Raw genomic sequence first — 239,062 nt, 5'->3', positions numbered from 1 at the left:
CATGAAAACAATGTACATGGTCTTTATGGTCATGTAATGGTTCTAAACATGTCTATACGTAACCTATAAAAATACTTTTTTCTCTGCAAAAAAGTAAACAAATTGAATGGTCAGGAACATAATTTTCCCGACCATGTAATGGTCTCAAATTCTATCAATTAAATAATAGAACATGTTTGCGGCATTTGAGAACCATTTAAATGCTTATTGCCAACATATATTTTTCTCAGCTTGAAAATTATTTTTACAAAGACCAAAAAAACATGGTTTTTACGACAATTACCTACTCTAGATAAGCATTAAATGGATGCGACAACCATGCTCAAACATGTTTTTTCTGTGCGTGTATTGGATGACCACATATAGATATGTTGAAAATATTGTGTATCGGTCCACGGTTTGGTATAGCCCCCCATAAAGCCAGATCTCGCGATTTGATTTTTTAGGCTTCTAGACACCGCAATGTTTATCAGATTTGCCTGAAATTCACATCCGGGGAAATTTTGGGTCTACGCATAAGTATGCCCAATATGGTGCGAATCGGTTTACGTTTTGATTTAGGCCCCATATAGCACGATCTCCCGATTTGACTTCTTGAGCTTCTGGACATTTTTTTTTTGGGGTCGTCACGAATTAAAGTCCTTTTCGCTCTAGGACGCTTAGTTTAGGAGATATGGGCAAAATAAGTTTTTCATATAAAAATTTAAATTTTTAAGGTTTTGGGTGGATTTTGCACTGTTTTGCAGTGGTCACGAATTAAACCCCATTTCGCTGCAGGACGCATATTTAAGGACATACGGACAAAAGAAGTTTTTTATATAAAAAGTTCAATTTTTTTAGGTTTTGGGTCCATTTTTCAACTTTTGGGGGTGGTCACGAATTAAAGCCCATTTGGCTCTAGGACACATATTTAAGGACGTTTTTCATATAAAAAAAAAGAAGTTTTTCATATAAAAATTTCAATGCAAAAAATTTTTAATTATATTTATATATTATTAAATTAAATTTTTACAATGAAACTTCGAAATGTGTGTTATTAAAGATTTACAGTCAGAAAAGAACAGTGCTTGATATAAACGAAATGGATTGAGCTTTTGGATAAAATATTATTTTTTAATTGCAAAAATAACAATTTTGTTTTGTTTTTTGTATAAAAGTTTGAAATTTTCGAAGAAATTCAAAAACTCTAACAAAAGAAGAACGTAAAGTCGAGTATAAACATACATAATTTTACAATATACACATAAATTTATTTAGGCGTAAACTTTTTTTTACTAGCTTTAACACCATTTTAAATGCATTTAAAATTTATCGTATTTTGAAATACAAATAAATATGAATATTTAGTAACGAATAATTTTGTATTTAATTTCATTTTTACCTTTAGGGCCGGAATTAAGTTGGCATTATCGCTCTAAAATGGTCATGTTTTCACGTTTTTCGTTTTTTAATAATTCATTTTATAGAAAGTAACTTTCAATTCAATTGGTGCCAGATTTTATTTTTGAAAGTGTACGTCATCTTGGACTACTTATTAATAAAGAGAAACTACACGTTTTTTTTTCTGAAAATCCCTTTGTAATTTTTATATATTTTCCATTATTTTTATACCCTGCGCCACACTGTGGAACAGGGTATTATAAGTTAGTGCATATGTTTGTAACACCCAGAAGGAGACGAGATAGACACATGGTGTCTTTGGCAATAATGCTCAGTGTGGGTCCCTGAGTCGATATAACCATGTCCGTCTGTCCGTCCGTCCGTCCGTCCGTCTGTCTGTGAACACATTTTTGTGATCAAAGTCTAGGTCGCAATTTAAGTCCAATCGCCTTCAAATTTGGCACATATTCCTAATTTGGGTTAGAATAGAACCCTATTGATTTTGGAAGAAATCGGTTCAGATTTAGATATAGCTCCCATATATATCTCTCGCCCGATATGGACTTATATGGTCCCAGAAGCCAGATTTTTGGCCGAATTTGATTGAAATTTTGCACCAGGAGTACAATTAGTAGTATAGTCCAGTGTGCAAAATTTGATTGAAATCGGCTCAGATTTAGATATAGCTCCCATATATATCTTTCGCCCGATATGGACTTATATGGCCCCAGAAGCCAGATTTTTGGCCGAATTTGGTTGAAATTTTGCACTAGGAGTACAATTAGTAATATAGTCATTTAGATCTACAAAGTGGTGCAGGGTATAATATAGTCGGCCCCGCCCGACTTTAGACTTTCCGTACTTGTTTTTTTTATAATTTCCTTTCTTGCTAAATATTTTGACTTACTCGACGTACGTTCCGATTTCTTTTGACGAACCAACAAAAAAAGTGTGCCCATAATGCCAAAATGATAAACAAAACACAATTTAAATATGTGTGGACAATATTTAAATTGCTGCTCTCAAGGCAAAAACACATGCTATTTTTTTTAATGTATATTCTCTTGATTCCGAATGTTTATTCTCTTTACTCCGAATAAGCAATTTAATGATCAAATTAAATAATATTTAGACTTAAGCATATCCAATTTTTGGCGAAGCCTAACTAACATGCCAAGCGCATAGCTAAAACAAATGAACACGTAAAACAGTTTTCCGAAACAACATACGAGTTTCACAAAAATTGCTCTCTTTTGATTCCCTCGCTGTGTTATTTGATATCTTTCGTCAATCCTCCCGGGTTCTTTCTCTATACTCTATCTCTCTCTGTCGCTCCCTGAATAAAATATCACACCATATATATGTTTACTCGAAATTTGTAAATTTATATATGTTTACACATATTAGTTTTATGAAACATTCTAGTCGTAAAAATAATATATTCTAACATATTAACATATGTGTCTCAAACATTTAATGCTAGATTAGGAAAATTACATTTTTGCACTTAAATATATTGTGTTTAAAAATTGTGCCCGAAACACATTTTGTTTATATCGGAACATATGAAAAACATATTTTTCTAACAGTGTATTTTAAGGACATGAAATCTTTGGCTTCAGGACAGTATTTGTTCAGTGTATAATTGATATATTTAGCAAAGTCAGATAACATAATTTATGGGAGTTATACTTATCTCCATCACGCAAAAACGAAAACAATTTTTCCTCCCAAAAAAGGAAAATAGGAAATTTAAAAATTTTAATGATGTATCCATCAATATGAGCATTGAGATAATTTTTTTAGTTATTTATTTATATATTTAGCTCAATGACAAGGGACCTCATTTTATAGCCAAGTCCGAACGGCGTTCCACATTGCGGTGACTAAATATTTATTTCCTCCCAAACGAAATGTTAGACGTCATTTACAAATTTCTTTTTGCTGTAAAAAGTAGAGCGCGTGAGTGAAATTTCATTCACACTCACGCACATTCACGAAGCAAAATGTTTGTTCACACACGCTCACGCACGATATGTTTGGTAGCCACTCACGCTCACGCACGTTCACGAAATGTTAACCGATACTCACGCACGCTCACGCACGAATTACTTTTAAAGACTCACGCTCACGCACGATTCACGACAATTAACGTGACTCACGACAAATTCACGAGACTCACGACAAATTCACGAGACTCACGACATTTTCCAACCGGGAAAGAGGAAAGGCAATAAAATTAATAAATAGGATATAGGTCGACAGCTGAATAGAATTTAGTTATCATATCAGAAAGAATAAAATCTTGATATTTTTCGTGAGCGTGATTTTGCAGAAATTTTATTCACGCACATTCACGAACCGATTTTATTTCACACGCACGCTCACACACGACATATTATTTTTAGTCCCATTCACGCACATTCACGATAGTTTCTTCAGATTTTGTTCACGAGTCACGTGATTCACGCGTGTCACGCGCACACCTCTAGTAGGTTTGACGTCCTTGACGGACAGGATTTGAAAATATTTTAATATCACTTTCTCTTTCATAATGCAAACATACGCAATACAGTCGAACATTTTTATAATTTATCCAGATTATAAGGAACATGAGCATTTAAATACTAAGATAAACTGAAGTATCGGTACGATACTTCAAATTGCTACTGCGACAGTTCCGCTATTTCCATAACTAAATTAATCGCTATAGGCTTTCATTAATTTAGATTATTGACCTTTTAAGTGTAAAAATGTTTCTCGTTGCCTGGAGCAAGCTTTCACGAGAAGTCAGAGATATTCATAAATGAATTGTTAACTACAATCATGTAACTGAAAGGAAGTCTCAAAAATATAATATAATAAATTATAATAAGTTATATACTTAAAAAAATTAATTCTTTTTTAAGCCTAAAAATATGCTACGTAAAATTATTACACCTGTAAAACTAGTGTAGGGTTAAGGCTTGAATTCAATTTGTCTTCAGCTCTAGAGAAACTATATTACTTCAATACGTTGGCGCCATCTAGCGGAATTCACTTACCCTATAATCAAGTTCCTCATTAATTTTCCGTCCATGATTTAGTGACACTATGTGCCGCAAGGTTGTCAATAGCATCCATGTGCCCTTTCTACAAACTGACGGTTAGTAGACTGATAAATCCATTAGAAAATATTACATGAGTAGAATTCGTTGCTTCAATGATGCTTGGATGAATATATAACGAAGGATGAAATATATCATTAAATGAATTAATGTCCGTATATGTCGAACAACAATTAGGATATAAAAGGTATATGTTTTGTTAACAGATCATGTAAGAGGTTTCAAACGAAAAACAAGATTAATACCCTTACATATTTTTTTTGCAGGGTTGCATTTGAACACTGTGTTGTTTATTGTATTTGAAATTGTTACAGTGTAAAGTAGATTAGCCAATACCCAAACCACAAACAAAATTTTACGTTTTCAGAGAAAAGTTCACTCGCATTGCCGACAGGGGCCTCTAGAGAATATTCTTCCCCATACCCACCATGGACGAGAACTATGAATTTTTCTTAAATTTCTCAAAAACATAATGTTTTTATCTCCAATAATCTTAATTTATATGCGTAAAATGTCCACTTATGCAGTCTTTTAATGTAGTACTATATTGGAGCAGATAGAGTAGGGTAGCTTATGAATGACACGACGTGTTACCAACTCAAATTACCACTTATTTCGTTTGAACATATTTTTCTATGATTCAAATGGTACTAATGGGTGGAAGTTACAAATGTCAGAATCCATTTACACTTTTTCGAAATGACCACCATAGGCCTTGACCATTACTCTGAAAGGTTAAAATCAACCATATTGCAAACAAAAAATAAAATATGAATTTGTACATAAATTTGTACATTTCTAGAAATTTTACATAATATATCCAATAATAGTGTTGCTTCCATATTTATACAACACAAACATAAAATTCATACAATAGAATAAGAAACATGAACAATGTATAGATTATGTTTTTCTAGGTATTTGTATTTGGTTTCCCAGTACGTCGGAAGACTATTTATTATACGTGCGTTTTTGAACTCATCAAAAAAGTTGTAGAAATATCATTGTTTTCGGTATACATGTATTGAAAACTTAAATATATACAATGAATTAATATAGTTAACATATACACAGAGAAGGAATATGATCACCTCAAAAATGTTACAAGAGCAAATTGTTATTTTTGCATGGTGGCCATGTAACATGTTTATCGCAAAAATGTGGTTTCTCGCCAAACATAACATGTTTTCCGAAAACAGATACATAATTTCCGAGAAAACAACATGGTCACCATCCAAAAATAACATTTTGCTCTTGAAACAGGTTTGAGGTGATCATATTACTTCTCTGGGTGTGCGGATGTTCGCGGATGCTTTGCTGGATTATATGATGTATAAAGGTTGATAGTAAAATATATAAACTCCGCTTCAATGTTTCATGTTTATAAATAAAGTAAAATGCATTAAAATTTGGATCTTTGCACGATCATCTTTAATGAGTTTGATTTAATAAGTGGGTACATAAATTTGGAATAATTGTGTATGAAAAATTAAGTATACGGATCATAAAGAAAGAAAAAAGAACGTTTTATTTTCATTGTAGAAAGGAATGTACATTTCATTTATAATATAAAACATTTCAAAAAAATCAAGTCATAGTCATTCAAAATTTATGAATTCCGTTTTTGGAAATTTTTGGGAACACTATTCATAAAACAAGTGTATTATTATAATTTTTTTTTGTGCTGAGTTATCACCTTGCTCTCAATATTGTAATATTCTCACCTCAACGATTATCTCTTATCGTATGTACACCCAAAAAAAGAAAGTAAAATTATAAATTATAAAATTATCAACTCTAGTTTAGATCATGCATATTATTAAGTTTTAATTTAAATTTCTCCTTTCCTTGACTTTATTCTTTTTTAAAAAGGGGCACAATTCCTTTTTTATTCATATTTCTTTTGTAATTTTTAACTTAAATTTTTTTAATTAAAATGTCAATTGGGATGATTAATATTTTAATTAAAAATAAAAAATAAAAAAAAATAATTTAAAAATTTAAAAAAGTATAAAAATTAGTATATGTAATTTTTCATTACGCTTTCAACTTCAATTAACTTATTAATTGAAAATATTTTAGTGATATTTTTTTCTGTGTACTAGACACAAGGAATCAAAAATTAAGAAAAATTTGCCTAATTAAAATTTTTCTCGATGTGTGCAATTTGAATTATCCTTTATGACATTCACTATTGAAAGAGTTAAACGGATAATCTTCTGTCATCCTACACTTTGTTTATTCAATAATACCCGGGTCAGTGGTGTCACACACACCCACACTCATGTAACATTTTTTAAGTGGTCTTCATAATAATACTCGACCCCAATGCCATCCCTTTTTTTACTAGTGGTTATAATGATCATGCTGAAACAAATCCATCAGATATCAAATCATAATTATTCCATAATTGTGTCATTTCCCCTTCTCCACTCTTGAAACATTCTTAATTTCTTTACGATGTCAAGTGGCTGCCTTGTACTTCTGCTAAAGAAGCTCCATTAACACTTCTCAAAGTCAACTTATGCTCCATTTTGGGCAGCAACAAAAAAGGAATCATTATCTCCCCTTTAAAACATTTGTCTCGCCACGTTATCCAAGTTTCGTATGGGTTAGTGACCTCTTGCATCGATCTTTTAAATTTATATGAGAACATTTTTTTTTTAAATATTTTGGATACAAATTCAGGCGATAATATTTTCTATGGTCTCATGAAGAATATGAAAATGTTGTCGCTATGTATTTAACTATAAACCCATAAAACTTGGGCTTAATTCATTGTTGTGAAAATTTCACCCCGAAAGTACTAAATTAGATCAATAATTAAGGATTATGGTACAAAATTTGTGTAATTCAAGTGAAAAAAGTATCACAAGAATTGTGCATTTGTTTTTTTATTTGTTAAAAAAATCCATATTTTAATAAACCAAATAATATGTTTTATTGCATTTTTCCAATTACAATAGAAACCTAAGAATGTAATTAGAATGATAATTTATAATAAAATGTAATGTATACATATTAAAAATAATTCAAGGTATATACACGCAAAAAAAATAATTCTTTCCTCCCAAACGAAATTTTAGACAAAAAAATTCGTTTCTCCTTTGCTTTTCGCTGTATGGAAGTGTGTTTGGAAGAAAAGTATATACTTTAAACGTTTATTCTTTTGTAGGATGTAAAAACAATTTCATAAAGACAAACTCAAAAAAAAACATTGTTTTCTTGCTAATTGCATTTTCCCTCACATCTTTCTCACATCCACGAGGTTTTTAGTTCTTAACACCTTTTCCTGTAATACCAACAATGTAGAAGATATTATACGATTTTATAAATTTTTATTTTTTTTACCTTTCGCCTGGACGGAGAATCGAACCGCGGACCATGCACTTTGTAAGCCAACACACTAACCACTGAGCTATGTACCTGTTATGGTCATCAATAGATAAATATCCATATAAGTTATATTTATATAGCATAGATTGCGGCGCCCACGAACCGAATAAACAAAGTTTATTTAACAGAAACAAACATTTAGTTTGGCACCGTGGAGCAGTGTTTACTACGTCCGACTTGCATGCCAAAGGTCGTGGGTTCGATCCCTGCTTCGACCAAAGTTTTTTTGTTTGTTTTTTTTACATATATTCCAGATATGTTCGGAAGATTCCGAAAAAAATTTCAACATTACATTGTAGGATATTAAATTTTCAACTGTAAAATGTGTCTTATTAAAGACCTAAATACAGAAAAGAACAATGTTTGATATAAACGAAATGGACTATGTTGTTGTTTCAAAAATAACTTTTTTTATTGAAAAAATAAAAATTTTGTAACAAACGATTTTTTTGGTGATAAAAGTTTAAATTTTTCGAAGCAATTCAAAAAACTCTAACAAAAGAAAAACGTTTTCGGTACACGTTTTCCAAACGTTTTTTTTTTTCTTTGCGTGTACATATTAAAATGTAACATACATTTTGTATGAGCTGTGAAATTAATTACATGAAATTTATTATTTTAAAATTAAATATTGCAAGCCAAGGTTTGTATATATACAAACCCTTTACAAACATTTATTCAATTTTTTTCTTATAAGTTTATAAAATTTTACACAGAAAAAAAATCTGTAGTTAAACTAACGCTAAATTTAACTTTTTTATTGCAAAAAATGATTTATTTGTAATTAAATTTTATTTTTTTTTTCGAAATTGTTCCCAGCCCAATGAAATTTTCTTTTTACTAAGTATGTTCCAAACTTTTTATGCACTAAACGTGGGCATAAAGTTCAATGACCGTACACATAAGTTCAATAGGAACTAAAGCAGAAGAAAAATTTCGTACGATTCTCAAAACTAGTAATAATGAACTACTGTGTGTTTAAAATGATCATGATTTGGTGCCAATGATTTTCTTCTTTAACAACACTTAGTGGAAATTTCAAAAGTTGGAGTATAATTTAGTTCAATTTTCGCACGCACAATTTCGCACTTTTTTCCTATTGTCCAATTTTAAAAACTCTTCAGATTTTAACTTTCGTCCACAGAGAATCGAACCGCGGAGTCATGTAGCTCTAGCTATACTCAAAAATATTGCAAATAAATCTTTGTCAACTTTAGTCAAAATAACAAAAACATCTTCGTACTATAATTGTCCACGATTGCAGCAAACCTCAAGGAATAATAAAAGATTTCCTTATAATTTACATAATTCCAACCCCATTCAGGTCCATTCACATGTGTTCATGGTTATAGGAGGACGCGCAGTAATGTACGCAATTGAAGAAGACATCAATTTAAACAAATATTGAGGTTATGGAATGGGGTTGCTGCTATGACTGATGGATAATGATGACGTGGGGACCACCCACATGGTCGGCAGAAGATCTTCTTCATCAACATCGCACATTGCCATATGATTTCGAAAACCATAAAGAGAACATAAATCGAAGACAATCATACTCGGGTTTGTTTCTAGTAAATAATGGCAAACCACACGCACACACCTGATGGATGAATCTATAGCAATGACGTACCACTGTCAAATGGAGCTATTAACATGCGAATGGGCTATTTCTATCCGTCGTAAAAAATCTGAAATATCAGCACAGTTTAACAATATCGAATATTGTGCAGCATAATTAAGTTCTGGGGAATAAACTGTGGTTGGGTGAAATAAAAATGCTGTATACGAGTCGTATATCATTCACCCAAATGTTTACACAAATCTTTACAAACTTTCCGACGCTTATTTTTCATTACGCATTCATTGAGCTGATTGTTCTCGCCCTCAAAGGACTCGCGTTATTTTAGACATCTTTCATTTGTGTGTGTGTGTGTAGGTAAAAGTAAATGGTTAAATTGCCGAAGGAGGGTTGTTTAAATTGGAATGAGTGATTTTTGTTTAGAGAGAGAGAGAGAGAGTGAGTGATACAATGATTGTCTTGGTGTCTTGGTAAACATTGATGTTCTTGAGTGTTTTCTTTAGCCTATGAGATTTGCCTCTGCCAAAACTGATTTATTTTGGAAGAAAATGTTGCTAAATTTTTTAGATTACTTAGTTTCTTATAATAGCTACGATTTAATGTTTCTCAATTTCTAATTTTTTGGCAAGTTTGAAAACCAATACAAATTTTAGAATATTTCTATTTGTGATTAAAATACCTTTATATCATGGATTATCACATATACAACTACAATTCTATACAATTACGTCTAATACCTCTTTAATATCTCTTACTAACGCCGATATCACAAGAATATGTAAATATTTTTCGACAAATTTAAAGGGGGATATTCGAGTCCGAGTTTAACCGCTAAAATCGAAATTGTTCACCATTACTTTTCTTAAATAATCCATTTTAAAGAATATAAACATTGTGAAAAGTTGCTTTGGGCTGTTCCCCTTCCAGTTACAATAATATTTTCATCAATGAGGTATAATTGTATACTTTTGTTACTGATGTAATTTTGATTTTAGCGGTTAAACTAGAACATAGTTTCCATCTTTAATGTCAGTACTATGTTCGGTTTTCGCATTGAAATTTTCGCGGTTATATCTTAAATAACATATTTCGAGTAAAATCACATAATTTTACTCAATCTGTGCACACTTTCTTTTTATCTAAATTTTGTAAAGATTTTACATAAATATGTTGATTTTTCATTTACAAGTATAATTATTTTTGAAAAAGTAATCGAGAAAAATGTATGATTTTTAACTCGAAAACCAAACATGGTGCCGTCCTTTAGACATAGTTATTATTTTTTATTATGTTCACATTTTCAATTGTTGTAAATTGGAGTTCAAAATTGCAAACATGCCTTTAGAGCCATACGAAGTTCAAGATCGGTGCATTTGCGGTAAAATTTAAAAATTAAAAACTTCTGAGATATTTTGTGGGAAATACGAATTTAGAAAATCCTTATGCTTCCTTTGTATATGTATAATTTCCCCCTTCTTTGTCATTTAAAAAATATTAAAATGAAGGAATCTTCCTGAAATCATAATAATTCCATGAGCTAAAATATAGTGTAATTGCCTCTAGTGGCCTAGGGGCTTCATATATTTTTTTTTTTGAGTGTAGCGTTGGCTTGTTTGTTTTTGTCCACGTTCATAAATCGGAGACAAATTTCAGAAAACTTGAAAAAAATATTGCCTCTTATCTATTCATGTTAGCCTAAACAGGCGATTAACATCCAAATGCATGACTTTATTTTATATTTTATTTAACTTTATGGACAAAGAAAATTAACGATCTTGATCAATAGAGTCATTGAAAAGAAAACACCATTCATTCCGTTCAGTCGAATGAACTTTTCCACCTTGTTGAATATTTCATAAATCACGTAAAGAATGGAGTCGAATAATAGAAAATAGTGCAAACTCAGCAAATATCAGCTTAGTGACATTTAAAAATTACAAAATGAGATTGATGTCATTTTCTGCTCTCTATCAAGCTATGAACGTATATCCAGTTTTGTACTCCTAAATCTCTTTTTCTATCTTTACGGCGTTAAAAGTCAATTAGTCTGCCAACAAAAGCCATTTAGTGGAAAAATTCGACTTCTTCCATTTCTAATTGTTCCTAGGCCACCCAAATAGCTGCTATAATTTCACTGACAACTTTCACTTGGAATTTAAAAAATGATTTTTTAAATATGTAATTCGATATAAAACCCGTCCAAATGAATGGATCACTGGATATACCAAATTTACTAAGTGGCTATCAACCAAAGGATTGCATTGAGCAATCAACAAACTATGAGAGAAATATCAAAGTGCCCTCCCAAAGAACCGTCACGTTCGGCAGCATCAAATCGAAAATACATAAAAAGATCATACAATAATCTTCTCGATTCCAAACAAAACAACGGCAAGAACCTTTTTATCTCCTTCCCATAAGGCTTGTTAGTGATAAAAGAAAAACGAAGATGCAAATCACCAATAAACAATGGAGGAAAACCACTAACATGGGGCACACAAGAGTCATCCACTCCTTTCGCCAGAAGCAGAAAACGTCCTCACACATGTGCTACTTTTTTGTTTTGCCTTAGAATTTTTCATTTTTACGACTCTGTGATTACTTAAAGGAGACCTCACTGAGTACTAGCAAACGATTTTATGAGTGTCTCACCATAGAAAGTGTGAACCATTTCTATACGCCCTCCTACCCCCAATTATTTTCTAATTTTAACCCCTTTGAGCAGGATGGGAGACAAGGGCACAGCAGCATAACCCAAATTTGTTTACTTTGTTAAAAATGCTTTTTATTTCTGTCTTCCGTTTTGAGTGAATTGAAGTAAAATTCATTTAAAAATCTTTTTAACGAAAAGTATTGAAAAACAATGGAAAACTCATGAGGGTGTAGGCTGTGTTTATTTAAATAATTTCGAATGTCAATTGTCTTTAAGCGCCCTAAATTTGTCAAATGCCAATGAAATTCGACTAAGCGCCAAAAGTAGAAAAATGCGATGTATACTAAACAAATCGAATTGATACTAACGAGTCTTGTACAAATAAACGCTTAAAATGAAAATGTATATGGTGTACGAAGCCAACGTGAATGGTAATTGTTGCTGTTCTAGTATGGATAAGCCTCGTAGAAAGCAGATTAAAATTAACTTTTATTGAAAAGTTAATTGAGTCGTTGAGTTTTTTAATTGATTAATTTTAATTGCATTTCCTACACGTCTAAAAAGTAGTCTTGAATTTGTCGAATATGGGGGCAATACCAAAGGTTAAGTTAGGTGACAGCCCGATGTAAAGTCCATAGGGGATCTACCCAAAACATGGACCGATATTCGGAACATCTACTTGTGGGCCTCAAATGCCTTTAGATTTCCAATTTCATGCAAATCGGTCTATATGGGGGCTATATCAAAACCTGGATCGATATAGTTCATCTTCGAAGTATTCGACTGTGCCAAATTTCAGGATGGTAGCCCAATTATTGAAGGCTGTAGCGTGATTACAACAGACATCCAGACAGACGGATATCTTTATATCATCTTAGATTTTCTTCCTGATCAAGAATATATATATATATATATATATATATATATATATATATATATATATATATATATATATATATATATATATATATATATATATATATATATATATATATATATATATATATATATATATATATATATATATATATATATATATATACTTTATATACTTTATATACTTTATATAGTTGGAAAATACCAAATCGAAAAATTTCTATGTGTTATTTTTGTAATATCGAAGTGTAATCGTCGTTTGCTAAACAGTTTGTTTACATTTGCCTAAAATTCATCTAAATTTACTAAAATTAACCACAATTGTCCTTCCGTCACTGTTGTTCGATGTGCGATGTTCAAGTTTCTCCGAAATTAATTCATTTACCTTAAAGATGGATCCACTTTTGTTTAGTTTAAGTCATGCAAAGTGCAGCCGCTCATGATCGATATTTCTAGAATACATGGATTTATGGATCAAAGTTAACTTTTTTTCAATGCTTTCCGTTCTTCAATTCCATCTGAAATTAATGTTTTAATGGATCCTGTAAAAATAGGCATAATTTAATAAATATTCACATTTGTGCATTCATCGAGGTATACCTGTATAATTTCACCATTAGTGTTTACTCAGATGTTCAAGTGTGCATTTGATTGGAGCAGTTTACTCCATAACCCGTAGACAATTTAAACAAATAAACGTAGGCCTCCTGCCATTTAAAATTTCTAGCCATCTACGTTTATTCTTCCATAATCGAAAGACAAACAAATTCCAATTTAATAAACGTCACCCACATCAACGGCCGATTTTCCAAAATGATCCAATTACAGCCTAGTAAAATGTACGCGTGGAGGTAATTGTATCCAAGAACTGCTACTTTGCTACTCTCGTTTTGTTTACATTTTGGAGGTCGACCGTTTTGCCACTGTCGCCCAAAACAAGGACAAGGGATAATGTTTATATGACCATATTTAGGTGACGCCTTTGACCACTTGTAGTTGTTCCACAGTGATCACAATGCTACTACTTCCTATAACTGAATGGAATTTGCGTATCCCTATTCCAACTACCGTTTGAAGGACCAGAAAATTGTTTGTTTATTTATTTTATAAACAATACGCCTTTGTTCACGCGTCTCAAACTATTTACAGAGTCCTGTGGAATTTGTCACCATAAATGTACTGTCCTCCTAACAAACATACCAATCGAAAAGCCAGACAGTCATGACACTTGACAATGTCGTCACACATATTTTGATGTAAGTGGTGGTGGTGTGCTGCAGGATTTGCCCCGAATGATTTCGATATCAATGAGGCTTTAAGAAAGAAATGGTCATTGGGTGGTCTTCAGAGGTGACTCCTTCTGCTGCCTTGCATATCAAGCTTGCGATATACTCTTCCAATGGTCTACACAGATTTTCCAATATCAACTTAATTTCCTTTAAAGGAAGCATATCCTACAATCATTTCGAAATATGACTCCCACATAATATGAATGGGACGAAGCATTCATCATATCCTGAATAATTATGTAAGTAAACAATTGGCACCTTGCCAACCGCTTGAGGACACAACAAGTCTAGACACTTATTGGTGGTCCTGACCACAAGACCACTTGAGATGTGATCTGGTTTTAGGTCAAGTGTCATGTTTTGAAATCACTCCTACTGAAGAGTTCTGGTGTAGAACTGACCTAATTGTCGTCGCCACTAATTTGGCCTGATTATGGACCACACAAATCGATCTGTAGCTAATTACGTACTCGCTTTGGCAATCGCAAGATCATTTTTGATGTGATGGGATGCGGTTTATTTTGCGGATTTTCCCAATAGCGAACATTATTAAAAAATTGTTGTTCTCCATTTCCTCGATCGGATGGTTTTCTATAACAGGGTCACGTTATTTATTTTGTTAAGAAGAGTTTTACTACTTTAGCATGGATACCAAAAATGAAAATGTTTGGTTTTGTTTTTGTTAGCAGTTTTGTTTATAGTTCGGTTGTTATATCGCTATTGTTAATTTATTATTTATATGAGGGTAGTATACGAATTACAAAAATAATTGCATTCAATGAGGAAAATATTAAAACTATATCATGTAAAATTCATTGATCATCTCCAATGAATTTTACATGGGCTTGTCATAGGACGGAAGTACTCCCTTTTCGATCCTTTGCATTGCTTTAGAAGTTGTGCTCTGGAAGTTAATTTGAATGAAGAAATTTAAAAAGCGAAAAAAATGTTTTTTTCAACCAATTTCACTTTTTTTCATCAATATGTTTTATTACACAATTATTTTCCTATTAATCTAATTTTTACAATTTGAAAAACTTTTTCGCTCCGCTCAGGGGTTGAACCTGGGTTTGCTGGCACCATAACAGAACGCCTTAGCACACTCAGCCACAAACGCCATTGAACATAAAGCGTCGAAAGGTCAATTCAAATGTTTGTGATATGATCGTAATACGACACCAAGGAATAACATTCTAATTGCTTCTCGAGATGTTATTTATTATTATGAACGAAAAAATAAGAAACGCAGGTTCAAATCTCACCAGCGGCAATTATTTTATCAAATATTTTTCTAAAAAAATATTTTTTTACGTCATGCATCGTTTTTATTTTTTATTTTCGGCATATATTTTCGTATAAATATATTTTTTCTATTAAAAATCAACAAAAAATTAAAAATTCTCGTAATTTGCAAAACCTTCTCGAAAGAACTTCCATGGAAGCGAAAAAGTCAAACGGCATAGGTTCAAATCCCAGCGGGGATGAACTTTATTTTTTTATTATTTTTTTTAACTTTTTTTTTATTAATTTCTATTTTTTTTTTAGTTTTTTATTAGTTTTCTATTTTTTAGTAAAATTTAATTGTACAAAATTTGCACTTAAAATAGCCTTATTGCGTACTTGTCCACAAGGACTGCATCGGAAGTAGAAAAAAATCATTGGGGGATCCCAAGATGTGCTTTAGAAGAAATGTTTGTGCACTTGTCCAACAGGACTGCATCGGAAGTGGAAAAAAATTATTGGGGGATCCCACGATGCGCTTTAGAAGAAATGTTTGTAGACTTGTCCAAAAGGACTGCATCGGAAGTTGAAAAAACTCGATGGGGGATTCTGGGATGGGCTTTAAAAGAAATGTTTGTGGAACAATTTCCAATTTTGTTTGCTGGGTTATTAAGCTCTACAAAGAAGTTCGCATGTATATGCAATTATATTTTACTGTTTGCAAGATGTGGGCCCTACAATTTTTTGTTTTGCAAACTTTTGACAAGTTGGGGTCAGTATTTTGAACCCAGAAGTTCTGTTTTTGGGTGGATTCGTAATTTCTTCTTAACTGCATTCCCTACAAAATTCTAAGAATCCTAGAAGAAAAAATGTGTACCCATGTGCTTTAGATAAAAAGTTGTAAAGTCCACAAATTAGATTTTTAAAAATATCGAATTTTGACAATTTGTTGGAAAAAAGCACATAAATTCTTTCTGTCGTGACATTATAGATTCCTCCCAATCTTTTTTTACTTTTTTCTTATAGACGACCATATAAGGATACGTTTTAAGTTTTCATCGGCCATTTTGGTCAAGTAGTATATGAGTTATTCTCCTCCCAAAATTAAAAAATTCTCATTCGGCAAAGCAACGATTGCTAAGAAAGGTTTTGCTGTGATTGCTGTGAAAGGATTCAACATCCTACCAGCTGAGAAATAAGCAAATTACAAAAAAATAAGGTTTTTTGGATATATGTCCCCACTTTGGGGATTTTGGGTTTTTTTATTAAAACATTATAATACTTATATATAAAGAATTCATTGGTATATTGACGCCTCAGCGCCGATAGGCATTATAGATGCTTGCTGGCATATTAATACACTGAATATAAAGTATTTGGAATATACTACATATAATTAATATTGTAAGAGTATGTTAGGAAGCAAATCGTCTGTACATACTATCTTAGAAAGTCTTCAGTAAGAGATTTTAGAGATAATTCTTTAGGCTATCTTTGAAAACAGTAAGATTTCTAGACTCTTGTATAGTATGTGGAAGGTTGTTCAATTCGCGACTACCGGAAAATTCGATGCGTTGTTTGGTTGTTTCTGTGCGGCATAATACAAAAATTAGTTGTCGGTTGTTACGGGTGTTAAAAGCGTTTTGATTCCTTGAAAAAACTATTGCATGGTATCCGATGTCATACAAACATTTATATACATAAAGTAGTAACTGTAGTGTGTACGTCCCATGCACTGGAAGCTCAGATGGAAAAATATTCTGGAATAGATTCAATGTATTATACGTCATTTCTAAGTTTGCAACTGTTTTAAGGGATCTGTTTTGAAGACGTTGTAAGGATTTTAAAGCTGTACTGTTTTTATGGGCGTATATAATTGCCAGATAGTTTAAATGACTTTGAATTAAACTTTGATGGAGAAGAAACTTGGTCTGCCGATTAAACTTATATTTAAATTTATATAACAATCCTATTGCAGGTGATATATTAGCCTTTGAATGGTGAATATGAGCATCCCATGAAAAATTTGATTGCAAATGTAGACCCATATATTTTATTGAATGAACTTCTTCGATTTCGACACCTCCAACATTCAAGCTGAATTGGGAAGTAAATCTCCCAAGAGGTCGAAAGCGCATAACTTTGGTTTTGACTCATTTACAAATAATTTATTTATTCGCATGTATTCCAGTACAAGAGAGGCATCTCTTTCCATATAACATACAAATCTCGTCCGCGTACATAAATAACTTTCCCGATAGTTCTAGATTTGCCAGATCGTTTACATATAGAAAAGGGCCAAGTACACTTCCTTGGGGTACTCCGTGAGCAACTGGAATCAGATCACTCTTAATTTCGTAAATCTGGACAAATTGTCTGCGATTCATCAAGAATGATTTAAATAACTCCAGTTCACTACCATAACGCTATGATCGATCATGTCAAATGCTTTAGTTAGATCGAAAAATATTCCAGCTACTCCACTATATCCATCATCAAGTATCTTACATATGTAATTGATTACGTTAATTGTAGCTTCTTCTGTCCCACATCCTTTCCGAAATCCATATTGGTAAGGATAAAACAAAACATTTCCGTTAATATATTCACATAATTGTCTGTGAATAACTTTTTGATATATGATGTTGATGACTGGCAGAACTGATATAGGCGAAAATTTTGTGGCATTGTTTTTGATACCAATTTTGGCAATGGTATATTCAGCAATATTTCTTAAAACAAATTGCAACAAATGCAAAAATCAATAAAAATCATAATAATAGCACAATTAGTTCAAAAAATCGGAATTTTTGAAAAAATTTGTTCCGTGCCCCAAAAACTTCAAAGTTTCGTATTTTTTTTTTCTTTTCAATTGCATAGAAATAACGATGTACGATGTATTATATTTATACCCGTGCTTAGCCAAAAGCGCCAAAAACTTGCACTAAACGTCGCTAACTCGGGTAAAATAATGCATTTCTGAACCGATTTAAATCAAACTTGGCACACTTGACGATACTATCAAATATACTTCTTGTGCAAAATTTTAAGCAAATTAGAGAAAAAAACCTGGCTTCTAGAGCCATATAAGTGCATATCGGACGTACAATATATATGGGGGCTATATTTAAATCTGAACCGATTTCAACCAAACGGCATGCGTAGCTAGAATGTTATTTCTGGTACAGATACCAGATTTCAAGTAAATCGGAGTGAAACTGTGGTCTCAGAGTGAAAATTTAGTTTCTGGTGCCCATTTAAGTGTATATCGGACCACCAAATTTTGCACACTTGACTGTACTACTAATTAGACGTGCAAAATTTATAGCAAATCTAAGCAAAATTTTGGCTTCAGGGGCCATATAAAATATTGAAAAAATCTGGTTCTGCTGCAGAAGCCAAAGTTTTGCTTAGATACTGACCCCACTTTGTCAAAATTTTGCAAAAAAATAAATTGTAGGGCAAACGGTAAAATTCTTTCAAGAAAAACATATTTTTAAAAAACGGAAGGAAAGTCTTAAGACGGGCGAGACGACTATATTATACCATGCACCACTTTGTAGATCTACATATTCGATACCAAATATATCAATATCAAATCCGTCAAATATGTTGCGTGCTATATATAAAGGTTTTTGGTCTGGACAAAATTTGTTAGGACTTAGCATTGGCGAATTTTCAAGGAAACTGTGGGTATTTTGGCCATTTCTGCCCAAATCGGAAAAAGGTTTATTGAAAGCTGAAGCTATATCTAAATCTGAAGCTATATCTAAATCTGAACCGATTTCAACCAAATTTGACAAGCATAGTTACTATGTTAATTCTACTTTGTGTGCAAAAGTTCATGTAAATCAGAGTACAACTTTGGTCTCTGTGGTCATATTAGTATAAATCGGGCGAAAGATATATATGGTAGCTATATCTAAATCTGAATCGATTTCAATAAAATTTAGTACACTTGACGATACTACTAATTGTACTCCTTGTGCAAAATTTCAACCAAATCATGATGACTCTTTATAAAGTTTTTTTCCTTGTTGATCCGATTAAAATAAATCACCTAAAAGTGAATTGTGTCTTAAATTTCTTCTTACTTCAATTCTCCGCTTCTTTGGCTCGGAATCAATACCAAAATCAATAATGTAAAGACAAAATCTTTGGGACAGGACATGCTTTTTTTCAGTGCGCGTTTAAGGGTTAAATTACCATTTTTGTAGTTATGGCCACCCCATAAACTGAGTCATTGAAATATTGTAGAAATTGGATTTCCTAAGTGTGTAATTAATCCTCGTTCATATAATTTTTGGACAATTGGGATACTTGCGTGTATGGGAGGAACAGTGCATCAATCCGTATTTTTATTTGTTGAACAAGTATCTGTTTTAACGCTCACCCACATCCTCCATTCTTGTGAACTAGTGGTTTCCCCCAAAATGAAACAACAACCACAAGAGCAAGAACAACAACAGAGCCATTGGTTATGACTGGCATCGGCAATCTCCATGATACCATTGTAGGAGGGGCCACCCACATCGTGATGGACTCGGGTATTTTATGATAATTTTGCGTACTTTCCATTGGAGCTCTAACAAATTGCTGTTAAAGTTGATTACCAAACACTGGTCAACAAAATGCCATCGTAATGTGGCGCATTGCAAAAAATTAATGCATTGTTGTTTCGTATTCGCACTTTACTAAAACTTGCAATATGAATTTCTTATATTGTCCAAATTTTACAAAGTGACTTGCTATTACACGTCGCCCTTCTAAGGATGGGTGTCGCCTTTTCAACACATCGAAATGCTGGATTCTGGCTATACACTCTAAGACAAACTCAAAACAGTGTCTTAATTGTTTTGCAACCATAGCGTTGAAATGTGTATCAGTTTCGTTTTTGAGTACAGTATAATTACTGGGTTGTAGCATGCATCCAAAGAAAAAATACTTTCCTCAGGAACGAAATTTTAGACAAACGAAAGTCCCCTTTCTTATAAAATATTTTCTTTAAGAGCAAATAAAACCGAATTTATAGTAAATAATTCAACGATTATCTTTAACCCTTTTTGTTCACTATTAAAGAAAGTTTTTTGCAGAAACAGAAAACTTTGCTTGTCTAAAATTTCGTTCCACAGAAAAGAAAAATAAATTTCATTTATTTTTATTGCAAAAAATTATTTTTTTACAGATTTGCCACAGCTCAATGTAAGTTTAGTTTTTGTTTAGTAATTTTACTCTGAAAAAAAAAATAATATTTTGCCTAAAATTAATAAAAACACGTATGCTATAATTCATATAACTAACAAATTCGGGTTTATTTATAAAATGCAATTTAAAAATGCGATGTGAAGATGAAAACTTTTTGACTCTTTTCTGCAATGCCAGACTTTTGGCAATCTGTCATTGGCTCAGCCGGAGTTGCCACAGATCCAATTAATTTTCTAATTGATATTGCCCATTCAATCATTGACGCCAATTGATTCACCATCTCCAGATCGGTAGGGTAGATCAGACTGAGTTCTTCCCTCTCTCACTGTTATCAGAAAATCGGCAGACCAGTGTAATGATACAAATTGCCAACAAATACAAAAAAGAATGTATATTTTAGCAGTTTTTATTTAGTAAACAATAGTAAATGAGAAAAAAAGCCACAGAATTTCATGTGAATGATTGTGGTGCATAGACAAAAACTTGTATCCCAATCGAAAGTAAGAAATGATTATTTTTCTTTAAATTAAAAACAAAAGATCTGTGTAAATGATTTACCAACAAATTAAAATGATACACAATTGTGGGTGGTATTTGGTGGTTGGAGGTGGAATGGAGAAGTATTAAATGTCTCTATAGTTGTTTAATTGGCGTTGTTCGTTAACCCATTATGGGAAGTATGAAAATAACAATCTGTCTTGGGTTCTCAGTTTCTTCATATCATCCAATGAAGAAGCCAATCTATGTTTAGTTTAATGACAACGATACCTGTTTCAAAAGCGAATCACGATATGTAAGAGACCATAGCATGTGTCTGATATTTGAGTGCTACGTGTGTCTAAGGATACCCAGCAAAAAAAGTGTCGCCAAAAAAGTAATGCAAATGTTCTTTTCGGATCCAGAAGTGGTGCAAAATTGACGCAGAAGCAATGAATTTAACATGGGCTTGTCATAGGACGGAAGTCCTCCATTTCAACAGCCGTTGCACTGAATTTGCATCACTTCTTTAGGTGTGATCCGAATTCAATGTTTTGGATGTAAATTAAAAAATTCTGTGATATTTTGTCAAATAAATAATTTTTATAATTTTTTATAATTTTTAATGAATTCGAATGCTTGTCGGAAACGTTTGACCTCAAATACTTTCAAAAATGTACAATTTTTTCAGATTGGATTTAGGATTTTTTTCGACAAAATTTAAATGATTTGTATCATTTTATGAATTCTTACTCTATTTTTAACATATTTGAAACAAAAAAAGTTAAAATTACCCATTAAAGTATGAAAAGAGCAAGTTATAAAAAATTGAATTAAAAGAACTTCCTGGGTAGTTAAAGTAAAGACATCATTGGGAGTGCATCTTCTGGAAGTCCTTTTAAAGTTGTGCCTTTGGAAGAACTTCCAAATTTTTTTGCTGGGATAAGTTAGGTATGGTCGCTGTCTGTTATTATAGACAACAACAAGAGTTGTGAGCGAGTGTCCACCATTTCAACAGCCGTTGCATTAAATTTGCATGTCTTCTTAAGGTGTGATCCGATTACAGTGTTTTGAATTATAAAATTCGGTGATATTTTACCAAATAAATAACTTTTAAAATTGTTTATAATTTTTATTAAATTCTAATGCTTATCAGGAACGTTTGTCCACAAATATATTCCAAAGTTCGTACCATTTTATAAAAGCATTTGCAACAAAAAAGTAAACATTATCTGCAAACATGAGAAAAGCGAGTTGCACAAAATTAGATTAAAAGAACCTCCTGGGTAGTTAAAATAAAGAACTTCTTTGGGAAGACATTTTTAGAGGTGGTCCCAAAATTGTGCCTTTGGAACAACTTCCAAATTTGTTTGCTGAGCAGGAATGGTATTATTGAAATTGTGATGAATCAACTTCGAAAAAGTATTTTTTAAGCAAATAGATATTTTTTAGTAATACTGAAATCCATGCAAGTTGGAACCAACGTGTTATCGATTGCCTGAAAAAAATAAAGGCACAAAATAAAATAATGATTTGATTTGTCTCAATAGACTGTAAAGATAAACAGATTTTGAATAACTTTCATATTTTAATTTATGAGAAGTTTGAAAAAGGTACCAAATGTGTCAAAACGTACATAAGTGTCAATTTTATCAACTCTGTTACATACACACGGAGGCCAACAAGTCCATTATGCTACCACGGTTGGTGAATTTCCATCTTAAGGTGGGTACTATGTTCGGTTTTTCCACATAAACTCTAAATTAAAAGTGCAAATATATATAACGACGATTATAATTTTATCCAATCTTATCAAACCGTGAATGGAAAAGCTTTAAAGCATTGATTTTGTACAATTTCATCTTTTGAAATTAATTGATTCAAAAAAAAACAGTGGAAGCTTGATCGAACATAGTACCAACCAGGGCTGTGGAGCCGGAGTCTGAAGATTTTGCTGGAGTCGGAGTGGTAAAAATTTTGCTCGGCTCCGGCTAAACCAAATTTTTTAAAACACTTCACATTTTTGTAACTAAGCAAGTTTTTACGCAAATTAGTTTCCATTGCGTTATTTATTCGATCAATGTACAGCATGATTGTAAATGAAAATAAAATTCCAATTACGGCTATCTTTTTATGTTTCCTAGAACGTTAGACTATCAGATGGGCTGGATCGATCGATTTTAATGTCCATATCAATTTATTTGAAATATTTCGAACAATCGAAATTATTTTTTTATTTTATTTTAAGGCCATATACATATGTGGAATATTGACAGAAAATTTTTCAAACTTGTTTTTTTTTATAGAAAATTTTGTCAAAATGTTATTTCTATAAAAGGTTTTGTCAAAATTTTATTTCTATAAAAAATTTATTCAAAATTTTATTACTATAGAAATATTTTTTTCTGTAGAAAATTTAGTCAAAATTTTATTTCTATAGAAAATTGAGTCAAAATTTTGTTTCTATAGAATATTTTGCAAATTTTTATTTCTATAGAAAATTTTACAATATTTTGTTTGTTATACAAACAGTTTTTCAAAATTTTATTTCTATTGATAATTCTATTTCTATAAAAATTTAATTCAAAATTTTATTTCTATAGAAAATTTTGCAAAAATTTTATAGTAATAGATTTGTTTACTAGAAAATTTGGTCAAAATGTTATTTCTATAGAAAATTTTGCCAAAATTTTATTTCTATAGAAAATTTAGTCAAAATTTTGTTTCTGTAGAATATTTTGCAGAATTTTATTTACTACACAAAAATTTTTCTAAAATTGTTTTTTTATTGATAATTTTTTCAAAATTTTATTTCTATAAGAAAAAATTGTCAAATTTTATTTCTATAGCAAATTTTCTCAAAATTTTTTTTTCTTGCTGATGCTCACTGATACTCACTGCTATAATAAATGTATTCAAAATTTTATTACTATAGAAATATTTTTTTCCATATAAAATTTAGTCAACATTTTATTTCTATAGAAAATTTTGCAAAATTTTGTTTGCTACACAATTTTTTTTAATTGTATTTCCATTGATAATTGTTTCAAACTTTTATTTCTATAAAAAAAATTTGCCAAATTTTATTCAAAATTTTATTTCTATATATTTGGTCAAAATTTGATTTCTATAGAAAATTTAGTCAAAATTTTATTTACTAGACAAAAAATTTTTCCAAAATTGTATGACTCACTGCTAAGTCGAAAACTTGTAGAAATGACTCAAATTTTCAAATTTTTCAATGAATGAATCATAAATGCATTTTTGCGAAATTGTCTAAACAATTATAAATATTTCCCAAATATTGCCCGAGATTTTGTTGAAGTCTGATTTGAGATTTTATCAAAATGTAGATCTAAATACAAAATTGTGCAGAGTATATTATAATCGGCCCGCCCGACTTTAGACTTTCCTTGCATTTTTATTTTTTGTTAAAATTGTGTTACGTCCCATAACGTTAGATTTAAATTTTAAGTACATAGATTTTGTAGAAGTATATACAATTTTGTCTAAATCGATTCCGATTCAAATTCATGCATATGGGAATATAAACCTTTATATAGCTCGCAACAAATTTAAAGGATTTCAGATAGTATCAATAATTTTGGTCCACAAAAACATACACTGTTGGTATCTTCTCATATTATGATGGCTATTTATATCATTATTTTATTTATTAAACATTGTCCTAAATTTGAAATATAGAGTTCAATTGGAATCTAATTTGAAATTAAGACCTTTTTTTGCACACATAAATAAATACGATACTTTATATCGATCCACTTACGATACCCCCACAATAGAACTACAAATTAGTGGTATTAAAATGAGATTTAGTTATATTACCCGGCGTCGAATCCGGAGTCGGAGTCGAGCAAACTTGTCTCGACTCCACAGCCCTGGTACCAACCTTGATAACTAAGTACATGATCTATGTTAAAATACTTTTTATAATCGTTAATGCTCCAAGTTCTACAGAAAAATATTTGTCAAACCTTTAAAACCTCTCCGTGCAATGTTTCATGAAGAGCACTTAAAACTTGAATCATTTTCTGGCGAACAATACATAAATGATCATGATCCCATATTTTCGGTAAAGATTACAATGCAATATTATACATCTCTCTGCTGCATTTCAGGTTATGATTTACACACAATACAATACAATACAATTACGTACACAATAAAATCGTTCAATTAGAGAAACAATAATTGAAGCTAAAGGGTTAATCAAATTGAAATCGCTTGTTCACCACAATCTGATTCCAATATAATTTCCTTTCCGACCAGTTAACAAAATTAGCATTTAATCCAATTCAATTTAGTTTTAGGATTTCCATCAATTTGTTTAGATTATAGCAATACAAACTATCCGACAAAACGCCTGCCCTCCAATAAAAACGACACATGTTTTTCAACGCAATAAGGCCTTCAATCAACATTTGTTTCAAAAACAAAAATCAAATACTGATCAACAAAAACTATTCCAATACAAGTAATGAGAGAAAAAATTGTGTTTTGAATATTTCATAATTTTTCCCATATTATGGAAAATCACTTTTCCACTTGTTTTCCGTCCCGGTTACGATATCCCGATGAACACAACAAATTATAACACATTAACGTATTTAATGACTGTTTCAATGATGTTTTTAATGCCGTCTCGATGGCTCGTCCATAAGTGTTATAAAAAAATAATCCATCCATCCACCCATCGATCCAACGCATATCATATGTAGCATTTATCTTCGAATCACATTCATCCATGAGAAGAATTCCATCCACTCTACCACTTCAACGCATTGAAACATGCTCACTAAAATACATCAAGTGTTCTTGCCTCAGATTGCCTTCTACTGTTCACGTAGTTAAGTTTCATTAAAGCCTCTTTCATTTCTGCAGGCCAAAGATGAAATATTTGTAAACACTTTTAGTGCTCCTGAAAATTATGTTTTTTTTTCTATAGGTACAACTGTGTGTGCGTGCTGTTCTTTATGAGCAGTTTTTATGACAAAAAGCACCTGATTGTTTATAATTAATTAAGTATTTAATATACCTCTAAACAAATTGAACATCAGTGATCGTTGGTATACTCGTAATATTATGACGTCTTTGAAAACACTCTGGACCAATTAAGTAGACTGCATTAGGATTTATTATCTGAACGTTTCGAGTAAACAAAACTACAACTGATCAAAGTTCATTTGAGTTTAAAGATAATTTTATTGAATTTTTTACACATATGAAAATTTCGTATAATGTTCATATGACTTTTAATTGCCATTCATTGTAGTCGTTATACTCGTATGAATTATGAATGTGCATTGAAATGAGTACTAGTTTTTAAATTTGTAACTGCATTTAGGAGGATATATACGAGTATATACTAGAGGTCTGCACAATTCCATTTGTAAATGAAGAGTACACGTGTACTTGCTACATGAGTACATCTATTTGAGAGAGTCGCAAAACAATTGGTACACATTTTGATGAACACCAAAAGCCACGAGTAACTTCTTGTTGCTACTCTGATGTCTTCACTACCAACAAACACATATTCCTCTTTCTCTCTTATTGAAGTGTACTCAGAGTGATCACGTCGAGTATGTTGCGAGAACAAAACTTCATAGAGTACTCAATGTACCACGTGCAGTTTCAGAAATACAAAAAACAGTTACTATCCATAATATGTGTTTTCGGTTTGTTATAAAGAACGGCAAACGTTAAGGTAAGTGTGTGACATACATAAATATATGAAATATGTGACATACATACATATCTATGATTAATAATAATGGAAAGTTTTGCTTCGCACATAACAGAAATACTTGTGGTACCACGTTGTACTTGTGGTACCATGTTGTACTTTTTCTCAAGTACTTAAATTTTTATTGTTCCTTTTTTTCGGAACACATATTGTTCCGGATAAGTACTTGGAGGTATTTGACAAGCAAGTGTTCTCTTCACTTCACTACTTGCGCTCTGAGAGAAAGACAGTGTATGTACTATATTCGACAGCGAATTGCATACATGTAGTGAAAAGTTATTCGATGCAGACCTCTAGTATATACACCCTCAAAAAAATCACTCCTGTAACATATACCCCAAATACATTTTGCTTCAAGCATATATATTTTCAGGATTGGTCCAAACAAAATATTGTTTGTATTGTTCAAACATATTATGTTTCACCTTTGTGCATACACTGGTAGAAAACAATTTTAATGAAATTTTCTTTGTGTGGATATATTTTTAAGGCGCCAATCGGTTACATCCATTATTTTAATTGCAGCATACTCTCTAGGGGTCTCTCTCTAAACACATATATGTTTATATTTCTGAATTATTATATGTTTGCATCTAAGCATATTTTAAACAAACATTTTATGTCCCAAACATAATATGTTCTAACATATTAACATATATGTCTCAAACATGTTATGCTAGTTTATAAACATTATATGCTTGCATTTAAAAATATTGTGAAGCAGTCTTTTTCAAACATATGAAAAACAGTCTTTTTCGTCCGTGTACGCACCACCATACACCCAAAGAAAAAATTACCTTCTTCCGCAACGAAATTCAACGAAACTCAGCTGTGTGATAGCTAAAGTTAACTTTCGTAATTATTTGTGCAATTATTCAAAAATTTGTGTTGTGCTGTACATTCAAACTTAGAATAAAAATTTATACAATATGACGAACGATTAAATATTTCAATAAAGTAAATCCCTGAGCAAGATGGATATCCCTATCGAAATGTAGGATAAAAGTATGAAATAAATAATATTTTATTTGAATAAACTCTTGACCTGGAATTGACCTGACTAGAAATTCTAGAAATCGTAACAAAACTTAGATACAATAAGGTCGATATTTGTCTAAAGAAATTCCCCTTTGTTATAATGTATTTTCTTTAAGAGAGAATAAACTCAATTTTATGAGAAGCGCTGCAACGATTGTCTCCAAACACTATTGTTATTGGTATGAAGGAAATCAGCACTACCTTTCATGCATCTATACTGCACAAATTGGTTGCAATAACGTAAACGAATGATCATAAACTTATTTGATTACTCGTTTACGTTATTGCCACCGATTCATGCTGTGTATGCACTGCCTACTTTATTGTATACCAAAAAGCGCTACCAATCTTTCACTGCTGAAGTATTTTTTGCTGGGATATCCCTATCGAAACGTAGGATAAAAGTATACAAATATGAATTTGTACATAAATTTGTACGTTATCATACATTTATGGACTCTTCAATAAAATATATGTACGTTGACATAACGTTTGCACTTTGATAAAATTCATGACGCTTTGTCTAATGTGTATAGAAGTGCAATACAATACGATAAACAAAAAGACGCCATGGGGATTATTTATTAAAGAAACCCCTAAACACAAATAAATAATAAAATATCAATTTGTACATAAATTTGTACATTTTTGATAATTTGTGGATTCTTCCACTGTTACTGTTTAGTAAATACTTCTTATAAAATTATGAATATTTTAATAATGTTCATGAATTATTTCATAAAATTCATGAACCATTACATAATATACCCAAAACTACATTATTGAAAAAGATTGATGGAATGGAAAATATTAGCTACGCTTCAATTCGTCATGGTTATAAGTGAAATACAATTCTATAAAATTATTCTCCTTGTAGGCTCGACTTTAATGATTTTTTAATAAGTGGCATGTTGAACTGTTATATACATATGTATGATTAGCTAAAAGAACAAAAGTTACATTTATTCTATCGAATTTTCCATAAATATTATGTAAAAATACGTATTTTGCATTTATGTATGTGTTCGTAATTATTTGTAAATTAATAATAATAAATTATTACTATTTTATGAAAGTTTTTCATACAATTTATGAATGCCATCATTGGAAATTTTTTGTGAAGTTTCATTTAATGTATGATATTGATCGTAAATATTATGTAAATGTACATATTATTCAGAATCGACAGAAATTTACTTTTTATTTAAAATATTATGAAATATGCAATAGTAGACATTCAAAACCAGTAATTTTTACGAAATTTGTTCATAGAATTTATAAATTCCATCAGTGGGAAATAGCATCAACAACAGTGTATTTAATATGAATGATGTTTGACGATCAATTGTGAAAACAACTTCTGCTGTTAGTAAATCTTTTGCACTAAATGCAAATTCCTGGTGCATAAACAAAAGTCAAGGAATGCACATCAACGCCAAATAGAAGTTTAAGAAGTTTTTTTTTCGGGCGCAGCTATTAAACAATCATCGAAATATTGAGAGTACATTAACGACTATGACTGTCAGCTAAGTCAAAATGGCAAAGTGTAAACAATTCGAAGTGTAAACTACTATAGATAGTCCTATTATAGCCATTAGTCCAGTTTGACAATATCGAAGGGTTGTTTGAGTAAGGGCCCAATTGAAATTTATAAACCAATATTTTTTGTACTAATTTGTATTGTATGTATTGTATTTACATTATATTATTTTTATTTATAAATAAATTGATAATTTCAATTATTTCTTAATTATTTTCTTCTATGTCGTTATACTACATTCCCTTTACCCTTAACTACTCCTCTGACTTTTATAGAACGTTAAGAGCAAATCAATGCATCATCACACTGAGTTCTGATTTTCTATCGGTAAAGAAATAAAGTCCATAAAGTGTTTTGTTTAGGGTAAATTCTTATTAAAACAATGTTTATATAACACCAAAAAACAACAGAAACATGCATAAACAGTAGTTGCTGCAGCAACAACAACAACAACTGAAGACAACGGAATTGTTAAATTAGACGCAAATGGCCTTTTAAATAAATTCCAACATCGCCACTCAAATGGAAGCAATGTAAAGAGCAGCATTTTTTTTTTTGTTTCGTAGACTCATGCGAATGTATCTGGATTTTTGTCCAAATATGTTGGCCATATGGTGGAACTTGGTGATTGTCATGTAAGAACGTCTCCTAATTACTTTCAATATGAAGAGAGACGGGAGGCGGGGAGATAATTTGACGAATTGATTGGAGTTTTTCTTTGTAATTTGTAATGATAGGCACACGTGTCAATAGCTTTCTGAGGTATGCTATAATCATGACTCCATAACTATAGTGAAGCCATAATGTCAACTAAGTTTATGTCCGTTTATATCGGAAGCGAAAAAAATGTAACAAAAATGTAACTTTCAAAATGAGATAAAGAATTATTTATTGTATTATTTTTATACCATGCCTTGACTAAACGACAAGGGCCGTTTAACCAACATCGGTAAAGTATGTTTGTCAAATTTGTTCCGGCAAAGTCCTTCGGCCGTTTCGCAATTATTAATAATTAGTTTCCTTTAGGTGAAATATTTTGTTTTGTCATTCCCACATACTTTAGCTTTTTTATGAATTTTCCGATTATAAATATAGGTGAATTTTTATTTAGATATGAACTAAAATTTAATGATTCTAATAGGTAATTCAGAAAATCATTCCGAAACAAAATGTTCAATTATATTTTTATTTGAATACATTGTTATATTAATTAAAATGTTGAGTTAATTAATATTTTAATTAAAATCGTAAAAAATTTGAATCATTTTCTTAATTGACTATACTTTTTAATTTGATTAGAAAAATAATTAATTAAGTTAATTTTTTAATTGAATACGTTTTCTTTATGATCCAATCTTAGGCTTGTTACACTGAAAAAACTGTGAACCCACCAGAAAGAAAAATTTTGGTTAATTTTAAAAAATGTAGATTATTTTTAGAAAATTTTAATTAAATAGTATTCAAACGCTTACATCACAAAAAAGTAAATATTTTTCGACAAATTCAAGAAAATTTAATAGGCATAATTATTTTTTTCCACTTAAAAAAAATTGCAGTTTGAATGAACAAATTGGAGTTCATAATTGCAAGTGAAATGGAGGTTTCAGTTTTTTCATTGTATGTACATTAAAAACCTATTTCGTATTTTTCCACGCTATTTTGGTATTTATTATTGATAGCAAATGGCTTTGATTATCGCACAAAATATAACATTATTCTTCGTAAATATACCATGAATACCTTATTACAATTATTAATTTTCCCAAATCTGTAATAAAACAAATTACACTTGGTTTGAATTAGATTATATGAAAAGAGATGAACTCTTGAAAGGAAAAATTAACATAATGAACTAAACTGCTTTGAAAATTTTATGATGTTTTCCTACATTTTAGTAAATTTTTAATTTGATATCCTGTTCGGAGCATATTTTAGTCCACACATCTTTTAAAATATACTTTAGGTACGACAAAGAGGGTTCAATATTTATAGACTCTAATTGAGTTAAAAATTAATAAACTGGAGTCATTTTGGCGTACCATTTTTTCGAAAGTTTTTGTTTTTTTTTAATTTGTTAAAAGTAGCTGGGTGTTTCCAAAGTAACGGTCGTTACGGATATTCTGTGATTTTTTAAAACAAATACCATGAAACAAATATCATGAATTTTAAAATTTTGCACAGGATGTGTCAAGTAAAAAAATCTGATTAAATTATTTGTAATGTTTTCTTTCAGTAATAGGTTTGTTTTCAAATCCAAGAAAATTATTTATCAAAAAAAAAAAAAAATTAAAAAGCAACGGTCGTCACAATATAAAACTTAAACTATTTTTGTGTTTGAATTCATTTATTGTGGGTAAAAAAAATATAAACGAAAAGCTATATTCTATTGCATAATTCTTGCATACTTTTATTCGATATGAGAACAGTAAACATCATTACAATCTAAGCGTTTTAGGGTGTTGATTTTTAAAGTTCATATGACTGTTAAGGCCGATTGCACAGAATTAACGTAAGCTTTTTGAAAATAATGCTGTTGTTGAATATTTTCGATGCCTTTTGATGACGTTGTTTCGCAGTAAGGTACTATAATACCTTCCAATTTTCTTGTAGTGTTAAAGAAGTTAAAGGATTCTTTTGGAGAGTTTATTATTGCTTCCCGGGACATAATTGCAAACCACAAGGATCTTTTGACGGTGGCCCCTATACCATCTACAGCACCCTTACCATGAGTTTGGCTTTCGGCCGTCATTACCTTTTTTTGATGAAGTGTTCGTTTTTTTGAGCGCTCTCTTTCTTTTGCCAAGTAACCCTCATGCTTTCCTGCGTCTTCTTTTCGTTTTTTCCTGTATTTTTGCATCTTGGTAAGTTGATCCATGATTTTTCAGCTAAAATCAGATAGAAACAAATTGAATAAGACGAAAACAGTTCAAATGCAAAATGCCAAGAAAAAAAGTCACGGTCGTTACGTCTTCAAAACAATGTTTAAAAAATCAAAATAGACTTTTGATGCTTATTTCGCCATATAAAATTCTTTATGTTACTTACCTTCTAACTTTCCGCTACTAAAAAAAATCAAACTTTTGTAGCTTTGGGGTAACGGTCGTTACAGTCGGTGAGATTGTTTTTGAACTATTCACAAAAAATTATATTTAAACTTCTCGCCTTCAAAATTGTGACTAAGCATGAAGAACATTGTCAGCTTTCAACTGGCTTTTGTTTTGTTCGTAAACAACCGTTAGAACAGTGTTGCCAAAGGGCTTAAAAAGTGGCCTTGCAATTCACAGGAAAAAAATTCCAAATACCAAATTCAAAGTAGCATATTTTTGTTAGTATAAAGAAAATTAAAGTTAATCCTTCGGAAAATGAAAGATACATTTACTTTGTGTAATATTAACGGACAAATACATAAAAAATAATAATTTTATTTATAAGCTGTAGGGGTCATTTACTTTGGAATTACCCAGCTGTAGAAAAAGTAGAAAAATTTATGTATAGAGAAAAAGCTACTATTTTCGAAACGACTGTTGTTTTGCAATGTCACTCTTTAAGTAAGTATGAGATACAAAATCTTGAAAATATACGCATTCATATGATCCATTTATATGACAGCTAAATGTTTGTTTATTTCATTGTTTATTATTAAAAAAAAACTTTGAGACTAATTGCTGAGGTGCCAGTGGTATTTCATCAAAGGAATACCCAAAAGTAAATCCAACAGCTAAAAACCATACCCTCACCATACCCGACAATCATGGGGCATTGTGAATGGGAGGCATCGTTGGAGGTAAAGTAACGTAAATTAATTTTCGAAAAAGTCAAATTGTATAAACAATTCCGGAAAGTAGGTGTTTTCTTGGGTAAATACATTTTTATGGTCGTTGTTCTTTCATTCTCATTCAATTTTATTGCGGCCCAACAAAACGCTGTTGTTTTCATTTTGTGGAACTCTTATACCAACACCGAGTACATTCAGTATTTTCTCACCCCCAATGTGAGTGGAAAATGGGGAACGAACTGATTGCTGTACGATTGGTTGAGGTGGGATAATGATTTCTAAATTTGATATTTGAATATTTTCGAAACGTTTATTGTTTATGTGTGAAATGGAATTTCACTCACTCGATTACCTAAATTTATTATTTTCATTTAATTGCATTAAAATGTTTCGCTTATCCTCGAAATTGTGGGTGGTTTTCTTGAATACATTAAAAAGATGTTTTCAAATAAATTTATGCATGTATCATTCTGAGAAGGTTTTAATTGAATGTATTTGATTTTGGAATTCGATAAATACAATACATAACATCTATATTAATTTTTCCAAAAGATAGCTCTACACTAATAGAAAAAAATATGTTCCAAAATCGTGAACGTGCTGTAACGAAATGAAACGGAGACTTTCTCGAAAAATCAAAAAATCAGAATGTTCACATTTTCGTCCACGGGTGTCCACGATTTCGTGAAAAAATACAATAACAAAAAATTGGCCGATACGAACCTGGATCCCCATAACTCTTTTTTTACCACTATATGGTAGTTAAAGCGTACATACCTGATTATAAATTCGTAACCATTACGTTTTCAGATCATGAAAGCTGGTTGTTGCTTTGGTGTAAGTTTGACATCGCCTGCTCTCCGTTCGACTTCACCTGAGTATTGATTCACTTTCATGAACGGATCGTTTTGAAACGTGAACGTCGTTCATGATTATTTTTATGAGGGTAGTAAAATACATCGAAGTTTTGACAGACCGATGTGGATAATTTTTTTAGTTTTTTTATATAGGTATGAACCTGTATTTTCGTTTAGTCCGTTATAGTTTGGGAACCCACACAGAAAAAAATTTCCGTAGTTCAACTAACGCTAAATTTAACTTATTTTTATTGGAAAAAATTATTTGCTTGTAGTTAAATTTTATTATTTTTATCGAAATTTTCCACAGCTTAATGAAATCTTACTTTTTTAAGTATGTCGCAAAAATTGTATGAACTAAACGTGAGTATAAAGTTCAATGACCGTACACATAAGTTCCATATGAACTAAAACAAATGAAAATTTTCGTACGATTCCCAGAATGAACTACTGTATGGTTAAAATGGTCATGATTTGGCGCCAATGATTTTCTTCTTTACTTTTAGATATTTTTTTCTTCTTTGAGATGATGTAATTTCGGGAACTGCAGTTAAAAAGTACAACAGGGCATTAAAATTTCCTGGTTTTAACAACGCTTTGTGGAAATCTCAGAATGTGGAGTAAAATTTAGTTCAATTTTCGTGCGTGGTGGTTCATTCTTTCTGTAAAACAGTTCACTTTTTTTCGGTGCAGTGCTAAAACAAAACAAAACTCTTGTCGGATATTAATCATTCTCCAATTGGAAATTTTATCAGAGTTTTTTTGTTTGAACCAGCTCCCACCAAAGTACAATCAGACAAAGTCTTCCTTTCCTTCGACTATCCCTTAACATCCGTAGCCAACTAATACGTTCTTGAGTCCTATTTCATTAAAACAAGCAACAATTTCACCATTGTATGTCCTGTGATGTGTATAAATTTAGTTTTATGGCGGCATAAGACAAATTTAAATATCACAGTTTTTGTTTACACAACAACCATTGGTGCTTGTAATGGTATCCTAAAATCATTTTCCATACCATCGTCAGTGGCAATCACACCAGTACAGACATGCTATCAAAGCGGCAAAAACTAAAATAAGAATAACTCCCAGAATGCTCTGCAAACTCATTAGCCACAGCCTGAATTTGAATATTCCATTGGCATTGGAGAAATGAGTTCCTTTTTGTGGTATTGGGTACAGGCTGTTGCATTTGCCTCCGGCTTTAGGGCAGAATGGAAAACCAAACGTGCATGAATTGAAAATGTTGATGTCAATTCCCGAATGTTTTGTTTATACCGTGAATGAAGGGCCAAATGAAAGAGTTGAAATCGAATTGATGGTGCTCATTTGTATGTTATGGGCTTACTTTGGGGCGTAGAGTATGTACTCGGAGCTGATGGGGTACTTGTTACACTGCCATGTCAGGAATACGTGGGACATTTTTCCATATCACTGTGATTGTGAGCTCCTGTTTACTCCGAAATATAAACAAAAGTTAGCACATGTGGGCTTACCGGAAGGACGTGTTAGTAATTTTGAAATATGTACTTGAAACGAATTACCTCATCTCATCGATTGCATCTACGTATCTATACATTAAAAACAGATTACTCATGTGTAGTCTTAGTAAGGCATTTAGTACTTTAAATCAATGCTAAATTTGGCTCTTACACAGTTCGAAAATCCTGTTGATCTTTCCTAATCCTCATGAGTGATTAATCGACATTTGATTCTTTTTTTTAACATTTAATTCAGTTAGGTAAACTAGCCCAAAGAACGTGAAAACTATGGAAATCAGAAACTACCCTGAAGACAGTAGCTGGTAGAATGTGAGACAATTGGGAACCCTGATCCTTCCTACCATATAAGCTGCAATCGAGTTAACAACCAAATTATGACACCTCAAGGCGGGTGCGCGCTTACAAGTACACGGACGAAAAAGAATGTTTTTCATATGTTTGGGTGTAAAAATTATATGTTTGGAAGTCTAATTTTTTAAACAGAATATTATGTTTGGGATATAAAATGTTTGTATAATATGATTGAATGCAAACATATTTTAATGTGCAAGCATATAATGTTCATAAACTAGCATAACATGTTTGGAACATATATGTTAATATGTTAGAACATATTATGTTTGGGACATAAAATGTTTGTAAATTTAATATGATTGAATGCAAACATATATTTATTTAGAAATAGCCTATAAATATATATGTGTTTAGAAAGAGAGTGTTTAGAGAGAGAAAAGAATGGAAATAACCAATTGGCGCCTTAAAAATATATATACACAAGGAAAATTTCATTAAAAAAACTACCAGTGTATGTCTAAGGTGAAACATAATACGTTTGAACAATACAAATAATATTTTGTTTGGATCAATCGTGAAAATATATATGCTTGAAGAATATATATGCTTGGGGTATATGAAAATATATATGCTTGGGGTATATGTTACAGAAGCGATTTTTTTTGAGGTTGTACACTTTGTGTATATCGCATTGGGCCGAGACCATCAACCGTTAGTGCAGAAGAGAGATGACTGCATACGTTACGCTAATTATTGTCTTTATAGTTAAATGGCTTTGCTTAAAAATTGGTATCTTTACATGAAAGAAATGTTTGTTCCACTAAAATCAACTTAACTTTAATAATTCTGAAAAAAATCTTCAAAATCGTATTTAAATTTGTTGCTTTTTGACTACAAAGCAAATTTAAAAAAAGTGTTTTGTTGTGATATATATAGGGAGGCACCGTGGTGCAATGGTTAGATGCCCGCCTTGCATACTCAGGGCCGTGGGTTCAAACCCAGTTTACACCAAACACCAGAAAGTTTTTCAGCAGTGGATTATCCCACCTCAGTAATGCTGGGGACATTTCTGAGGGTTTCAAAGCTTCTCTAAGTGGTGTCACTGCTATGTAGAACACCGTTCGGACTCGGGTATAAAAAGGAGGTCTAAGTGAGCCTGAGAATCGAATCGCGGATGTAGCTCTTATTGTCATCAACACACATTAACGCTCTAGCCATCAACGAACAAGCAACGCATACAGTCAAGCATTTATAGTTATAGAGTAGATTGTTGGACGCACACAATCCGATCTAAAGAAACTTTATTTTATTTTGATCCCTTTCTTAAAAACCAAATACCAAATACAACATTTGGAAACGGGCACTTAATTGTGCATATATTCAAAAACTTTTGATTTCAATAGGCTATTTCGGCAATTTTGATTTCAATAGGCAATTTCACTGTATTATGCAATGCCAAAAATGTCTATTACGTTTTTACTATGTATATATACTCTTTTTTGTGATAAAAGTCGGAACTATTCGTGCTAAAGTACAATGTTTGCTATAGCCTTTTTCAGAACTATATTTTCTGGTATTTGTAGGTATCGTAACATTATATCGTCCACGAGTTGGCCTCTGAAAGCTAGTCGGCGATACAAACGATAATTAAATAAAGGCTGCATTGAAGAATTCAAATGCTCTCGGCTGCAAAACGGAGGCACCTTGATATTGTGCTACACTCAAAAAAAAGTGAACTCTCTATTTCACTAAAGCCAATTTAACTTTATTTTAGTTCATGGAATTATTATGTTTAGTTAAATGAACTAAAAGACGGGAAAATTATACACAAATTAAACATAGGATTTACTAAATTCGTATTTCTCATAAAATAGTTAATTATTTCTTCAAATTTGTAAATTTTAGTACAGAAGCGTCCATCATAAACTTCGTATGTCACTAAAGACTTTCTTGCAATTTTGAACTCCAATTTTTTCCTTCAAACTACAAAATTTTCTTTAAAAAGTGAAATAATTATCTATGTCTAATAAATTTTCTTGAATTTGTCGAAAAATATTTACTTATTTTTGTAATATCGGCGTGGTGCCAGCGCTTGTAATACTGTATAGTTAAACATTTCTAAAACTTTTCAAAATTTTCTAAAATTAATCAAAAGTTTTCTTCCAGGTGGGTTCACTGTTTTTTCAGTGTATGTATAGAATTGGGCATCACTCATTGATAAGAGAGAAGCTCACCGTATGCGGTACAACAATTGACTGAATAGTTTAAGTGGGCCCAAAATAAAATGCATATTAGTAAACTTTTACTCACAACTGTATTTTTTCATTTGTATAAAATACAAAAATGGATCTTAACACCACCCAAGGATGTCGTATCTAGATATCTGTCGACAATGCACTCAAATAAAAGCCTACATACAGAAATATATAAACAAATTTTATCATCAGTGCACGTATCCCACTGAATTAACATATTTAGTTATAAAAAAAGTTTGTTTACATTTTGGTGAAAGGGGTAATGAGTTCCATTCAATAAAACCCTGGGCTAGCTCATTAAGACTTAAGTAATTGATTTCGATTTTTTTCTTGATTGGACTTAAGTGTTGAGTGCATTTTTCGATATGCAGTTGCTTCGAGTAGGAAGTATAATTCCTTAACACATTGTCGATTAAGAGAATTTCCACATAATATCACGAAGAAGCCAATTTCCATGCTCTTTAAAATATCGGTGCATGCTGGATATTTTACTTTTCTCTTTCAGTCGCATATGTAAAGTAAATCGGCTCATTAAGATTTTTGAACAATCTATCGGGAAAAGAATACAAGAATACAGCCCTCTAATGCCCCAATTTTTTTTTTGCCAGCTTCTTAATTTTTCAATGTTAACGACACAAAAGCAAGAGAACTAAGCAAGAAAAATTTATACCGTAAAATTCAGCATATGCTACAAAGCCTCTTGAATAGTTTCAAATAAGTTTTCTTTTTATTTTGCCCATTTTTGTTGTCTTAAGGTGTGTTTTACTAAAAGCTTCCAAGCCTTTAGGCTTATTGAATTTAAGGAAGATTTCAATAATATTGACGATTTGCTTAAGACTGAAATTCCTCCAACATGAGACCTTAATAAGTTTTTGTGTACGTCAGTTAAATGAACTAAGAAGACAAAAAAAAAAGAAGAAGAACTAAGAGGGACAAACTAAAATTTGTAAAATAAATTCGCCCATCTTGAACTTCTTATGGCGCTAAATACATTTTTATAATTAAGAGCTCAAATTTGTTCCTTCAAGCTACGATTTTTACGGTATTTACAATTTTCTAAAATTAACCTAGATTTCCTTCCACTTTTTTTATAGTTTTGGTCAGTGGTATTTTACTTTACTGGTTAACTTGTTCGGAAAATAATTTAACTAAATATAATTTTGAAACTATTAAAGTAGTTTGACCCAAGAAACTAATAATGCGCAGTAATCTTAAGCATTAGGATTAATGTGGCTGCAAAAAAAAACGGCTATTTCCATTCAGCATACAAATACTCACACACACCAAATGACATTGTAAGCGGTGTATAACAACCTCTAAATTGTGTCCTTGTATGTCCTTTTGAAAAGAAAAACGTTTTCCCATTCATTCTTATTCTCGTCGTGGAAAAAGGACGACGACAAAAGTTCTTTATTGCAATCACATGAAAAGAAGGCCAATCAACACAATTTTCTGTTACTTTTTCCAACTTCCATTCCTTAAGTTTTCTTTCTTTTTTTTTCTTCGTGTTCTTGTCAATGCAGTAAAACATGTAATTTGCTCTTGCAATGTGCTTCATCAGAAAGGAAATTGAAAATTGCTGTTAAACGTATCCTCAGAAAGATAAAGAGAAAAAAAACACGTTCCCAAATAAAGGACGAAAGGTGGAGAAATGATTACACTTTGTGAGTTATTAGAAAGCTAAGAAATAACAACGATGTCTTTCGTTTCTCCCCCCCAAAAAAAATAAGAGAAAAGTGGGAGGAATTTTTATCAGTTTGAGGGAAATTGTCACTGTGAATTGGCAAGAAATTGTTCAGAATTACAGCAATTTAGTCAATACGAAAAAAAAACTCGAAAACCAAGAGAAAATTAGTCTAGAAAAAAGTTTTAGAAGATATTATTAGGATTCATGGTGTGTGTGTGTATGTGAATGTATGTAAGAAGATTATCCTTTATTCTTACAATACCATTACAATATAAAGGTCACAACTACACCGTAAATGTCCCCAAAGAAATGAGCCGTCAGGTGGGAGTTGTTGGATGGTAATATATGCAGCAGCCCTTCGATCATTTTTCCAGTTACCACTCTCAAGACAATTATTGTCTAATTGGCTTTTTAAATAATATGACACTAATGAAGACACCATCATTGGTTAATTAGATTATCAAGTCGTTACATATGTATAGAATCGAAGATTTTCGAAAAGCAATTTGCTAACATGATATTATTATGTTAGCAACTTCATATTTTGTTCTTGATAACGTCATGTAATGAAATAATGCGTTTTGAAATTTTACAGATCGTTAGTTTATGATGTGCGTGAATATTTTGAAGAAATTGATAAAGGAGAATTTCGCCCATATATAAAACATTACCCTAAAGAGAGGGAAGAAAATAGAGTTAAAGCAAAGACTTGGTTTGATTAGTTGAGTCAATTAAATTTTTGGTTGATGTTTTTAAATTCAATTGAAATTTCAATTGGAAGCATTTATCGATTAAAGTCCAATCAATACTCGTCCGAGCAGATGGAACAAAGAACCTATTCAAAAGCGTTGAAAGAAGCGGTCATATCATTGTAAAACAGTGACTATTAATCAAATTTTAATTTTATTGTCGTTTCTCCGTATACACAATAGAATGTGTAAATTCAATAATATTTAGACCTAAACATTTCAAACCACGTTCATGTGCCAGACCCATACCAAAATGAATGCAAGCTCATTAATCCAAAAAAAAGAATTTGTCTCTCAAGCAGAGAAACAGATGCTCTTATTTGATTCTCTCACTGTCTTATGTTGATGTCTTTCTTTGTCTATTTCCGTCGCTAACTTTATCTTTTTTCTCTTTTCTCTCCCTCTCCTCTATCTGAAGTTTCTAAATTGCCCCCAGAAAAAGGACAACTTCATTCTTTATAGCCTATTTAACTTTATTTTATTAAACTGCAGAAAACAGTTATTACTTTTACGGCCATTTTCATGTAGCTCCGTTAGGCTTTAACTGCCAGTTAACAGAAAGTAAATTGCAAATATCTTTTTTCCGGTAAAATTTTCAGCAGTTAAATTTCTAACTGCCATGTGGAATATATAGGCAAGATGACAGATATGTCCCTAGTATGGTTTAAAAGTTCGTTAGCTAACGGAGCACTAACGGAGCTTCATGAAAATGGGGGTTAATAATTTTTCTTCAATTTGGCAAAAATTATTACTTATTTGTATCATGTTGCAATTACTTAAAATATTTTAGTTAAAATTTTCTAATATAAGCCTATATTTTCATTCATGGCGGATTCACTTTTTTTTGGTGTAATATATGTTTGCTTCCAGAGACATATTTAAGAAAATGTGATGTCCCAAACAATCTATGTTCTAGCATATTAAAATATATATCCCAAATATGTTATGCAGCTTTATGAACATTAACATATATGCTTTTCTCAAAAATAATGTGCTAAAAACTTGAGCTCCAAACTTATAATTTGTACACCCCCACATATGAAAACTTTCTTTTTCGTCCGTACTGTTAAAATTTGGTACGCATGCAAAAAATTGGTGCATATCGGTCCATAATTATATATAGCATCCATATGCGATCTCCAGATTTGAATTCCCGAACCTTTTTGAAGATAAAATTTCAGTCAATCCGGCTGAAATTTGGTACGCGATGGTCGTAAATGCCCTCAATCAACCATGTAAACATTGATTCATACCGGCCCATATAATCCTATCCTAGATTAGATTTCCGGAGCCTCTTGAAACTGCAAATTACATCCGATTCGGTTTACATTTGAACATTTGTAGGAGCTTTTGTAAAAGGGATGCTCATTTCATCGGAACTTGTTCTAGGAGCTACCATGTCATCCACCCCCTTTTGAGAAGTGGCGAGCTTCATGGGTACGCCGGCTCCGAACTTTTAGTTCATGAAAATTATTATGTTTTATTTACAGTTTCCTTTGATTTAACAGTTTACTTCGCTTAAAACTAAAATTGAAACATGCAATTATACTAAATTCAAATTATGCGCAAAGTTGTTCAGAATTTCCCAAAAAAAAATTTTTTAAATGTGTCCACCTTGAACTTCGTAAGCGAACAGCGCAAAGAACATATTTCCAAATTCCAACACAAATTTTTACTTCAAAATACGAAATTTTCTCATACCATAGAAAAAATTAAATGTGTACCATAAATTTTCCTAAAGAATATGTGTTTACTAGTTGCGTTAAAATATTGTAGAATTAACCCTCTAATGTCCCAATTTTTTGCCAACTTATTAAATCTTTACCTATTTTTGTTGTCTTAAGGTGTGTTTTACTAAAAGCTTCCTTATTAAACGAAGCCCGCCTAAAGGGAGCCACCGTGGTGCAATGGTTAGCATACCCGCCTTGCATACACAAGGTCGTGGGTTCGATTTCAGCTACGACCGAACACCAAAAAGTTTTTCAGCGGTGGAGTAATGGTGGTGACATTTCTGATGGTTTCAAAGCTTCTCTAAGTGGTTTCACTGCAATGTGGAACGCCGTTCAGACTCGGCAATAAAAAGGAGGTCCCTTGTCATTGAGCTTAACATGGAATCGGGCCGCACTCAGTGATAAGAGAGAAGTTCACCACTGTCGTATCACATTGGACTGAATAGTTTAAATTAGCCTGATACATAGGGCTGCCACCTAACCTAACCTACCTAACCTAAAGGCGGTTTGTAAGTAATTTGTTGAGCATCCAACAGTACAAAATATTTGTTGTTGAACGTTACGTTTAATCCTCAACAAATATTTTTGAATTTGAACAAAAAAATTTGTATGTGTTTTTTTGGAGTCTATAATGACCTGTAACAAATTTATTGGTGTATTGACAAAAAATTAAATTGAAATTAAAATTGACAGAATTATGCTATGAATTGCACCAAAATTGCAAAAATGCCGGAATAATTTTGTAGATATATTGTTAAGTACACACAGAGAAGGAATATGACCAAAATGTTATTTTTGGACGGGGAACATGTAACATTTTTGTGCCGAAAATCCTATACTCAGTATGACGATTTTAAATTTGAGTAGTCCAGGGTCTAGCAAGCATTTTGACACTTTTTGCCCAGTGCTATATATTCTAGTTAATTCAACATTTTCTGGTCGGAGAGCGACGGACCATCTATTAGTTAGGTTATCTATGTGTGCTCATACTCATTTTGTTCTAACGGTATTCTTCGCATACTTCTTTTAGCTTTCGTACATGTTCTCAGCGATGTGCGCGTAACCAGTCTTGTATTTTTGTATTTGTTTTCATATCGATAGCAGTCAACTATTTTCGCAACAAAACAATTTGTTGAAAATTCAAAATATTTCTATTATTTCCTCTGCCAAGCATCTACAAACATATTTCTACAACAAATGCCTCATATTCAATAGACAAATTTGTTAAGCATCAGCAGATTTTACATACAAATAAAGTTGTTAACATTTATTTGCAGTTATTTTGTGTGTGTATTTGTTAGGTCAGGGAATTTTCGCTATATATATTTTTTTAATTTCTCACTCCTTTAACTTATTTAATTTGTTTTTATATGGGATATAGTTTTTTTGTTGGAACAAATTTTAGGAGACATTACTCGTATGAACAAGATACTTGACACTACAACAAAGGTTGAGTGGTCAAATTCATGTCACCAATGACATCATGCTGATCCTTGAAGGACATTGATGTTATGTTGACCTGTTGTCATTGTATGGGAAATTTTTTGGTTTGGAAATCATGTGCATGGTTTTTTTAAAACTCTAAGCCTGCTGCAGACACTTTTCTTATTTTGAAGTGCTATTTGGCAGACATTAAGTGGTGCCGCATGAATGAGTAATACTTAAAAACGCAGTGCGAAACTTTGAAGCCTTGTCTCAACATCAAACTATCGAGTGAATAGTACTCTATCGGTGGTCTCTTCTAAGGCCACCCAAAATCTTTTAGTGAAATTCTGAAGCACACCCTATTATTATAATTTTCGAAGAAACATAATTCAATATTAAGTTGAGAATAAAATACTGGATCCCCAATTTTGGCTTCCACTAATGCTTTTTATTTGCAAAAAGAAAGACGAGATGTCAAAATCGTAGGTCCAAATTCTTGTTTTTCGAATATATAGCAAGCATTGCAATCAAAGAGCACAGAGCTCCTAAAACAACTTCCATCGATAATAAAGCTTTTACAATCTTCTGTTGGCGGACCTATTTTGCAGGTCTCGAAACAGATATATGCTTTTTCGCTGGACAAAGAGCAAAGTACTGTAGTTTAAGTTCACTTCTTTTTGTCGCAGGTTTGCTAGAGATGACACCGAACGAACTGTATGTAATATTCCTATATGTTTACAAGATTTCCATAAATGATTGCCATGTTTTGAAACACATTACCACAAGAAATGAGTTCGACGACCACTTGACACTCGCTCCTTGATGTGGCCAGAGTATGTCACCAAACACATGCTGTGCCCTAAAGGACTTGGGCAAACAATGGGTGATTGTACAATTCAAAATTGGGAATATTGTCCGTCTAGCCCAAAGTTTGGAGAAAATCAACGACGATAATTCTTCTCTTCTTGATGGGCTGTGACCTTATATCACAGACTAATTTGACATTTTCAAATGGAATTTGGCAGACATTAAGTGGCAGTGGATTCGTGTATACCACTTCAGAACGCAGTAAGAAATTTGCGGAATTTTTTAGGAAATGTCAGTGTGATCTTACTTGGGTGGTCATAACAACCGGCGATAATAATAACCGATATGAGGAAGAGGACAAATTTCATGAAATAGGAAATATTCAATCCATATACGAGAGAGAGGACACATGCAGGGTCCATTCTTATCACCATGCATGGACTTTGGCACATTTTTTCAAATATTGTATTTTTTATCCAATTGTAGTTTTCTCAAATTGATCATGTATTTAAATTTGTTTCAGTGACGCTATGATTTGTGATTAGTTTTGAAAATTTCTTTAAGTATTTTCCCCCATTCTGCAGCCATGTCCATTGGGGCTGTTATTGGTTCTGATTTTAAATTACAATTAATTGCGAGTACAAGTACTGGAGGAACGATTTACGTTTGGTACATTCACTTGTGAAACGGGCAGCTGCTGTTGGTCTTTCCTACTCTGAACTGTTTCGCCTTCGTACGTAGACAATATTAGCCAAGTGTTATGAAGCAATTGAGAAAATAGACGAATAAAATTATTGAATTGAATCAAATGAAAATCGAGGCCTGATCTATGCAAAAAATTGTAAACTAAAAGAACTATACACACAGGGTCGTCCCTAAGAGCTAGTATATAAAAAATAGAGAAGTACAGAAATCTGCAATGTTGGTCTAAAATTTGGTTTCCAGAAAAAGATAACATGTAAGTAAAAGGTTTAAAATATTATTATCATAAAAGAAATTGAAATACATCAATATGATGTTTTCATGTCTTAGGATATTAACCCTTTCATTACCAATTAACGCTAATGTTAAAACTTGTATTTCTCTTCTTTTTTACTTGTACTAACAGCATGTAGAAAACAAATTGTAATTTTGAGGACCTACCTCAATTACTAAAAAAGCTGTATCAGTTTGTTCTGAAAACTTGTTTACTTCAATTGTGACCAAATGGCCTCACGAAAAAACATTATTTGACAAAAGACCTACAGTAGAAAGAGGGTCCCAAAAATCCGTATTTTTCGGTTATCGCTGAAGAAGTTTATTAAAATGCATTTTAGTGTCTACCAATATGGAAAATATTTATACCGTATTTATCTCACAGCCTCTGGCTTTAAAATAACATCAATAAATAAAGCTAAACTAAATATGTGAGGAATTAGAGTTTGGTGTCGTTTTTTAATGTCTTCTGTAGTGGTCAACGGCAGTCAAAATGATTATAGAAATCAAATCTAAGGATCCTGTACGCATTTTTAGAATTTACTACGTTTTTGATGTTTTATACAAGTGTATGTATATACGTATACGTTTTCGACTTTTACAACTTGCAAAAAAATGCTACCCGGACCATCTCTATGTACAACACACCCAGCCCCATTCAAATATTTGCTACGACCACACTGCGTATAATTCTGCATTTGCAATGAATTAATTTAGATCAAAGCACTTTAAACAATAGGCAATCCTAGAAACTTAAATTGCCGAACAATGTGCAAAATTACAAAGCTTTTCACAGCATCAGCCATTCGGCAGATGCGGCAACAATCATTGAACATCGAGAGCAAAAAGTCTAATAAATTGGAAAAGATCTTAAAAACGATTTATGGAGCACATCAGTCTTGAATGGTCATAGAATTGTTTTCGAAAATGCATTCCACTGCAAAATGCAGATGTCTGCCACTGTGATTACACAAAAGTCCAGAATCTAATAATGGCTAATTATGGAGCATTTTTGTACTCAAGACGCAAATGAAATACGGCACTTAAGTATTTTTTAGTTGCACTTAAGTGGCTCGCCTGCTCGGTCGTTCCGATTCATATTGATCCATTGGATGGGTCAAGGCTGTTTCTGTTACTTTGTCCTCTGATCGACGCATCAAACACCATGCCTACCCCACCGCAAATTAAGTTTAATTTTTTTTTTCGATTTTCTGTCTGTTTTTGCTGAGGCTAAGTTGGAAAAATCCACTTTAGCTGTACTTAAGTAGAGACACTTATGAGTTTCTTTTCTAAGTGGTATTGCAAAAATGTTGAAATGATTTCATTTTTCCTTTGAGTGAACTTAAGAAATTTTAAAAGCATTACGTTTTTTTTTTTTTAACTTATGGTATTTACACTAAACTATGAAATTTAAAGGGTAAAAATTTTCTTATTTTCATTTTTCAATGGTCATGTAAGATATTTACCGTTCAAGTGTCTTAACCATTTAATTTAATTTTTTTTAATATTTATAATTCTGACAAAAAAAAATATTCAATTAAATTAATGATAGTCAACTTCACTGTTCCATTTCCAGAGAAAAAAAAAGTAAACTGTTTATGAAAATGCATGGTAATGAGCTGATATACTTTTTAAATGATCTAAACGTAAAGGAAAAATAGTTGAAAAATCAATGATGTTATATGTACGGTCATTATAACCACGTTTAGTTCATAAAATATTTCTTTGAGCTGTGGAAAATTGAAATAAAAAGTTATACAACTTAAACATAAAAAAAACATAATTTTTTCTAAAGAAAAATGGTAAATTTCGAATTAGTTTAACTTGGGACTTTTTTTCTGTGTAGCAAGTTTTTATTGAACTTCTTTATACTTGTATTAAAATTGTTTAAAACTTTCTAGCAATTGATTCTTATAATACTGAAAATGAATTTGTTATTATTTTATATAGTTTTAATTTCTACCTGTTCATTGCAGCCTCATTTTTTCCCTGCTAGCATCCTTTTGAGGTCTGAGGACTAGAAAAAGTCACTGGGGACCAGACCTGGAGAATACGGTGGGTGGGGAAGCAATTCGAAGCCCAATTCATGAATTTTTGCCATCGATCTCAATGACCTGTGGCACGGTGCGTTGTCTTGGTGGAACAACACTTTTTTCTTCTTCATACACGCAAAGAAAAAAAACGTTTGGAAAGCTTGTACCGAAAACGTTTTTCTTTTGTTAGAGTTTTTTGAATTGCTTCGAAAATTTTAAACTTTTATCACCAAAAAAAATCGTTTGTTACAAAATTTTTACTTTTTCAATAAAAAAAGTTATTTTTGAAACAACAACACAGTCAATTTCGTTTATATCAAACACTGTTCTTTTCTGACTTTAGGTCTTTAATAAGACACATTTTACAGTTCAAAATTTAATATACTACAATGTAATGTTGAAAATTTTTTTCGGAATCTTCCGAACGTATCTGAAATATATGTAAAAAAATAAAAAAAAAAAACTTTGGTCGAAGCAGGGATCGAACCCACGACCCTTGGCATGCAAGTCGGACGTAGCAACCACTGCTCCACGGTGCCAAACTAAATGTTTGTTTCTGTTAAATAAACTTTGTTTATTCGGTTCGTGGGCGCCGCAAGCTATGCTATATAAATATAACTTATATGGATAATTATCTATCGATGACCATAACAGGTACATAGCTCAGTGGTTAGTGTGTTGGCTTACAAAGTGCGTGGTCCGCGGTTCGATTCTCCGCCCAGGCGAAAGGTAAAAAAAAAAATTTAAAATTTATAAAATCGTATAATTTCTTCTACATTGTTGGTATTACAGGAAAATGTGTTAAGAACTAAAAAACCTCGTGGATGTGGAAAAGATGTGAGGGAAAATGCAATTAGCAAGAAAACAATGTTTTTTTTTTGGAGTTTGTCTTTATGAAATTGTTTTTACATCCTGGAAAAGAATAAACGTTTATCACAAAAATTATATACTTTTCTTCCAAATACACTTCCATACAGCGAAAAGCAAATGAGAAACGAACTTTGTTTGTCTAAAATTTCGTTTGGGAGGAAATAATTATTTTTTTGCGTGTATGGGGCCATTTTGCCGCGATTTCGACATTCAAACGCTCCAATAACGCCATATAATAGTCACTGTTGATGGTTTTTCCCTTCTCAAGATAATCGATAAAAATTATTCCATGCGCATCCCAAAAAACAGAGGCCATTACTTTGCCAGCGGACTTTTGAGTCTTTCCACGCTTCGGAGACGGTTCACCGGCCGCTTTCCACTCAGCCGACTGTCGATTGGACTCAGGAGTGTAGTGATGGAGCCATGTTTCATCCATTGTCACATATCGTCGGAAAAACTCGGGTGTATTACGAGTTAACAGCTGCAAACACCGCTCAGAAACATCAACACGTTGTTGTTTTTGGTCAAATTTTGCACAGAGCTTCCGCATATCCAAATATTGATGAATGATATGACCAACACGTTCCTTTGATATCTTTAAGGCCTCTGGTATCTCGGTCAACTTCATTTTACGGTCATTCAAAATCATTTTGTGGATTTTTTTGATGTATTCGTCGGTTGATTTCCCTGGGGCAGAGTCCGGAAACTCATTATCAAACCAAGTTTTTGCTTCCACCGTATTTTTCCCTTCAGAAAACAGTATTTTATCAAAACACGAAATTCCTTTTTTTCCATTTTTTCACAATAACAAAAGCTGCTTCACAAAAAAAAAACTCGCAAAAATGATACAAATTTACCTTTACTCCAATTCGCATATATCGACCTATAATTCATAAATGCAGATTTGCGAAATTGTATGCAATTTAAATATTTCCAATATTTTTTTTGGTAACATTGGGGTCCGTCCCGGTCATTAACCAATTTAAATTTTGAGTATAGACATTTTGTGAAAGTTTAAAAAGGTTTGTCCAAATGGGTTCATATTTAAATATTTGTATACACGCAAAAAAATAATTCTTTCCTCCCAAACGAAATTTTAGACAAACAAAGTTCGTTTCTCATTTGCTTTTCGCTGTAAGGAAGTGTGTTTGGAAGAAAAGTATATACTTTTTGTGATAAACGTTTATACTTTTCCAGGATGTTAAAACAATTTCATAAGGACAAACTCAAAAAAAAAACATTGTTTTCTTGCTAATTGCATTTTCCCTCACATCTTTCTCACATCCACGATGTTTTTTAGTTCTTAACACCTTTTCCTGTAATACCAACAATGTAGAAGAAATTATACGATTTTATAAATTTTTAATTTTTTGTTACCTTTCGCCTGGACGGAGAATCGAACCGCGGACCATGCACTTTGTAAGCCAACACACTAACCACTGAGCTATGTACCTGTTGTGGTCATCAATAGATCTGTTGTGGTCATCAATAGATAAATATCCATATAAGTTATATTTATATAGCATAGCTTGCGGCGCCCACGAACCGAATAAACAAAGTTTATTTAACAGAAACAAACATTTAGTTTGGCACCGTGGTGCAGTGGTTGCTACGTCCGACTTGCATGCCAAGGGTCGTGGGTTCGATCCCTGCTTCGACCAACGTTTTTTTTTTTGTTTTTTTTTACATATATTCCAGATATGTTCGGAAGATTCCGAAAAAATGTTCAACATTACATTGTAGTATATAAAATGTTGAACTGTAAAATGTGTCTTATTAAAGACCTAAAGTCAGAAAAGAACAGTGTTTGATATAAACGAAATGGACTGTGTTATTGTTTCAAAAATAAATTTTTTTATTGAAAAAATAAAAATTTTGTAACAAACGAATTTTTTTGGTAATAAAAGTTTAAAATTTTCGAAGCAATTCAAAAAACTCTAACAAAAGAAAAACGTTTTCGGTACACGTTTTCCAAACGTTTTTTTTTTTCTTTGCGTGTATGAGAATATAAACCTTTATATGGCTCCTAACATATTTGATTTGTGTTAAAATGGTATCAAACATTTTTGTATATATATTTGTGAATGGTATAATATAGTCGGCCCCGCCCTACTTTAGACTTTCCTTATTTGTTTTTTTTTTTACATATATTCCAGAAGAAAGAAGAAAAGTTCTTCAAAATTGTTCGTAGTTTTTAAGAAACAACTTCGTAGCTTTTATGAAAAAGTTATTTACTTTTTATGAAATTGTTAAGTATTTTTAATGAAGCAATTTCGTACTTTTTGTGAAGAATGTTCGGACTTTTAGAAAAAAAATTTTATAATGCAAAGTGCATTTGGTTGTAGTAAGTTTTTAAGTTTTCGAATAAATTTTAGTGTAGTTGCTTCTCTTTTATTCATATCATGCTGTCACCCAAATGAGAAGTAGCATACATAAATAAAAAAAAATACACTCAAGCAGATTATCAAAGACAATTTTATGTCGTGAACGGAAATTTTAGAACTTCAATGAAACTTCTTAGTTATTTCAAAGAAACTGTTTCGTACTTTATATGAAGAAATTTTAACGCAGAATGTGTCGTAAAATATTCCTAAATTCGAAGCCGTTGCTTCGGACAAAAAACTATAATTCGGACAAAAAACTATAATCTGTCACGAATCTGCCTTCGGAATCAAAAGGCTGATTAACCGAAACCGAAGCATTTTGAATAATTTATTTCATGTTGAATTGTCCCAGTGTTGAATTTGTCTCAGTCAAAATACAACGTAAAAAAATTATAAAAAATCCTTTTTTGTCATTATAATATCAAACTATTGAATTTTGAATACTATAAAGTCTGTTAGTTCTAAATTATAAAGAATGGACTAAATTACCTTATATTGTTGATTTTATGCCTTTGTTGAAAAAATTGTCTAATATTGAACAAAAACACACCAAATTTTTTTAATTACAAATTTAAGGAAAATAATCGGCTTCGGCCACAAAAAAAAACTCGCTTCGGTCGAGCTCTATCATGAAATTTTGAAGAAAGTTTCGTTAAAAGTACAAACTTTTCTAGAAGTCAATGTAGAATATTTCGTAGACGTTTCGTAAATTCGTAAAATGTTCTTCGTAAAATTTATGAAAATGAATGAAAATTTCGTTGAATTCAGGAAGAATAGTTAATGAAGAATGTTGCGTAAAATTAATGAGGAGTAAGCTTATTGGTCGTACCTATAATGTTTCAATAATTTTTCTTTAATCAGTCAATTTACGTAGCATAAAACATGCATATCGTTGGAAACTTTCATAAACTTCATGAATATCTTCACCGTTTAGAATTTTGCGGGAAATTTGCATATCAGATCATCTCAACATGTGATCATCATCTTGATTGCCAAGTTGATGGTTTTTGTTTGGATTTCATCAAATCTGCGAAACTTAATTGTGAAAATTGAAGTTGAAATTTTATTTTCATACTCGTTGTTTATGGCATTTTCATTATTTTCATTTGTCTGATTGTTTGTTTTTACCATGCCTTATTTTTCCCCCAATTCAACCCTATTTGGCTGCTGTTGTTGATGATATTCTTGTCGTCGTGATTTGAGATGTTTGCCTCAATGCAAACAACAGTAAAATCAATAGACCTCGAAGATTTTCTTGCCATCGTTTATAAGAAAATATTCCAAAGCAAATAAATTATTGTGGATATTTGTAGATTCGATTAAATGTTGATAAATATGAACAAGTTGAAATATTGAAAATTAGAATCTAGAAAACAATAAAGCGCAGATTAAAGCAGCACTTTCATTAACTTTTTCAAAATTGGCTGTCAAATAACAAACGATTTTGTTAACATTTTTATTTTTTTTTCTTTAATTTATAGTTCAGCAAAGTGTTCGTAAGGAAAAAAGTTAACTTAATTTAAAATGAAATATTTAAGTCAAAGGTTGTAAATACTTTTTGGTAATGTATGATAAAGGTGTGATAAAAACCATATTTTTTCTTTGCAAAATTTACACTAAAAAAAAACATAATTTAACAAAATTTTGATTATTTTTAGAAAATTTTAAGTAAACATTATTACAAACGCTGACATCACGCCGATGTCACAAAAATAAATAATATTTTTCGACAATTTATTAGACATAATAAATTTTTGAACTTCTTAAAGACAATTTTGTACTTTGAAGGAAAAAATTTGAGTTCAAAATAGCAAGAATGTCTTTAGTGTCATACGAAGTTCCAGAAGGGCGCTTTTGTAGTAAAATTTATAAAATTTAAAGAAGTAATGAACTATTTTGTGAGAATTGCGAATTTTGTAAATTTTTATGCTTCATTTGTGTATCATTTTTTTCCATTTTTTAGGTCATTTAACTAACGTACGCAAAACATTATCAGAGTAAAGGAAATTTTCTCCAAACATAATGAACTAAACTAAAATTAAATTGGCTTTAGTTAAATAGAGGATCCACTTTTTTTGAGTGTAACGTGTGTTCCACATTGTCTGTACACCGAAAGAATTCTCTTCGTTAAACTTACGAAACATTCTTCATTAAGCTCGTTTTTGTTGGGAAAGAGTGAAGTTCAATCACTACAACTTCAAATTATGGGCTGACTTATCAGACGTATCCGCATCTGTAGAATATTTCCCAAAACCAAAATTTACACATTTGTTTCTTTTCAATGTAATTTTATTTTTTTTCACATTCTCGTCCATTACAATGAATTTGTTGTCTTCTTAAACACTAAAATAACTCAATAAAACTTAAAAATGAGACTATCTATAAAAAAACTTACACAATTAATCTTTGGCTTCTTTAGCTGTATACATAATTCGGGCAATATGCTTCTATGCCTGTCCACTTAAAAAATTCACTATAAAATTAAAATACTCTAAACTATTAAATGAAAATTATAACTTTTCTATCACAAGACACAGATATTATTCTCCTTCAGCCTCAAAAAACGCACTGGAATTTCTTAGTCGATTTCCACATTCTCTTCACAATCTTCAGACCCCGACTGCGTTTCACTGTCCTGATCCATAGACAAATCGTATTTGGTAGTACAAGTGCGCGTTGCAGTATTTTGGGGTGTTGAATTATTAACGCCGGAACTTTCGGTAGGACTTGAACTTGGTGTGCAGTGATTTAGGTGGGTTGGTGATGACGAGGCTGATGAAGTATTCAAATAATGACTTGCTGAACTGTTTCCAATTGGTCCTTGCTGACCATGTCCATTCGAGGGGGGTGGTATAGGTTGTGGTATTTTACCACTGGTTGCTGTTGCCGCATGGGGGTATGGGAAGTAAGGAAAAGGCATTTGGGGAACTCCTACACCATATGCCATTTGTAATTGATGCCTGTAGATATTCAACAGAGTTGGATCCAAGCTATGTGGATATCCTGCAGCTGCGGCATGGGGAAACATATGGGCGTATGTGGTGGTACCATCTTCCCTAACCAAAACCTGTACTGGTACACGTTTGCTGGCGGCAACATTCATGAGAGCGGCTTCATGCTGTTGAATTTGTTTACGCTTGGTCTTGTATCGTCGATTTTGGAACCAGATTTTTACTTGTGTCTCCGTCAAACGCAGTGTCTTAGCTAATTCGGAGCGTTCGGGGCCACTAAGGTAGCGTTGTTGAGCAAAGCGACGCTCCAGTTCAAAAACCTGAGCATGACTAAAAGCGGCTCGCGAACGTTTCTTGCGAGCTAAACTGCTCGATTGCATGTCATCTTGAAGGGGTGACAAGGAACCATCATTTCCGGGAGAGGTATAACGACTCGATGAGTTATTACCAGACGATGGGGGAGGAGAGTCACAATCTAAAATAACAAAAGGAAAATTCGCAAATAAGTATCTTGTACGTCTTTCAATTTGTAATGTTCAATGTGGCTTTTTACACTAAACAAAAATTTGAACTTACCCGAATCATTGCTGGCACAACGTCTCATATCCAATGGACACTCAGAGCGGCTACCTGCTAATACAGCTGCCGCTGCTGCAGCTCCAAAATATCCCAATTTGTGTGAAACATAATCCGAATGGTGATGGGTATTATTGTCCAGGTTGACGGCTGCTGCTGCTGCTGAAGCGTAGAAATGGGATCTATAATTTCCTGACCTTAAAGCTGATTCCATTTTCACATCCGATGGACTGGGATTCGATATATTATCCGACATAGATAGATTACATTTATAACTAGAATCACTACTGCCACGCATATTTACAGCGGATAATTCCAACTCGGAATCTGTGCGTGACAGTCGGCGCTCGTTGGCATGATTGCGCGTCAATATGTCATTAATCGAGAAAGGAGTGGTTAGCACTTTACCGATACCAGATATAGCACTATTAGCACATTCCATATTTGTTAACATTTTCGGAATTTTGTTTTCTTATTTTATGAATATTTTTATTTTCTTTTTGTCTTTTGCTCGTCTAAGGTCTTTACTTCACAAGGAGTACTCAGCGTTTGTTGATTATTCTCTGGTTTGTTACGCCTTAAATACTGATCGTACTCTCCAAACATTATTACTCGAAATGAACTACTCTTGAGATGTTTTGTTCCTTTTTTTGAACCATCAAGTGGCTGCTCTATTTTAATACCAACAACCCTACTAGAGATGTGTCCATGCAAACGAATACTGCAATCTCAGACCTCCCCCTTTGAGTGAATTTCCATTGAAACTCACGCATAGCGCATGTGCGCACAATCTGAAGGGAGGCATTGTTACTGATGGTCACTCTCTTATTTGAGTCACATTTACACCATCGACAACTTTGGTTGGTTGGCTTCTTTTTCGTCATGGCATAACCAGAAGTCAACAAGTGCCACTGAAATACTTCTTGAGACGTTCAAGTGACATACATATATTTTGTTTTTGTTACCTATTACCTCTCACTGATGGAGAAGCATAAACAAACTTGCATCTAGTGGGGTTTATAATAAAATTTTGTTGGTGCATCGAAAATAAAAGGATAGAAATCCTTGTTTATGTTATAGCAAATTTGTTTATTTAAAAAAAAAAATCGTTTTCTATTTAAGGATTTCGGTACAGTTTATGCCAGCTCGTGATGGTATTCCAAAGGGGTTTATATTTTACCATTTAGTTCGAAGAAAATTGGAATTAAAATCTCTGATCACGGCGATTCTTAAGTTCGACAAAATATTGTTTATCTCAGTCATAACATGACCGAATCCAAGATTTTGTCTTTACACTAATGCTTTTGGTATTGATTCTGGGTCAAAGAAGCATAGAAATCAAGTAAGGAAACATTTAAGACATAATTATTGATTTTTTCTTTATGTGCTATCAAAGTCCTTAAAAATTTGCTAAGAACAATTTAAATTTCTAAATTCAAACTAGACTCCAAGTAGAAATTATGCTATGTTTCGAATAAAGAACACCATTAAAATAAAGTATGAAAAAACATCTCGTATCTTAAACTTATTTTTGCGATTTCATTAATTTTGAAGAATTTTTTGAATTTTTAAAATCAAGTTGACCTTAGTCAAACAAAATATCCTTTCATGTAAACACAGCTATAAGAATCACCTAACTATAATGATAAAACGTCTTTATTGAAATGTTTATCGACTTTTGTCCGTAAATGGGAACTCGGTACATAATTTTATGATTTTTGCACAGGCTTCTGCCAGACTTCTTTTTAGTAAGGAACTTAAACTTACATGAAATTGGCAGCCAACGTAGAGGGTGCATTATTTTCCAACATTTTAGCAAATGTTAATGGGGTAAAATTTTTTACTACTTTTGCCTTTTCCGATTTATTGGATGGGAAACAGTAATTCTTTGTATGTTATTATAATAAAGGGTGATTTGTTAAGAGCTTGATAACTTTTTTTTTAAAAAAAACGCATAAAATTTGCAAAATCTCATCGGTTCTTTATTTGAAACGTTAGATTGGTCCATGACATTTACTTTTTGAAGATAATTTCATTTAAATGTTGACCGCGGCTGCGTCTTAGGTGGTCCATTCGGAAAGTCCAATTTTGGGCAACTTTTTCGAGCATTTCGGCCGGAATAGCCCGAATTTCTTCGGAAATGTTGTCTTCCAAAGCTGGAATAGTTGCTGGCTTATTTCTGTAGACTTTAGACTTGACGTAGCCCCACAAAAAATAGTCTAAAGGCGTCAAATCGCATGATCTTGGTGGCCAACTTACCGGTCCATTTCTTGAGATGAATTGTTCTCCGAAGTTTTCCCTCAAAATGGCCATAGAATCGCGAGCTGTGTAGCATGTAGCGCCATCTTGTTGAAACCACATGTCAACCAAGTTCAGTTCTTCCATTTTTGGCAACAAAAAGTTTGTTAGCATCGAACGATAGCGATCGCCATTCACCGTAACGTTGCGTCCAACAGCATCTTTGAAAAAATACGGTCCAATGATTCCACCAGCGTACAAACCACACCAAACAGTGCATTTTTCGGGATGCATGGGCAGTTCTTGAACGGCTTCTGGTTGCTCTTCACTCCAAATGCGGCAATTTTGCTTATTTACGTAGCCATTCAACCAGAAATGAGCCTCATCGCTGAACAAAATTTGTCGATGAAAAAGCGGATTTTCTGCCACTGATTTTGGTAATAAAATTCAATGATTTGCAAGCGTTGCTCGTTAGTAAGTCTATTCATGATGAAATGTCAAAGCATACTGAGCATCTTTCTCTTTGACACCATGTCTGAAATCCCACGTGATCTGTCAAATACTAATGCATGAAAATCCTAACCTCAAAAGAATCACCCTTTATAATGCTTAATTTTCAGATATGTTGAGGAGAAGGATACCTTTCCTTGACAAACCACACTTAAAATTCACAAGAAATATAGAAGAAGATACACCCTCTCCCGCCGTATTTGTACCTATAAACGAAAAATAAAGTAGTCCGATTTGTTTAAAAGAATTCAAATCTTTTCGAATTTGTTTTCAGCACGAAGGATATAGTTGACTAAGTTAACGCAAAATGTTCCTCCAAATACGCTTCGGAAGGCGCAGCGAAGCGGGCCGGGTTACGCTAGTATTATAATAACATACAAAGAATTACTGTTTCCCATCCAATAAATCGGAAAAAGCAAAAGTAGTAAAAAAATTTACCACATTAACATTTGTTAAATGTTGGAAAATGATGCACCCTCTACGTTGGCTGCCAATTTCATGTAAATTTAAGTTCTTTACTAAAAAGAAGTCTGGCAGAAGCCTGTACAAAAATCATAAAATTATGTACCGAGTTCCCATTTACGGACAACCCTCTACTTTCAATTTAAGACAAAAAAAAAACGGACAAAAGGGAACCCTCTCCCCACCTTCGCTCCACTCCGACCTGATATCGGACTATCACGTACCCTATATTAATTTCGCAACTACTCAATGGTCCCTATAAATTCTATCGAAGTAAATCGATAAAGTTTATTTCCATTTTCTCCTTCCCCAACCAGATATCGAAAAATCATATACTAATTTAAAAATTATGTATAAATTTAATCACCCCTCCCACGTCCCTGTAAATTTCAAGTAGATCGGAGATGTTTAAATTTTGCTCTATTGTTTTAAAAGGACGTCACTTTCCCCGATACAATATCGACACCCCTAACCTTCCCTGAAAATTCTTGAAACTTTCCTTCAAGTGTGGGGCAAGGAAGGTTGCCTCTTCGTTCATAACCTTCCCCCACTGCTTTTGTAAATTTCAAGAAAACTTAAATTTTTTTTTGTAGTTTTAGAGGAGGACCTCCTCCCCGACCAAATGTCGAAAAGCGTATCTTTTGTAAACGTCCCAGAAAATCTCAATAAAATTATAAGCCTAAAGGGGCGGCCTCTCTTCCGTCCAAATATCACAAAATCAGGTATCAACTATTACGGTTGACGGAGAATACGATCTCTCCCCAGTCCTCTGTAAATTTCAAGTAACTCGGTAAAGTTTAATTGTTTCTCTGTATGTACTTAAGAGAAGCGGATGTCTCCCTATGCCCTTTTATTTTTATTAAAAAATCAGGAACCTGATATAAATTTCGTAACCCATTTTTTCTGTAAAATTTCAGTCGGGAGAGTTTAGTTTTGTTTGAACTTAAAAAAAAAAAAAAAAAATTTGGGCAAAGGGGTGGTCCCCCTCCCCGACCAAATATCGGAAAATAATGTAGCGGATTTTTGTCTACATGCCCACCCCAACATTCAATGAAAATTTCAAGCAAATCGCATAATTTTGTTCCAAGTTTCAAAAAGTAGGGCAAGGGGGAGGTCCCCCCCCCCCATCCACATATGAAATCATCGGGTACCCCATATTAATTCCATAACCTAACCACATGTTCTCTGTAAATCTCAGATAATTTAGAGAATTTTAGTTTTTTCATTGTACTTTAAAAAAAGTCGAACAAAGGGGAGGTCCCCCTCCGCCACCAAATATCGAAATATAAAGTTGCGGATCTTTGTCTAGTTGCCAACCCCAACCTTCAATGAAAATTTCAAGCAAATCGGTCAACTTTGGTCCAATTTTCAAAAAGTCCGACAAAGGGGAGGTCCCCCTCCGCGACCAGGTGTCAAAAAATGAGGTACCCTATTTTCACCACATGAACGCCCCCTACGATGTCTGAAAGTTTCAAGTAAATCGGTTCAGCCGTTTCGGAGCCAACTCGGTACATACAAACAAACAAATAAACAAACATAAATTGAATTTTATATATATAGATAAAGTTGCTTATAGAAATAAATAAAATTGTATTTAAAAACGAAGGTAAGCAGTTCTAATTATGAAGTAAAAGTTTTACCACAAATGTGTAAGATTTGTCGAAATGAATGAAAAAATTTCAATAAAATCATTCCATATATGAATTCAAATTAGTTAAATTTTTTCATTCTGTAGTATAGTGGTACATAAATATAGGAAAATGTTAACTAATATATGGAATACATTATTCCTAATTTCTACGAAAATCACATCGTTCAAACAAATAAAAATGGCTTTGGCGCTATACGAAGTTCAACTTTCTTCACAATGAGTTCATTTTAACTTAAAGAAGGGGTCACTTTTTTCTGGGTGTAAAGCAGCGCAATTTTTGTAAAATTAAAAACTATTTTTTAAGTAAATATTTTTATAAAAAATATATGTAAATATGAGTTATAATACTCAAGGTGAGTAGTTTAACTATATACAAATAGAATTTTAATTTATTTAAGGTCCTAAAATTCCTCTAGATTTCTCATTTCAGGCAAATTAGATAAAAACTACGGATTCTAGAAGCCTAAAAAATAAAATCATTTCTTGCACACCTATTTATATCCCTAAAAACCTCCAGATTTTCGATTTCAGGCAAAGTGGAGAACAATTACGGTTCCTAGAAGCCCAAAAATTAATATCGGGAGATCGGTCTATCTGATGGCTATATCAAAACATGGACCTATACTCACCATTTTCGGCATACCTTTTTATGGTCCAAAAATACCTCTAGATTTCCAATTTGAGGCAAGTTAGATAAAAACTAAGATTTCTATAAGCCAAAGACCCCAAATCGGGAGGTCGTTTTATATGGGGACTATATCAAAACTTGGACCGATTAGCCCATCTTCGAACTTGACCTGCCTGCAGACAAAAGACGAGTTTGTGCGAAATTTCAGCACGATTGCTTTATTATTGAAGACTGTAGCGTGATTACAACAGACAGACAGACAGACGGACATGGCTATATCGTCTTAGAATTTCTCCCTGATCAAGAATATATATACTTTATATAGTCGGAAATCGATATTTCGATGTGTTACAAACGGACAAACTTACTATACCCCTGTCACCATTCTATGGTGGTGGGTATAAAAAGTTGGGTCTTCATGTTGAAAATCCGAAATCAAATGGCAGTGGAAACTGTGATAAAAAAACATTTTTCGCACGAAAGAGAGAAGAGCATTTTCTCGCATGGACCTTTTAGCATCTTTTACTGGTATTAATATTTGTGTTTAATACATTTACACCCAATCTTAATTGCTTTCTCCTCGGAATTTGAAAATGGTACTCAAAAGTCTCGTCATCATTACATTAAAACTAGCGAACATATGAGTGTATAAATTGTCCCCAATATCTGCCACAATATACAAAATATTAGTATATTTATCTCAAATAAACGAGGTTTCAGTAGTAATTGTAGATTTGCTTGTAGAAAATTAATCTGAGGCGCGAAAAACTTTGTGTAAATGTAGCCTATGTAATTATGAACAACTTTCTGTTCATAATTACATAGGCTACATTTCCTAACTTGAATGTTTGGTAAAATTTTCAATAGTTCATGAGCTGTAGTAGGAAAATGTGAAAAATTGTAATTTTCTCGCCATTTTTGGCGTTTTGAGCATGAAGATGCAATTTTTCCAGCATTTTTTTTTTTTTTGCCTAGTCAAGAGCTACAACTTTGCTGAAGGATGCAAAAACAAATAACACAATTTTTCCAGGTATTTATAGCCATTACTCTAAAAAGGATGCGTGGCCCGCCAATTTTTTCTAAAATCCATTTTTTTATAACTGCAAATCTACTCACCAAATTTTGTGAATCTATATTGGTGGGAAGTAGTTTTTGCCCCTAAAATCATGATTTAGCCTAGTGCATAGGTGGGAAAGCAACATCTAAATAGAAAATATTTCTTTGTAAGAAATAGACCAATGCTTTGTGAGCATTTATAGGTTTTTGTTATAAAAAGCTAATGATCACGAAAAAACTATGAACCCATCAGGAAGGAAAATGTAGGTAAATATTGAAAATTTTTAACTAAACTGTATTACAAACGTCAATATCTCGGATATAAGTAAATATGTTCCTATAACCTCAAATTTATTTATTACACATAATTTATTTTTTTATATCTTTAAACAATTTTCGCAGTTTGAAGTAAAAAATTTGAGTTCCTAATTGTAAAAATGTATTTACCACCATATAACTTTTTTCAACTAAAACATAATAATTTCCATTAACTACAATAGAGTTAAATATCTTTAGTGGGTCAATAACGCCTCGTATTTTTAAAGTCAAATTTAAAAAATGAAATGAAATAACAATGCAATTTTTCATTAAAATTGAGCCAACGAAACAAATTCATTATTGTAACGCACTTTTTCATTACGATAACGAATTTTCTGTCAAACAATGAAATGTTTCGTACTTAATGTAAATGTTTCGTTGCATCAATGAAAAACTTTCGTTAGCTCAAATTTAGAGTATAGAGTACTAGCCGAACCCGGCCCGCTTTACTGCACTATCCGAAGAATATTTTTAAGGAGCGTCAACCATACCCTTCACAGAATGCTTCGAGCAATGAGATAATATGCTAATCCTTCTGAAACAAATTCTAAAGAACTTGAAGTCTTTTAAAGAGTAGGGTCTGGGGAAGTTCCCTTATTGGTGCAAAAACTCCATGGTGTCCTTTACATCACTCCATGGTGTCCTTTACACCCAAATCGGTACTTGCGTTTTAGTTTATACACAAAAATACTGTGAATTTGCAGGTGTAAAATGGCCCGTCTTATGCGCTTTACAGACTATCAGTTATTCCGGACGGAATTTCGGTGTTTGTAAAGAATCTTACAGTGTGTCGGATCGATACGACTTGTCGGCGATGACTAAATAATCGGTAAATGTGTTATCGATCCCATAAACATGCAGCAGTATCGATTATGCCTTCGAACTTAACTGATAATGTGCAATATATATATGGGATATGTTCGACACGAGCACTGTCGTCCGGAATAACTTATAGTCTGTAAAGCGCATTAACAAAACAAATGGGTGGACCACCCACCTTTCAACCATTTTTATACCCTCCATCATAGGATGGGGGGTATATTAACTTTGTCATTCCGTTTGTAACACATCAACATATTGCTCTAAGACCCCATAAAGTATATATATTCTGGGTCGTGGTGAAATTCTGAGTCGATCTGCGCATTTCCGTCCGTCCGTCCGATCCGGCTGAAATTTGGTACATGATGTTAGTATATGGTATCTAACAACCATGCAAAAATTGGTTCACATCGGTCCATAATTATATATAGCCCCCATATAAACCGATCACCAGATTTGACCTCCGGTGCCTTTTGGAGTAGCAAAATTCATCCGATCTGATTGAAATTTGGTACGTGGTGGTAGTATATGATATTTGACAATCATGCCAAAAGTGGTCCGTATCAGTCCATAATCATTTATAGCCCCCATATAAACCGATCCCGAGATTTGGTTTTGGAGCCTCTTGGAGGAGCAAATTTCATCCGAGTGAGTTGAAATTTGTGGATGACAGTCTTTCGTAGAAGTTTCTACGCAATCCATGGTGGAGGGTACATAAGATTCGGCCTGGCCGAACTTACGGCCGTATATACTTGTTTTAATTAAGTACTGTTTTCAAGGCGTTGGACAATCCTTTATATTAACTGTGCATTTCGAGCGCGGTTTGTCAAGGGCAGGTATCCTTCTCATCAACATCCTTCTCTCCTCTTTCGCTCCCTGATCAGATATTGAAAAAAATGCACCCTACATTAATTTAATCACCTTCTTCCTTTCCTTGCATGAAATATTGTATTACATATCATATACCTTCCTTGGTCTAAACAACGAAAGTGAATTCACAGCGCCGTAGTTTGTCTGCACACCGTAGATGGCTCTTTTTCAATTGAGTTTTTTTTTTTTTTTTTAACTTGGCAATACATTTTATTTATTTATTTAATATATTAGCAGAAAACGATCACTACCAATGGAGGCATTTTTGATAAATAAATAGCCCTGTATAAAAATTTTAAAAGTTGACAATTTTAGTTGTACCCAAAAAAAGAAAGTTACTACTTCCAAAAAAAGGAGATGGTAGCATCTTATGTTGTTATCACAATGAATATTGATATTCTGTGTTTGTATCAAATGAGATCAAAAATTATACACATTGAAAAAAGGATTTTCTTTTCAGAGGAATAAAATTTTAGACAAACAAAGTTTTCTTTTGAAGCTAAAAAACATTCTTTCAAAGAAAATGGAATACATTAGAGACAAATTTTGCAATACTTATCGTTTTTATTTATTTCAAAAACAATATCGGAGGAATGTATTGGTATTGGTATTTGATATAAATGGTTTAAATATTTAAGTAATTGATATTTCGCAACCTTTTAATATTGCACCCTTAGTACGAAAAAGACTTCAGTAATTTCTTAAGCTAAACAACAAATCTTCTTCACAATATCTCACACCAACATCATTCATCCCACATCTTTCACTAGAAATGAGCATTGTGAGAGCAATTTACTCAATGCTCAAATCTCAAGACTGTTGATTGGTGCTATTACCGCCAGCAAGTACAATCGTGATTGGATGAATGAAAGCAATTTCCGAGTGTTGAAAAATGGTTGACGTTATAAGTGGAATTGAATAAGAAAGAGAACAACAAATAAATGAATCGGTGAGTGGATGTGTGTGTATGGGGGTGTTGGGTATAATAAATAAATCTGAGTTCCTATTGAGTGAATGTGCCTTAGCTATCATTATTATAGGTTCATAACAATATTAAAGAAAATCTCAGAGCACAAGAGAGTCCTCCCAAAAAAAAAGATAACTTAAATGTATAATCAATCGTGTGTACGTTTGACAAAGCAAATTAACGAAAATGCAAGTCGTCATTAACTAAAGGTTTCATACACTTGAAGTTTGAAAAATTCGAAGATTGATTAGTTGAAATTATTTGCATAACATTTGAGTTCAGTTCCCATAATTTCATGAAAAAATCATCCAGGTTTTTACTAAATATTTTACTATTACAATACATGATGAAAAGAAAACATATATGGCCGCACCGAATCTTTATTACCCTCTACCATGAATCATATATAATAATTTCCTTTGAGAAAATCTCGTCGTTGCGGATCAAACACCCAGAGAAGGAATATGATCACCTCAAACATGTTTTGAAAGCACCATGTTACTTTTTCACGGCGACTATGTAACATTTTTGTCGCAAAAATATTCTTATCTCGTCAAACATAACATGCTTTCCCCAATCAGTTATATAATTTCCGAGAAAATAATATGGATCGACAAACATGTTACATGTTTCCCGTGAAAAAGTAACATTATCTTTTTGAAACATGTTTGGGGTGATCATATTCCTTCTCTGCGTGAATGATAATATTGTAGATATAATTTTAGGTGATATGAGAAGGTCTGTGCAAAGGTAAGCGTAGCTAATTTCAAACTTTGTACATGTTGAGAATACGAGTACATCATATTCTGGATATATATATATATTTTTTTTTTGATTTCGTCTTATCGTTCAAGAAAATCGAATGATGTTACACATTTTAGATGATTCGAGACCGGGCCGATATAGACCATCTTCGAACATGACCTGCTTGAATGTTATTAAACATTTTAGATGATTCGATATATGGGCCGATATAGACCATCTTCGAACATGACCTGCTTGACTTTAATTACAACAGACAGACAGACGAACGTTGTTGTTGTTGTATCACTTTCAACTTTCACCATGATGATTACTGTATATAGTCTAAAATGATATTTCCATACACGGAATGACAACGTATTAAGCTTACATCCTATTGTGAATTGATTTTGTTAACTAACTTATACCAAATTTGAAAAAAAACATGCATATGTATGGGTGAATAAAGCTATATTGTATTGTACTGAGCACACTGTAGGAAGAAAAGCTTTCATCTCTCGATAGCGCAATCAGTCCAATGACCACGGCATACCATAAACTTAACAGTGACAGGTTGAGGTTTCCTGATGTTAATTCTAGAGCATGTGGTTGGTGAAATATTTAACAGGTTCCCCTAAAAATTTAGAAGTAGGGTCGTTTTTGCCGGGAGCGGATTCTCGGGATTTTACCATATGTTTACATGTGCTTTTCCGGGAATTAATAGTGGGAAATCCCGACAATTTTTGTTTACAATATTTTGTATAGAAAATTAATATCGATACTATCATTTAATTGTTTCTACTGTTTGAAGGAAAAGTTTTAAAAATTCGTTCGAAATTATATTTTACTATATGAACAGGGTATTACGTTATAGTTGCTGCTTCGTCCGACATAGATCGTGGATTATAGCCTAAATTCTATTGGGTTTCCAATTTGCTTGAAGGTTTAACTTCCTAACATGTTTAAAATGTGTGACATATAAAAGGAAGTTTTTCTTTGAGCGGGATCCGTGGAAATTCGAAAAAAAAATTCGCTTTCCCGAATATAGTAAAAGTCCCAGAAAATACTATATTTAAAAGAGGACCCAAACAAAACTTTTTCGTATAGATTCAGAATCTGATTCCGCCCTGAATAGTTTCAAGAAATGTTATAACTTATTATTCTGGCATAAAGTTTTACTCTTAACATTTTTGTTTAGCTGCTCACGGAATCTGAGTGGAATTTATAGTTGACACTTATAGCTATAAATCATCATTCAATTGAAATATTTCCCGTTACCATTATTCAAAGATTACATATTATGGTACAGCTGCGGTTTATCCACAATATTACCCACCTCTAGAAACCAGCTTCAATTGAACAAATTTAGTTATTGGTTGTTACCTCTCTTACATCAGTAGCATTCGCAACTTGAAATGTCACCAAATCAATGTATGTTTCCATGGAAGTTTGCAACGGACCTTGGGTGGTATTCAATAATGGGCAAATTGTAACAAATTTCTATTCTCTGGAATAGCTCCAAGCTAAATAAGCTTTGCGCTTTCTTTTTATTGCCATTTAAATTACTTTGCGGCAGCAGTTGACTGTCTGCTGTGTCCCGTGGAGCGAATGTAACTTTCGTCGCCCAAGGGCATTATTAATTCATTATGCTCTCGAGCGAAATATCCTTGAATATGTCCTTAATATCAACCACATCAGCGAGTGGTTGTTGCCTGATTTGTTTGTTTGCATTGTGGTCACCTTCCTATTGTGCTATTGTCACCATAGCCCATTGTTCACACTTTTGCTGGTGACTGATTGCCTGCCTGATGTGCTTCCAAGTGAAACGAGCAAAGTGTGCCTTTTTGCCTAGATCCGAATTACAGAAAAGGGGATGTTTAATACTATTCCCTGGCACTATACATAGATCCTTCACTTTCTTACATCGTTGGTAACATTTTGAAGTACATATACAATACACTATGAGTTATGTTAGGTACTATGGTTGGGCTGTATAATGGGAATTTATCGACTTTATACAAATTTGCTTGTATTTTGAAACGTTGTTTGTCAGTAAACCGCCATACTTTTTCATAGGTGAGCTTCTTCAGAAAGTGACATCAAAGTTCAGTGAATTCGTTTTATTTTGAAAACTATTCTACACTTTCAAACTTTGCTGTTGGGTAGTATTTGCTCATAATGTTCTTTTTATACCCTAAATCACATAGTGATCAGGGTATAATAACTTTTATCTGCCAAAAAATTTGCCTACTAGAAATATTGATTTTAGACCCCATTATATATATTCCGATCGATCAGAATCACATCCAGAGTCGATCTAGCGCTTAGTGTCCGTCCGTCCCTCTGCACCCAAAAAATTAATAGAGAAAAGTTTACTTGATTCAAGCCGTAGCGGTGTCAAAAGTACGGTACGTACGGTTTTTCTAAATCCAAGTGCGAAATTCTTAATTCAATCCCGAAAATATTAAGTACGGATTTCTTCATTTTAGAAATTTTCAATCGCGTTGCTTCCTTTTAGTACGAAAAGTGCTTGATTCAAGCCTAATGGAGCTCTATTTAATCCTAATCTGTACTTGATTCAATCCGCATTTAAGCTTATATTAAACCCAATTAGCGCTTAACTTGAGCCAAAACGAACTTGTTTTAAGCGGAATCAAGGCTTAGATCGATCGTTTTTATTCTTGAATATAATCCCACTATGCTTGATTTAATCCCGAACCGTATTCGATGTTATTTTATATGCGCTTAATTTTAGTGTGTTTTTTACTAACCATGTACCCATAAAATAAACATTGGTTCATATATTTTTAAAATATGTATTATTATATGTTTATATCAATACATACTTTGTAATGAAAAGAAAATGACGTAAAATAGGATAATACATAATATATATAATCCACCTAGGTGAAAAAGGAAATACATATATTTATAATATCTGTAAATTATATAACAAAATATATAACATATAATAGAAATGTAAAAATAAATAATAAAATACAAAATATAAAGACATATATGTATTTTTATTTACCAAGTCAGCAGAAAATTTGGACCATGAAGCAAGCAACTCAGCGGAATACAACTTTTCAAGGTCTTGTTGCCTTAAATAGTAAGTTTGCCTCTGCTTACACATACGTCGGCCCAATCCATTGACGCTCCTTTAAAAGTGAAAAATGTAAAAAGCATGGAATATATATCGAAATACATATTTCAAAATAATAAACTTTAATATTACTTACCTTTTAAATATTTATTAATTTATCTTCCTTCTCACTTTCTTGTGAGGAGACAATAACTAGTTTGCTGTCAATTATTGTCAAAGCACACAATAATACTAAAAGAACAATAATACAAAATGCAAGCGAAGCCAAAAAACACAAGCTCGAAATAAAACACACACATACACACTCACAATGCTTCATACATACATGCAAACAATAAACCAAAAACCTTTACATATTCGGTATTCTGATTTGATATGATTCATAAAGGAATATCAAGTTAAAGTTTTCTTATTTTAAGCCGTAGTCGGCTTAAGATAGCAGACGAAATACAAGCCAAACAGCAACACTAACACTAAAAGCCAAACATTAAATTGAAAATTCTCTGTATGTAAGAAAAAAAAACAGTTTTCGGGGGTTGAAAATCTATGGGAGTATCGAGGAGAGCCATCTTTATTTTGCGCTCTCGTTAGTTAACTCTCACAGACGAATTAAGTAAAAATGTTCTTATTTTAACTAAAAACAAGCTTAAATCAAATTTTAAGTACTTGAATTGCACAAATAAGCGCACTTTGTACTTAATATGAGTATAACTTAGTAAAGGGTGATTTGTTAAGAGCTTGATAACTTTTTTTTAAAAAAAAACGCATAAAATTTGCAAAATCTCATCGGTTCTTTATTTGAAACGTTAGATTGGTCCATGACATTTACTTTTTGAAGATAATTTCATTTAAATGTTGACCGCGGCTGCGTCTTAGGTGGTCCATTCGGAAAGTCCAATTTTGGGCAACTTTTTCGAGCATTTCGGCCGGAATAGCCCGAATTTCTTCGGAAATGTTGTCTTCCAAAGCTGGAATAGTTGCTGGCTTATTTCTGTAGACTTTAGACTTGACGTAGCCCCACAAAAAATAGTCTAAAGGCGTCAAATCGCATGATCTTGGTGGCCAACTTACCGGTCCATTTCTTGAGATGAATTGTTCTCCGAAGTTTTCCCTCAAAATGGCCATAGAATCGCGAGCTGTGTGGCATGTAGCGCCATCTTGTTGAAACCACATGTCAACCAAGTTCAGTTCTTCCATTTTTGGCAACAAAAAGTTTGTTAGCATCGAACGATAGCGATCGCCATTCACCGTAACGTTGCGTCCAACAGCATCTTTGAAAAAATACGGTCCAATGATTCCACCAGCGTACAAACCACACCAAACAGTGCATTTTTCGGGATGCATGGGCAGTTCTTGAACGGCTTCTGGTTGCTCTTCACTCCAAATGCGGCAATTTTGCTTATTTACGTAGCCATTCAACCAGAAATGAGCCTCATCGCTGAACAAAATTTGTCGATAAAAAAGCGGATTTTCTGCCAACTTTTCTAGGGCCCATTCACTGAAAATTCGACGTTGTGGCGTTGGCAGATCGTTCGGCTATTCATGATGAAATGTCAAAGCATACTGAGCATCTTTCTCTTTGACACCATGTCTGAAATCCCACGTGATCTGTCAAATACTAATGCATGAAAATCTTAACCTCAAAAGAATCACCCTTTATTTGCATACTTAAAATTTTAAGTGAGGATTCAGGCTAGAAATAAGAATTTGAAACTTGATTTTAGAAGTCTTCTTTTCTTTGGGAGTGTCCTGGTATTTTTTGTTCGCAGGATTCCGGTCGCAATTATTAATCAATTTCGAAGGAATTTTGCACAAACCTGCTAATTATCATCCACGTCGGTTCAGATTTAGCTATAGCTCCCATATATATTTATCGCCCGATTTTCCCAAATTTTGCCCCAAAAAAAAACTTATTTATAACCCGATTTTACTCAAATTAAGCAAAAGGTAACCTTCTGTGGTATCAACCAAATCTGCTCAATATCATCGAAATCGGTTCAGATTTAGATATAGCTCCCATATATAGTTATGCATCTCCTCATTTTCAAAAATTTGCTCTAATAACATTATTTTTAACCAAAATAGCCTTATTTATTACCCGATCTAACCCAAATTTTGCACAAGGTAACCTTCTGTGGTATCAATAAAACCTGCAAAATATTATCCAAATTGGTTCAGATTTAGATATAGTTCCCATATATATGCATAGTCCAATTTTCCCAAATTTTGCCATAATACTCTTATATATTAACCAATGCTACACAAATTACAAATTACACATATCTGTGACTCTTACATAAATATATTAGCCGCTTTTCACAAATTTGGATTTATTAACCAAACTAATTGAGAGATTTCCTCTTTTTTAATAATGGAATAAATATTTGTGGCGGTGCCAACTCTGACGATTTTTCGTCATTTTGACTATTTTTGATAGTAAATTTTGCCTTTGACGATTTGAAGACGATTTTAAACAACGTAGTTAGTTGACGAATTTCATAAGGTGTAATGTAAACAAGCTTTTTTTAATCTCAGAATATGACAATTTATATGTAGCTTGCTCCCAACCGTCTCCAATGTAGAAAGAAATTTCAAAGCAATCAATATAAATAAACCTAAAATGCGGAATTCCTTTGAAACTTAAACATTGCAAGGGATTTTTTTGTCTTGGTTAAGTTAAATTCACTTTATTCATTACCGATAATAGAAATAGTAAAAATTATACACGAGCCAGTAATAAGGATTTAAATTCGCTTGGAGAATAGGACATTTTTCTGTCAAGAAAATTTTGTTAAACAATGTAGTACATGTAGTCACAATCAGAAATATTACTTTTAATTAATTAGAAATTTAATTTAATTAATCTTCGTTTAAAAAACTGGAAACTAGATGACTTAATTAGGGGGTCAAAACGGAATTATTAATGTTTTTTTAATAAAACTTTTAATCTGTTCCTTTTTCAGCTATTTTATGGGTGACGATTTTTTGACGAATTTTTTGGGACAAATTGACGATTTTGACGAAACATATTTTAAAAATTTAAGATTTTCAATCCAAAAACAGTTGGCACCACTGTACCCCACAAATGCTTAGGTTTACTAATTCAGTAGGGGTGGTTTAGGGTATGATATAGTCGGTCCCGCCCGATTTTTTACTTTACTTACTTGTTTTTAAACGTATTCAGTAAAGCCAAGTTAAATTTCTGATGAGAATGAGTTGAGGATAACTCAACTCAAAATGTGTTGCATTTGAAAAATGTCACTCCTGTGTTTTTTTGGGAAAACAAAATAAATTCTCTTTTAATGTAAAGTATTTTCTTTATGAACAAATAAATCACATATGAAAAACTTAGTTCTTCATATGTGATTCTATTTCAGTATTTCGGACTTCATTTTAAAAAATAAGGAAAAACCTGAAAAAAATTATTTTTTTTTTTTCGACTTTCATCTCTAGCAAGTATTTTATCGCAAAATTCCTTTTCACATATTTTTTGGAAATATATTACTTAGCCTTACTGTGTTTACTGCTTAAAACATCGTATTTTTATATATCACCACAAAAGATATTCCTATGAAATTAAAATCATGTCCATCTCTAAAAGAACATTTTTGGATTAACCTTGGCACTTTCATTCTGTGTATTGTGCTCTAGATAATCCTTATCTAATATTTCCATAGGGTAGTATTCAAAGAAGTCGACCTATGCCCGGTGTTATCACAACTGCACACCTTAACACTGTCTAACTGGTTGATGTTTGCCGTTATTGGTGCTTTTGTTGTAATAGGATTTGTGTACTTGTTAATTACGTTACAATTCAATGACTTTCAATAATACTTGAGTAATTAGGATACGATTATTTCCATTCTATTCCATTGGTGGGTTTCGTGGTAGAATCATGTGCTACACCACTCACCAGGACAAGATGGATTTAATGACGGTTTTTTGCTGAGACTTGGCAATTCAACAACGATGAGATGGTTTCATCGAGAGGTTCCACATGAATTGATGATGATTTCAAATCTGAATTTTTATCCATTGAAGATGATGACTGTAGTGGGGTCATTTGGTTTTGTGATTCAAGTTAAACAGGAAGTTCAACGTATGTACGCTCTCGAATAGGCAAATGATTGTGAATGGGAATGAATATGTGCTTCAGTTCGAGGAATTAGTAACAAGCAGCAAATCCGATTACAGGGTAATCGCGGCACTGGTTAATGTGATAAGGACGTGTGCCAAAAGTGTGACATCGGTTGGCTTTGTTTTCTTTTTTCACAATGTTAGCTGTCATAATACCCTGGTAAGTTATACACTCACCCATAACGGTTCACTTGAGAGAGGAACATTCCAAAGAGATGCCTTTGCATTCTTCTTCAATGGAATTGAGTGAATTTGAATTGGTAGTCTATATCCATTTTGATGTGTTTTTGTTTTTTTTTTTTTTTTCGTTCATTCTTTTATTATTGGCCTGTTTGTTTGTGATATCCGGTTCCGGTTGCTTCTTAATGATGTATTATCATTTTCAATTAATGCACTTGTCTTTTGTTTTAGACTGAAATCAAAGTAAATATTTGTCCGTGGAGTGTCTCTTTGATGACTTTTCAACTACCACAAACCCCGATTCACACTTTCCACTTCTGATGATGTCTTTGTAGCACAGGGATGAAAGTCACAACGCACTTAATGTCTTAGTTAAATTCATGGCATATTCTTCTTATATCCAGTGAATATTTATGTTTGCTGTTATGAAATTTAATATGGTTTTGATAACATTTTGTGCAAATAAATCATCTATCTTTGCAAGTGATTCTTAGTGCACAAAAGTATTACATGTCCGAGTACGAAGCGAAAAGAAGATTTTTTTGGTAAAGAATTATTCATTTTACTTTGGTGATGAAGGGGTCCTTTTAATATAAGATGAAACTGAGTTTAATTCACTTTAATGAATTGAAGGACTTGTATTCTCTTGGTATACACGGACCAAAAAAGACTGTTTTTCATATGTTTCGGATAATATCTCTTGACTGAAAAAACAGTGAACCCACCAGGAAGAAAACAATTAGTTAGTTTTAGAAAATTTTTAATATTTTTAGAAAATTTTATCTAAACAGTATTTTAAACGCTGACATCACGCCGATATCACAAAAATAAATAAATATTTTTCGACAAATTCAAGAAAATTTTGTAGTTTGAAAGAAAAAATTGGAGTTCAAACTTGCAAGAATGTCTTTAGTGACATACGAAGTTCATGCACTGTTAGAAAAATATGTTTTTCATATGTTCCGATATAAACAAAATGTGTTTCGGGCACAATTTTAAAACACAATATATTTTAGTGCAAACATGTAATGTTCCTAAACTAACACTAAATGTTTGGGACATCTATGGTAATATGTTAGAATATATTATGTTTGGGACATGAATGTTTCATAAAAATCATATGTGTGAATGCAAACATATATAAATTTACAAATTTCGACTAAACATACATATGTTGTGATATTTTATTCAAAGCGACAGTAAAATGAAATAAGGAGGAAATAGTGAAAAATTACACAGTAAAATGTAAAAAAACAAACTTTAGTTCCTCTTTATTAAAAAGTAGTCCACGAGGAGTTGACGGACACCATCAAATATAAAAGCGGGCATTAAGTTCGAGTTTTACAGCTAAAACAATTTAAAAAGTTTATTTTCTTTAAAATGAATTATTAAAGAAAAATAAAAGGAATTTTAGAGCGATTGTGTTAAATGCTAGTAAAAAACTGTTCACTCCTAAATAAATTTATGTTTATATTATAAAATTATGTATGTATGTTTATACTCGACTCCACGTTCTTCTTTTGTTAGTTTTTGAATTCCTTCCAAATTTTAAAGTTTTGTACAAAATTTTTTTTATTTTTGCAATAAAAAATAATATTTTATCCAAAAATCAGTCAATTTCGTTTATATCAAGCACTGTTACTGACTATAAATCTTTAATAACACACATTTCGAAGTTTCATTTAAAAAAGAATTAATATAGTATAAATATAAATGTGTAAATTAAAAAAAAAAAAAAAAAAAAAAATGTTCGGTCGGAGCAGGGATTGAACCCACGACCCTTTGCATGCAAGGCAGACATGCTAACCACTGCTCCACGTGGCAAACAAATGTATGTTTCTGTTAAATAATGTTATGTTTGCATGGGCTCGTGGGCGCTGCAAACTATGCTATATAAATGTAACTTAAAACGATAATTATCTACTGGTGACTATAACAGCTACGTAGCCCAGTGGATAGTGTGTTGGCTTACAAACTGTATGGTCCTCGGTTCGATTCTCCGTGCAGGCGAAAGGTAAAATTTAAAAAATTTATAAAAGTGAATAATTTCTTCAACATTATTTGTATTACAGAGAAAGGTTCCAATAACTAAAAAATTTCGTGGAAGTGAAAATTACGAGTATGTTAGGCAATGAGCACAATCGTGTTTGGGAAAAATTCTTCCAAGCATATAATATTTTTGGCTCAAAATGCTTCCAAACATATAATATGTTCACATAAAACAAACATATTAATGTTTCGGCAGTATGCAATAATATATGTGCTTCCTGCAAAATATGTTTGGAACATATGTTAAAGAAGCGATTTTTTTTGAGGGTGTATAATAAATAAAATGAAAGGTTGCTGAGTACATATTTTGTATATAAATGTAAATTCCAATACTTGCTGTTTTTTAATGTCCTAAATTTTTGCGGCGACAACTTTAATGTTAACATATCTACGGGTATGTAAATTAATTAATTAAATATTGTTAACCACAAATTTGATATATTTTGGAAGACCCTGAAATCTCTATGGCTGGGTAACAAACCAAACATTTTTTTACATATAGGCTATTTGTAATGTATATAAGAAAGAAATGGAAATAAAAATAGCCTTTGTGCCAAAATCTAAATCAAAATGTGGGCTTTCAATGTCACTTTAAAATGCGAATAAAACAGTATTGAGTATTTAGGACAGAAATTACATTTAAATACGTAGACCTAAAGTCTAAACTTCCAACTCCAAAAAACGCTTTCATTGAAAATTTTACTTTTGGTCGAGTAAAAAATTAGAATGAGAAAATTGTCATTCTTATTTTAAGTACAATATATCTTTACTCAAAACATTTTTTTCAGTGCGAGTAGTTTCTCTAAAATGCAAAATATCCTTGAAGATGTAATAGAAGTTTAAAAACCGGATATCATTTACACATCCTCTTGGAGTTACTATAAACAATTTATATAGAATTTGAAGATTACTATAAGTCGACTTAGACCTTTTTGACAAAAAAATCTATTTGTCGTAAAGTCGATTTTCGTCATTTGCTCTTCATTTCTAATAGACACATTTTCACATAGACAGCCAACATGTCTTATTGGAATTAAAAATTCACAATGCTATGAAAATCTTCCTCAAGTATTTGTGGTTGGTCCAATAAGAACATCGAAGTACGAATTGAACAATTTTACTAGAACAGTGAGAACGTGTTGAACTCAAACATGTATACGTATTGTCCAATAAGAACATCGAATTACTAATTGTCCAATTTCATAACTGAGAACATTTTGAACTCTTATAGAAGAAACTCTTAAACTGTATATTAATTCATTTTTGATTTTTGTTAGGTTAGGTTTACATATCTATTATCCGTTGAAAGTAGACATAGCAAAAAATTTCAGTCCTAAGTTATATACTTTAGCAACAGAGCGCTGTTGAAAATTCACTTTTTTTAAGCTTTGCACGGACGAAAAAGACTGGTCATATATGATTGGATAATTAATGTAAGATTATTAGAGATAAAAACACAAATGTAACGTTAAAAATGAGAAATTCTGAAAACATTTTAATATTTTATTTATTATAAGGTAAATTAAAACCAGTAAGGAAAGTCTAAAGTCGGGCGGGGCCGACTATATTATACCCTGCACCACTTTGTGGATCTAAATTTTTGATACCATATCACATCCGTCAAATGTGTTGGGGGCTATATATAAAGGTTTGTCCCAAATACATACATTTAAATATCACTCGATCTGGAAGAATTTGATAGACTTCTACAAAATCTATAGACTCAAAATTTAAGTCGGCTAATGCACTAGGGTGGAACACAATGTTAGTAAAAAAAAATATATGGGAAACGTTTAAATCTGAAGCAATTTTAAGGAAACTTCGAAAAAGTTTATTTGTGATTTATCGCTCGATATATATGTATTAGAAGTTTAGGAAAATTAGAGTCATTTTTACAACTTTTCGACTAAGCAGTGGCGATTTTACAAGGAAAATGTTGGTATTTTGACCATTTTTGTCGAAATCAGAAAAACTTATATATGGGAGCTATATCTAAATCTGAACCGATTTCAACCAAATTTGGCACGCATAGCTACAATGCTAATTATACTCCCTGTGCAAAATTTCAACTAAATCGGAGTTAAAAATTGGCCTCTGTGGTCATATGAGTGTAAATCGGGCGAAAGCTTTATATGGGAGATATATCCAAATCTGAACCGATTTTGCTGATATTTTGCAAGTTTTTCGAGACTCATAAAATATTCGGATGTACGGAATTTGAGGAAGATCGGTTGATATACACGCCAATTATGACCAGATCGGTGAAAAATATATATGGCAGCTATATCTAAATCTGAACCGATTTTTTCCAAAATCAATAGGGATCGTCTTAGAGCCGAAACAGGACCCTATACCAAATTTTAGGACAATCGGACTAAAACTGCGAGCTGTACTTTGCACACAAAAATACATCAACAGACAGACAGACAGACAGACAGACGGACATCGCTAAATCGACTCAGAATTTAATTCTAAGCCGATACGAAGGGTATAAAGACAATTCAAGTTTAAAGACAATATGAAACAACAAACCGCTTGTCATATCATTTTAAAGTAATTATATTTTACAGTCAAATAGCATCAATAAAAAGTATAGACTCAATTTAATGCTAAAACCACGACTACACTAAAAAATTTAATTGTTGTCTTCTACAACTTTACAACTTTTTGACAGTAGAAAACCCATGATTTTTGTTTTCTATTGATACTGTTTGTCGACTTTATATCTGTTGGTAATTGCATTACCGTTAGTTTTTCGCATTTTTCCACACAAGTTTGCTTAAGTTACACTTCATCACTGCTTGGGACCTTACGCAGTAATGTTTATAAAACAAAATATAAAATTAAAAAAAATTCGTGGAGTTATGGATCGATCTGAATTAACTGTTATCAAATATGCAACTTTTAATTTCAAAAGTGATCAAAAGTCACTGCTTGGTACGAATAGGGATAAGTAAAATTCATAGCTCTCTGGTGCATTTTTTAGCTGTCGTTACCGATAATTGTCCTAGTGGTATCATAGACCAAGAAAATATAGAGACATACCTTTATAATTTACCATGGTTTTGTATATTTGCAGAGCGCAGTCATTCCACTCAATTGCGCAGTCAAGTGACTCAATCTTTTTTGAAAACGAGAATTACCGCACAAATCAGTCAATTTGCATTACAAAAAAGGTGTGGATGTGTAGAATTTTGTATGTTTTTACAATATTTGGTGTTTCATCAAGAAAACAAATTAAAGCCAAATTAAAAAATCACTCAATTGCAGACGTAAAAGAGCCCTCTACGGTGTGCAGACAAACTACAGCGCTGTAAATTCACTTGAGATGTCTATACCTTCCTTGCACAGAAAAAAATTTCACAAAAATTTTTCCAATTAAAATCTTAATTGAGTTTTAAAAAATATTCAATTAAAAATTTAATTGATTTAACAAATTTTTTAATTGAAACAAAAATCAATCACACAAATTAATAGTATCAATTAATTTTTTAATTGACTGTCAATTAATTTTTTAATTGATACTATCATTTCTGTGATTGAAGACATTTCAATTAAAAAATTAATTGGATCAATTAATTTCGTGATTGAATCAGAAAACTTTTTTTTGTGTGTGGTCTATGGTATATATTTGCCCCTGGTGAGGGGGTGAATATTCATTGTACTGTACATTTCACCAAAGTATTGGTTGTTGTCAAAGCTAGGCATTTATGAAAGTATGTCAACAATTAGTGTATACATTTCCCGCCAGATATCACCTTTGTTGGGTGTTGTCCATGATAAACTGTAAAAAGTGTGAATTCAAACATTTTTCAAACATGTAGAAAAATTACACCATTCATGAATTGAACGCATACAATTTTAAAGAGTACCTCGTTCACTTCTGAGAGATGTGAAACACGTACCCCCATATTCATAAAAGTTAAAGTGAACTTTAATCCTACTATTACCATATGAATTCCTTCCATAAACTGTCAGTAAATTATTATCATAGACCAAGGAAGGTATAGACATCTCAAGTGAATTCACAGCGCTGTAGTTTGTCTGCACACCGTAGATGGCTCTTTTTCGTCTGCAATTGAGTGATTTTTTAATTAGGTTAGGTTAGGTTATGTGGCAGCCCGATGTATCAGGCTCACTTAGACTATTCAGTCCATTGTGATACCACAGTGGTGAACTTCTCTCTTATCACTGAGTGCTGCCCGATTCCATGTTAAACTCAATGACAAGGGACCTCCTTTTTATAGCCGTGTCCGAACGGCGTTCCACATTCTAGTGAAACCACTTAGAGAAGCTTTGAAACCCTCAGAAATGTCACCAGCATTACTGAGGTGGGATAATACACCGCTGAAAAACTTTTTGGTGTTCGGTCGTAGCAGGAATCGAACCCACGACCTTGTGTATGCAAGGCGGGCATGCTAACCATTGCACCACGGTGGCTCCCGATTTTTTAATTTGGCTTTAATTTGTTTTCTTTCCTTTGTTCTCTCGTTGAAACACCAAATATTGTGAAAGTTTATAAAATACTATTCATCCACACCTTTTTTGTAATGCAAATTGACTAATTTATACGGTTATTCTCGTTTTCCAAAAATAAATTGAGTCACTGGACTGCGCAATTGAGTGTAATGACTGCGCACTGCAAATAAACAAAACCATGGTGAATAATCAAGGTATGTCTCTATATTTTCTTCGTCTATGTTATTATGAATATGGGCAGTAGTCTTCGTACTGTATAATATGCTTGTTTTTTAAGTACTGGATACCCTAATGCGCCGTCCAGATCATTAGTTTATCCGGACGACAGTGCTCGTGTCGAACATATCCCATATATCCGAAGGCATAATCGATACTGCTGCATGTTTATCGGAACGATAACACATTTACCGATTATTTAGTCATCGCCGACAATTCGTATCGATTGGCCACATTGTAAGATTCTTTACAAATACAGACATTACTCTGGAAAAACTTATAGTCTGGACTACACATAAAGCGTCTTACAGACCATAAGTTTTTCCGGACGGAATGTCTGTGTTTGTAAATAATCTTACAGTGTGTCCAATCGATACGACAATTCGTTGATGTCTAAATAATCGGAAAATGTGCAAATATGCAGCAGTATCGATTATGCCTTCGGATTAAACTTATAATGTGGTCAATACATGGGATATGTTCGACATGACCACTGTCGTCCGGATAAACTTATAGTCTACAAGGCGCATAAGCCGTGACGGACTAAAGGTGGGTATTAAGTTCGATTTTAGCCGTTAAAATCGTATTTTTTCACGATTACTTTTCTTTAATGATCCATTTTAAGGAATACAAACTTTGTGAAAAATTGTTTTGGGCTATTCCCCATCAAGTTATAATGAAATCTGCAACAAATATGTATAATTTTATGCCTTTTTTTATACCCTCCACCATAGGGGGTATATTAACTTTGTCATTCAGTTTGTAACACAACGAAATATTGATCTAGACCCCATAAAGTATATATATTCTGGGTCGTGGTGAAATTCTGAGTCGATCTGAGCATGTCCGTCCGTCCGTCCGTCTGTTGAAATCACGCTAACTTCCGAACGAAACAAGCTATCGACTTGAAACTTGGCACAAGTAGTTGTTATTGATGTAGCTCGGATGGTATTGCAAATGGGCCACATCGGTCCACTTTTACGTATAGCCCCCATATAAACGGATCCCCTAAATTTGGCTTGCGAGGCCTCTAAGAGAAGCAAATTTCATCCGATCCGGCTGAAGTTTGGTACATGGTATTAGTATATGGTCTCTAACAACCATGCAACCACATCGGTCCATAATTATATATAGCGCCCATATAAACCGATCCCCCGATTTGGCTTGCAGAGCCTCTAAGAGAAACAAATTTCATCCGATCCGGCTGAAATTTGGTACATGATGTTAGTATATGGTCTCTAATGACCATGCAAAAATTGGTCCATATCGGTTCATAATTATATATAGCCCCCATATAAACCGATCACCAGATTTGACCTCCGGAGCCTCTTGGAAGACCAAAATTCATCTGATTCAGTTGAAATTTGGTACGTGATGTTAATAGATGGCCTCAAACACCCATGCAAAAATTGGTCGATATCGGTCCATAATTATATATAGGCCCCATATAAACCGATCCCCAGATTTGACTATAGCTCCCATATAATCCATATTTGACCTCCGGTGCCTTTGGAGAAGCAAAATTCATCCGATCTGGTTGAAATTTGGTACGTGGTGGTAGTATACGATATTTAACAACCAAAAGTCAAAAGTGGTCCATATCAGTCCATAATCATTTATAGCCCCCATATAAACCGATCCCGAGATTTGGTTTTGGAGCCTCTTGGAGGAGCAAATTTCATCCGAGTGAGTTGAAATTTGTGGATGACAGTCTTTCGTAGAAGTTTCTACGCAATCCATGGTGGAGGGTACATAAGATTCGGCCTGGCCGAACTTACGGCCGTATATACTTTTCTTTAATAATCCATTTTAAGGAATACAAACTTTGTGAAAAATTGCTTTGGGCTATTCCCCATCACACGCAGAGAAGGAATATGATCACCTCAAACATGTTTCAAGAGCAAAATATTATTTTTGAATGGTGACCATGTAACATGTTTGTCACTAAAATGTTATTTTCTCGTCAAATATAACCTGCTTGCCGAAATCAGATACATGATTTCCGAAAAAATAACATGGTTGCGAAAACCATGTTACATGGTCACCACCCAAAAATAACATTTTGCTCTTAAAACATGTTTGAGGTGATCATATTCCTTCTCTGGGTGCAAGTTATAATGAAATCTGCAACAAATAAGTATAATTTTATGCCATTTTTTAATGACTTAGTTTTCACTTTAGTGAAAAAATGACGGTTTTAGCGGCTAAACTCGAACTTAATACTCACCTTAAAAGAAAACAGAGTACATCAGCTGTTTAAAAACAATCACAGAAGACAATCTTTAATTTTTGTTGTATCATACATATGTATATGACAAAACTGTAAGTGTCTTGGCAGGTCATTCGTACACGGATGAAAAAGACGGTTTTTCATATGTTTGGCTATAAACATTATATGTTTGGAACACACACATTTTTAAACACAATATTTTTGAGTGCAAGCATATAATGTCCATAAACTAGCATAACATTTTTGGGACATATATGTTAATATGTTAGAACATATTATGTTTGGGACATAAAATGTTTGTAAATATAATATGCTTGGATGCAAACATATATTAATTTAGAAATAGCCTATAAACATATATGTGTTTAGTAGCTTGGAGCACTATTTAACAGGGAGCGATATTGAATTAAGTTGGTAGTTGTTGCTTGTTATTACAAAATTAACATTTTATTTTTCCTTGGGCAATTGATCAGCTACTTCTTTGATCCTTACAAACTGTGTGGTCCGCTGTTCGAATCCCCGTCCGGCAAAAGATAAAATTAAAATAAAAAAATCATACAATTGAATAATTTCTTCTACAATGTTTGTATTACAGAAAAAGGTGCTAAGAACTAAAAAATCTCGTGGAAGTGAGAAAGATGTGGGGGAATATACAATTGGGCAGAAACAAAATTTTGAGCATTCAGGTCGAAAACCTATGTTGTTAGCACCTATATTACCTGTTTATTTTCATAATTCATTATGATTGTAAATATATAAATAAATAAATAAAATTTTGAGCACAATATTGTTTGGGAGAATTTTTTTTAAGCATATAATATTTTTGGGTGCAAAATGCTTCCAAACATATTATATGTTCACATAATAACATATTGTTTTTTGGAAGACAACATTGTTGAATTTGGATGCAAAAATACAAAATGTTTGGAACTTAGACTACCCAAACATATATTGTTTACACCAATATGCTTTCAAACATATTATATATTGGAAGAGATCAAACATATAAATGTTTGGGCAATACCCAAAAATGTATATGCTTGAAGCAAAATATGTTTGGGAGTATATGTTACAGAAGCGATTTTTTGTGAGCGTGTATATAAAGAAAACAACAGAGGTCCCAACACTTTAAAGTATCCGTTATATTTTGGATTTTTAAACTAGCATTTGTTGTACCGCGAAAATAAAAAGCAAACTCGAAAAATGAGATCTGTATCCTAATGTTAATTTTATTGATCCTACACACAAAAAATTATCACCAAATTTTTTTCAATTAAACACTTAATTGAATTTGGAAACGGATTCAATTAATATGTTAATTGATTCAATTAATTATTTAATCAAATCCGAATAAAAACCAATTAAAAAAATGATTGATATTTGTTACGTTTCCAATTAAAATATTAATTGATTCAATCAATTTGTTAATCAATTCGGAAATAATTTTCAATTACAAACGTGATTGAATTTTTTTCCGTTTCCAATTACACATGTGATTGATCCAATCACCTTTGTGATTGAAACTGAATAATTTTGAGAAGTGGAAAGAGCGAAAAGAGAACAAGAGAATAGGTATTTATTCAACAATGTATGATGGAGAGATCAGTCTGTGGAAGTAACTCGTAACGAACGGTTGGGTTTTTGTTTTTCGCGTAAATTGAAAAACATGATTGGCGACATTCTGTCTGCTGCATTCAAAATGTGTGCATAAATATTTTGAACGCAACAACAAATCATAGCAAAGGGTTGCAATAAATAAAGTGTGCAACAACAAACGGCCACGTGGTAAAGGTTTGAAATATATGAGAGAACGCATTTGAAATTACCTGTGTTTGTGGTATTGTAAAATTGGAAAACAATCTACGTTTATTAAAGGTAAGAAATTGTGAAATGTGAATACCGTTTTCCATTGAAGCCTGTTTACAATAAACGGACTAAAATAATATATTTTTTATTCATTTCTTTTAGTGACCAATATTATTTCGTGAAATTGACCAATCAATCCCATCAACTCCATCATTTTATCAAATATATAAGAATATGCTTGCAATAAAAAAGTGGGTACCGTATTGATCTTTTAAAATTATAAAATTTTTTCACTCCTAGTTTTCTTAAAACCAAGAGCGGTATGGGTTTGTTGGAAGATTCGCCTTGAAGTTGCGAAGTGGCGTTGGCATTAAATTGCATTTTTGTTTTACCTGCCTTTTGCAGTTTGAACCCAAGTAGAGAGCAGTATATCTGGTATATAAACTAATGAGCTGAATTATGTAATGGTAAAAAGTTCTTTCTTTTAGATTTAAAAATATGAAAAATATTCGAAAATAATAAAAATATGTATTTTCCATTTATATATTTTTCTATTTCCAGAATTTGCAAAGTATCATCAATATAATACCAAATATTACATTGCTTTCCCATTATTTTTGTCTTTTATTGGTTCAAATTTTAATAGACGATTTCAATGTGTGGATTTGGAAAGGAATTGTTACTAAAATTAAATTACCGAGCTCCTTAATACACCTTTTTATGCTAAAAGAAGATTATAAATCTGCAACCTGGAACTAAGAATTGAACTTGATATTCTATGCAGGTAATGTTTAACAAAATTAACTTTTAATTGAACAAAATTAAATTCGAATTATTCTGTTTTTTTTTTTCAGAAAAACTTATTTAGCTTACAGACTGCTGATTTATTGGAAATCTAGGCGCATCTACATATTAGAAGGTTATTATGATAAGGAAGTGAATGATTTATATAGTTTTTTTTTTCACCCTATACTTGTTATTTATAATAATTGTATTTGTAAGTTATGTTAGAACAAAACACAAATGACAAGAACAAAATTTATTTGTCTATTTCATAATTCAAAAAATAATATAATATTAAATATGTTTTATAAGAAACACATATTTTCTTTTATTTCAAATAAAACTAAATACGATTTTGGGGTCGCAATATATAATTTTTTTGATCGAAATTTATAGCCAATTTCAATTAATTATTTAATTGAATGAATCAAATAGTTGATTGATTTTTGTCGCGAAATTAATTAAAATTTTAATTGATTCAATTAAAACTGTGATTGAATTTTATGTAAAAAATCAATCACGTTTTTAATTGATTCAATCACACAATTAATTGATTCCGTGACAAAAGTCAATTAAATTTTTAATTGAAAATCGTGTTGGTTTTCAATCAAAATGGGTGATTGATACTATCATTTTCGTGATTGAAGACATTTCAATTAAAAAAATGATTGAATCCGCGATTTTCGTGATTGAAATCAAAAAAAATTTTTTTGTGTGTAGATTTAAGGCCACATAGGTCACTAAGTATTGTATTTATTTTAAAGTTATAACCATCATATAATTGGTGATCAAAGGATCGCCATAATGGGGGATATGCTCCTAAGAGCTTAATGACTTGGTGTTGACCAGTGTAATCCATAGAAATCTTCCATAAATTCCATATTACATCGATATCAATACGACATATGTCTGCCTTACTTTTCCCAACATCAATGTGATTGAAATGGAAATCCATCCATGGCACTGGTTTGGTGGATGTATGGGGGACGTGTGTGTGTGATTCATGAAACATGGCCCGTAATTTAACATGCGATAAAATTGAAAAGCATTTTGTGCGGATGTTGTGATATTTGGCAATTTATCTTAGGGTTCAAGCAATTTTCTGCTTTTGCCAGTCTATCACATTTTTACGATGCTTTCTCCTCAACCAGCCTGAACAATCATATACGGTGGCACTATCATCAGCAACACCACCAACGCCACCCAATGCAATTTGTTGCCTCAACCACATCTCGTCCGGAGGAAAGTAGGAGGAAGGGAATCAAAATGCCAGAGATCACTTCCATCTCATGTCCATTAGCTGCAATATCTTTTGTCTGTTATTCGTGGTATTCGTCGTCGACATTGTTGTTGTCTGTACTGGTGTTACCGTTAAAATCTTTTTTTATTGGAATCTGTGATACTCGCGTATATTTCGGTAAACCCGATGATGTTCTGTTCTTCATCGCTCCACCATAGATTGTCATGGAGGATGAGTACATCTGCGGTGGTTATTAATTGCAATGCGATTGCCCCTGTCTGTCTATGTTATGCTTGTCTTTTGTCCGTCCTTGTTTTTGTTTTCGATTCAATTATAAATCAATATTATCAGAAGAAACGATCACTTTTTATTCTCGTATAAAGGGAAATATTTCCTCTATTTTCATTCATTCTAGTCGCTGCTGTTGGTTGTGGTGTTTTTTTTTTTTTTTGAAGTTTTTTGGATTACTGCTCCTGTTGTTATTAAGGGCTTATTATATTTTGTTGTTTCTGGCGGTAATTGTTGTTTGTGTAGCTAAACGATCCTAAATGGGGTGAACTTTTTTGTCTGCTACTCGCTCATTGTTATGGCCGTCGCAGTTGGTTGGTTGTTGGATGGATGAATGGATAGATGGTGTTATTGTTGTGGTTGGTAGCTGTCGCAGTAGCACAGTGTAACGACATGGGGGGAAATGTGTTAATATGAGCGGATTAATTCGTTGAACAAAGACGTCAGTTTTTATTAGAAAATATCCGCGAATATCCTCTTGTCTTACATTTACTTGTGAGGTCATTGTGCACCCAGATCTAAGCACACTAAAAACCACAGCATTGAAAATAGATAATAGAGGGGAGACGTTTCTCACAGTGAGATCCACTTTTGTTTTTTTTTTCTATTTTTCAATATAATGTTCAAGTTTTATTAAAGTAAACATTTATTTTGTCATAGCAAAGAACACCGAATGTTTCAAATTTATACGTTCAAGTATATTTATGTAACAATTCTTATTATTCTTATATCTAATGTAGATCCAAACCTTATTTAATGAATTTATTCAAGTACGAAAAATATTTCCTGCGAACAAATCCATCACAAAAAACAAATAACATATTTAGAAACAGTGTATCGGACAAAAATTGTTTTTGTCGTTCTTCTCCAAAAAAATTTTTTATCATAAATAACAATATTTTTATTCCAAACCCAGAAATGACGTACACTCAGATATATACGCAGAGAAGGAATATGATCACCTCAAACATGTTTTAAGAGCAAAATGTTATTTTTGTATGGTACATGGTCACCATGGTCACATGTTTGTCACTAAAATGTTATTTTCTCGTCAAATATAACCTCCTTGCCGAAATCAGATACATGATTTCCGAGAAAATAACATGGTTGCGAAAACCATGTTATATGGTCACCACCCAAAAATAACATTTTGCTCTTAAAACATGTTTGAGGTGATCATATTCCTTCTCTGGGTGTATGCACGTAATAAATTCCGAAAAATCGATTATTTCAATACTTTTATTCGCAATTAGTTAACCCCCCAATGGGTGGTCTTTTGTCTTTTATTATTTCATAACTTCGTATTTTATCCGATCTCAAACATTATAGTTTATGACAACATGTACTATTTACTATAGGAAGTGATAAACCATCATATTTGAGATCATATCAAATACAAATGTATGCATGAATAAAAGTGCAAAAAGTTCACAAGGACCTTACCAATTTAAATTTACAAAATAAACTCAGTGGAATTAAATCCAACTTACATACTTTGCATTATTATGCGCTTTACAGACTATCAGTTATTCCGGACAGAATGTCGGTGTTTGTACAAAATCTTATAGTGTGTCGGATCGATACGACTTGTCGGCGATGACTAAATAATCGGTAAATGTGTTATCGACCCCATAAACATGCAGTAGTATCGATTATGCCTTTGGACTTAACTTCTAATGTGCACAATATATGGGATATGTTCGAAAAGAGCACTGTCGTCCGGAATAACTGATATTTAGTCTGTAAAGCGCTTTACGAAAGTATAAAGCATAAATATGGCCTCATGGTCTATAAAGTATAAATATAAAGATTTTATTAATAAATAAAACAGATAAATCGATCTAGCATTGTTCGTTAACATATGCAGCCTCGTGGAAAGGCAAAATTCATCTGGGTCCTGTTGAAACTTGGTAATTATATGTAGACTTCTCTATACACAGAAAAAAGTAAACTGTTTTATGGGAAAAATGAACAATCTCGTGGGAAAATTGAACTAAATTGTATTCCAAATTTTGAGATTAATTAAACTAACGAAATTTTTGGACCATCTACGAAATGCATCATTTTCGAAAAGCAAAAATTAACCAAAAATAAAGAACAAAATCTTAAGCGCCCGATCATTACCATTTGAATCAGGCTGTAGGTCATTCTTACTATTTTTGAGAACTTATTTGTACGCCATTGAAATTTTATTGGCATTTAGTTCATAAAACTTTTTAGACATACTTGGAATAAAGAAAAATTCATTGGGCTGGGGAAAATTTCTTACACAATTTTAAAAATCAACTAAAACAAAATTAATTTTTGAACGCCATTGAAATTTTATTGGCATTTAGTTCATAAAACTTTCGAGACATACTTGGAATAAAGAAAATTTCGTTGGGCTGGGGAAAATTTATTTCAAAATTGTAAAAATCAACTAAAACAAAATAAACTTGTTGCAATTAATATAATATAATTTTAGCATCAGTTTAACAACTGACTTTTTTCTGTGTAGAATCGGATCAAGAACTAGATTAGGTTAGGTATAGTGGCAGCCTGATATTTCAGGCTCACTCAGTTCATTGTAACCACAGTGGTGAACTTCTATCTCATCACTGAGTGCTGCCCGACTCTACACGCAAAGAAAAAAACGGTTGGAAAACGTGTACCGAAAACGTTCTTCTTTTATTAGAGTTTTTTGAATTGCTTCGAAAATTTTAAACTATTATCACCAAAAAAATTCGTTTGTTACAAAATTTTTATTTTTTCAATAAAAAAAGTTATTTTTGAAACAACAACACAGTCCATTTCGTTTATATCAAACACTGTTCTTTCCTGACTTTAGGTCTTTAATAAGACACATTTTACAGTTCAAAATTTAATATACTACAATGTAATGTTGAACATTTTTTCGGAATCTTCCGAACATATCTGGAATATATGTAAAAAAAAAAAACAAACAAAAACTTTGGTCGAAGCAGGGATCGAACCCACGACCCTTGGCATGCAAGTCGGACGTAACAACCACTGCACCACGGTGCCAAACTAAATGTTTATTTCTGTTAAATAAACTTTGTTTATTCGGTTCGTGGGCGCCGCAAGCTATGCTATATAAATATAACTTATATGGATATTTATCTATTGATGACCATAACATGTACATAGCTCAGTGGTTAGTGTGTTGGCTTACAAAGTGCATGGTCCGCGGTTCGATTCTCCGTCCAGGCCAAAGGTAAAAAAAATTTAAAAAATTATAAAATCGTATAATTTCTTCTACATTGTTGGTATTACAGGAAAAGGTGTTAAGAACTAAAAAACATCGTGGATGTGAGAAAGATGTGTGGGAAAATGCAATTAGCAAGAAAACAATGTTTTTTTTTTGAGTTTGTCCTTATGAAATTGTTTTTACATCCTGGAAAATAATAAACGTTTATCACAAAAAGTATATACTTTTCTTCCAAATACACTTCCTTCCAGCGAAAAGCAAATGAGAAACGAACTTTGTTTGTCTAAAATTTCGTTTGGGAGGAAATAATTATTTTTTTGTGTGTATATTAAGCTGAATGACAAGAGACCTCCTTTTTATAGCCGAGTCAGAACGGCGTTCCACATTGTGGTGAAACCACTTAGAGAAGCTTTGAAACAGAAATATCGCCAGCATTACTGAGGTGGGATAATCCACCGCTGAAAAACATTTTGGTGTACGGTCGGCCAGGTCTGGCGGAGCTTACGACCGTTTATACTTGTTTCGTTTTATTTTTATTAATTTTAAGGCTATAATAATATTTACCTAATGGAAATAATGATGTACACCAATATTACATTGAAAAAGTATTATTTTTAATGTCCTTAAAGTACGAATGCTAATTTTGCATTTCTTTATATACAAGACAATTCTTTTAAAGTCAGTATTTTATCGGAAAAAATGTTGATTATAATTGAAATTGCCCTTAAATTCGGTATCAATGCCCAAATAATCAATGTAAAAACAAAATCTTTTGAACCGGGAATGCTTTTTTTCCAGGGTAACAAGAAAGGGTCGTTAGTTAAATTAATCGAGCAGCACTAAATGAGAGAAGTTCACCACGTGTGGTAGAACCTGAATAGTCTACACGCAAAGAAAAAAAACGTTTGGAAAACGTGTACCGAAAACGTTTTTCTTTTGTTAGAGTTTTTTGAATTGCTTCGAAAAGTATACACTTTTATCACCAAAAAAATTCGTTTGTTACACAATTTTTATTTTTTCAATAAAAATAGTTATTTTTGAACCAACAACACAGTCCATTTCGTTTATATCAAACACTGTTCTTTTCTGACTTTAGACACATTTTACAGTTCATAGTAAAAATTTAATATAGTAGAATGTAATGTTGAAAATTTTTTCGGAATCTTCCGACCATATCTGGAATATATGTAAAAAAAAAAAAAAAAAAAAAACTTGTCGAAGCAGGGATCGAACCCACGACCCTTGGCATGCAAGTCCGACTTAGCAACCACTGCTCCACGGTCCCAAACTAAATGTATTTTTCTGTTAAATAAACTTTGTTTAATCGGCTCGTGGGCGCCGCAAGCTATGCTATATTAATATAACTTATATGGATAATTAGCTATTGATGACAATAACAGCTACGTAGCTCAGTGGATAGTGTGCTGTCTTACAAATTGCATGGTCCGCGGTTCGATTCTCAGTCCAGGCGAAAGGTAAAAAAAATTTAAAAATTTATAAAATCGTATAATTTCTTCTACATTGTTTGTATTACAGAAAAAGGTGCTAAGAACTAAAAAACTTCGTGGAAGTGAGAAAGATGTGAGGGAAAATGCAATTAGCCAGAAAAAAACTTTTTTTGAGTTAGTCTTTATGAAATTGCTTTTACATCCTGGAAAAGAATAAACGTTTATCACAAAAAGTATATACTTTTCTTCCAAATACACTTCCTTGCAACGAAAAGCAAATGAGAAACGAACTTTGTTTGTCTAAAATTTCGTTTGGGAGGAAAGAATTATTTTTTTGCGTGTAAGTCAGCCTTAGTTTTGTTTATTTTATTTTTATTTTTTGCGTGTAGATTCCTATCCATATAAGTGCTCTTTCATTTTTGTAATTTACATCTTGTTTGACTACTTTCTTCTCAAATATTATTTACATTTTATATACACCCAATGAAAAAATTCTTTCCTCTGGAACGAAATTCATCTTTCTTATATAGTATTTTCTTTTAGGATAAATAAACGCGAATTTGTGATAAGCTATTCAACGATTCTCTCTGATAACATATTTGTTAAAGAAAATTTGTGAAAGAAAATTTTTAAGCATCAAAAGAACACTTTGCTTGTCTACAATTTCGTTCCTCAGAAAAGAAAACTTTTCTTTCTGTGCAGGTACGTCTACTATTTCCAGTCAATTTCTAAAAAAATACGCCAGTAGGGGGCCTTTCAATATATTATATATGAATAATTTTGTCATGCCATTGTGCAATTAAAAATATACGATATGCCCTTAATTCCTTTGTGTTAAACATATTAACAAGCTAAGATTATCGCCAACAATAAAAAAAGAGAAATTTGCCACAAAATAAAACAGGGTGGGAAAGAAAATAAATCATGGATGGATGATTCCAACAATGAATGCAGCAGCTCTATTAACTTTGGAACTGTTATAATGCGTTTAAGAGCCCCTTGAAATTGAATTGATAAACACGTGATCATCACGCAAATACAAAGTAAATGATGACAGGATTAACGAATCCTTGTGACCGACGTTGTCACACTTACATACACACTCACACATATGAGATCTCATATACAGTAGCACCGTAAGAATAAGGGATGCACCAGGAGAACAACCACACATCTGTCAAATAAAAGCTGTAGCTGTCATCGTCATCTCTTGTCGCAAACAATGAAATTTAAGTTTGTCCTGATTTGCGTTACATGTGGGCCCACTCTGAAAGTCTATGCACCGTAAAAGCCTTTGTAAATATAAAAAAAAACTTTTTCCAATTGTTTTTCGTTTTTTTTTTTTCAGTTAGGAAAATTTCGACATGCTTCATTCACAAAACAAACCTACAACGGACGAATGCAATATGCTGCTTTCTTTAGAAACGACCTCAAAAGTGTTTGCTTCGTAAGAAAAACCAGCACTATTGGTTTTTGCCCGTAGGTTTTTTTCAGGTTCCAAAAATTTGTAATAAAAAGTTCAACATTTTCCAAATCGATTTCAAAATATCTAGTTTGCCAAAACTTTTGGATTCAGGCATGGTACAATTATTTGTAAGGTAGCCCAGAAATACAAAAACTGTTCATCACAATACAAAAATATTTGTTTCAATTCTGTATCGCTCATGAGAAATGTTTATTAATGTTATGGAAAATTGGGGAACTCTAAAAAGGATATTTGATATAATTGAGTAATATGATGAAATAAAAAAAACGCATCGTAATATAAACGAATGCCTTTCATTGATATAACAAACGGTGACATTAATAGAATGAAGATGTTCATTAATAAAATGAATAAAGGAAAACGTTCACGTGGTTCGTATTCCTCGAACAAGATGGCCAATGTTGGTTTTCTCTTCAAAATCAATTTACATTACATTACCACCATGCTCACCTTGCAAACACAGGGTCATGAATTCAATCCCAGTTTCGCCCAAACACAAAAAAGTTTTTCAGCGGTTTTTGTACAATTAAGGAAACAATTATCACGTCGTTGCTCCATTAACCACACTGTAGCTTATTCTCACTATTGTATGAAAATTTTCTTCAGCTTTAGTAATCATTGAACTTATTTGTAAGGTTATTGAAATGTATACCAATTTATTAAAAGATTTTTATAAAAATATTATTTTCTATATTTTAGTTTGAGGGGTTTCCCGAGATCGCAGGAATTCCCTGGATTTTGCAATATTTTTGCTCCCACTTTCCTGCGAGTTAAATGCGGGAATTCCGAGAATTTTTTCACAGTAGTTTATATGAAATATTACCATCAATATGTTACTACAAAAACTAAGTTTTGGTACCATTGAGTTAATTTGGACTTAGTCGAGAGGAATATACAAAATAAGTTAATTGTTTGTGTTTCCTGTATTCAGAGAAAAATATGAAAATAAAAGCTTTCAATTTCTTTCGAAATTGTATTTTACTATTTGAATATGGTACCATGTAATAATAGTAACTTTTTCCGACATAGAGGTGGGTCCTAGTCCGGATTCTAACGGGCTACCAATTCTATTAAAGTAAGGTCTATCCTCCTGAGTTATGATCGTGATACTGCTATGAACTGGTGGACTAAGTAAGTCCTTATGAGTATGTTTACATGATGTTTTCACGTTTGCAATTACATTATTTCAAAATATTTGAATTTGCAAGGAAGTTTTTATGAAACTTGAAAGTGACATCCTCTGGAATGACACGCCATATGTGTATTCAATTCAATTTTAAATAATTTCGTAGTCTTTTGAGTAATATTAACAACCGAGTACGTATAAACTAATGTTCATGTCTTCACTGTATCTGAATCTGTTTTAAGAGCGTATGTTATAACCGAAATCCTTTTTTTAATATCCAAACAATTTTTTAATTGTATAAAAATCTGATCTTAACATAGTGCTCTTTTGAAATGCATGCAAACTACTACCAGTGTAAAATGTTCTTTTATTGCAAAATATTTCGGTCTTACATTTGGACTCTTTCGGAGAGATTTTCTGGACGATTTTTAAATGAAATACATGGTTGGGCAACATAACGCCTTAGGAGATTTTTATTTTTACTTTGAGCGGTATGCCGGGAAATTTGATAAAAACCCACGTTATCGTTTTTCTATTTTCTTAATATCTCCAAAAGTAAAGTTTGTTCTCAGGTGGTGTCTAATATCAATGAGACACTCCCAATATCGATTTTTGTTCAATAAACACCTCAATATGTAATTTCTTATTTGTTTTATCAAATTATTCGAACCACTCGCCCTTTAATATAAATTCGTGACACTGTGTTCTCAGGGAGAACCTTTGATGTAATAACAAAGGTCGCTTTATATTTATTACTTTAGTGAGCATTTATTATTGTTGTTGCTCTAATTGTGATCTCATGAGTTCAATTCATTCATTGCTCCCTCATCCATTTAATAAAGATAAAGTGTTTTAAATGTTTTTCATCTTTTTGTATTTTTTTTACTTATCAATCGAATAGCTCATAACCCAAACACAGGAACTGCATCACCAAAAGCAAACCCAACAACAACAACAAAATACAAGAAAATGCAACTGTAAAACGAAAATATGCGAGTATACAAAATGCACTTCAAACAAACATAATTGCTCTGTGGTATACGACAAGGAAGTATCGAAGGTATTGGAGGCAAACAAAATCGAAGGCGCTCTTATCAAGTTATCTAGATTATAATTAAATAAAGGGAAATAATTAGATTTGTTTTGTTATAAATTAGCTTATGGATACTATCTAAAGGGTGATACGGTCAAAATTTGGTCAATATAAACTTGACGTATTTCTTTCAATTTTGCATTTAAAAAACCTGAACACCCCTCATTTTGAAGGTGTGTGTGTGTAGAATGTTGCTCTTATTTTGATTTTGGAATTCACTCTTCAGTTGTCAAAATGCCGTCCAAGCAAGAAGAGCAACGTATTAAAATTTTGCTCGCGCATCGCGAAAATCCGAGCTACTCGCACGCAAAGCTGGCAAAATCGCTAAAAGTTGCCAAATCAACCGTTACAAATGTAATTAAAGTGTTTGGGAACGTTTGTCGACAGCCAGGAAGTCTGGATCGGGGGGAAATCGAAAACCGGAAGCCGCTGAGACGACAAAGAGAGTTGCCGGTAGTTTCAAGCGAAACCCTAACCTCTCTCTCCGAGATGCCGCAAATAAGCTGGGTGTATCGTCTACAACCGTGCATCGAGCCAAAAAGCGAGCCGGACTATCGACTTATAAGAAGGTAGTGACTCCAAATCGCGATGATAAACAAAATACGACGGCCAAAGCGCGATCCCGGAGGCTGTACACGACGATGCTGACGAAGTTTGACTGCGTGGACGACGAAACCTACGTCAAAGCCGACTACAAGCAGCTTCCGGGACAGGAGTTTTATACGGCGAAAGGAAGGGGAAAGATAGCAGATAGCAGGAAAGATAGACAAGCACATAAAACTGTCAATGTTCGCAAAGAAATATCTGGTTTGGCAAGCCATCTGTACCTGTGGCTTGAAAAGCAGCATTTTCATAGCTTCCGGGACTGTCAACCAAGAAATTTACGTGAAAGAGTGTTTGAATAAACGTCTGCTGCCTTTCCTGAAGAAACACGGTTGTTCCGTACTGTTTTGGCTGGATTTGTCATCTTGCCATTACGGTAAAAAGCCCATGGAGTGGTACGCCGCCAACAACGTGCAGGTGGTTCCCAAGGACAAGAACCCTCCCAACACGCCAGAGCTCCGCCCAATTGAGAAATACTTGACTATTGTCAAGCGGAACCTAAAGAAGACCAAAAAACTGCTAAGGACGAGCAGCAGTTCAAGGCAAACTGGCTTTCTGCGGCGAAGAAGATGGACAAGGTGGTTGTACAAAATCTGATGGCAGGTTTCAAGCGTGAGGCCCGGCAATTCGGATTTGGAAAAGCGAAAGCCTAACTGAATATTTTTCCTGAATTTTATACTAATTGAACTTGAAAAAGAAATTTAATTTGATTTTTTAAATAAACGATTTCACCGATTTACACGCGTTTTCCCTTGACCAAATTTTGACCGTATCACCCTTTAATAATTTTACACATTAACGGTCATTTTCATGCACACGAAATTAATTGATCCAATTAATTTTTTAATTGAAATGTCTTCAAGCACGAAAATGATAGTATGTTATCAATCACAGTTTTAATTGGGCATAAAACATACTTGATTAAAAAATGTATTATTTTCATTAGCAAATTTCAAGTAATTTTTTTAATTGATTGAATTAAAAATTTAATTGATGTTGATTGCAAAACTCAATAAATTCTTCAAATAAAAACGTAAGTATTTTCAATTACTTTCTTAACTGAATTAGTGTTTTTAGTTTAATTAAAAATTGATTGAAATAAATTTTTAATTAAAAAATGTTCCATCACTCTTTTTAGTCTTCCGAGTTTGATTAAAAAGTTAATTGTATCAATTAATTTTTGTAACTAAAAATTTAAAAATGTTCAAACATTGACTTAATTAACTCAATGTTTCTTTCTTGATTAAAAAGTTAATTGTAACAATTAATTTATTAATTGAAAAATTTTCAAGTTCAATCGTTTTTTTTTTTTTTTATTTGACATATGTTGGTGATATTTTTTTCTGTGTGTATCTCCGTGTGTTAGCTAAAATGTGAATTGAAGATATTTTTGTTACTGGTTAATTTTAAGAGAAACTTTTTTAGCTGTTAAGTGCCTAACTAGATTGCGAGTATATACACCGAAAAAAGTAAACTGTTTAATGGCAAAAATGAACTAACTCGTGCGAAAACGGAAAATTGTAATAATCGATTTTGTGTACCAATTTCACGCACAAAAAAACTTTTTTGATGCCAAAATATCCGAAAACATAGTCAATCTCCTAAACGATCGTTTCAGTCTCTTAAACAATCATTTCCATGAACATTTATGGATCTAAATACACATTATGTAGCTGCGGCAATCATATCAAAACATGTCCTTTTTGCAAAAACATTAGCAGATAATCGACACCATTGGATAAGTTAAATAAATGATCTATGTTTAAAGAATTAAAAGAAAAATTATAAACTTTGTTTTGTTTAAAATTCCTTTATTTTAAATTCTTACTTACCTTAATTTTAGGACGCTAAATTTAAACACGAAAAATTTGTGTCCTAAAATTAAGGATGCCTAATCATTCGTATTACACTGAAAAAACTGTGAACCCACCATGAAGAAAACATTTAGTTAATTTTAGAAAATTTTTAATATTTTTAGAAAATTTTAACTAAGCGGTATTACAAACGCTGACATCACGACGATATCACAAAACTAAGTAAATATTTTTCGACAAATTCAAGAAAATTTATTAGACACAATTATTTTTTTGCACTTGTTAAAGAAAATTTTGTAGCTTAAAAGAAAAAATTGGAGTTCAAAATTGCAAGAATGTCTTTAGTGACATACGAAGTTCATGATGGACGAATTAGTAGTAAAATTTACAAATTTAAAGAAATAATGAACTATTTGGTGAGAAGTACGAATTTAGTAAAACTTTTTACTTCATTTGTGTATAATTTTTTCCCGTCATTTTGTTCATTTAACTAACGTACGCAAAAAAATATTAGAGTAAACGAAACTTTCTACATATATAATAATTCCATGAACTAAACCAAAGTTAAATTGGCTTTAGTGAAATAGAGAGTTCACTTTTTTTTGAGTGTAGGACGATATTTCTCAGTTTTACAGATCTATCGAAAGATAGATCTGTAAAACTGAAGGCCTTAGATTGTTTTATGAAATCCGTCCATGTACTCATAAAAAAAAATAAAAGGAAAATAGAAAACATGAATATCTTCATTCTAAACCAAGAGATTCATATCCGCATCCCCATTCAAAAATTCACCCAACAACCGACATTTCGACATTTTTATAACAGCTTATTTTGGGGGAGAATACATAGTCGGACCCTAATAGTTTTTGTAGTTGTTATTGTGTTGTGGTTTGGTTTGTTTTATTGAGTATCTCATACTACTCCGAGCATGCACTCCGAACGAACAATCTGAGAGGGCAAACGGGAACAACTATGACAGCAAAAACGACACCGAATGTAGTGCCCCAGTACATGGCAGAGTGGCATATCAATTACAAAACAAACACAAATGATTGGTGATTGTGGCATAGGAGGAGTATCTGGAGGCCGACATCGAGTCATCACTGGCAAACGAGGATACGATGGGGGTGATGGTGTCAGTGCCATAATTGTTGTTTGAAGGCGATTGATATTGATGCACTTGCTCCCTCTTTGTGCCATCTCCTGTTGGAGGTGGGGTATTATGTTTGTCCCGAGTATTGAATTGCAAAACAATTGATTCGCTTTAATCGACCTAATCCATGAATGAATTATTGGCTTTATTATCTTCCTTTAGTTTTCTCCAATAGAGAGGGGTTGTTTTAGTTTAATTAATAAGATTTGTGCCCTTTCATAACTCTTGTCTTCTCCTTCTGATGCCCCGCTATCTTCATAGACCAATTCGCTCAGATGAGGTTGTATCCATATACATGTAACTACAGTAATTTTGACAATGTTCAACAAACGCCCTCCACGTCATGCAGTTATTTAAATAAAACGCCTTTAAAGTCGTCTGGTCGATCGTATTGGTCAACCCCTAGACATGCATGACTTGACATCCGTTCGACCTTCAAATATGATGCTAATGTACACTAAATGCCTCGATTTTCAAAATGCTCAACATGTCTTTTTACTTAATTCTTATTGTCATAGTTGTCGCCGTTCTCTTCGTGGATTTTCCCACAAAACTTCCTTTGATTTTTGTCATGTGTGTTATGTGGTGGCCGTGTCCTATTTAAGGACACATATGGCATCGCCTCTACGCCTTATGTAGCTCAACTGACCGCAGGCACTCTGCTTTCCTCGATTGCATGTTCGATGTTGATGGAAGTGTTTTAGTTAGTCTGGGCTTCGAATTTCATGTCGTCAATATGGTGCGTTAAGCGGCGACCTCCGGTTAAGCCCTCAACATCCTTATTGACGACAATAAACGATCCCATCACCACACACGCATTAAAATAGATTCCGTAATATATTCATGTACGTTAGTCGACCCAAAGAACCACATACGTGTGGAGCCTAGAGTCTAGACTTGTTTGCCGTTCTCGGTTGTCCACAACTCCATTTGTTGTCACTTAATACTATTTTACGCAATGATCAAAATTAGGATAACCTTTTAAAACGGTGTTCTTAGTGGTTTACAATGACAACCTAGTAATGTGACAATTTATACCATTTCAACTTCAAATGCAACCTTTTTCAAACCAAATCAAATGAAATCTCTTACTATTCAAATAGAATCCTTTGGAAATATATTCTGTAAGCCAATAGCCTTAGTTGCTGGTTGCTTTTCGTTATACATTTATTATAATAAATATTTTAATAATTATATAAATAATATACTTCAATTTGGCTACAAATTTTCGTTTTGTTTAATTTCTGATTGTATCTGGGAAACCACTATAGTTCGGTTAGCTTAGCTTAAGTATAGTGGCAGCCCGGTTTTACAGGCTCACTTAGACTATTCAGTCCAGTGTCATACCACAGTGATGAATTTCTCTCTTATCACTGAGTGCTTCCCGATTCTATGTTTAGCTCCTTTTTATAACCGAGTCCGAACGAAATTCCACATTGCGGTAAAACCACTCAGAGAAGCTTTGAAACACTCAAAAATCTCATCTGCATTACTGAGAAGGGATAATCCACTGCTGAAAAACTTCAGTATTCAGTCAAAATTATTTTAGACAAATAAATGTCACAAAACAGAATAAATAAAAAAAATGGAAGTTTTTTTACTGGTATATACGCACTTTTGTGCTAATGTGTATTATAAAACAAACAAAAAACGTTTTATAACCATTAAAATTGGATCCGAATTGTAATTACTGCCGTTTCATTGGATTTAAAGTAAAAAAATAGATTTGAAAAAAGTTTTATTTGATTTGAAAAAGGTTTGGGATAGCGAAACAAAGCGACGCTAAAACACAATAAACATATTCTTTTTGAACCGTGAAGATGAGTAAAATCGGAATTGAAGACTTTTACACGGGCTCGTCATAGGTTGGAAACTCTTTTAAGTATCCGGTGTATTCATTCGCATCAGTTCGTCAGATGTTACGCTACTTCGGATCTGATTTGACAAATTAAAAAAACTTGAAAACATAAAATGATTTTTGTACAAATTTTAGATTTTAATGGCTACGCTACGACGTGCTGAAATAGGCTGGCTAATATATGCCGTCCCATTCCCAGTATTCCAAAACATATATCAGCATGTAAAAGTACATGTTTTTATTTGTCATTACCATCCTTTAACGCGTTCGAGGAGTTTATGTGATGTGGTAACTGGACGCATACCGGAAGATTATCTTGGATGTACTTAGACAAGATAAGAACTTCCAATTTTTTTGCTGGGATACCATCGACATAAATATAAATTATAATAAAAATAATGTATAATTGTATTGTAGAATATTCAATACTACAATCGATTTCCATTCAATATGTTTTATAAATGGTGATACGATCAAAATTTGGTCAAGGGAAAACGCGTGTAAATCGGTGAAATCGTTTATTTAAAAAATCAAATTAAATTTCTTTTTCAAATTCAATTAGTATAAAATTCAGGAAAAATATTCAGTTAGGCTTTCGCTTTTCCAAATCCGAATTGCCGGGCCTCACGCTTGACACCTGCCATCAGATTTTGTAAAGCCACCTTGTCCACCTTCTTCGCCGCAGAAAGCCTGTTTGCCTTGAACTGCTGCTCGTCCTTAGCAGTTTTTTGGTCTTCTTTAGGTTCCACTTGACGATAGCCCAGTATTTCTCAATTGGGCGGAGCTCTGGCGTGTTGGGAGGGTTCTTGTCCTTGGGAACCACCTGCACGTTGTTGGCGGCGTACCACTCCATGGCCTTTTTACCGTAATGGCAAGATGCCAAATCCGGCCAAAACAGTACGGAACAACCGTGTTTCTTCAGGAAAGGCAGCAGACGTTTATTTAAACACTCTTTCACGTAAATTTCTTGGTTGACAGTCCCGGAAGCTATGAAAATGCTGCTTTTCAAGCCACAGGTACAGATGGCTTGCCAAACCAGATATTTCTTTGCGATCTTTGACAGTTTTATGTGCTTGAAAATATCTGCTACCTTTCCCCTTCCTTTTGCCGTATAAAACTCCTGTCCCGGAAGCTGCTTGTAGTCGGCTTTGACGTAGGTTTCGTCGTCCATTACCACGCAGTCAAACTTCGTCAGCATCGTCGGGGATCGCGCTTTGGCCGTCGTATTTTGTTTATCATCGCGATTTGGAGTCACTACCTTCTTGTAAGTCGATAGTCCGGCTCGTTTTTCGGCTCGATGCATGGTTGTAGACGATACACCCAGCTTATTTGCGGCATCTCGGAGAGAGAGGTTAGGGTTTCGCTTGAAACTACCGGCAACTCTCTTTGTCGTCTCAGCGGCTTCCGGTTTTCGATTTCCCCCCGATCCAGACTTCCTGGCTGTCGACAAACGTTCCCAAACACTTTAATTACATTTGTAACGGTTGATTTGGCAACTTTTAGCGATTTTGCCAGCTTTGCGTGCGAGTAGCTCGGATTTTCGCGATGCGCGAGCAAAATTTTAATACGTTGCTCTTCTTGCTTGGACGGCATTTTGACAACTGAAGAGTGAATTCCAAAATCAAAATAAGAGCAACATTCTACACACACACACCTTCAAAATGAGGGGTGTTCAGGTTTTTTAAATGCAAAATTGAAAGAAATACGTCAAATTTATATTGACCAAGTTTTGACCGTATCACCCCTTATCTTGGATGTACTTAGACAAGATAAGAACTTCCAATTTTTTTGCTGGGATACCACCGAAATAAATATAAATTATAATAACAATAATATAAAATTATATTGTAGAATATTCAATACTACAATCGATTTCCATTCAATATGTTTTATATATTTAGTTTTAGTAGTTCCTTCAAATAATACACCCAAAAAAAGTGACCCCACCGTGGAAGAAAATGTAGGTTTATTTTAGAAAATTTTAACTAAAATATTTTTCTAATTGCAACATGTTACAAATAAGTTAATAATTTTTGTCAAATTGAAGAAATTTTTTCAAAAATAACACTAGTTTACACTCAAAATGTACACGGATGAAAAAGACTGTTTTTCATATGTTTGGCTATAAACATTATATGTTTGGAACACAAATTTTTAAACACAATATTTTTGAGTGCAAGCATATAATGTTCATAAACTAGCATAACATGTTTGGGACATATATGTTAATATGTTAGAACATATTATGTTTGGGACATAAAATGTTTGTAAATATAATATGCTTGGATGCAAACATATATTAATTTAGAAATAGGCTATAAACATATATGTGTTTAGTAGCTTGGAGCGCTATTTAACAGGGAGCGATATTGAATTAAGTTGGTAGTTGTTGCTTGTTATTACAAAATTAACATTTTGTTTTTCCTTTGGCAATTGATCAGCTACTTCTTTGATCCTTACAAACTGTGTGGTCCGCTGTTCGAATCCCCGTCCGGCAAAAGGTAACATTAAAATAAAAAAAATCATACAATTTAATAATTTCTTCTACAATGTTTGTATTACAGAAAAAGGTGCTAAGAACTAAAAAATCTCGTGGAAGTGAGAAAGATGTGGGGGAATATACAATTGGGCAGAAACAAAATTTTGAGCATTCAGGTCGAAAACCTATGTTGTTAGCACCTATATTACCTGTTTATTTTCATAATTCATTATGATTGTAAATATATAAATAAATAAATAAAATTTTGAGCACAATATTGTTTGGGAGAATTTTTTTTAAGCATATAATATTTTTGGGTGCAAAATGCTTCCAAACATATTATATGTTCACATAATAACATATTGTTTTTTGGAAGACAACATTATTGAATTTGGATGCAAAAATACAAAATGTTTGGAACTTAGACTACCCAAACATATATTGTTTAGACCAATATGCTTTCAAACATATTATATATTGGAAGAGATCAAACATATAAATGTTTGGGCAATACCCAAAAATATATATGCTTGAAACAAAATATGTTTGGGAGTATATGTTACAGAAGCGATTTTTTGTGAGCGTATACCATTGATAAAAACCAAATTTTCTTGTGTATTTTGTGCTGCTGAATTAAAAAAAAAATGTTTAAAAATTTTTATGGAACCGTTTTTGAGATATCCCGTTATTTTTACATGTTCGCTCTTTTTTCACTAAACACAATATATCTCGAGTTAGAAACGTCCGATACACAATGAAAACACAAATGAAAGGTTATAAGATGACGAATAATCGTGTGCAATTGGATTTGTGATAAGTTAAGTGGTTCCAAAAATATCAATGCGGAAAATCAAAATTTTCAAAAAAATTCGTGTTTTACAACGGACCTTTTCCGCCAAAAAAGTATAAATCAATTATAATAAAATTCTTTTCTCTTCGTGGTCGTATAGACGATACTCTAACGTAAGCAACAAGGCCAAGACCAAAATCGATCGAAAAATGACAAAGTTATAAGCAATTTAATGACGACAAAACATGAAAAAATTAGCGACTTTCCCACACAAAAGTGCATTTCTCTGTTGCCTAGACATTTTTGTGTGGGTGAGTGGCTCATTTTTGCATAATTTGACGTCATTATATTGCTTATAACTTTGTCATTTTTCGGTCGATTTTCTTCTTGTTGGTCTTGTTACTTACGTGGTCGTCTATACGACCATGAAGAGAAAAAATTTATTAAAATTGTTTTATACTTTTCTAGCGGAAAAGGTCCTTTGTAAAACACGAATTATTCGAAAATTTTGAATTTTCGCATTGACCACTTAACTTATCACAAATTCAATTGCACATGATTATTCGTCATCTTATAACCTTCCATTTAAGTGTCAATAACATTATAATCGGACGTTTCTAATTCGAGATATATTGTGTTTAGTGAAAAAAGAGCGAAAATTTAAAAATAACGAGATATCTCAAAAACCTTTCCATAAAAAAATTTTTTTAAATTATTTTCGGATTCAGCAGCTCAAAATACATAAGAAAAGTTGGTTTTTATCATGATTTTTATGTATGAAAAAGAAATTTTTTTGAAATTAATCTTTTTCTGTTGTTTAAGAAAATGCCATATGTTGGAAAAAAAATTGGATTTGAAAATTGTTAAAATGTCTTTAGCGCTGTACGAAGTTAGAGACAGGTACAATTTTAGTAAAATTTACTCATTTGAGAGACTTATGAACTCAATTTAAGCAAACTTCTGCCATTTTAGGAAAATATGAACTATTTTATTTTTTAGTAAAATTGTGCACTATATTTGTATACAACTTTTTTTCTTATTTTTAGTTCACGTCATTAAAGTTAGCAAAAAATTATTCAAATAAGGAACATTTACTCATATTGTGCAAAATTTAACTAAAATCAACTAATCTGCATGAACTAAAATAAAGTTCAGTTGGCATTAGAGCCCCTTTTTTCTGGGTGTATAAGTGCGAAAATACTCTCCTGGGGAACAAACACATATCTTTAAATACACTTTTTCTTTAATTAATAAATTATTCAGTTTCTTACCAATAATTCCAAAATAAATTCTGGTGTGATGTGCATTGTTAAATCGTTTTTAATGAAAAAATATATGAAGATTGTTTTGGCCCGTCATTCACCTTCCCCAGCAAAGAACATGAGAGAGGGGAAAGTGGAAAATCGCAATAACATACTTTGTCTACTTCCTGAATAAGGGATATTTTTTTTTTTTTTAATTTTTGGGTATTTGTATACTGCTTTTAATAATGGCAATAACAATAGTAGAAAGTAAAAGGTTTATAATAAGTAAAACTTAAGTAGGAATAATAATGCTCGCAATATTTAAAATTTCTTTGACACATCCGGTTTAAATCTGTGGATAAAGTAAGGTTACACGTGTCATGCCTCAATACCTAAAGCAAATATCCATCTCCATTGAAACTTCTACCAACACCACCATTATTTTATTGCTCCATTCCATTTGTCAACAATGACCGGCCAACTGTAGAAGAAAATCCCAACAAAATCTTTTGTTTCATTCCCTTACCCTTATGGAACAATTAAAGCTAATATTGCTTCATATATGAATAACGGACTAAATCATGGCATTCCAAATTCTGGTATGTCGAAATGATGACTACATCAGGCTTAGCAAAGTTTGAATTTTCCCAACAGCAGTAACGTAATTCATTTGGATCGAATGGAGTGAAATAATTTGTCCATGCATGTCCAATAGATTTGTCACTTTATTCATCACAAAACAATAACTGACATTTCTGCATACCTATCTCTGGTCGAAGAGGTGTGGGTGTTAAGAGGATTTGTGTCATTTGCAGTAATATGTTTTGTAAACTTGTCTATTGAAATCAGGACCTAATAAATAGAATATAGTAAACGGTTTCATGAATAACCTCGAACCTTTTTTTTTGCTATGAGGAAATTCATCACATGAATGAATCAGTCTATAAGAAATCCTGAAGAAATTATGCACAGATATCTCCAAAACAAGTACTCGAGACACTATTTTAAGAATAAATTTAATTTTCTTCTAAATTTATGCTTCGTCATGTTGTAATAATCATCATCAAGCTCTATAAGAACCATTCCCATAAACGCAGGATGCACCCAGGGAAGGAATATGATCACCTCAAACATGTTTTAAGAGCAAAATGTTATTTTTGGGTGGTGACCATGTAACATGGTTTTCGCAACCATGTTATTTTCTCGGAAATCATGTATCTGATTTCGGCAAGCAGGTTATATTTGACGAGAAAATAACATTTTAGTGACAAACATGTTACATGGTCACCATACAAAAATAGCATTTTGCTCTTGAAACAGGTTTGAGGTGATCATATTCCTTCTCTGCGTATGGGCTTTTGCAAATGCAACACCTTATAAGTTTGAGGGTAAACAGCATAATTTCAAGTTGACTTCTAAAAATGTGTTGAAAACGATTGGAGAAAACTTTGAGAAAATACTACCATTTAATGAATCGAAAAAAAAATCATGTGTCACGAAATTTGTGGTCAATTGGTCGAAATAAAAAATGTGGACAATTAACTGAATCACTCCAAAATGTGTATAATAATTGGTAAGTCAAAATAAGAAGTGAAATGAAAACTTTAACAAAGTCATTTGGTAGCCACTGTGGTGCAACGGTTATCATGCCCGCATAGTTTCGACCAAAAAGTTGTTCCGCAGTGGATTATCCACTCTCAGTTATGCTTCTGACATTTCCGAGAAGCTTTGAAACGCTTCTCTAAATGATTTCTGCATTTTTGGATTCTTTGCATTGCTTTAGAAGTTGTGCCTTGGAAATTCATTTGGATGAAGAAATTTAAAAAACTAAAAAACAAAAAAGTTTTCTCCAATTTCACTTTTTTATTTTTATCAGTATTTTTTGTTACACCGTAATTTTCATATTATCCACTGTTTACAGTTGAAAAACTTTTTAGCTTCCACCGGGGGTTGAACCTGGATCTGTTGGCACTATAACAGAACGCTTTAGCACACTCAGCCACAAAACGAGATGTATAAAAACGTCTATTCAAATATATGTGATACGACACCACGGTATTACCTTCTAACTACTTCCTGAGATGTTTTTTATGATTATGAATGAAAAAATAAAGAACAGCGGTTCAAATCTCACCACTGGCAAGTTTTTTTGTTAATTATTTTTTTTTTTAATTATTATTTTATGGTATACATAAAATAATAATATTTTGTTATTTTCCAAATATATTTTTTTATAAATATATCTTTTTAGCTTCCACCGGGGGTTGAACCTGGATCTGTTGGCACTATAACAGAACGCTTTAGCACACTCAGCCACAAAACGAGATGTATAAAAACGTCTATTCAAATATATGTGATACGACACCACGGTATTACCTTCTAACTACTTCCTGAGATGTTTTTTATGATTATGAATGAAAAAATAAAGAACAGCGGTTCAAATCTCACCACTGGCAATTTTTTTTGTTAATTATTTTTTTTTTTAATTATTATTTTATGGTATACATAAAATAATAATATTTTGTTATTTTCCAGATATATTTTTTTATAAATATATCTTTTTAGCTTCCACCGGGGGTTGAACCTGGATCTGTTGGCACTATAACAGAACGCTTTAGCACACTCAGCCACAAAACGAGATGTATAAAAACGTCTATTCAAATATATGTGATACGACACCACGGTATTACCTTCTAACTACTTCCTGAGATGTTTTTTATGCTTATGAATGAAAAAATAAAGAACAGCGGTTCAAATCTCACCACTGGCAAGTTTTTTTTGTTAATTTTTTTTTTTTTAATTATTATTTTATGGTATACATAAAATAATAATATTTTGTTATTTTCCAAATATATTTTTTTATAAATATATTTTTCATTCAAAATCAACAAAAAATTAAACATTATCGTAATTTGCAAAACATTTCCATTGAAGTAACAAAGTCAAACAGCACTGGTTCAAATACCAACGAAGATGAAATTCATTTCTAATTGATTTTCATTTGTTTTGTGAAATTTAATTGTCCAAAACTAAAATTTTCTTTATACCATTTCAATCTCTATAAACTGATCAGCTGTCGGTAATTGATTTATTATTCAACAAAAAAATGTTTCCTCTTGGATTCCATTGTGTCAAAGTAATGTATCTGGAATAATTGTTCGGAATTTTAATTGATATCAATTAGAGGTTAAAATTGCAAAAACGTCTTTGGCTCCAGAAAAGAAATTCTGAACTATTTTGTGGGAAATACGAATTTAGTAAATCTTTATGCTTAATTTGTGTATAATTTTTCCCCATTTTTAGCTAGTTAAATAGTAGCGTACGAAATATAGAAGTCAACTCAAAATAAAATGCCGCAACTCAAAATAAAATCGTTATCTTAAAATTATTTATAACAATTGTTAAGTCAAAACTTTTCCAGTATAACCTCTAATGGCCAATATAAATAAAGAAAAATGTTTTCCTTTTAATTTAAACATGTCAAGTGTTAATCACTGAAAACTAAGACCAATTTCATTATTAATTTGAATCAGCCAAATCCAAACAAGTACATAATTAATTGTGGAATAGAAATATTCCGTTTCCTATCGAATTTCATAATATTTACTTACACAAAATGTATGCGGCTTTAATAGGAAAGAAAAATAACCAAAGACCATAACAAACTCTGAAAGAAATCTGAATATTGCCACAAGTGCTTCCGAGGCATTAATTTCTATATAATTGTCACAAACACATTCAGTTTTATGAACATTCTTTGCCACATTTATTCTGGCAGCTATGATCAGGGCTTGGTTGCTTTGTAATCTATGTCTGGAGATGTCAAGTGGCGCAAAAACAAGCGGCATGACAAAAGCCGAAACACGCTCCAAAATGAAAGTAAACAGAAAGCCATGTCTCAAGCAATCGCCACTAATGCAAATACCATCGGAAAACAAAATCTCGATGTGAAAACTGCCACCATAGAAAAATGTTCCCACATCAAAATCAAATAAAATTCAAATCTCGAATGATGGACAAATTTCAAGAGACTGAGTTCTCAACAAACACAATTCGTATAAATGTCAGCATTGCGGATCAATAAAAGCCCAATGTGTTAGGGTTAGCGTCGGCACATTTGAAACTAACCTCCCCACTCCTTTTCCGCATTCAAGTATCATCTGGGGAAAACTCAAGAAAATTGAAATATTATATATCTCAGTAATAAACATTCAGAATGTATTCGATGTCGATATAAAGATGCCAGAGGTAAACATTTATCTACATACATACTTTTATTATTATTGGATATTTCGTATTGAAACATATTTAAACTAATGCTACACTGAAATATTTTCTAATCTTTAGATTAGGATATCATTTTTTGACATAAAACTTTACAAACTTTCCCTTTTTTGTATTTCAAGTCAAGCATTTACTGCCTTATTCATAACAATTAAGGAAAGTCTAAAGTCGGGCGGGGCCGACTATATTATACTCAAAATTTAAGTCGGCTAATGCACTAAGGTGGAACACAATGTTAGTAAAAAAATATGGGAAACATTTAAATCTGAAGCAATTTTAAGGAAAAGTTTATTTATGATTTATCACTCGATATATATGTATTAGAAGTTTAGGAAAATTAGAGTCAGTTTTACAACTTTTCGACTAAGCAGTGGCGATTTTACAAGGAAAATGTTGGTATTTTGACCATTTTTGTCGAAATCGGAAAAACATATATATGGGAGCTATATCTAAATCTGAACCGATTTCAATCAAATTTGGCACGCATAGCTACAATGCTAATTCTACTCCCTGTGCAAAATTTCAACTAAATCGGAGCAAAAAATTGGCTTCTGTGGTCATATGTGTGTAAATCGGCCGAAAGCTATATATGGGAGCTATATATAAAACTGAACCGATTTCAACCAAATTTGGCACGCATAGCTACAATGCTAATTCTACTCCCTGTGCAAAATTTCAATTAAATCGGAGTAAAAGATTGGCCACTGTGGTCATATGAGTGTAAATCGGGCGAACGATATATGTGGGAGCTATATCTAAATCTGAACCGATTTCAATAAAATTTGGCACACTTGACTACACTACTAATTGTACTCCTAGTGCAAAATTTCAACCAAATTAGGGAAGCCAGAGTCTTCTGGGGCCATATAAGTCCATATTGGGCGAAATATATATATGGGAGCTATATATAAAACTGAACCGATTTCTTCTATCAATAGGGATCTATTCTGGGCCAAAACACATACTTGTGCCAAATTTGAAATCGATTGAACTAAAACTGCGACCTAGACTTTGCTTACAAAAATGTGTTCACGGACAGAGGGACATCGTTATATCGACTCAAGAGCCCACCCTGAGCATTTTTGCCAAAGACACCATGTGTCTATCTCGTCTCCTTCTGGGTGTTGCAAACATATGCACTGTTCCACAGTGTGGCGCAGGGTATAAAAAGTCACACTCATACTCTTTTTATACCCTAAACCACTTAGTGGTCAGGGTATAATAAGCTTGATCTGCCAAAAAATGTGCCTACCAGAAATATATATACCCCATAAAATATATACCGATCGACTCAGAATCACCTCCTGAGTCGATCTAGCGCTTGGTGTCCGTCCGTCTGTCCATGTATTCGTTGTTCACAGGATTCCGGTCGCAATTATTAACCGATTTTGATGAAATTTGGTACAGGGAGTTTTTTGGGTACAAGGACGAACGCTATTGAATTTGGAAGAAATCGGATCAAATTTAGATATAGCTCCCATATATATGTATCGCCCGATTTCGACATATGGGGTTACGTTGCGCTTTTTTTCAACCGGATCGTCGCCAAATTTGGCAAAAGGTAATCTTTTTCATCGTCCTTCAAGTCTGCAAAATTTCATCCAAATCGGTTCAGATTTAGATATAGCTCTCATATATATGTATCGCCCGATTTTCCCAAATTTGACCACAAAACCTTTATTTATCAACCGATCTTACTCAAAGTTGGCTAAATGTAATCTTCTATAGCACTAACTATATGTGCAAAAATCATCGAAATCGGTTCAGATTTAGCTATAGCTCCCATGTATATGTACCGCCCGATTTTTCTAAATTTGGCCATAAAACCCTTATTTATCAACCGATCTTACTCAAAGTTGGCTAAATGTAATCTTCTATAGCACTAACTATATGTGCAAAAAAATTTCGAAATCGGTTCAGATTGAGATATAGCTCCCATATATATGTATAGCCCGATTTTCCCAAATTTGGGAAAAGAGTCTTGTAGGAACGGGCCACAATGTAGGGACATTTTGTAATAATTTTTACATTTTGGTAGCTCTAGAGGAGGAAATTAGAAGCCGACAAGGCTTGATCTTTTACAATGTGTGGTAACAACAGTTACCACTCGTGCCAAAAAAAATCTAACAAAATTTGAAGATCACCACAAATTACGACAAATCGGATCAAATTTAGAAATAGCTCCCATATATATGTATCGCCCGATTTCGACAAATGGGGTTACGTTGCGCTTTTTTTTTCAACCGGATCGTCGCCAAATTTGGCAAAAGGTAATCTTTTTCATCGCCCTTCAAGTCTGCAGAATTTCATCCAAATCGGTTCAGATTTAGATATAGCTCTCATATATATGTATCGCCCGATTTTCCCAAATTTGGTCACAAAACCTTTATTTATCAACTGATCTTACTCAAAGTGGCTAAATGTAATCTTCGATAGCTCTAACTATATGTGCAAAAAATCATCGAAATCGGTTCAGAGTTACCTATAGCTCCCATATATATGTACCGCCCGATTTCTCTAAATTTGGCCATAACTTAGTGCCGAAGTTCAAGATGAGCGTATTTGTAGTAAAATTTAAAAATTTAAATAAATAATGAACTATTTTGTGAGAAATACGAATTTAGTAAATATTTATGCTTCATTTGTGTTCAGTGAAACCTCTGAAACCCAGGGTCGCCTACATTTTGTCCACACTCAAAAAAAAGTGAACTCTCTATTTCACTAAAGCCAATTTAACTTTATTTTAGTTCATGGAATTATTATGTTTGCAGGAAGTTTCCTTTACTCTAATAATTTTTTGTGTACGTTAGTTAAATTAACTAAAACCGAGGAAAACATATACTCAAATGTAATTTTTTTCTACAAATGCGCCCAGCCGGAACTTCTTTCCTCTGCTTTAGTTAATTTAATTAAAAAATTATTAAAGTCATGGAAACTTTCTAAAAACGTAATAATTTCGTGAACTAAAATAGAATTAAATCAGCTTTAGTGAAATATAGGTTCACTTTTTTTTTGAGTGTATATTAACATATTAAAATTAACCTCTCATAACTGGACACTTCCCAAATGTGGACAAAATGTAGGCGACCCTGGGTTTCAAAGGTTTCACTGAACACAAATGAAGCATAAATATTTTCTAAATTTGTATTTCTCACAAAATAGTTCATTATTTCTTTAAATTTGTAATTTTTTTTCTACAAATGCGCGCAGCTGGAACTTCGTATGGCACTAAAGCCATTCTTGCAATTTAAAACTCGAATTTTTCCTTCATACTACAAAATTTGCTTTAACAAATGAAAAAAATTAATTATGTCCCTTAAATTTTCTTGAATTTGTCGAAAATTTTTTACTATTTTTGTGATATCGGCGTGATGTCAGCCTTTGTAATACAGTTATTTGAAAATAATCTAAATTTTCTAAAATTAACCAAAATTTTTCTTCCTAATGGGTTCACTGTTTTTCAGTGAAGGTCCAAAAATTTGCATTTGCAATAAATTGCGTCTTCGATTCGGAGTCACTGCCAAAACTATTAAAAAATCTTTGGATCTGGTTAAGTTTTTTTCAGTGCCAAGCAAATTTCTATAAAATAGCATTCCTACCAATAATTTCTACAGAAAAAAGAGAAAGGAAAATATGATCAATTTGTTATAAATAAAAAACATTGGAAACACAGATATCCAAACAATCTAAATCCGATAGTTGATGTTGTAATTTGGTTATTTACAGTATGACATCACGGCTTGATCCCGAGAACCCTCTTTAACGTTTGGCGCTTCGCACCCATCCAACCCATTATACAATTAAGGAAACGTCTAATGGAGGCATTGAAATTCAAAGGATTGACATCCCACATAACAAGGACATTAATATCACCACAAAGTCGACCACAGAGTCGATCCAATGGCAGATGACAAATCGACCAACGGCTTCTGTTTCTTTGATCCTTTAACACAATTACCCTTAAATATTTCATCTGATGGTATTTTCTTGCACCATTTTAGAATTGCGTCGGCTCGTATTCAAAGGATTTTGTCCTCGATATTTGTTTTGAAATAAGAGGAAGTTTGTGTATATAAACCAAGCGCCATTTGGTAAGTCAATGGGTTCATAACATTGCCGAACACACAACCCCGAATGGTATCCAAAACCATCATGGAATAGAAACTATTACTTTCCAGTGATTGCGTGACTCCACACTCTCTGCATGTAGGCAGATAGATAGATAGATAGGCCAGCAAGTAGCAGGCAGTGAAGATGATCACCTCCACAAACCAAATTTAAGTCGAAATCAGAGCAATCAGCCAGCCATGTAAGACGCAACGAAGCAAACCACTTGAGTCGGTGAATTGTTCATTCACCGGTATTACTTAATGACAATTTGTTTAGAGTTTGCCCATGGAAACAATGGAGATAGTGAGAGATCATTTAAAGTGAATTGTAATAATGAAAGTCAAGTTTCGAAGACATGTACTCGTAAATGGAGCAGGGCAAATGGTATGCATATGCATATTCATAATTTCCGTAGAACTGGGACACAACATCAAAATAAAATAAAATCAAATATTTTTGAGGCATTCCTTAAAGTCGAACAAATAGTAATCTCACCACAAAAGTAATTTTCAGTTGGATACAGATCGAGGGTTGAATTTTTTAAAACTTGAATATTAACATTAGGATAAGTTATTCACGTAAAAACAAAAGCCAGTTTAAAAATCCAAATTATAACGGAAACTTCAAAGTAAAAAATGTTTTATTAATTTAAAAAAAAAAAAAAAAAACATTTAAAGCAAGCATGCAAATAAGTCTTAGCCTATAATTGAAACGTTTTTATCTTACATCTAAAGATTCAATATTTCAATTAATTTAAGAACGATTTCTTTAAATCACACATGTGTTTCAAAGATATAAGACTTTAATGGAGGGACGCAAATTTCCAAAATTTGTGACCTATATTTAATTAAAAATATTTTTGAAGAATATAATCTTATCCTAAAATTTTGGTTGCGTAATCTTTAATATCAAGTGCATATTTTTTCAGTGCATATCGTAGCTCTAAATTAGAAAATGGTAAATGGCCTCAATTAGCTATAATGGTAATGAGTACGCAGAAAAATATTGTCGGTTGTGAAACTAACGCTAATGCCAACTTATGTTTTTTTGCAAAAAAAGTGTTTTATTTGAATTAATTTTTAAACAAATTTAAGAAATTGTCTTTATTTTACTTTTACTACAGCATGGTTAATATGGTACTGATTTGCTGCCAATGATGTTTTTTGTTCATTTTTTCTTTTGAAAAGGAAGAATTTCGTAAATACTCGTTATTCCAATAACGTATTATGGAAATCTCAAAAAAAACAATACAATTTATTTCATAATTTATTATGATTTTTAATAAACTAATAATAATAATTTAAATGTTCGCACGTGGTAGTTCATTCTTCTCATTAAACAGTTCTCTTTTTTCTTGTTTATATCTATTCCTAAATATTATGATTTTTTAAAACTTTTTATTCGATGCAAATGTTGTGAATTACTTAATTAACTGCAAGCAAAATTAACTTCCAGATGCATTTTGAAGAAAACAGTGGTGTCGTTGAAATTATGATAAAAATATTTCTTTTTATAAAAATTCTTTTTTCTTTTGGTTTAATATACTAAAATCGATGTGTTAATAAATCTTTCTAGCAAAACTAGTGCACTCAACAAATAATTGACACTAAAACCAATTTAACTTTATTTTAGTACATGGAAGTTTTAGTTTCCTTGACCTAATCAATATTTGTGTACGTTAAATAAATGAACAAAAAAAGCGAATAAAGTACACAAGTGAAGCATAAAGATTTACTAAATTCGTATTTCCCACAATCGTTTAAATCAAGCACTGTTCTGTTTAAGTCTTTAATAAGACACATTCTGAAGTTTCACAGTAAAAATATAATATAATAAAAGATAAAAGAAATCTTTTGGAATGTATGTAAAATTACATTATTCCGTTTCCAATAGTCATACTTTTAAGAAAGTGGCTAACTAAAGCTATATTTCTGTTAAATAAAGTTTCTTTACATCGTTTCTTGGGCGCCCAAAACTATGCTTGACTGTTTTCGTTGATGGCTGTAGTTTGTCTGTTGATGATAATAACAGCTAACATACGTAGCCCAGGGAATAATGTGTTGGCTTACGAACTGTATGATCCGCGGTTTGATTCTTCGTCCAGGCAAAAGGTAAAATTTTTACAATTTATGTATAAAATCGAATAATTTCTCTACATTGTTTACATTACAGAAAAATGTGCTGAGAACTAAATACGCAATATGAAAATCAGAAATATACGAGAAAAGATGCAATTGCAAATAAAATGAAGAAAATTCAAAAACATTTTTTTTGCTTTTGAACGCTAATTAACTTCTAATTAAATTCTAAATGAATTAAACTGACGCAAAACTTTGCTAAACGGATTCCGATAGGTTAGGTTAGGTTAGGTTATGTGGCAGCCCGATGTATCAGGCTCACTTAGATTATTCAGTCCATTGTGATACCACAGTGGTGAACTTCTCTCTTATCACTGAGTGCTGCCCGATTCCATGTTAAGCTCAATGACAATGGACCTCTTTTTTATAGCCGAGTCCGAACGGCGTTCCACATTCCAGTGAAACCTCTTAGAGAAGCTTTGAAACCCTAAGAAATGTCACCAGCATTACTGAGGTGGGATAATCCACCGCTGAAAAACTTTTTGGTGTTCGGTCGTAGCAGGAATCGAACCCACGACCTTGTGTATGCAAGGCGGGCATGCTAACCATTACACCACGGTGGCTCCCTAGGTTAGGTTAGGTAAAGTGACAGCCCGTTATTTCAGTATCACATTAGAGAAATCAGTCCATTGTGATACCACATGTGGTATCATGTTTAGCTCAATGACCGGTTCCAAAAACCCAAACCGGATAGGGGAAAATTACCTTTTTGGGGTAATGGCAAGCCCCGGTTATATAGTTTTTAAAAATTTATCTTTTGCGATGATTTCCCATTGACTGAAATGTAATAACATAAATGTCAACCGATTTTTCTACGCAACAACCAGAGAGACGGACAGCGGTACATAGTCCTAGAATTTCACCCAAATCAAGATTGCTTAAACACTTTCAAATATCCATCCAGATTGAGTCACATTCACCAAAGACTACGCCCTTTCTTTTATCGAAAAAGTCAAATTGATTTCCGTTTGGACGTTTGGAAATGTTTAACAAATGTTGTCTTCGGTATTTAAATTTTGGTGATTGGCGATAACGCTGGAAACGAGAACACAATTTGTAATTGCTTGAGATTTTATCTTGGCAAAGGAAACAAGAAAGAAAAACAAAACTAAGAAGGACATCACCCAGCTGCCACTAGGTGAATACGACTACCACAGTGGCATCCTTTATTTCATGTGTGATTTTTGTTAGGCGGAAAATCAGTAATGGTCCAGGTTGGTTGGTAATTGTTCGTAATCTTAAGTGGCTTTGTTTGGGTAAATTAAAATGCATGAATGGTTTTTGTTGTTTCTTATCAATGTTGATTTTTTTTGTTCTTTATTCAATGACTGTTTTTTCTCAGCATCTGTACGAATGTCTGTATATATATTTACAATAACAAATTACATTTAGAATTAATAATACACGTTACATATATATGGTAACCTATATGACGGCACACCCATTGGGCCTATCGTCATCGACTAAAAATAACATTAATTTGTATTTAGGCACAATTTGTTTATGACTTATTACAGTTACAATTACACTTATTACCTTTAGAATATCGATTGATTTATAATTTACTACAACTAAGTTCATTGCTACAAAAATACTTTTATTTTTTTTTAATAAATTCTTGAGAGGTACAAACGATTGTGATTGGTGGTTGTGTACGAGGGAGTGAGTATTCACATGAAATCCTCTTGGTCTTCTTAAACGCTACAAAACAATGACTAAATGTTTGTTTCTTCATTATCATAGACTAAGAACATTTGATAATAAATAATATATTCATTTTTTTAAGAAATACATATGAAAAAATAAAATAATAATAAAAACTCCATGAGTATCCTTGTATCATCACATGGGATGCTGGACCAAGTGATGAGAATGCGCATGGTGAGCTGTTGTTTGCTGCATCAGATGATTAGCTGCTTGAGCGGCATGACCCCACATGGATATATTTTGGGGTGGTAATTCGGCGACTTTGTGTTTAAGTGATGCTGGTTCTTCGATTTCACCACGTTTCGATTTGTAACGACGATTTTGAAACCAAATTTTCACTTGTGTTGGCGATAGATTGAGTTTCTGGGCTATGGCTTCACGCTCTGCTCCGGTGAGATATTTCTTCATGCGAAATCTACATTCGAGCTCAAGCACCTGGGCCTGAGAGAAAAGAACACGAGGTTTACGTTTCGATCGGGGTTTGCCATTTTTCCTTAGTTCAGATTTGGATGAAGTCACCTGTGAAATATCTTCTGAAATAAAGAAAATGTAAAAATATTATAGAGAGGAATTAGTTATGAAGACAGCTAATGTTTATAAAGGTTATTAATATTTGATGATGCAAGCTTATATACACCGGAAAATATATTGCCCTCGGAATAAATATGCATCGTGCTCACATTAGGGATGTGATTTTTCCGGAATGTTGAACACGTATTTCTCTGCTTGACCAAAGGCCTATAAACTATTCATTTTTGGAGTTTCTATATTTATTACATTCGAAATATATATTTTTGTTTAATCTTTAATTTCAATATTTGTTTCTTTTTTGAGATTGAAAAACATTCAAAAATGTTGAAGTGTTTAAAGACTTGGTTTTGGCAGATGGGCATAATTTTTACTTGAAATCGAGTTTAAATTTATAATTTTTCGTACTGGTTGATTATGTTTTTAGCAAAGTAGTTAAGAGATCAGAGTAGGATTTTTGTGTGATAAGATTTGTGTGGCTTGGAATTCAGGTTTCGATTTTTGTCTCACGGATAATAATTTTCAATAATGAATTTACCATGTGGTATCACAATAGACTGACCATGTGGTATCACAATAGACTGAAAAGTCTAAGTGATCCTGAAATATTGGGCTGCCACTATACCTAACCATTATTTCTGTAAAATACTTGTGCAGTGACCGTTGTCTTATCCACTTTATACAAAAACAAGCTTATAATTAACCAAATCGATTTTAATGTTTTTCAAATCAACAATCGATTTTTCTTGGTGGCCAAAATCAGCTATTCGTCTTTTAATTTTGTGAAAATAGAAAAATCGCAACATAGAAGTAAACAATTCGAAACTTCATAGAGAAGAAAATGCAATGTCAATACTTAGGGAAAATTTCGCTATGAATTTATCAGTAGTAAAATATTAAAGACTTAGTTGTACGAAGTAAATTTAATCATTATCTTCTTAGAAGGGGAACTGATGACATATGTGGAAATCGCAAAAAGCAGTTTTCCCCCATTTGGAAACTAGAAAGCCCTTTTGGATGGGCTTTCACTGTATTCGTATTTCGAATCACATATTTACACTCATTAATTGTAGGTACTTACTTTTTCTACTTAAATCAGCCGTTCGCGCCACCATCGACGCTTGATCGTATAGAGCTCCAGCAGCAAGACCTGTTGAGATATTCCTTAAGGAATTCGAATTGTTAGCCGTTTCCATTAGACTGTGTAGCGATGTTGGGGCGGGATTAACCGGTGATTTCTTTTGACCCGACGAAGGTGTATTCAAATCGACCTCCGTCGAACTGTTGAGATCCAGTGTGGGCGAGGGAGTCACATAGGGTGTTGGCACATATTCACTTTTCACACTACTCGACTGAGTCAAATCAATGTGGGCCATGTGTGGAGGTAGTGCCGTCGAAATATTTTGTCCTCCATGATGGCTATTAAACGGTTCCGAACTATAATTGGGGTACTGGTGATAGATTGACTGGGCGGTTTGGGCAGGATAACCAGGCGGTTGATATGTGGCTGTTGGTGGTACATAGTATTGATGGGCCGCGGCAGCGGCGGCAGCAGCCGCTGAATTATATCCCTGATAACTTTGATGGTGATGGGACGAGGATGCCGCAATGGCGGCAACTGCCGTTGCAGCACTTTGGTGCGTATGCGTGGCATGTGTGATTAGAGGCGTTGTGTTGTAGTCCTGATAACTAGAATAAAATTGGGCCGGTGATGGACCTCCAGCCGTAGGCGGTAGGTGATGACCATGTGGCACCATGGGTGACAATGTATGGGCGGGATCGTAGCCACGGGTATCGTAGTCATTCGAATATCCAGAGTTCGCTTGTAATGGGCTGTAAATACAAAAACAAACACAAATTGTAATTAGAATCAAATGAAAAAGTCCACAACCAATATATATTTCCCAATTTACTGAGGAAATTAACCCGCTGCGAACATATGTCGGTAGTCCCTAAGCGCCCACACATGTCTAACAGCACAATCTCTGCACTGCATGGTATGGGCAGCCAAATATGAAAGTCTTGCGAAATTTTTTGTCATTTGTGTCGCAGTGCTGCGATCTCTGTTTGGATGCTTACTCGGACATCATTTCACGCTTCATTAAGGGGTTTTGTCTTCTGAAAGATATTAACTCACTCACAACAGGGCGGATGACAATGAAAGTTGGGAAAAATTAACAGCACCAAGGCGCAGGCGCGCAAGTTACCGTACACACATGTGTGTCTGCCTATGAATGGAGAGTACTGAGCATGTGAGCATTCAGCGTTCCGTCTTTGGTTACAACAACAACCAAACTGGTCATCTCTAACCAAATAACGTTTTCGACTACCTTCGTTGGGTGTTCAATGTTATTTCTAGTTTGATTTACCCATGCATATGTGAATATTGACTGAATGAGCGTCGGTTGGTCCGTCTGTCCACCCGTCTGTCAAACGCTTCGCTTGTCACTCTGTGCGAGTGTGTTTGTGTATTATTTTCATTATTATTATTTTTTTTATTTTTTTTTTTCTTCCAAAAGATCAGCAGAAACAAAAATTATTATAATTCTCCCATAATGATTTGACAAAAATGAAAAGTAAACATTCACAAAATCCAAAACCCAAAAATAAACGTTTATGGCACAAAATGATCTTGGACGCCTGTTGTCGTTGTCGTCACATTCTCAGTTGTCGATGTATCTTTTTTTTTGTTTTGTTTGGTTTTTGGTCTCCGATTCTTTCCAGTTTTTAACTCTTGTTGGCTACGTTTGACTGACGTCCTTTCTCCTGCTTGTTAGCATTCTGTCAATGTAATTACAGTGGAATCTAAATCAATGTGAAATTGAATCAAACATCATCTTTCTTTTTGGATGAATCTTCTATATTGAAACCTTCACCACACTCCTTTTATTTATACATCAAAATGGGGCTATGAAATGTTGACCAAAATATATTTAAATTTAGCTTATAATAAATAATAACTTAATTTCAATATGATTGAAATACTGGACGCAAAAATATATGATTTGGCAGCGAAACGGGTGTAATAAAAGAATGAAATGGGCTCAAATGACAACCAAACATATATGGTATTATTCAAATATGGATGGTAACCAAGAATTGTGGGGACCTAGTCGTCTGAGAAACGAGGAAATTATATAATTTAAAAATAGGTTTTTTGTGATTTTCTTGGCACTCATTCAATGATTTACAGTGGTGTGTACGATATTTTTAAACTTTATTTTTTTTTTTTGTAGGATTTTATATTTTCCTATATTTATTTTTATTTATAGTCTTTCAGTATTTCTAATCAAACTTGAACTTAATTTTTATAATTATAAAATCTAAATCTTAAAATTTTATTTTAGATAAAATAAAATAAATTAGAAATAAACTTTACACCACTTGTCATAAACTAATGATTATTTTCTCCTACATAAAATAACAACAAAAGGTAATTTCATTTGCCTTAAACTCGTTTTTTTATGTATAGCATTTAGTCTTTCCTCTGTAGACATTATAACATGTGTGCATAACTTTTGTGGTTTCCCTTGTTACCCGGACGAAGAACTGCTTGATCAATATCATCAGTAGGTTACGGAAAAGTGTAGAGTTCCATAGTACAATCCCATCGAAAATTGAACACAACGATTCTTTTACAGGATTTTGAGGAGAGTGATCAAAAACCCAGTTTTTTTGAAAGTCGGGTTTTCTCGGATCTAAAAACCCGGATCATTTTTTAAAAGCGGCGGGCGGTGTTTTAAAAATTTAATAACCGGTCCAACCGGGGTTTCCCAAAAGTAGTAAAATCGCTTAATTTAATATAAATTAGTGAAAAATACTTCAATGTTTTAATGTAAAAATCAAATCCCTTGAGGTATCCATACCGTGGATAAACATTAAAATGTTGGATTGTTTTATTTTTGGGTTTCATTTGCTTTTTGTGAATATTTCTGAAATGTTATTAATATAAGATGGTTCAAAATCGACAACTAAAAATTTTCTTATACATACTGCATTTGGCTTTCGATTTCATTTTGTTGTTTTTCAAAATATTCACAAACAGAGCTCATTTTCTACAGAAAGGTACACCAAATTAAGTCGAATTATAATAACGTAAGAAATGTCATAGATTTTGTTGACAAAATATACGCTCCTAATTAAACAAGCACGAAACCAACGTATTTTATTCGAGATCTTGGACGAATACTATGTTGGAAGTGTTCAGAAACGAGTTGGAAGTGCGCAGAAAACACTTTCGGGATGTTTTCTTATTTCAGTTTACGTTGAAAATAAAAAACCGAAAACCGGTTTTTATAATATTAAAAACACCGGTTCTACCGGTCCACTAAAAATGGGATTTCATACGAAACCGACAATCGGTGCAAAATGAAAAACCGGTTTTCACCGACCGATTTTGATCACTCTAATTTTGAAACAATGTAATCTTATTTTTTTTTTTTTTTTTAATTTTCGTGCTACGTACATCTTTCTCACTTTCACATCATTAATTAAGCTCACCACTTCCTCTCATCTTATGTATTTCTTTTAATTTTCTTTTAATCTTACCTCGAACCAAGGACCGTTTTGGAAGACAATGTATTCATCAGCACATCAGTGTGTGATGAACATACAAGCACATACAAAGAAACTTAATTTAAAGAAATAGAACAACTGCTGCCTTTGTGGCAAACGATGAATCAATTATAACATTTGGGTAGAACAAAAGCAGAAATAATATGCGCACGGGATTTTGAATAGGTATCGTGATTTTCGAACGTCCCTTTTTTATACATAGGTGTATTGCTCCAAAAATTTTAACTGAGTTCAAGAATTTTGAAAGTAATAAAAAGTAATAATTTTTGTATTAATTCTGACCTAAAGACGTGACTTCTTTTAGTTGGTTTATAACTTCTTTCTTCTTCTTTTAGTACGAGGTTTATAAAAAGGCTTATTTTCGATGATTCAAAGCAATAAAAACCTTCGGGAATCTATAGACTATAGACGGACGGACGGACGGACAGACGGACATGGTTATATCGACTCAGGGACCCACCCTGGGCATTATTGCCAAAGACACCATGTGTCTATCTCGTCTCCTTCTGGGTGTTACAAACATATGCGCTAACTTATAATACCCTGTTCCACAGTGTGGCGCAGGGTATAAAAATCACAATGGACCTATATTGGTCTAAGTGGACATAAATTCAACACAAAATTGATGTCATCCTCTACAACCCAACTTAAGAAAATGTTTATACGATTCCCAAAAAATAGTAAGAATAAACTATGAGAGAGTGTAATCACGAAATTACACCCTCTCATAGAAGGGTGTAATTTCGTGAGTTGTAGTTATAAAGTACATCACACCGAAAGAATTTTCTTCGTAAAAAGAACGAAAAATTTCGTTAAAAGTACGAAATTTGTCATTGTTTTACAACCAAAGAAACTTTTCATTAAAAGTACGAAATATTTCGTACTTTTTACGAAGAAAAGTTCTTCCAAAATTTTCGTAGTTTGTAAGAAAAAAATTCGTACTTTTTATGAAGAATCTTCGTACTTTTTATGAAAAATCTTCGTACTTTTTATGAAACAATTTCGTTCTTTTTATGAAAATGTTTCATACTTTTTATGAAAAATTTTCGTAGTTTTTATGAAAAATGTTCGTACTTTTTTCTGAAAAATGTTCGAACTTTTAGAAAAAAAATTTATAGTCGAAAGTGCATTTGGTTGTAGTTGCAAGTGTGAAAAATGACATCACTACTTTACATCTTAAGTTTTTGAATAATTTTTAGTTTTATTGCTACACTTTTATTCATAGCGCGCTATCACCCAAATGAGAAGTAGCATAGACTTGCATAAAAAATAGAATAAAGGAATACACTCAAGCACATTATAAAAGACAATTTAATGCCTAGAACGGAAATGTTACAACTTCAATGAAACTTCTTCGTTATTTCAAAGAAAATGTTTCGTACTTTTTATGAAGAAATTTTAACGCAGAATGTTTCGTAAAATAACGAAGAGAATTCTTTCGGTGTACCTAACCTATCCTAATATTTCTTATAACTTCAAATTTACTTTAATGTTTAATGAAGATTTGAAATATATTTGCCTCTTAAAACTTTAACACAATGATCATTCGTTTACGTCATTCATACAGTATACACACAAAAAAAATTTCTGATTCAATCACGAAATTAATTGATCCAATTAATTTTTAATTGAAATGTCTTCAATCACAGAAATGATAGTATCAATTAAGAAATTAATTGAAGGTCAATTAAAAAATTAATTGATACTATTAATTTTCGTGATTGATTTTTGTTTCAATTAAAAAAAAATTGTTGATTCAATTAAATGTTTAATTAAATATTTTTTAAAACTCAATTAAAATTTTAATTGGAAAATTTTTCGTGAAATTTTTTTCTGTGTAGATGCGCGAAAGGTAGTGCTGTTTTCCTTCATACCAATAACAATATTGCTCACTTCTGAGCAATATTGTTATTGAAATGAGCAATTAGCAATAAAAACCTTCGGGAATCTATAGACTATAGACGGACGGACGGACGGACAGACGGACATGGTTATATCGACTCAGGGACCCACCCTGGGCATTATTGCCAAAGACACCATGTGTCTATCTCGTCTCCTTCTGGGTGTTACAAACATATGCGCTAACTTATAATACCCTGTTCCACAGTGTGGCGCAGGGTATAAAAATCACAATGGACCTATATTGGTCTAAGTGGACATAAATTCAACACAAAATTGATGTCATCCTCTACAACCCAACTTAAGAAAATGTTTATACGATTCCCAAAAAATAGTAAGAATAAACTATGAGAGAGTGTAATCACGAAATTACACCCTCTCATAGAAGGGTGTAATTTCGTGAGTTGTAGTTATAAAGTACATCACACCGAAAGAATTTTCTTCGTAAAAAGAACGAAAAATTTCGTTAAAAGTACGAAATTTGTCATTGTTTTACAACCAAAGAAACTTTTCATTAAAAGTACGAAATATTTCGTACTTTTTACGAAGAAAAGTTCTTCCAAAATTTTCGTAGTTTGTAAGAAAAAAATTCGTACTTTTTATGAAGAATCTTCGTACTTTTTATGAAAAATCTTCGTACTTTTTATGAAACAATTTCGTTCTTTTTATGAAAATGTTTCATACTTTTTATGAAAAATTTTCGTAGTTTTTATGAAAAATGTTCGTACTTTTTTCTGAAAAATGTTCGAACTTTTAGAAAAAAAATTTATAGTCGAAAGTGCATTTGGTTGTAGTTGCAAGTGTGAAAAATGACATCACTACTTTACATCTTAAGTTTTTGAATAATTTTTAGTTTTATTGCTACACTTTTATTCATAGCGTGCTATCACCCAAATGAGAAGTAGCATAGACTTGCATAAAAAATAGAATAAAGGAATACACTCAAGCACATTATAAAAGACAATTTAATGCCTAGAACGGAAATGTTACAACTTCAATGAAACTTCTTCGTTATTTCAAAGAAAATGTTTCGTACTTTTTATGAAGAAATTTTAACGCAGAATGTTTCGTAAAATAACGAAGAGAATTCTTTCGGTGTACCTAACCTATCCTAATATTTCTTATAACTTCAAATTTACTTTAATGTTTAATGAAGATTTGAAATATATTTGCCTCTTAAAACTTTAACACAATGATCATTCGTTTACGTCATTCATACAGTATACACACAAAAAAAATTTCTGATTCAATCACGAAATTAATTGATCCAATTAATTTTTAATTGAAATGTCTTCAATCACAGAAATGATAGTATCAATTAAGAAATTAATTGAAGGTCAATTAAAAAATTAATTGATACTATTAATTTTCGTGATTGATTTTTGTTTCAATTAAAAAAAAATTGTTGATTCAATTAAATGTTTAATTAAATATTTTTTAAAACTCAATTAAAATTTTAATTGGAAAATTTTTCGTGAAATTTTTTTCTGTGTAGATGCGCGAAAGGTAGTGCTGTTTTCCTTCATACCAATAACAATATTGCTCACTTCTGAGCAATATTGTTATTGAAATGAGCAATTATATCAGCGCTATGTTTAAGCTGCTATAAATCGGGACATCGCCCACAAAAACAGTTGGTACTGCCTCTCTCCTTACAATCCTGCTGAAATAGTGCTCCATTTTTTGTTGGGATGTTCATCGTTAATTCTTGTCAATACATTTTTGCACTAGTTATCTGAAGACTTGGAAAATATCAACTTAAGAAGGCTGATAATATTTTTGGAAAGACCGTAAAAGATTATAATCGGATGACTTCAACCTATCCTAACCTTCACATTCGTACAATCAAACCCCACTGTGCAATGGTACAAGTGAGAGCACCAGATATCCAACACTATGATGAAGTAGATGTAAAAGAAGCTGCATATACGATAGTTGGCCTGTCATCATGTTTTTATAGGATTTCTCATCATTCGGGTTATTTTGAATATTTATTCAAGCAAAAAATAAACGTATTTGTACGAGGTTTCCGTACGAGGTTCTCTGTCCGTCCATCATTCTGTTTGTCAATTCGCTTGTCTGCCTGACTATAGCCCGTCATCAGTATGACTGGTTTGGTGTACTATGGTTAGATTTGGCTTGGTGTAAAGCAAATATTATTTTCTTAGGAATTATTCGTGTTGCTAGTTCGTTTGGCCAAGCAGCAGCAGTGCTCCGTCCGTCCAACTATCTAATGTCGTTTGTTAATACACGTTAGAAAAGGCGTTATTATTATATTATGAGTAAATAATGGTGCGTTCAATTGACGAGCGGACGGACGCATAGATGGATAGGCACAATACAAAACAGCAAAATTAAAGACAACAAAAAAAACAAAACTTCGTAGAGGCACATACAAAAGAAAAGTAACAAGATCATCTGGATTTGAGTTTGAAACGAAACTATTACTGACCATGTTGACGGCGGCGACGGCGGCCATGGTGTTACCTACTACCATATATTTGCTGCCGCACTATTTGGTTGGAAGAGTTGGTGTTAGTGGTGGCTGCTGGCTTACCATTGGATAAATATTAACTTTTCAACAAGATTTATGACGAAAAACAACACAAAAATGATCGGTCACTCCGCTCCATGGTCGGATGTATGATGGGCTAAAGCTGTCCATATATTTTTCTGTTTTTTTTTCCTTTTGTTTCCCATTAATTTCTGGGAGGTAGTTTGTTAAATGTTTTATATATAATTATTATATGCATGTACAACAAAAAGGCTCGAAATATATGCGAGACACATACAACCAAGCCAACATTTAAATATCAACAATAATGGTGATGAGGATGCTTATGCTGATGACGATGATATGCCGATATTGTCTGCAGACAATGGCGTCTTGTCATCGTGGCCCTTTTTGTACTGTAAGATTTTGTGACGCAGAAATTTCAGTATAAATTTCCTAGAAATCTATCGTGGGTCTTCTCATCAAAACATAATTTCATCTACAATACGAATAGAAAGAAGGTCTTGGACCATTTTTACACCTAAAATACTTTTTTATGTTGGTTTCGTTTTTTGTTTTAATTGTACAAATATACAAATTGGATTTGTTATGAAAACACTAAATGTTCCCAATAGCCCATCTGTTTAACTCCAATATTCTTTACAAAACTATAGCTCATAATCTATGGATTAGTGGATTAGAGTATTTTCGTGAAATATACATTTAAAAAGTTTACTTGGATCCAAAATTGCGTTTTTTTTTTCAAAATTATCAACGAAAATTCCAATGATGGACTTTTTTCTACGACAGTTTATTTTATTTTCTCGCTTCATTGACGAGGAATCAGTACGAAATTAATTAAAGTGGAGATGAAATCTTTATAACTGGGAAAGCCTTTTTTTCAAAACAATCTGAGAAAAATTTCTTGATTTTAATTAATTTTTTATTTGTATTAGATTTGCAATGTAAAATAATTAGTATTTCTTGGAACAAAAAAATAATTTTCTTAAAGAACAAAGAATGAAATTGTCATTGAGATTGAGATTGAGCTGAATAACGAAAAGTTCGTACTATTAATGATATTTTCGTTGCCTTAACGAAAATGTAACAGTATATCAATGTGAAGTTTCGTACAAAAATTAGTAAATGTTCAGTGCAAAACTTTCTGTGAACCACGGGATATTTTTTAAATTCGCACTGTATCGCACTATATTGAAGATCGGTCTGTGGTCTCTCAATACGAAATCAAGAATTTCTGTCAATCCTCTTTTACACTAATTACGGAGAATTGCGGTAAGGATACATTTAATACACACCCAGAGAAATGGTTGGTTGCAATTCGATAATTACAATGAGGAAATGATGTCAGTAACTTATTTTTTGTTACAAGAACAATGTTTTGATTATTTTCCCCATTATACATCCAACACAACCATAAAAAAGTTCACAGGATCAAAACGAAATTCCCATAACCATTCAATTGGTTACAATAACCAATGCCGATAAATTTGCTTTTATGCTGCATAAAATTGTTGAGCTAACCACCAGCATAGTGAGATCTACATCATGGGAATCAACAAATGGCTGGTACAACCAAAAGTTGAGTATACTAATAGAATCTTAGTTCAATTATAGGACGGGCGTAAGGTAGTTGTTGCAACAAATAAATATTTATATCAACATCGACATGGTAAATGGTATGACGCTACAAAATTTGCAAAAAGGGTAACAGCATTTACTTGATAATAGTCCGCAATACATTGAATAAAGTTTATCCCAAAGAAGTTGTCTTCAGGTAAGTATCGCACCGATTTATAAAAAAAGGAATATTACAAAAGTTTCCATAAAAATTGCAGGCTTCATACACCAACAAACACAAATACTTTTTACGGCAAGCGAGCTTTTTTATTGTATTAAGAATACAGGACGAGTCTAAGTCGATTTGTATTTATATCTAGAGGCTTAAGGAAGAAATTTCTGGCAAGTATATATTAAATTAGGTTCTGTAGTCCGACCACATAATTGCAACCTAATAATAAACAAACATTATCTATAAAAAATTGTAAATTGTAATGTAAATTGATCTCACATATATGTAGATCAAAAGTCTTTGTTGTTAGCACCTTTTGTATTTATTTTCGTAGTTTATTATGATTGTAAATCTTGTAATAAATCTCAATATAGTCTGCCCATTCATTTGATATTGGAATTTGGTTAGGATAATAGTAAATAAAATCGAGGGCGGTTGCACCAACAAACAAAACAATTAATATGAAATTGCGACAACCAATGCAAAGTTGATCCAACATACTGCCATGTAGTTACAATTGACAAATGTTAGTTGTGCTGACAGATATCATTGATAGTTGATGGAACCACCTGCTTTCGGTTGGCAAATAATTCGGTTGAGGCAACGAATTTGTTTTCTGGGTGCACTATTTTAAATTTGACTTTTGCGTACTTGATACTAAGAAACAAATTTGAATGAAATAGTTTTTCATCTGCCTTTCATTAAAGGGAGCCACCGTGGTGCAACGGTTAGCATGCCCGCCTTGCATACACAAAGTAGTGGGTTCGATTCCTGCTTCGACCGAACACACAAAAAAAGTTTTTCAGTGGTGGATTATCCCACCTCAGTAATGCTGGTGAAATTTCTGAGTGTTTCAAAGCTTCTCTAAGTGGTTTTAATGCAATGTGTAAAGCCGTTCGGACTCGGCTATAAAAAGGAGATCCCTTGTCATTGAACTTAACATGGAATCGGGCAGCACTCACTGATAAGAGAGAAGTTCGCCACTGTGGTATCACAATGGTCTGAATAGTCTAAGTGGGTCTGATACAACAGGCTGCCACCTAACCTAACCTAACCTAAAGTTCATTCAAAAGTGTTAACCCATTCCCGGTCATTGTACTCGCTTGAGTACAGAAAATTCGCAAAATTTAATATCGCAGAACTTTGTTTATAAATGAAATTAGGCAACGTTTCTTTTTGTTTTTTATGTTTTTTGTTTTTTATATTTTTTAACTGAAGTTAAGTGTAAATATATAAATCAATTTAAATTTGTTTGTTTTTTTTTTGTTTTTTTGTATTTTAAATGGTATTGGCGTGTAATTGGTTAAGAACAACTTCAAATTCCTAATTCAGACTCAATTTCTAGTAGAAACTAAGTAAACACTTCATTCTTATAAATTATCGAAAGACATCTCCTATTTTTTAATATAATACCATCGAATTTAAGGACGATTTCAAAAAAATTAAGATTTAGATTTTGTTAGGACATTTCGTTAATATAACGAAATTTTTTCTATTAATGTATAGGAACGAAACGACCTCATTGGAGAGTTTTTGGACAAGGAAAACAAATTTATATCATAAAGCCGTCTTCTATGCTAAAAAAAATTTTTTGTCCTCACGACAAGAAATTTTTCCCTAATATAACACTATATTACGTGCCCCTTAATATAGTTTACATAAGGTTTAATTATTACTAATTGAATTATTAATTGTTACAAATTAAAAAAAAATCTTTCTTACTATATTTCACATGCTATGTGAATTTAAAAATAAGTAAAAATACATAAACGATTGCCATCATCCCTTGTAGAAGGAAACCAGCGAGCGATTTAAAATTGGTTATGAATACGAAACTGAAGTATGACACTTGAAATATGTTTTGACATTTGAAAAATGTACTTGAGTGAACAAAACTGTGGTTTTTGAAAAAAAAACCTACCTCATGCTTTAGCCGCTCAATTGATTTTTTGTAACAGCCACAGTAGGAAGAGGTAATGGCACATTTTGCTTCATTCGCCATTTGTTGTTGTTTCTCGAAAATGGATGGGAATATTTTTGTGGAGGCCACTCTTCTAGAGGGTCGAAAGTAAAAGTGAAGGAAATAAAATACCTTTCAAACATCATCGTATGAGAAAACGTTAAAAGATGAAGACTAGTTACGCTTAAGCTGACAACTATGGGTAAAAATTAAATAATGCCTCTTTAGTTCCTACCATATTGTTATCAACTTTTTTAATAAAAACAATTTTAATAACTTAATATAAAGTATTTTAATACGCCGAAAAGAGTTTTATATTTATCCCGGACCCATCCCTTGAGTATGAATCAATGAGCACAGCTCGATTCAATGCAAAGATATTATATTGCACCATCATGGCGTAATGTACAGTTGTAAGTGTAATTTTTTATATAATTATATTTACAATAAAATTTATTAAAAAGCTAATTGTATGAAGTTTTCACAATGACAATGCAACAAACAAGAACTACAAATGAAATAATTTATCATCATATTTTCTTTATGTGTAATCATGGTTGCATGGTTGCGATCGTAGCCCTCCCCTCCCCCACTACAATTTAACACTGTTACTATAATTTAACACTGTTCTACTATTCAATTTTTGGGAGTTATGATAACCACATACATGCACGCAGAGAAGGAATATGATCACCTCTAACATGTTTCAAGAACAAAATGGTGATGGTGGCCATGTAACTGTTTTTCGCAAATATGGTTGCTGAAATCAGATACCTAGGTTAGGTTAGGTTTGGTTATGTGGCAGCCCGATGTATCAGACTCACTTAGACTATTCAGTCCATTGGTGAACTTCTCTCTTATCACTGAGTGCTGCCCGATTCCATGTTAAGCTCAATGACAAGGAATCAGATACCTAATTACCGAGACAAAATGGTTGCGACATACATTTTACTTGGTCACCATCCAAAAATAACATTTTGCTTTTGAAACATGTTTGAGGTAATCATATTCCTTCTCTAGGTGTATATTTCCTTCAATGTTCCCAAATTTTATTAATTAAAACTTTCCCACCAATATGAGACATAAGAGGAACAATTTTCTTCCCGATTCTATTTTCATGTAAATGATAAAAGACATCGATCCTAAGGCTGAATATGAACGATGTGCGCCATTGTGTTAGGCACCATATATGCTGAAAAAATACGAATTAATCTTCATAATACGAATGCGCCCAGCAAAAAAATTTGGAAGTTCTTCTCAAGGCACAACTTTAAAATAACTTCCAAAAATGCTCTTCCAAAGATGTTCTTTATTTTAACTACACAGGAAGTTCATTTGAGTCAATTTCTTTATAACTCGCTCTTTTCATATTTTTAATGGGAAATTTATTTTTATGTTTTTGTTTCAAATTGGTTAAAAACAGATTATGAATTAATAAAATGGTACAAATTATATAAATTTAGCCGAAAAAAATGCTAAATCCTTTGTAGAAAAAATTCGAATTTTTGAAAATATTTGATCACAAAAGTGATCAAATATTTTCAAGCGTTATAATGCATTAAAAATCATAAAAATTTTTAAAAATTATTTATTTGTCAAAATATCACAAAATTTCTTAATTCACATCCAAAACACTGAATTCGCTTCACACCTTAAGAAGTGATGCAAATTCAGTGCAGCGTCTGTTGAAATGGTGGAAATCCGTCCTATGACAAGCCCATGTTAAATTCATAGCTTCTGCGTCAATTTGGCACCACTTCCGGATCCAAAAAGAACATTTTCACTACTTTTTTGGCGACGCTTTTTTTGCTGGGCGAATTTTGCATAGCATAGAAGACGCATTTCTTAGATATAAAGTTATTTCCTAGTCCAATAGTTGATACACTTTTCAATGAAGTCGGTTTGTCCTTATAGTTAAGTGATTCGACTTAAAACTGGGTATCATTAAAAAAAAAGTTTTTGTTTGACCAAGATTAACTGAAATTTAATGAAATCGTATTTAAATGTGTTGACTTTTTGTATCTCGACTACAAAGCCAAAAAGCGTTCAAAAAAGGTGATGTTTTTCAATACTTTATTTTAAAGACGTGTTTACTCGAAACAAAACGCTTAATTTAAATTAAAATTTGTTTCCTAGAATCAAGTACGTAAAACTTAATTTTAAAATAGAATTGTGTCTTAAATGTATCCTTACTTGTATTCTCCACTTCATTGGCTGGCAATCAATACAAAAATCATTAGTGTGAAGATAAAATAGTTTTCACGTGTAACATATTCCGAAATATTTCCAGCAGTGTTGATATTAATCATTGTTGAAAAATGTTCTGCTGTCATGCAAAGACTTTAGGATTGAATATTAGGTTAGGTATGACGGCATTCCGTTATCACTTAGACTATTCAGTCCATTTTGGTATAACGGGTGTGGAACTTCTCTCTTACCTTAATGAGTGCTGTCCGATTCTATGTTAAGCTAGTTGACGAGGGACCTTCTTCACATTAAGGTGGGTATTAAGTTCAAGTTTAGCCACTAAAATCGTAATTTTTTCACGATTACTTTTCTTTAATAATCCATTTTGAGGTATACAAACTTTGTGAAAATTTGCTTTGGGCTATTCCCCATCAAGTTATAATAAAATTTGCAACAAATATGTATAATTTTATGCCCTTTTTACTGATTTAGTTTTCACTTTAGTGGCTAAACTCGAACTTAGTACTCACCTTTACGAAGAAAAAAAAAGTGCTTTGCCTTCATTTTGTCTGTACAGAATGCGCATTTTTAAAATGTTACCAGCAACCTAAAAAAATGCTATCATTTCAGCGGGCAGAAAAGAATTCAAGGAAGGAAACAGGGCAATCGCAGCACTCTCGTTTGTTGGCAGTGCTGAAAATGCCCGTAATTTGCCCCTATGCGTGGCGATATTTTCACAACAGAATTCAAAGCCTTTTCGCACTTTTGCCTGTTTTTTTAGAAAAGAACCTAAAAAGTACATTTTCCGGGCAAAATGCAAAAAAATTACGCATTTTTTACAAGAAAAGAAAACGCCATTAGAGAAGCATTGATACACTTAGAAATGTCAAAAGCTTTGCATGCAACGCGGGTATGCTAACAAATGCACGACGGTGGCTCATCGCGGATTAAGTCGGCTCATATAGACTGAAATGTTGCTACCTTCTTGTAATCGGAAGGTATCGCTCAGCGAAAACAAGAAAACAAGAAATTAAATGATACTAATAATTTTTGTGATTGATTTTTAAAACTCAAGTAAGACTTTAAATGGAAAATTTTTTGTGAATTTTTTTTTCTGTGCACATACGAATTTCGAAATATACATCTGGTATATCTAAAGATGAGTATTATAAACTTTTACTTTGAAGAAATATGTCTTTAATATTTGGTTCATAATCTTTGTAAATAGGTCAATATTAGTCAATAGTAAAATACATTTTTCACGAAAATTTTGTAGTCTCATCATAAATTACAATTTACAAGATTTTAACAAAATTTTACTATTGTTAGGAATCCATCATCCATCGATAATCTTTCAACTTAGAAAATCATTAAACTATCTGGAAATCGGTTATATATTTTCCTTGTGTCGATATAACTATTACCACTCACCTTTCCATAGTGCCATATGCCTCGTAGTCTTCGTTTTGATTAACCATATTCAAAATATCCTTAACTGAGAACGGTGTATTGTTCAATGAATCCGCATTTGTGATACTCCCAGGACTCGGTTGATTGTAGTCATAATAACCTTGAGCCACTTGTGATGATTGTTGTTGGTGTTGTAACATTCTGTTTAAAATGCAAATCCAATTTTCTTTTGTTTTTTTTTTTTTTTTTTTTCTTTCACTTTTCACTAATTCTTCTGGTGTAGGACACTAGAGTTTATGGTTTTGTTTTCGTTATTGTTGGTTTGTAACTTTTATGATAATAAAACTAATGATTACAGACAAAATAAAAACACTTGAAATGAAATCACTTAAGACCGGCTCGACCACCAAGGGCCACTTTAGGCATGGGAAGCAATTTTATTGTTTTTCTTTTGTTTTTTGCACTTGCGCGATATCTTCGATTGCTTGACAGATTTAGTCTAATTGTCAACTCTGGATATGGAAACAAGCAAAAGTTAAACGAGGCTTAAGGAAGAAATGTACAAAAAAACACTGAGCGGAAATGTTCGCGAAACCAAATTACGCTATAGGGGAAAATAAGGAGGAAGAAACGGGTCCGTTTTCGAGTGGAACGCCGCGTGCGTGTGTGTGCAATTTGTCAGCACATCTAAATAACTGATTGAGATTCCACAGCAGACGAGTGCTTAGTTAATTAACTGTAAAAGGCAGGCATGTAAACGGCAATGAAACCACCACCAGCAAGCCATCTTAACGACGACCACGACACCATCCACCCTCTCGCACGAACGAACAAACAGACGAATAAGATCTCTAGCATGTGTTTCTCGTTTTTGTACCAATGGTTCGTGCCTTCATTCATTGCGGCCCATGTAGTTAAAGGTGTACGTGTGTATGTGTGGAACAAACTGGTTTGATGAGAAACAAAAATGGCTACCCGATTTGGGAACAACTGGAAATTTAATTTATGGCAGAATTTTATGCGATCAAGAATTATATTCGTTTGTTTGCTTGTACTTGGCAAAGACTGTTGGTATTGAATTAGAGCAACACTGCAACGGGTACCACATCAGCAAAAAACCAACAACATGTAGCTCCTCCCTTTGCAACGTTCGGTTTGTTGAGATATAAAAATGGCTGCATAAACTCTCCGCCAATGAATGAACAGTTTTAATTCCAACCGATTCCTCGTACATTAGTTGTGTTTTAATCTAATAATAAAATATGTGAAAGAAATTTTTAATTAAAACAAAAATCTCACTAATTGCTATTAAGGACAATTTTTCCCTCTTCTCATTTGGGTAACAGCATGCTATGAATAAAAGTGAAGCAACCAAACTAAAAGTTATTCAAAAACTTAAGATGTAAAGTAATGATGACATTTTCCAAACTTGTTATTATCACCGAAATTTTTTCAATTAATCACTTAATTGAATTTGGAAATGGATTCAATTAATATGTTAATTGATTCAATTAACTATGTAATCAAATCCGAATAAAAACCAGTTAAAAAAATGATTGATATTTGTTACGTTTCCAATTCAAATATTAATTGATTCAATCAATTTGTTAATCAATCCGGAAATAATTTTCAATTACAACCGTGATTGAAAAATTTTCCGTTTCCAGTTACACATGTGATTGATCCAATCACCTTTGTGATTGATCCAATCACCTTTGTGATTGAAATTGAATAATTTTGAGCAATGGAAAGAGCGAAAAGAGAACAAGAGAATGGGTATTTATTCAACAATGTATGATGGAGAGATCAGTCTGTGGAAGTAACTCGTAACGAACGGTTGAGTTTTTGTTTTTCGCGTAAATTGAAAAACGTGATTGGCGACAGTCTGTCTGTGTGCATAAATTATTTGAACGTAACAACAAATCATAGCAAAGGGTTGAAATAAATAAAGTGTGCAACAACAAATGGCCACGTGGTAAAGGTTTGAAAAAAACAATTAATTATTATTCGAGCTATATGGACAAATTAGATTAATGAACTTGGAATGAACTTAGAACCATTGAAAAGACAACGCCAGATACAAATCTATACACGCGTAGACTGTACATGTTTCGGTTCGGGCGAATGAACCTTTCCACACCGAAACATGTACAGTCTAGGCGTGTATAGATTTGTATCTGGCGGTTTCTTTTCAATGGTTCTATTAACCAAGTTATTTGTCCATATAGCTCGAATAATAATTAATTGTAAATTAAGATATAATGCATTTGGACGTTAATCGCCTGTTTCAGTACTAGGCTAACATGAAAAATAATAGGTTTGAAAAAATATATGACAAAACGCATTTGAAATTACCTGTGTTTGTGTTTTGTGGTATTGTAAACAATCTACGTTTATTGAAGGTACACTCATAAAAAAAGTCTGCTAAAAACAGATGTCGATAACTACTGTTATATTTTTGTACTTCAGGGCCAAATGAACAACAATTTATAAAATTTTTACACGGATGAAAAAGACTGTTTTCCATATGTTTGGCTATAAACATTATATGTTTGGAACACAAATTTTTAAACACAATATTTTTGAGTGCAAGCATATAATGTTCATAAACTAGCATAACATGTTTGGGACATATATGTTAATATGTTAGAACATATTATGTTTGGGACATAAAATGTTTTTAAATATAATATGCTTGGATGCAAACATATATTAATTTAGAAATAGCCTATAAACATATATGTGTTTAGTAGCTTGGAGCGCTATTTAACAGGGAGCGATATTGAATTAAGTTGGTGGTTGTTGCTTGTTATTACAAAATTACCATTTTATTTTTCCTTGGGCAATTGATCAGCTACTTCCTTCTTTGATCCTTACAAACTGTGTGGTCCGCTGTTCGAATCCCCGTCCGGCAAAAGGTAAAATTAAAATAAAAAAATCATACAATTGAATAATTTCTTCTACAATGTTTGTATTACAGAAAAAGGTGCTAAGAACTAAAAAATCTCGTGGAAGTGAGAAAGATGTGGGGGAATATACAATTGGGCAGAAACAAAATTTTGAGCATTCAGGTCGAAAACCTATGTTGTTAGCACCTATATTACCTGTTTATTTTCATAATTCATTATGATTGTAAATATATAAATAAATAAATTTTGAGCACAATATTGTTTGGGAGAATTTTTTTAAGCATATAATATTTTTGGGTGCAAAATGCTTCCAAACATATTATATGTTCACATAATAACATATTGTTTTTTGGAAGACAACATTATTGAATTTGGATGCAAAAATACAAAATGTTTGGAACTTAGACTACCCAAACAAATATTGTTTACACCAATATGCTTTCAAACATATTATATATTGGAAGAGATCAAACATATAAATGTTTGGGCAATACCCAAAAATTTATATGCTTGAAGCAAAATATGTTTGGGAGTATATGTTACAGAAGCGATTTTTTGTGAGCGTGTAGGTTATAAATTTTTCCCCAAAGCATATTTAAGAACCAAAAGTAGTTTTTGGTATATTTTTGCACTGTAATATACTTACAAGCTCTTAAATACGATCAGCAAACATTTTGTTTGCTGTTATGCCTCAATTCGATAAATATTCAGATTTTTTGTCAAATACTATAGATATTCATAAAATATTGTGTTAATTATGTTAGGATAGCTCCTAAGTTGACATTTTTATTTGTTTTAGCCAAAATAAAACATGTTTTAGTGTAATCGAGCTTCAAAAATAGCAGGAAATGTTTGCTATTTCAGCAAACAGTGACTGCTGTCCCTTTTTCAGCAGACTTTCTGCTGTTTTAGCAGACTTCTCTGCTGTCCCTACTAACAAATTTCTTTGGGTGTAAGAAATTGTGAAATGTGAATACCGTTTTCCATTGAAGCCAGTATATCTGATATATAAACTAATGAACTGAATTATGTAATGGTAAAAAAGATCTTTCTTTTGGATTTAAAAAATGAAAAATATCCGAAAATTATAAAAATATGTATTTTCCATTTATATTTTTTTCTATTTCCAGAATTTGCAAAGTATCATCAATATAATACCAAATATTACATTGTTTTGCCATTATTTTTGTCTTTGATTGGTTCAAATTTTAATAGACGATTTCAATGTGTGGACATTTTGGAAAGGAATTGTTACTAAAATTAAATTACTGAGCTCCTTAATACACCTTTTTATGCTAAACGACTACAGCTGCAAAAGAATATATAAATATGCAACCTGGAACTTGATATTCTATGCAGGTAATCAGTGCTGCCGCTACTACTTCAATCGAAGTATTTTGCTTCATTTTCACAAAATTTACTTCGTCACTCCTTCTTCCAAAAATCTGCTTCACTTTTTGTTCTGCTTCAAATTTTAAAATTTTTCCCCATATTACCTAATTGTTTTTCCTATTCCTTTAATTACGATGAACATAGCGGTTTTAATCATTGAATTATTAACCGATGTGGACCAATTTTTGCATAGTTTTTAGAGACCATATACTTACACCATGTACCAAATTTCAGCCGGATCGGATGAAATTTGGTTCTATTAGAGGATCCGCAAGCCAAATCGGGGGATCAGTTTATATGGGAGATATATATAATTATGGACCGATGTGGACCAATTTTTGCATGGTTGTTAGAGATCATATGCTGAAACCATGTACCAAATTTCAGCTGGATCGGATGAAATTTGCTTCTCTTAGAGTCCAAATTTGGGGTTCCGTTTATATGGGGGGCTATACGTAAAAGTGGACCGATATTGCCCATTTGCAATACCATCCGACCTACATCAATAACAAATACTTGTGCCAAGTTTCAAGTCGATAGCTTCTTTCGTTCGGAAGTTAGCGTGATTTCAACAGACGGACGGACATGCTCAGATCGACTCAGAATTTCACCACGACCCAGAATATACTTTATGGGGTCTTACAGCAATATTTCGATGTGTTACAAACGGAATGACAAAGTTAATATACCCCCATCCTATGGTGGAGGGTATAATAAAATGAATTCTATTGTTTTGTTTTCAAAAATGTATGCTACTTCAATTTTATTCAATCTACTCCACTTTTTTCCAAAATCTACTTCACTCAATTTTTCACTAGCGGCAACACTGCAGGTAATGTTTAACAAAATTAACTTTTAATTGAACAAAATTTAATTCGGATTATTCTGTTTACTTTCAGAAAATCTAATTTAGCGTACAGGCTGCTGATTTATTGGAAATCTAGGCCCATCTAAACGAAGGCGCACGAAGTTGTTTCTTACAAACGTTAAAAAAACGAAATATTTCGTACTTTTAATGAAAAGTTTCTTTGGTTGTAAACAATGAACAATTTTCTACTTTTAACGAAATTTTTCGTTCTTTTTACGATATAACTTCTTTAAAGGGAGTGATCCACATCGACAATTGGAAATGCGATCTTAGTACCGACCTTATGGAATGATATTATGTTAAAAAATTGATGAACTTACTTTTTCGACAAAAATAATATAAATAAAAATTCCTGTATGACTTCACAAAATTATTTCAATTCCTTGTTTATTCTTCCTTCGTACTTTTTATGCATTTTTATGAAAATCTTTCGTACATTTTGTGAAAAATTTTAAATTTTTTTTTTTAATTTTAGAAAAAAATTTAAAAAAAAATATTTTTGAATAACTTTTAGTTTGGTTGCTTCACTTTTATTCATAGCATGCTTTTACCCAAATGAGAAGTAGCTAGACATGCCTAAAAAAATAGAATATTTATATACACTCAAGAACATTATCAAATATAATTTTATGTCGCGAACGAAAATTTTACAACATCAATGAAACTTCTTCGTTATTTCAAAGAAAATGTTTCGTAAAATATTCATAAATTCGTAAAAAATTCTTCACAAAAGTCATGAAATTTTAAGAAAGTTTCGTTAAAAGTACGAACCTTTTACGAAGAAAAATTAATGTAGAATATTTCGTAGACGTTTCGTATATTCGTAAAATGTTCTTCATAAAATTTACGGAAAGAATGAAAACTTCGATGTTTTAATGAAGAATTCACGAAAAATAGTTAATGAAGAATTCTTCGTAAAATTAACGAAGAGAATTCTTTCGGTGTAGAGATTGTTTGTGACTTTAGTAACTATACTCAATCTTAGTACCCATCTAAAGCCTAGTACTAAGATCACGTTTTCGCACGAAAAACTGTTATACTCCATACACCCGGAAAAAGGGGCTCTAATGCCAACTGAACTTTATTTTAGTTTATGAAGATTAGTTGATTTTAGTTAAATTTTGCACAATATGAGTAAATGTTCCTTATTTGAATAATTTTTGCTAACCTTAATGACGTGAACTTTATTTTAGTTCATGAAGATTAGTTGATTTTACTTAAATTTTGCACAATATGAGTAAATGTACTTATTTGAATAATTTTTTGCTAACCTTAATGACGTGAACTAAAAATAAGAAAAAAAGTTGTATACAAATATAGTGCACAATTTTACCAAAAAAAAATAGTTCATATTTTCCTAAAATGGTAGAAGTTTGCTTAAATTGAGTTCATAAGTCTCTCAAATGGGTAAATTTTACTAAAATTGTACCTGTCTCGAACTTCGTACAGCGCTAAAGACATTTTAACAATTTTCAAATCCAATTTTTTCTTCCAACATATGAAATTTTCTTAAATAACAGAAAAAAATAATTATTTTTAAAAAAATTTCTTCAATTTGACAAAAAGTATTAACTTATTTGTAACATGTTGCAATTAGAAAACTATTTTAGTTAAAATTTTCTAAAATAAACCTACATTTTCTTCCCCGGTGGGGTCACTTTTTTTGGGTGTATAAAAAACGTTAGCGCGGAATAAATGCGAAATATTTGTTTTGAGCATTTTCCAACAAATATTTATACAACCCTGGATTTTTCGCACCAAAAATAGGCAGGCATATTATTTTGCATAAATAAGTTAACATCCCTGGGTTTGAGACCCTATTTTCGCAGAAACGAACTTAGTACTAAAGGCCGGTATGCACCTCTAGCGAAATTTTCGGTAGCAAAAATTTATTTAGGTCTACAAAAAACAACAGGGCTGTGTACACAAATTTTAAACCAGCTAATCGCTTTTAAAATTTGTTAATATATGTTCCAAATATTCCTCAAATAAATTGTTTATTATTTACAGACCTTTTAAAACTTTTACGCACACAATGATTGTAATAAATTAAAAGTTTGCTGCCAAAATATGCTTTTGACAACCCTGTTATTTTCATTAAAGGTGCGTACCAGCTTACGAAATTGAACGCTACCGAAAATTTCGTTAGCATAAATAGCAATGCATTTCTTATGGGAATGAAATTTTTCGCTAGAGGTGCATACCGGCCTTAAGCATAAAGTATGATGCAAAATAAGGGCTTTTTAAAATCCATAATTTGATTACGTTTTCTCCATTTTAAATCCATACATATACTTCGGCCCACAATTTCGCATACGCTCCGTACACGCAAAGAAGAAACATGATTGTCACAATCATATTCGAAGAGCAAAATAATATGATAGGAGCTATTTTTGCGGCGACCATGTAACTTTTTAACCTGCAACCATGTTGGCTCAGTGAACATGGTTCTAAGAAAAATGTAATTGTCCTCATCTAAAATGTTATTATATTGATAAAAAGAATTTTGTTTGAATGAAAAGACAATGGTCACGATTTAAAATGTTATGGTATTCATTAAAAATGTTTTTCTCCTAGTTAAAAGAACATGGTCACAACCTAAAATGTTTTGATCTTTATGAAAAAACTTTTATCATCGTCGAAAAAAGGACTCCACTTGAGAAAAGAAAACACAAAATTAACTTTATTTGTTTGTTTTTATTTATTTATAAACTAATTCATTGTTTATTTGTATTTATAATGCCGTTCAAGCAAACATCATATATATTTTACACACTCTATTTTATTTCAATTTCAACAATAATTAATTATTCCATATTTACATCGTGCCCATCAAATGTACAAACGCAGACATCATGTAACTGCAAATAAAAATAAATACCATATAGCAAAATGCAGAACAAAAAAGCAGGTACATTTTTTTCAACTACACTTTCCTTTTTTGTGTTCACATAAAACCACGTGCCACTCCTGAATATGTAAATAAATTAACACAAAACACAGTAAATCCGTATTCTCCGTCCATTCCAAGAAACAATCAACACACGACTGACGCTCAAAATGAAAATCGTGTACATGCTCAAAGTTTTTATAAAATTCTTTTCGCCACAAAAAAAGTTAAAAAATTGAATGGTCAGGTACATGATTTTCCATTTAATGGTCTCAAATTCTATCGTTTAAATGGTAGAACATGTTTGCGGTATTTGAGAACCATTCAAAAGCTTATTGCCACCATAAATTTTTCTCCGCTCGAAAACTATTTTTACAAAGACAAAATACATGGTTTTCGCGGCAATTACATGCTCTAGATAAGCATTAAATGGATGCGGCAACCATGTCCAAACATGGTTTTTCTGCGCGTGTAATATCAAATATCTTGCTTTAGTTCATACTGCTGTTGCTTGATTTTTTCAGCAGAATTTGAATTCCTTGCGATTCAATGTACTTGTTTAGAGGCTGTACGAGGGCAGTTCGGAAACTTCTTCGCCCAGCACAAAAAGCGCGGTATAAACAGAAAAAAGTTAAGTGTTTTGGAAACTTCCATCTCTGTTATGAACACATGTTAAACAGGTGTTCAAAAAAGACGCATCCGCAATTTTTTTTTTACAATGGAAAAATTAGAAATACGTGCTGTCATTAAATATTTACATAAAAAAGGTTTATCGAGACAAGAAATTCATAATGATATGGTGAATGTGTTGGCTCCATGAAATAAGCCCCCAAGAAATAAGGCCCCAAAACGGAAATGAAACAAAGCCCCAAACCTTTATATTGAAAACAAAAACAACGTAATTTGGGGTATTGTTTCGTTTTTTTGGGGTGTTGTTTCATTATTATGTTTGGGGTGTTGTTTCATTATGAAAAAACACCGTAATTCATTGATGAAGGAAACCCCCAACGATTTCTTTGTGGGGCATTATTTCATTTTGTTAAAACTAACAACTTTACTAAATGCGTAGACTGGTACCGTTACAACTACCTTGTATTTAAATGAATGCTTGCAATTCATTGTAAACATTGATTGACTATTCAGTTTCATTCTAAACGTCGCGTAGTAAACAAATACTCAATATGAATTACGAAATATTCCCGGGAAAAAGAAGTGGAAGTGAACTCCTTTACGTATTTGAGGAAAAAATGATTTATCGCAAGAAATCATTTTACAAAGGTGTAACTAAATATGAGTGTAGACAAAAAGAGTGTAAATCTAGAATTAATGTAACGTCCGATGGAAACTGTGTCCGTGCACAAAAATTTGTGGAACATAACCACGATGACGAAGAAAAGTATTATAAAGAATTGAAGGCACTAAATAAAATAAAAGCAGATTGTCTAGATAGTGCTCAAACACTAGGAAAAGAAATGACAGCAATGAGTAGCATAAGATCTTGTTTTCAAAAAACTTGCGATAGGTAAGAAATGTAGAATAATTATATTAAAGCCATATGTTTTTTTTTTATTAATATATTAAATAGTTTTCAAGATGATACAAAAAATATTGCATTCTCCAAAATCAAAAGAGGGTTGCAATATATAGTCAGTAAGCACTTTGTAACCTCTCCGAAGACAGCTCTACAAGTTATTGAGGCTTTTAATTTAGAAAATGTGTGGACATCATTTGGAATAACAAAAGATGAGGCAATGCCCAGGCCTTTTTACACAGCATGTATTATGGAAGAAAAATATTCGTTTTGTTTGTTTTCATCGCTGAAAACCATAGAATTAATTAAGGAGAATATTCCACCGAAGCAAAGGACCTTTCTAATTGATGCAACATTTAAAATTGTTCCAAAAGGATGTTTCAAACAATTGCTCGTTATATATATTGAATATTTCGAAGAAGTAAGTTAATATACACTTAAATATTCAATCAAATTATTAACCAATTATTTTAGATTTTTCCAATATATTTTGTTCTTATGGATAGAAAAACAAAACAAATATACGAAGATCTCTTTCGTTACATCAAGGACAATATTTTCGACATGGATCCTTCTATTATTGTGACTGATTACGAAGAATCTATGAGGCAAGCAATACAAATAGTTTTCCAAAAACACAAAATGTTGGTTGCTGGTACGTATGAAATATTTTGTTTTTATATTCTAAATGTGAGAAGAATTAAAAAAAGATTTAGATTGTTCTCAAATGTAAAAACGAAACTCGTGTGGATTTTTTGAAGTCTTTACATTCGAGTACAATCTAAATTTTTGTTTAATTTGAATTTAATATAATCGAAACTACAGCACATAAAAAATTGCGAAGTAAAATAACAATTTGGTAGAGGTTTTAAAAGAATTACGAAAAAAATAGATTGTGCTCGAGTGGAAAGGTTGAAAAAAATTCGCGCGAATTTTTTTCAACCTTTCCACTCGAGCACAATCTATTTTTTTCGTAATTCTTTTAAAACCTCTACCAAATTGTTATTTTACTTCGCAATTTTGTGAAACCTTTACATTTGAACAAAATCATAACAATTCCGCAATTCCGCTCATGTATTATAATTTTCGGTTAAATTTAAAAAGTGAACATAACTAATGCAATACAAATAAAAATAAACAACATCATTTATTCGAGTGCTAACAAAACTGTTCATTTAGGTTCCATTTTTGCCAAGCTGTTAGGCGTAACATGAGAAGCAGAAAGGCTTTAGTTAAGTATATACGATCTTCGAAAGAAGCGTCTGCAGCTTATCATAAACTAATGGCTCTTCCCTTACTCCCCCCTGGTTTAATAAAAGGAGCGTTTTCTGCAATCAGGTCCAAAATAATGTTAATGGACAGCCAATGTGTCTTTGCGCCATTTTTAAACTACTTCCAAAGACAATGGATACAAAAAGTAAGTTGCGATGTGAAATTAATATGCCATATGTGACATGAATCTAATGAATGTAAAATATTTTCTAGATTGGTTGTAATTCTTTCTCAGTTTATAAACAAAAAACACGAACAACATCAGCTGTAGAAGCATATAATGGAGTACTAGGACGTTTAGCAGATAAGAATGGACATTTTTTTAAGTTTGTTGCCATAATTTGTAATGAGGAATTTTTCAAAAGCCGCCATTTTTCAATGCTCTCTGAAAGCGGTGGCTCGTTGTGCAAACGAAAGAAGAGACAGGGTGCTGATAAGTCTTCCAAAATTGAGAAAGCAATCCGGCTTTTGGAAAATGGGGATATATCTGTTACCGATTTTCTTTCCCGAATGGTGTATGAACCTAACAAAATATGCGTAAAATTGATACCAGAGGAAAACATATTCGAGGAAGAAGAGTATTCCGATTGTGAAAACTCGGAAGACGACAACCAAGAAGTGACTTCTAGCACTTTAAACGACAGCGATTGCGTGATCTGCGTCAACAAACCTTCAAACATTGTTATGCTACCTTGTAGACATATGAAAATTTGTTCGGAGTGCAATTTAAAGTTAATGGCGGATGCATTATCAAAAGCTTTAAACAATTACAAGTGTCCTTGCTGCCGCCAACCCGTTGAAGATACCATGGAAGTTTTTACTTGAAACTTATTGCTCTCATACAATTATTAAATTGGATTTTTCATAGAGAATTTTTTTATTTATACAAAATATAATATTATATTGAAATATTTATTAAATTCATGAATAAATTTATTTTTTTCTCTATAACAGCAATAAATATTACTTTATAAAATGAAATAAGTCCCTATGGGGCCCAATTTCATAAAATTTTGGGCTTTATTTCATTGTTGTGGGGTTTTATTGCATATTCAAAATGAGGCTTTATTTCCTCATGAACTAAATCCCCAAAATTTGGGGCATTATTTCATTTCCAGTTTGGGGCCTTTTTTCTTGGGGGCTTATTTCATGGAGCCGAATGTGTTAGGTTGCTGAATTTAAACGTGGTGGTACAAGCATGGAAGATGAACCACGTAGTGGACGTCCAAAAACAGCAACAACAACAGTAATTGTAGCCAAAGTGCAAGATATGGTATTAAATGATCGACGAATAAAAGTGCGTGAAATTACTAATATCATGGGCATCTCAAATGATCGAGTCCATTTAATTTTGCATGAAGAATTACAGATGAAAAAGCTTTCTGCAAGATGGGTGCCGCATTTGTTAACCCTTTCACTACCGAAATAAACCTAATGTTAAAAACTTTAATTTTTCTTCTGTTTTTACTTGTACTAACAGCATGTAGAACAAAAATTGCCATTTTGAAAACCTACCTCAATTACTTCAAGAGCTATATGAGCTAGTTCTGAAAACTTGATTCTTGAATTGTGACCAAATGGTCTTAGGAAAATAAGCGCTATTTGGTCAATAATATCCTTAAAAGTGTGAGAAAAAATACAAAAAAGAACCCGAAAAAGTATCAGCATTAATTTTTGTATGAATGTCCATTTACTAGAAACATACAGTAGAAAAAAATTTTCTCAAATTTTCGTATTTTTCGTTTATTGCTAAAGAAGTTTATAAAAATGTATTTTAGACCTCACCAATATGGAAAATATTTACAGCTTATTTATATTAAAGCCTCTACTTTAAAATAGCATCGGGAAATAAATCGAAATTAAGTAGGAAAATAGAATTTGGTGTCTTCTTCGAATGTTCTTCTAAGTGGACATCAGTAGTGAAAGGGTTAATAGTCGATCAAAAACGCATAAGAATGAACATTTCTCAAGCCTGTTTGGATCGTTTTAAGCGAAATAAAATGGATTTTAAGCGTCGTTTCATAACTGTTGATGAGACATGGATCCACCACTATACTCCAGAGACAAAAAAAAAACAATCCAAACAATGGACTGAAGCTGGATGAAGTGCCCCAAAGAAGGCAAAAACAATTCTGTCGGCTGGTAAGGTTATGGCAACGGGTTTTTGGGACTTCAAAGGTATTTTATTGATTGACTATCTGCAAAAGGGTAAAACAATAAATTCAGAGTACTATTGCAACCTTTTGGATCAATTAAATGTACGAGTTCGAAAAAAACGTCCTGGCTTACAACACAAAAAAATAATTTTTCATCAAGACAACGCACCAGTGGACAAGAGTGTTTTAACAATGGCTAAAATCAACGAATTAAAGTACGAGTTGCTTGGGTGGTTATTCTCCTGATTTATCTCCCAGTGACTTTTACTTGTCCCCAAATCTAAAAAAAAATCCTTGCTGGCAAGCGTTTTGCCTCAAATGAAGATGCAATTACACTTGTAAACCACTATTTTGAAGACCTTGAGGAAAACTATTTTAATCAAGGGATAGAATTGCTAGAAGAGCGTTGGACTAAGTGTATTAGAGTTTCAGGAGATTATATTGAAAAATAAAAATATTTTTGAAAAACTAACTATTCTCTTTCATTGATAGGCTAAGAAGTTTCCGAACCGTCCTCGTATGTATATTTTGTGTGTAATAAATATATACACTCCAAAAAAGTGAACTCTCTATTTCACTAAAGCCAATTTAACTTTATTTTAGTTCATGGAATTATTATGTTTGGAGAAAGTTTCCTTTACTCTATTAATTTTTTGTGTACGTTAGTTAAATTAACTAAAACCGAGGGAAAAAATATACTCAAATGAAGCATAAAGATTAACTAAATTCGTGTCTTCCACAAATTAGTTCAGAATTTCTTTAAATTTGTAAATTTTACCAAAAATGTGTCCATCATGAACTTCGTTTGTCACTAAAGACATTCTTGCAATTTTGAACTCCAAGTTTTTCCTTCAAACTACAAAATTTTCTTTAAAAAGTGAAAAAACTTAGTTATGTCTAATAAATTTTCTTGAATTTGTCGGAAAATATTTACTTATTTTTATGACATCGGCGTGATGCCAACGTTTGTAATACTGTTTAAATTTTCTACAAATATTCAAAATTTTCTAAAATTAACCGAAAGTTTTCTTCCTGATGGGTTCACTGTTTTCTCAGTGTAACAAGAGTGATAATAAATTTTGAGTTTTATTTGGGGTTACCAGTAATAAATATTTATAACAAATCGAAAATAGCAAATAGAAACAGTAATTTTTGGGTATTTGGCATGATTGTGCAATGACATTCTTCTGTCAATTTTAACTAGTTTTCTCTGTACACCTAGACCTCGTTTTGCGTTGTTTCGAAGTTGCGTCGCTGCTTAATTAGTACTAGTTTTCGCTTTGCGTCGTTAGATTTTCGATGTTACGTTGTTATCTGTCTCCAATATTTGCATGGTTTGCCATAGAAACTCATAATTCACTTTGCGTCGTGTTTTTTAGAAACGTATCTGCGACGCAAAGCGAGGTCTAGGTGTATTCATACTAGTAAATTATGTAAATTGTATGCTTTTATGCTATAGTTTTTGACAATTTTTTCTTTGTGTGTATATATTATTCTATAACAGATACTTCAATGTAAAAAATGTATTCTTAATTCAAAAAAAAAAAATTAAATCAATGATAGAAAATCCTCAAAATAAGTCTAGGCCTATATTTGAAGCATTTTTATTCTAAATCGAAGGTTTTAATATTTCTTTAAACCAAAAATATGTCTCTTTACTTTAAGGAAAAGTTGCAAAATTTGTTTGCTAAATTTAATAAAAAAATATTTTAAAGCAAATATTATAAACCTTCTTTTAATTAAAATTAAATTATTTATTATTGTTGTTTTTGATTTCAGCTTAAAACCATGCATTGACTAAACTACAAGTGTAGCTTAACCAACAGGGGAAAAGTATGCTTGTCAAATTTATTTGGACAAAGCTCTATATTTATTCTGATAATTGGTTGATAGTTTTGCTGCAAGTAGAGGATGCTTGTACTTTTCCGGCGGAAAAGGGCCACCGTAAAACATTATTTTTTTGAAAATTTGTCCTCTTTACATCAATATTTTTTGAGCCACATAACTTATCACAGATCCAATTATACACGATTATTCTCTGATTAATCTCAATACCTTTCATTTAAGTATCAACAACGATATAATTGGACATTTCTAACTCCACAAATAATTTTTTTAAATATTTCTTTGAATTCAGCAGATCAAAATACATAAGAAAAATCACATCTCATCAAATGTACATGAAAAAAAATTATTTTGTAAACGTGTTATTTCTTCTATTGGCCAGAGTGATATCTAGTAAATCTCTCATATGCCAAGCTCGTATTTTCAGAAGAATGGATAAAATCAATGGAAAGTGCTTGCTGAATACATTCATCCAAGGTTTTTAAATTATTTTATCAGTGATAAGAGAAGTTCATCAATGTGGTATCACAATGGACTGAATAGTCTAAGTGAGCCTGATACTTCGGGCTGCCACCTAACCTAACAACAAATACAAAGTGGAAATAAAAATTGTTTAAAACTTATCCAAGAAGTCCGAACACGCTAGAATTCGTGTTACGAAATGGTTTACCGTTTTCTTCTTCTTGCTAATGCTAAGTGGTGACGAATTAGAATGCTAAGTGGTGACGAATTAGATGCATTAACAGAAGTTCGTGATATTTTAAAACCGCTTTGGAATATAACCAAAGAAATTAGCTCTGAAAAAACAGTTACTCTCAGCAAATGTATTCCATTGGTTGTAGCCCTAAAGATGGTAAGAATATCCAGGAAACAGCTATTTATGGAGAAGATGAAGTCGAAGTTGTTCCAGCAGATCCAGATGACATCTGGCATTACATTGACAGCTCTGTGTGTAAAGAAAAACAATTTTTCGAGGAACATGACAATGCACTTCCACTTCAATTACGCCAATTTCTAAATACACCGACTGTCAATCGTAAAGCAAATCCTAACCCTTTTATAGCTTGGGAAGTAATTCAAAATGAGTACCCATATGTTTGGAAAATAGCTAAGAACATTTTGCCAATTGTTGCAACTTCAGTTCCATCTGAAAGGCTATTTTCGCATGCAGGAATCATTGCAAACCAATTGCGAAATCGCATATCTCCACAACATCTAAATCAATTGGTGTTTTTGCGATCTTTAAGGTGAGTATTAAGTTCGAGTTTAGCCGCTAAAATCGCCATTTTTTCACGATTACTTTTCTCTAATAATACTTTTTAAGGAATACAAACTTTTTGAAAACTTGCTTTGGGATATTCCCCATCAAGTTATAATAAAATCTGCAACAAATATGTATAATTTTATGCCTTTTTAACTGTTTTAGTTTTCACTTTAGTGAAAAAAGTCGAACTTAATACCCACCTTTAGAAGAAAAAATGTGGTTCTAAATACTTCCAAAAAGCTTGTACATTTTTATCTATTAACTCATGTAGACTGTATACGACCTCATTGCAATGAAAAAAGACTGAATTGAAATGTACCTATAAGAAACATACAATATATTTCTTAATTTTTATTAATATAATTCCATTAGCAATAAGAATAGAAATTCTGATTTGATTAAATAAAAAGTCAAATTGGTGGAACAGCATCCTTTGTGTTTTCAATTTCCTAGATTTTATACGGGTCTTCCATTATTTGGGAAATGTTGAAATACAGAATCACTAAATGTCAGTGCACATTAAAAATATTTTAATTAACATTTTAAATATATGTTAAACTAATTAAAAATACTTGAATAAGTTTAAAAGTCTGACCGAAACATCCATTTTTGTCATTTCTTATCAGCTGTTGTTTATAATACTCATAAAAGGACAAATAGATTTCACAAAATCGAGTATTTTTTTATAATCATTATTTCTTTGAAATTCGATTATGAAAAATCGAATGCTCGAATTTTGATTGGCAAAAATAGTCGAAAATCGATTTTTGATTAAAGGTGAGTATTAAGTTCGAGTTTAAGCTGAGTACTAAAGGGTGATTCTTTTGAGGTTAGGATTTTCATGCATTAGTATTTGACAGATCACGTGGGATTTCAGACATGGTGTCAAAGAGAAAGATGCTCAGTATGCTTTGACATTTCATCATGAATAGACTTACTAACGAGCAACGCTTGCAAATTATTGAATTTTATTACCAAAATCAGTGTTCGGAAAATCCGGTTTTTTATCGACAAATTTTGTTCAGCGATGAGGCTCATTTCTGGTTGAATGGCTACGTAAATAAGCAAAATTGCCGCATTTGGAGTGAAGAGCAACCAGAAGCCGTTCAAGAACTGCCCATGCATCCCGAAAAATGCACTGTTTGGTGTGGTTTGTACGCTGGTGGAATCATTGGACCGTATTTTTTCAAAGATGCTGTTGGACGCAACGTTACGGTGAATGGCGATCGCTATCGTTCGATGCTAACAAACTTTTTGTTGCCAAAAATGGAAGAACTGAACTTGGTTGACATGTGGTTTCAACAAGATGGCGCTACATGCCACACAGCTCGCGATTCTATGGCCATTTTGAGGGAAAACTTCGGAGAACAATTCATCTCAAGAAATGGACCGGTAAGTTGGCCACCAAGGTCATGCGATTTGACGCCTTTAGACTATTTTTTGTGGGGCTACGTCAAGAATAAAGTCTACAGAAATAAGCCAGCAACTATTCCAGCTTTGGAAGACAACATTTCCGAAGAAATTCGGGCTATTCCGGCCGAAATGCTCGAAAAAGTTGCCCAAAATTGGACTTTCCGAATGGACCACCTAAGACGCAGCCGCGGTCAACATTTAAATGAAATTATCTTCAAAAAGTAAATGTCATGGACCAATCTAACGTTTCAAATAAAGAAAGTTATGAAGCTCTTAACAAATCACCCTTTATGTTCAGTTTTCAAGCTGAAAACCAGATTATTTTCACGGTTACTTTTTTTAATCAATTAATTTTGAAATATTAAATGGTTCGCAATTAATACTTTGGATCTTTTCCATCCATAATTTGAAGAGACTTGATAAAAATGTTATCGTCTTCATATATATTTTTGCACTTTTAATTTAGTGTTTTGGTGAAAAACTCGAACATAGTACTCACCTTTAGCCGCTAAAATCGATAAAGGGAAAACTAAATCAGTGAGAAAAATGCACATATTTGTTGCAAATTTTATTATAACTTGATGGGGAAAAGCCCAAAGCAAATTTTCACAAAGTTTTTATTCCTTAAAATGGATTATTAAAGGAAAGTAATCGTGAAAAAATGACGTTTTTAGCGGCTAAACTCGAACTTAATACCCACCTTTAAAGTCAATAATCGAAAAATCGATTATTGCTTTGCACTATAGATCCCTACGATCGACTGAAATGGAAGCAAAAAGCTGAATTTATAACCAAAAATCAGATGTTTCTATGCATTTCAGTCGATCGATAGAGCTCGTTCGACATACAGAAACAGACTGTTAATTTTGTAATAGCAAGCAGCAACCACCAACTTAATTCAAAATTGCTCCCTGTTAAATAGCGCTCCCTGTTACCTAAATAAACGCCGCTTTCTATGTGCGAAATGGTTTCTATTAATTTTTTTCGCAAGAATGAACATAGTACCGACCTTTAGTGAAATAATGACGATTTTAGCGGCTAATGCTTAGTACTAAGTTCGTTTATGCGAAAAACGAATATCTTCATATATCTCCGTAAATAGGGTCTCAAACCCAGGGATGTTAACTTGCCTGCCAGCATTTCAAAGTTCCATTTCATCCTCATCGCTACCACAGACTCGTAAATGTCACCACAACCATCGCGAACTGTGATGGGGGAAGCATATCAAAAAGTACAAAATGTACATGAAAGTATTTTGCCATCACTACTGTTAGAAGAGCCATTTTATTTTTTGTGAAACGCCAAGCGCAACCAGCTTGTTATATTTTATTTAAATAAAAACGAAAATAAAGTTCTGAAAACATAGATATTACGCTTAAAATTGTGAAAGGTATATGGTGAACAATTTTCGACTTTCCAAATAGAATAAAGTGATCGTTTTTCAAATATTTTTCCAGACACGCTGTCTCCATCGAAAATAAACTGGCTGATAGACGCTGCAATATGTAACTTGCTACTTAAAACTCAACATCATTCTTTTATTAATGCAAAAAAATATGTTAAATATGATGAGATAAACCGAAAAATGTTATATTTATAAGAAATTATAAATGTTTAATCAAATCAATAAACATCTACACAATCGTGTTTTACTTGACCATAATGATTCTTCTACAATTACCTTAAAATGCACTTTTTCTGATAGTTTGCAGGGGTTCTTATTGGCGTCCTTCGAAATTGATCTAAATAGGCACCTAATAATTGCACTGATGAGAAACTTTTTCGTAGTATCTTGGCGTGGTACAACTTCTCAATAGTGGCGGCGCTTTTCCGACGAGTTTTTGATGTCGTATATGATTGTTTTCGACGTAGTGTGGTCTCTCAGAAGTGCCCCCAAATTCAAAAAATGTTGGCAGGGTTATTTATGCGAAATAATATACCTGCCTATTTTTTCGTGCGAAAAATCCAGGGTTGTATAAATATTTGCTTTAAAATGCTCAAAACAAAGATTTCGCATTTATTCCGCGCTAACCTTTTTTATATGGAGTATAACAGTTTTTCGCGTGAAAACGTGATCTTAGTACTAGGCTTAAACTCGAACTTAATACCCATCTTTAATGCGCTTTACAGACTATCAGTTATTCCGGACTACACTGCTCGTGTCGAACATATCCCATATATTGTGCACAATATAAGTTAAATCCGAAGGCATAATCGATACTGCTGCATGTTTATGAGATCGATAACACATTTACCGATTATTTAGTCATCGCCGACAAATCGTATCGATCCGACACACTGTAGGATTTTTTACAAACACCGCCCTTCCGTCCGGAATAACTGATAAGGTGAGTACTATGATCGGTTTTTTCACCAAAACACTAAATTAAAAGTACAAAAATATTTGTGAAGACTATTATATTTTTATCAAGTCTTATCAAATAATGGATGGAAAAGATCCAATGAATTGATTGATAATCATTTTATATTTCTAAATTAATTAATTAAGAAAAGTAACAGTGAAAAAAAGCTGGTTTTCAGCTTGAAAACTGAACATAGTACTCAGCTATAAGGTGAGTACTATGTTCGAGTTTTTCACCAAAACACTAAATTAAAAGTGCAAAAATATATATGAAAACGATAACATTTTTGCAAGTCTCTTCAGATTATGGATGGAAAAGATCCAATGTATTAATTGCGAACCATTTAATATTTCAAAATTAATTGATTAAAAAAAGTAACCGTGAAGATAATCTGGTTTTCAGCTTGAAAACTGAACATAGTACTCAGCTTTAGCTGCTAATCTCGAACTTAATTCCCACCTTTAGCGGCTACACTCGAACTTAATACCCACCGTTAGCTGAGTACTATGTTCAGTTTTCAAGCTGATAACCAGCTTGTTTTCACGGTTACTTTTTTTAATTAATTAATTTAGAAATATAAAATTATTTGCAATCAATTCCTTGGATCTTTTCCATCCATTATTTTGCAAGACTTGATCAAAATATAATCATCTTCCTAAATATATTTGTACTTTTAATTTAGTGTTTTGGTGAAAACCCCGAACATAGTACTCACCTTTAAGGTGGGTATTAAGTTCGAGTTTAGCCGCTAAAATCGCAAAAGTGAAAACTAAATCAGTAAGAAAAATGCATGAAATTATACGTATTTGTTGCAAACTTTATTATAACTTGAAGGGGAAAACACCAAAGCAAATTTTCACAAAGTTTGTATTCCTTAAAATGGATTATTATATTTATTAGTTATAATAAAATTTGCAACAAATACGTATAATTTCATGCATTTTTCTTACTGATTTAGTTTTCACTTTAGCGATTTTAGCGGCTAAACTCGAACTTAATACCCACCTTAAAGGTGAGTACTATGTTCGGGGTTTTCACCAAAACACTAAATTAAAGTACAAATATTTTTAGGAAGACGATTATATTTTGATCAAGTCTTGCAAAATAATGGATGGAAAAGATCCAAGGAATTGATTGCAAATAATTTTATATTTCTATATTAATTAATTTAAAAAAGTAACCGTGAAAATAAGCTGGTTTTCAGCTTGAAAACTGAACATAGTACTCAGCTTAAAGTGAAAACTAAATCAGTAAAAAAGGCCATAAAATTATACATATTTCTTTCAGATTTCATTATAACTTGATGGGGAATATATTGTATTCCTTAAAATGGATTATTAAAGAAAGTAATCGTGAAAAAAATACGATTTTAAGGTGAGTACTATGTTCGGGTTTTTCACCAAAACACTAAACTAAAAGTACAAAATATGTATGAAGACGATTATATTTTGATCAAGTCTTACCAAATAATGGAAGGAAAAGATCCAAGGAATTGATTGCAAATAATTTTATATTTCTATATTAATTAATTTAAAAAAGTAACCGTGAAAACAAGCTGGTTTTCAGCTTGAAAACTGAACATAGTACTCAGCTTTAAGGTGAGTACTATGTTCGGTTTTTTCACCAAAACACGAAATTAAAAGTACAAATATATTTATGAAGACGATTATATTTTGATCGAGTCTTCCCAATAAACACAGGATGAGCGTTTTTCAAATGCAACAACTTTTCAGTTTGAGGGTAACTATAATTATCAATATGAATTCAACTTGACTTGAAACAGCTCATTTTCAATACATCTTCAAATTGTTTGCGAATTACTTCAAATTTGCCAAAATGTTGACGACATCTTTGAAAAGGTGTTGAAGATAATATGAGAAAACTTTGACAAAACACTACCCTAAAATGCAACGAAAAAACCATGTGGTTTTCAATACTTGTTTGTGCAACGAAGTTCGTGGTCAATTGAAAGAAATAAAAAACATTTTAGACAAAAACCTGAATTTACTCCAAATAGTTTCTAGTAAAGGCCGGTATGCACCTCTAGCGAAATTTTCGGTAGCAAAAATTTATTTAAGTCAACAACAAAAAAAAAAAAAAACAGGGCTGTGTACACAAATTTTAAACCAGCTAATCACTTTTAAAAATTGTTAATATATGTTCCAAATATTCCTCAAATAAATTGTTTATTATTTACAGACCTTTTAAAACTTTTACGCACACAATGATTGTAATAAATTAAATGTTTGCTGCCAAAATATGCTTTTGACAACCCTGTTATTTTCATTAGAGGTGCGTACCAGCTTACGAAATTGAACGCTACCGAAAATTTCGTTAGCATAAATAGCAATGCATTTCTTATGGGAATGAAATTTTTCGCTAGAGGTGCATACCGGCCTTAATACGTAAGTGAAAATAAAAAAATGAAATGAAACTTTAAGGAAGACACTAAATATACATCTCTTTGCCGAAAACTAAAATAATGGATTCTACGTTCTTGAAAACATTTAAGAGCTGACCGATGAAAAAATGTTGGACAATTAACTGGAACTGCTGCAAATAGTTTATAATAATTGGTAAGTCAATATGAACAATTAAATCAACACTTTAGAGAAGTCACTAACAGCCAATTTCTCATATACGAAACGAACGCTTTCGTTCGACTGAAATGCCAAAAACAGCTGATTTTCCTTTATAAATTCAGCTGTTTTGGGCATTCTAGTCGAAAGAAAGCATTCGTTTCGGATATGAGAAATTGGCTATAAATTTAACTCTCATTGCAGAAAACTAAAATATTTAGATCCTGCATTCTTGGAAACATTAAGAGGTTGACCAATGAAAAATGATGGTGGCTTTTCGAAAAGAGAAAGTTTCCATAAATCAAAGTACAACTTAAACTTGGTATTTATGCTTTTCCATAATAACTACTGGGTGATAATTCGCATCACGTCTATAGTTTAATTTACATCGCATTATCGGTTTAATTTGATATTTTGTGAATTGAAATTGCTGGAAATTTATTCTAACTCTCTAGTCATCAAGTTCCTTGCTAATTTCCCGAGTTTTTAATGAGTTTTACAACAGTTTTGTGACACCAACGTTCTTGAGGAATTTTGTGGTTTTCAATACATTTTGTGCCACGAAGTACATGGTCAGTTATTTTTATTGACATAAGACTGAAATTAATCCAAAACGCTAATAAAAAGTGAAATGAAAACGTAATGGAAATCACAAAACTCGATTGTTTTGCAGATAACTAAAATCATTGGATGTTATATTCTTGGAAGATGTTGACCGGTGAAAAAATGATGAAGGAAACAACAAAGAAAAGATTCCAGAAAACTTGCAAAGTGCAACAATTCCTAAATCAAGAACTTCTGGATGAAAATGTGCATTACATCAATTTACATTCCGTCATCAGTTTGATATTTTGTGAATTCCTCTTGATGGAATCTATTCTAACACGCAGGCCAGCAAGTTCCTCGATAGTAATTATTTGAAATTGTCAGCATATTAATTATTAATTAATTAGTAGTTATGTGACACCAACATTATGGGGGAAATTGAATTATACATGAAAAATGTTTAAGTTATTTAAAGCTGTATTGATAGTTTTAGTTATTAATACCTTTAATAAGATAATTAGTTTTTGATTGGTATTATAACATATTGTTACGAATTTGGCTTCGAATGTTGTGGATTACACATCAATGCTCAATGCTTTGAGCAAAATGATGGAAGAAAATTCTAGAAAAATGGAAGAAAATTCTAGAAAAATGGAAGAAAATTCTAGAAAATTGCTGAAAGAAAATGCCCTACAAATGGAAGCAAATTCTAGAAAAATGGAAGAAAATTCTAGAAAATTGGAAGAAAAATTCGACGAAAATTCTAGAATGGTCAACGAAAAAAATTTCTGAAGGCATGGAGAAACGTGTGGACCATATAGAAAATCAAATTGTGGAATTGGATAAGAAAGTTCTTTCCGTGGATGAGAAAATTATGGTTCATGATGAGAAGTTTCTGCACATCGAGAAAAAAATGTCAGAGCTGGAAATTAAAGGTGGTCCAGTGCGCGTCATCGAGGGCTCAAAAATCAAAACTCCTGTTTTCGATGGCTCAACGTCATTTGATGTCTTCAAATTCCAATTCGAAATGGTTGCTTGTAGAAATTTGTGGAATGACGATGATAAAGCAATTGAACTTCTATTGACATTAAAGGGCAATGCTGCTGATGTGATACAAAGCATTCCCGCTGCTTCTAGAAATAACTATAATGAAGTAATAGCGGCACTTCAACGCAAGTATGGTGGAGAGCACAAGCAGGACATCTTCAGAATGGAATTGAGAGGAAGAATCCAGAAATCGAATGAAACCCTACAAGATTTCGCAACAGAAGTTGAGCGTCTAGTGCTTTTGACATACCCAGGTGAGAGTCATCCTCTTGTGGACCGCATCAAGATTGAAACCTTCGTCAATGGAATTCGAGACCCAGATATAAAATGTGCAACATATGCGTCACAAAAGGCTACATTCGCTGAAACAGTAACATTCGCACTTGCACAGGAGACTGCGAGATTGCTAGCGCGGCCTCAAATTCACAAGGTACGTAAAGTAGAGACAGAGTGTGATGAATCAAAGTCCGTTATTGAGTCGATGAAAGAGGCCATGAAGCAGGCAATGCAAGAAATGAAGCAAGAAGCAAATAAATCCCGGATCAAATGCTATAACTGTGATAAGCCGGGACATCTAGCTCGAGAATGCAAAGCACGACGCAAACGGTCAAGGTCCACATCACCATCTCCATTAAACAATAGCCATAAGAAGGTGACCCCACAGTCAAGTGAGTCACCTTTAAACTAAATCGAGCTAGTTCAGCGGGGCAAGAGCTGGCTCCCACAGACGATGGCCCCACCATCTCCATAGCAATAGTTCAACAGAAAAATAACAATTTAACTATTGCGGGTGTTATTAATGGCGACAAGCGTACTTTGACGTTGGATACTGGTGCATCAAAGTCTATCATTAGATCTGATTTAGTAAAAGGAAAAGTTACACCACTGATTGGAGTCAAGCTACGCACGGCTACAGGGGAACCCGCAACCGTATATGGAAAGGTCACCGTAAAATTAACTATTGCTAACAAATCCGTTACTTATGATTTCATTGTGGCCGATATAGTAGACGAAGTTATAATTGGAGCGGATTTCATGATTGCTTTTGGTCTCAATTTGGATATGAAGCGTCGTGTAATGACATGGTGCGATGCCGAAATAACGGTAAACGTGGGATACGACGGGAATACACCTGTCAGACGTTTGACAACGAGCCAGTCAGAGTCTATACCACCGAATGCCGAAGCAATTATATGGGTTTCTATGAATGGAGATTGTGAAGTCGGCCAATTGTGGGTTTTTGAACCAGCAGAAAAGAAAAGCAACAACATCTTGATAGCAAATGCCCTGGTAACAACGAACGAAGAGAGACTAATACCAGTTCGTGTCTTGAACTTGTCTGACAATCACGAGCAAATTGTAAAATTTTCTGACATTGGCAAATGTACACCAGCCGAGGCAATAGTCAATTTGGAAGGCAACTCATCAAAGACACATGGAGCAGTGAGAAAACATCTAGAAGCGTATGTCGAGGATTGGACACGTCATCTATCGCCGTCAGAGAGAAATAAAGCCAAGCAATTGTTGTGGAAAAACGCCTCTGCTTTTGCTTCTGAAAAGGGAAATCAAGGAAGAACATCTGTAGTGAAACATGAAATTAAAACCGCAGAAGAAAGGCCCATAAAACAGGCACCACGAAGTGTTCCCCTTGCAAAAAGAGACGAAGTTCAAAAGCTCATAAAGGAAATGGCGGAGAGTGGTGTGATCGAGCCGTCATCAAGTCCTTGGTGTTCCCCAGTTGTGCTGGTCAAAAAGAAAGATGGAAGTACCCGATTCTGCGTGGACTACAGAAAACTGAATGATGTCACCAAAAAGGACAGTTATCCGCTTCCACGCATTGATGACACGTTGGACACACTAGCCGGAACAACATGGTTTTCTACGCTCGATTTGCAGAGTGGATATTGGCAAGTAGAGATTTCCGAGAAAGACAAGGAAAAGACGGCTTTTGGCGTTAATGGCGGTCTCTGGCAATTCAATGTAATGCCGTTCGGGCTCTGCAACGCTCCGGCTACCTTCGAAAGATTGATGGAGCGGGTACTGAAGGGGTTGCACTGGAAATCGTGCTTGATATACTTGGATGACATCATAGTGATGGGCAAAACATTTGACGAGCACCTTAAGAACTTGAAAGACGTTATCCAGCAATTGTCAGCCGCTGGTCTACGCCTTAACGCAAAGAAATGCTCCCTTTTTCAGCGGGAAGTTAAATACCTGGGTCATCATGTGACTGCAGAGGGCATATCCACCGATGAAGACAAAATCCAAGCTGTCAGAGATTGGCCACGACCCCGAAATCTCCACGAATTAAGAAGTTTCCTTGGGTTATGTACATATTACCGACGATTCGTCCCAAACTTCGCCAGCATCGCCGCTAGTCTCCATAAATTGACGCAAAAAGGTCAGAAGTTCCAGTGGAGCGACGAACAGGAGGATTCATTCCAACATTTAAAAGAACTTTTATGTTCAGCTCCTGTTCTAGCGTATCCTATTCCGGGCGAAAAATTTGTTTTGGATACAGATGCTAGCGCGCATGGTATTGGAGGTGTGCTATCCCAACAGATAGACGGCAAGGAGAAGGTCATCGGATATTTCAGCCGAACGTTGTCCAAGCCCGAAAAGAACTACTGTGTAACGCGACGAGAGCTGCTAGCCGTCATAGAGAGTGTAAAACATTATCATAAATATTTGTATGGACAACACTTCTTGCTCAGGACTGATCACTCAGCTCTACGATGGTTGCTCCAATTCAAGAATCCGGAAGCTCAACTGGCACGTTGGATCGAGAGGCTCCAAAGCTATGATTTCAGTGTCGAGCATAGAAAAGGTGGAAAACACGGTAACGCTGACGCTTTGTCACGTCGACCTTGCAGTATAGAATGCAAGCACTGCTCGAAAGCTGAACATAAGGAGGAGATTGTTGATATTCGGCTGTTACACATCGAATCTGGAGTGGACTGGCCAACAGAACAGCGTAAAGATCCCATTTTGAACAAAATTATTTCGGCAAAGGAAGAGAACGAGAAGCCCAGTAAGAAAGACATCGCAGCCGAAAGTCCACTTATGAAATCATACTGGGCTCAATGGGATAGTTTAGTTCTAGTCAATGGATCCCTGCAACGTAAATGGGAAAGCGAAGATGGCAAAAGCAGCCGAAATTTGATCATCGTTCCAGATTCCAAAATAAGAGACGTTTTGGCGGAGTTCCATAATGGTCCCAGTGGAGGTCATCTGGGAATAACCAAAACCGCCGAGAAAGTGAAGCAACGATTCTACTGGGTTGGATGCCAGAAATCAATTGCTGAATGGGTAGCCAATTGCGAGAAGTGCATGAAGGCGAAAGGTCCAACAAGGAAAAGTCGAGGTCCTATGCAAGAGTATAGACCTGGAGCCCCGTTTGAAAGAATAGCAATGGACGTGGCAGGCCCTTTCCCAGTAAGTGATTCTGGAAACCGTTATGTCCTTGTGGTCATGGATTACTTTAGCAAATGGCCGGAGGTGTATGCAATTCCAAACCAAGAAGCAAAAACGATTGTGGATGTGGTCAAAAAAAACTGGATATGTCGCTACGGTGTGCCGTCCGAGATTCACTCAGACCAGGGAAGAAATTTTGAATCGGCCATATTCAAAGAGATGTGTGAATCCCTTGGTATCAAGAAAACGAGGACTACGCCATTACATCCACAATCCGATGGCATGGTAGAAAGGTTTAATCGCACCCTGGAGGAACATCTTCGAAAAGTGGTGGACAACGGCCAGAGGGACTGGGACGAGCATATACCAAAGTTTTTGCTGTCCTATAGATCTGCCATTCATGATTCCACCTCTCGAACACCGGCCAATGTTCTATTCGGAACTGAGTTAAAGTTGCCTGGAGATCTGATATTCGGCGCTAAACCTTATGAGCTCGCCATGGAAGAAAACAGAAACGACATCCCAAACACTTTCGGAGAAGTTCACGAATCAGTGCGCAACAAAATAAAAATGGTCAGCAACAGAATGAAGGCGAGATACGATCGTGCTGTAAATACTGAGGGCTTCCAAGAAGAAGAATTGGTTCTGCTATTTAACCCGCAACGAAAGAAAGGACTGTGTCCCAAACTGCAAACACAGTGGGAAGGCCCATACAAAGTCATCAAGAAGATCAATGATGTTGTATACCGGATTCAGAAGGACGACAGCCCTAGATCAAAGATGAAAGTTGTACATCTGAAACGATTGGCTCCTTACGGAACAGGTTCTGTGCCTGTTCGGGACGAACAGGCTTAAGCGGGAGGCAGTGTTACGAATTTGATAATTATAAGGTTTGTTCGCGTACTTTTCCAGTAAAAAATATCCAGTAAAAACCAGCAAGAGAGTAAAAACCGTTTTTACTCTCTTTGCTTTGTTTTTGCTCTCTTGCCACAAAAAGTACGCGAACGCCATCCAGTAAAAACTTGCAAATAAAACAGATCAGATGATTGTATTTTATGTTTCAAATACGTAAACCAAGAAAAATGAATAAAAGAAAATTGGACGTAATTTGCTCACCGGGAACATACAAAAGAATTTCTTTCGGTAAGTATGATACAAGAAATAAATAAATTCAAGAAAATGTAACTTTCGGACATTTTACAGATGAGGAATACCAGCAAAATGTGGTGGACGAAATTGCTGGTGATAGTTTTGAGGAAGTAGTTTTCACCCAGAGTGAAGATGACTTTCTTTACCCCCACCAAGAGTTCCACGTTGAAAATGAAGTCATCACTTGCACCAACGACGATGAAGGAACCGGGAAGTCCGTGTGGATTGAGCCAGCAGTAAAATTTTTGATATCCAAAGTGAAAGAATTACGGCCAAAAGTGGGAAAATCGGCCAGCCTAAAAAATAAAAAACAAATGTGGATAAAGATTTCAGAAGAATTGTGTTCACTTGGATACAATTTCAATTCTCAACAAGTGGAAACCAAGTATTTCAGTTTGGAACGGAAATACAAACGCACACAACTTTACAACTCTAAGACTGGTCGGAATAGGCAGACGTGCCCTTATCAAAGGTAAATTAAAAAATGCATGCACATGTTTGTTAAGAATCTAATAGCATTATGTCCTTTCGTTTTGCAGCGAATTGGACGATCTTTTGCAGGAAAAAAAGTCTATAAATCCAGATTTTGTACTCGACAGTGAAGCGGAAGTGTCTTCGGCGGATTTAAAACTCATCGAAGGCCCAAATTTATCTGAAACAGGTACAAAAATTTCGTTTGGAATTTTAAGGGCACGCCTTACACGGAAAAAATCGTCCTATTTCGAAAATAATTCGGTTAATGACGTTTTGTTATTATTTATTCTAATACCTCATTCACATTACAATTTCAAAATCCACTTTTACTAGATTCAACTGTCATTTGCCTTATAAAAAGTAGATTTCAAATCTGAAATGTAGATTTTGAGTGTAATGTGATCCTATAACAAATTTCAATGTCGATACATATTCTTTGCATGCGTCATCATTCTATTGTAATATTTATTGGTAGTAAAACGATACCGTCCAGGACTAATTTGTTTCTCAATTTAGATGTAGATTTATAGATCACAATGCCAGCAAGCCCGTAGCAATACGGACTTGAGTCTTGGGTCCACTTAACCAGGTTTTTCATGTTATAATATTTTTTATATTTTTCGAAGATCCATGTAGTTCATCATCAAGAAAACGGAAAACAGCCCTTCAACAATTCATAGACATGTCTGAAGAACATGCAAAAAAAAGAGAAGAGAGTGATGCAATTCTACAACAAACATTAGAACAAAGTATGAAACAAAGAGAAGAACGTGCCGAACGAAAAGAAGCTCTGGAGAAGAAGAAAGTGGATTTGCTTGAAACCCTAGTGAACATATTGAAAAAATAATTTGTTTATCAATACTTCCAAGATATTTAATTTATCAATTTCTAACTTACAGTTTAGTTAACCAAAATGAACATTTGGTATTTTCACCATATTTCTAAAATTTAAAATACAACATGAAAATTACAAAATATGTTTTATTTAGTGAAATGAAATAGTTTTAAAATAATTTTCAGTGTAAATGAATTTTTTTATTTTTTTCTATTTCGTCTTTGTAATAGAAATATTCACAAAAAATAATTAACAGTGCAAAAAATGTTTCTTTTTATAAAAATAAATAGTATTACTCTATGTGAAATAAATACAGTAATCCCTCGTTTTATTGAAATTTATAGTGAATTTTTAGTAATTTGAGGTCCCTGAATCCAAATCTGCATTTATTTTTTTCTATCAGCTCGATTTTTCGAGATATACCGTTATGGCCAAAATTAAGGCACTTTCGCTACATAAATTGGAATAACTTGAAAACAGTTCAACATATTAAATTAAAAAATCAGAAAATCCCTAACAATGTTCTCTTTTAGCCGTCTTTCCTTGAACGATATCTCCAAAACTACTTGAAAAATTGAAAAACAATGTAAAGACGGCTAAAAGAGAATATTGCTAGGGATTTTCTGATTTTTTTTAATTTAATATGTTGAACTGTTTTCAAGTTATTCCAATTTATATAGCGGAAGTGTCTTAATTTTGAACATAACGGTATATCTCGAAAAATCGAGCTGATAGAAAAAAAAACAAATGCAGATTTGGATTCAGAGTTCTTAAAAACAATATTCATATAAGGTAGATAAAACAAAAAATTTAACGACGTAAATCGAAACAACGTAAACCGAGGCGACGTAAATCGAGGGATTGCTGTATTCTCTAGTCGATATGATTACCTTACTATATTTTTAAATGTAGAACTATAATTAAAAGTTAAATAAATTAAAATTAATTCTTTGTAGTAAGTACATCTTGTATTGATTTTGATATTGCGTTTCGCACGTCATCTCCACGCGAAATGTTGTCGTTATCTGGATAATCATCCATAAAATCTTCTTCCTCTTCCTGGAATGCAGTTGGCTCAAAATGCATACCATCTTCGTTAGCAATGTTATGAAGAACACAGCAGGCTCTTATAAAATGGCAAAGTTTTCTCATTCCTCGCAATTTGCAGTAGTATAACTGCCGGAATCGTTGCTTTAGTATTCCAAATGAGTGTTCAATTTTAATTCTACCAGTACTCAGTTTCATATTGAACTCTTTTTGAGCCTTTCTAAGATGCCCGTTGTCCTTGTAAGGTGTAACGATGTATTTATTGCAAGGATATGCTGAATCACCTAGTAAATAATAATCTGAAAATAAAGAATTAAGGAAAGTCTAAACTTGTAGACATGTCCAACCTCCACAATATGACGGTAACTTGTTATATATTGGTGAATTCTTCAGAACCCAACTATCGTGGCATGATCCAGGATATCCGACAAATACATTTATGAAATTATTGCGTTCATCACATATTCCCTGTAAGCAAACTGTTACGTTCCCTTTTCTATCAATATATTCATCTTTTCCAGATTTTGGTGGGTCAATGACTACATGGGTACCATCAATACAACCTGTAATTGGAAACATTGGATTAATAATTTAAAAACAAAACTGTACAAAGTTCTACCTATAGCTTTTGGTATCATACATTTCTCTGCAAAGTATTTAGATGATTCCTCCTTCTTTTCATCTGACGGCCATCGTATAATTTCTGGACTCAAACTGCTAAAAAACAAAGACACCCTATTTATTATAGCGCTTATTGTTGAAAGGGACATATTGAATCGATCAGACAGATCTCGAAAACTGCAAGATTCAAACCATAAAAAATATAAAACTTGAACATTTGCTGGAATTCGTTTATCGGAACGAAGCATTTCATAGTGGGGCCATTTGGAAAAGAGATTTGTCAGCGATTCATAAATTTCTCGTGAAACTCGAAAGTGGGAACGAAATTCGACGTTATTATATTTTGGAACTGTTTCTTCTATATATGATTTGATTGAATTTCTCCTATTTTTTTCTTGGAATATAGCCATGCCTTTATGGAAGATGTTGCTTTCCCTTCTTAACATGTGTATAATAATTTCATTCTCCTCATCCTCACTCTCCGATGATGATGATTCCATTAAAAGCATTACGGTGGCTAACACAGCAGTTGCAGGTCCTTTAATTATTTTGTATAATTATCTTTGTAATAACTCAAAAAGCTAATGTATTTACCTTGCATTTCTATGGAGTGGGTACCATCCCCAATCGAATGTTCTGTAGTAATTTCCATTTGTCCGGGGTTTTATAACTGGTACTTACAAGTTTTGTTAAAACTTACATTGACCACAGCAAAAAGAGTGTATCTTTAAATAACTTGTTTACAAAATGAACAGCTGATTCTTACAAATGGTAGGTTTTGCAAGATTTTACTGGAGAAAAAATCTCTAGCAAAAACTTGCAAAATATTTAAGCTAGAACTGTCATTTTTTTTCTCTCTCTGACTCTCTTTTGCTGGCTTTTTGATGTAAACGAACGACTTCCAGTAAAAATTTGTGATAATTATCAAAAATTATGGGGTTCTCGAACGGAGCTATTGATTTAAGTTTATTTAAATTAGTTTCCGTTAATTTAAATTTCAAATTGTAACGATAAAATTTCGTTATAACTTGTTGGAATCATCTATTCATTTTCTAGCACTTTCCTGAATTTCTTTTATGTTCTTTTGTTTGCTTATTTTCATGTAAGTTCTCACTCTCTTTGATAACAACCCCTTTGCTTTGTTATTTTGCATTCTCATTTCATCTCATTGTATATTGTCATTGTTTTTGTTCTTGTAGTAATGCGAGCGCATATCTATGTGAGTGTGTATGTGTTTGGCAGCCACCAGATGAACGACTTAATGGTCGTAGATCCTTCTAGCATTGTCTAAGAATGTTCTGGCGTTGCCAGAATATTGTAGTGCTACCAGAATGTTCTCGAATTGCCACACCGTCATATATAAAAGCGCTCGCATGCTGCTAACGAATCAGTCTTAATTAAAGCGTCAAACGAATAACTTCAGTGTGAACGAATTGTAAAGTGTGAAGTCATAGTAAATAAATTGTAGATTGTCGTTATTTAAAAGAACTGTGTTTTAATTGTCGGGTAATTAAAAACGCCTAAATATAAAAACGTAACAATATTATTATTTTTATATATTATTAGTTATTTTTAATATTATTATATTTTTAATGAAAAAAATTAATAAAATTTACAAAATCACTAGACATTTAGTGTTGACTTTCAGTAAGACTTGGGATTGACTTTCATGCAAATTGTGGTTAGAAAATATTCGCAGCAATGTTAATTTTTAATTTGTCTCACATTGAAAACTGTTTGAGAAATTATTGAGTAGCGATGCATTTCAATTTGAGGATTACAATTGAGAGATTATTGCTATTGTGTTTAATTTTACTGTTGAGGGTAATGTCTGTTTTTTGTTGAGAACGCGATTTTCTCAACAATTTCTCAACTTGAATATTACCCTAATCCTTTGAAAAAATGTTTAAAAAATTATTGCATTTTAGTATTTTTCAAACGTTTGTGTTTATTGGGTTGTCAAATAATGGATGGAAAAGATCCAAGGAATTGATTGCAAATAATTTTATATTTCTAAATTAGTTAATTAAAAAAAGTAACCGTGAAAACAAGCTGGTTTTCAGCTTGAAAACTGAACATAGTACTCAGATTTAGCCGCTAAAAACATGATTTATTCACGATTACTTTTCCTTAATATTCCATTTTAAGGAACACAAACTTTGTGAAAATTTGCTTTGGGCTTTTCCCCATCAAGTTATAATAAAATTTGCAACAAATATGTATAATTTCATGCATTTTTCTTACTGATTTAGTTTTCAATTTAGCGATTTTAGCGGCTAAACTCGAACTTAATACCCACCTTTAAGGTAAGTACTATGTTCGCTTTCGAGTTGAAATTTTCGCGGTTACTTTATTAAAATAGTTCAAGATGAAGCAGATAAATTAATTCAATTCATGCGCAGTTTCTTGTTCCCCTAGATTTCGGCAAGACTTTACAGGAATATTTTGGTTTTAATTTATAATTTTGATTATTTCAGGAAAAGTAATCGCGAAAATAAAGTGATTTTCAACTCGAAAACCGAACATAGTACCCACCTTTAAGGTGAGTATTAAGTTCGAGTTTAGCAGCTAATTTTCACTAAAGTGAAAACTAAATCAGTAAAAAAAAGTTATAAAATTATTCATATTTGTTGCAGATTTCATTATAACTTGATGGGGAATATCTCAAAGCAAAATTTCACAAAGTTTGTATTCCTTAAAATGGATTATTAAAGAAAAGTAATCGTGAAAAATGACAATTTTAGCGGCTAAACTCGAACTTAATACCCACCTTTAAGGTGGGTATTAAGTTCGAGTTTAAGCTGAGTACTATGTTCAGTTTTCAAGCTGAAACCCCGCTTATTTTCACGATTACTTTTTTAATTTAATTAAATTATAAATACAAAATGGTTCACAATCAATTCCTTAGATCTTTTCCATTCATTATTTCGCAAGACTTTTTATAAATATAATCGTCTTCATATAGATTTTTGTACTTTTAATTTAGTGTTTTGGTGAAAAATACGAACATAGTACTCACCTTTAGACGCTAAAATCGCAAAAGTGAAAACTAAATCAGTAAGAAAAAAGCATAAAATTATACATACTTGTTGCAAATTTTTTTATAACTTGATGGGGAAAAGCCCAAAGCAAATTTTCACAAAGTTTGTATTCCTTAAAATAGATTATTAAAGAAAAGTAATCGTGAAAAAATGACGATTTTAGCGGCTAAACTCGAACTTAATACCCACCTTTAAGGTGAGTACTATGTTCGGTGTTTTCACCAAAACACTAAATTAAAAGTACAAATATAATTATGAAGACGATTATATTTTGATCGAGTCTTGCCAAATAATGGATGGAAAAGATCCAACCAAGGAAATGATTGCAAATAATTTTATATTTCTAAATTAGTTAATTAAGAAAAGTAACCGTGAAAACAAGCTGGTTTTCAGCTTGAAAACTGAACATAGTACTCAGCTTTAATGATTAAAAATGTAACCGAGTAAATAAGCTGGTTTTCAGCTTGAAAACTGAACATAGTCCTCAGATTAACTGTTTGAAAAATGGTTGAATTTTAGCATTTTTCAAATGTTTGTGTTAATTGGAATGGTATAGATATAGAGTACTCATTAAAAGGTAACGAGTACTCAACAAATTAGTCAGTAACGAGTACTTGTAATCAAATGTTCGTTACTTTCCCAACACTACGATATAGTCACATTTCAACCATCTAGCTGTCCGGACGTTACGCGTGTTTGCCTTGTTTTAAAGGGGAAAAAGAGAGAAGAGCGTTGAAGCAAAAAGTGGCTTCGTTATACATACTAATTTTTTCTGGGTGAAAAGCTACGAGGAAATATAAATCTCGTGAAGATAACTACAAAGAAATTTAGGTAAGTTTCAAAAGCAGATATAACTTAATATATTAATTTTAATACAGCGGGAAATTCTGTGAAATAATAATTGCGAATACATATTTTTTTTTCGTTCTACACATACACATGAAAAATAGCCTCTAAACATTTTCTAAGAAAATGTTTTTCATGTATGCCTATTGCAATTTATTGAAAAATATACTCGCAATATAGTTTTATGAGTACTTTTATGCAATTCTAATATAATTTTTGTCCACATAATTTTCTTTGCAGTGCTTCAATATACATACATAATTTTATCGATTTGGTTTCGTCGCAACACTTCGGCCAAAGGTACGCTACACTGAAATAGTGCTACCTTCAATATGGCGGACGACGAGCAGTTCTCGTTGTGCTGGAATAATTTTAATAGTAATTTATCAGCGGGTTTCCATGAATCGCTATGCCGTGGTGACCTGGTGGATGTGACGTTGGCGGCAGAGGGACAATTTGTCAAGGCTCATCGCCTTGTTTTGTCAGTCTGTTCGCCCTATTTTCGTAAAATGTTCACTCAAATGCCAGCCAATCAACATGCCTTTGGTAAGTACATTTATACGATTTTCTTGGATGTGGTCAAGAATTTTTGTATTTTTTTTTAACAGTTTTTCTGAAGGATGTCAGTCACACTGCGTTGAAAGATCTTATCCAGTTTATGTACTGTGGAGAGGTAAACGTGAAGCAGGAGGCTCTACCAGCTTTCATAAGTACAGCAGAGGCTCTACAAATTAAAGGCTTAACGGACGTAAGTATTATACGAGTTTTAATTTGTTTTTATTTGAATTCTGTTTTGCTTGAAATTTCTATGCAAGATGTGTATAAAATGCATCACCGAAGTCTGAATCAGTTACATTGTGGATGCGCGTGTGTTGATACCTTCATTTTTTTTTTTTTGAAACGTTGCTAGCGTGTGGCAACAACATCCCCTTTTGTTATTTTATTTGCGCCGAAGCGTAAACTGTACTCGTCGAAGACTTGTCGAACTAATGCTTTTCATATTGCCTTACATGTGGGTTGTTTTGCCTTGCCAACACACTGACACAAATATGTATGCGTGTATAGAAGAAAAACTTGCGAATTTTATGCATAATCTTAGCTTCTCGAATATGAGAATAAAAACAATTTTAGCGCAGTATAATTCTGCAATATCGACACAAATTGGAATTTAGTAATTATTTTTCATCAATTCATTTTTTTTTATTTCACTTTAAAGTCGGTTTAAACAGCTTTGTTTAATTGTATTTTACCCCAATTGAAAATAATATCTCAATGTTTATTATCGCAAAATTTGTTGGAATAGCTTCAAAATGTAACGTTTATTTCTCTATGTGTTGCCTTTACTATTATTTTGTCATTTGGATTATAAACGAAAATACTTAAATAAGGTTTGCAACACTCAGAAATGTGACGGAAAAACAACCACTGTAATATAACTTTCTCACAAGACGGTCATGCAAACCATCCTAGGATAGGATAAAAATTTAATTTTGGAAACTTATTTCACATAGCCTATTCACAACTATGCACGCATATACAATGTCCTTACATGGTTCGGGGTTTTTTTTTAACTCATCACTACAAGATATTTTAGTTTCACTGATATATAAGGACCAATGTAAGACAAAAACAATATATGAAGCATATTGCTTGTATTTACTTACTCATAAATCAATATATCAAAACAAACAAAAAATTGTTGTTTGCACTTACGAATTTCTAGGTTTATTAGAAGCAATATACAGAAAACTAATATGGTTCTTGAAAATATTTTGGATAAAACTTAAAACCCTAAAACTTACAGAAAATCAAACAGCAGACACAATTCTTATTACACTAAAACCCTTTTCAAATTCAAAATTTTCTTTTAAAATTTTGGGGAATTATAAGTCAGTGATTTTTAAAATAAAAAAACGTACTATCTTTAAACTTAAAGAATTGTCGATTTTGAAGATCAAGATCACGAACTCAACGACTTAAAATATAAAGGGCTTTTGAGTTTCCAAACCTTGTTACTGTGAGACAAATGTGTACATTCCGAAAATCTAATATAGCTGCCACGGGAAAGTGAACTTTATATTTTAACATTTTTTTATAATACTCTCGTGCAACAACAATGTACCTAAACAATGTAACTTTTCTTTTTTAATTACAGAGTGATCCTCCCCAATCACAAACCCCTCCAGAACCTTCAACACCTACGCCCCAAATACAGACACAACAAATACAAGCCTCACCAAGGGTGCGGCATCGGACATCAACGGGTAGATCATATAAAATAGAAACAGTCGATGACTCTGGCGATGACACAAAACAAACCACGCAAATAGTCATACAAACCACGGCACCTTCCCACCCTCCACAGGCTACAATCACGCAAGCGTCCCACCATCATCAACAGTCGCAGCATCAGCCTTCTCAGCAACATATAACGCAGCAACCTATCCAAACGCAAACGCACCAACTTACAAGCGTTAGTTTACCCACTTCAACAGCAACTACAGCAGTGGTAACACATAAAAGACCCGCCCAACGTACAAATCTTGGTAGTGTGCCGCACATAAAGCGATCAAAGAGCACAATTGATCCTCTAGAAGCTTCCGATGCTACTGTTGCTACACAACAACTTAATGTACAAACCACCGTCGTAACATCAGATGTGACAAAGTCTCAAGCCCAGCAGCAGCAGCATCATCATCATCAGCAGCACCACCAACAGCAGCAACAACAAACTCAATCACATCACCACCAGAACCAGCCCCAACAGACAAATGAACCTGAATATATTGACTTGCCAATAGAATTGCCGACAAAATCGGAACCGGACTACGTAGAAGACGCTGGCGAAGTGGATCAGGGTGAACAAGATGGTACATATGTGGAAGATGAATCGTATGGCGACATGCGGTATGATGAAAGTTATTTCACGGAGGGTGAGGATGCCGCTGCGTCTGCTGGCAATGCTGCGACAGGTGGAGGAGCCACAAATACCAGTGCCACAGCGACGACATCGAAAGCTATTGTTAAATCACAGCCCCTGTCCGATTCCTCATACATGGATACCACAGGAGATCAAGGCAATAGTGACGCACAAGGTTGGTTGAAATTTTTTAAAAACACACAAAACGTGTATTTTTCTCCAAGCACTTGAGCGCTAGACGCCAGTGTTTCGGATGGAAAATATTGATTTTGTGAAATCTTTATACAAAACTTTATAGTGTGTAAGTCATAGATTGAAAAAGGCAGGAAAGGATTTGTGTTTTATGAAAATCTAAGCAGTTACATCGCATAGGCTTTCCACCACATTTCCTTAATTATCTGAAACTATTTTGGCCACAAATATTACATTTCGCGGAGCAGTTCTTTGTAAGGCTCCTCCGAGAAATGTTTTTTATGTAAATAGTTTTAAAAAATGTTTAGGAGCTTTATTAGTTTAAGACATTTGCGCTTCTATGAAAAGTTTACGTGCGGGAAAACTTTTCTACTCAGGAGATTCAGATCAGTATATTTCTTTGTGTGATGCATAAGCCGTGCGTTCAACCCTAAGAGAAGCTGATAAGAGGCTTTTCACATCGCACAAATTGATCCTTTGTTTTGAGACTATTCCTGATTAAAAATGCACATAGAACTAGAGTTTCTACATTACTGGGTAAAAACATTGATTATCACTGAATGGTCCGTTTTGTGAATTTCAATGAGTTTGTACAGTAATTTGAAATTTTCTCCAATTTTTAATACAACGAATAGAACTTAAACTTGATCAAGAGCATTTTTGGTAAAGTAAAAAAAAAAATCACGCTTAGACATATTTTCGTCAAGATGTCTTGTGGTTATTTTCGAAATAAGTGTTCAAAAAAAAAAAAAACAACTAAATATGCACAAACAAACTATCATGGTAAGTATGCGTCTGAATAAATGTTTTTGTGCCATTACATAACTACATCTGATGTGTAGGGGTAAGTATTCATATTTGAAATTATGGAAATGTTGGTACAAATAGTCATTTCACAACAACTTAGTTTTTGGGGTTTATTAAAAGTGGTTTTATTTAGACATATAACGGTCTTCCCATGAGGGGGTTACGCCTATTAATAATACTAAGTTTTTTTCCCAAAAGCAATGGAATACAATAAAAACTGGGGGGTTACTCTGTATTGCGATGCGTAAGAAAAATTGTCGCGAATCGAGTAATTGGTACTCAGTAATTCGTTTTCGTATCTACCTTGCGCATCTAGTTTTCGCAAATCTGGCATCACCGCACTCTATAATGCGAAAGCGTATGTCAAACTCGTTCGTTGATCGCAAAAATCGTGCGCAAACAAAATAGCAATCGCAAAGTAACAAATATGTAAGTAAGCACAATTAAATTTTTATATTTGTATCTAAATTGTTTATTGTTTTAGGGAAAAACCAAAAAAGTTACAGACACAGCAACGTCAGTTCCAAACTTTGGTAGACTTTATGGTCTCTTCCGCAGTTACCTCAAATTGTATGTGCTTGGGACAAAGTATTCGTTCAATCACCTCGCAAACTTCTTTTAAGCAGCGCGACATAGATTGCTCTGATAGTCCTAAAAGATGGTCTTGGCCGATTTGTAGATAACCACCTTGTCCAAGCAATTTCAAAGCAGCGGCCACTTTTATTGGAGTTGGAATGGCTGTGGATTTATTTGGAACGACGAGGTCGTCTTTAATAGCGTTTAATACATACATAAACGCATCTTTATTAAGACGAAATCTATAAAAATGAAATATTCGAAAACGTTTGTCACATAATTTGAGTTTCCATTTTCTTACCCGTGGTCACTTAGGGAGAGTATATTTGACCGATCTCGCAAAATTCTTCTTGTAATTCGTTCATGTTAATAACGCTATCGAATCCATAATTATTACTTTTTTGTTATAAACGATTAGCAAGTTTTAAAAGAACACGCACCGAACGGAAGATTGTTTAAAATGTTTTTATTTACAATTTTTTGACATTTCTTTTTATCATTTTCGTTATTGTTTACATTGTGCAGCCAGCGTTGTCATATTTTCGCTTTATTTTGCTAAAGCGTTACCATATTTTCAGTTTACTTTGCGAAAGCGTTTGCGCAAGTGATACAGAGTACCGAATTGTACTCTTAACGCATTTAACTATCGCATCGCATTTGCTTTCGTATCGCAATACAGAGTAACCCCCCTGGGGGGTTACTCTGTATTGCGATGCGTAAGAAAAATTGTCGCGAATCGAGTAATTGGTACTCAGTAATTCGTTTTCGTATCTACCTTGCGCATCTAGTTTTCGCAAATCTGGCATCACCGCACTCTATAATGCGAAAGCGTATGTCAAACTCGTTCGTTGATCGCAAAAATCGTGCGCAAACAAAATAGCAATCGCAAAGTAACAAATATGTAAGTAAGCACAATTAAATTTTTATATTTGTATCTAAATTGTTTATTGTTTTAGGGAAAAACCAAAAAAGTTACAGACACAGCAACGTCAGTTCCAAACTTTGGTAGACTTTATGGTCTCTTCCGCAGTTACCTCAAATTGTTTGTGCTTGGGACAAAGTATTCGTTCAATCACCTCGCAAACTTCTTTTAAGCAGCGCGACATAGATTGCTCTGATAGTCCTAAAAGATGGTCTTGGCCGATTTGGTGTAGATAACCACCTTGTCCAAGCAATTTCAAAGCAGCGGCCACTTTTATTGGAGTTGGAATGGCTGTGGATTTATTTGGAACGACGAGGTCGTCTTTAATAGCGTTTAATACATACATAAACGCATCTTTATTAAGACGAAATCTATAAAAATGAAATATTCGAAAACGTTTGTCACATAATTTGAGTTTCCATTTTCTTACCCGTGGTCACTTAGGGAGAGTATATTTGACCGATCTCGCAAAATTCTTCTTGTAATTCGTTCATGTTAATTTTCTTCAAACCATAACGCTATCGAATCCATAATTATTACTTTTTTGTTATAAACGATTAGCAAGTTTTAAAAGAACACGCACCGAACGGAAGATTGTTTAAAATGTTTTTATTTACAATTTTTTGACATTTCTTTTTATCATTTTCGTTATTGTTTACATTGTGCAGCCAGCGTTGTCATATTTTCGCTTTATTTTGCTAAAGCGTTACCATATTTTCAGTTTACTTTGCGAAAGCGTTTGCGCAAGTGATACAGAGTACCGAATTGTACTCTTAACGCATTTAACTATCGCATCGCATTTGCTTTCGTATCGCAATACAGAGTAACCCCCCAGCTACAGAGAAGGACTCGTCAGCCGGATATATTAAAACACAATATCAAATATTAGGTTATTCAATAAAACTAATATATTAGTTATCCCAATATGCTAAAATTCTAGACTTCATCATATCAATACTAGGTTAGTGTCAACTAGATGATAGATTGGATTAAAAATAATGCACATCCTACGAATAGGCTCTTATCACTGAAAATATATCCATAGTAAGGGCAGTTTCATGCAAAAATTCAAAACCAAAATGTTGAAAGTTTTTCTGTAATGTACAAGGAAATATTAGATTAGAATTAAATTATCAATCGCAATCAAGTGTTAAAAAGGAATTATTTCGTTAGTGATGGATATAGAATTCAAAAATAAAATGGTTTGCGCATTTACCTTCTTTCGAATAAGCTACAAAATTATATGAAAACGAATACTTTGATTTAAAACAGCAAATTAGGTGAATATATACCAAACAAGATTGTAATTATGGCTATAATTTCACATAGATTCAACTACTAGTACCCAATCGCACGCTCCCTTAGCAGGGGTTACACTAACTCTGAAATAATCCTACAGCATTAACAAGAGCTAAATCGAGTAAATGTCGTTTGTGAGAAATAAACGATAAATTTATTTGCTGCATTGCATAGTTCTCGTAAAAATGAAGTTTTACGTTACAGTTTAGCTGCTATAATCGAAAATAAACCTATAGAATTATAACATTTTGTTGGCTAATATTACTGTGAGTTGATGGGGAATAAAAGAAAAGTAACCACCAAAAAAGAATTTGAATCCGACGAATGACCTATATAGGATTTAATACTACAAGAGAATGTTAGTGCATTTCAGATTTTTCTAAAGGTCCGTACTATGTTCACTTTTCGCAGTTACTTTATTCACCCTTATTCCTGAAGTAGCTTTTCGTCTGTCGCCACTAATTGATACTTAGTTTTTAGTTTATTTATTGCCTCACAGAACAAGATTTATAATTATAGTATGTGACATAAAATATTTCAGATGTTACGAGGATTGTTTAGGAAAAAACAACTACATGAAATAGGGTTAATACTAGTTATGACTGGATAACAATTTTAAAGGAAATATAACAATATTTAACAATTCGATTAAAATTAATACATATAATAACAAACAAAATATGATAACAAAAAGAAAATTAAGTACCAAAATGATTAAATAGTGATTTTTTAAAGTTATCTGCGTTGAATAACGGGAGGGAGAGAGTTCCAAAGACGAGTTGTGTTAGTAAAAAATTGCCATTCAGAAAGCAATAGTTGATTACGATTTGCAACAATAAGTATACATACGTCTACTTGATCTTCCGAATTGTAATTTCATATGAAGATAGCCTGGAGTTTTTGTGTATATCAGTTTATGCATCATGATGAGTGCTTTAATATTCAATATCGACTCCGTATAAGCTTTTGCGGAAGGCTGAACAACTTTCGGATAGTTTATAAGACCGTAAATATATCTTAATATGGCTTTATATGCAGATTCGAGACGATTTTTACTGTTAACATCAGTTTTAGTAAAGAGTTCACTGTCACACAACAACACTGGTATTAGGATATGAATATTAAGGTGGGTAAGAGGCCTCGTTTGATATAAAGTTCGTAACATACCAAACATTTTTCCTGTGGTAGCAATTATATGATCGTTCCATGTTAGAGAATTATTGAAAATTATTCCCAAATTTTTTGGTATTCCGTTCGTTGATATATTCTGCTATCGACGAAGATCGGTATTCCTGGTGTCGCCGTTAAATTTACCAGCGACGAGTTTAATTTTCGAAGAATTGAAAAATAAATTTAGAAAATGGAAATTGGAAAGATGTAAAGTGAGTACTCATCAAAAATTACAAAAAATGAAAAAAGGAACGAGATCAGCCATTAGATGGACTGGCACCAACGATTTGATACCGGTTGGGACAAATGGTTTGTAGTTTAATGTATTTGTATTTACATTCATGCCTGGGGGCTAATCACGGCATTCGATATCGAATTCATAATCGTATCGAAAAAATTGTCGATACGATTAAAAGTTTGGATCACGGAATTCGATCGAAATTTGATGCAATTTCTTAAGCGGTGCCAACAGCAAAAAACGAAGCAGAACAAAATGAAATGACAAAATTAAGTTAGCGTCACAAAATAGAATGTAGAAAAAACATGTTTTTGGAGGTTTCAAAGTAAAAAGTAAATTGTATTGCATTATATCTTATGGACCCATACATTCCTCCGAATTCCTTCCTAATTGGAGGATGAGATAAATATAAAATAATTCAGCGACAAATAAGGAATAAAAGTGCACATTGTTATTGGTGTAAGTACATGGGTTTGAAATGGTGTGCACTGTTAGAAAGTCACCTTTTGCAGGCTCAATGGACGATTTCGGCTGGCGTTCAAATGGGAAATAATTTTTGGTGGCATGTCAATTCTATCACTTTACAATTGTCTGCCGTCTTACAATTTGTTGCGAGTGGAAACCTTCATAATTCACTATTCTTACAAGGTGGTCCAGAAGCGTTATGTTGTCACGGAATGGTACGGTATTTGGTTGATCACAATCTCTTGGATATCGATCTAGCATGTGCACTTTATATAGGGTTCTTTGCCAAGCTAGGATGCTCGCTCCCGGACTCGACTATGACCAATTTTTGATTAACTTTTATTGGAGTTGCCTTAGTCCTAAATATTCAAAATATGTTCATTATATGTAAATTTACTACAAATTAGCAACAATTCGAACTAAAACTAATATATTTACTATTCCTATATGGCGAAAACAATGTAAAAAAAAACAAGTGAAAAATGTTATACGATTGCAATTTACCAATCGAAAAAATTGTCGATCCAAAAAACTCGATATCGACTCCCGTGATCCGAAAAATTTAGATTTCGATCAAAAGTTCTCGAAATCGAATGCCGTGATTAGCCCCCTGTTCTGGGTCACACCGCATTGTGCACCACATTATACACTTTCTACACACCACACACAAAGTTATGCGCTTTACAGATTATCAGTTATTCCGGACGACAGTGCTCGTGTCGAACATATCCCATATATTGTGCACATTCTAAGTTAAGTCCGAAGGCATAATCGATACCTGTTCATGTTTATGGGATCGATAACACATTTACCGATTATTTAGTCATCGCCGAGAAGTCGTGTCGATCCGACACACTGTAAGATTCTTTACAAACACCGACATTCCGTCCGGAATAACTGATAGTCTGTAATGCACTTTACAGACTATCAGTTATTCCGGACGGAATGTCATTTTGATTTCTACCTTTGTTTTGATTTGTTTTTTCTATCCCTCCTCAATGTTACTCATGAACAAACGATCGCCGTGTCGTTTTTGTTTTTGACGGCAGAGTTTTTATTTTGGTTTTGGTCAAACAGTTTTTAACATCCATACATTAAAGGAAATTTAATTATAATGTACATAATTAACTATTCTGTTAAGGTTTTTCTCATTTGTATTGCTTAAATATTTACAATAATATTGCAAACAAATTTTCTATCGTGGCGGCCTCCATGTGCAGAAAGATATTGGCGGCGTTAGTTTTTTTTTAATTTGCTCAGTGATTTGTGCACCAAGAACACTTTGCAGAATTGAAGATGCCATATTTTTCATGCAATAAATTTGGTAAAATTCACTTTTCTTAGCCCATTGATTTTGTAAAAGTTATAATTTAACTACCTTATATTTTCAAAAAGACCTTTGAAAGCGGATAGTATTAACAAAAATCAAAGATAATTTTGCTTAAAACTTTTTTGTGTTAAAGGCCAGTATGCACCTCTAGCGAAAAATTTCATTCCCATAAGAAATGCATTGCTATTTATGCTAACGAAATTTTCGGTAGCGTTCAATTTCGTAAGCTGGTACGCACCTCTAATGAAAATAACAGGGGTGTCAAAAGCATATTTTGGCAGCAAACATTTAATTTATTACAATCATTGTGTGCGTAAAAGTTTTAAAAGGCCTGTAAATAATAACCAATTTATTTGAGGAATATTTGGAACATAGATTAACAATTTTTAAAAGCGATTAGCTGGTTTAAAATTTGTGTACACAGCCCTGTTTTTTTGTTGTAGACTTAAATAAATTTTTGCTACCGAAAAGTTCGCTAGAGGTGCATACCGGCCTTAACTTTTAAAAATTGTGGCAACAATATACACACTGAAAATCAGCGGATTAAAACAACCCCAAAATTTATGCGCTTTACAGACTATCAGTTATTTCGGACGACAGTGCTCGTGTCGAACATATCCCATATAATGTGCACATAAGTTAAGTCCGAAGGCATAATCGATACTGCTGCTTGTTTATGGGACCGATAACACATTTACCGATTATTTAGTCATCGCCGACAAGTCGTATCGATCCGACACACTGTAAGATTCTTTACAAACACCGACATTCCGTCCGGAATAACTGATAGTCTATAAAGCGCATTAAAAGCGACGGCGAGGGCAGCTTCAGGAATAGGGGTGATTAAACAGTTCAATATAAAGCAGATAAATTAACTCAGTTGATGCGTAGGTTCTTGTTTCTCTACATTTCGACAAGACTACAGGAATTCGTTTCTTTTCATTCATAATTTTGATTATTCACGGGAATCACAGAAAAACCAACAATTTTTGGGGGGAAATCAAAGTGAAAGGTGAATTCTACGTGAAGGGAAATCCAGAACATACCCGAATGTCTATTTTTGTAAAGAATCTTACAGTGTGGCCGAACGCTAAGAATTGTCGGAGGTAAGTAAAATATCGATAAATGTGTTCTCGATCCCATTAACAAGCTGATGCATCAATTATGACTTCGGACAAAACTCATAGTGTGGCCAATATCTGGAATATGTTCGACTCGAGCACCGTCGTTCGGATAAACTTACAGCTCTCCAAATGACACTGCATAGCAAATGTATCTAAAACCAACTCACGCATTCATAGCTGGAGAATTGTTCGAAGATGACTTTAGTATCTTGATAACATATTCCAGTCCCAAAATACCATGCACATCAGTTTTTAAACTGCATCATTAACTGTTTTTGTTAATAGCTGGCGAAGAGTTATTTGACTGACTTCCATTCTAAACTTTGGTGGGTATTATAGTCTTATTTCTCTCATATCGGCGTTCCTCGGATGAATTATCCACTTCACAATCACTCATAGGTGAAAGTTTAAAACAAGCACCAATATCGATTATGTCTTCGAGGATAACTTCTATTTGAGATAAGTGCGACACGAACACTGTCGTCCGGACAGTGTTAGGTGGCAGCCCGATATTTCAGATTCACTTATGCTATGTTCCCACCGACTCGTTTTTTTTTTCTATAAAACTTATTTCAAAATGTTGACATACATTTTGAATAGGGTTGTTATTCGGGGTATATTCCAAATTAAGGTAGGTACTATGTTTATTGGCACGAAAAAAAAGTCCCTAAATCATTCTTTCGCGTTGAAAAATGAGAGTGTTGACAATAGATTTCGAAGGAAGAAAACAGCCATTTTGGAAATATTTCTATTTTATTTCTCCGAAATTTAATTGACAACATCGCCAAATGTCATAAAATTACTACATATGTATACGCAGCAGCTGATTAGATTGTTTACACACACGCATTCATGATAATTGTTTTGAAAAGTTTTTTCTACCAGTTTTTAAATTGTTTTGCAACCAAACCTCACACAGCACTGGACACTAATAATTGTTAAGAATAAAACGCCAGCCGCTCTACTCCTGGTGTATTACCACATTCGGCAACAGCTTTAACGACATGTGGTACATTGTCGTCTTCTTCAGCTTTTCCAAATGGATACCGTCAATTTGTAACGCCCATCTAACAAACATATAATTCCGGTGTTATGCTAACTTTTACATCATGCGCAGCAATGGACTCATTTATCAACAAACTTAATTCGTTGGTGTCCACAATATCTACACAATCGCATTGCAATACCAGCGGACAAGAGTGTACTTATGCCCATGCTGTTGCCGCCTCACTAGCAATTTCAAATCCAGTGGTCACCACCACGGTTCCCACAAAGGATAATAACGCCATTTCATTTGCCAATGAGGGGTTTTAGACGATGCAATTGGTTGCGTGCAATTTTTTGTATTCTCTTTTAAAGTTGCTTCTTAAAAACTTCAGCATTTATACGTTGAAATTTTTCATGCAATCGCTTGAAATTTCAAGTTTCAGAAATGTCAAAAAATTGCAAGAGGAACGGAAAACATGAAATTTTTTCTACCCCCTTTGCTTCTCTACCCCGTTTGCCTACAAACAAGAATTGCGTGCAATTATTGCATGCAATTATTGCATCGTCTAAACCCCTTCAATGTTGCTACCTCGGGGGGAACAACATCATGGGGTGACCAGTTAAAACACGTACACCATACAATAGCTATAGTCAAAGTGAAACTTTTTGTTCAATCAACATAAGCCTATAACTCACGTTCAAGGGTAGTTCCTAAGCAAAAGTCACTGTTCCCGACTTATATTTCGCAAGATAATTCGTCACAAAGGGATGTTAGTGTTCTATCCCTGCCAACATTTTTTGAATTTGGGGCGCTTCTGAGAATCCCCACTACGTCGAAAACAATCATATACGACACCAAAAACTCGTCGGAAAAGCGCCGTCACTATTGAGAAGCTGTACCACGTCAAGTTACTACGAAAAAGTTTCTCATCAGTGCAATTATTAGGTGCCTATTTAGATCAATTTCGAAGGACGCCAATAAGAACCCCTGCAAACTATCAGAAAAAGTGCATTTTAAGGTAATTGTAGAAGAATCATTGTGGTCAAGTAAAACACGATTGTGTAGATGTTTATTGATTTGATTAAACATTTATAACTTCATATAAATATAACATTTTTCGGTTTATCTCATCACATTTACCATAATTTTTTGCATTAATAAAAGAATGATGTTGAGTTTTAAGTAGCAAGTTACATATTGCAGCGTCTATCAGCCAGTTTGTTTATTTTCGATGGAGACAGCGTGCCTGGAAAAATATTTGAAAAACGATCACTTTATTCTATTTGGAAAGTCGAAAATTGTTCACCATATACCTTTCACAATTTTAAGCGTAATATCTATGTTTTCAGAACTTTATTTTCGTTTTTATTTAAATAAAATATAACAAGCTGGTTGCGCTTGGCGTTTCACAAAAAATAAAATGGCTCTTCTAACAGTAGTGATGGCAAAATACTTTCATGTACATTTTGTACTTTTTGTTATGCTTCCCCCATCACAGTTCGCGATGGTTGTGGTGACATTTACGAGTCTGTGGTAGCGATGAGGATGAAATGGAACTTTGAAATGCTGGCATGGATACCAGGAACTCTTCGTTGACTGAAATTAATACATTGAGATGCAAAGTGGCTGGTTTATTGAAGAATGTTTCTTGTTATACTCTCTCAATGTAGATTATTCATCTGGCAACGACGTAAACAACAAGACGTATTTTTTTTTCTCAAAATAATTGTTCTACATCTATTATTAAATTATTATACATAGTTGACATTTTCGGGCATCAAATTGCAATTCTATGCAATGAAGGTGCCTGGTTCTTTGCCGCCTGACATGGACTGCGATGTAGTAGAGGAGGAGGTGCCCACAACATCTCAACTTAAAACATCTTCAACAACAATTGGCAAATTAGCCATGCAAACAAAAACAACACCCATTACTAATGACCGCAAAAGACAACGCATAGAAAATATTATTTCGCCCATCAATATAGATATTTCCACCTTATCGAAAAGGCTAACAAATCATAACCCTAAAGACGGAAACCAATTCGGTATTTTAAGTGTCTTGGCAGATATTGATATTCAAAGCTCCAATCCACCAGCATCAAAACCGATTGTTAAAGACAACAAAAAATCAAACAAAAATGAGAATAATGAAACTGAAACACGAATAAAATGGTGTCCACCTATATTTGTATACAACGTCAACATTAAAACGTTGGTAGAAACATTGAAAACCACAGTTCCTGAATTTACATTTAAGATCAAGAACGTGAATAAAAATAAGAGCAAGCTATACTTTGCTGATCCAAATGTACATGCGTCAATGATGGAACTTTTGAAGGCAAAAAACATCCATTCATACTCCTTTACCCCTAAGGAATTCAAAAGGGATTCAGTAGTGATAAGAGGTTTATATCCAGATACAGATATCAACATGATTAAAGAGGAACTTAATAAAAGGGTACCGCTAACAGTTGCAGACGTAAGTAAATTTAAAACCGCTGCTTCAATCAAAAATAATACCGACACTTCTCTTTTCTTGGCAACTTTGCTTCCGGGGAAGAAAATTGGTGACGTATCTCATATCACAGGTCTTCAAAACCAAGTAATTGTTTGGGAAAAACCCAAAAAAAAGACACTGAGATTCAATGCCGTAGGTGTCAACGTTGGGGCCATAGTGCCCGCAACTGCAATTCGGCATACAGATGTGTGAAGTGTGAAAATAATCATGGACCGGGTGAATGTCAGAGGCAGAGATCTGACACGTCAGAACCATATTGTAAAAACTGCAATAAACCTGGACACCCAGCTAATTGGAGAGGTTGTCCTACTTACAGAAAGTATGTTGCTGCTAAGAAAGAACGGTTACATACAGCGTTGGAACAAAAAGCCATTGCAGCTAACAACGTAAAAAGAGCTCTGAATTACTCCGTCAGAACCTCAAGCAAATCATTTGCTAGTCTTTTCAAACCAGCCACTTCGGAAGAAAGTGGCAAACAAAATAAACCAAGTTTTGTTGAAGACTTCCTGAAACTAGCCAACTACTTCTTGGAACCCCAAGAACTGACCCTAGAGCAGGAGATATGTATTTTTATGAACGAATTTCAAAATATGCCAAAAGCTGATGCAAAAACCGAATTTTTGCGTCTTTTCAACAAAGTTAAAACACAATATGGCTATGGACCATAGATCATTAAACTTTTTAACTTTCAATGTCCGATCTCTGATCGATAAAAGTAGACAAATTGAATTACAAAAAATTCTACAAAACAAAAACATCGACTTTGGATTCATACAGGAGTGTCGTCTCCGAAGGAACATGAGACCAAAACTTGAAAGTTACTATTTCATTCATGACAATTCGGCGTTAGGGACTGCTATTGCCATAAAAAACTCATACAAATACGTCCGCACGACTCTTAATAGTGTTGGAATCAAATCATGTTTAGTGCAAATTGAATCATCGTCCAACAATGGAAACAAAAGGTACTTAGTTGGATCAGTTTACATTCCATGTAGCATCAACATACACTCTCTGAATTCCGATCTTCAGAAATTACTACAACTATGTGGTAATTACGATGGATTTGTTCTAGGCGGTGACTTGAACGCAAGAAACATGGTATGGGGTGATAGTTCAGATAACCCGAATGGTAAAACTCTGTCGAAATGGCTAGATGATAACAGCATAGATATTACTCGCCTATGTGATACTTCACCATCTTATCCAAACGGGCAATCCTTCCTGGATCACTTTTTAATAAGTGCTAACCTCATTGACAGAATCAGCAGTAACTTCGAAATCTCATCCCTTTCAACCTTTTCAGATCATTTTCCACTTTTGCTGAAATTAAAAATGTGTTCAGATATTATAATGGTTTCACCGCGAACCTTTATTTCATACAAAAATACGAATTGGGATAATTTTCGCAATGATTTGGATAGCGTGACGCGTCAAATTACTCCAGAACACTCAATTAATCTCAATAATCAAGAGATTGATTCTCTCATAACACAGTTCAATAGTGCTTTCACCAATGTACATAATAATCATTCTGCCAAAACAGTCATCAAAGATGGCAAACCTCCCCTGTCGGAGAAAGCTAAAAAAATACTAAAAATCAAACATCAATGGCAAAAAGAGCTTAAGAAGATATTTCACAGGCATGGGAACAGACTTAGTAGCCAGTATAAGATTTTATCTAAGCAAATTCAACTTTTAAAGATAATTTTAAAAGAAACAATAGCATTGGAAAGCGCTCAAAAGTTTAGAAATAAACTGGCTAACATAAAACCAGGTCCTTCAGCGTTTAAAGATATTTATAGTATATCTGGTAAAAATAAATCTCCTTTTTGCAATCAACTATGTGCCAATGGCACAATAATTACAAGCAGCAGTGAAATAGCAGATCAATTCAAAAACTTTTATTCATCAATATTTCGTGAAACCATTCCATTAAATCCAGTACCTGATCTGGACAATAAGGTGACATCTTGCGTAGAATCCATTCCAGAACACATTTACACTTTTGATCAACATTTTCGCTCTCTTGACAATCCGGATGACTACCACTTCACAAGTCCTGAAAAGGTTAAAGAGGTTATTAATGCACTGAATAATAAAAGATCCTGTGGTATCGATGGAATTTCAAACTTCATCATTAAGAAATTTCCAGATTCAACAATAAAGTTATTTACGTTAATATACAATCACTGCATCAACAACGGGTATTTTCCAACAGATTGGAAAATGGCAAAAATCATACCCATTAAAAAGAAGCAAGACGCTATGACAACTGCTGATTTTCGTCCAATTTCTTTACTGTCCAATGTTGGGAAAGTAATGGAACAATTAGTGAAAGATAAAATCGAAAAGGAGCTTATTATAGATCCTATATCAAACTTTCAATTTGGATTTAAACGAAAACACTCAACCCAACATGCTCTACTAAAATTTCACAATGACATCATTGCAGGACTACGATACCAAACTTGCACAGTGGCAATCTCTTTGGATATAGAAAAGGCATTTGACTCTGTTTGTCATAAAGGAATTCTCTACAAATTGACAGGCCTTGGTATCGATCCTTATCTCATCAAGTTGATCATGAGCTATTTATCAGCACGAAAATTTCTAGTCTCTGTACAAGACACGTCGTCTACAACAGGAATGATTAGTAGTGGGGTACCACAGGGAAGTGTCCTTGCTCCATTCCTGTTTAACCTCTTCCTTCACGATTTCCCACACACTACTAACTATTCCAAAGCCATTCTATATGCTGATGACTGCATAATATACTCGCATCATAAATCACCATGCCAAGCCTTACACAACGCGTCAAACCATCTGAACATTATCAGCAATTTTTATAAAACGTGGGGCATCAAGATTAACGCTGCAAAATCCGAAGCCATTTGCATCCGAAACGCGTCCGGAAAATGTCCGAAAAATGTTGTCCCAGAAAGTAAGACACTAGCCGCCTTCCTAGATGGAATTGAAATACCATTTAAAACATCTTTCAAATACTTAGGAGTATCATTTGACAATCTATTGAAATTGAACTCGCATGGAAGAACAACACTACAAAAAGCAAAAAGAATAGCTGGGTCTTTTTCATTTCTATTTAACAACAAATACTTACCCATGCAAACAAAACTGCTCCTATACAAGGTGGCGATTAGGTCCGTGCTATTATACGGATTCCCTATATGGTTCACTATATCCCCAACAGTAGCCAAAGAGGTGGAAATATTTGAACGGAAAATCCTGCGTAAGTGTGTGAACAAACACTATGCACACAGGACAAAGAAATATTCCAATACTTATATATATGAAAACTCAGGAGTTGAGCCATTTTGCACATACGCTCTTCGACATCAAAAACTTTTTGCCGAAAAACTGCAAAACCACGAAAATATCCTAATGAACGAAATCTATGACATTGAAAGACAAACTATATGGGCTGAATCAACTTACCTTTCCTCCGTTGGAATCCTCAATGAAATCCTCAGCAACTCAACGATCCACGATCTGCCTCCTCTCTACAAAAAAAACAACATCTGGCTCCCACAGGGGCTAAAACACATAAAAAAAGAAAATAATTTAGTATAAGTTTTAAACTAAATCCAAGACAACAAAAAAAAAACAAATTTTACAAAATCTTGGTATCAAATACCACAGTTCAAAATGTACCTGAACGACCGCTTCAATTGTAGTCACTTTAAATACTATAACATCAAACTGTGATATATACAATTATGTTACCATATACAAGTACACACATACATTCACTTAAGAAAAATTACATATCTATATTGTTTCATGTATTCTGCAATCGTATTATATAGCAGACACTTAAACACTCTTGTTATCAGCAGACACTATGTTTGCTTTCGTTATTTAGTTTGTAGACTGTTGTTTTGTTTTTATATTTATTATTTATTTATGTTTGACAGCAACCATTGCCTGTCAGGTCTCTGTTAAGGCCGCGAGCAAGCCTTATTGTCTAGTCAATATGTATGTTAGTTAACATATACTCCATCTCAATCATGCTAGTAGCATTTCTCACACATCATCGTGTATTAGAATAAGACGAAGATAGTTCTAAGTAGACAATACATTCTTCTGTAAAGAATATTCCTATGTAAAAGAAAGAAAATAAGCCTCAATAAAATTTTATTCTATTCTATTCTATTCTCTCTCAATGTATAATTTTATAACTATTTCAGTCACGTTATAAAATTCAACCAGTATTTTGAATCGATAAAATGCAAGATATATGCATAATTAATTTTTGCATTTTATTTTTGGAACATAGCAACATAGCAATTTATTCTTGTGATTCCATTCGTAGCTACCATAGTACTGCAACATCAATCGCACTGCCTTTATAATTACGATGCACGGCCAGCATTTGTGTTTATTATCCCTATACCAAGTAAAAAGAAACGATTGTAAAATGAAATTCACTAAATAGAACTTTATTTTGTTAACACTTTTCTATAAATTTCATGTTATGTACATTATTTCTATTCTATCATGTAGTAGGGAGCCGCTAGATGATGGCTTTATTACGAAAACACCACTCCAAGTTATTTTTATTTTGTCAATCGATCTTATTGTATTTTTAAATAACAATGCCAACCACATTTGTGTTGTAATTTCACACAAATCATTTGAATAAATAAATTATTTCTTAATTCACATTGCAAATGGCGCCATGTTTTGAAACTAACTAATCTCAACATATGGAAGGATTTAACACGATCTAATTAGGGACTGTGCGCTTTACGTCAGTTTTTCAACTCGAAAAAAAAACAAAGTACCACAAATGAAAAAATATTTCGGTAGTTTTTCGCATTTTTGGTTTTGTATGGAATTTCGCTGCGGAAACCGAACATAGTACCTACCTTTAGGTGGGTTCTCATTCTAAAATTGACGTGTTTTGGAGGAAAACTTGTGTTTTGAACTTGTTATTTGGTATGGCGAAAACGACTCGTTTTGAAGTGCTTATAAAGGAAAAACATTTCAAACCCCAAAACATGCTTGGTGAGAACATCCCCATCGCCACCACAGACTCGTAAGTGACACTACAACAAACGCCAACTGTGATGGGGAAATGTATCAAAAAGTTGGAAATGTACATGACTGTATTTTGCCATCACTATTATCACAAAGCCATTTTGATATTTTGTGAAACCCCAGCGCAAATAGTTTCTTGCAAATTACTTAAATAAAAACAAAAAAAAAAGTGCTGAGAACATAGTTAATGCGCTTAAAAGGTATATTAGTGAAATTTTTTCGACTTTACAAAATGGAATAAAGTGATATTTTTTCAGACATGAAGCCTTGATGGCGATGGTACATCAGCAGAATATAGCAGAATTGCAACTTTTAACACAACACATCCCTTTATTAATGTAAAACATGTGCAATGTGATTTTAGACGTATAAATGTTATACATGTTATAAATTTTTATTCAAATTAATAAAACTCTAAACTATCCTGTTTTATTTGACCACAATGATTCTATTACAACTATCATAAAATGCACTTGGTCCCTGCCAACATTTTTTGAATTTGGGGGCGCTTCTGAGAATCCCCACTACGTCGAAAACAGTCGTATACGATATCCAAAACTCCTCGGAAAAGCACCGTCACTATTGAGAAGTTGTACCACGCCAAGTTACTACAAAAAAGTATCGCATGAGTGCAATTATTAGGAGCCCTTATGGATACATTTAGAAGGACGCCAATAAGAGCCCCTTCAAACAATCAGACCAAGTGCATTTTAAGATAGTTGTAAAAGAATCATTGTGGTCAAGTAAAACACGATTGTTTAGATGTTTATTAATTTTATGAAACATTTATAAATTCTCATAAATATAACATTTATACGACTACCACATCACATTTAACACATTTTTATGCATTAATAAGAGATTGATGTTGAGTTACAAGTTGTAAGTTAAATGTTGTAGCGTCTATCAGCCAATACTTTTATTCCCAATGGAGGCAGCGTGTCTGGGCAAATATTTGAAAAACTATCACTTTATTCCATTTGGAAAGTCAAAAATTGTTCACCATATACCTTTCACAATTTTAAGCGTAATATCTATGTTTTCAGAACTTTATTTTCGTTTTTATTTAAATAAAATATAACAAGCTGGTTGCGCTTGGCGTTTCACAAAAAATAAAATGGCTCTTCTAACAGTAGTGATGGCAAAATACTTTCATGTACATTTTGTACTTTTTGATATGCTTCCCCCATCACAGTTCGCGATGGTTGTGGTGACATTTACGAGTCTGTGGTAGCGATGAGGATGAAATGGAACTTTGAAATGCTGGCAGGGGTATGACAGTTTGAGCCCTGCCAACATTTTTTGAATTTGGGGACTCTTTTGAGAATCCCCACTACGTCGAAAACAATCATATACGATATCAAAAACTCGTCGGAAAAGCGCCGTCACTATTGAGAAGTTGTACCACGCCAAGTTACTACAAAAATGTTTCGCATGAGTGCAATTATTAGGTGCCTTTATAGATCAATTTAGAACGACGCCAATAAGGGACCCTCAAACCAATCAGAAAAAGTGCATTTTAAGATAGTTGTAAAAGAATCATTGTGGTCGAGTAAAACACGTTTGTTTAGATATTTATTAATTTGATTAAACATTTACAAATTCTTAAAAATATAACATTTATACCACTATCACATTACATTTAACATAATTTTTGGCATTAATGATGATGTTGAGTTACAAGTAGCGAGTTACATGTTGCTGCGTCTATCAACCAGTGTTTTTATTCCATGGAGGCAGCGTGTCTGTAAAATATCTGAAAAACAATCACTTTATTCCATTTGGAAAATCACCAAATTGTTCACCAATATACCTTTCACAATTTTAAGCGTATAATCTATGTTTTCAGAACTTTATTTTCGTTTTTTTTAATTAAAATATAACAAGCTGGTTGCGCTTGGCGTTTCACAAAAAAATGGCTTTTTTAACAGTAGGGATGGCAAATTACTTGCATGTACTTTTTGATGTACCTTTTCATGATGGTTGAAGTGACATTTACGAGTCTGTGGTAACGATGAGGTTGAAATGGAACTTTGAAATGCTGGCAGGGAGGGGGCTCTTATTGGCTTCGTGCTAAATGTATCGAAAAAGTCTCCTAATAATTGAACTCATGGGATTCTTTAATATAGTAACTTTGCGTGGTACAACTTCTCAATAGTGACGGCGCTTTTCCGACGAGTTTTGGATGTCGTATACGATTGTTTTCAACGTGGTTGGGATTCTCAGAAGTGCCGTCAAATTCAAAAAATATTTGGAGGGTAAACACTCGTATATTAATAAATTCATATTTTTTCAAGCTCGAGGTCTGAGCTTGAAAAACATGAATTTCTTATTCTCTCTATTTTTATTAGCACTCTATTTTATTTTACTTGACCACAATGATTCTTTTACAACTATCTTAAAATTCACTTTTTCCTAATAGTTTGGCTTCGTTCTAAATTTATCTAGAAAGGCACCTAATACTTGCACTCGTGCGATGTTTTTTTTGTAGTAACTTGGCGTGGTACAACTTCTCAGTAGTGACGGCGCTTTTCCGACGTGTTTTGGTTATCGTTTACGACTGTTTTGATCTGATGAGGATTCTCAGAAGCGCCGCCAATCGATACGAATTGTCGGCGATGAGTAAATAATGGGTAAAAGTGTTATCGATCCCACAAACATGCAGCAGTATCGATTATGCCTTCGGACTTAACTTATAATGTGGCCAATATATGTGATATCTTCGACATGAGCAGCGTCGTCCGGATAAACTTATAGTCTGGACGGCGCATTAGATGCTCTTCAAAAACAAATTCTCGCTTTGCGTGCCTGTCTTGTTCATGCAAACGCCCCATTAGATGACGGTTTATTCGTCCGCCTTTATCAAAGCTTCTTGTACATCCTATTATTTGACAGTACCAAGTACAGATATCGAGTAAATTGAAGAACAATAAATATACAAAAACTTAAAAACAATCAATCTTTTGTGAAAGTGAAAATTGTGAGGAGTGGAAACAGTGATATTGTAAAGATAAATGTTTTATCTCTGATAAAAAGACGCAAATTGTGCGTTGTGATGTCTGTCGTATTTACCAGCCATTTGTGATCTTCGGCCAGTGAAACAACCAAAATAGACAGAAATTAATTTTATATAATGGTTCAAACAACCTATTATCCTTTTAAATGTTATGTTAGCAGTGGTTTCGTCCACTACATTAGTTGGCCATATACGACATCCAATTGAAAAGAATGAGTTTTGTATGGTATGCATTTCGAGTCATATTGGTAAGTTGTAATCCTCATCACAAGTCCAATTTTTGCTGTTTTAACTGCATTATTTTGTGATGGAAGGCTTTTTTCTTTAAAAGCTAAATAAGAATGAGGTTTCCTCGTTCATGTGTATTCATTTTTTTGGAATGTTTCCCTATTTCCTTACCTGCCTCGACCTTCTGCTGACTATTCCCTCCCATAAGTTTTCAACTAGGTTCACAGCACTCCAAGTGCTGTACACTTATCTTGTACTGCAATGTCCAATCGAATTCCAGCCGGTAGTAATAAAATGTAAGTATTTGCTATTATCATATGTGAATATTAAAAAAGTACTATGAAATAAAGTCGTTGTAAATCAAAGTATTACCTGTGTTTAATTTTTTGGTGTTAGTTGAAAACATATTGAATTTTGGGGTCCTATAAAATTATAATGAATAATAGCCTAAATGCAAGATACGTTTTTATAACATTTCAGGCTTTGTCAAATTCATTAGAAGTCAGAAGAAAAACGCCCAGTTGGTCTACAATGGATTTATATACAACAAAAAGCTAACACAGGCGAATGGACACACCACATGGAGGTGCATCGATGTCCTCAAGATGCGATGTAAAGCTGTAGTCATAACTAAGAAAAATGAATTGGTAATAGCTCGTAGAGAGCACAATCACGAGGATCATACACAGAGAATAAACCAAAGACCTTTGTATAATGAAGAGGAAGATTTAGGCGACTACATTGAGCTGAAACCGGATAGTGCAAATATAACTGAATTAATATCAATGACAAATATTGATATACTACCACATAAAAGTGGGAAAGAGTTTAAGCTGTATGTACCCGCAACATGTCCCGGCCTTGACATAAAGGCCCAGATAATGAAAGACGATAACGTGTAGAAGATTATGGAAACAGAATAAAGTAGCCAAATTCCAATATTTAAGTGTTTTTCTCTATTGATCAAAAATTAAAAAAAAAATCAATTGTATATAGCAATAAATGTATTGGTTATGAATGTTGGTAGATAATTACGAGTGTCGAAAGATGGAAAATTAAACATAAATAATATCTTGTATTCCTTACTAATATTTGTACGTATCTTCTTGTTTTCTTTCATATTTAGACACCAAACTTGTATTCATTGAGAGTCCTTGGTCTACGCCTTGTCTGGTACTCAAAGATTATATGTACAATTGCCATAGCCGGAAAAATAACAAAGAGTATTGGCGCTGTCATAACTATTCGAAAAAGGTGCAATCTGAAAGATGTAGATCTCGCTGTGTTCTGGAAAATGGTAGGCTAAAGTGTCTATCTGGCGGAGAACACAATCACCCGCCACACACGGAGAAAATAAGTAAAATGATGGATCGTAACCGATCGACAACTCATAATAACACATCAATGATGCCTCGAATAAAACTACAAAGGCGAGCTCTATCCGTCGATGGCAATGTCAAGGACACAATACAAATTTCATCATCCACCCAACATCAAAGCAGGCATTTGTCTGTCGCAGAGCAACATATTTTGAGCCATTCTACATTGATGTTAATCAGTGATGATTGATTATAAAATATAAATTAAATTTAGTTATTATTTATTTAACATGTATAAATGTTCTTTTCCTCTTCCTAATTTAATAAAAAATAAAATCGTAAGCATACGTATGAATTTTCCCGTTAAAATAAGACAGTACGTATTATTTATGCATATTATCATTCATATATGTCCTAAATAGGTAATTATATACGCTATATTAATTTTTAATATGCATATATTTCGATTAACATTTTCATTCTTACATTTTTAGGTGCTGGCATTCCAATAACCGATCAAAACCGTGTAAAGTATCGATCATCTCTTAAAGGATCGTACCAATTGGTTTTAGATGGGTTCCCCTACACTCGACATAGAGTTCGTGGTGGCACCATTTATTGGCGTTGTGTACAATTTCGACCGCTCAGGTGAGTAGTACTATTTAGTTTAGTAATTATTTTACCCAGACGTTTTGTGGTATATATATTTGGAAAGTTTGTACAGCTTATTATATTTTGATTTTGAGCATTAAATAAATCGCTCGAACTTTTAATTTTGCCGGTTTTACAAGTAACAGTAACAAAAAATAAGAAAATGGAAATTTCCAAAAATATTTAAAAACAAATATGTATCATCCATTTATGAGGGCATCATTCGACAGAACGCATATAAAATGTACCTCCACTTAACTCCCAAGTATATGCTTTTAATTCTCATGTTTCAGGACATTTGATAAATATCATATAACTTCTACTTAATTTTTGTTTTTTCAGCTGCAAAGCAAGAGTTCGAACCAATTCATCCGGGGATCGAGTGTCTATTGTCGATGAAGATCATAATCATAGCATTTTGAAAGAAAGGCGAAAGAAGGGATCTTTGAAATATGTATACGAACAAAGAAAGTTGGCAAAAGAACAAAAAAATTAGAAATGTGATAAATAAAATCCGTATTCAAAATTCAAATAAATTTTTTTATTGCTTCTTTCGACCGTTTATGTGAATTTTTAATTGTTTTTGATTATAAAATTTTACACTACTCCTCACAGATGCAATAGAACATATCTTCACATACAACTGTCGAGGCCATTTAGTATTTAAAGGCTATTCCTACTCCTGTTACCGCAGAACGGCAGCTACGTGTGTAGTTCACTGGCGATGTACGGATTACAAAAGGCATAAATGTTTGGCCCAATTAACTACGAAAAATAAGCAAATTATAGCAACAAGAGATCAACATACACACGAAGCAAGAAAACAGAAATCATTTATACCTAAAGTGTATCAATAAATAATGGATGGATAATAAAATAAATCTACCGAAATATGTCATAATGATTCTTTTGATTGATACCCAATAAAAAGAAGTATAGAAATGCTTTAGAATTGTACTAATTATGTTTACTTTATTTTGTACTTACAGTTGATTTGATGAAAAGGAGTAACATCTTTTTAATGCCCAAGATCCGAGATTCGAAATTCCTTATAAACAAACAGGCAAATTTGGCTACTAAACCAAGCAAACCATACACTATTAAAAAATTGTCTAGTCCTACAGCCCTGGAGAAGCAATCTTCCGAAACTCCGAAAAATACTATTATTGAGCCGATGGACAAGAAAGAGGTAGCGAAGCGATTAAACAGCCCTAAACAAGTTTTGAAAGAAGCCCCCGGAGGTCATACCCTAAATGTGGTAAATCGTAAGAGATTATTGGGCCTTTGTGTTTATTGCTTGAAGAACCCAGATATTGACAAAAAAGAATTGTCCAAAATTACTACCTTCTGTTCAGCTTGTCCGGGTGGATGTTGGATGTGTGAGGCATGTTTTGACGAGATACATAATGTAGCGTAAGACCTTTTGAACATTATCATCTGTACTCTTAAAATAAAATTTAAAAACGTTTGTAACAAATCTTTATTTATGGCAGGCAGAGCTAGGATTTTTTATTCGATATAAGTTTTAACATTAGAGTTGGAACTATTTCTAGATTTCCCTTCATATTTAAACTTCATGTGCTTCAAACCATGATTGTGTTCACCGTACAACACTTCCAATTTAGAATCCTTCGTAGTTCGAACACGGGCTCTACACTTTGTTGAGGAACGGGTTGCACAAATCCATTTAGTACCTCTTGAATTCTGCATAAATTTTACAAAGTGATAGTTGTTGTAAACCAATTTGACTGAAGAACGTTGTCCAGTAGTGAAATAGAAATTATTAAAAGTATAAGCTAAATGTTTGAGGAAGTGGGACGAAAGAAAAAAAGAAGAACGAAACATTGTTGGTTAGATGATTTTTAATCAATGTGGTGATAGAAATTACCTACAAATACAAAGACATTACAAATATCTACCATTAATTTATTAAGATATTTTTGTTTTTATTCTCAATAAAACTTAAAACATTTACGACAATAAAAATAGTAATAATAAGCAAGAAAATATTTTGGGGCACAACTACTACATACATATTTCGAATATTATTTATGATTAAATTGTGTGGGTGTCTATTTCTTGGTCATTACAATTGATGTTGGCTCAACCATATCTGTGACATCGGCCACAATTTCCTCATATTTTAAATGCATTCCAAGCGTTGAATCCAACGTTCCCGAGGCACTAGTAGTTGCTTCCACCACGGAACTTTTGTTATTTGTTTTATCTGGAGTTTGGCCGGTACTTGAGACATTCTTGCGCACTCTCTTTTTACGCCTCACTATCTCTTCATGGGTATGATAGCGGTTAAGAGGGAGGACCATGTCATTTATAGTACACACCCTTGAGCGGCATTTCTGATTCCACCATTGATTGCATCGCCAGTACTTCTTTTCCTCGTTGTTGGGAAGCTTGATTTTCTTTTCGAAAATAAAAGGTTGGCCGCCATAGATCAGCTGTATCCTTCCGCGTGATGTAGCCGAATACACAGCCACCGTTGGTTCATCTAAATTGTTGTTGGTAAACGAAATGAAACGGGAAAAATACAACATTTTTTAGTGAATATATATTATAAGTTGTGAATAATCTTAGAAATAAAGAAATGAAACACTCTATGATAATAATACAGTTTATAAATTGGCTTAGTGTAGTTCTTTATTACTCTTGTCAAAATTAATAATAAGGATCTTCAGCTTTTGGCTTTGCTTTTCTTCCAAGCCGACTTGTAGGTTGATGGTTGTGATGGGGTTTTGTGAGACATATGTTGTAAAGGCCATTGGGCCTCAAGAAAGTGGTTACGCGAGCATTGCAGGCATTTCCATCCCTCACAGTGCGACACTTCCAATATATGGTAGATCCTGTACTATTATTTTTGGAATAAGTATAGTTTTGGTATAGCAATAGATTTTTGCCTCTTTGGCCTGGAATAAATTCTAGTTCTTGATTTGTGTGCATGGCTACTGCAATTGGAGGCTTAGCATCCTCCTCTACAGGTATTTTTGGATCCAAGACTTTTTCCTCCTTTTTCGCGCAAATTACACGATACTCTGAAAATAATAAAATAAAGCATAATGATTAGTAGGAATGACTATTTTGCAAATTTATTTGCATCAACCTTGTTTCATACAAATTTGTCATCATTAAAAAAGTAACAATATCCCATTGTTTATATTTACTTAGTAATAGTAGTCTCTTTATTTTCACAAATCAAAAGATAATACTAAACAGAGTTAGCATTTAAATATAAAATACTCACTGTGCTTGTCCAAATCTTTTGTTATGACTATGTCTAATACATTTCCTTCACTTTTCCGCCCGATGGATACATGGGCGGGTGTGAGTGGTGTGCACATGTAACATGTATGATATCGCCATTAGATGTAAACTTTGTTACTAATCGGGCCTTGCACTTTGCTTTGTGGTACATTGAGCACTTCCAATCACGTTTCGTCGATTCCGGTTTCAGCTTGGAGTTGGGAGTATAGGTGTTGTGTCTAAACAGTACCAATTGTGTACCTCGTCTGGATAAAATATATCGGGCAGGAACTGGATGAGCTGCCAAACAATGAAATAAAATAAATAAAGCTTTGAAATAACACCTTGGGATACAATTTCTCTTAGTTGTGTGCAAGAAAGTCATGAATTATTTAGTTTTGTCTTTTTAGGAACAAATGGTAATTTTATTTTGATATTTCGTATATTACTTATTGAATGTAAATGAACACAGTCCCTATTGGTTTTAGTTTTCGAAACGGTCAGTGCTTTCAAGCTTTATGGGGTAATATTGATGGGTGGTTTGTATATGGCGTGGATGATTGTGATTTTCATCTTTCAAATGCACCTTCAATGTGTCCCTTCGTATTACAGCCCGAGCTCGACATTGTTTTCGAAAATTAGCACATTTTAAGTATAACGCATTGGCGGATTTGGAACTCTTGACAAAGCGATAGTTGTTTATAATCGTATAGTTCTTAAAACTGCCACGCCTGAAGGCTGAAACAAAGGTGGAAATAGAACAAATCAGATAAGACTTTATTATACGATAAATGGTTGTAGTAAAGTTTCGTAGGAATGAAAGCTATTTTACTAAGATCTAAAAATAACGGTGCTAGATTTTATGAAACTAATAGCGGTTTAAATTGATTTGCTCTTTTATTTATCTGCATATTTTATCTCCGCCACCACGTCATGATTATGTTTCTTACGGCCAAGCTTAATTGTGTTTTTGCCTGCAGTCACACATCTAGCTGGGCAACGTAATGAACTATTACTATTTTTATTACACACCCAATTAATTGTTGAGTTATACCTTCTTTCGGCTGTATATAGGAAGCCATTATATATTAAATTTAGACCACCTCGTCGATTGCGAACAAAAGTGTATAGATCTTCTATCCATTCTCCAGGTTTTGAACGGCCATCTTTTCTGACATCTGCAAAGGGTTAAATAAAAATTAACAAATAGTAAATTTTAAATTACATACACAAGTAATTGGGATAAAATAATACACCGCCTTAGATGGGAAATCAATCTACTTGTATTTCATTAAATATTATGAGTATCCGAAAGCTGATATTTATAAAGATAGTGAATACATTGTTCTTAGTCCTATTTCTAATGAATTAGTTATGATTATGGTGACCTCTTAGGGATGCTATTCGGTTGAATTTTGTTATTACCCGAGCTGTACATTTTGTATATTTACAACGTACTTTGACACATTCCCAGTAGCAAACATCTTTTATGCGACGATTAAGGGTGTAATTTTTGCCATTAATTGTTAGGAGCTTATTGCCTCGTACACTTCGGATGAAACTAACATTAAGGTGGTCATAATTCGATTTCTTGCTCGGGTCACACTTGATGACATGTAGAAGGGAACAATCTGTAAATAATTGAAAATAATAAGAGCATATGTAGTCGCATATTTGTCACATAAAAATATATAACATGTATATCATATTATTCTATTTAAACCTGTTTTTCTTATTCTAAACTTAAATCTCATTTTTGTTGTGGTAATTAATATCAATCAGTATTAAATACTGCTACTTTTTTTTTATTTATATTAAATTTTATTTACATATTCATTAAAACAAATGAAGTTCCATACCATTTATTTTTATTTATATTTTTTTTTATCAAAACGAGCCCGTGTAGATTATTTTGTGTTATATTCTTCAAGCGACATTTATTAACAGAAACCTTTGGGACAACTTTTATTCTCATTAATTCCGCCAAAGTAGATATGGTGACAGTCCGCAATATACTTTACACAAGGGCTACGCTCATTCTACGTCGATGGGCAACATTAATTCTACGTCGATTACGATAATTACAAGACACAAATATCTCTTTTTTCTTTATTTGGAAACTATTTCTAAACAGTATAGTCTATAGACATTAGCCATTTTTATGTATATTTTATATATTGCCATACTTTCGGGTATCAAATCAATCTAGATTTCTATAAGTTGTTGAGTCAAGAGTTGATTCCGAGCAAACGTTATTCCTCCAAATTAAATGCCATACCAAATTTAAAATCATTTGGGTTCCCGACATTATTGGAATCAATTAAGAAATACTGCACTAGTCCTGAAATATATTTTTCCTAAAATAAAGGTTAACTACAATTAAAACTTTTTATCCTTTTAAACTAGCAGAAGTTTTCCCGCATCTCTTCGCATATCGCATTATAATTGGTTACCCATGTTTTATGGTAGCTTGTTGCACTTTGGTTATTGCATTCCATAAAAGTTGCACCGAATGTATTAATAATTAATGATTCTGTACGAAAATTATCAAAAAAAAAACAATGTCATCAAAGTGCGATTTTATTTAAAATCTTCCCCATCATTTCGTAAAATAATTGGCCATAAGATTAAGATTGACCCTTCCAAAGGAACGATCCAGCTATGCTACTAAATTCGCCTGCCAAATCACGAAAGCTGTTTTTAATTAAATAAGAAATTCGGCACATTAATATAGCAATAGATTTAATGGAGTCAAGTTCAAGTCACATTTTTGAAATGACAGGTCACTCTCATATTTATTCAGTAAATTAATGCCAAATTCCCAACCAGAAAAGGAACGAAAACAATTTGAAAACCACATCAATTTCACTTCCACGTCCCCATTGTATGCTAGGAAGCTGAAATCGATCACAATTAATTAAATGGGTATATTTATGGAAAACAAATTAAATAAATAAATGAAATTATTAAATTGTCAAATATACTTTTTATTTTCTACGATTGGATTCTTTCCACTTTGTTGTATCGATTTAAGAATCAAAAATCTGGAGACTCCAAACTAGGTAATTCCAATAACGAAACATTCATGCACGTAGGTATTCATGTTCACTAAAACTGGTTACTCCAACAAAATTTTTTTGGACTCTATTGTTATACAAATAGGACATTCATTTTTCACTAAATCTATTCGACCACTATTCATGAATGAAATTGATGAATATGATGGGTATGAAGGATTTTGCTAAACAGATAACTTACTTGGAACGCCAGTCTTAGAAAATCTATCATATAAACTTTACTTCTTTATTCACTGCCACAAATAACACAATATATTTGATACACATAAACAACGGATAGGATCTTTTACAATAAATTTATTAAAATAATAAAATGTCAATTGCAAACATTTGGAAAATAACAAATTGACAAGCTTCACGCCGTGAAGATAAATGCAAAACGAGCGATGCCTGTCGGATGAAAAAATCACTGTTTATACAAGGACGTTAACACTTAAAAATATGTGTGTAAACATTTCACGAAAGAATGTGCCGTTCGCATTATGCGTCTGTGTTAGTAAAGAATCTTACAGTGTGGCCATTCGATACGAATTGTCGGCGATGACCAAATAATCGGTAAATTTGGTATCGATCCCATAAACATGCAGCAGTATCGATTATGCCTTCGGACTTAACTTAAAGTGAGGCCAATATCTGCACGGATTAATGCATGGTATGAAATTCAACCTATAGTCTGGACGGTGCATTATACTCATCCAATAATGACACTCTCCAACATATAATGGGAACGGTGCAGTCAAAATATCGGATCGCGGATTAATTGCTGTACGCAAAAAAATCTCAAATTGAAGTCTAATGCGCCGTTACATCATACTTGTGTTTGGACGACGACAGATTTGACTCTCAATGATTTCAATTAAATTTGTTCTAAAATTATGCACTGTTCACAAATTTCTATGTGAACAGTGCATATGGAATACACACAGGCAGCGAGATGGACATCGTTTTCCTTTGTTTTGTCATATTAAGGTTCTTCATTTTGTTTGACATTCTATTTCATTTTGAATGCATCTCTGCAAAGTACATCAATGTTGTGTCAATGGGCTGCGCGTTGGGACTGTCGTCGAAATTTTACTAAATATTTATTGTTCCTTGCATCTATACATTGTGAGATTGTTATTGTTTATACAGAAAAGTCTATTAAAAATGTGTCTTCATTTTTCCCAATCTGTAAAAACTGTTCTAGATTAAGGGACCCACAAACATTAAAAAATAGACAAACATAAAGGATATTGACGATAAATTCCAAACCATATGATGTACTATAATAAAATGAATAAACAAATTTACTTAGAACTCGTACGACTGTGTTTTCTTTTTAATTTTCGCTAATAATTTCCACTATTTGTTTAATATAATTTTAATATTTTCCACCATTTTTGTCTTTTCGATGTTTGATAATTGAAAATTTTCTCTTGTCTCCAACAGTTATACCTTCAAAAACCAAAGTAATAACGAAACCCACCACTTCTAAAACTACTTCGGTTTCTTCCAAGAGGACTAAACGCGGATCTGGAAAAGTTCCACTATACGCCGGTAGTAAGTAAGTAGTACTTTTTTGGAACTGCCTGCAGCAGGTGTTATTAACAAATGTATTTTATGTTCCATTTCAGAGTGTATGTTTCCAAAAATGATTTGATGAAAATATATATCCCAAATGCGTGTATATATACGTCACGCTTAAGTGAATTGGTATTTGGCCTAGAAACACTTGAGAATGTTGCCAAAGCTGGAGCAAAGGATCGTGTAAACCTCTTGGATGATGAATTGCTCAAGTCAGTCATAAGTAAGTCACGCTTTAATATTTTTTCCAATTCATCGCTATTGGTAGTCTAATAGTCTTTCTATAATTACCATATTTCAAACAATTCACAATTTATTGCGACAACGAATAAATCCATTTCATTTTGTTGATTTCATATTACTGAGTATTAGACATGAATAAATGCTCGCCATAGTAACATATCTTAACTACACAATTTTCAAATAGAATAATAATAAATAGTGGAAAACCTTAAACGGGTTCTCAAATTCCTGGGATGTGGCCTATAATTTTTCTGGAAGGGGATAAAATTTTTCAAAATGTAGTAGTTCGTTATCTAATATTGGAATCAATTCTAATTTGGATACTACCTACAGTCGATGAACTGGACATTTCGGGGCAAATTAGTAATTTAAATTTGTATTTAAATTGGAATATTAAGGCCATTGCATATTCTTTACTAGTAAGTACCTATGAGCTACATAAGATAGGAAGGATCTCGAATATATCTTCTGTATGGTGTAAATGCTAATTTTCTCTAATTGAGTTTTCTTAGTTGTTTGCAACAATTTGTTTATTCATTATATTTGTTAAATCGATTTTTAGTACATGGCAAACAAATACTTTTTTTTTTTGTTTTTCATTACAGCTCACGTAGTGCAAGTGTTTTCAATGCGAGGAGAAAAAATAGACGACACTATGGTATTGCGTTTTATACAACAGAAAATTGCCAATATATTTCCACCAAAAGCATCCACTGAAGAATGAACGAAACAAAATATTTAATTTTGGTTGACCTATGCATGTATAATTTTTATTTTAATACAAATACTTTATTGTTGAACTGAATAAATTCTTTGCAAAAATGTTACATTTTTTATGTTTCCCTGTAGCAGAAATTTGAATGTAATAAACCATTTGAAAACAGCTTACTAATAATGATTCTTTCTAATATGTTTTTCAGACATCAAGTACATGTTTGAAGACAGAAATCCCGCCACCACTTACATCCAGTATTCCACTACGCAAAGGGGTCGTGTTATGTTAATATATAATGGCTATAGATATGTGGAAAATCGTCAATCCCATAAGAATATATTTTGGCGTTGTTCACGTTATGTCAAATATGGTTGTCGGGCAACAGTGGTAACATCAAAGGTTAATGATGATGTCTCCATACGGGTCGCCGGTTCCCCACACACCCACGAACCAGAGATGAAAGCTGATAATTTGGAAATTTCATCTGACTTTCTTGAAGATTCCAAAGTTGGATATATGCGATCGATGGTGGGATTATTAGGCGACATCAAGTAAATCATTAACTTGGAAATGCATCGTTCAACTGTGCAATTTCGTTTTATTTTAAGGTTTAATACTGTTCTAGTGAATGTACAAAGAATAAAAAAATAAAAACAAAGAAAACATACAACGAATAAAAACTATTAACATAACACAAAAAGAATTTTGTTATCAACATTTCTATTGTAATGTTTTATAATTCTATACTAACATAAATTTTTGAATTTTGCTTGTTGTTATTCCAGCCAAACCACCCAAATCGAGCCAGTCAAATACATCAGCTGCCGGTAGTAGTGAAGAATTCCGCAAGCCACAAAATCTACCAAAAATTTTGGATGGAAAATTTTACAATAACATACAACCTCATCCGAAAACTCCGGGTGGCATTCAGGCGACATGTACAACCTGCTCTGGAATAATTTCGGGTACCACCAAATCTACCGGAAATTTTTTGAGTCATATTAAACGACGACATAAAGACATTTTACCCTCATGCCAATTGTACTGTTCATCAAAAAGTCTTAGTTGTTTCAATCAGGTCGATATGAAGTTTCCTCCTTTTCCGGGAGGCATGACATCACCTCCCACTCCAATACTTTTACATTATGCGGCAAATATGAAAGACGTAAAGACGGAAACGGTGCCAACATCGACAACTATAGCGGCCATGTCTACATTCGTACGTAGTGGAACAAATACTTCTTCGAGTGGCCAGTCACCATCCTAACTATAAGGACTAATTCAATAATAGGTCTCTTCGTGTACTTCTCCTGCAGAATATATACCCAGTAAAACAGTATGCATATTTCTGCATACCGAATTTGCATTCTTCCAATTTTGAAATATCTTTTACAATATTTTGAGTAGGCGAACATGCATATTCCATGCCAGACTAATTTATTTGGTGACTTCGTAGTTTTTAAATACGTTAAAAGCATATTTACATGACAAAAGCTTTCCATTTCAGACTCATCTAAAGTCAAATTCACTCACTACACGAATTTTATATCGCAGCAAAATAATATTGTTTCATAGTTTTTTACGTACGTTTAGTGAATCAAATTAATTCTATAAAGAACCTTGTTTCACACATTTAAATTAAACGTAAATTATATATGGCGTATAAATATTTTTATTGACTTTATAATAAGCAAGCAAATTTGATCCTAAACGCTCTTTCATACAGAAATATTTATCATTGCTTTCATTTATTCAAAGGCAAGCGTTATCTTCCCCCATGCTTTAAGGCAAACATCATCTCAAAGTATTGTATGGAACAAAATGAGCCCAATTTCTATTTATTTTTTTTTATAATTTTATTCATATGTATATACATACTGAATATTTTTGTCCAATTTGCGATAGTAAACAAAAACCTATTACCAAAATGTTGGTTGCCACTATATTTATTACGGGTCAAGATTAAAACAATTTAATAAAACTTTTGTATGAAAATTAGGATGACATGTCAATTGTGCGTAACAATACAAAATATATGTTCGTCTCACATGAAACTAAAATAAGAGCAATGAAACCTAAAATGCCTTCCGACACTATTTTGTATGAAAAATTTATGATTTGGAAAGTCACTAATTTCATGTCAATTTTCAAAAAAATGTTAACTATTGTTTATAAATTGTACAGAATTTCAACCAAGATGAGATCAAAAACACTATTCTAGTTAAAGGGGAAGATTTCGCAGTGGCCATGTAGGCCACACGGCCTTTGTATTTTATTGAAGTAATAAAATAAATATGTACACATTTATTTTGATAGCATTATAATGTCTTATGTATGTTGTGCAAGTTTAAAATTTTAAAGCTAATTTGTATTTAGTCCTTATTTGTTAATTTCGTATTGCTTGTTTATATGTGCGTGGAAAACAATGAAAACTAATCATAACATAGATAAGCTCCCAGTATCAAACCTAATTTTATCCTTATAATGTTTAATCTATGAATATTTTATAAGTTTTATTATATATGTATTCTTAGTGTATATAACTTGAACGAATAAAAAAATATTCTTGAGAAAAACCGTGAGTGACAGTATTCCTACATGTTAAATTTTGACTATCTAGCATAGTATGTAAATTAAATTCTTCTATTAAAAAATGTATTCTTTTTGTATTTTTCAGCCAAAATTCATCCCAAGGCATTTAACTGCCATTCTCCGGATATGATATCGGCGAATTTTCAATTATGTGCAAAATTTGGTTTATCCAAAAAATCGCGCCCACTGCTAATGATCGAGAACTTTACATTCGTTTGCGATACAAAACCAAAAAATAAATCAGCCTACGTCTCTAGCTGGAGGTGCTCTATGTATGTGAAATATTTATGCAAGGCAAGAGCGTGCACAAAACAAATTGGTGATGACATCAGATATCGAATAACCCATCCATATCATACCCATTAAGCTTTTCATAAAAACACATCATCGTAACACAAGTAAAACAATATTTTATGAATATCTGGGGGACTCTGACGCACCGGTTGAGGACGAGTTAAGAATACTTGGATTGACCTTCTCTAGGAATCTTTTATGGGATAGGAATGTCAAAAGGCTGAGGAATAGACATACAGAGATTAATAATCTGATTAAATTGATTTGTCCCAGATCCAAGGGACCCCATGTGGATACAGCCGTCAACATTTGTAGGGCATTGACCTCGGGTATACCCTCTCACGTGAAAACGATTTATGGCTGGACATCGGAGTCAAATATGTTTGCTCTGAATACGTCTCTTAACGACTGTTTTCGTACTGCAACCGGACTTCTTCGTGCTACACCGGTGGAGGCTCTGAGGATTGAGGGCAGATTCGCAGATTTTTTTTCTCCCTTTTGGAGAGGAACTCTGTGAATCTGGCCTCTAGATCCATAACATTGCCCTCTGACGGACTGCATAATATTTTTTGGCGTCATATTAAGCTTGACACCCATGGCAGGCCTACCTCCATTGACAAAATGTTGGAACTTTTGAATGCATACAGTATAAGGATACCTAATAGACCATATCGTACAAGGCCCCAGACGGGGAATTTTAAATTTGACTACGGTCTGTCGACTTATAGGAAGAATGACACGAATTCTGTCTGCTTCAAATCACTTTTTCTGGAGAGGATTGGCGCGCTTCGACCTGATAACGTCTTATTTACAGACGGTTCGTTCGACGGGATTCGCACTTCTTATTCAGTGGTTAGACGTAATTCCGATGATACATTTGAGCCTGTAATAAGAGCTAGAATACCTAGTCACAGTGGAATTTTTCAGCACGCCCGAGTGTATTTTTCTTTCCCGACTTGGAGTTAACAAGTATTTTTAACACTCGGCATTATTATGACGGCACTGACCCTGTCATGTGTCAATTTTGTTTTACCCCTCTTACAGTCAGACATATTCTCGCTGAATGTGCTTCCTCAAGAACTGACTGAAGTATTGGACTGCTCCAGAGCTGATATGCTCCCAAAGATTCGGGTTTCACTTCGGATCCATAATGTGTGTGACAGAAACCAGTTTTAAGTGATATAGTTTTCTTGCTTTTTTTAGTTTTTCTGAATTACTTTTATTTTTATTCTAATGTTTTTGTCATAGATTAGTTTAGTCAGAGATGGATGGGGGCATATGATCTTTGCTAGCCGGCACCCTATCAATATATATATATTTTTATTTATTTAACTAATTTTTTTTTTTAAAGAAATGTTATGAATATCTATATTTTTTGTCAAAAAAATCTGAATTTTTATCAAATTGAGGCATAAACGAAATGTTTGCTGATCGCTTTTGGGAGCTTGTAAGTATATTACAGTGCAAAAACATACCAAAAACTACTTTGATTCTTAAATACGTTTTGGGGAAAATTTATAACATAAACATTTTATAAGTTAGACCCAGAAGTAAAAAAAGTATAGCAGCAGACATCGACTGCTGTTTTTAGCAGACTTTTTTCTTTGAGTGTAGATATGAATTTTCCCGACTCAATCTACAGACCCACATTTTCAGAAACTTAATTTGCTACTGACACGTAGCATTAACTTTGTTTCCTAGTTTCTTCGACTTTGTTCGTCAAAAGTTTACTTATTACTTTAAATATTTTTAAAAATTGTAAAGAAGATTTGTTTCCTTTGAGGCCGGTACGGAGTTAATGTGGGGCAGCTGAAAAATGTAAAATTTAACCAATCAAAATATTACTGAAAAAGAAATTTCGAACAAGAGTTATCGAGCCACCGTGGTGCAATGGTTAGCATGCCCGCCTTGCATACACAAGGTCGTGGGTTCGATTCCTGCTTCGACCGAACACCAAAAAGTTTTTCAGCGGTGGATTATCCCACCTCAATAATGCTGATGACATTTCTGAGGGTTTCAAAGCTTCTCTAAGTGGTTTCACTGCAATGTGGAACGGCGTTCGGACTCGGCTATAAAAAGGAGGTCCCTTGTCATTGAGCTTAACATGGAATCGGGCAGCACTCAGTGATAAGAGAGAAGTTCACCAATGTGGTATCACAATGGACTGAATAGTCTAAGTAAGCCTGATACATCGGGCTGCCACCTAACCTAACCTAATCGATGTCGAAAGTAATAATTGTGCCACATTGCGGTGGTTATTCAGTTATTTATTTAATGGTGATGTATGCGAAACATTATCTGCACTATTCTATGTATGGAATTCATTGGATAATATTTGAGATAAAAACCCCCGTATTTCTAGTAACTGTGAATTGTTAATATAGGCACACCAAGGGTAAAATAGTGTAAAAAAATGACTAATATACTCTTCATTGATAAATAGGTTTATTACAAGTAACTGGTAAGCCTATAGCACTAAATTTCTTTCGTATTAGAATACCATTTTTACTTGCTAATTCTATACGTTGATGGTCTCCAGCGTGATTGTGCATATCTGAAATTAAAAACAAAAACTATATTTTACACATATAGCAAATAATACTCATTTACATACCATTCGTTACATATAAATCATCTCCTATGGTCTTAAGTCTACTTCTACACTTCTTGGAACGATTGTGGATACACTCCCAGTAAACCTTGTCATTTTTAGGACCAAATCGCTTTAAGTTTGACCGGTAAATAAAATCGTTGATAGCTAATAATGTTCCGCCCTTGAACAAAGATATCAATATTTATAGCAATTACTACGCCATGTTAATGCAACATTAAGTTATGTTTTAAATATCTAAGTCTCTGTTAATTTCTTAAAAACTGGATTTTTAAGATTTTAAAATGTCGCAGTCGTTAACAAAGAATATGTAACAGAAAAAATTATGGATAATTCCAGCGCATAATATTTACCTTTCTGCTTATAATAAAAAGCTGCTCTCCGCAATTGCGAATGTGTTGCATAACTGAAAATATTAAAGAAAATGGATGAAAATAAGAATACATATATTAAAAATGAAAATGTATCCATGAATGTATTACTTAGTTAGATTTCAAGTTGTATGATATATTACTGTTTATTGTCAATAAATCGATATGAAATTAAAAATTATACTTAAATCTATATATTGGTGAAGAAGAAATTTAAAATTTAGATATAAAATGTTCATTTCTTTTTTCCAAGTAAGGCTTTCTGTAAACGTTTTTTAATCTTCTCCCTAAATACGTTTGCATCTTCTGAAGCAGCAGTTACTGTTTCTATAGGAGTATTTATTTTGGGCGGTGTTTCAGAGGTAAATTCCAGTTGATCTTGAGCAATTCCTTTTTCCAACTTGACATCCAAATCCTTCGGAAGGGGTACAACATTATCTTCGAAAACGGGACCTGCATCGTCCACTACTATATTTTCTTGTTCAGTGGAATGTTGAACTTGAGCAACAGCTGACTCCACTTGTTCTGCATCAGATTCTTGGCCAGGTGTAAATTTTACCGCAGTGACTATAATAGTTAATAGTTTATTAGTAACAGATATTTGATTAAAACGTCAAATATTTTACCGCTTTTGTCCGTAGCTTGAATGAAATGTACGTGCTCACCATCCAAGGGATAAACAAGCTTTTGGTCGGTTACTACACGAACGGAACATTCTTCTTTGTTCTCTTTGTAGCAACATTGAAATATAGAATATGTACCTTTCCTAAAAATGTAACGGAAATGATGGCCGTCCACAACCAATTTCATTGTGCCTTTAGTTGTTGAAGCATATAGAATTGGTTGTCCTGGGTTATTTTTTATAGACTCCATAATTTTGTTTATCAATTTTGGAACGACCTTTGCAGTAGTACCATCCACCACCTTTCTTGGCCGACCGCGAACTTTGGTTGGTGGTATTTGTTTGAGAAGTATTACATCATCAGAAGTTGCTGTTGTGCAAAAACAGAAGAATTTTTGAAATATAAGACATTAGTAAAACAAACATTTTGTAAACATAATATAAAAAAATAAAAGGAAGTCATTAAATAAAACAATCTAATTAAAAATAAATAAAAACAACAAACACTGGTAAAAATAAACTTTATTTATATATTTTCAACGTCCTTTGTCACCTTTAATTTCAAAGAAAAAATAATAATAAGGGACAAAATGAATAATTTTTCTAAACATCATTATACTTTGTTAACTCGAAAAACTTCAACTTCTCTTAATAAGGTATATCAAGAGTGTCGCGATATTGGGTGCTTTTAGGTTATTTCAAGATTTTGTTTAGATTGCGGGGCTTCTTTCCCTCTGAGTTTTCATTCAAAGGGTATTTTCATAATTTTTAGTATTTTGCAGTGTGTGAAATAAACTGGATCCATGATAAATGTTGCACATATAATAATAAGGTTGACTCGGAGTATTTTGTTGCTATGTCTAAGAAAATAGGGGTAAGTGAAAACAAATATATAAAAAAATAAAACAATATGTAATAAAATAAAATATGAAACAAAAACCAAATATAAGCGATATTAATATCTTATCACTAATCGTATTAACATTTAAGACTGTTACTGCACCAAGTTCAAAAGGCCCAAATGATTGGTACTCACCAAAACTCCCAGCGTAAGTAATCATCCAAAATGTGATATGATTTCAAATATGTTTTGACATTTTGTGTACACTGAAATGTAAAACCAAAACGTTATATTTATAATTAGTTTATCCACAAAAAAACTAATCTTAAATGGTAGATCGAAAATTACATAAGAAAACTAAATAGTTGTTTACAAGTTTGGACTTAACGTCTGCCTTCAGACAAGGAATTTAAGGTGATAAACAACGCACTTGCATTATGTTACGTAAAGTGGCAGCCACTTATGCTATTCAGTCTATAGTGGAAACACAGGTGTGAAACTTATCCTTTAGCCCAATTTCATGTTTAGTTCAATGACAAGGAATCTCCTTTTTGTAGCAAGTGAGGCCCAACTTCCCAGCCGAAGCGGCGGGACTCGCAGACGAGCGTGATGAACGCTAACCCTGCTGAGCCTAGAATCAGGGAGTTGAATCTAGAGATTAGCAAGAATGATTGAATCTAGAGATTAGAGCACAAGCGGAACACATGGTTAGAGCACCTTAAGCAATGTAACCTAGGCACAGGAACAGGTAAATTGTGGACAACACTGAGAGCCTTCTCGAACCCCGCTACGAGGTATGACGGGATTTCAGTCTGAGATGCGCTGGATACTTCAACCGATAGTTTGTCGAGCATCCCGAGAGTGCCTCTAGATCTAAATTAAAGTTGTTAATCCTTATTTCGTTTTATGATGTACGAAATATTTTGTTTAATCATCTTGAATCACATACTGTATTTATGAGATTGTAATCGTTTGTATGTAAAACTATAAATAAACAAACTTAAAACTTCATCAGACAGCATATCAGACAGGTCTGAACAGGATTCATGAGGATACTGTAGCTGAAGCATTGAGAAGCTACAAGGTTAATCTTGTTCTCAGAGTCCGACCACCACCCATTGCACCGGAGGAAAGAGACCTCCCACAGCAGATCAGGGTGGTTTTAGCCCAATTAAGATCAGACAAGTGCATCGGCCTCAATTCCAACCTGTCAGTGATTGATAGCAGCGTAGCTGACGTGTGTCCCATCTGTAACCAAGGGCCACATGACAGTCGTCACCTTTTCGCTTGCCCAGCTAAACCTACGCGACTCACCACAAGACACCAGATCACTCTGGACACGCACCACCCTTGTCGCAGAGTTCCTAGATCTAGACACCAGTTGAAAGTACCACAGCATAGAACAAAACGGATGAAATTACATTAAAAGTTTCAACAACAAACGTAAATTTAAGAAATTGTCCTCGCCGATAAGGTCCCCTTTCCTAATTTCATATTCGGAAAAGTGTATTTTTCACTTACCAGTGCCTTGTGGGTTCGAAAACCATATTGTATTGTTAAAAACCAAATTCAGTAAAAAAAATATAAGTTCCTAAACAGTACATATTTCGTAGCTGATGTACGATTCCTATAAAATTTATTTGATGCACCATAATCTCCGATTGCAAATAACCCACGTCTTCTTATTGACAGATATAGCAGAGATGCAAAAACTTGGTAGTGGATTCAGTTAAATTGTAAAAGATTTTTAAATGTACCTCGAAATATGTCAATATCAACTATGTTTGTAGTGGACACCATTTTGTTAATCAATTACAAAAACAAAAAATGTGATGCGCTTTACAGACTATCAGTTATTCCGGACGACAGTGCTCGTGTCGAACATATCCCATATATTGTGCACATTATAAGTTAAGTCCGAAGGCATAATCACTGCTGCATGTTTATGGGATCGATAACACATTTACTGATTTTTAAGTCATCCCCGACAAGTCGTATCGATCCGACACATTGTAAGATTCATTACAAACACCGACATTCCGTCCAGAATTATAAGTGCATAGTATAAGTTTATCCGGAACATATCCCATATATTGTGCACAATATGCGTTAAGTCCGAAGGCATAATCGATACTGCTGCATGTTTATGGGATCGATAACACATTTACCGATTTTTTAGTCATCAACGAATTGTCGTATCTATTGGACACATTGTAAGATTCTTTACAAACACAGACATTCCTTCCGGAAAAACTGATAATTTGTAAGACATTGTAAAGGGTGATTTGTTAAGAGCTTGATAACTTTTTTTTTTAAAAAAACGCATAAAATTTGCAAAATCTCATCGGTTCTTTATTTGAAACGTTAGATTGGTCCATGACATTTACTTTTTGAAGATAATTTCATTTAAATGTTGACCGCGGCTGCGTCTTAGGTGGTCCATTCGGAAAGTCCAATTTTGGGCAACTTTTTCGAGCATTTCGGCCGGAATAGCCCGAATTTCTTCGGAAATGTTGTCTTCCAAAGCTGGAATAGTTGCTGGCCTATTTCTGTAGACTTTAGACATGACGTAGCCCCACAAAAAATAGTCTAAAGGCGTCAAATCGCATGATCTTGGTGGCCAACTTACCGGTCCATTTCTTGAGATGAATTGTTCTCCGAAGTTTTCCCTAGCGCCATCTTGTTGAAACCACATGTCAACCAAGTTCAGTTCTTCCATTTTGGGCAACAAAAAGTTTGTTAGCATCGAACGATAGCGATCGCCATTCACCGTAACGTTGCGTCCAACAGCATCTTTGAAAAAATACGGTCCAATGATTCCACCAGCGTACAAACCACACCAAACAGTGCATTTTTCGGGATGCATGGGCAGTTCTTGAACGTCTTCTGGTTGCTCTTCACTCCAAATGCGGCAATTTTGCTTATTTACGTAGCCATTCAACCAGAAATGAGCCTCATCGCTGAACAAAATTTGTCGATAAAAAAGCGGATTTTCTGCCACTGATTTTGGTAATAAAATTCAATGATTTGCAAGCGTTGCTCGTTAGTAAGTCTATTCATGATGAAATGTCAAAGCATACTGAGCATCTTTCTCTTTGACACCATGTCTGAAATCCCACTTGATCTGTCAAATACTAATGCATGAAAATCCTAACCTCAAAAGAATCACCCTTTAATTATAACAAGATGTCCAAATTGCCTCTTGTTCTTGAATAGATAAAAGTGCACGACTTTAGGTTCACACACGTTCGTTATCTATTTTGCTTGTTGGAATGTTTCTTTGCAACATTTTCTCCAATTCCTCTTTAAAATTGTATTCGTAACAATCATGTGTCTAAATAGCTGTGTTCGGGGGACCAATAATGTATTGTGACGAATTTGATAATTATAGACATAAGTTTATTTAAATTAGTTTCCGTTAATTTAAAATTTCAAATTGTAACGATAAAATTTCGCTATCACTTCTTGGAATTTTCTACTCATTTTCTAGTATTTTCCTGAATTTCTTTTATGTTCTTTTGTTTGCTTACCGAAATGTTAGTTCTTACTCTCTCATAGAATAACAACCCCTTTGCTTTGTTATTTTGCTTTCTCATTTCATCTCATTGTCTATTGTCATTGTTGTTGTAGTAATGCGAGCATATATCTATGTGAGTGTGTATGTGTTTGGCAGCCACCAGACGAATAACTTAATGGTCGTAGATCCTTCTAGCCTTGTCTAAGAATGTTATGGCGTTGCCAGAATATTGTAGTGCTACCAGAATGTTCTCGTATTGCCACACCGTCATATATAAAAGCGCTCACATGCTGCTAACGAGTCAGTCTTAATTAAAGCGTCAAACGAATAACTCCAGTGTGAACGAATTGTAAAGTGTGAAGTCATAGTAAATAAATTGTAGATTGTCGTTATTTAAAAGAACTGTGTTTTAATTGTCGGGTAATTAAAAACGCCTAAATATAAAAACGTAACAGTATAATAATTTGTGACTCTAAAATTTTTCGTTTAGACAAAAACACGAACAAAAAGAGATAACAAAACAACAATTGACAAATAAAGAAGTTAAAAGAGTGAAACATTTTGAATTGGCCGCTACTACGGGCGTGTTTCCAAAATTAAAACTGTAAAGTAAAAATTCCTATTTTCTCAGAAAAACTGTAGAAAACTTAACGTAGAAAGAACACCAGGGAGCATAATAGACATATCTTAATGATTTAATGACTTAGGGTGGGCATTAAGTTCCAGTTTAGCCGTTAAGATTGCCATTTTTATCGTCATATAATTATAAATAAACCATATTGGTCATTATGTCTTATATGGCAATGTAATTTGTAAAGATACGGTACCAATAAATACTCAACAAAATAAAAATAAACACAATTTACTTGAAGTAATTTCTTTTGGCATAAATGTTGAATGAAAAGAGTGCAGAAACAGGCCTATTAACCAAATTGAAAATTCTTCATTTTCTTTTCTTTTTTAGATTCGTATCATCATACCCATTTTTTCCAACTCTCTCATACATGTATGAACCTAAACTCATGAGCCGATTAGAAAAAAAGGGGAAGAATTTAGACATCTTGGGAAATCAGATAATCTTTGGCCGGTACTCTGTTCGTTTGTTCTGAAAATATACAAAGGATCAAAGGAATAGCAGATTAATTGCCCAAGGACGCATTATGCGCTTTACAGACTATCAGTTATTCCGGACGGAATGTCGGTGTTTGTAAAGAATCTTACAGTGTGTCGGATCGATGCGACATGTCGGCGATGACTAAATAATCGGTAAATGTGTTATCGATCCCATAAACATGCAGCAGTATCGATTATGCCTTCGGACTTAACTTATAATGTGCACAATATATGGGATATGTTCGGCACGAGCACTGTCGTCCGGAATAACTGATAGTCTGTAAAGCGCATTACTCTCTTGCCAGTTTTTACTGGAAAAGTGCCCGAACAGTCCTAATATCAACTATGTTTGTAGAGGACGCCATTTTGTTAATCAATTACAAAAAAATCGATTTGACGCCGTTCAATAAAATTGAAGTCTTCGACGACAAGAAAGTGGATTGTAATGTTAAATGATCGACTATGTCGACTATATTGTCTGATCGCAACGAGAAAATTTGTAGTTTTGAAGGAATTTAACCCCCCTCATAAACACATAATGCGTTCCGTCATCAACCCCGAGTATACGTCTGACCAGCTTGAACGGTGTCAATTTTTACGATGCCGGTCCCGATATATGTCCTGAGGGCATATGATCGTCTAAGGGAAGGGGTTGTATGAGTGTATGCGGGGTATGCTTCTTTACTTCTTCTTCTTCTTCAATTAGATGATTCTTCATAGTAGTGGACGATTGGAAAGACGTGTTATAAATAATAATAATATCCAAGCCGCAAAATAAACAAATAAAAGTGAATAAATATGAAATAAAATGTGTCTGTATATGTATGTGTCTGGAGCCAAAGATTTAATTGCATCCAAAGATATTATAATGTGATGGTAGTGAAAGTGAATAGAAAATACCTTTGTCCTGTTGGTGGTGTAAAATATTTTAGGTTTTCATTATGTTGATATGGAACTATTGTTAACAATTTGCAAATAATTAATAAAATATCAACAAATACTGATTTTTATTGAGTTGATATGAATATTTCCATTTCTGGTAATATTTCCATTTCATGTATGCTATAAGAGTGTATAAGTGTATAAGATGAGAAAAAAAGCAAAACAAAACAATTATGATTGTAAGGTTGGTAAGTGAAATTAAAAGACACTATAAATGTATTTGCAAGACGTTACCCCAACATTGCTAGGGTTCCTTTATTTAAATGCCATAGGCCATAGTTGGACATTGTTCTGAAAATGTTGTACCTAACATTGAAGCTAGAGGTGTGCGCGTGAATCACGTGAGTCGTGAATAAAATCTGAAGCAACTCTCGTGAATGAGCGTGAATGGAACTAAAATAAATATGTCGGGCGTGAGTAATAAAATCGGTTCGTGAATGTGCGTGAATAAAATTTCTGCAAAATCACGCTCACGAAAAAATCAAGATTTAATTCTTACTCGTATGTTAAATGAAATTGATTTAGCTGTCGAACTATATTTTATTTATGAATTTTGGGCTTAAATCTGCTTTAGTACAAGTGGTCCGATTGGTCCAATTTTTGGCCAGCGTGTATACTTTTCGATTCTAAACACAAAATGTAATATACCACTTTTTGGCGGAAAGACCTATTTTCGGAATTACGGCCCCTAAAGTTTTCATTGTCACGTATATTGGATTTATTATCCATCGCACATAATCATCCTAAAAATAATATATTTAGAATAACATGGACCCGGAGAGGTCCTGGGTTCGCGTTAGCCACTTTGGAGAAAGACCCAAACCCCGGCCGAAGGCCGGCTGCCTATCCTCTTTTGGTTCGAGTTAGCCCACTTTGGACCCTGTCCATAGGAGAAAGTCTCAAACCCCGGCCGAAGGCCTGCTACCTATCCTCTTTGGGTTCGCGTTAGCCCACTTTGGACCCTGTCCATAGGAGAAAGTCTCAAACCCCGGCCGAAGGCCGTCCACCTATACCCCATTTTTAGTGGGTCGGTATCTCGGAAACTACGCTCTTTCGACAACATTTTTACTTAATATTTTCTGCTTAAAATTTACTCTTTTTACCAAATACGGGAAAAACCGGAATTTATTCATTTCATGAAAAATTGCTGTTAGAATTAAGCAAAATATAAAGGAAAATACCGATTTTCAGATATCGATATCTCGAAAACTAGGCTTTTCCGCCAAATTTTTTTCCTTACATATTCGATTTGAAATCCCTTCTCCTACACTTTTTGTTTATTTTTAACAACTTGTGCTAAAGTAGATTTGTTCCGAATTTTGTTGCCTTTGCTCATTCCCGGTTGGAAAATGTCGTGAATCGTGATTGAGCGTGAGTATGTAATAGTAGTTCGTGCGTGAGTACTGCTTTGCATTTCGTGAATGTGAGCGAAATTTCACTCACGCGCACACCTCTAGTCGAAACCAGACCTTTTTGTGACTGCAGGAAAAATGTTACACTAATGAGGCCCCCGAATACTTGGAACACTAATTTGCCCATAATGTAGTCAAGATCTCACGAACAGAATCTGGTACATTCCATTTGGTACAGCGCTTGATCCACCGTATTATTTAGTTTTATGCCCGCATTGTATAAGAGCTGCCCTATTAAGTTTGTTGAACTGAGCTGAAAAAAAAATTAAAAGTTGAACTCCAAAATCTGGGCCATATTTTCCTTAAAACCATTTTTGGGGATGTCATTACTGGCGATGGCCTTTCTGATTGTGCTGTTAAAAAAAAAAAGGTCATTGTGTGCTTTGGTAAGCAAAATACCTGTTGGTCCAATGTGATCAATTATTTCTTAAAAACTAAACTTTGTACAAGTCAGTGTTGAGGTGAAATAAAGGTTTCATAGACAAGTAATATGCAAACATTTCAGTCGGGGTGGAGCGTATAAGTCTCAATAAGTTTTGATTTTTGCCCTTATAAGCATTGACAAGTATGACAGCACAAATAAAGGGTGGTTAAAATTGCAAGGGCCGATGTTGATTTTAGGAAATTATTGTAATTTTATTTTATTATGATATATTTGTATTACTTAATTATGTATGGAACAAAATATCGGCCAAATGGGCGCCGCGACCTCGGTGGCACACCTTCATCCGATGGTCCAAATTTTCGATGACGCTGAGGCATAATGGAGGTTCACATTCAACATCGGCCCTTACAATTTAACCACCCTTTATTAACAACAAAGCTTAAAAAACGTTTACCCGTACTTCTAGTGCCTGCCACCATTCCTGTTGCCGAGTTCAATGTTGGATCCACAGGATCCGCCAGCACCATTCAAATACAGCAAATGCAAAGCAAAATATAATATATTGTACATTTAACTATTCCAGCAAGGAATAAAAAATATAGAAATTCCAAAAAATGTTATATACAATTATGTATAAAGATGTCAGAATGGTATTAGCTTAGTAGAAAATGACCACCACTAATAGAGATTAATATTGTGGGTTTACACATATGCTTAGGGCATGTACAACTTTTAAAATTTGACGATTATTCTTAATCAAAAATCCCCAACCCGAAAATTAAGACCTTTGAGGATTTGATATTTTTTTTTTAATTTTGTAAAATTATAACATATATAAAAAAATCGACTTACACATCTTTAAAAAAAGAACGAGAAAGTTACTCCTGGTATAAGGTAAGTGAAATATTAAATATGTATTTGTATTATTAATATATGTTAATGGACTATATTGATAGATTTATAATATTCAGGAAAGTTGGCTTAGAACTAACTATTAACCTACCCTAACGCACAATATTTGAATAAATATTAAAATTAACCCAAAACATTTGTAAAACAGAAGGAGAAAATGCCAGTATGTAGCTATATTCATATTATCGATAATAAACCCCTTCATTCCATAAGAATGCTTAAATACTTTATGACTTCGACGTTATGCCGCATTTCTTTTGAGTTTTAAATACGCAAATATTCACAGGAAAGGTATCAATCTTGTCAATGTAGATTGCTTGTCAGAGAGATAAAGAAATCTTCGATCAATCACATTTTCATATTGGATTTGAATTTTCTTCTTGGGAGTATCGAAGAGGAACCTATGGACGTACCTATATTGGAAATCAATACACATACACTGAAAAAAGTACGTAATTACAGTTCGTGTGCTGAAGAAAACCCCAACCTTCTTTGAATAAAATAAACATATAGGCGAATACACAAATTGGTGAAAGCAGGACACAAAAGCTTAGAAATTTGACTTTGTCAATAACAAAATTTTGACAAATTTAAAAATTACGAATTATACACCTTAAGATAATTATAGTAAATTTAAATAATTCATATATATTAATTATTCTTTGGAAATTCTGCAAAAAATGATTAATATTTTAATACTGCTTCCAGTTAACGCGCTGGAATTTATTTTCAGTCGACAGGTCATCCGCTTATTGTTTTCGGTGAATATTTGTATCGCCATATTCGTGGTAAATATTGGCGCTGTGTCCGACCCGCTAAACACAAATGTACTGCCCGTCTTATTGTTTCCCATGGGAAAATTACCAAATCGCAAGGAAATCATATGCATGAGGATGAGATGTATAAAATCGGAACGGGTAGAGAATTTAGAAAGGCAATTGGCAGTGATGAATATTTTTCGATAGATGTGTATAAGAGAAATCTAATCTCTAATAGATATTAATGTTAGATCTCAACGCGACGGCGGCGAAGAATCTTAAAGCAATAAAATGAAAAAAAAAGGATTACTGAGGGCAATATAATGTTCATTTAGAACAAATGTTCCAATATTAATCACCATCGTTACCTAAGCAATTACCTGATTCATTTAAAAATATAATTGATTTAATTAAATTATGCGATTGATTATTGTTTGATTAAATATATAACATATATATTTTTTTAAATAATAAGAATTAAATTCAAGATTGATTAAAAAAAAACTGTGTTTGTTTTTTGTGTATGTTGCAAAAAATTAATCCTTCAAACTATTTCAATGTCTTCTTCAATTCTTCTTTATAAGTGTTATATATGTATGTATTAACCATAAATATTATCCATATTATATAAAATATATTCAAACCTTTTCTTTATTATAGTATATTCAATAAAATCGTCCCGTGCAACATAACTTGGGACATTTTTGTACATTAAAAAATATACAAGTAATGTAACTTTAATCGAACTTACAACCGCAATATACACAATTTGCCTAATATAAAATAAATTTAGTATTTGTCTCTTTATGTGCGATGATCCTATTTTATACATCGTCATACGCTAAAACGAATCTTCAAGATTGCGTAGATAGTATTTGCAACCACTACTGTTTATTTTAATCGCTGTACTAATCGTTAATCCAATGAGCCAGTTTAGATCGGAACACTGTTATTAGGTGCGAGTATGTGTATTTTTCGAAAGGTGCTGATTAACATGACACGTTTTGCGTATTGGGAGTTCTGAACCTGGAAATATGTGGTGATTCTATATCTGATTGGGTATGTAGTTGAGGTGAAAAATTGTGCTTTGGAAAAATTATTTACCCTCACCAAACCGTTTCGGTTACAACACATCACATTTTAATGAGTACTACCACGTAGGCCACGCATTTGTCCATTCATTGCTCATATCTCTATTAAATACTAATTGGTTACCTATTTTGAACTAAGTTACCTCCAAGATGATTTGATAAATAGAGTTTTTGCTGGGTATATGCAAATAGATTTGTTCAAAAATATATCACGACTTTTTCCGAGTTTGGTGACGGTCAAATTTTACCAATTAAAAATCCAAATATCTATTTACTATTTACTTTTCAGAGCCCCTAGACCAAATTATAATCATTCGAATAAATAAAATAGATTTAAATATTTTGTGATATAAAATTACAAACAAAGATTGTTTATGGAATTTGCTAAATAGAACTTTGATTTCTCATTTCTTAAGTGTTTATTTACTTCAATGGGCAGTCCATCACGAATTGGATGGTATGAAATAACTCAATTATTCACGCGAATCACAACATATTTCGTTTTAAATTTTTGCTTTCTTTTAAGTTTGCTACTTGTTGAAGAAATTGTCTGAAATTGAGTCGCAATCAAATGGAAACATGAAGGAGGTATTTTGATGTTTTTGAAAAAAAATCCATTTTCAGAAAAAAACAAGCAAATTCCATGGTTTTGGTATTAGTATTGTATTATTGCATACATAACATATTATTGTCTTTATCATATTTTTACAGCTTTGGAGTACATTTATAGTCACCATACAGGCAAACCATTACTGGTACTAGGCAATTATTTGTATCGAAAAAATCGCGCTAAGTACTGCTGCACTGTTCCATCATTTCGGTTTGTCCGTGTGGCTGGTCAACATACCTATGGTCGTGAGAATGAACGAATTGTTCAAGGAAGAAAACTGGGAAAAAACAGCAAACCGATATATCCTTTGGCAGATTTCAAAGATCCGAAATAACTCAAATTGGTTTGAGACAAAACACGTGAAAAAGATTTTGTATTTCGTATGAAGGAAAGTGAACGATTTTTTTTTTGCTATGAAAATTAGAATATCTAGCTTATTGTAGTATGAGGTAAAATAAAAACCATAATGACTTGTCCTTGTGTTGTTCTTTTTGATAATTGTAAAATATAGAAATGGGTAAAATATGAATGAAAATGATGAATGAAAAATATGCTCTATTTTTCATTCATCATCAAATATGAAATCTCTTTTTTATCAAGCAAACAACAGTTGAAATCTAGATAAAGTGGATTTTGGAAGTGTAATGTGAATGCCGTATTATTGAGGCAGCATCATTAATAATTATTTCTTTAGATTCGTTTTGTTTAATTAATTTTCTGTGGTCTCCCTTGCAGGAACTATCGTCTCGCGTATGTCATCTAGCCAACATATACTTAAACAAAAGACCGAATTGTACTTTCTGGATTTGCCTTGCGGCGTATGGCTGGATAACGAGATATACCATTACATGCGTAATCAGAAACAAGGTTTGAACTTAATATTTCGTGGCTACATGTATAAAAAGGAGGCGAGTTTCCGCTCCACCATCAATTGGATATGCTCGAATGGCAATGGTAAACGGGTGTCAGAAAACAAATGCACTGCACGATGCATTACAAAAATAGAAGGTGGTCTTAAATTGGGCAAAAATCCCCATAACCACCCGCCAAAATTTACACCAGACACAATGCCCTCTAACCTTATTAGTGGTGACAGTAAAAAGGCCTACAACCAAATATAAGTGAAAACAATATATTCAAAAATATTTTAATGTTTATGTAAGAATTTTGAAACGAAATCTCTTTTAATTCCCTAATAATTATTTACAATAAATCATTTTTAAATCATATGGTGTTTGCTTTATTTTCACTTCAATTTTAATTATTTATACTCTTTTTTTTTGGTGCTTTTATTAATTTTTTTCTTCTGTTTTCTCCACTATATCACTCTAGAAATCAAAATAATAAAAATAGGGAATGTGGAATATATTTTCCATAATGGCATTAAATATCAAAAAACACGTTCAACTCCCTACCGCAGCTATTGGTTTTGTTTGACATTAGACTGTCCAGCCTATTTGGTGTGGAATATCTTGAAAGGAGGACGCCTAATCAAATATAAAACTCATTCAAGTCAATGCTCAAAAAAGTAAATAAAAGCAATTATTTGGAGAAAAACAAACACAATCTGAGTTTTATTTATTAAATTAATGAGACGAAGCAAAAAAGTTTTTTTCTTTATTGATAATCGATTTCTTCTGTTTTTTCTACAATCCTTTTATCTTAAAATATTTCCAGGACAATCGCATTATTATAATCAAGTGATACTGGAATCAGAACAACCACGAAATACAAAATCAGGTATGGACATGCCACAACCATCCATTCCTTGTCATCCAGCCAATCAGCGGATTTCTTCGTCCACATTACGTAGTAGTAACAATGGTCCCGTCTTTGTGGTCAGCAAATATGGAACAAAGCAATTACTACTGAAGCAACATACTTTCAATCGTCATGTGATTCGAGAAGATGTTATCTATTGGCGTTGCAGTCAGTTTGCCGTTTTGCGATGCAAGGCTCGCATTAAGACTAAAGGTCAAACTTTGACCGTTCTCAACAGTGACCACAATCATGAAGTTATTACTCAAGCCCGCAAATATGGTTCACTGAAAAACATAAAAGCCGGTCGTCCATCTTTGGTGAAAAAGGACGGAGGCTTTTCAAATAAAAAGATTCAACTCTAATTTAAGTAATTAAGTATGTATGTTTTTTTAATGTGTATGCAAAAGTGTGCATATTTGCTTTTAATATTAAATACATTTAGATTAGTATTTATACTTAAGTTTATGTTTTACCAATGGTTACATAAAGTAATATATAAGTAATTATAAAAAAAAATAAAGAACAAATTGTACATTTGTGAAAATTACAAAATATAAATAATAAACACATAATATGTCCCACTATAATGTCCCTCACTCACTCTTAATTACATCTTGCCTATTTGATTATTTATGATATGTTATTAACAACAATTTCTTATTATTCTCTTTTTTCATGATTCGTTTTTGGACTATTTGTATTTTTGGTCCAGAGGGCAGCTATTTTATTACCTATATTACGGGGTTTCGCGGCAGCCGAAAGCTTAAAGTAGGCGATTATACTTTTACCCGCAATAAGGCCTCTGGTAATAAAACCTACTGGTCTTGTGCCCGTGCCGGAATACACAAATGCAAAGCCCGAGCTGTAACAATCGACGAAGACTATAGGCATGATGTCGTTTTGAAATGTGGAAAACATAATCATCCCCCATTCTAAACCTTGATCTTGGTGTAATTGTTCGATGTGCTTCATCAGGTTTTTTGCCATATATTCAATTTCTATCATTAAAAACATTTTGCTTTGTGTAAGGTTTAGTTATTTTTTTCTACATTAATCAATAAAATTTGGTAACAAATTGTTAAAAAGACAAATGTCTCAATAAATAATTGAATTGTTAAGAAATCTGTGTTAATGTTTTGCCATTTTTAATGTGGGATCGTCTTAAGCTCAGTTTACTTTGACCTATGCCCTTTTTCTAACCCATATATGTGTTCTCTTCTTTTATTTTCTAGATTTAAAGATTTTACACAGTGGCCTGGAATTTATTGTGGGACAAAGGAATTGCATGCTGCTAGCGTACAAAGGCTATAATTTTGTGAAAAATCGAAAGAGTGGGGTGAAGACATACTGGATATGCTCAAAGAAAGTAAGTACACGAAAATAATTTTTGCTAGTCAATGCTTACAATAGTTGTTGCTAAACTAGTTTTAAGGGTTATTAGAGGGAGGGAATAGACAAAAAACTTTACTTGGGTCTTGAAAATATTGCGGGTAACATTTTAAAACCTACAAATTGTTCGCTAGACGATGAAGTGCAAAAATATAGCAGCATGCACTGACTGCTGTTTTAGGAATGTAGGAATTATTAGCTCTCAAAACACTTCGAGGGACAAGCAAAAGGAAACTTGAAAGTAATGGATAGTTATTTCTATATGCGTCGTGGTGCCTCCTAGCACACAGATGAATTTATTTATTAATTACATTTACAATAAAATTATAAATATAATTGTAAGCTTTGATTGCTAGGGTCTTAAGCTTGTTCGAAATTACAAAAAAGAAAATGTGGATTAGATAAGTATTGTGTTTTTAAAGTTAGATTGAATTGTACAGGCTACATTTTTTAAGGAAGTTTATGATTTCAGTCTTATTAAAATCTAAGTGCAAATTGTTCAAAATATCCAATAAATTATTGTTGGGTATGTTGATTGCAAAGTGTTTTAATATGTGGACATTCGACGGGTAGACGTTTCATATTAATAGAAGTTGACTTACAAAACTGACACTGACGAATCAATGGTAGCGATATTACAGAAAAGTTCAGTCTTGTAAAAACTTCTCAATAAGTGGTGTCTAACATTGTATGACACTCAAATTACACACTACAATAATGGATACCATGCATCATTATTGTCATATAGCTTGTTTATCTGTCGAAATTAAGTTTAAATCGTAGTGTCCCAAACTTACTTTCGAAAGACGCGTATATAAATTTGGCAGCCTTCAGATCATAGCAGTTTCGGTTATCTTTGCAGGGACACGAATAAAGAGAAATATTTGGATACATCTTAGTGACGTGTTTTATTCTAATATTGACCAAGGGCGAAGAACTGAAATCTCAATTCTTGCTGCACGTCAACTTATTTATTATTTGTGTTTTAGCGATATTACTTTATGTACCCAGCAAAAACTCTCATTACCCGGTAATCTTGTAGTATTAAAAATAAAGTATTAAATATCATTTTTTAAATGCTGTTTAGCTTTGCTAGATACCAAAATTCAACAAATGTAAAGACAATTTCATTAATTTTGAAGGTTTTTTTTAGAATCATTAAAGGCAAGATGATCTTAGTCCAACAAAATTATTTTTCATGTAAAGATACTCATTTATATACTCGAATCACTTAACCGTATGGACAGAACAACATAATTTGGCCTCACAATGTTTTGTTTTTTTCAGTGTATGTTAAACCTTATGAAAATAATAATTTGGTCCATTAGTAACGATGTAAATTTGGATGGGCATATTCCATGATTAAACTAGAAAACAACTAGCGAGTTGAATTTGTTCATTACTTTACAATATACCTACATTCATTTAAAATACCATTATTATGAAATACTTGGAAAAATCTTCAGAATCACCGTTAGATTGCATATTGGCTTTAATTTTTTAAGTAAATGCTCAATTATGTTGAAATTTATAATTAATTATGCCATAATTTGTCCATTTTATTAAGTCATTGATCATCGGTATCATATTTTGGGAATAATCAGCACAAATTACTGAGCAGTATTTACTATTGTCATTACAACTCATTGCAGTGTAATGCAACGTGTAATGGGAGTTTTAATTCTGGCAATGCGAACTGTAAATAGTTGTGGTTACTTAGTTTTTGCTGGGTATGACAGTAGTTGTAATCAGTACCTACTCGTATGATTACTTAGAGGTAGCATGGGCCCAGCATTGACACTGTAGGAAATGAATTTCGAAATGGAACATTTTTTATATGTACCTGTAGGAAAATTAGGCAAAAGTCCGACTTGCCAGTAACCGATAGCAATAAAACCATATGTTAAGACAATTCTTTGGATATATTTTATAATGCTTCAGTGAATTGTTACAATATACTCTTTTAATATCTTTTAGGGTAGTCTCAAATGTAATGCTCGCGTGGTGACTGACGTTATTAACGGAGTAACGCAAATTGTACTGGAATCATGTCCGCATAATCATGAAAAAATGGTTGCTCGCAAAAAACGGAAATCTGCAGCTGCTCCTTTATCCGAAGCTAAGATTAGAGTGAAGAACGTAGCAAAGTGAGATGAGAATAACCAGACATCTGGGGTATTTACATAATACACACACATATTTTTATGATTATACATATATTTTTAATTCTTAAATAAATGATTAAATAGAATCGCCACATCATAATACATTGTAGTTAATGGATTTTATTTTATATTGTATTTATCTCTTTTTATTTGGTGCCTTCGATACCTTGGCAAAGGCAATTATTTAGAATTTTTTTTTTGTTTTAATTAGTAATGCTCGACATTTTTGCCTTTTTTGCAGGAGAACGTGCAGTATTATCTGTTGGCCAGCGTGGTTGTACGGTACTCTTGTACAATAATGAAAAATATGTGAGAAATAGGCGTTCAAGCACGAGAACCTATTGGATATGCTCAAGAAAGGTGAATAAGTTTATTAAATCTATGTTTTATATATTAAAAATTTATATAATTTTACGGGTACCTTTTTTGTAACAATGGTCTTCAAATATCTACGTTTAAACAAAAACAAAAAGGAATTGTCCATGTTGCATTTTCTATTAACATTTTATTATATCTTCTGCAAAATCGAAAAGCCCTACAACAGCATGATTTTGAACGTATAAGTTTTTCTATATGTTATCGCATCTTAGTTTGTTCGAAAACTACAGGTATTTAATGACTTTTAGTTTTGATGTTATAGAACAAATATAAGGAGTATGACTCAATAATCCTCCGGAGGATAAACTAATTAATAAAATTGAACCATTATAATTGAGGTATATTAGACTCATTGTACAGCATTCATTGATAAGACGATGTGTTTTTGATTTTTACCACAACCAAACTTTCGATGCAGCTTGTTAAATTATTTAGTTTTAGGCAGGTCCTTCATTCGAATTTTTCTGTAAAAGAGTCCATATAACAATATAAAGCACGAAGTTTTTATGGGACAATCATTGTTCATAGTTTTAACTTTTACATGCGAAGCACGAATATAGAATAAAATTGTTATCGATTTTGAATCAATCAAATATTGAAAGATATCACCGCCCTTTAAGTTAAAAAGGAAGATGGAAACCAAATTTGATTTTCTTTATTTCAGGATATTACCATATGCAGAGCTCGTATTGTAACAGCCCGTAATGAAAATGGACATGAAATTATTGTACAACGCTCTTTTGAACATAATCACACTCGCAAATTTCCAGCTCGCAAGTCGTCGAAAACCAAGATGGAAACAAAGGAAATGGAATCATTGTTAATGGCTTCAAATCGAAATTCTGGGTCACCACTAAAAATCAAACTCAGCAAACCTAATTTTTAAAAGGCTGGATTTCTACGTTCATGTTTTTTTTATTAATTACTTTAGTGTATAGTATAGCATAAAATGTATTCGTTTAATATGTTTCCATTTCATTGCTAGTAATGTTTACAGTTTTTTTATATTCTATGCAAAATACTTAATATTTTTATACCAATAAATAAGAAAAATTTTGTTTTTAAGACATAACAAATAAATAAAATACATATTTTGATTAAGGTGAAAAAAAACAGCATTAACTACCCCATACGTTTGTAATGCAGAGCATCTAAGCTGAACACAATTTTATTGGTTTCTTTTATTATTTTTCCCCACAACTATTTAGCATGGGCAGAATTTCTATTAATTGCTGTTGCACCCGAACGTATATTTTGTTCTATCAAGTATGCCTATGTAAGTGATACTATTTTACATAGTGACCATACACATGTGTTTACTAAACAAATCAATATTTTATTAATGTTAACAAATCTTGATATCTGTATTATCTCTCTATAGCAGCATAGAATATTTAAAATAAAATAAAATTGATTGACGCTTTATTTTCTTTTTTTCTCCCTTACAGATAGTGTGCGCACTTTCCAATATAGTGTGGCCAATGTAAAATTGGAAGTCTCGGCCGATAATGAAACATTTCTCCACAATACCTATTTAAATCGTAATAATATGACCGCATCTGGTGTTGGAGGATTGGCCTCCATCAAAACGGGACTCTCCAAACGTAAGCCTGCTTTCCTAAATGCTCGAACTTTAGATGATTGGGGCAATATCAAGTACTCGGAAACAGCAAGAGGCAATAAGTTGTTATTCTTCGAGGGCCACCGTTTTATTAAAAACAATATCTATGGCTCGAACATTTACTGGAAATGTTCCAAATGGCATAGTAACTGTAAAGCAAGGGCCATTACATCATTGGAAGTCCCTTCGAAATGCATTATCAAAGGTGTCCACAATCATCCCTTAATGATGGATGACTAAACCTAATAAGAATGATAATGCAAAAAACAAACAAAATAAACAAATTTAAATGACTAACTAAAATAAACAAAAATATTCCAAATGCTTCAAAATTATAGTTTTTTTCTTGCCATAAGTATGGTTTTTAGTTTTTCTTTCTATACTATTTTACTCTCGTTTTTTAGATTTTTATTAACACTTATTCTTTTCTTTTCCCAATTATAGGTTTCCGCATTGATTTTATAGACTCGAACAAAAATGGAGGCAAACTGATGGTTATAAATGGTTTTAGATTTTTCCGTAATAAGAAACGTGGAACTCGTCAATATTGGAGGTGTAACAAATATTATAAAGAAAAATGTCCAGCAATTGCTATATACGATGAAATTACTTTACATCTTCGCATATGCCACCAACATCGCCATGTGTCTAATAATGATGTTGTGATAAAATCATTTGGGGATAAAGAAAATAACATTATGTGTTAACCAGCTCTTGTATCACTTCTTAACATAGTTTGAAAATATTTCTGTAATTTTGTTTCGGCATAAGAAGTATTAGTTAGAATTTAATACTATCAAAAAGGTTTAATTGATACACCTCCACCAAAAAACTATAATAGATGTGAAATAAGCGTTGTTAATATTATTTAGTAGTAGAAACCGGATATTAGGACTATACATCTTTTAAATGTGACTCCAACTTATATGATTGACGCTAAAAAAATGAATTTTTATTTAGTTAATATATTAGAGGCTTTTTTTTATTCTATGGCTGATCACAGAATGTCCTAAGGCGAACAAAGTGTTCTTCCGAAATATATAATTTTTACGACTACAAGTTATTTTCAAAAAAAAAAAAAAAAATGAATAATTCTTGTGAAAAATATTATTAAATTATTATTATTAAGTATTTCCTTTGTGATCAGCAATAAATCTACTCATATGAGACATTTTGCCCATATTATCAAATTGGATATTGGATAATAATTTACATGAAATTATTCTGGTTAGTTTTTAGATTCTAAATCCAACAGAGCTGGTTATTTGAAGATTTGCCTCAGGCCAATCCAAACGTAATTGTGCATTCGTTAGACGATTGGGGTAATACCATGTATTCGATAAGATTTAGAGGCAATAAATTGTTACTCTTTTAGGGCGACCATTGTATTTAAAAAATGCCTATGACTCGAACCTATTCCAAATGTCTTAGTAAGGACAAAGCAAGGGTCATTGCATCATTTCGAAATGTAATTTAAATGAAGTACACAACCATTCCTTAATTGTGGATACCTGAAACTAATAGTGATAAAGCAAAAAAGAAAACTAAAAATTACAAAATTATAAATAAACTCGACAATTAAAATGAATTAACTAAATAAAAAAAAAAGCAAACATATTCCGTATGTTTCAAAATTATAGTTTTTTTATTACCATATGTATGGGTTTTAGTTTTTCTATTCTATGTGATTTTGCTATTTTTTATCTACATTTTTATTAACACTTATTCTTTTCTTCTCCCAATTGTAGGTTTCCGCATTGATTTTATTGACTCGAAAAAGAATGGTGGCAAATTACTGGTTATAAATGGTTTTAGATTTTTCCGTAATAAAAAACACGGAAGTCGTCAGTATTGGAAATGTAGCAATTATTATAAAGAGAAATGTCCAGCGATTGCTATATACGATGAAATTACTTTAAACCTTCGCCTGTGCCATCAACATCGCCATGTTGCCAGCAATGATATTGAGATAAAACCATTTGCAGACAAAGAACATAATATGATGGGTCAACCAGCTCTAGTAGCATTCAAACATTAGTATGTGGGCTAGAGTAGAATACATATCCAGCGAATGTTGGGGGTTTCTCTTCCTGAGTTTGTAAATATTTTTGTAATTTAGTTTCAACTTGTTTTTCCAAGAATAGAGTTCGCAAGTTTTGTCGAGCAAGGAAACAATCTTCCACAAGTTCGGATATAAAACTTCTTGCGAATACCATACCATACGCGAAAAAAGGTTTGTTAGTGGTAACAAAAACTGTAGACTACACTTGCAGTAAATGTGATTCATTGGCATATATGTTAACGTCACGAAATATGCAATTGAAAAAGACTTTCGCCATATTCTGATACTTGTGAATCGTAAAATCTTTATCTTGCTATATGTTACATTAAGCTTTAAACTTTTAACTCTAAAATGTTATTCGGTTTTTGTTTGTTTTTTAACTCGCTTTCGTTTTTTCAAGTACATCTTCTAAACCAAACATAAATTCCATCCTTGATATTTTTAGCTGTTTTCGTCTTTATTTATATTTGTATTAATATCATTCGTTTACCTTCAATTTATTTAAAAAAATGAGAAAGACTTTGTAGATATCGAAATAGATTAGATTTTATTTATAAATAGAAATCAGAATAGAAATCAACATTTCTTAAAGCTTTTCAATCTCTAGTTACTTGTATAAACAATATGATATAAAAGTATCCTTGTAGATCCATTATAACATATTTCTCTACATATTTCATTTTTAAAGGAAATTTGCTCGTTAAAACCTTAATAATTCATTTTAATATGAACTCATAAGAGGGCTTACGTTTGTTCTTAATTATATATTTAATCTTCAGGTTTCTTAATATTCATTTTCCAAAAATGTATATAACTATGTAAGAAAAAAACAAAATATTTGGTAATGGATATTATTGTATTATATGTAAATTTTATATTAAAAAAAAAAACTTTGTATAATATTAATTTCATGTAGATATTTTTCATAATCGAAATAAAAACAAAGAAAATGTCGTAATTTTCAGAAATGTTTAAAATGATTTTTGTGATTAGAATAGTCTCTAATGTGTAAGGCTATAATTAAAATGTTTTATTATCATAACACTTTTTCTATTTTTTCCAATCATATTTAAGGTCTTTCTCTGGCTCCAGGTGCCGTTCATGGTCAGTACAAAGGGCAACATCCAAAAATACAATTCTCTGTATCTAAACGGGGAGGTCAACTGTTGTGGCTAGATGGCTTAAAATACTTTCGTAATAATGAAAATCGGACAAATATTTTCTGGCGCTGCCATTGGTATTATAGACGTGTGCGTTGCCCTGTATTAATTTGTATGAATAAATATGACGTGACTGATTTTCGGCAAATACATAATCATCGCCATATCAAATCAGGTTCAAAAATGAAAAATAAGATGGTTGCCCATACATCAACATCTATTTCCCACGAAAAAGATAATGAACCGGCTAATAATGTTACGTCAATGCCACAAAGAAAGTCCGGAAATTCTTAAAAAATAAAAATGATATATCAAATATGTGTTTATTTCTAATGCTAAAGATTTCGTGAATTAATGATAATGCATGGCATTTTTTTGTTTTGGTTTACGTTGTGTCATTTCATATTAATTAAACGTCGAAGTGATAGCGAAGTGATAAAAAATCTTAACTAACATTTAGTATATTGCGAAAATTATCACTTCAAATTTCTATGTAATTGTAATTTATATGTATAAAAATTGTATGTATTATATATTTAATAATGGTTGTACCATATAACGATATATTTCATTAAATGAAAAAAACATGTTTTTAATTTTTTTATTTTTATACAGATAATTATGTATATTATTTTATACAGAAAATTTTATGTTATTAACCCAAATTTAAGAATAACTGGTGTAAATGAACTGATTCCTGATTTCGATATTTCCATCACAGTATTGTGTTTTTTCTTTAACAATTTTTGTTAAAAAATGAAATAAATAAATATATAAAATTTTGTTAACTATGTTACAGCGAGAAATAATGAAAAATTGTTGGTTTGAAAAATGTAGGTCCTTTAAGGACATTTAGATCCTTTGTTTATTTGTGACAGGCAGTTCATTTGAATTTATTTATAACTACTTGTTTTGATACTTAATAACAATATTTCTAAATAAATAATGGTTTTTACATAAAATTGTATTCACATAAACAATAAACAATTAATGATAATAAATATACATTTACATTAAATTCCTAGTTGTAATAGACAAACGAATTATATATATTATTATATATATTATTATATATATTTTTACTAATTCAATGTATATTTTCTCTCTATCTTTATGCACAGTGGTTTTGGCCAATGAAGTCGTTCCTAATCCTGACGATGTTTTGGTATTTTTCACTCAATCTTTAAGAGGACGTCCCGCTATTATGGCCAATGGTGTTCGATTTCTCATAATGAGCGAAAATAAAAAGAAAATTCTATGGCGATGCTCATCCATGGCTACTAAGAAAATCAAATGTCCTGCACGGATTACAATGCTAAAGGAAACACCTCCCAAATTTATTATAAATAAAGCGGAACATGTGCATGCCGAATTGAAACGCAATAAATACGGCTCCACAAAACATCAGATGTATACGATCGCAGCTACTAAACTCAAAAATGAGACCATTGAATATGATGGTACTATAAACTATCAAGTGATTAGTTCAGCTGCTTCAACCGAGGATCAACATGAGGAAATACAAACACATCAGTCGCATCAACGGCATCATCAACCACAACAAGAACAACAATAGATTTTAGAATATTAAATGGAGGTTTCATAACAGTATTTTAACCAATTTTCTCAGTGTAACTTTTATGTGAAAACTACGTCAACTTATTTATGGTGTTGGTATGTATTTATTCGTTCACGTCGAGACCAAAACAAAGTCATTTTTTAACAAGAAAGAAAAATTAAATTTATCGTACAATTTGCGAACTTTTATTCTAAATTGTAAACAAATCAAATTTAGCAAAATTCCTAAATCGAAAGCAATATTTCTAGCTGTGCTAGTTATAAACATGCATACATTTCCTACGAGCTATAGCTTACAGCTGATAATCATAAAATGCTAACTTTGTCATATGCTTTAAAGTGCAATGAGAGTCAAAACTTGAAATTGCCAATTTAAAAATTCTGTACCTCTTTTTTCAGATTACACACAAAAAATAAAATCAATCACCCGCGTTGGTCGGCGTGTAATTATAAACAAAAAAATAATGAATGCAACCATAAAGTTATTTGGTTTCATTAATTTTCATTATTTAGTTTCGTTTTGAAGAAAAAATAATTAAATATTGAATTACATACTTCATTGTTCGGAGTTTGGTGTTGAACCCAAGGCACTGACAGTACAAGACAGGAGTACCTGTCATCAAAAGTTTTATAGACCAGACCTAAAGAAAAAATTCTTGTAGTACATATTTGGTTTTAAAGATATTCCAAAGCGCAAGACAAAGCGGTCAAGTGTTTGCTTTGCCGCTTCGCCAAATTTAATTAAGTAATCGGATCCTTTTAAGCTGGGGCGAAGTCGACATGAATTACCATCTCAGACAATCCCAATTTAAGCGAAATATGGCGTTGGATTCTATGAGTCCTGCAAATGAGAGAAAGTCAGTTTGTTTCTGGTTTTCCAAGTACATTCGCCTAAAAACCCCTATGGTGTAGGGGCACATTTTCAAAGGGCATATCTGCTAAAGCTCTTAGTAACGAGTGGAGCAAATTTCACAAATTTTTTGTTATAGCATTATTTGCAATTACAAAATAACGGAATTGGTTAAATCTATTTTGATTTGGTATTGTAGTAATGCATGGATAGAAAAAGATCTATTTAGTTTTGCTAATTTAAATAACTTTTTTTCGAATAGAAATGGACCATCAAATTTTTGCAAATTTTTTATATAACCAAAATGCCACAAAAACACAATCCTAACTTTATTCGAAATCTAATTCAAAGTGTACTATATTAATGTGTATAATTTTCCATACGTATTACCTATTGATTTGTATATATAATAACATTGTAGATGAATTTTCATAATAAAAATAAATACAAGCAATTTTGATAATTTGTGAATATTCTTGCAATTGATTGAAGATTAATTTATATTTTTATAGATTTCAATCTAATTTATTTTTTAATTCTCTTTTGTTTAGGATACTTGGAATATAATAGAACTATAGCTACAAATGAGTCTAATGACGGCATACAATATGTCACCTCGCAGAAAGGACGAATCCAATTGTTATGGAAAGGCTTCTATTATGTGAGAGAGAAGAAAATACGAAACAAAGTATATTGGCGGTGTACTCAGTATACAACATGGTTGCATTGTTCTGGTCGTTTACACACCGAAGATGGTAGAATTGTTCATAAAAGTGTACACAATCATATGTCGGCACAAGATGGTGAAAAGCCAAATATGCGAAACACAAAACCCCAAAGATTATATTTAGGAGATGATTTCCATTCAAATTTCAGACGTATGCTACCTTCAATAGCCAACTACCAAATTCCGCCGGCCATGATGCATCATCAAAATGCACCAAGCATTCCAAGACCAACGTCTGCGTCTACAATTGGTTCCATGCCCACAAGTTCTATGATAACAATGAAAGAAACATTTAATGTAAAACAATTTTAAATTTAGAGGTTTCTCGTTTAGAAAAAAAATTAAATAAATCTTTATGTTTTGAATGTGAATAATGGGAATAGTTTTGATTTTTTTTTGTTTCTTTAATTCATCCTTTAACCATTCATCATAAGATATCTACTAATATTTTCGATATTATCTTTTCTCTTCCTTTATTCTCTCCGTGCCCACAGATGAAAATACAAATATCGCTCATTTTAGTAATACCAAGAAGAAAAACCGGAAATTAATCATAAAGGGATTTGCCTTTGTTGTGGATCGTCAACTGAAGAGGAGTACAAATTGGAGATGTTCACGATACAAAAGTGCTCGTTGTAGAGCCCGAGCTACAACTCGAATAAATTCATTGGGTGTAGAATACTTTTACCTACGAAATGCTCACCATACTCACGACTAGGTGGAATTCAAACGCCAATTTCATTACTAAAACAGACAACATCATTTTTTCATTATTTTTATTTTATATTAATTTGTTTAGGATGCATGTCGATATATTTAATGCTATCATTTATATATACATATTTCATTATTAACTTTTTTGACATATCTTTTAAGAGTGCTCACAAATTGAGAAAGATATATTTTTTAGACTTAACGCCGACATTAAATTTATTCAAATGAAATAATATAATTTTCCAAATTCATAAAGGGCTGAAACGGAATAAAGATAATAAACAAAATTTGGTAGATCCCCCAAGGCTTCCAAATTTTGTTTATTATCCCTTGTTCAATTTAAATTTCATGGAAAATGCTTATTGCTTATTTTTTCCACTTTGGTTGAATGACAAAACTATTGAATGTGAAAAATGTGCAAATCAAGGTACATTATTGCGTTTTTGAAGTTTGGCCAAATTTAAATATGGAATAGACAAAGTTTTTCTTTATTTCACAGCAAATTATTGTTGAACGATTTGAAATGTGGTCCCTCACCATTACAATGCGTATAAAGGAAAGAACTGCGTTAATTGCAGATTTATTTTGTTGGGTGTTTTGTGTAGAAATTGTAATTTTAAATCTTATTTATTTTTGAGAATAATTCAAGAAGTCACGTTAAAAGCAGTTTCCATATTCTTTAAAATATGCATCAAAATAATACTATTAACTTTTCACTAATGTACTTTTATTTTTAAATAAATACTATAAATAATTAGTGACGCGACTTTTAAATGATATTTTATTTATTCCCCAGCTATAGGTTCTTTAAAATGATTTAAATTTTATTTACTAATGGAATTTTTATTGTATTTTTGTTATTGAATTTAGGTGGTGATATTTATTACGTTCCTGGTCAAAGAGGTAAACCGAAATTGGTGGTCAATGGATTTTCGTTTATAAAAAATAAAACGACAACGGATAAATTCTATTGGAATTGTGCCCTAACGAAAACAAAAAAGTGTAAAGCTCGCATTGTAATGCCAAAGGATGCTCAATTCCAATCGTTATGGTTACATCATATCAAACACAATCATTCGCCTGATATAAAAAGTCATTTGTATAGGAAAAAGATAATAAAGTGCTAAATACGTACATTTGAAAATATAGTTGCAAAAAAAGCAAAAAAAAAAAAAAAACAATAAATAATAAAACTATACTGCTTGCCATAATCAAATACCCTTTGTTAATCATTAGCTTTTGTTCAATATTTATCTTTGGTTTGGTAATTAGATCCATCCATAATTAATTTTCTTTTTTCTAATCCTAACATTTGTGTTTTTTGCAGATCTGGAAACTATTGCCAAGGCTGGTATTACGATAACTCGAGGTTCAAAAGGAAAACCCAAACTTATGCTTGCTGGATTTGCCTACTTTCGCAATAACGTAAGAGGTTCAAAGACCTATTGGCTGTGCTCCATGAGTCGTGCAAATCGTTGTAAAGGTAGCTAAAAACACGTTTATGATAGCACAAAAAGCATGTGTTGATTTGTAAGGTTAAACACTTTTTTGTTACCACTTGGGTTTTAGTACAAACACTATTCTCAGACAATCGTCCTCTCGAATTGCAACACTTGTCTATTCTTTTTTCTTTTTGCCTTTACTGATAAAAATTCGATAGTTTGCTGAAATTTACTAATGTTTTAAGGTCGGTAAAATATGGGTATATGTCAGACTCCATTGTGATATAAATGAGTGCTCCCCGATTTCATGCTTAGCTCAATTTACCCCCTTGATAGGTCGGGTGAGAATTCTCCTAAAACAAGTTTTAGCTTAGATGAAGCAACCAATATTGTATTTTTGTCCTACATCGCCTTTACGCCATTAAATTTAGATATATAAATGAAAAGTTAAAAAAGGATTTCTAGAAAACAAAAGAAATATGGTACAAATTGTAATATGTTTTTTTTTTCAAATGCAGACATAACAGAAAACCAATTGATGTAGTGTTCGGTAGCTTCTTAGAATATTTGAAAAATTCTCTTTAATTGATTTTACGATACTACTTCATTGCATCTCATATATATTTTATTACGAAAAAAAGAAAAAAAGTTTATTGTATGTTGCTCGAAAAAGAAACATTTTGCGAAAAACCCACAAACTTTTCATATTTTTGAAAATCTTCTAATCGACTTTTGGTGTTGGTCACAATCAACTAACCCTTTAACGAAACTGTCGATAAGTCGATATTGGATGAAAGCCAAAACATAATGCAAATATTTCTATAAGCTCTAAGAGTATGTGCAGAAGATTATATATATTTTAAAAGTTATTGTAGAAATAGCGCCTAAATACAAGTAACTGGCTGGCAACATTTTGCAATTCTTGATGAAGCGAACAACAATTCCTAATTTTGTTTTTTGGGATTTAGAAGAACCAAAATAATTTCTTGCTTATTTCAAACCTTTAACTTTCGTAGAAGCATTTTTTTGTTAAGTTGAGTACTATGTTCACTGAATCAAAAGTACAAAAAAATTTATGAAGACGATTATATTATCAAGTCTTGTCAATTTTTGAATGGAAAATATTCAAGACATTGATTGTGATTATTAGCTCAATTTACCCCCTTGATAGGTCGGGTGAGAATTCTCCTAAAACAAGTTTCAGCTTAGATGAAGCAACCAATATTGTATTTTTGTCCTACATCGCCTTTACGCCATTAAATTTAGATATATAAATGAAAAGTTAAAAAAGGATTTCTAGAAAACAAAAGAAATATGGTACAAATTGTAATAATATGTTTTTTTTCAAAGGCAGACAAAACAGAAAACCAATAGTGTTCGGTAGCTTCTTAGAATATTTGAAAATTTCTCTTTAATTGATTTTACGATACTACTTCATTGCATCTCATATATATTTTATTACATTCAAAAGCAAAAAAGTTTATTGTATGTTACAATGTAATAACATCATGCTCGAAAAAGAAACATTTTGCGAAAAACCCACAAACTTTTCATATTTTTGAAATTCTTCTAATCGACTTTTGGTGTTGGTCACAATCAACTAACCCTTTAACGAAACAGTCGATAAGTCGATATTGAATGAAAGCGAAAACATAATGCAAATATTTCTATAAGCTCTAAGAGTATGTGCAGAAGATTTTATATATTTTAAAAGTTATTGTAGAAATAGCACCTAAATACAAGTCACTGGCTGGCAACATTTTGCAATTCTTGATGAAGCGAACAACAATTCGTAATTTTGTTTTTTGGGATTTAGAAGAACCAAAATAATTTCTTGCTTATTTCAAACCTTTAACTTTCGTAGAAGCATTTTTTTGTTAAGTTGAGTACTATGTTCACTGAATTAAAAGTACAAAAAAATATATATGAAGACGATTATATTACCAAGTCTTGTCAATTTTTGGTGGGAAATATTCAAGACATTGATTGTGAAACATTTTATTTTTATAAGTAGACGTGAAAACAATGTGGTTTTCAGTTGTTATGGCCAAATTTTAGCACATATCAGGCTTACTCTAAGTAAAGTGAAACATATCAAAATTTTAACGAGATTTGTCCGCTCTTCATGGCTTCCAAGTTTTGAAGGATTCATTGTAGTATATTATCCATTTTGTTAGTTTGAGCCTATATTCAACATGTTTTGGGTCAACCGTGCTTAACAATTAGTAGAAAAAGTTTGCTGTTTATTTTTGCAATAAGACATTTGAAACTCATTATTTTTTACGTGAATATTTTTTTGTAAATGTAGTTTAATTAAATTATTTGTTTTCATTTATATTCTAGAATATGAATTCGTTCTATTTCCAATTTAGTAAAACTTTCCATATACAACTAATATGTTATCTTTTTTATCTTTTAAAGCTCGACTGATTACGTGTTCTTCTAGTGGTGAATTGATGATAAAAAATCAACAACACAATCATATTCCATACATTAAACAAGAATACGACGATTAGTGGAATTTGAAAAATCTGGATCTCAATAAATTTTAAACATATACCAAATAAACCATATGTTTTAATATTTTGCATTATTAATTTAATTGTTATTTTTTAATATTCCAAAGCCACATAATTATTTCATAATTTTTATTTTTGCCTTTCAGATTTATTTGTTTTGAATTATCCTAGATCTAATAATGTGTTTGACTCAATCCGATACATTAGAGGACAGAGAGGTTCTCGGAAAATGGTGTGTGGAGGTTTCTCATATATATGTGCCAAAATAAAGAAAGGTCGCAAATACTGGGTATGTTCAAAGCAGCGTAGTAAAAGATGTAAAGCTCGACTAATCACCGATTTGAAAGAAGTCGAATTCTTTTCGCGTAACATATGCCATAATCATAATAACGACAATGGCCAGAGTGCACCAGATACATACGACATTCAGTTTTATTCTGGCGAAAACATTGTAATGAGCTCAAATATCTCTGATTAAATAAAAAATATATTTAAGAGGAAATTGTTATCGTCATTCACTAAATTCTTAAGTACATAATCATTTATTTTCTTCGAAACAAGTGTTTCTATATTTGTTTCTGAATCAGCAATCTTTCCTTGACACAATGTTTTAGTCGAGAACACAAGTCTGCTATAAAAAGGAGGTCCCTTGTCATTGAGCTTAATATGGAATCGGGCAGCACTCAGTGATAAGAGAGAAGTTCACCAATGTGGTATCAAAATGGACTGGATAGTCTAAGTGAGCCTGATACATCGGGCTGCCACCTAACCTAACCTACCGTAAGTCTGCTAAAAACAACAGTTGGTGAGTACTGTTATATTTTTGTACTTCGGGGTCTGGCGAATAAAAATTTTTCACTATATT

General features: G+C 32.9%; 10 protein-coding genes and 4 long non-coding RNA genes across 47 annotated transcripts; 4 read left to right on the top strand and 10 right to left on the bottom strand.

Moving 5' to 3' along the window:
• Positions 1-53,172: 53,172 nt before the first annotated feature.
• bap (NK3 homeobox bagpipe) lies at positions 53,173-54,928 on the bottom strand. Its single transcript, XM_075288622.1, has 2 exons — positions 54,402-54,928; positions 53,173-54,300 (listed from the first exon to the last, which is right to left on the bottom strand). The coding sequence occupies exons 1-2, from the start codon at positions 54,853-54,855 to the stop codon at positions 53,453-53,455; spliced, it is 1,302 nt and encodes a 433-aa protein (XP_075144737.1). The 5' UTR covers positions 54,856-54,928; the 3' UTR covers positions 53,173-53,452.
• Positions 54,929-115,313: 60,385 nt separating this feature from the next.
• tin (tinman) lies at positions 115,314-133,381 on the bottom strand. Its single transcript, XM_075288621.1, has 3 exons — positions 132,601-133,381; positions 117,326-118,077; positions 115,314-116,249 (listed from the first exon to the last, which is right to left on the bottom strand). The coding sequence occupies exons 1-3, from the start codon at positions 132,777-132,779 to the stop codon at positions 115,852-115,854; spliced, it is 1,329 nt and encodes a 442-aa protein (XP_075144736.1). The 5' UTR covers positions 132,780-133,381; the 3' UTR covers positions 115,314-115,851.
• Positions 133,382-148,154: 14,773 nt separating this feature from the next.
• Positions 148,155-149,002, top strand: LOC142236760 (uncharacterized). Its single transcript, XM_075308037.1, has 3 exons — positions 148,155-148,295; positions 148,340-148,689; positions 148,978-149,002. Exons 1-3 carry the CDS (start codon positions 148,155-148,157, stop codon positions 149,000-149,002), a joined length of 516 nt encoding a protein of 171 aa, XP_075164152.1.
• Positions 149,003-160,974: 11,972 nt separating this feature from the next.
• On the top strand, positions 160,975-162,666 carry LOC142226948 (uncharacterized). Its single transcript, XM_075297213.1, has 4 exons — positions 160,975-161,211; positions 161,272-161,689; positions 161,757-161,878; positions 162,318-162,666. The coding sequence occupies exons 1-4, from the start codon at positions 161,124-161,126 to the stop codon at positions 162,536-162,538; spliced, it is 849 nt and encodes a 282-aa protein (XP_075153328.1). The 5' UTR covers positions 160,975-161,123; the 3' UTR covers positions 162,539-162,666.
• Positions 162,667-167,884: 5,218 nt separating this feature from the next.
• LOC142226702 (modifier of mdg4-like) lies at positions 167,885-238,699 on the top strand. 28 transcript variants are annotated; one of them, XM_075297053.1, is made up of 7 exons: positions 167,886-168,066; positions 168,322-168,627; positions 168,690-168,829; positions 170,237-171,176; positions 222,825-222,958; positions 225,388-225,506; positions 226,189-226,412. In XM_075297053.1, the coding sequence occupies exons 2-6, from the start codon at positions 168,414-168,416 to the stop codon at positions 225,457-225,459; spliced, it is 1,500 nt and encodes a 499-aa protein (XP_075153168.1). In that variant the 5' UTR covers positions 167,886-168,066; positions 168,322-168,413; the 3' UTR covers positions 225,460-225,506; positions 226,189-226,412. The 28 variants fall into 28 exon arrangements, with proteins under 28 accessions (XP_075152946.1, XP_075152954.1, XP_075152970.1 ...); XM_075296905.1 differs by lacking the exons at positions 222,825-222,958; positions 225,388-225,506; positions 226,189-226,412 and adding exons at positions 200,668-200,782; positions 200,853-201,025; positions 201,651-201,872; XM_075296831.1 differs by lacking the exons at positions 222,825-222,958; positions 225,388-225,506; positions 226,189-226,412 and adding exons at positions 235,564-235,719; positions 238,344-238,699 and having other exon boundaries at positions 167,885-168,066.
• Positions 172,272-173,907, top strand: LOC142226898 (uncharacterized). The gene is made up of 3 exons (XR_012719769.1): positions 172,272-172,429; positions 172,485-173,477; positions 173,533-173,907. It is a non-coding gene; the product is annotated as an uncharacterized LOC142226898 (long non-coding RNA).
• On the bottom strand, positions 173,497-175,661 carry LOC142226907 (uncharacterized). Its single transcript, XR_012719771.1, has 3 exons — positions 175,647-175,661; positions 173,929-174,592; positions 173,497-173,869 (listed from the first exon to the last, which is right to left on the bottom strand). It is a non-coding gene; the product is annotated as an uncharacterized LOC142226907 (long non-coding RNA).
• LOC142226918 (uncharacterized) lies at positions 188,427-188,962 on the bottom strand. The gene is made up of 2 exons (XR_012719774.1): positions 188,704-188,962; positions 188,427-188,636 (listed from the first exon to the last, which is right to left on the bottom strand). It is a non-coding gene; the product is annotated as an uncharacterized LOC142226918 (long non-coding RNA).
• LOC142226913 (uncharacterized) lies at positions 189,236-189,693 on the bottom strand. Its single transcript, XR_012719773.1, has 2 exons — positions 189,507-189,693; positions 189,236-189,449 (listed from the first exon to the last, which is right to left on the bottom strand). It is a non-coding gene; the product is annotated as an uncharacterized LOC142226913 (long non-coding RNA).
• LOC142219896 (uncharacterized) lies at positions 194,374-194,829 on the bottom strand. Its single transcript, XM_075288660.1, has 2 exons — positions 194,796-194,829; positions 194,374-194,703 (listed from the first exon to the last, which is right to left on the bottom strand). The coding sequence occupies exons 1-2, from the start codon at positions 194,827-194,829 to the stop codon at positions 194,417-194,419; spliced, it is 321 nt and encodes a 106-aa protein (XP_075144775.1). The 3' UTR covers positions 194,374-194,416.
• On the bottom strand, positions 194,567-196,304 carry LOC142226845 (uncharacterized). 3 transcript variants are annotated; one of them, XM_075297091.1, is made up of 3 exons: positions 195,570-195,825; positions 194,941-195,413; positions 194,567-194,703 (listed from the first exon to the last, which is right to left on the bottom strand). In XM_075297091.1, the coding sequence occupies exons 1-2, from the start codon at positions 195,682-195,684 to the stop codon at positions 194,980-194,982; spliced, it is 549 nt and encodes a 182-aa protein (XP_075153206.1). In that variant the 5' UTR covers positions 195,685-195,825; the 3' UTR covers positions 194,567-194,703; positions 194,941-194,979. The 3 variants fall into 3 exon arrangements, with proteins under 3 accessions (XP_075153206.1, XP_075153200.1, XP_075153211.1); XM_075297096.1 differs by lacking the exon at positions 194,567-194,703 and adding an exon at positions 196,164-196,304 and having other exon boundaries at positions 195,222-195,413; positions 195,570-195,954; XM_075297085.1 differs by lacking the exon at positions 194,567-194,703 and having other exon boundaries at positions 194,829-195,413.
• On the bottom strand, positions 196,348-199,628 carry LOC142226877 (uncharacterized). 4 transcript variants are annotated; one of them, XM_075297126.1, is made up of 5 exons: positions 199,421-199,628; positions 197,621-197,793; positions 197,217-197,340; positions 196,612-196,900; positions 196,348-196,462 (listed from the first exon to the last, which is right to left on the bottom strand). In XM_075297126.1, exons 3-4 carry the CDS (start codon positions 197,242-197,244, stop codon positions 196,647-196,649), a joined length of 282 nt encoding a protein of 93 aa, XP_075153241.1. In that variant the 5' UTR covers positions 197,245-197,340; positions 197,621-197,793; positions 199,421-199,628; the 3' UTR covers positions 196,348-196,462; positions 196,612-196,646. The 4 variants fall into 4 exon arrangements, with proteins under 4 accessions (XP_075153241.1, XP_075153248.1, XP_075153255.1 ...); XM_075297133.1 differs by having other exon boundaries at positions 196,749-196,900; XM_075297140.1 differs by lacking the exon at positions 196,612-196,900.
• Positions 207,070-207,751, bottom strand: LOC142226866 (uncharacterized). Its single transcript, XM_075297108.1, has 3 exons — positions 207,611-207,751; positions 207,261-207,420; positions 207,070-207,200 (listed from the first exon to the last, which is right to left on the bottom strand). The coding sequence occupies exons 1-3, from the start codon at positions 207,701-207,703 to the stop codon at positions 207,076-207,078; spliced, it is 378 nt and encodes a 125-aa protein (XP_075153223.1). The 5' UTR covers positions 207,704-207,751; the 3' UTR covers positions 207,070-207,075.
• Positions 207,749-210,792, bottom strand: pre-mod(mdg4)-T. 2 transcript variants are annotated; one of them, XM_075297065.1, is made up of 4 exons: positions 210,613-210,792; positions 209,287-209,357; positions 208,255-208,620; positions 207,749-208,195 (listed from the first exon to the last, which is right to left on the bottom strand). In XM_075297065.1, exons 2-4 carry the CDS (start codon positions 209,309-209,311, stop codon positions 207,864-207,866), a joined length of 723 nt encoding a protein of 240 aa, XP_075153180.1. In that variant the 5' UTR covers positions 209,312-209,357; positions 210,613-210,792; the 3' UTR covers positions 207,749-207,863. The 2 variants fall into 2 exon arrangements, with proteins under 2 accessions (XP_075153180.1, XP_075153188.1); XM_075297073.1 differs by lacking the exon at positions 209,287-209,357 and having other exon boundaries at positions 210,613-210,791.
• Positions 238,700-239,062: the final 363 nt, after the last annotated feature.

Source organism: Haematobia irritans, chromosome 1 (assembly GCF_050003625.1).
Source record: "Haematobia irritans isolate KBUSLIRL chromosome 1, ASM5000362v1, whole genome shotgun sequence".
NCBI classification, from domain to species: Eukaryota; Metazoa; Arthropoda; class Insecta; order Diptera; family Muscidae; genus Haematobia; species Haematobia irritans.
The sequence above is the reverse complement of the archived record's forward strand: the minus strand, read 5'-3'. Positions and strand labels throughout refer to the sequence as shown.

What these genes read in the sequence shown, in the direction of transcription:
- LOC142226845 (XM_075297091.1), bottom strand. Translation starts at nt 195,684, where the DNA reads ATGGCCTTTACAACATATGTCTCACAAAACCCCATCACAACCATCAAC. An exon ending in TATTATTAATTTTGACAAGA is followed by an intron (nt 195,414 to 195,569) that starts GTAATAAAGAAC and finishes ACAACAATTTAG; the next exon opens with ATGAACCAACGGTGGCTGTG.
- LOC142219896 (XM_075288660.1), bottom strand. Translation starts at nt 194,829, where the DNA reads ATGGTAGATATTTGTAATGTCTTTGTATTTGTAG. An exon ending in TAATGTCTTTGTATTTGTAG is followed by an intron (nt 194,704 to 194,795) that starts GTAATTTCTATC and finishes TCAAACATTTAG; the next exon opens with CTTATACTTTTAATAATTTC.
- bap (XM_075288622.1), bottom strand. Translation starts at nt 54,855, where the DNA reads ATGTTAACAAATATGGAATGTGCTAATAGTGCTATATCTGGTATCGGT. An exon ending in TTGTGCCAGCAATGATTCGG is followed by an intron (nt 54,301 to 54,401) that starts GTAAGTTCAAAT and finishes TTGTTATTTTAG; the next exon opens with ATTGTGACTCTCCTCCCCCA.
- LOC142236760 (XM_075308037.1), top strand. Translation starts at nt 148,155, where the DNA reads ATGCTAAGTGGTGACGAATTAGATGCATTAACAGAAGTTCGTGATATT. An exon ending in TGGTTGTAGCCCTAAAGATG is followed by an intron (nt 148,296 to 148,339) that starts GTAAGAATATCC and finishes GAAGATGAAGTC; the next exon opens with GAAGTTGTTCCAGCAGATCC. An exon ending in GTGTTTTTGCGATCTTTAAG is followed by an intron (nt 148,690 to 148,977) that starts GTGAGTATTAAG and finishes TAACTCATGTAG; the next exon opens with ACTGTATACGACCTCATTGC.
- LOC142226948 (XM_075297213.1), top strand. Translation starts at nt 161,124, where the DNA reads ATGTTTCAAATACGTAAACCAAGAAAAATGAATAAAAGAAAATTGGAC. An exon ending in CAGACGTGCCCTTATCAAAG is followed by an intron (nt 161,690 to 161,756) that starts GTAAATTAAAAA and finishes TTCGTTTTGCAG; the next exon opens with CGAATTGGACGATCTTTTGC. An exon ending in CCCAAATTTATCTGAAACAG is followed by an intron (nt 161,879 to 162,317) that starts GTACAAAAATTT and finishes TATTTTTCGAAG; the next exon opens with ATCCATGTAGTTCATCATCA.
- LOC142226866 (XM_075297108.1), bottom strand. Translation starts at nt 207,703, where the DNA reads ATGTATTCTTATTTTCATCCATTTTCTTTAATATTTTCAGTTATGCAA. An exon ending in TTTTTATTATAAGCAGAAAG is followed by an intron (nt 207,421 to 207,610) that starts GTAAATATTATG and finishes TCTTTGTTCAAG; the next exon opens with GGCGGAACATTATTAGCTAT. An exon ending in TGATTTATATGTAACGAATG is followed by an intron (nt 207,201 to 207,260) that starts GTATGTAAATGA and finishes TTTTAATTTCAG; the next exon opens with ATATGCACAATCACGCTGGA.
- tin (XM_075288621.1), bottom strand. Translation starts at nt 132,779, where the DNA reads ATGTTACAACACCAACAACAATCATCACAAGTGGCTCAAGGTTATTAT. An exon ending in GCATATGGCACTATGGAAAG is followed by an intron (nt 118,078 to 132,600) that starts GTGAGTGGTAAT and finishes TTGTATTTACAG; the next exon opens with CCCATTACAAGCGAACTCTG. An exon ending in GGCTGATTTAAGTAGAAAAA is followed by an intron (nt 116,250 to 117,325) that starts GTAAGTACCTAC and finishes TCTTTATTTCAG; the next exon opens with AAGATATTTCACAGGTGACT.
- LOC142226702 (XM_075296831.1), top strand. Translation starts at nt 168,414, where the DNA reads ATGGCGGACGACGAGCAGTTCTCGTTGTGCTGGAATAATTTTAATAGT. An exon ending in AGGCAATAGTGACGCACAAG is followed by an intron (nt 171,177 to 235,563) that starts GTTGGTTGAAAT and finishes TGTTTTTTGCAG; the next exon opens with ATCTGGAAACTATTGCCAAG. An exon ending in TCGTGCAAATCGTTGTAAAG is followed by an intron (nt 235,720 to 238,343) that starts GTAGCTAAAAAC and finishes TTTGCCTTTCAG; the next exon opens with ATTTATTTGTTTTGAATTAT.
- LOC142226877 (XM_075297126.1), bottom strand. Translation starts at nt 197,244, where the DNA reads ATGGCTTCCTATATACAGCCGAAAGAAG. An exon ending in CTATATACAGCCGAAAGAAG is followed by an intron (nt 196,901 to 197,216) that starts GTATAACTCAAC and finishes CCTTTGTTTCAG; the next exon opens with CCTTCAGGCGTGGCAGTTTT.